Source organism: Triturus cristatus, chromosome 10 (genome assembly GCF_964204655.1).
Source record: "Triturus cristatus chromosome 10, aTriCri1.1, whole genome shotgun sequence".
Classification (NCBI taxonomy): Eukaryota; Metazoa; Chordata; class Amphibia; order Caudata; family Salamandridae; genus Triturus; species Triturus cristatus.
Window position 1 is genome coordinate 1,155,381,098 of NC_140593.1, and position 288,358 is coordinate 1,155,669,455.

The 288,358-nt window shown below is 45.5% G+C and overlaps 1 protein-coding gene across 1 annotated transcript; it reads left to right on the forward strand.

Moving 5' to 3' along the window:
- Positions 1-64,355: 64,355 nt before the first annotated feature.
- ELK1 (ETS transcription factor ELK1) lies at positions 64,356-221,262 on the forward strand. Its single transcript, XM_085629517.1, has 6 exons — positions 64,356-65,126; positions 96,359-96,567; positions 145,887-146,348; positions 169,221-169,742; positions 198,412-198,513; positions 220,155-221,262. The coding sequence occupies exons 1-6, from the start codon at positions 65,102-65,104 to the stop codon at positions 220,251-220,253; spliced, it is 1,419 nt and encodes a 472-aa protein (XP_085485643.1). The 5' UTR covers positions 64,356-65,101; the 3' UTR covers positions 220,254-221,262.
- The last annotated feature ends 67,096 nt before the right edge of the window (positions 221,263-288,358 follow it).

The window sequence follows — 288,358 nt, forward strand, 5'->3', positions numbered from 1 at the left end:
TTAAATCCCACACTGGCATCAGTGTGGGTTCAATGTGCTGAGAAGTTTGATACCAAACTTCCCAGGCTTCAGTGTTGCCAATTTGGTGCTGTGGAGCTCGTGTTTGACGAGCTCTCAGCACCATGTACTCTTCAATGACAGCACTGCACTTACAGTGCCCAGGAATGGACCCGGGTACTGTAGGGGCACAGGGCTCCTGCTCCTGTGCCCACACCATAGGCGTAATGCACCCAGCTAGAGGGGTGGCAGACATATGCCTTGGCAGTGTAGGTGATGGGCATGGTACACAGGGATGTGTGCCATGTCGACTCTTTGTTTTGTCCTGCTCCCAGACACTCAGCCTGCAAGGGCAGTGTGTGTGTAAGGGTACAGGGCCTCTGAGGGTGGCACAATGAGTGCTGCAGCCCTTAGAGGCCTTCTCTGGCCACAAGGCCCTGGGTACCTAGGGTACCATTTACTAGGGGCTGACATGTGACTAGGGTTTGCCAATTTGGAGTTTGTGTGGTTTAAGGAAGGAACATAGGCCCTGGGCACCTGATTGGCAGGAACCCAGGGTACACTCAATCGAAGTACATTCAGCAATTTAGCAAAAAGTGGGGGCATACCATGCAAGAAAGATGGCACTTTCTCACACACAATCTACATATTTCACGACTGCACTTTAGTGTCAATGCCTGACTCATTTAATCAACACATAATCAACGCATAAGCAATGACTGGCTTCTAATGCTACTAAAACTTGCCAACATGACAGGTTTTAAAACAGTTTTCTCTCAGCAAATACACGATGTTACCAAACGCTTCTCTCACAGTGGTTCCCAAATGCACAAAGACTCACAGTGTGATTCTAGACAAGCACCAGTATTCCTAGGAGTTTACCAAAACTCATTCACTACACTGGAAGTGATAAGGGAACTGCACACAATCCACATATTTCACGACTGCACTTTAGTGTCAATGCCTGACTCATTTAATCAACACATAATCAACGCATAAGCAATGACTGGCTTCTAATGCTACTAAAACTTGACAACATGACAAGTTTTAAAACAATTTTCTGTCAGCAAATACACAATGTTACCAAACACTTCTTTCACAGTGGTTCCCAAATGCACAAAGACTCACAGTGTGATTCTAGACAAGCACCAGTATCTCTAGGAGTTTACCAAAACTCATTCACAACACTGGAAGTGATAAGGGAACTGCACACAATCTACATATTTCACGACTGCTCTTTAGTGTCAATGCCTGACTCATTTAATCAACACATAAGCAAAGACTGGCTTCTAATGCTACTAAAACTTGACAACATGACAGGTTTTAAAACAGTTTTCTCTCAGCAAATACACGATGTTACCAAACGCTTCTCTCACAGTGGTTCCCAAATGCACACAGACTCACAGTGTGATTCTAGACAAGCACCAGTATTCCTAGGAGTTTACCAAAACTCATTCACTACACTGGAAGTGATAATGGAACTGCACACAATCTACATATTTCACGACTGCACTTTAGTGTCAATGCCTGACTCATTTAATCAACACATAAGCAAAGACTGGCTTCTAATGCTACTAAAACTTGACAACCTGACTGGTTTTAAAACACTTATCTGTCAGCAAATACACAATATTACCAAATGCTTCTCTCACAGTGGTTCCCAAATGCACACAGACTCACTGTGTGATTCTAGACAAACAACACTATCCCTTGCACTATATGAAAACACATTTCTTCATCTAGAAGTAGTACTACATTTTAGTATAGAAACATAACATAACTCATTTCACAAATTCATAAACAATGACTGGTTTCTAATTCTACCAAAATATAAAAACTGCACAGTTATCTCTCTACAAACACATGAAAAACACAAATGCCAATCACAGAATGGTTTCTACATGCACACACATTGTAGAGAAAAAAAGTACTCCCTAAACTTTAGCAGGAAAAATACATTAGTCTGATTAAAATCAAAATAGTCCACATACATCCCCTCACAATTAAATAACTCATCTTTCAAGTCATTTTGTAGATTAAGGAGTATATCAATCACTCACCATATTTTCCTTTACATAATCTCTGCACTGTGCACCTCTCAGCAAAAGCAAAGAATGGAAAAGTTTCCCTTTCATTTTCTACACATATACATGTAAACATCAAATCACAATCCTTCGCACATAAACTCAAAAGCAAACACACATTTCTATTGGTTAAACATTTCAACCCTTTCCAACTGAAATACATTTCAACCCTTCCCCCAATCTGCCTTCTGCCTGTTACCATAGAAACAGGTCATGGAACACTGCACTGAGCTCACAGGTCACAAGTTCAGCACACAATGTTCCTACACAAGACAGGAAGTGTGCTTGACTTTTCAACATATCAGCTTATCATATATAATGTTCCTTACAATCTGTTTTTGTTAACCAATAACAATCATACCTTTAAAAAACAAAAATATACACCCTACCTTTCGGTGTAGAAAGTTGTTATACAACCAATGATTTCTTGTCGTTTTTCAAAAAACGTTGCCGTGGATCCGCGCACCCATCGCGAGAGAATCCGTGCATCCAACGCGATAGGATGCGCACACCGTGCGCGCATTTCGCCGCTTTTAAAAAAAAAAAAGGGGGGGCCCCAGGGGGTCCTTCTGGGACCCCCTAAGCACCTCTAGAGGGTCAGAGTATTCCCACTCTGCCCCCTTTATATGTTTTACGCACTTATTCCCCTTGCTGCTTCAGCCTCGCTTCTACCGAGGCAGAAAATGGCCGCCAACAGTTCCTGGTTTCGAATGTAGAGAGATGCTCGACAGCCAATTAGCATTCAGCGTGCGATCGGGAGGGTGCGCGCTCGGTTCGGGGAGGGTTCGCGTACGGTGAGGGTAGGGTCCGCGGATCCTCCGCGGCCATAGATATCACTAACTTTTTTACCCTCATTTTCTCAGGAACTACTGAACAGATTCACACCAAATATGCAAAAGGCACGAGTCCAAACTGAGGACTACCTCTTTGCCAAATTTGGTGTCATTCCGTTCAGCGGTTCGGGCTGTAGCTGCGACAACAGATCCTATTGGAAATTGCATGGGGAAAACGCGTTTTGGGACCCCCCCTTTTTCTCGGCCCCCGCTTGACGAATCACCACGAAACTTTCAGGGTAGGAGCGGAGCGGAGCTGGCCAAAGGTTTGGAGAATTTCGCGAAGATTCGTCAATCGGCGCCAAAGAAATTCCCAATAGAATGTTGCGGATTTCCTATGGAAAATAGGTCCTAACTATAACTATCTACTGGCGACCGCCAGTAGATAATATATATATATATAAAACCTACTGGCGGTCACCAGTAGGTAGTTATAGTTAGAACCTATTTTCCATAGGAAAAACATTTTTTGTTTTCCCAATAACTTTGGCGTTGTTTGACGAATCCTCGCGAAATTTTCAAAACTAGTGGGGCGCTCTGGTCAGCTCCTGCCTTGAAAGTTTTGGGGTGATTTGCCAAGCGGGGGCTGAGATAAAAGGGGAGGGGTCCCAAAACGTGTTTTCTCCATGTTATTTTCCATAGAAAACTTTAGACATGGCTGCAGTCCGAACTGCTGAACGGAATTATACCAAATTTTGCTAAAAGGTAGCCCTTGGTTCAGAAAGAGCCTTTTTTGTTAAATGGTGTAAATCCGTTCAGTAGTTCCTGAGAAATTCAAAATATAAAGGTCGGAAAATCAATTTCCCATAGGAAACTTTAGACACGGCTACAGCTCAAACTGCTGAACGGAATTACACCAAATTTGCCAAAAAGGTAGAGCTTGGTTCAGAAAGCGTCCTTTTTTTTAAATAGTGGAAATCCGTTCAGTAGTTTTTGAAATATTAAAGGAAAAAAATCTTTATAGATCTGGGCGGGATCTAACTACACATGCACAAGCTTGGTTCTAATTGGCTGCCAACACTTCAATCCAGGAAGCGTTGGCAGCCATCTTGGTGCAATGCTTTTTAGGTCTCGTCTAGGGATGCAGCGCATGTGCTGTTCACTACACAAACAGCACTGCACTGCCCTAAACCCTAAAAAACTACCCCCTGCAGGACCCCTTACACTGCCCGAACACCACTGCACTGACCTAAACCCTAAAACACCACCCCCTGCACGACCCCCTACACTGCCCGAACAACACTGCACTCCCCTAAAACTTAAAACACCACCCCCTGCATGACCTCCTACACTGCCCGAACACCACTGCACTGCCCTAAACCCTAAAACACCACCCCCTGCATGAACCTCTACATTGCCCAAACACCACTGCACTGCCCTAAACCCTAATACACCACCCCCTTGCACGACCCCCTACACTGCCCGAACACCACTGCACTGCCCTGAACCCTAAAACACTACCTCCTGCACGACCCCCTACATTGCCTGAACACCACTGCACTGCCCTAAACTCTAAAACACCACCCCCTGCATGACCCCCTACACTGTTCGAACACAGCCCTAAACCCTAAAACACCACTCCCTGCATGACCCCCTACACTACCAGAACACCACTGCACTGCCCTAAACCCGAAAACACCACCCCCTGCATGACCCCCTACACTGCCTGAACACCACTGCACTGCCTTGACCTGAACCCTAAAACACCCCCCTCTACATGACCCCCTACACTGTCCGTACACCACTGCACTGCCCTAAACCCTAAAACACCACCTCCTGCACGACCCCCTACACTGCCTGAACACCATTCCACTGCCCTAAACCCTAAAACACCACCCCCTGCACGACCCCCTACACTGCCCAAACACCACTGCACTACCCTAAAACACCACCCCCTGCACGACCCCCTACACTGCCCGAACACCACTGCACTGCCCTAAACCCTAAAACACCACCCCCTGCACTACCCCTACACTGCCCAAATACCACTGCACTACCCTAAACCCTGGAAAAGTAACTACCACCCATGCCCAATCCCCCTTACCTCTCACTCCTTGTGGTTCCTCTCTCCTCGTGGTTCCTGCTTCATGTCGTCTCTGAGGGGCGGTGCTCGTCGTTGTGAGGAAACGGAACAGCCTCTGTCTCCTTACAATGATGTGGATCGTCTACATTTTTTTAGAACTCATGGTCATTTACCATACATACCTTTACAAAAAAAATTGTTGTAAAGGCACGCGTGGTAAATGACCATGCGTTCTAAAAAAATGCGTAGTAATGACTTCGCAATGTACAATGCATGCGTGGTAATGCATGCGTTGTAATGGTATCGCGAAGTAAAAAAGTCGTTGTAATGGCTATTTACCGATCGAAGCTGGCCCAGTTCGTCAGTGAGTCGTTTATTTGATAAATTAGAAGGAAGGAATGTGTTTTTTTTACCGAAAAGTGCATTCCCGGCTGTTGTATTGTGAAAGTGTCTGCGTGGCCTGGTTTCACTTCCGGTGAGAGAGTGGAAGAGTCTGTTTGGATCTAAAGAAGTTCTGCTGTTGGACAGGGCCGGCACGACGCGTCATCAGAAAACACAGCTAATGGAAAGCGTTGTCCCCGAAGTGTGGAGCAGTGCCATGAGAGGTCAACGAGTGTGCGTCCCACCGCAGTATGACCGATCCGCGTGACCCATGTGCCGCCTCCAGTGTATGGAAGGCAAAAGTGGCATCCATCGCAGGTCCTCTTGAAGACCGTTGTAGCACTAATTCTACATTTTGGAACTAGGGAATTTTAACCTTGTTGTTCCTACCAGATACAAAGAGAAGATCCTGTATTATTCAGTGCCCTCGTTACCTTTTTTGTGGGTAGTGGTGCTTGTCACTTCGCTGCCCCGCCGGTGCACACGCCTAGGCTCCCCACCTCGTGTGCCATCTGCAGGGCCTCTGCCCTCGGATCACTGGTTTCGGTTTCTGGAGTGGCAAGATAAACAGTTGCTCCCAAAGGACTAGCCTGAACACTTAGGTGAATATCCCCTGCTCCAGCATTCCGTGGAAATTCTTTCCTAGCTCTCCCACGTCGACAACAATGTCATAATAGCACAGCTCCGCTTGGGACACCGTATGATGTCATAGGAGCCATAAGAGGACCTCTTCGGCGTGCTGACATCAGTTTCACCATTTTTTCCGTGCTACCGAGGTAAACAAGTGGACCGACACATTTTCACATGTATACATAGTGTACTAAATATATATATATCTATACACATGCATATCCAATAAAGGCATAAAGAAAGAGCAACAGATCAAGCATTGCTCACTATTAAAACATAAGCACGATTAAGACATATTAAAAACATTCATGCCAAACAGTAAAAGCATCTATTTGGTAGAAAAAGGTCGACAACGGGGAGGCGGCTGGGACAGTGAGGAATCCACAGGCAGATACTGTATCCACCAGACAAAGCGTTACCGAAGGTAAGTAACTTGCTCTTCTGATGGACACTTCTGCCTGTGGATTCCTCACCTTTTCAATTGAATCCTCAAGCCGTACGTCACTCGGAGGAGGGTGTCCACCTGACTAGACCAAAAAATCTTGATCGAGCAAAATGGCCATCACTCCTAACCTCCGAATCCAATAATAATCGAATAATTTTTAGTCGAAATTATATTGAAAAGAATACTTTAAAAATACTTTTATTAATAAATTGAGACAAACACTTAAAGGAAAACTTTTATTTATAATTCATTTAAAGATATTTCATACTTTACAAATTATGCCGAAGTCGCGACCCCAGCGCGACTTTTCAAAATGGCTACCGGAATGCGCGCAGCCATCTCGTAGGGTGCGCAAAGGGTGCGCGACTTCTGTATAATATATAAAAAAAAAAGAATGAATATAGTTTTCCTAACTAAAAATTATTCGCAATTTTTAAAAATATATATGTATATATTACCTACTGGTGGCCGCCAGTAGGTAGTTATAGTTAGAACTTATTTTCCATAGGAAAAGCATATTTTTTTGTTTTCCCAATAACTTTGGCGTTGTTTGACGAATCATCGCGAAATTTTCAAAATTAGTGGGGAGCTCCGGTCACCTCCTATCCTGACAGTTTCGGGGTGATTCGCCAAGCGGGGGCTGAGAAAAAAAGGGGGTTCCAAAACGTGTTTTCTTCATGTTAATTCCCATAGGAAACTTTAGACACAGCTACAGCTCGAACTGCTGAATGGAATTACACAAAATTTGGCAAAAAGGTAGCCCTTGTCGGAAAATCAATTTCCCATAAGAAACATTAGACACGGTTACAGCTGAAATTGCCAAACGGAATTACACCAAATTTGGCAAAAAGGTAGCCCTTGGTCCAGATAGAGACCTTTTTTTTAAATGGTATAAATCCGTTCAGTAGTTTTTGAGATATTAAAGGAAGAATTTGTTTATATATCTGGCCAGGACCTAACTACACAAGCACAAGCTTAGCTCTAATTGGCTGACAACACATCAATCGAGGAAGTGCTGGCAGCCATCTTGCTGCAATGCTTTTAGGTCTCGCCTAGCGACGCAGCGCATGCACTGCATGCTTGGCAAGATCTATTGTTGTCGATCTACCCAAACACCACTGCACTAACCTCAACCCTAAAACACTAACCCCAGCACAACCCCCTACACTACACAAACACCACTGCATTACCCTACACCCTAAAACACTACCGCCAGCACGACCGCCTACACTACCCAAACACCACTGCACTACCCTAAACCCTAAAGCAATACCCACAGTATGAACTCCTACACTACCCAAATACCACTGCACTACCCTAAAACACGATCCTCGGGACTACACAAACACCACTGCACTATCCTAAACCCTAAAACACTAACCCCAGCACGACAAGCTACACTACACAAACACCACTGCACTATTCTAAACCCTAAAACACTACCCCAGCATGAAACCCTACACTACACAAACACCACTGCACTACACTAAACCCTAAAACACTACACCCAGCACGACCCCTACACTACTCAAACACCACTGCACTACCCTAAACCCTAAAACAAAACCCCCAGCATGACCCCCTACACTACCCAAACATCACTGCCCTACCCTAAAACACAACCCCCTATACTACACAAACACCACTGCACTACCCTAAACCCTAAAACACTACCCCCAGCACGACCCCCTACACTACCCAAACACCACTGCACTACCCTAAACCCTAAAACACTACCCCCAGCACGACCCGCAACACTACACAAACACCAATGCACTACCCTAAACCCTAAAACACTACCCTCAGCACAACCCCCTACACTACCCAAACACAACTGCACTACCCTAAACTCTAAAATTCTACGCCCAGCACGACACCCTACACTACACAAACACCAATGCACTACCCTAAACCCTAAAACACTACCCCCAGCATAACCCCCTACACTACACAAACACCACTGTATTACTCTAAACCCTAAAACACTACCTCCAGCACGAGCCCCTTCACTAGCCAAACACAACTGCACTACCCTAAACCCAAAAACACTACCCCCAGCACGACCCCCTACACTGCCCAAACACCACTGCACTATCCTAAACCCTAAAACATGACCCCCTACACTACACAAACACCACTGCACTACACTAAACCCTAAAACACTAACCCCAGCATGACCCCTTACACTACACAAACACCACTGCACTACCCTAAACCATAAAACACTACCCCAGCACGACACCCTATACTACCCAAACACCACTCCACTACCCTAAACCCTAAAACACTTACCCCAGCACGACCCCCTACACCACACAGACACCACCGCACTACCCTAAACCATTAAAACCATCCCCAGCATGACCCCTACACTACACAAACACCACTGCACTACCCTAAACCCTAAAACACTACGCCCAGCACGACCCCCTTCACTACCCAAACACCACTGCACTACCCTAAATGCTAAACACTACCCCCAGCACTACCCCTACACTACAGGGATCCTCCCTCAGCCCGTCACTGTTCAACATTTACATGGCCCGCTCGCACATGTCGACCGACAGCACGACCTCAACATAATCTCCTACGCAGACGACACTCAACTGATCCTCTCCCTCACCAAGGGCCCCATCACTGCCAAAGCCAACCTCCATGAAGGAATGAAGGCCGTCGCCGACTGGATGAAGATCAGCCGCCTGAAGCTGAACTCGGACAAGACGGAGGTCCTCATCCTCGGCTCCAACCCCTCAGCCTGGGACGACTCCTGGTGGCCGACGGCACTGGGGGCAGCCCCGACACCCACCGACCATGCACGCAACCTGGGAATCATCCTCAACTCAACGCTCTCAATGACGAAGCAAGTCAACGCCATCTCCTCCTCCTGCTTCAACACCCTCCACATGCTCTGTAAGATCTACAGATGGATCCCGACAAATACAAGAAAGACAGTCACCCAGGCCCTCGTCAGCAGCAGACTCGACTACGGAAAAGCCCTCTACGCGGGAGCCCCGACCAAGCTCATCAAACGACTACAACGCATCCAAAATGCCTCGCCGTGACTGATCCTCGACGTACCACGACACGGCCACATCACCCCCCACTTGAGAAACCTGCATTGGCTCCCCGTCAAAAGGGGATATCCTTCAAGCTCCTCATCCACGCACACAAAGCACTCCACAAGACAGGCCCAGCGTACCTCAACAGACGGCTTTCCTTCTACATCCCCAGCCGCCAGCTACGCTTCGCCGACCTCTCACTCGCCACCGTCCCGCGGATCCGAAGAACAGCCACCGGCGGGAGATCCTTTTCCCACCTCGCCGCCAAGACATGGAACACCCTCCCACTGAGCCTACGACAGACCCAAGACCTGCTGACCTTCAGGTGCATACTCAAGACCTGGCTGTTCGATCAGTAGCGGCCCCCCCAGCACCTTGAGACCCTTGCGGGAATATAGTGCGCTTTACAAATGATTGATTGATTGACACTACCCAAACACCACTTCACTACCCTAAATCTTAAAACACCACCCCCAGAACTACCCCCAATACTACACAAACACCCCTGCACTACCCTAAACCCTAAAACACTACCCCCAGCAGTACCCCCTACACTACCCAAAAACCACTACACTACCCTAAACCCTAAAACACTACCACCAGCATGACTCCCTACCCTACACAAACACCATAGCACTACCCTAAACCCTAAAACACTATCCCAGCATGACCCCCTGCACTACCTAAACACCACTGCACTACCTGAAACCCTAAAACACTACGCCCAGCACGACCCCTACACTACACAAACACCACGGCACTACTCTAAACCCTAAAACACTACCCCCAGGACGACCCCCTACACTACCCAAACACCACTACACCGCACTGCCCTAATCCCGAAAACACTACCCCCAGCACAAACACCACTGCGCTAATCAAAACCATAAATCTACCCCCAGCATGACCCCTTACACTAACCGAACACCAGTGCGGTACCCTAAACCCTAAGACACTTCCCCCAGCATGACCCATTACACTACACAAACCCCACTGCACTACCCTAAACCCTAAAACACTACACCCAGCATGACCCCCTACACTACCCGAACACCACTGCACTACCCTAAACCCACCCCCGCACAAACCCCTACACTACCCAAACACCACTGCCCTACCCTAAACCCTGTAACACTAACCCCAGCATGACGCCCTACACTACACAAACACCACTTCACTACCCTAAACCCTAAAACACCACCCCCAGCACGACCCCCTACACTACCCAAACACCACTGCAGTACCCTACACCCTAAAACACTACCCCCAGCAAGACCCTCTACAGTACACAAACACCACTGCACTACCCTAAACCCTAAAACACCAGCCCCAGCATGACCCCCTACACTACCGAAACACCACTGCACTACCCTACACCCTAAAACACTACCCCATCATGAACCCATACACTACACAAACACCACTGCACTACCCTAAACCCTGGAACACTACCCCCAACACGACCCCCTACACTACACAAACACCACTGCACTACCCTAAACCCTAAAACACTACCCCCAGCACGACCCCTACACTACACAAACACCATAGCACTACCCTAAACCCTAAAACACTACCCCAGCATGACCCCCTGCACTACTTAAACACCACTGCACTACCTGAAACCCTAAAACACTACCCCCAGCACGACCCCTACACTACACAAACACCACGGCACTACTCTAAACCCTAAAATACTACCCCCAGGACGACCCCCTATACTACCCAAACACCACTACACCGCACTGCCCTAATCCCGAAAACACTACCCCAGCACAAACACCACTGCACTAATCAAAACCATAAATCTACCCCCAGCATGACCCCTTACACTACCCGAACACCAGTGCGGTACCCTAAACCCTAAGACACTTCCCCCAGCATGACCCATTACACTACACAAACCCCACTGCACTACCCTAAACCCTAAAACACTACACCTGCATGACCCCCTACACTACCCGAACACCACTGCACTACCCTAAACCCACCCCCGCACAAACCCCTACACTACCCAAACACCACTGCCCTACCCTAAACCCTGTAACACTAACCCCAGCATGACGCCCTACACTACACAAACACCACTGCACTACCCTAAACCCTAAAACACCACCCCCAGCACGACCCCCTACACTACCCAAACACCACTGCAGTACCCTACACCCTAAAACACTACCCCAGCAAGACCCTCTAGAGTACACAAACACCACTGCACTACCCTAAACCCTAAAACACCACCCCCAGCACGACCCCCTACACTACCCAAACACCACTGCACTACCCTACACCCTAAAACACTACCCCATCATGAACCCATAAACTACACAAACACCACTGCACTACCCTAAACCCTGGAACACTACCCCCAACACGACCCCCTACACTACACAAACACCACTGCACTACCCTAAACCCTAAAACACTACCCCCAGCACGACCCCTACACTACACAAACACCACTGTACTACCATACACCCTAAACCACTACCTCCAGCACGACCCCCTTCACTACCCAAACACAACTGCACTACCCTAAACCCAAAAAAAAATCTAACCCCAGCACGACCGCCTACACTACCCAAACACCACTGCACTACCTTAAACACTAAAACACGACCCCCTACACTACACAAACACCACTGTACTACCCTAAACCCTAAAACACTACCCCAGCACAACCCCCTACACTACACAAACACCACTGCACTACCCTACACCCTTAAACACTACCCCCAGCACGACCCCCTACACTACACAAACATCACTGCGCTACCCTAAACCCTAAAACACTACCCCCCGCACTACCCCCTACACTGCCAAAACACCACTGCACTACCCTAAACCCCAAAAAACTATCCACAGCATGACCCCCTACACTACACAAGCACCACTGCACTACCCTAAACCCTAAACACTACCCCTAGCATGACACCCTACACTACCCAAAGATAACTGCACTACCCTAAACCTACCAAAACACTACCACCAGCACAACTCCCTACCCTACCCAAACACCACTGCACTACCCTAAACCCTAAATCTACCGCTAGCACAACCCCCTACACTACCCTAAACCCTAAAACACTACCCCCAGCACGGCCCCATCACTACACAAACACCACTGCACTGCACTGCCCTAAACCCGAAAACACTACCCCCAGCATGACCCCCTACACTACTCAAACACCACTGCACTACCCTAAACCCTAAAACACTACCCTCAGCAAGAAGCCCTAGAGTACACAAACACCACTGCACTACCCTAAACCCTAAAACACTACCCCCGGCATGAAGCCCTATACTACCCAAACACCACTGCACTACACTACACAATAAAACACTACCCCAGCACAAACCCCTACACTACACAAACACTACTGCGCTACCCTAAACCCTAAAACACTACCCACAGCACAACCCCCTACACTAAACAAACACCACTGTACTACCCTAAACCCTAAAACACTACTTCCAGCACGACCCCCTACACTACCCAAACACCACTGCGCTACCTTAAACACTAAACCACGACCACCAGCATGACTCCCTACCCTACACAAACACCATAGCACTACCCTAAAACACTATCCCAGCATGACCCCCTGCACTACCTAAACACCACTGCACTACCTGAAACCCTAAAACACTACCCCAGCACGACCCCTACACTACACAAACACCACTGCACTACCCTAAACCCTCAAACACTAACCCCAACAAGACCCCCTACACTACACAAACATCACTGCACTACCCTAAATCCTAAAACACAACACCCCTACACTACGCAAACACCACTGCACTACCCTAGACCCTGAAACACTGCCCCAGCATGACCCCTACACTACACAAACACAACTGCACTATCCTAAACCCTTAAACACTACCCCAAGCACAAACTCCTACACTACCCAAACATCACTGCACTACCCTAAACCCTAAAAAACTACCCCCAGCACTACCCCCTACACTACCCAAACACCACTGCACTACCCTAAACCCTAAAACACTACCCCCAGCATGACCCCCCACACTACCCAAACATAACTGCACTACCCTAAACCCTAAAAAACTACCCCCAGCACTACCCCCTCCACTACACAAACACAACTGCATTACCCTAAACCCTAAATCTACCCCCAGCATGACCCCCTACACTACACAAACACCACTGCACTACCCTAAAACACTACCCCAAGTACAACCACGTACACAACACAAACACCACTGAACTACCCTAAACCCTGAAACACTACCCCCAGCACGACCCCCTTCACTACCCAAAGACAACTGCACTACCCTAAACCCAAAAACACTACCCCAGCATGACCCCTTACACTACCCAAACACCACTGCACTACCCTAAACCCTAAAACACGACCCCCAGCACAAACACCACTGCACTACCCTAAACCCTAAAACACTACCCCCAGCACGACCCCGTACACTACACAAACACCACTGCACTACCCTAAACCCTAAAACACTACCCCTACACTACACAAACACCACTGCAGTACCCTAAACCATAAAACACTACCCCTAGGACGACCCACTACACTACACAAACACCACTGCACTACCCTAAATCCTAAAACACTACCCCAGCATGACCCCCTACACTACCCAAACACCACTGCACTACCCTAAACCCTAACAAACTACCCCAGCATGACCCCTATACTACACAAACACCACTGCCCTACCCTCAACCATAAAACACTATCCCCTACACTGCAAAAACACCACTGCACTACTCGCAACCCTAAAACACAACCCCCAGCACTACCCCCTACACTACACAAACACCACTGCACTACCCCAAACCCTAAAACACTACCCTCAGCAGTACCCCCTACACTACCCAAACATCACTGCACTACCCTAAACCCTAAAACACTACCCCCAGCATGACCCCCTATGCTACACAAACACCACGGCACTACCCTAAACCCTAAAACACTACCCCCAGCAGTACCCCCTACTCTACCCAAACATAACTGCACTACCCTAAACCCTAAAACATTACTCCCAGCATGACCCCTACACTACACAAACACCACTGCACTACCCTACTGCACTACCCTAAACCCTAAAACACTAACCCCAGCATGATCCCCTGCACTACCCAAACACCACTGCACTACCCTAAACCCTAAAACACTACCCCCAGCATGACCCCCTATGCTACACAAACACCACGGCACTACCCTAAACCCTAAAACACTACCCCCAGCAGTACCCTCTACACTACACAAACGCCACTGCACTACCCTAAACCCTAAAACACTACTCCCAGCACGACCCCCTGCACTACCCAAACACCACTGCACTACCCGAAACCCTAAAACACTACCCCAGCACGACCTCTACACTACACAAACACCACTGCGCTACCCTACACCCTAAATCTATCCCCAGCACGACCCCCAACACTACACAAACACCACTGCACTACCCTTAACCCAAAATCTACCCCCAGCATGACCTCCTACACTACACAAACACCACTGCGCTTCCCTAAACCGTAAGACACTTCCCCCAGCATGACCCATTACACTACACAAACACCACTGCACTACCCTAAAACCTAAAACACTACCCCCAGCATGACCCCCTATACTACCCGATCACCACTGCACTACCCTAAACCCTAAATCTATCCCCAGCACAAACCCCTACGCTACCCAAACACCACTGCACCACCCTAAACCATGAAACACTACCCGCAGCATGACCCCCTACACTACAGAAACACCACTGTACTTGCCCTAAACCCTAGAACACTACCCACAGCACAACCCCCTACACTACCCAAACACCACTGCACTGCCCTAAACCCGAAAACACTACCCCAGCACGACCCCCTAAACTACTCAAACACCACTGAACTACCCTAAACCCTAAAATTCTACCCCCAGCAAGACAACCTACACTACACAAACACCACTGCACTACCCTCAACCCTAAAACACTACCCCCAGCAAGACCCCCTACACTACCCATACACCACTGCACTACCCTACACCCTAAAACACTACCCCAGCACGAATCCCTACACTACACAATCACCACTGCGCTACCCTAGTCCCTAAAACACTACCCCCAGCACAATCCCCTACACTATACAAACACCACTGCACTACCCTAAACCCTAAAACACTACCCCTAGCACGGCCACCTACACTATACAAATACCACTGCACTACCCTAAACCCTAAAACACTACCCCTACACTACACAAACAGCACTGCACTACCCTAAACCCTAAAACACTACCCCCGGCATTACTTCCTACACTACACAAACAGCACTGCACTACCCTAAACCCTAAAACACTACCCTAGCACTACCCCAACACCACTGCACTACCCTAAACCCTAAAACACTACCCCCTACACTACACAAACACCACTGCAGGGGGCTGCATTGCAGAGAGGTGTTCTTTTTACAACACTCTGCAACGCAGCTCCGTGGCGTTTACTGGAGGTATCTGGTGGGCTAGTTGGTCCCCAGGGACCCTCAGGATTGAAGAGGAATTAATTCCCCAACTTAAAACGCGCCACAGGGCGTGTTTGCACACATATCACCTCAGGCCCCGCCCCCTACCTTCACCACTGTGCAAACGCGCCCCGTGGGGTGTTTTAAGTTGGGGGATTAAGTCCCCTTGAATCCTAAGGTCCCCTGGCGTCCAACTAGCCCACCAGGTACCTCCAGTATGCGCCAGGGAGCTGCATTGCAGAGAGGTGTTCAGAGGCCACACCCCTTTTTACAACACTCTGCAACGCAGCTCCGTGGCGCTTAGTGGAGGTACCTGGTGGGCTAGTTGTCCCCTACGGGACCTCTGGATTGAAGAGGAATGAATTCCCCAACTTAAAACGTGCCACAGGGCATGTTTGCACAGTATCACCTCAGGCCCGCCCCCTACCCTAACCACTGTGCAAACGCGCCCCGTGGCGCGTTTTAAGTTGGGAGATTAAGTCCCCTTGAATCCTGAGGTCCCCTGGCGGCCAACAAGCCCACCAGGTACCTCCAGTAAGTGCCACGGAGCTGCATTGCAGAGAGGTGTAAAAAGGGGCGTTGCCTCATTACACCTCTCTGCAACGCAGCCCCCTGGAGCATACTGGAGGTTCCTGGTGGGCTAGTTGGCCCCCAGGGACCCCCAGTATTGAAGGGGATTTCGTGCCCGCTCTGCAAACGCGCCAGGGGGCACGTTTGCAGAGTGATGAAAGGAGGGGGCGTGACCTCCTCCCGGTCCCGTTTTTATTTATTTTTTGTCTTTTTAGCTCCCCTTTTTTTTCTTATTTTTTGGCTCTGGGGACCCCATTCCCCAGGGCCTGCCCCCTATTTATTTATTTATTTTTAAACTGTGGAGGGGGGGCCGCGTGGCACCCCTCCCGAGACCTTAATTTGCCCCGGGGACCCCATCCCCCGGGGCATGGCCTTTTTTTTTTTTTTTTGGAGGGGGGCTGCCTTGCCCTCCTCCTGTGGCCTCTTTTGGCCACGGGGACCCCATCCCCGGGGCCGTTTTAAAAAAAATATATTATTATTTTGGGGAGTGGGGCCACGTGGCCCCGGGGACCCCATCCCCCGGGGTCTGGATTGGCCTCCGTTGGGGACCGTGGGGGGTTCCCAATCCCCCCACGGCCACGCCGGCTCCCCTGCGGGAGCCGGCATTGCTTTTCCACATGGGGAGCAGCTAACATGCTGCTCCCCATGTGGAAAAGCAATCTGCTTTGCTATTTGGAAGAGAGAGCAGGTTTCCCTGCTCCCTCTTCCAGATAGGAAAGCAGTTTGCAATGGCAAGGTGGGAGCCGCGAGGCTCCCGCCCTGCCATTGCAAACAGCAGTGTCCCGGGGGGGGGCAACCTGGGACACTGCAGGAGCTGGCCCTGGGGGTTTGCGGTCCCCAGGGCCACGACAGGCTCCAGTAGGGGGGCCACGCTGCCCCCCTCCCACTCAAGTTAAAGCCCCGGGGGGTGGTGGTCCCCGGGGCTTGGGGGTCCTTATCGGACCCCCTTCTTTAAATATGTAGTGCCCCAGGGAGGTGGCGGTCCCCGGGGCATGTGGGGGGGCTCGAGCCCCCCCACACAGGTTTTAAAAAAAAAAACAAGCCCCGGGGGGTGGCGGTCCCCGGGGCTGGGGGGGGCCATGAGCCCCCCGCATACATTAAGATAAGCCCTGGGGGGTGGCGGTCCCCGGGGCTGGGGGGCCCCTCTGGGCCCCCCATAACTATGAAAAATTGCCACCGGGACTTGGCCCCCCCGGGGGCTAATTGTAAACGAAGCGCGGGAGCCCGCGCTTCGTTTTTTTTTTCCTCAGCGGGATGGGCGGACCCTACGCGCATCCCGCGATGGGACCCCCTGAGCAGGCCTAGGGGGTCAGCGTGTTTCTACCCTGCCCCCTTTTCGCGTTTTGCGATGTTTTTTTGGGGGCTTCTTGTGCCTCGGTTCTACCGAGGCACAGGATGGCTGCAAACACTTCCTGATCTGGAGTGTTGACAGCCAATTAGCATTCAGCTTGTGCATGGCAGGGTGCGTGCTGGGTGCGGGGAGGGTCCGCGGATCCTCCTCGGCCATAGATATCACTAACTTTTAACTCTAATTTTCTCAGGAACTACTGAACGGATTTACACCATTTAAGCAAAAGGCACGAGTCTGAACTGAGGACTACCTCTTTGCCAAATTTGTCAACACTCCAGATCAGGAAGTGTTAGCAGCCATCTTGTGCCTCGGTAGAACCGAGGCACAAGAAGCCCCCCAAAAAACATCGCAAAACGCAAAAAGGGGGCAGGGTAGAAACACGCTGACCCCCTAGGCCTGCTCAGGGGGTCCCATCGCGGGATGCGCGTAGGGTCCGCGCATTCCGCTGAGGAAAAAAAAAATGAAGCGCGGGCTCCCGCGCTCCGTTTACCATTAGCCCCGGGGGGCCCAAGTCCAGGCGGCAATTTTTCATAGTTATAGGGGGCCCAGAGGGGCCCCGGGGACCGCCACCCCCCAGGGCTTATCTTAATGTATGCGGGGGCCTCATGGCCCCTCCAGCCCCGGGGACCGCCACCTCCCTGGGGCACTACATATTTAAAGTAGGGGGTCCGATACGGACCCCCAAGCCCCGGGGACCACGACTCCCCGGGGCTTTAAGTTAAGTGGGAGGGGGGCCGCGCGGCCCCCCTACTGGAGCCTTGTCATGGCCCTGGGGACCGCAACCCCCCAGGGCCGGCTCCTGCAGTGTCCCGGGGTGCCCACCGTCAAAAGGGGATATCCTTCAAGCTCCTCATCCACGCACACAAAGCACTCCACAAGACAGGCCCAGCGTACCTCAACAGACGGCTTTCCTTCTACATCCCCAGCCGCCAGCTACGCTTCGCCGACCTCTCACTCGCCACCGTCCCGCGGATCCGAAGAACAGCCACCGGCGGGAGATCCTTTTCCCACCTCGCCGCCAAGACATGGAACACCCTCCCACTGAGCCTACGACAGACCCAAGACCTGCTGACCTTCAGGTGCATACTCAAGACCTGGCTGTTCGATCAGTAGCGGCCCCCCCAGCACCTTGAGACCCTTGCGGGAATATAGTGCGCTTTACAAATGATTGATTGATTGACACTACCCAAACACCACTTCACTACCCTAAATCTTAAAACACCACCCCCAGAACTACCCCCAATACTACACAAACACCCCTGCACTACCCTAAACCCTAAAACACTACCCCCAGCAGTACCCCCTACACTACCCAAAAACCACTACACTACCCTAAACCCTAAAACACTACCACCAGCATGACTCCCTACCCTACACAAACACCATAGCACTACCCTAAACCCTAAAACACTATCCCAGCATGACCCCCTGCACTACCTAAACACCACTGCACTACCTGAAACCCTAAAACACTACGCCCAGCACGACCCCTACACTACACAAACACCACGGCACTACTCTAAACCCTAAAACACTACCCCCAGGACGACCCCCTACACTACCCAAACACCACTACACCGCACTGCCCTAATCCCGAAAACACTACCCCCAGCACAAACACCACTGCGCTAATCAAAACCATAAATCTACCCCCAGCATGACCCCTTACACTAACCGAACACCAGTGCGGTACCCTAAACCCTAAGACACTTCCCCCAGCATGACCCATTACACTACACAAACCCCACTGCACTACCCTAAACCCTAAAACACTACACCCAGCATGACCCCCTACACTACCCGAACACCACTGCACTACCCTAAACCCACCCCCGCACAAACCCCTACACTACCCAAACACCACTGCCCTACCCTAAACCCTGTAACACTAACCCCAGCATGACGCCCTACACTACACAAACACCACTTCACTACCCTAAACCCTAAAACACCACCCCCAGCACGACCCCCTACACTACCCAAACACCACTGCAGTACCCTACACCCTAAAACACTACCCCCAGCAAGACCCTCTACAGTACACAAACACCACTGCACTACCCTAAACCCTAAAACACCAGCCCCAGCATGACCCCCTACACTACCGAAACACCACTGCACTACCCTACACCCTAAAACACTACCCCATCATGAACCCATACACTACACAAACACCACTGCACTACCCTAAACCCTGGAACACTACCCCCAACACGACCCCCTACACTACACAAACACCACTGCACTACCCTAAACCCTAAAACACTACCCCCAGCACGACCCCTACACTACACAAACACCATAGCACTACCCTAAACCCTAAAACACTACCCCAGCATGACCCCCTGCACTACTTAAACACCACTGCACTACCTGAAACCCTAAAACACTACCCCCAGCACGACCCCTACACTACACAAACACCACGGCACTACTCTAAACCCTAAAATACTACCCCCAGGACGACCCCCTATACTACCCAAACACCACTACACCGCACTGCCCTAATCCCGAAAACACTACCCCAGCACAAACACCACTGCACTAATCAAAACCATAAATCTACCCCCAGCATGACCCCTTACACTACCCGAACACCAGTGCGGTACCCTAAACCCTAAGACACTTCCCCCAGCATGACCCATTACACTACACAAACCCCACTGCACTACCCTAAACCCTAAAACACTACACCTGCATGACCCCCTACACTACCCGAACACCACTGCACTACCCTAAACCCACCCCCGCACAAACCCCTACACTACCCAAACACCACTGCCCTACCCTAAACCCTGTAACACTAACCCCAGCATGACGCCCTACACTACACAAACACCACTGCACTACCCTAAACCCTAAAACACCACCCCCAGCACGACCCCCTACACTACCCAAACACCACTGCAGTACCCTACACCCTAAAACACTACCCCAGCAAGACCCTCTAGAGTACACAAACACCACTGCACTACCCTAAACCCTAAAACACCACCCCCAGCACGACCCCCTACACTACCCAAACACCACTGCACTACCCTACACCCTAAAACACTACCCCATCATGAACCCATAAACTACACAAACACCACTGCACTACCCTAAACCCTGGAACACTACCCCCAACACGACCCCCTACACTACACAAACACCACTGCACTACCCTAAACCCTAAAACACTACCCCCAGCACGACCCCTACACTACACAAACACCACTGTACTACCATACACCCTAAACCACTACCTCCAGCACGACCCCCTTCACTACCCAAACACAACTGCACTACCCTAAACCCAAAAAAAAATCTAACCCCAGCACGACCGCCTACACTACCCAAACACCACTGCACTACCTTAAACACTAAAACACGACCCCCTACACTACACAAACACCACTGTACTACCCTAAACCCTAAAACACTACCCCAGCACAACCCCCTACACTACACAAACACCACTGCACTACCCTACACCCTTAAACACTACCCCCAGCACGACCCCCTACACTACACAAACATCACTGCGCTACCCTAAACCCTAAAACACTACCCCCCGCACTACCCCCTACACTGCCAAAACACCACTGCACTACCCTAAACCCCAAAAAACTATCCACAGCATGACCCCCTACACTACACAAGCACCACTGCACTACCCTAAACCCTAAACACTACCCCCAGCATGACACCCTACACTACCCAAAGATAACTGCACTACCCTAAACCTACCAAAACACTACCACCAGCACAACTCCCTACCCTACCCAAACACCACTGCACTACCCTAAACCCTAAATCTACCGCTAGCACAACCCCCTACACTACCCTAAACCCTAAAACACTACCCCCAGCACGGCCCCTTCACTACACAAACACCACTGCACTGCACTGCCCTAAACCCGAAAACACTACCCCCAGCATGACCCCCTACACTACTCAAACACCACTGCACTACCCTAAACCCTAAAACACTACCCTCAGCAAGAAGCCCTAGAGTACACAAACACCACTGCACTACCCTAAACCCTAAAACACTACCCCCGGCATGAAGCCCTATACTACCCAAACACCACTGTACTACACTACACAATAAAACACTACCCCAGCACAAACCCCTACACTACACAAACACTACTGCGCTACCCTAAACCCTAAAACACTACCCACAGCACAACCCCCTACACTAAACAAACACCACTGTACTACCCTAAACCCTAAAACACTACTTCCAGCACGACCCCCTACACTACCCAAACACCACTGCGCTACCTTAAACACTAAACCACGACCACCAGCATGACTCCCTACCCTACACAAACACCATAGCACTACCCTAAAACACTATCCCAGCATGACCCCCTGCACTACCTAAACACCACTGCACTACCTGAAACCCTAAAACACTACCCCAGCACGACCCCTACACTACACAAACACCACTGCACTACCCTAAACCCTCAAACACTAACCCCAACAAGACCCCCTACACTACACAAACATCACTGCACTACCCTAAATCCTAAAACACAACACCCCTACACTACGCAAACACCACTGCACTACCCTAGACCCTGAAACACTGCCCCAGCATGACCCCTACACTACACAAACACAACTGCACTATCCTAAACCCTTAAACACTACCCCAAGCACAAACTCCTACACTACCCAAACATCACTGCACTACCCTAAACCCTAAAAAACTACCCCCAGCACTACCCCCTACACTACCCAAACACCACTGCACTACCCTAAACCCTAAAACACTACCCCCAGCATGACCCCCACACTACCCAAACATAACTGCACTACCCTAAACCCTAAAAAACTACCCCCAGCACTACCCCCTCCACTACACAAACACAACTGCATTACCCTAAACCCTAAATCTACCCCCAGCATGACCCCCTACACTACACAAACACCACTGCACTACCCTAAAACACTACCCCAAGTACAACCACGTACACAACACAAACACCACTGAACTACCCTAAACCCTGAAACACTACCCCCAGCACGACCCCCTTCACTACCCAAAGACAACTGCACTACCCTAAACCCAAAAACACTACCCCAGCATGACCCCTTACACTACCCAAACACCACTGCACTACCCTAAACCCTAAAACACGACCCCCAGCACAAACACCACTGCACTACCCTAAACCCTAAAACACTACCCCCAGCACGACCCCGTACACTACACAAACACCACTGCACTACCCTAAACCCTAAAACACTACCCCTACACTACACAAACACCACTGCAGTACCCTAAACCATAAAACACTACCCCTAGGACGACCCACTACACTACACAAACACCACTGCACTACCCTAAATCCTAAAACACTACCCCAGCATGACCCCCTACACTACCCAAACACCACTGCACTACCCTAAACCCTAACAAACTACCCCAGCATGACCCCTATACTACACAAACACCACTGCCCTACCCTCAACCATAAAACACTATCCCCTACACTGCAAAAACACCACTGCACTACTCGCAACCCTAAAACACAACCCCCAGCACTACCCCCTACACTACACAAACACCACTACACTACCCAAAACCCTAAAACACTACCCTCAGCAGTACCCCCTACACTACCCAAACATCACTGCACTACCCTAAACCCTAAAACACTACCCCCAGCATGACCCCCTATGCTACACAAACACCACGGCACTACCCTAAACCCTAAAACACTACCCCCAGCAGTACCCCCTACACTACCCAAACATAACTGCACTACCCTAAACCCTAAAACATTACTCCCAGCATGACCCCTACACTACACAAACACCACTGCACTACCCTACTGCACTACCCTAAACCCTAAAACACTAACCCCAGCATGATCCCCTGCACTACCCAAACACCACTGCACTACCCTAAACCCTAAAACACTACCCCCAGCATGACCCCCTATGCTACACAAACACCACGGCACTACCCTAAACCCTAAAACACTACCCCCAGCAGTACCCTCTACACTACACAAACGCCACTGCACTACCCTAAACCCTAAAACACTACTCCCAGCACGACCCCCTGCACTACCCAAACACCACTGCACTACCCGAAACCCTAAAACACTACCCCAGCACGACCTCTACACTACACAAACACCACTGCGCTACCCTACACCCTAAATCTATCCCCAGCACGACCCCCAACACTACACAAACACCACTGCACTACCCTAAACCCAAAATCTACCCCCAGCATGACCTCCTACACTACACAAACACCACTGCGCTCCCCTAAACCGTAAGACACTTCCCCCAGCATGACCCATTACACTACACAAACACCACTGCACTACCCTAAAACCTAAAACACTACCCCCAGCATGACCCCCTATACTACCCGATCACCACTGCACTACCCTAAACCCTAAATCTATCCCCAGCACAAACCCCTACGCTACCCAAACACCACTGCACCACCCTAAACCATGAAACACTACCCGCAGCATGACCCCCTACACTACAGAAACACCACTGTACTTGCCCTAAACCCTAGAACACTACCCACAGCACAACCCCCTACACTACCCAAACACCACTGCACTGCCCTAAACCCGAAAACACTACCCCAGCACGACCCCCTAAACTACTCAAACACCACTGAACTACCCTAAACCCTAAAATTCTACCCCCAGCAAGACAACCTACACTACACAAACACCACTGCACTACCCTCAACCCTAAAACACTACCCCCAGCAAGACCCCCTACACTACCCATACACCACTGCACTACCCTACACCCTAAAACACTACCCCAGCACGAATCCCTACACTACACAATCACCACTGCGCTACCCTAGTCCCTAAAACACTACCCCCAGCACAATCCCCTACACTATACAAACACCACTGCACTACCCTAAACCCTAAAACACTACCCCTAGCACGGCCACCTACACTATACAAATACCACTGCACTACCCTAAACCCTAAAACACTACCCCTACACTACACAAACAGCACTGCACTACCCTAAACCCTAAAACACTACCCCCGGCATTACTTCCTACACTACACAAACAGCACTGCACTACCCTAAACCCTAAAACACTACCCTAGCACTACCCCAACACCACTGCACTACCCTAAACCCTAAAACACTACCCCCTACACTACACAAACACCACTGCAGGGGGCTGCATTGCAGAGAGGTGTTCTTTTTACAACACTCTGCAACGCAGCTCCGTGGCGTTTACTGGAGGTATCTGGTGGGCTAGTTGGTCCCCAGAGACCCTCAGGATTGAAGAGGAATTAATTCCCCAACTTAAAACGCGCCACAGGGCGTGTTTGCACACATATCACCTCAGGCCCCGCCCCCTACCTTCACCACTGTGCAAACGCGCCCCGTGGGGTGTTTTAAGTTGGGGGATTAAGTCCCCTTGAATCCTAAGGTCCCCTGGCGTCCAACTAGCCCACCAGGTACCTCCAGTATGCGCCAGGGAGCTGCATTGCAGAGAGGTGTTCAGAGGCCACACCCCTTTTTACAACACTCTGCAACGCAGCTCCGTGGCGCTTAGTGGAGGTACCTGGTGGGCTAGTTGTCCCCTAGGGGACCTCTGGATTGAAGAGGAATGAATTCCCCAACTTAAAACGTGCCACAGGGCGTGTTTGCACAGTATCACCTCAGGCCCGCCCCCTACCCTAACCACTGTGCAAACGCGCCCCGTGGCGCGTTTTAAGTTGGGAGATTAAGTCCCCTTGAATCCTGAGGTCCCCTGGCGGCCAACAAGCCCACCAGGTACCTCCAGTAAGTGCCACGGAGCTGCATTGCAGAGAGGTGTAAAAAGGGGCGTTGCCTCATTACACCTCTCTGCAACGCAGCCCCCTGGAGCATACTGGAGGTTCCTGGTGGGCTAGTTGGCCCCCAGGGACCCCCAGTATTGAAGGGGATTTCGTGCCCGCTCTGCAAACGCGCCAGGGGGCACGTTTGCAGAGTGATGAAAGGAGGGGGCGTGACCTCCTCCCGGTCCCGTTTTTATTTATTTTTTGTCTTTTTAGCTCCCCTTTTTTTTCTTATTTTTTGGCTCTGGGGACCCCATCCCCCAGGGCCTGCCCCCTATTTATTTATTTATTTTTAAACTGTGGAGGGGGGGCCGCGTGGCACCCCTCCCGAGACCTTAATTTGCCCCGGGGACCCCATCCCCCGGGGCATGGCCTTTTTTTTTTTTTTTTGGAGGGGGGCTGCCTTGCCCTCCTCCTGTGGCCTCTTTTGGCCACGGGGACCCCATCCCCGGGGCCGTTTTAAAAAAAATATATTATTATTTTGGGGAGTGGGGCCACGTGGCCCCGGGGACCCCATCCCCCGGGGTCTGGATTGGCCTCTGTTGGGGACCGTGGGGGGTTCCCAATCCCCCCACGGCCACGCCGGCTCCCCTGCGGGAGCCGGCATTGCTTTTCCACATGGGGAGCAGCTAACATGCTGCTCCCCATGTGGAAAAGCAATCTGCTTTGCTATTTGGAAGAGAGAGCAGGTTTCCCTGCTCCCTCTTCCAGATAGGAAAGCAGTTTGCAATGGCAAGGTGGGAGCCGCGAGGCTCCCGCCCTGCCATTGCAAACAGCAGTGTCCCGGGGGGGGGCAACCTGGGACACTGCAGGAGCTGGCCCTGGGGGTTTGCGGTCCCCAGGGCCACGACAGGCTCCAGTAGGGGGGCCACGCTGCCCCCCTCCCACTCAAGTTAAAGCCCCGGGGGGTGGTGGTCCCCGGGGCTTGGGGGTCCTTATCGGACCCCCTTCTTTAAATATGTAGTGCCCCAGGGAGGTGGCGGTCCCCGGGGCATGTGGGGGGGCTCGAGCCCCCCCACACAGGTTTTAAAAAAAAAAACAAGCCCCGGGGGGTGGCGGTCCCCGGGGCTGGGGGGGGCCATGAGCCCCCCGCATACATTAAGATAAGCCCTGGGGGGTGGCGGTCCCCGGGGCTGGGGGGCCCCTCTGGGCCCCCCATAACTATGAAAAATTGCCACCGGGACTTGGCCCCCCCGGGGGCTAATTGTAAACGAAGCGCGGGAGCCCGCGCTTCGTTTTTTTTTTCCTCAGCGGGATGGGCGGACCCTACGCGCATCCCGCGATGGGACCCCCTGAGCAGGCCTAGGGGGTCAGCGTGTTTCTACCCTGCCCCCTTTTCGCGTTTTGCGATGTTTTTTTGGGGGCTTCTTGTGCCTCGGTTCTACCGAGGCACAGGATGGCTGCAAACACTTCCTGATCTGGAGTGTTGACAGCCAATTAGCATTCAGCTTGTGCATGGCAGGGTGCGTGCTGGGTGCGGGGAGGGTCCGCGGATCCTCCTCGGCCATAGATATCACTAACTTTTAACTCTAATTTTCTCAGGAACTACTGAACGGATTTACACCATTTAAGCAAAAGGCACGAGTCTGAACTGAGGACTACCTCTTTGCCAAATTTGTCAACACTCCAGATCAGGAAGTGTTAGCAGCCATCTTGTGCCTCGGTAGAACCGAGGCACAAGAAGCCCCCCAAAAAACATCGCAAAACGCAAAAAGGGGGCAGGGTAGAAACACGCTGACCCCCTAGGCCTGCTCAGGGGGTCCCATCGCGGGATGCGCGTAGGGTCCGCGCATTCCGCTGAGGAAAAAAAAAATGAAGCGCGGGCTCCCGCGCTCCGTTTACAATTAGCCCCGGGGGGCCCAAGTCCAGGCGGCAATTTTTCATAGTTATAGGGGGCCCAGAGGGGCCCCGGGGACCGCTACCCCCCAGGGCTTATCTTAATGTATGCGGGGGCCTCATGGCCCCTCCAGCCCCGGGGACCGCCACCTCCCTGGGGCACTACATATTTAAAGTAGGGGGTCCGATACGGACCCCCAAGCCCCGGGGACCACGACTCCCCGGGGCTTTAAGTTAAGTGGGAGGGGGGCCGCGCGGCCCCCCTACTGGAGCCTTGTCATGGCCCTGGGGACCGCAACCCCCCAGGGCCGGCTCCTGCAGTGTCCCGGGGTGCCCACCCCTGGGACACTGCTGTTTGCAATGGCAGGGCGGGAGCCTCACGGCTCCCACCCTGCCATTGCAAACTGCTTTCCTTCTCTTCCAAATAGCAAAGCAGATTGCTTTTCCACATGGGGAGCAGCATGTTAGCTGCTCCCCATGTGGAAAAGCAATGCCGGCTCCCGCAGGAAGAAAGAACATGAAAGTCGGTGGGAATGTTTCCAATTTGGGGCTATAGAACAAATACCACTTTCAGAAAGGGGAGGAAATCGTGAAAGGACGCTACGTCAAAAAGAATCAAGACACATAGTTGCTTTCAGAACTTTGGATCCGAGAGGTCTCAATCAGAATGAAGAACTTTATGTACATCTTTGAAACTTTTTCTAGTGCTACAAATGAAACAGAGTAACATCAAGATGTATATAAAGCACATGAATAAATCAAGAAATGAAACACTGAGTTTTAAAAAGGAGGACATTAAGAGGGATACCAGAATCACCAAGAAATGAAAACCAACAAAGAATAGCTCACCAAGGAGCATGAAAGAGAAATTGTAAATTAATAAGGACATGTGAAAATGGACATAATGCATTAACATTGCCGACAGAACAATAGAAAACATAAAGAATGTTCAAAAATGAAAGAGAGATAAGTACACCAATCACTAATGTCACTTAGTAACACTTGTAATGTATATACCACATTAACCACAATGCACCAAAATATATAACAGGAAGTAACTGTGTGCAGATAGAAATAAAAGAAGACCTTTTCTCTGCTTCACACTATTCCCGTGATTAAGGTCAAAGTCACTTGACCGAAACGCGTAGGGCATGGCAAACAACTAATAAATCCGCCTTAATTGTTCCTGTAAACAAGGGAGTGCGTCTTTACTTCGCTGCAAAGCGAGAATTGGCTTATGGATACCGGCTTGGCTCTGCCGGAAAAGAAACGCACCACCCTTTGAAACTGTGCGCCAGCATTGCAACTTGGGCTGCAAACCGAAGATATATATATATATATATATATATATTACCTACTGGCGGTCGCCAGTAGGTAGTTATAGTTAGGACCCTGTTTCGATAGGAAAACCGCAACATTCTATTTTGAATAACTTTGGCGCCGGTCGACGAATCCTCGCGAAATTTTCAAAATTGGTGGGGCGCTACGCTCCGCTCCTACCCTGAAAGTCTCGGGGGGATTCGTCAAGCGGGGGCTGAGATAAAAGGGGGGTCCCAAAACGCGTTTTTCCCATGCATTTTTCCATAGGACCTTTAGACACAGCTACAGCCCGAACGGCTGAACAGAGTTCCTTGAAATTTGGCAGAGAGGTAGTCTACAGGTCAAGGAAGTGCCTTTTGTAGGTTTGGTGTAAATCTGTTCAGTAGATTCTGAGAAAATAGCCTTTAAATCAATATATATATCTGAGCCAGCTTACGGTGCGCTTACGGTGCGCTTACCGTACGCGTACGGTGACGTGCGCGAGCGCGATTCTGATTGGCTGTTCGATCAAAGTAAACATTCGAATCGGTCGAAACCAGGAAGCGGCGGCCGGCATTTTCTCTCTCGCACTCTGAGGGGGGCAGCATAAACAAAGTCCAAAAACATCTAAAGGGGCAGTATATTCTGTTCTTAACCACACAGCATCGATATAGGTGTCCCCAAACAACCCCCAAGGCCAAAAAAACAATTTTAATTTTTTTCGAAAAATCTCCGATTACGCTTACCGTACGCGTACGGTTAAAATTATTAAAAAATAAAAAATTATCCACACTTTCTCCACCCCGTGTGCAAATGGTGCCCGAAGGCCAACATTTGTGCATGGCATATCTATTAATGGAAACTACAAATGAATACCTTTCACAACGAAGCGCATAATTTGTCCCCCATGTGCGCACGGTGCGCGAAGCGCATCGTGCGTACACGGCCCATCCCGCGTATCGTGGGCACCGTGCGTGCACGGCACTAACTGCGTAAAGTGGGCGCGCACGCCACGAATGGCGTAAAGTAACTTAGCATTTAAAAAACCGTTCAAATTCACTGAAAAAACCATAGGTTTCACACACGTTATAGTTAGGAATTAGCATTTAAAAAACCTTGCAAATTCACTGAAAAAACCATAGGTTTCACACAAGTTATAGTTAGCTGTACATTTCACTCGTAAAAAACCAATGAAATTCCCCCGTTATAGTTAGTGCAGGCAACTATAACTCACGCGACCGCAATCCTCTGCTGATGACATATGTGTCTTTATGAAAAAAAAATATTTGTAATATATGTATAGCTAAAATTTAATGGAAGAAGACATGGGCAAATAAGTGTCTAAATACAGTATTAGCATCAGCAGAGGATTGCGGTCGCGTGAGTTATAGTTGCCTGCACTAACTATAACGGGGGAATTTCATTGGTTTTTTACGAGTGAAATGTACAGCTAACTATAACTTGTGTGAAACCTATGGTTTTTTCAGTGAATATATATATATATATTATCTACTGGCGGTCGCCAGTTGATAGTTATAGTTACAACCTAGTTTCCATAGGAAATCTCAAAATTCTATTTTGAATAACTTTGGCGCCGGTTGACGAATCCTCGCGAAATTTTCAAAACTAATGGGGCGCTCCGTTTAGCTCCTACCCTGAAAGTCTCGGGGTGATTCGTCAAGTGGGGGCCGAGAAAAAAGGGGGGTCCCAAAACGCGTTTTCCCCATGCATTTTTCCATAGGACCTTTAGACGCAGCTACAGCCCGAACGGCTGAACAGAATTACTTGAAATTTGGCAGAGAGGTAGCCATAAGGTCAAGGAAGTGCCTTTTGCAGGTCTGGTGTAAATCTGTTCAGTATTTCCTGAGAAAATAGCATTTAAAAGCATATCAATCTCTAGACGTGCGAACCGTGCGCGCACCCTGCCGTGCGCTAGCGCAATTCTGATTGGTTGTTAGATGTCGGTAAACATTAGAATCGGTGGAAACCAGGAAGTGTCGCCCGCCATTTTGTCTCTCGCAGTCTGAGGGGGTGAAAAACAAAGGTCGAGAACGTGAAAAGGGGGCAGAGTGGACAGTTCCTGACCCCCTAGCCTTGGTCAGGGGGTCACACAAGGACCCCCAAGGGAGAAAAAAACAAATTTTTTTTTTTTAAATCGCGAGGTGCGCGCACCCTGTGCGCACTGCGAACCGTGGGCGCTCGGTGCGCGAAGCGCATCGAGTGCCCACAGAGCGCGCACGGTGCGCGCACGGTGAGCGCACGGTGTAAAACCTGAAAAAAAAAATTACTTAGCATTCAAAAAACCGTACAAATTCACTGAAAAAACCATAGGTTTCACACACGTTATAGTTACGAATTAGCATTTAAAAAACCTTGCAAATTCACTTAAAAACCATAGGTTTCACACATGTTATAGTTAGCTGGACATTTCACTCGTAAAAAACCAATGAAATTCCCCCGTTATAGTTACTGCAGGCAACTATAACTCACGCGACCGCAATCCTCTGCTGATGACGCGGTCGCGTGAGTTATAGTTGCCTGCAGTAACTATAACGGGGGAATTTTATTGGTTTTTTACGAGTGAAATGTCCAGCTAACTATAACATGTGTGAAACCTATGGTTTTTTAAGTGAATTTGCAAGGTTTTTTAAATGCTAATTCGTAACTATAACGTGTGTGAAACCTATGGTTTTTTCAGTGAATATATATATATATATATGCTCAAGTTGTACCTTTTCAGGGAATTCACTCGCGGGCGGGTGCTTTTGCTGTGGCGGTACACTCCACAAATATCAACGCTCCAATCCTCGTCTTTCAGAGAAATAAGCACTCACGGGAGACGCTCGGAGGAGATCTTTATTCCGATACAAACAAACGCGTTTCGGCAAACTGCCTTCCTCGGTGTTTGTGAGCTTTCCGAGAAGCCGCCATTATTTGTACAGGCATAACGTCAGTATGTAGACATGGAAAGGGGACTATGCAAAACATCCTCACAAAATGCGCCATTTATAAATGTGCAATTATAGCTGTTTTAAATCCACTTTATACAGAATTGCAATGCAAATTTTGAGACAAATGCCGAGAACGCTTAACGATTAAGTTTAACATTATCGTTAAGCGTTCTCGGCATTTTTCTCAAAATTTGCATTTACTGACGTTATGCCTGTACAAATAATGGCGGCTTCTCGGAAAGCTCACAAACACCGAGGAAGGCAGTTCGCCGAAACGCGTTTGATTGTATCGGAGTAAAGATCTCCTCCGAGCGTCTCCCGTGAGTGCTTATTTCTCTGAAAGACGAGGATTGGAGCGTTGATATATATATATATATATATATATATATATATATATATATATATATATATATATATATATATATATAAAATAAAAAAAACATAGGATTGAGGTACATTAGACTTACAAATTTTCATTTAAAAAACCTTTGAAATTCACTGTAAAAATCATAGGTTTCAGGCACGTTATACTTAGAAATTAGCATTTAAAAAGCCATAGAAATTCACTGAAAAAAACATAGGTTTCAGGAACGTTATAGTTAGTTGGAAATTTCACTCGTACAAAACCATAGAAATTCCGGCGTTATAGTTAGTTCAGCTAACCATAACTCGCGCCCCCACACTGCACTGCTGATGACATCACATATTACATCATTCATGACATGGTCAGTGACATCAGAAAGGCGTAAAAAGGGGCGTGGCCTCTGAACACTTCTCTGCAACGCAGCTCCCTGGCGTAAACTGGAGGTACCTGGTGGGCTAGTTGGCCCCCAGGGACCCTCAGTATTCAAGGGGAATTAATTCCCCAACTTACAACTCGCCAGGGGGCGCGTTTGCACAGTGTTGAAGGAAGGGGGTGGGGCCTGGCCTTTCAATGGGGATCGTGCGGGGCTCCCCAATTCCCGCATGGTCCCGCTGGCTCCCTGCCTCCTGCTAAGATGCAGCTCCCCTTGTGGAAAAGCAATGTGTTTTGAATTTTGAAAGCGAGAGCATGTTTCCTGCTCTCGCTTGCAAAACCCAAACCAGAGTTTTCAATGACAGGGTGGGAACCGCGAGGCTCCTGCCCTGTCATTGCAAACAGCAGTGTCCCGGGGGTGGGCACCCCGTGACACTGCAGGAGCTGGCCCTGGGGGGTGGCGGTCCCCAGGGCCATCACTGGTTCCAGGAGCGGGGCCGCGCGGCCCCCCTCCCTACATTAGCAAAGCCCCGGAGAGGTTGTGGTCTCCGGGGCTCGGGGTCCATAACAGACCCCCACGTTTGCATACTTAGTGCCCCGGGTTGTGTGGAGGGGCTCGAGCCCCCCCACAGGTAGTTTTATTTTACACAAAACAATCCCCGGGGTGTGGCGTGAGCCCACCTGCAAATATTTTCAAAAGGCCCCAGGGTGGCGGCCCCCGGAGCTTGGGGGGACTTGGAGGCCCCCCACCCATTTAAAAATCAAGCCCCGGGGGTGGCGGTCCCCGCTGTAAATAAAGCAATTGAAAATTTCTGAAGATGCAGAAAATGAGAGCAATAAAATCACATTTGAATCGCCAATGCAATCGTTCCGTAAGCCTGTATTTAACATGGAAGAAATACTACAAAGCCAATCGACACGCTGGATCCATTCTAAATTTAGAGCTCAATCGTGAAAACGAATTAATAAAAATTAATAACATATTATTAAAGCAATCATAATCGGACCAGAAATCCAAAAGCGAGTCACGCTGTGTAAAATGGAACAGCTTTGGCAACATTAATGTACGGAAACAGATTTCTGCTTATAACATCTGGAACTAAATATTATTGCACAATAAGAGCATGGAATGAATTCTAATACATGGATAGTTTTATGAGGCTAATCAATTGTATATCATAGACGCAATCAACACATGTCACATTCTACACAGAACAATTTCAGTGCCACAACGAGGTAATGTACCCCATTGTAATTCTGCATCTAAACTAAGAGTTATAAAAGGTAATGTACCTTACTGTAAGGGTAACAATCTCAAATGTTATAATTATGAATATGTCTGTGGTATGACATACAACGGAGTAGGCAATTCCTGTGTATGTGCGCCCCCATTCCAAACAAGTGATAAAAATATATATACAAAGTGGTATTCACAGGGTTAGAGTAGACAGTGGGAAGATTAATGACCACCGTAGGTCCAAATGGGAAATTTCGATTATATCGACAACCCAGGATCAATATCGGAATACGATAAGCACCTTACTCTAGAAGAAAATTCAACAAGCCAATTATATTTCAATTGTGGCCATAACAATACGTATATGCAGGTGCGATCCCTATTATGGGCCAACTACAGGTCCCCAATATATATGTATATATATATATATTCCCTTGATTAAAATCATCTTATTTTAATTTAATTCATGATTTGCTTTTATAATACAGAGGCTATGACTAGGGCTCACAGGAAATAGATGATGATTCATTTATCTCATATAGGAGAACTTATGCAGCAGAGCAAAGAAGACAAGATGGAGTATAGAGGGTATATGGAGAGACCATATGCTTAGGAGGATGGCTGTGGACACATTTGATAGTAACAACAAGAAATCTATTGCAGAAAGAGGAAAGCGAGCTACCCTGAAAGATTGGCAAGGAGAAATTTAGAACGAAAAACAAATTAGAAAAAAACTAAAAGTATGGAAAAGAAATGGAATGCAAGGATAAAAAGTACATCTATGAAGGGAAAGGAAAAGTGAGGATCAGCCATCAAGAACGGAAAGTAGGAAAAAGTTAACTTGAGTAATAGAAAATGTTAGTTCTAAGATGTTCCAATATTGTTGTACGGCTTTATACTTCCTAGTAAAAACTGTGTGTATATTGAACAACATAAACGTCAGGATTGTGCCAGATTGATTCTATGCACACCCCCAGGATATGCTGGCTGTAATTCTGCCAGCCCACAGAGCACTATTGGTACCCCAAACCTAACCAGGTAGCAGATAGATTGTGCAACCTCAGGACATGACAAACCTGATTTCCCAAGGAATCGTGATAACAAATCTAGAGCTATTTGTTTGGACTCTCATGCATACCCAAAGAAATACACAACCAGCAGTTTCACTATACATTACAGCATTGCGATTCTTGAGTAAAATATGTGTGCTGTAATGATCAATAAAAGGAAACAGAATAATGTAATTACCATTACGAGAATAGCTAAAAAGATGAACAAGTCGACCATTGTGCTAAAACAGTGCTCCTACATAGTGCTCCGTAACCTAGTCTTGCCTAGGGTGGGTGATCTGCGAAATCCCTGCTGGGTGGTCTACCTTTCCCATTCCCTCCGAGTAAGTGCCATCAGGCTGTCCATCTTGTGGACATGTCGGAAAACAGAAAACAGCTGATCAGGAATTCTGGCATGCAGTGACCTCGCAGTGTCAGTGCTCCTCTGATCCAATCAAGGAAGTGGTTCTGCTTATATAATAAACAGTATCCATATGACCATCTCGAAACCCCAGTCAGGTCGCTACCGTTTTTTCTAGTTTTATAGCTTTATCCTTTACCGGACAATAACAATAATGAGATTTGTGCAGTGAACTTTATCCCTTGTTCAAGGTTTCATGATAGTGTGCCTACAAATTTGAAATGTAATGTTGCAGGGATTCTGCTCATGCACAGAACTATGCACAGGAAACCAGGGCCTCAGTGAATTGTGGTGTACCAAAAAACTAACCTCAGTACCCAGAACCCCTATCCGACTAGCATCAGTGTCTCATTCGTTCTCCGCATCATCTCAAAGCTACCAATGATTAGACAACCCAGAACAGGCGACTTAGAGTACTCTCAGGAATGGTGGGAATCAGAAACACCTTTTCGTTATTATCCTCATATCAGTCCACAACAAGAGTAATCAGACACACGGAAAAGTTTAAAATGTTTATTTTTAACTACGTGCAATAAGGTGCAGTACTTTGGCCAACATAAGCAGACAAATGATTAAAAATAGAACCATCAGCATTGTTACAATTCCATAGAAAATGAAGGGAGAAGTCATATTAAAAATAATAGTGGAAAACAAGTCCTATAATACTTTCAGGCACATACATCAAAGCAAAAACCGGTCGCAAACGGGCAGATTCTCAGAATCTGCCCCTTTGCGACCGGTATTCCCAAATGCAAAAATCGCAATTTAAGTAATCTCTAAATTGCGATTACTTAAATTGCGATTGCATTTAAGGAATCTCAAATTGAGATTCCTTAAATGCAATGCATTAAAGTAAAAATATTAGCGATTTCGCTAATAGGGGGAGCAAATTACCATGAAGTTGAACTTCATGGTAATTTGCAAAAACGTTGAAAGTTCCATTTTACACACACACATGCCCTTGGGGCATGTGTGTGTGCAAGATGTACTCATATGCAGATTTCAGGGGTGCAACAGGGTGTCCATTTGACACCCTGGCACCCTTGAAATTGTATGAGCAATTTGCGATTCTCTAATTGAGAATTGCAAATTGAGAAAGTCTTCCCATTCATTCCTATGGGCCTCTAGGCCCATAGGAATAAATGGGGAGGTATTCCTTAATTGCGACTCGCATCACTGGATCAGCTCTGCTGTCTGTGTCTGGAAAGGCTTTCTCCAAGTGCCTGTATCATGCATGCAAATGCAATATTAAAGGCACCCGAGTTTCAGATATGTGCAGCTGTGTGCTTGTTGTGTCTAGAGCGTGGGCCGATCAACCTGAATTCAACAGCATGCATTGTCAATTGACCTTGACGGCTTCTTTACACAGTGTTCAGACTAAAGTCACGGTGCACGTCTAGGGATGTGAACAACAGACCGTTCTCATGTGAATAAAAAGCAAGCAAGCAGTTTTACTTGTAATAACAGCTACCTATAGTGTTGTGTGCAAAAGCAGCAAAGCGGCAAGATGGCATTTAGCTTCTAAAACACCTATGCTAACATAGCAATGTTTGCACATAAAATGCTGTCTCCACTACAGTAATATACATGTATCTTGGTGTATCTCAACATCATATTTATCAGTATTAAAATAGTGCCATGTGGTAGTGTTCTAAACGTAATTCCACCGCAAGTGATTGGTGTCCCATCGGATAACATGGGCTGGTATTGGGACATTACCTCTATGTCCAGCTCCATGATCGCCCAGCTGATTTCTTTCAAGTGTGTGCTTTTTAATCCTCGACACACTGGTGGTGTTGAGGTGTAACCAGCGTCTACTTAGGTGACACTTCAGAAAGTGCCCACCTAATCTAACCAGTGTTCCCATGCCTTGGCTGACTTTTTTGAAGCCTTGCTACCCACGCATAAGTCTGACCTCATGCTGGGAAGTTTGTGTTGCTCCCAGAGATTAGAGCAAAGGACCTGTGTGAGCCAGAGGTGACAACTCCGCCCACACATTATGACTAGTGAATTGAACCGGCAATGCAGTGAGCCTCATAGGCTTCATTCATGCTCCTGGTCAATCTAACAGTCCCCAGCTCGAGGACAAACCCTTCCCCTGCCCCAGGCACTGTTTTTCATGGGCAGATGGGAAATTAGCTATTCAGGAGGCATCCACCTCCACAAGGCTGACCCCACGTCCAGGGGCTGGCAGCTGAGGTGAACGACTGAGGTTGGTTCTGGCAATCTTGAATTTAGGTTGAAACAGGTTCTGACTATTTGTAGCGAGATACAACCATAGGATGCTGTCACTACTGAGGCGGATTAGCCACAAGACATGATTCTAACTGGCTACTAGGCCTCACACCCACTACTAACATTCCCTAAATCTAGGATTTAAGGGGCACCCCAGACACCAGAACCTCAGATTTGACATGATACCAAGAGACCCGTTACACAACATAGAACTCCACGAAGAGAGGTGCACCTGTGGCAGCCACCCTGTACCCTCTGGATTTCAACTTGGTCAAGGCAAGAGTCCAGTTAGCAAAGGAATGTGAACCCCTCTACAAACCCCAGACATCACGAGAACTCCCTTGGTTTAGAGGATCTAGTCCCCTGCAGTTGGCAGGCACAAACTGCAAAGTCCACAACCTTAAAGTCTTGCACCCCAAGCCACCTGACATGGCTGCTCCAAGTCCTTGTGTATGTAGCTACTGGGAACTGTTGTCCCAACCCTCAATGAGGCTCAGCTTACTACACCATTCCCCTGGTCCTCTGGATAAAGATTTCTCTAACCAGATTGCTTGAAGATACCAAGGCTTGTTGGTTTTTAGTCCAATGACAACCTGCTTGATTGAATTCTTAGAGAGCCGAGATGTATCCCCTCGAAGAACCAACCACTCCTGTGGCTCCATCATAAAGATCCTGCATTTGTTTTTACCCTTTCTTGGCACACCTGCCAGTTCTTCTGGCCACAGATCCTGTTCAGCACCACGGGTAGGCAAGAGCACCTCTACACCCGAGCCCCTGAGTGAGGTAGATTGGTCCAGGGCCAGCTCCTTGATTTAATTCTAAAGGCCCCCCTGCAAGACCACATAATACTTCTATCATACAAAAACCATACTTTATGTCATAGTAATCTCAATCCAAGACCTCACTCATGATTAATCACATCCTCCAAACCGGAGAAGCAGAACAAGGACAAGTTATCTCTCACCGCCCTGGAATGAAAGCTACCATATTGTGATTGAATTTTACGTGGCAGGTTTGCATAAGACAGTATTGAAACTCTTTGTTTTTGGTCCTGATCTTAAGATACTTTTTCTCATACAATTGTCTTTTTATTTCTGCATTCAAATGCGATCTGTAAGTCAGGATTGCAGTTGTTGAACGATAAAACAAATGCCAAAAGGATTTCCTCAGTTCCCCTCCAAATATCAAAATCATTGTGAATATACTGAAGCAACATTTCCAACTTATGGCTATGTGGGTTTCTAGGATTGAAAATATAGGCTTCTTACAATTGGTCCATGTAAAGTTCTCTCAAAAGGTGATGGGAGGAATGCTTGTAAGTAATCTAACCACTGGCACTCACGCGGGTAGCATCCCCACCAATGGTTCTTTTGCTCACCATGCCACCTCGGTTTAGACCTTGCCTTTGGCAAATCAGTCTTGACCCTGCTCATCATGGGAACCATCCAGTCCCAACTGCCAGACCATGTCCTCTCTGAAGGCGAACACAAACAAACCATGTTTAAACCGAGGTGGAAGACAAGAAAACAGAAGTAAGTAAGAAAGGTGGCGAGAGTAAGAAAAAAAAAACACTCCCTACTTTAAATCAAAAATAAGAAAACAAAATAAGAATTGGCAAAATTAAAAGACTGCCAGCCAGTGTCAGACCGATTGGCTTTACCAGTGCTTTTTTCCTTGTTACTGTATCAGGGCCTAATCCCAAGTTGCTTTACAGAGGTTCCAACACCTTATTTTGTACACATTTCTCATTACAGCAATAAGACTCGACACATGGTCTAAAAATCAAAGCAGGCTATACAATAAAAGCGTGTAAGTGGCCACCTTCACTGCGGACTCAGAATAGCTCAAAGGTTTACTGCCCAGCCCTCTATATACCTTACAGTTCTTGCAGTGCCAAGAAGCTCCTCTCAGATATTATCCCCTCTAAGGACAGGTGCAGGGCTTTCAACAATGTATTTTTGGTCTTAGCATCTTTCTGTGTCTTTCTACTTATCTGTTGAACACAAGGTCTTAAGTAGGTCATTTTGCCCAGTTTCGTCTTCATGATTTGTGTAACTCAAACAGCTACTGTGGTAAGATGTAGAACAGATATAATATACAGCTCAATGGTACCAGGACAGGGTTCACTGCTTACAAGGTAATGGCAACATCTAAAATTGCTACCACATCTTCTAGGTGCCCCATTCTATTGGTAACACAAAAGTCATCCCCTAACAAATTAAGATATCTTTGTCCCATTTGTAAAAAGAAACACCTAAAATAAATAAAACAAATTGGGAACTGCACTGAAAATAATCAACCAAGAAATAAAAAGAATGTCAGAGTGAGAAGATAAGAAACAAAACAGCAGGGAATAAAGTGAGAACGTTGAGAAAAAACGAAGACATGAAGTATTGATGCCAGAAAGTAATGAAGTAAAGAGTGGTGAAAGGAACAATATGAAAACAAGTAAAATGTTAGAAAGGATAACATAAAGACAACATAAAGAAGAACAAAGAAATAAAGAGAAAGTATGGAATTTGGAATAAGAGAAAGGATACAGTAAGAATGAGAAAAGAAAATATTCTGGACAAGAGAAAGTCCAAGATACAAAACAGAAAAAAATCAATGAGGAATGTTGGAAGCCTATACAGGATGAAATAATAATATATAAGACTAAACAAATGAGAAGACAAAACCCATAGATGAATTGAACGATGAAGGAATAAAAGAATGTACGAAGAGAATGAAGCAAGATTTAGAAGGAAAAAGTGAGAAAGACAACATGAGAGAAAGGACAAGAAAGCAGTTAGGAGAAAGGCACAGAACAGAAAGAAAAGAAATCAAAACCAATGCACGCTCCTCTTTCATCCAAAATAGGTCAAAATAGGTCCAAATAGCACAAGTTCATGGGTAAACTTGTGAGCAGTAGCACCACGCCAAGGTTTTGACCTTTGCTACTGAACATTCACACCATTCACACGTTCATTCAGGGTGCTACCTTGCTTCCCATCAGATCTATAGACATTCGGTGTCCAGCTCCAGATAGGGGTGGTGCTAGGGTTCGTCGAGCTCATGGCAAAGTTCAATTTGCCTACTGGAGAACCCTGGAAAACAGCTTCTTATTTGGCCACACCACACCGAATGGTAGTTGCACCCCCACATCACAGTGCATATGACTGGCATCTCATTGGCTGTCTGCGGTCTGCAAGGTGTTTCTTGGTTTCTCCTCTCTGAAGGAATCAAGCAAGCACATGTCAGGCAGAAGGTGTTTCCTGGTTTCTCCCCCCTGAAGGAACCAGGCAAGCACCTGCCAGAGGCCTCGGAGATGTAGAGCTGTTGTGGCCATCCTGTAAGTCTGGTGTCAGTCTCGGTGCCCCAAAGTCCCTCATTCACACCGCTTTCACACCATTCATACGCTAGCCCACACACTGCACTCACACTGCAGGCGTCCCTGTCTATGGCTCTATATCTAGCTAAGTGGTGAATGATGTCATAATATCTGCCAGGGGTGTAATGTAGTACATGATGTCACAAGCCTGTGCTACACTGAGTTGGGTGAAGAATGTAGCTGGTGGGACAGAAAAGCAGAGGCTCCCATGGGGCATGCACCAGGCACCGCTGTGAGGCGATAGTTGTGTTCCATTGCTTAACTATCCATCTATGCCGCCCGGCCTCCGGGATGTGGGCTGAATGGCTGTGTGCGTTGCTAAACCGAGGAATATGACCGGAGATTGTAGGGGGTGCCGGTTGCCCCGATGGTTATGTTACTGAAAATGTTGCAATAAAAAACATGTTAAAAAAAAAAAAAAAAAAAAATGATGTCACAAGCCTGCCAGGACCAGGGATGTGATGTAGTACCTGATGTCACAAGGGGTTGATCGAAAAGCTGATAACACTCAAGGCTGCATGGAGAGACCAGTGTTACATTATGTTGATAGGTGTAAGCCCGTCTGTAACATAACATCACAGAACCAAAAGATTGAGGGAAGGAAGTCAGTTACAATGAACTAATTATTAAGGTTTCCTGTGTTCTCTTATTTGCGTACCGACTTTTATTTTGCACCTGCCTAGACAGACAAAAGCTTTCAGAGGATTGGTTTCAGAATTTCTCATTGTCTTGATTATTCTACAGATATTGTAGCCACAATGGTCAATAAATAACAATAGTCATCTTTCAATGTCGCTGCCAAAAAGAATGTCCTTCAAACCCATCGTAACAGAATCTGTAAAGGCACTGGTGAGACGGGCCTAGTGCACTGCACAGGAATGCACAGCTTTTCATTCTGTTTCCTCCTATCTGCTCTGCCCATTTCACAGGTGTGATTCAGGTATTCAAATGGCAGGGTGGGATCTAAGAATTAGAAGACACCCTGCATCTTTCCTCTGCACTGACTAGCAGAGCCTGACAGTGGCCTTATGGCTGGGCTCTGAGTCTTCATCTCATCTGGTTTTTTCAGTGAATTTCTATGGTTTTTTAAATGCTAATTCCTAACTACAACGTGCCTGAAACCTATGTTTTTTCCAGTGAATATATATATTATACATACATACACACACACATATATATATATTTATATATGTACACATATTAAATTACATTAATTTATATATTTAACTATTTTAAACAATTTAATTTAATATTATTTCCTATGGGATTTTATTTTAATTCCCCTCTTCCATGATTTTCTATGGGAGGGTGCTGCAGTGCCACTAGTTGGCCATGTGTAGTGCTTTTTTAGTTGTAGTATTTTGTGAATAAGCAGAAAGCAGTAACTCAAAAGTGTAGGTTACCTTTGTGAATCAGGCAAATCGTTCTAGTTTGGGATCATACCACTCAATCTTTGCATTCAAGATAGAAGATGCATCATTTTGTGGTGCTTTAATATTTGTCCAGTCCAAGAGCTCTCCGAGTGTGAATCTGTTGATAGCCGTTGAGTACTATCATCATCACAGGATTTGCCAAACTTGATCTGACTCTCAATCAGGTACCACACTGGAGGCTTCCTGTTGGAGCTGTGGCTTGGATCCGATGTTATGAACTTCTTCATTTCTTGCAGATCCTTGGCCCCAGGTTTTCATAATGCAAGAGTGACAGATGCATCCTGCATTATCTCCTAAAGCCTGAACTGAGGTCTTAATGTTTCCCTCTCTTTTGCCTTTGAGAGAATTATAAGTGATGTGGCAAACGTGAATTATGTATGGCTACACAGAGGTTTTTGGTGGTCAAAACTGCCTGTTTTGTTTCTAATATTGATAATACATTTCAAACTTCCTTACAGGATTAGGAACACATGTACAAACATTTTAACAGCAAGTATTGGCTTATACATATATCATCAGTCTGTCCTCTGTTTAATTAGTAAGAATCATTGGTAGACTTGATGCATTTTCAAATATATCGATATATACACGTGAAGAAGAAGTGATGCACTAGCAGCCGTAGCAGGATTTGTGGGCACAATACAGGATTTAATGTATTGTGTATAACATGTATTAATTGTAGTGGACCTGGTCTGAAATTCATCCACAGTTCGGATTGCTCTTCCCGGTATGTGATTGACTGTTTCTCAGTTCATGTTTAAAAACACCAACTTTAAAAAATAAAAAAATAAAAATCTGAAATACAAAGGGGAAATGCTTCCGCATGTTAAAAAGATACACTTTCTTAAATTTTGAAGTCAAACTTATATTTTAACCTGAATTTGTAGAATGATTGACATTCCGCACATGTTTGAGGCTCACGCAAGGGCTCGGCTCTCCCTGTTAATTTCTTGGCTCGCCCACCTCTTCTCCCAGGTGCTCCTTCTGCTATGTTGCTATATTCTGGGGCCCCTGCATGAATAAAGCACACAGCAGCAGCACAGATCACAGCAGCTGCTGATGTGATAAAAGTATTTCTTTTTAAATGTTTTAGAAATTGGAAGCTGGGCAATAGCACAAATATGAGTGTGGCCCCTTCCAAGGCATAAGGCGCCGTTAGAACTTGGGGAGTTCAGGTAATGAATGGCTGTTATCTTGTAGGTGCTGTTCTTAGAACATCATGCACTTTTTGTGAATTCACCATGAAACCACTACAAAGACCTCACTGATGTGTGATATTCAGTGGTGGAATTAGGAACAATTTGTGCCGGGAACACATACATTGGTGGTCAAGGTGTGACAACAGAAAGGGGTGGAGTAAAAGGGAACAGAGTCATGAGAATCAGAGACTGGCTGTCAACTTATACATTTACTTTTTTTTACTGTGCTGCAAGTACATTTGCAAAAAGGACAAACATGACAGTAAATCTGTAGAGCTTAATTGGTCACAAGTGCTGCATTTTAAAACATCTTATGCGGTTAAGGCACCTTCTGCAGAGAGCTTTGTGTGCCCATCAAATCTTAGGGCATAATATTAATGGTCAGATAACTCTGGTGGTTAATGCAGTTGCTGGAGAGATCTGAGTTTTGTCTAGTTACATTTTTTACTCATACCGTTGAATAGAGGGTTAGTGTTTCTCCTGCAAAGCACATTGTGCAACATGCAGTTCACAGATGTGTAAGTTATGCAGATAGATAAGTGGGTTTTTGCTTTTGACACAGATCATTTTATTACTCAAAGTTCATAAATTGCAACCTTCTAATATAGCACAGTGACCTATAAACCAGAATCAACAAGCTGCATGCAAACGGCAAGTCATAGGCTTAGAACCTTACTGTTTTGTTTCTCAATTTTTCACATAAGGCTTCTAAAAAGGGGTACTTTGCACAGTAATGAAGTCTTATAACTACAGACATCCCCAAGCACTGTGTTGCATTTTAAATCCTGGCTTTTTGTTTTTCCCAGCCATGCATTCTTAATATATAATGCCTACCTTCTTATTGTACATGCATGTAGCTTATATACAAGTGGTTAACAAAGTCAAAAGCCTGCCGTAAATGTTTCTCTCAAGTACTTGACTTGTGAAGTGATAAGCTGTGCTCTATAACTTAAGCTTTTGTGTGTGCCTAGCTGGAACTGTAATAAGAAAGCCCCTTCACTGCCAGCAGATTCCCGCTCAGAATAGAAAGCAGACAACCTGCATTTTGCCCCATCTGCATAACCAGATATGAGACATTGGCGCACTTTATGTTTGAATGCCCGGAGTACTTCCAACCAAGAAAAAGATGGCTTAAACAGTTGTGCCGGTTGCTAGGAACCAGGCATCACACCGAGGCATTGCGCATTCTAATGTCAGACTCTCGCCCATTATATGCATGTGCCCTCTCTAAATTCTTATCATGGGCTTGGCACCTTAAAAGCAAAAGGCTTAAATGAAATGTTTAATTAATTTTTAAATTAATTATTTATGATGCACTCTTTTTATCGGAAAACAATGAACCTAAGGACGGATGTAAATAGCTTACTTTTGTTTTTAATGTGTAGCTTTTATGATATGTTTTCGTTATCGAAATAAAGCCTTTGATTGATTGACAACCTGCGGGCGCTGCTCAATGTGTCTTGGGGTCAAGAAATTAGAGTAGGAAAAAATTCAGCATATTTCACTGGGTCCAGCTCGGATCCCAGTTCCCGCTTAATAATGTCTGTCTCATTCGTTTGACTGCTTGCATCAACCCTACTGAACAATAAAATCTTATAATGGTACAACTTTCTAAGTCCTGTCCTTTGTTAAACCTGGGGAATAGGTGCCACAAGTGACAATTCATGTCATGAGGGTTTTTATCTACATTTCAAAGCAGTCTCAAGACCCTGTTAAACACCTGTTTTCGCTCTACTTGTAAACAGGAGTTTGGAGTAGTAATTGCCACAGATGTATATGGGTGACTCAAATGCTCACACGCATGACCAGTGCCTTGGTGCAGGTAGCCTTTACTGCAGAGGGAATTAATTGGAGGGAACATTGGTCAAAACGATGCCCAAAATAATCCAAATTTCCTCTCACTTGCCACGGGGAATGGGATGTCCTAGGTCCCAATGACTCAGAAAGACTGTCTGGGTTTTATTGGTGGGGTGTCAGGCCAATGCCTCAGTAGACTGCCCAGAATTCAATATATTTATTCTGGAAAAAAAATTGCATGAATAAATAATCACTAGGGTGTAGTGGGCTTTCTACTCCTTCCTTCCGCGGGAAGGTACAATGGCTGCTGGGCCCGTTCTGGCCCTCCTCTTCCTTTTTTGTCCTTTTTTCTAGTATCTAATGGGCTGTCTTTCCCAAGTGGGATTGCTGGGCCTGTGCTGGGGTGGAGGCACCGTTAATGCCTGTGCGGGCTCCTAACACCCCTTCTTTCTTGACCATTTCCCACATGTCTAGTGGGCTTTCAACCATGTGGGTGGCAGAAAGGAGTAACCATCTGAATCTTCCACCCTGGGGGCCTAAGGCTGCTGGGCACATTCTGGGGTGGGGGCACGGCCTGCTCCAGGCAGCTCCATTATGGGAAGGAGGATCAGCCCGATACCAGAGTGGCCAGCACATCTCCTCTTTTTATTATGAATTTCTCCCTGCTGTCTAGTGAGCTTCCCCCACCACCATACAGGGGGGCCTGCAAGATGAAAGACTCCTTGGTGTCTAGTGAGTGGATCCCTGCTTTGGAATCGTCATCCTATAGCAATTCCGAAGCAGGGATCCACTAAGTAGTGTTACTGATGGAAAAAGGACATTGTCCCCTTTTCAGAGGTATCCCTCCCATGTGGATCAGTGTGCAGTGTCGGCGGCAGAGTGAAAATGAAAGTAGAGCACGCCTCATGGCGCGATCTCCTTCCACTTTGTTCTGTGCATGGTGTGCGTCACAGTAACAAAAAAAATCCAAAAGAACTTGGGACATGTGGGAAGCTTTTCCTTTGAATCCTGACTTTGGGCCTGATTAAAATGTCGGGCAGACTGTCACTGCTAGGCCATCGGTGGCTGTCCGCCCGACAGACAGGCCGTCGGCTTGACCGCTGCATCGCGATGCAGGTGGTCGGACCACAGTGGTTGGAGGGAAAGACTGCCGCCTCCGACAGGATCTACGATCCCCTCAGGGCAGTGGTCCAATTCGTATCCCTAGAATGGCAGTGGTGCCTGTGCAGGCACCACTGTCGGGATTACGAGTTCCATTTCCCACAGCCTTTTCATGGCGGCCCACCACCATGAAAAGGCTGTCGGAAAGGTAGGTTGGGGGCCCCATACAGGGACCCCATCCCTCTTGGGCCACAGCAAACTGGCCCAGGGGGCACTGCAGTGCCCCCATGCCCATCCACGCACCGTGCGCATGGATGTGCACAAAGTGCTCTCTAACACTGTGGCTTGTGCTGCAGCCCTCCTCCTGAGCTGCAGCACAAGCTGCAGTGTAAAAAAGCACTTTTCCGACCACCACTACTGCGGTCAAATTGTAATTGGATGGTCAGAGCACTGCCTGCCTGTCAGGCGGTCCCTGGACCGCTGTGATGGCATGCGGCTGCCGGCCATCCAGCATCATAGTGATGCCCTTTGTTTTTTTTAAAGAAAATCCTTGCTGGTGCTTGCACTAGTAGGATTCTTTTTAGAAGTGCTGCTCAGGAACTGTTCACGTTTGCCACACCACAGAGGTAAAGCAGCTACAGTGATTGGTTGGTCAGCCGCAGTGAAGTGGTTAAGTCTCCGGGAGCAATTTGGAGAAAATTCCACTTTTCTCAAATACTCTGTACTATTAATGTTAGGAAAGTAAATTTGCCTCCTAAACTATTTAAAAGAAAGTTGCACTTAGAACAGTAAATTCACCTTATCTACATAAGCATTGTGTCTTCTGCCCTGAGAGGATTGCCAAAAGTATTGTAGTCATACGCTTTTCGGGCCAGATGTACTAATACACTGGTTGCAAAAAGTGGTAACAATTTGTGACCAGTATTTTTGTGACCAGTTTTGAATTGTGCAAGCCGCCCTTTGCACCGATAGGTCAGTTCCCAAAATTCTGAATCACAGAGGGTCGCAATTCCACCTACCTCATTAATATTCATGCGGTAGGTTGCATATTGTGGCTCATTCGTATTGGTGGCTATTAAAGGGATGTTGGTTTGCAAGGGCCAGCAGACTTTCAAGTCTCTGATTACCTTTCAATTAGATTTTTTTAAATAGTCTATTTTCCTCGAAGGTAACGTAGCTGAGTTTTTCAAAAGTTTCTTAGAGAGTTGGGTCCCCTAGACCACCGCCTACTCTCCCTGAAACCTTTTTCAACATTCACAAAGGGGAACTGGTCCAAAGGGGCTCCATTTCTATCACCAAAACTTACAGAAAGAAAGGCACGGAAGGACTCAGCATCTCAGGACAAGCCCCAGCTCCATGGAATTCCCTGTCATCAAGCCTACGGCTAGAATACAATTAAAGATTATTCAAGAACAATCAAAGGACTTGGGGGCATATTATCAAGCACTGCGTTAAAATTATCACCGCTTTAGCGGCAGAAAACTGCCGCTAAAGCGGTGATAATGGTCTTGATAATATGCCACAGAGAATTCCCATAGAAGCCCAGGTTGACACCAGAACATGGGCTTCTATGGGAATTCTCAAGGGCATATTATCAAGCCCATTATCGCCGCTTTAGCGGCAGTTTTTTGCCGCTAAAGCGACGATAATTTTAACGCCGTTTCTTGATAATATGCCCCTTGGCTCTTAAGGTATGCCTACGACTGACACCTGATTCTTTTCTTACCTCATTTTTGCTCAAGTGCCAAGAAACCCTTGGTGAATATGTGCTATAAAAATTGATGAGCATTACAGAACTTGAGGTTCAGTACGTTTTGCATGGTTTGCGACCGAAATTACAGTGGCAAACCATTAATACATTGCATAATGAGTCATACTTGGAAGGGCTGCCCACAACAACCCATTTCAAATAGCGAATTGATATCCAGTTGCAATTACCTTTTGGGAGTCAGTAAACCTTTACTGATATCTAAAATTGGATTTGAACAATGCAAAAAACATTTTTCCGGTTGCCAACTCCATTTACGAGGGTTTGCGAGCAAAATATGGATCGTGCAACTTGCTCTTCTTTATTTATTTTACTTGTTTTTGTATAGTACTTACTAGACCCTTATTTATGGTGTTGGGGCATTTTACAAGTAGTTTTGTAATAAAGTATGTCAGTTTGAGAGACAGGCAGGAAGAATAAAATAACACAGAATAGATAATGATCGGGGCTGTAACAACTACTATCATAGACAAACATTTGAGATCATCTTGATGAATGCAGGAATGCAGCAGAAGAAAGTCAGTATAAAACAGATAGTTATTTCTTTTGTTCTACATATTTTATTTGCATTTTTAAGTAAAACAATTAAAGAAAAATAACACAAAATGTCGATACATGCAGGCTTCGAGAGAACATAGGAACACAGTAATCACAAAATCACATCAATGATAATATTGAGAATGTTAGTGGGTCGTATGCGAATCAAGTTGAGTTAGTGGGTGGGGAGTAAATATTTGGCAACAGAATTATAGTTCCTAAGAAAGTTGAGAGTGGTCTATTCCTGGGAGACATTAAGGGGTCGATTACGATGCCGTTCGGAAGGGTTCCGAATCAGATTTGGGTTTGCTAACTCCGATTCGGAACCCTTGTTTCCAACCGAATCATACACAGTTCCCAACCACCGATTACGATGCCTGGAAAATGTTAGGGCTTTCCGAATCGGTTCCGAAAAGCATTCGGACAAGTTGCGCCTTTCGGAGCCGAATCATACAGATCTATGGACTCAGTTTCCGAGCGAGCGATTACGATGATCAATTCGGACAACCATTCCGAATCTGTTTCTCAGGGACGAATCTGCTGCCGGAATCTGTCTTTGGGGACCCGTAAAAGGCCCCCCTTCACCTAGGGCCTTCTGAATGGGGCCCATGAGGTACCCAAGAGACCCCCCACCTTTCTAACCATGCACAGTGTGGCAGGCACCAAAGGGAGCCAGTGTTGTCATTTGGAACACAGGCTCCCATAGAAGTCAATGGGAGTTCGGCCAAATAGTATCTGGAAGCATCTGGATGCATCCAAATTGCTCAGTCAGACTCCCTGGATTCGAGTCATTCGGAAAGCATTCCGGGACTGATTCAGTAGGAATGCTTTCCGGACGAGATCGTAACCGGCCCCTAAATCTGCGGCTGGCTCTTGAGTAATTGATATAGAATACATAACTAGAAACAAAAACACAAAAATTGAGTAAGTGAGTAGATAGGAGGAAAGGGGTGGAGGAAAGGAGGGCAGTCATGTGGGTTGATGGTAAACTGCCAAAGCCAAAGATGTATATGGAGTCCATGGCAGTGAGACAGCGTCCAGAGAGTTCCGCTACTGTGTAGGCAGGTTGCGAATAAAGATCTATATTGTTTCCCATATACTTTGTGATGTAGTGGGGTGACCTTTGTTAAGAGATTGGGATATATGAGTACTTCCAAGATAAGTGACCCATGCCCACCATGTATGATAAGAAACATTACTACTGGATTTCCAGTCAATCAGATTTACCTTACGGCAATGGTGAGTAGCATATCTAGTAAAGCAAGGTCTGAATCTGGGAGTTCGATTGGTGGCTCGGCTGTGTGTGGACCAAGGATTATCAATTGGAAGCTTAGAGGAATGTTGATTTTTAAAATGTGCCATTGAAAGGAGATGTCTGACGCGAAGGAAGACAGGCAGAGACATGACAAGAACATATGTTCAGCATCACTAGGCATGAGTTACAGGCCCAGCAGGTGTCAGTGTCTTTAAGTTTTAGTCTGAAGTGTTTAGCGGGTGTCCAGTAGAAGAAGTGGGCAGCAAAGAACTTTGCATCAGTGAGGGGATTACTTTGTTTTGGAGTAGTAGTGGGCACATTTTTTATCAAGCGTCCATGCTAAGAGGTGTGAAATCTTAAGAGGAAAAGTATGACGGCCATTTGTTTAGTAGTGTGGGGGTTATGATGCGGATTGGCTTTATTGAGTAATTTATAGATCTTGGATGCAGAATGACTACCCAAATATATAAGCTGTATCTTTCTAAGGAGAGGCGGTTTCTGAAGTGGACCTAGCTTGGTCACTTTTGCTTTGACCTGAATGAAACCCGTATTTGAGAGACCATGTTTACTCTGTAGAGCTGCGAATGTCTGTGGTTTAGAGTCCGTTTAAAGGTCTGATAACAATGAAATGCCTTCGGCTGCCACATCAGATGATCTGTGTATGTTGGATGCCAGAGATTTATCCACTGACAGTAAGGCTGAAATTCTGTCTCTAAAGATGTTCCTGGAGTGTGGATAGGATTGGTGAATCATAGTCAGCTTGACTTCTAAGGTGATTGGGTGACTGATTGACCTCTCCACGTCGAGCTTCCTGGAAGATTCAGCCTCAAACCAGCGTGCGCCTTACGCGGCCAAATTTGCCATTTGGTAGATTACCCAATTAGGGAAGTGGCATCCTCCTACCTTTTTTATTGCTCCAGATGATTTCTGAGACAATCCTATAGGTTTTAAGGAAGAAGTTGTGAGACAGTCGGACGGGCAGCATACTAGACAGAAAGTTATTCAGAGGGGACACCATCATTTTGAAAGTTTCGACTCTGCCCCACCATGAGATATGTTTGAGGCTTATGAAGTGACCTCTGAAAAAGCATTTCAGGGTGTCCCATAGAATTATCGGTGGGGATGTTGAGTATTTGCTTTCCTATATGAATTGGGCTAGTTCTTTGTGACGCTCATTTACAGTGTCATCATCTTCCAGAACCTCTGTGTTCATACGCCAGATTCGGCCCTTAAATTGAATGGCGAGGATCTGAAGAGTTACTGAAATTGCTGCATGGTCTGAGATTGTGATGGATTCTATGGATGCAGAGGATGTGTCATGAAGTAGAGAGGAGTTGACCAGGAGATAATCGATTCTCGAGAAGGTACTGTATAAAGGGAGAAGAAGGTGAAGTCGCTTCCTGAGGGACTATGCAATCTCCGGACGTTGGTTAGGTTGTGAGCTGTACATAGGTGATGCATCCCTTTGTGGGCCTTGAGGCTCCTATATCCCAAGGCAGATTGTCTGTCTAAGTTGGCGTCCAGCGGCAGGTTGTAGTCGCTACCTAGGACAATACGGGCATTGAGGGGGGAAAATGAGTTTTGCAGATAAGTTGTCCCAGAATTTGGGTTGGTCTGCGATGGACGCATACATTTGGCTGTATAAAACTCCGTAGTACCATTCAGGAGGCATGCAGTCAGCTGCCAGTCATTATTATCCGTTTCTGATGTGATGATCGAAAGACCGCATTTTTGGAGATCAAGGTGATTACACTGTTCCTGTTATAGATTGCTGCAGAGAAGACAATATCAGAAACTCAACCATTGCAAAAGCACAGTGCTTCTTGGTAGCCGATCCTGGTTTCTTGTATAAAAAAACAAGTTGCTTTTAAGAGATTGGCAGTATTCAGAGAATTCCCTGTGTTTCACAGGTTGGTTGAGTCCTTTGGTATTATGGGAAACAATCTTGAGCGTTGGGGTACGTTGGTCAGTAATCTGAGTGGGGGAAACCTATAGTGAACATGTCTTGGAGTGAGGCCACTATTTGTGGCAGAGTAACTCAAAGCCGGCACATGACTCAGGGGAGGTGAAGGAAACAAAACAGAAATAAAAGAGGGAGAGAAAATGGAAAACCATAGATTGTTGTGATACAAAAGGTCCCTACTGGAGAGAGAAGGTCTCTTAGATAGGAGGTGTGGGATAAAGAGCAATGGGTATTGTGCACAAGAACCAGGAGGGGGGCTTGGGCCCACTGCATCGAATAGTAAGTGGAATAGGTGAGGAGCATGTAATGCAAACATATTTATAACATATTTCTAACAATAATTAGTGTGCAAACACTCACAATGCTAAATCTTGTGGGTGATCATGGAAAAGTAGAGTGGGCATATTAAACCAATGGAAGCGTAGCTATGACTTGAGAAATTGTACTCTAATCGATTGTGAAATAGTCTTAAGCAGTGTTGCTGGTAAACAAGGTCAGCAAAACAAGTCAGAACAGCAGAAAGGACGACCCTGAAAGTAGCAAGAGCATATAGTAATGTGTAGCATCATGGAAATACAACACTTACAAAGTACACGGCCCGATGGGCAACAGTAGTACCTGGATTGAACTTTGAGTTAAAGTTTGGCCGAGGGATCAACCAGGCCACCCTGGGAGTCCTCCATTTGAGACTCTAGGATGTTGTCCAAGAAAGTAATTAATTCTTAGGGATCCAGGAACACGCAAGTCTTGCTTTTGTGGATGATTTTAAATTTGGATGGGCCAATAAATGAATCACTGTGTCCAGCAGTGTTTTCTTAAGTGCCAGAAACCCCTTCCTTCTAGAGACAGTGTCCCTGGCGTAGTCTTGAGAGACAGAGATCTTATCTCCTTGCCAGGAAAGTGATTTAATCTTTCTCATTTGCGTTAGGATGACCTCTGAGTGTTAGAAACATAATGGCCTGAAGATCATGGCAAATGGTGATGTGGCATTATTTGTCCTGAATGTAGGTACTCAATGAACTCTCTCTAGTTTGAAGTCTTTGTTAAAAGAAATGCCTAGGGTCAACGGGATCCAAGCTTCCAGGAAGGCAATTGCTGAGGGCACCTTGTTTTCTGCTCCCTCCGGAAGGCCAAAGATTCTAAGGTTACCTCAACTGTTGCGGTCTTCCAGTTCAGTAATTTCGCATCTAAGAGGTGCCAACATGGAGTCATTTTTGAGCAGGTGTTTGGACTGAACCATAACACGGTCCTCCATCATGCTTATTTGGCTTTTGGTGTTCATGACTAGTAGATTCAGTTCCTTAAGGTCTCTCCTAATTGTGGACACTCCCACTTGTAATATGTCAGTGTTAATCTTCGTGCTCTGTGCAATGTCGTGGACATCATTCCGTTTTTAGGCCTCGCCTGAGCCAGCGCATGCGCTGCACTGCGATTCATTGAGTAGTGGGCTTTGAAAAGTCCTACCACATGCTTTTTGTTGGCATGGAGCGTGCGGTTACACGCACATGCACGAGCGGAGGCGCCATCGCGCGCGCACCACTCGCTTCATCTTTTTTCTTTTTGTACTCACGCACACAACTCCCGCTTCTCCCCCTCCCCCTCCCCCACCACATATCACGTCTCGCGGCCGCTCGCGCGCGCGGCCAATGCTTGTTTTTACAGTGAGAACAGTTGTTTTACTATGGGCCACACCCCCTTTACTTTATGGTTTGTATTTGAAATCACGAAGCTTTTTCTATACACGCTGGATCTGTGAACGTTACATTGTCACAAACAAACTTGAGTAGGGACTGACACTGGATTCTTTATGTTTTTTCTACAACAAGGTTATTTTCCCTCCTTGTTCTGCACGGTCACAAGGAAACTGTCCAGATGTGGTAAATATTTCATTACCGGTACTATTTTTTATGCGGTAAAGTCTAGTAAGAATAACTCAGTAAATATAAGAGGCAGAATCCGTGGTATTAGAGGTTCTAAAAGGCTTTATTCCTTTACAAAGGAAATACAATTCGAATTGCAGGCTTCTAATTCCATCACCACGAAAGTTCAGGAAGGAAGGGCATACATTATTGACAGATAATCAGTTTTATAGGAAATGCATTACAGTGAAACAGATGCAGGAGGCGTAACAGCTGATAATACAGATAAAATATGCATACGTAACTAAAAAGGCGGACATATAGGCGTAACTTAGATAACGTCATTATACATGATGTCACAAGTGGGTGGATCCATAAGAGAATCCTGCAATGTCAGCAGAAATATTTGGCAGAGATGCGCGCGCAGCCGCATGACGTGTGATTGACGTGCAACTAGAGGGTGAAGGGGACTTGACATTTAGCTCTTCATGTGGAGACAGAAGTCTGGGGGGTCATGTCAACCTAATCCCAAATCATATCTAATATCCTATGTTTAAAGAACTGTGTTATCCAAAAGGAAAGGTCTCTAGGATAGAATCTATTCTATACTGACTGTTAGTGCGTGTACAAGCGTCTAAGTGTCTACATGAGATGCGAGGGGGTAGGAATATTCCATGGTAACAGGGGCTATGAATTACTTGCATGAGGACAGCGAGGCCTGGCCCTTTGCACGGTAGCTGGAGGAATGTTTACCTAAACTACTAGACAGGAATGCATCGGATGAGGAGCGGAGCAGATAATCTTGAAGGTGAAATACAGTTTTTGGCAGGCAACAGGCTGGATCAGGCACCGTTAGCCGCGCAGGGAGTAGGACAAAGTTCATGGATACAGATGCAGGCTCAGACTGGAGCTTTCAGAGGCAGAAGGCAGGAAAAGGCTTGATGACAGAATTCTGGGCCTACTCGCCTGAATCTGTAAAATGTGGAAAGTGAACCACATAAAGTCGGTGGCCTTTCATACTTAGGAATGGAATATCTGACCCATTCATGGCGGATCTGAAAGAGGACATGTTGACGGTGGACGCACATATATTTGCGTCTTCAAAACTGGAACTGGAGGGAACATACATGTACTTATAGCATGCACATGGAGCCATTGGGGTCTACGTTAGGGGACATAACTGATCACAAAATTCATATTTCCTCACAGACTGGGGTAATACTTCATGTTAATGGGAATTCTGTCTTCTTTCTGTACGAACTGTGACTAGTTCGGTAAATGTTCCCTTGAAAAGAGTGCCCACGGGGGCTTGCAAAACCAGATGAAACAAATCTAAGTTTACTAAGATCTGATCTTCCAATGACTTCTTTGAACATCAAGTGCTGAACGTTACACAACAAGCACATGACCATTTCTTTTGTTTTCATTGCTCAAAAATTAAATGGTTCCTCATGTGACGTCCTAAGGCCAACATGAACCAGACAGCTCCCTCACTCCATCTGATTAGATCGCACAGCGTAATGTTTCAAAGCTGACAACTTAACAGCTGACAATTAAGCAATAAGCACCATATGGGGGTGAACGGTCAGTAAAAAATTCCTGAGCAGGATTAAGTGCAAGACCATGGGGCTGCAGAAGACACTATCTTCTGTCAGGAAATTATCGACTGGTAATGCCCCACCTAGTGGCGATCACTGCCCTTAAAGAAGGTCAAAATGATTAGGAACAGTAGGAATTACATACAATTGCAAATTCACTGATTTTAGAAGCCAGATGCAGAACCACAAACTTTCTGCCGTACAGCCAAACATTTGCTGGCAAAGCTTTGGTTTTATACCGCAGTGGATCAACGTGAATTTTGTGGGGCATACTAAAACAAGCATTGGCCTAGCCAATAGCTCTCGCATTTGGGACCTTATAAGTGTTTAGCCATGCAACAGTTGGTGTTGTTGCCCCAAGGATATTCTGCTGCATAACTAAATACTTATAAGGTCCCAAAAGCGAGACCTATTGGCTATGCCAATGCTTGTTTAAGGATTTCTACCAGTGTGCAATGGTTCTCCTGTTTGTCTTTGACTGCGGGGTCTTGTTTGGATTTTTTTAGGCACCCCTTGTCCTCCTCATTGTAGATTGTGTGGTCTTTGTGTTGCGGCATACTTACTGGATATCAGATCGCTATTGGAGTTAGGGACTGCACGATTCGTAGCAAAAAGCTGCGTAGGTTGTCGCAATGGGAAAGAGCCAGTGATGCAAGATACAGGGCCACCAAGCTTAGATAGTTGTTCCAAATAAGATAGTATAGACCCCGAACTAATTACCACACAGTACACCCTCCAAATAGTAGAACTGGGGAGCTGTGAGCAGACGCCACGCGGTGATAAGAGGATGGTACCTGGAATCGGGCAGGTGCTTTGGCTCTGCAGAGAGCTTACAAATCATGAAAGTTCAAGTTTCAAGTTTTATTTCTTTATTTCGGCCGATTTGGCCATAAAAGATGCAATGGTACAATGTCAACATAAAACATCCACTACATATAAAAATCATTACTAAAATACATAAAATCAATATACATAGCATTACTAATCGCAGGGGGCAATTGCAATTCATTACAACAAGAATCATTCTTTTAACACTTTGGACCTTATCCGCCACATAGCCGTTAAAAATTTGGCAATTGCAAAGACTATGTGGGGAGCTGTACTCGTTTTCAGTATTCTATACGAGTGCAGATGGCGCCTTATACCCACATTTCTGCAGAATGGAACTAACCAGAATTTCCTTGGTCTATTATAGGCAGGGCAAAAAACACAGAAGATGAATTTCTTCCTCATCATGGGAGCAACATCCTGGGCAGATTTTATCATCCCTCTTTGTCCATTTATAGGTAAAGGTTTTGATGGGCAGAGTCCCTAACCTCCATTGAATGAACAATTTCCTTGATATAATGGGAAAGATAATGTCCATAAACCCTTCAAACTGATATGCGTCCTTGAAAACCAAAAATCGATCAGTCAAAATACCTTTGTTGGATGCAGAGACCAGGGAAGCAAGACTTTTCTCCTTATATATCCCCACAAGACATTTTCGTGAAACTCTATGGCAGCCTTGTTCAGGGGACTCCCATAATTCAGGGAGTCCCAACCGATAGAGTTCTTTCTTTATGGAGACCAACCACGGTATTTTGCCACACTGGTTCAAGTTCATTACATACATGAGCTCTTGCCTGTAATGTACAAGCTCACCAGTGGACCAAAGCCTGTGCCAGAATCTTAATGGCATTAGTTCCAGGACGTCTCTTAAGGAGGGTAAACCCAAATCTAATCTTAGGGGAAAAAGGGGTGTACCGCGGGGAAGGGCAAGAAGACGCCTAAGAAAATTATTTTCTACATTAACAATTCCTACCCCCGCTTTATACCCCCATAGCTCTCCACCATAAGATGCGGCCGCTTTAGCTTGGGTTTTATACTCCTCCCCTGCAGGACTAATGGGTTTATAGGTGGAGGAGTTTACAACCTTCAGAATTCCCCTCGACAATTGGGACAACTTTAACCGACTTCTTGCAATTTGGGGTTCCCATGATAAATTTTCATGGAGGGTTACCCCCAAGTACTGGAAAGTTTTTACCCTCTCCAGTCTTACTGAACTCAATGATGGATTGGGTCTAGTTTTGGATGATGGGTTGAATATCATGTACTTGGTCTTCTCTGTGTTGATCTCAAGACCATATTGACTACAGAAAAGACCAAATCCATCCAAAATCCGTTGAATCCCCGTCGGGGATTTTGAAAGCAGGAGGGTATCGTCCGCAAACATAATGGCTGGTACCCTCCTGCCTGCCAAGGATGGAGCATCATTGTCCCCAATAGTGTCAAGATGTAATATGACATTATTGACATAGAGGCAAAACAGGGTCGGCGCCAAAACGCAACCCTGTCTTACCCCTCTAAGGACTGGGAATTTTGATGACAATGCTCCATCCCTCCCACACCTGACCTGAGCAAAGTTGTTCTCATGGAGCCTAGTTATGGCATTTAATAGATGGATCGGAACGCCCAGCTCCTTTAGAACCTCCCATAATTTCTTACGGGGAACCAGGTCAAAGGTTGACCTCAGGTCCACGAACACCATGTACAGCCTCCCCCTCTCGATACTCACTATTTTCCAATAAAGGAGAACGAGACGGAAGATCTGATCCATGGTGGACGTATTTTTCCTGAAGCCAGCCTGAAGGGAGCTAAGGATTTTATTTTCCTCCATCCAATCTAAAAGGTGGTTCAGGAGGAGGCGAGAATAGATTTTTTGGGGAACATCTATGAGACTAATCGGCCTGTAGTTGGCCGGGAGAAGAGGAGAGCCCTTTTTAAAAATAGGCACTATCTCTGCCCCCAGCCAAGTACAGGGGATCTCCATTCCTCCCACAATAGAGTTGAAGAGGATGAGTAAATAAGGGCCCCATATCTCTGGATGAAGGCGAAAAAGATCGCCAGGCAATCTATCGAGACCTGGGGCCTTCCCCCTCGCCAAACCCTCGATTACACTGACCACCTCATCAAGGGTAAATTCCAAACCAGCTGCAGGAATAGATAAAACAGTGGAGGCTACAACATTGGCATATCCAAATGTTTCTTGATACAATTTGCCAAAGTGGGCCTCCCAGACAGAAGCTGCAATATTTGGCTCCACCGCAGCTTTTAATTCTCCTGCACCGGTATTTACCAAGGACCAGAATTTTCTCGGGTCCTTCGCTTCTAGTGCTAATGTAAGGTCCTGCCATCTATTCCAATCCCATTCCGATCGCGCTAGTGCCATAGCTTTCCTATAGTTCCGCCTAAGCTCAGTAACCTTGCACTTATCAGAACCTGATTTTATTGTATTTATTAGTTCTGACTTTATCTTTTTACAAGAAGAATTGTACCAAGTTGGGGTTCGAGTCTTTTTTTTCCGCAAGGGTACCACTGGGTAGAAAACCTCACCTAATACTCCCACTAGGTCTTCATGAATTGTGGCTAACTTCTCATTGAATTCCGAGGATCTTGGCTGAGTAATTAGTATGTCCAATTCTTTTAACTTGGGGAGTGCTAGCTGATAAATTTTACTTATGGTCTCTTCTGAGCTTGCCAATTTCCCCCATTTAACCCTACGTCTATTAGAGCTGAGAACCAAGTTCCCACGATCATCACTAGACTCAGCGGAGAGTGATCGACCAGCACATATAGGATGCACCATGTCCAATAGAAGTGCATTGTGGTCACTGTCCGTTCTTATTATTACTCTGAAGTCCAGGATCTTAGACCAAAGGCCGGTATCTACAAAGATATAATCCAACCTAGATTCATGGTTCTTCCTATTAAAAGTGCAAGATGAAGGGATATCAGAGGTGGTACGACCGTTACAGGCCCTAAAAGAAAAGTTTAATGTTAAGGACATGATTTGTACTTCCAGAGGGGACCAAGATTTAACATGGGGAGATTGACAAGGCGGGACACCCCAAAAATCATCTTCAGCCGTAAGGGCACCATCCCTTAGACCTTCCAGGGGTTCAAAGTGGCAATTGAAATCACCACCCAACACTATCTTGTAGTCATTAGGAAGATGACCCAAAAAACACAAAAGATCATCTAGTGTGGGGGATTCCATGGCCACACTAACTGGGCGGGAATACACATTGATAATTGCTAAATTTAAAACATTAGGCCACTTGAGTAGGACACACTGTATGTCCTGCGAGAGCGTTGGTACACTCTCCGCATTGCACCCAATGTGACTGGCTACCCAAATCGCCAAACCACCAGATGGCCTCCCTCTGCCAGTCCAAGTTGCTTTAATTTCAAACACTGCGTATCCTACTCTACGCAGCTATTCCCTCGCCCAGGTCTCTTGAAAAAGGCAGATATCACTATTGCCTATTAGGGAATCCCAATCACTTGTGTCTAATTTATTAGTAATGCCCGCCACATTCCAAGAAAGAACCTTTAAGATTTCGGCTGGAGGTTCTGATCCTAATTCCCCAGTTTTCTCCGGCACAGTGTCCAATGTTGGAGCCGTGGGCACATGCAATGGTATTTCCATAATAGGTGGAACAATAGGGGCAACCTTGGGAACAGGTGGGACTATCAATGTTGAATTGTTATTTTTATAACCCAGTAAACTCTGGGGTGAATTAATTACTTGACCAAGGGAGGTAATAGATGTTAGATTCTCCCATCGTAAGGCATCAAATTCTCGAGTGGTGATATCTGTCTCACCTCTCATAAACCCCTGTCCCTTATAAAGTCAATCTACCTGGTCAAGACAACTATATCTATTAGGATGTGTATAGTTGCCATAGTTGGTAAAGGTATTGCAAGTGGGCCTAATTCTAAACCCATCGTCAGCAAATCCCACCCGGGTCCAACCCTCATCCCTACTCATAATCGAATCACATGTTTTAGGGTAGAAATATGACAGAAGGACCAATTCAATAGATGTAGCTCCTGTATTCCCAAACCAGTTACAGATGTAAGACACAACATTGGGGTTCTTAAAACTTACAATTATGCAGTCCCCCACGCTTTTCTTATCGGTGTATCCAACCCATGGAACCCTTCTAACCATAAGGATTTCTCCTTTGAGATTAGGTGGTAAGGGCCTGTGAATGTTAAGCCAGCTAGTAACGTTATTATGTAGGGAGTCATGGGGTTCCACCACATTTCCGCGAAGCACAGGTACCCCCTTCAAGACGACAGTGTAAACTGCCGCCTCCGGGGACAAATTTACTATTTTTCGCCAATTGTGGGGGCTAGTTTGCCGGACTGAACCGTTTATTGCATCATTTGCTGGTTTCACCTGGCCTGATGTGGAGGCCGGGGCAACTAAATTCGGCCTCCTAGCAGTTACTATCGGGGGTTGTTGCCTACAAGGAAATACAGGAGCAGGCTTTGACAGGGGGACTGAAATGGTGTTTTCTAAGGGAGCAGCTGTTGGAAGTGCAGGGGACAGAGTAACTGGATTAGGAAGTGTGTGGGAAGTCCCAGCAGTAATCCCTTGAGCTCCATGCACACTTGCTCTTTGACCTGCTACTAAATCTAAAAGTCCCTTTCGCAAATCCAATAAACATATTTCCATATTAGCCAAACAATCTTCTAGGGGAATAAGCATTTCCCTGAATAGGGTGCGAAGACCTGGGAGAGTGAGATCCTCCACCCCTACAGGGATATGTTGGCTAGGAAAAAAATTTTCCCGAGGTCTGATGGGACAAAGCTCTTGTTTTACAAAGCGACTTTAGCCCTTTACTGACTGGATCCAGTTGGTTTCCCTCACCCCTAGAGTTGGGTTTGGAAGCCTTAGGTTGTCTACCCCCTGTCGTATGGGCCCTTTTTTTCCTTTTCAAAATAGCTCCCTCCTTCTCTCCCTGTAATAGCTGCATGGGCTCTCTATCATTACTTATGTTCGTATTAGAAACACCTCCTTCAGCATTAGTCTTGGGTAAGGAAACCTTACATGTTGGAAGGGGTAATATGCTAAGCTCTACAGTGGCAGAGTTATCACAATCAGTAGAGGGAGTAACAGAGCAATTAAGGTCAGGTAAGGCTGATAGAACAGACATGCCATTTATCCCCCCTGAGACTACTGATGTACGATTAGGCGACTTTACAGGAGTAATGGCATGAGCAAGGGGTCCCAGAGAAGATCTCCTAACCCAATCAATTTCTTGCGAAATGCGCCTTTCAAGGATAGAGATCTCATCAATGAGAAGGGACCCAGCTTTGGCAAAGTACGTATCCAGAGTACCTATTGTCCTCCCGGACGCCAAAGCGCTTTTGCTCCTCGTTTCTCTAGTCGTCATGGTCACACACGGCTCCAGATGAGGTGGGGACTTTAGACAAGGGATAGGGACCCTAGCCCTAGCTCGCCCTTGCTCGAACGGCCTCAAACGGCCCGCTCTTTGCCCGGTCTTCGCCCCGCTCGCGTCCCGCTCACGCGATAGTAGGCGTGGTTTTTGTAGTGGGAGGAGGAGGGGCCGGGAAGAGGCACCAGGTGCGGTGTATCAGTGCGTTGCAGGGCACCCTGGGCCTCGCAGTCCCAGCGAGGATGGCAGGCTTCAGGGATAGATAGCGCAATGAAAAATGCCCCAACAGCTCCTCCAGAGTCAAAGATTCGGCTAAATCCAAAGTCCACGCCTGCATGAAAGGTAGTATTGGAGATGGCTGGGTCACGTTGCCACTGAAACACTTGAAAGGGAGAATCGGCGAAGTAGGTTTGGGAGCTGTGAGTGCACCTGTGCGTCCATCTTGATGTACGAAGCAGGGTCGGACTGCCACTGAAGGGTCATATCTAGTCAGGAACTTCACAGGTACTCGACAGGTATTCCACGGGTACTCCGCAGGGGCCTCAGACAATCAGTAATGGAAATCGCAAGATGGTACCTTGAGTCGGGCGAATCAGGTACTCCAAGGGCACTAGAGGATTCCGTTCATGAAGGTGAGGGTCATCCTCACAGGGACATGGGTGGAGACAGGCTATTAAAGAGCCTATCTTGTGTTTCGATCACAGGATGCCGCCATCTTGTTTCTGTGTGGCTCTGAGTGGCTCAGTGACTATCAGTGGCTCTCTGTGGCTCTTTCTGCATCGCGTCCTGGAGGGTAATGCTTTTAGGGATTTTAAGGCTCCCCGGGTCAGTACTCCCCAGGTTAAACTTTGCCGAAGCGCTGCCAATGGGATCCACTATTGATGGACGGCCTAACAGCGTGCCCAATTCATGATCTGCTGGTTGGGTACCACATTTTGGCACTACTCGCTTTGTGTACTTTTTTGGGCTCCCCGGCCCCTGATGGTGTAGTCGGTCTGGCGCGCCAGGGCATCGTGGCAGAGGTCCGGAATTTTCTGAGCTCGAGGAGACTACCAGCACACATTGATCTGCTGATATGGTGCCGCCATCTTGGCTCTTCTCACATTGTGTTGTTTTTAGGGTTCCCCAGGCCCAGTGGTGTCACAGTTCTGGCACGCCAAGGTGTCGGCGAAAGACCGTAGTTTCAGATAAGTCTATCAGATCTGCTAACAGGTTGTGTCTACATTGGCGGTAATGTTTGCAGAGAGCCTTGTTTATGTAGCATATCATGTAGTTGTCTGTGTTCTATTTTGCATACAGGTAGGAAAAGGTACTGTTAGGGTGAAAACCTGTTAATTTGAGGGTATCAGCACTTCTCAGAACCAAACAGAAGATCTTAGAGAGTGATGACTTTAATTTGTTTCAAGTCTTGACTACCAGACAGCACAAGTTGTTTGGTTGTGAAAGACCTATTGTGGGTTAACAAAGATCTTACAGGAGCTTGCAGCCCGCTCATTGCTTACCATTGGTTGCTTTATTGCCACTTTAATGTTGCTGCTTGCTATTTGATGGCTTTCTTTGTCCCATGTTGTCCATCTTGTGTTTGTCCTTCCCATGGACCATGCTCTCTTTACTGTCCCATTGAATGGCTAGCGTGTAGCCTTCAACTGCTCCCTTTTAAGGATTTCTTTTTGGTTAAGCACTCCATGAGAGTGCATGTGTTTTCCAGCTCTCTCCTTGGTGTGCTCCACCCCTCCAAATGCCTGCCCCCCCCCCCCCTTGGCAATCCATGTTGCTTTCTCACATGTTTGCTCGCTCTGTACTACTCACCTACCCTGAAAGTTGCTCTCTCCATGTTCTTCTCCCCCACCCTCTCAGTTACTTCCCCCCTCGTGCTCTGCTTTTCCCCGTCTCATCTCTACCACACTCCTGCAGTCCTTTTCATTTTCAAAATAGAGCTCGTATCATCATACAGCTAATGACTCAACCACCAGCAGCAGCTGCGTCACTGCAGCTTTGTTTGAAAACAAAATTCCAATGCTGCTTTTTCTCCGATGCTGTAAAACATCGCCAAATGGCATTAGCAAAGCCAATAAGTCCCAAAACCTAGAACTATTGGTTTTGCCAATGCTTGTTTTAAATTCCCATTCAAGCACTGACTGCATTGCAATACTCCCCACGTAGGCAAGGGACACCTCTGTATTTCTGTTATCCAAAAATGATGTAATCAACACTTATTTCCTGCTTCCGAACCTCATGCACATCAGCCAATCTGATCCCCTTTATAGACAAACCGACAGCCAGGCAGCACACATTAAATCATGCACCGGAAGAGAATCCAACACGCCGATCAAACTTAAGCCTTATAGCGCCTTGGGACCTAGTCAATGCTGTGAAGCGCTATCAATCGAGAAAGGGTTTAGAAAGCATGAATATAAATACAAGGCGATGCTATTTTAACTTTTGATACATATGTTTTTGGAGGGACGCGGACCCCCTGACAGGTTACGGGGGCACCCTTGGGCCGTGAAACAAGTTGCAGGGGCACCGTGCCCCTCTCCGGCTGCTGCAGCATGCACTACCAGGCGACTTCTCTCTCCCCACTCCAACCCACACTGAGGGCAGGCCCAACGGCGGCCCTCAGTGCCTCCCACAATGCTCTCCCGTCTCCACGTGACAGGCTCGTCACACAGTGAGGATTCCTCTTCTGGTTGGGGGAAAAAAGGAAAAAAAAATAATAAAAGGAGAAAAAAATACAGAGAATGTAGCAAATATCCGGAGGGCGCTCAGGGGCTGGCAGCAGCGGGAGGGAGAACCAGGAAGAAGGGGGCGAGCGTGGAGAAGTGCGCAGGCGCTAAGAGAAAGGAGGGAGCGTGTGTGCGAGAGGAGGAGAGCGTGGAGAAGGGAGGGAGTGGGGAGACTATGGAAGAGAAGGGGAGAGACTGAAAGGGAAGGGGGAACTGAAAGGGAGTGAGGGGTAGAGGAAGAGGAGGAAGCACAGGTGCTGACAGGTGTGCCATAGCGCTTTGAGTCCCTGTCACCGCTCTGTAGCCTCTCTCACTGTATTTGAAGGGAGCCTCCAGCCCTTGCTCTGTGGAGGGATGTGTGAAACTGCCTTGGAGGTGAGCGCGGGCTTTGCGGATCTCCGCTTTCCCCTGTCTCTCTACGTGTGCTCTTAGGCCAATTAAAGGAATCGGACTGCACAGGAGACCCTGCCTCCATCTGATCTTGCCACCGCCCGCCTGCTGGATCCGGGCAGCGTGCTTCTAGGCGCCACCCACCGTCCAAGGCTGTGCGAGAGGCCCGCATCTAAGGGACTGGACTTGGAGGGCAGTTGTCCCCACAGAGCACAGGGCTGGCTCTGGACCCAGCACCACAACACGCCAGGAGGACGCGCACGCTCTCTCCCACCCCCAGGATGCGCTGTCTCAGGAGGGGCCGTCCTTCCAGCACGTTGCACCGGCCGTGGGCCCTGGAGGGCTGAGCCTGGATTGACCTGGAGAGGGCTGAGTTGAACGCACTCGGAAGCCAGCAGACGGCACATCATGGACACCTCGGCCAGCCTCAGCGGTGAGCACTTGTCTCCCTAGCACAACACACGCACGCGCACACTACTGCTGTGGAGAGGCCATGTAAAGACACACACACTGCTGCTGTGGAAAGACCATGTAAAGATACACGCACACTACTGTGGAGAGGCCATGTAAAAGTACACACACGCTCACTGCTATGGAGAAGCCATGTTAAGGTACACACACACACAGCTGTAGAGTGGCCATGTAAAGGGACACATACACTACTGCTATGGAGAGGCCATGTAAAGGTACACACATGCACACACTGCTGTGGAGAGGCCATGTAAAGGTACACACACGCACACTGCTATGGAGAAGCCATGTAAAGGTACACACACAGCTGTAGAGAGGCCATGTAAAGGGACACATACACTACTGCTATGGAGAGGCCATGTAAAGGTACACACATGCACACACACTGCTGTGGAGAGGCAATGTAAAGGTACACACACACGCACACTACTGCTATGGAGAGGCCAAATAAAGGTACACACACGCACACTACTGCTATGGGGAGGCCATGTAAAGGTACACACACACTGCTGTGGAGAGGCCATATAAAGATACACACACGCACACTGCTGTGGAGAGGCCCTATAAAGATACACACACGCCCACTAATGCTGTGGATAGGCCATGTAAAGACACACACTCTGCTGCTGTGGAGAGGCGAGGTAAAGATACACACACAGCTGTAGCGAGGCCATGTAAAGCTACACACACACACACACACACACACACACACACACACACACACACACACACACACACACACACACACACTGCTGCTGTGGAGAGGCCATGTAAAGATACACACAAAGCTGTAGAGCGGCCATGTAAAGCTACACACACACACACACACACACACACACACACACTGCTGCAGTGGAGAGACCATGTAAAGATACACACACTGCTGTGGAGAGGCCATATAAAGATACACACACGCACATTGCTGTGGAGAGGCCCTATAAAGATACACACACGCCCACTAATGCTGTGGAGAGGCCATGTAAAGACACACACTCTGCTGCTGTGGAGAGGCGATGTAAAGATACACACACAGCGGTAGAGAGGCAATGTAAAGCTACACACACACACACACTGCTGCTGTGGTGAGGCCATGTAAAGATGCACACACACGCACAGCTGTAGAGAGGCCATGCATAGGTGCACGCACACTACTGCTGTGGAGACGCCATGTGAAGGTTCGGGAAGCGGTTGTTGACACACCACTCGCATGGATCTGACATCATGGTGGAGGGAGGGAGTATTTTGGCCCTCGCTGGTGGGGTGCAGTCATCGTGACAGTAGTAGGTCTGTTAGCGATAAATACAGGAGGGATGTAGTAACCAGGGCTGGAAGGCTGTGGTGCACACTACCAGAGGATTGTAGTGTCTATGACTGGGTGATTGGGGGTTCTATATTGATCACCCCTGGGTGGGGAGTCTAGGCTTCGCCCCTGCGTGAGATATACATGGATCATCACTGCATCGGAGGGGGGGGGGGGGTGTACAGATAATTCCTGCATGGGGGTGTATGGATCTCCACTGCATGAGCGGATGTAGGCATCATCACTGCAAGGGTGGGTATGGGGTTTCTGGATCATCACTTGATGGAGTGAGAGCTGGGATCATGACTAGAAGGAGGGTAGAGGTCATCACTGGCGGGATTGTGGGGTCCATCGCTTTTTGATGGTGTAAGGCTCATGACTATGAGGAGGGTGTAGGGTTCATCATTTTATGAGAGGGTGTAGGGTTCATCCGTTTGAGAGGGTGTAGACTTCGTACCTTTATGAGAGGGTGTCGGGCTCATGCCTTTGATGGGGTGTAGGGATTATCACTTTGAGGGTATGTAGGTATTATCACTTTGAGGGGTGTAGTGTTCATCATTTTATGCGAGGACGTAGGGTTCATCACTTTGAGAGGGCGTAGGGTTCATCACTTTGAGAGGGTGTAGGGATCATCACTTTGAGGGTGTTTAGAGATCATCACTTTGAGGGGGTGTAGTGTTCATCATTTTATGAGAGGGCGTAGGGTTTATCACTTTGAGAGGGCGTAGGGTTTATCACTTTGAGAGGGCGTAGGGTTTATCACTTTGAGAGGGCGTAGGGTTCATCACTTTGAGGGTGTGTAGGGTTCATCACTTTGAGGGTGTGTAGGGTTCATCACTTTGAGGGTGTGTAGGGTTCATCACTTTGAGGGTGTGTAGATTTCATCACTTTGAGGGTGTGTAGGGTTCATCACTTTGAGGGTGTGTAGGGTTCATCACTTTGAGGGTGTGTAGGGTTCATCACTTTGAGGGTGTGTAGGGTTCATCACTTTGAGGGTGTGTAGGGTTCATCACTTTGAGGGTGTGTAGGGATTATCATTTTGAGGGTGTGTAGGGATTATCATTTTGAGGGTGTGTAGGGATTATCATTTTGAGGGTGTGTAGGGATTATCACTTTGAGGGTGTGTAGGGATCATCACTTTGAGGGTGTGTAGGGTTCATCACTTTGAGGGTGTGTAGGGTTCATCACTTTGAGAGGGTGTAGGGTTCATCCGTTTGAGAGGGTGTAGACTTCGTACCTTTATGAGAGGGTGTCGGGCTCATGCCTTTGATGGGGTGTAGGGATTATCACTTTGAGGGTATGTAGGTATTATCACTTTGAGGGGGTGTAGTGTTCATCATTTTATGAGAGGACGTAGGGTTCATCACTTTGAGAGGGCGTAGGGTTCATCACTTTGAGAGGGTGTAGGGATCATCACTTTGAGGGTGTTTAGAGATCATCACTTTGAGGGGGTGTAGTGTTCATCATTTTATGAGAGGGCTTAGGGTTCATCATTTTATGAGAGGGCTTAGGGTTCATCATTTTGAGAGGGCTTAGGGTTCATCATTTTGAGAGGGCTTAGGGTTCATCATTTTGAGAGGGCGTAGGGTTCATCACTTTGAGAGGGCGTAGGGTTCATCACTTTGAGGGTGTTTAGAGTTCATCACTTTGAGGGTGTGTAGGGATCATCACTTTGAGGGTGTGTAGGGATTATCACTTTGAGGGTGTGTAGGGATTATCACTTTGAGGGTGTGTAGGGATTATCACTTTGAGGGTGTGTAGGGATCATCACTTTGAGGGTGTGTAGGGTTCATCACTTTGAGAGGGTGTAGGGATCATCACTTTGAGGATGTTAAGGGATCATCACTTTGAGGTGTGTGTAGGGATCATCACTTTGAGGGTGTGTAGGGATCATCACCTTGAGGGTGTGTAGGGATCATCACTTTGAGGGTGTAGGGTTAATCTCTTTGAGGGTGTGTAGGGTTCATCACTTTGAGGTGGGTGTAGGGATCATCACTTTGATGCTTGTAGGTATCATCACTTTGAGGTGGGTGTAGGGATCATCACTTTGATGCTTGTAGGTATCATCACTTTGAGGTGGGTGTAGGGATCATCACTTTGAGAGTGTGTAGGGATCATCACTTTGAGAGTGTGTAGGGATCATCACTTTGAGAGTGTGTAGGGATCATCACTTTGAGGTGGGTGTAGGGATCATCACTTTGAGGCTTGTAGGGATCATCACTTTGAGGCTTGTAGGGATCATCACTTTGAGGTGGGTGTAGGGATCATCACTTTGAGAGTGTGTAGGAAACATCACTTTGAGGGTGTGTAGGGGTTCATCACTTTGAGGCTTGTAGGGATCATCACTTTGGGGTGCATATGGATCATCACTTTGAGGGGGTGTAGGGATCATCACTTTTCAGGTGGGTGTAGTGATCATCACTTTGAGGGTGTGTAGGGATCATCACTTAAAGGTGGGTGCAGGGATCATCACTTTGAGGGTGTCTAGGGATCATCACTTTGAGGGGGTGTAGGGAGTGTCACTGATGGGGGTGTAGGGATAGTCAGTGAATGGGCGCGTAGGAAGGTGTAGTGATTGTATCTTCAGTGGATGGGATGCAGGGGATTGTAGGGATTGCCACTGATGGGAGTGTAGGGATCTTCAGTGAATGGGGGAGTGTAGGGATCTTTAGTGGATGGGGGTAGGGATCTTTAGTGGATGGGGGTGTAGGGATCGTCACTGGATGGGGGTACAGTGTTCCTCAGTGGATGGGGGTGTAGGGATCGTCAGTGGATGGGGGTGTAGGGATCGCCACTGGATGGGGGTGTAGGGATTGAAACTGGATGGGGGTGTAAGGATCGTCACTGGATGGGGTGTAGGAATCTTCACTGGATGGGGGTGTAGGGATCTTCACTGGATGGGGGTGTAGGGAACGTCACTGGATGGGGGTGTAGGGATCGTCACTGTGTAGTGTTCATCATTTTATGAGAGGGCGTAGGGTTCATCACTTTGAGAGGGCGTAGGGTTCATCACTTTGAGAGGGCGTAGGGTTCATCACTTTGAGAGGGCGTAGGGTTCATCACTTTGAGAGGGTGTAGGGATCATCACTTTGAGGGTGTGTAGGGATCAGAGGTGGGTGTAGGGATTATCACTTTGAGGGTGTAGGGATCATCACTTTGAGGGTGTGTAGGGTTCATCCCTTTGAGGGGTGTAGGGATCATCACTTTGAGGGTGTAGGGTTAATCTCTTTGAGGTGTGTAGTGTTCATCATTTTATGAGAGGACGTAGGGATCATCACTTTGTGGGGGTGTAGGGATTATCACTTTGAGGGTGTGTAGGGTTCATCACTTTGAGGTGGGTGTAGGGATCATCACTTTGAGGGTGTGTTGGGATCATCACTTTGATGGGGTGTAGGGATCATCATTTTGAGGGTGTGTAGGGATCATCACTTTGAGACTTGTAGGAATCATCACTTTGAGGTAGGTGTAGGGTACATCACTGGTGGTGTGTTGGGATCATCACTTTGAGGGGGTGTAGGGATCATCACTTTGAGGCTTGTAGGGGTCATCACTTTGAGGTGGGTGTAGGGATCATCACTTTGGGGCTTGTAGGGATCATCACTTTGAGGTGGGTGTAGGGATCATCACTTTGAGGCTTGTAGGGATCATCACTTTGAGGTGGGTGTAGGGATCATCACTTTGAGAGTGTGTAGGGATCAACACTTTGAGGCTTGTAGGGATCATCACGTTGAGGGGGTGTAGGGATCATCACTTTAAGAGTGTGTAGGGATCATCACTTTGAGGGTGTGTAGGGATCATCACTTTGAGGGTGTGTAGGGATCATCACTTTGAGGTGGGTGCAGGGATCATCACTTTGAGGGTGTAGGGATCATCACTTTGAAGGTGTGTATGGATCATTACTTTGAGGGGGGTGTAGGGTTCATCACTTTGAGGGTGTGTAGGGATCATCACTTTGTGGTGGGTGTAGGGATCATCACTTTGAGGGTGTGTATGGATCATCACTTTGAGGGGGGGTGTAGGGATCATCACTTTGAGGGTGTGTAGGGATCATCACTTTGAGGTGGGTGTAGGGATCATCACTTTGAGGGTGTGTAGGGGTCATCACTTTGAGGCTTGTAGGGATCATCACTTTGAGGATGTGTAGGGATCATCACTTTGAGGGTGTCTAGGGATCATCACTTTGAGGGGGTGTAGGGAGTGTCACTGATGGGGGTGTAGGGATAGTCAGTGAATGGGCGTGTAGGACGGTGTAGTGATTGTATCTTCAGTGGATGGGATGCAGGGGATTGTAGGGATTGTCACTGATGGGGGTGTAGGGATCTTCCGTGAATGGGGGAGTGTAGGAATCTTCAGTGAATGGGAGGTAGGGATCTTCAGTGGATGGGGGTGTAGGGATCATCACAGGATGGGGGTACCGTGTTCCTCACTGGATGGGGGTGTAGGGATCGTCACTGGATGGTGTGTAGAGTTCCACAGTGAATGGGGGTGTAGGGATCATCACAGGATGGGGGTACCGTGTTCCTCACTGGATGGGGGTGTAGGGATCGTCACTGGATGGTGTGTAGAGTTCCACAGTGAATGGGGGTGTAGGGATCGTCGGTGGATGGGGATGTAGTGATCGTCACTGGAAGGGGAGTAGGGATCGTCATTGGATGGGGATGTAGGGATTGTCACTGGATGGGGTGTACGGATTGAAACTGGATGGGGGTGTAAGGATCGTAACTGGATGAGGTGTAAGGATCGTCACTGGATGGGTGTGTAGGGATCGTCACTGGATGGGGGTGTAAGGATCGTCACTGGATGGGGGTGTAGGGATCGTCACTGGATGGGGGTGCAGGGATCTTCACTGGATGGGGGTGCAGGGATCGTCACTGGATGGGGTTGTAGGGATCGTCACTGGATGGGGGTGTAGGGATCGTCACTGGATGGGGGTGTAGGGATTGTCACTGGATGGGGGTGCAGGGTTCCTCACTGGATGGGGTTGTAGGGAGGTGTAGGTATCGTCAGTGGATTAGGAGTGTAAGGGGTGTAGGGCTTGTACGTGGATGGGGGTGTAGGGATCCTCCCTGGATGGGGGGTGCAGGGATCGGCATTGGATGGGGCTGTAGAGTTCCTCACTGGATGGGGGGGTTTAGATATCACAAAAGGATGAATGATGGGGTACTGTAGTGAACACCGAATGGTGGCTGTGGGGATCACTATTGTAGGAGTGTAGTGGGCATGACCCGGCTGTAGTGATCTTTATCGGGATTGTAGTGGTCATCACTGCAGGAATGTAGTGACTTTGGCTCTGTAGAGATCACATGTATGGTGTGGTGGGCATTAGTGAGAGGGTGTAGAGAAGAGGGCTCATGGGATGAAGTGATACAAACTTAGGTACTATATACTGTTACTGAGAGATTGTAGTGATGGTGACTGGTGGCTGTAGAGGTCTTGGTGGGACTCTACTAGTGGGGACTAGGGGCTGCTGTGATCCTGGCTGAAGTTGAGGGCTTTGGAGTCCTTGAATGCGGGATTGAGGCTAACAAGACCAGGGGATGTGTGGGTGGCGGGTAACAGACATCACCACTGGGGCTCGTGGGGCTTGTTCGATATTTGTAAAGCGCTACATGATGTAGCGATCAGGGCCGAAGAAAATGGCAAAACCCTGAGGTAAGTGGTCTGTAGAGATCACATCATGAGATCTGAGATCATGCCTGAAGTAATTGTACTACTGAATATCGACACCAACAATATCGTGGCATACTGATATCGGGGCATGAATACTGAGGGTCAAAGCATCGAAAGGTAAGTGCATGTAGGGAAGTATAGATTTACAATTCCTAACGCCACATCTGCGTACCAAGAAGATATATGTACCACATAGGACCTTGTATATGGAGTTGGGTATAAAAAATCTAGATTTATCTGTTCATGTTTTTTTTTCGATATTCCTTCCTCAATATTGAGTCCCATCCATATTTTGGATTCGATATACAGGGCACACACGTTGTCTGAAAGCGGACTGTAGTGTTGAAGCCTGGAAGTTGATGGGCTGTCTGGAAGAGGGCTGGGGTAAGGGCTGATGAATGGAGGGTGGGCTGTAGAAATGAAGGTGAGGGTTATTTCGGAAGAGGAGAAAGGGATTGGCTGTAGAAAGGAGGACTGGGCAGGGTAGTCTGTAGAGGTGACGAGTAGAGCAGGTTGTAGAGTTTAGGACTTGAGGATACGCTTTGAAGTTGACAATCGAGGCGCTTGCCAAAAACCACCCCCAGCAGGCTAGAAGCTACACAATCTGAAGGGAGGAACTTGTTGGTACCTTGACATGATGGGTGGGGATGTGAACACCATCAGCGGTGGGTGGGGCCTGGAGAGGCCACATTTGGGGTGTGTACACCATGGCTGCAGTGGGGAGGGAAATCAGGAGACCCCCTGCCTTCATTGAGGCCCACAGGACAGCAGACGCCGGGAAGGCTGGTATTCAGTTCTTCAGTCCTAGAATATTTGGATAGGAAAGTGTAACATTCCACAAATATTGTGAATTAACATCTACATGTTCTAACCTGGTGCCTCTGCACAATACAAGCTGTGGCTGCTCGCAGGCCGCAGCTGAAGGCAAAAACGAGACCCCCCACCCACCTTCAACAATAATGAATCATCAGCCAACATGTAGGGAAATGACTGGTGAGACCACGACTGGGTGGGGCTTTGGTGTACAAATTATGAATGGCAGGTGCGGGTGCTTGACTTGTAATAGGGGATAGTTTGGGTGGAGGGGGCAGAGGGAGGCGTGTAGTGACTAGAATTTAACTGGTTGAAGTGAGATGTATAGATTATGATTAGTTGTAGGGATTAGATGTGCAGACCATGATTGGTTGAGGAGCTTTGGAGATGAAAAGACCATGATTGGTTAGTGGGAAGGAGATGTTGTGACTGATTGGTTCGGGAAGAAGATACAAAGACCTTGGTTGTCTTTGAGAGTGCAATAGAGTCCACGATTTGTTGGTTGTAGTATTTTGTATAGAGCAGGTAAGTTCTACAAAGCGTGAGTGGTGAGGTGTGAATTTGTTTTGGTTTTTATTTTTATTTTTTGAGAAATAACTTTCTGATCAAGTGCGCAAGAGTGCTGTGCAACCTATTGAACAAAATATATTGCAAAAAAGAAACATAACAACAAAGGAACACAACTATGTTTTAAATGTAACCTTTTAACTGAAAAATATAATTACCGAAAGTCTAAAAAAGAACTTTAAGTTAAGAAATCTAAAACTACTGAAAATGATTCCACAATCAAGCTCTAAGCTCCTTCCTAGATGAAAAGTGTTGGGAGTGGTTTGCAAACTGCGTGGACAGGAGAAGACCCACTTCGGGGTAGTGGTACCTCAGAACTGAGGTTTGGCAAGACGGAGACAAACTTTTGTAAGAACAACTTTATATGTGCTGTAGAACCTGGGTAGGAACTAGGTCAAATTTCTTTGTCAGCTCTACTAGTTTGGCAGACACGTGACTGGTTGGATTTGAGGGCATGTAGGGGCTGTGACTGGTTTCAGAGGTGGGTTTATGAAGAATGACAAGTTTGTGGGTAGGTAGGTACATGAAGAGACCATAGCTGGTTTTGGGGGCGGGAGTCTTCTTCTGTGGGGTGCGAGTGACTCAAGATCTCAACCCATTGAGTAGTAGGACGAATTATACAATTATTTTATACTGGCGTAGCACGTGACTGGATTTCCACCACTTTTGGGGATGTCCCCTGTGCCTCTTCTGGCACTGTGATTGAGTATTCAGTTAGCGTCAGTGGAGAGTGGGCACCGACCACCCATAAAAAGACCCTCATTGTGGAGGTTTTGCCACTCTGGGTGGTGAGCCCAGGTGATATCTACCTGGAGACCCCCCGGAAAGCAAGCATGTCCCAAGAGTCCTCGTCCATGGGCAGGGAGACGCGTTGTGTTCACAACATTGCCCCGTGTTCACCCTTTGAGCGTATCTTTGCCTGGAAAGCCTGATGCAGAGTGGTCCATGCTCCCTTTCACCTCGATGGAGAGGTATTTGTGCTCCGGTCCCCCTCTGCTCTGTTTTAATTCCCGGATTGTAGAGTGCAGTGGGATGATGTGTGAGTTATGAGGGTGATGTTGTGTGTACAGGACTGGGTATCTGGGTGAGATGCTTGTGTCTGGTTGCATGCTTGGCTGAGGTCCAGCATGCTTGTTGTCTGTGGATTGAGGTGGATGTGAGTGAGTGTAGGGAGACTGTGTCCTTGTACTGAGTGAAGCTGATGCTCTTGTTGGAGGTCAGTCAAGGCGAGAGGCTCCAGAGAGGAGAGATGCGGTGCGAGCCTGACTTTCGTGCTGTTGCAGAAGTAGAGTTTGCTCATCAGTACAGCATTGTAGGGTCACCTGGGGCTTTGTTGTGGCCAGGGGAAGACAAAGCTTCTACTAGTTGAGAAATGATGACCTTCTCACAGAGGTATGGAGGCGAAAAAGCGATTGGGTACAACTGAGCCATGTGCCCAGTCCTTTGCAGAAGGGGCAGGGAGTTGGGCCATTTGGCTGAAGGCAACGAGAACAAGCACTGGCAAAACCAATGGGTCTCACCTATGACATAGTTATTGGCTTTGCCAATATGTTTTAGCCATGTTGTACACTAGCGTGGCTGCTGTGCAGCATGGTTAACATTTAGTGGGGTAAAGGAGAGTGGCGTGGAGTGTCGTAAAGTGGAGTGCAATGTAGTGGCGTAGTGTTAAGTAGAGTATCCTGGAGTGGCATGGAGGAAGTGGAGTAGAGTTGACTGGCGTAGAGAAGAGTACAGACTCGTAAAGTGGAGTGGCATAGAGTGTCGTGAAGTGGTATTGAGCAGAGTGAAGTGTCGTAGTAAAGTGTTATAGAGTGCTGTAGAGCAGAGTAGAGTGGCATAAAGTGTAGTAGTGTAGGAGAGTGGAATGACTGAGTGGCGTAGTGTAGCGTGGCATACAGTGTTGGAGTGGCATAGAGTGCTGTAGCGTAGAGTAGTGTGTCGTAGAATAGACTGGAGTAAAGTGGCAATGAGAGAGTTGCATAGAGCGTCATAGAATGGAGTAGTGTTGTAGAGAGGCATAAAGTGCTGTCATGTACTGGAGTAGAGTTTAATGGAGCAGAACATCGTAGAGTGGTGTATTGGCATAGAGTGGCCTAGAGTGAAGTGGCATAAAGTACAGTGGTGCAGAGTAGATTGGCGTAGAGTGCAGTGGCATGGAGCACAGTGGTGCAGAGTAGATTGCAGTGGTGTAGAGTAGATTGTTTTAGAGTGGAGGTGATGCATGCTAGAGTGGAGGTGGTGCAGGGTAGAGTGAAGTGGTGCAGTGACGTGGAGTGCAGTGGCGCAAGGTAGAATACACTGGCATGGAGTAATGCAGAGTATTGTGGCACACAGTGCTTTGGCGTAGAGTGGCGTATATTTGAGTGGCGCAGAGTACTTTGTAGTGGCATAGAGTAGAGTGCTGCACAGAGCAGTGGCATAGAGTACAGTGGTGCAAAGTAGAATAGAGTGGCGTATAGTGCAGTGGCATTGTAACGTCCTGGCTTTCTCGGGGTTGGGACAAACAGACGACGGACCAGAGAAATGGAGGTTTAAGAATGATTTAATAAACAGATAAACAACTACAGACAATAAAGAATACCGGTACTGGAATCACCAGTTAAAGTACGATACCCATTCACAGCTCGTCTAACCGTCCTCCGCATGCACACCGGACCCGGTATGCTCCAACGGAGGGCACAGTGCTAAGCAGGGGCCGACAATGCCACTCGACCGCTGTGAAGGGTAGTTCCAAGGTTGTGGAATCTACGGGGGGCACGTGGGAGTCACCTGGCCGGGCTCTCTACCACCTGGGAACAGCCGCTCTACCAGTATCCCCCAGAGTGCTGCCACAACACAAAGACGCTGGGAACACCTCCTGGTGTGCGTCTCTTGTATCCGGGTTTAAGTGATGATACCCAAGGTGGCGCAGAGAATGGATGGGAGCAGCCGCTCTACCTATCCCAGTTCTCCTACGAGTGTCGATGGCTAAGACGCGGAAACACCTCCTGGATAGCGTCTTAGCTCTAAGCGTGTGTTTACCCAAGGAACGAGGGTTGGGAGCTTCGGCTCGCACCAACCTCGTTTTCTCCAAATTGTCAGGCCGTTGGGAGCTTCGGCTCTACCAACGGGACTTGTGCCCAATGACGTTGAATACGGCTCTCAGAACGGGACAGGACAAGGGCAGGAAGCACACGCCAGCACCTCTCCTCCGCTCCTTAGAATGTTCCTTCCGCCGCTCAACTCACCAACGGGTCCGTGTACCTCAACCAGGTACTCCGGCAAAGATCAGAATATCCGACGCCGAGTCCCAGTGATCTTCTCCTTAAGTAGTACTCTCGGCGTTGAATAACCATGACTTTTGAGTTGCATAACATGAAAACTAGGCGTTCCCCTTGGTGTTATGCAACCAGAACTCTTGAGTTGCATAACATGAAAACTAGGCGTTTCCCTTGGTGTTATGTAACCAGAACTCTTCAGTGGCAAAAGGCAATTGTTGCCGGAGGGAATTCTGGGAGTTGTAGTCCGCTCTCCTCCAAGCGCACCAGGTTCACGGAAGTGGCATCGTGGGAGGGAATCCATGTGCGGGAGGGGATTCCTGACAGGCATAGAGTGCAATGGTGTAGAGTGGCGTAGTTTGCTGTGGCACAGAGTACAGTGGTGCAGAGTAGAATATAGTGACGTAGAGTGCAGTGACGTAGAGCGCAATGATGTAGAGTGGTGCAGTGTGCAGTGGTGTAGCATGCAGTGGCTTAGGATACCGTGATGCAAAGTGGCGTTGAATTCAGTGTCGGAGAGTGTAGTCTTGCAGAGTTGAGTGGCGCAGAGTAGAGTTGTGTGGAGAGCAATGGTATAGAGTACAGTTGCGCAGAGTAGAATAGAGTGGCATAGAGTATAGTGGCATAGAGTGCAGTGGTGCAGAGTAGTTGTCATAGAGTGCTTTAGCTTTCAGTAAAGTGACGTAGCGGGCAGTGGCAGAGAGTACAGTGTAGCAGAGCCAACCGTCATAGACTTCAGTGGTCTACAGTAGAGGGGCGTAAAGTGCATTGGCGTGGGGTGCAGTGGCATAGACTGGTGCAGAGTATAGTGGCATAAAGGGTTGCAGAGTAGAGTATAGTGGTGTAGAGTGCAGTGGTGTAGAGTGAATTGGCGTAGAGTGCAGTTGCGTAGATAGAGTGAATTGATTTTGAGTATGGTATTGGTTTTGAGATGGTGAGTGCATTGGTGTACAGTGCAGTGATGTGGAGTGGCGCCGAGTGCAGTGGTACGAGTGGAGAGGCACTGGGTTGAGTGGCGCCGAGTGCAGTGGCACAGAATAGAATGTTTCAGAGTATAATGGAGTGGTGCAAGGTAGAGTACTGTGGAGTAGAGTGGATTGGCATAGAGTGCACTGGTGTAGAGTGGAGTAGTACAGGGTAGAGTGCATTGGTGTAGAGTACAGTGGCATAGAGTGTAGTTTTGCAGAGTGGCACAGAGTGGAGTGGTATAGAGAGCAGTGGCAAAGAGTGCAGTGGTGCATAGTAGAGTATTGTGGGTAGAGTGCATTGGCACAGAGTAGAGTGGCGTGGAGTGAAGTGGCGTAGAGTGGAATATGCATGGTGTGGTAGCACACTGCCATTACCGAAAACACATTTAATTGAAATGACCATTACATTTGCACAGACATACAGTTTTACTGATAAAAAGTATTCAGCGCACAAACAATAATGTTTGGAAATGTCATCACCTAGTGTATTGATTTGTTTTGATTGCATTCTAATATTTGTTTCCAACACACTTCAGAACTACCAAAACACCTGTGCTTTTCTAATTCTGATCTATTCTGAAATATCTGCACAGATAATTTACAGACATTTAAATTTTGTTGTGTCCTATAAAAAAAAATTGTACAGCCTTCCTTAAGCACTCCCCCAGTTGCCAGCTTGATTGTCACACAAATCCTCTCACTTTACAGTCAAAGAAAGAAAAGTAAACACCAAGTTGCCTGGAAGACCGAGTCTGACATTTATGACAACAATAAGAACAAGCTTTAAAGGCCTGTTTACCGAAATCCAGTACTGGTGGAAGAATACAGTAAATAGGGTTTGGGCAAGGGAAGGGACGAACTCCAGCTGGACAGCCTAAAACAAATAGAAGCATCAAATCGAAAGCAAGCACGTGTACGTTACTAACCACAAAGCCAATGATAAGCAATGGCAGAATGCATTCCCAGTGAAGCTTTCTGAATGTCCCCAAGATGTTGTTAGCAAACCAGACAGCTCTGCCGTCTTGCAGGCTTCAACCTAAAAGAGAGGGTATTGGGAACAGAGGAGGTGGAACATTGATTACATCCCTTTTGATGAACTGAGCTAAGAGGTAGCCGGTATTTGATGAATGTGAGGGAGTCCTTGTTTTGTTTGAAGATGGACAGAGGGATCGAAATGGGAGAACAATGTATGTATTATCCGACTGTATGTGATCAGAGACGACAAAAAAGACCATGTTGTAACTAATCTAGGTAGGATAGAGGGTTAAGTGGAAGTGCCCAGGATCGAACGTTGTGGAACTGGCAAGGGATGGTGCACCAGGAAGCAGAGAATAATTACCTGGATAGATAGCATGCAAATCTTACCTGAGTTGCGCGTGTGAAATATCGCGACGACAGTTGTCCGCATATCCTGGTTGGTGACTGTGTCCAGTGGAGTGGGAGCCAGAGGAATTGAGCCTGAAGAGACGAGAAAGCTGGATACATCTGTGAGGCCTGTCTCACTAGCATGGACCTGGCGAAAGTCTGACTGAGTTAGCAAGGTTGTGAGAACAGGTAGTTGCAAACTGGTTGAACCGCAGTTGTATTAGAGTTTCGGAAAAGTAGCAGAGTTAAGAAACAGGTAGTTGGGTAGGGAGAAGTACTAGTTGTTTTTAGGTTTTGCCTGCACAGTGCATGCGCTAAGCATGCAAAATCTTTTGTAAACATAAAAAAATAATCTTAAAAGCGGCTTATTATTTACCATTTGTTGTCTTTCTTGTCGCTCTTCTTTCCTTGCTTTCCACTTGTTGCTCTGTGCAATTTTCTGTCTCCCTTCTTGTGTTTCCTCTGCAGCATGAACCAAGTACCTCCTTCCTTTTCAAGTGGTCATTCGCTGCTTTCGTTCCTTGAGCTACTTCTGTTCCCCCACCTCTTCTGCTGTTCATTGTCCCACATACCCCCCATCCCTCAGGTTGCTTACTATGCTGGAAAAACCTCCACGCTGTTCGTTTTATTTTTTTAACATGTTACAACGTGGCTTAAAGGAAAAAAATCTCTGTCACTTTCAACGCTGGCTGCGTTATGGCGCTTTTATTTTTACCCACATGTTGCCCTACTCTTGCTGTTCATTGCCCCCCCCAATTCTTCCCTCCTCCCGTTGACCATCGTCCCTCACTCCTCCTCCCTCATATTACTTGCAAACCCAACACTCCACGGTGTTATTTATTTATTTTTTTAAATGTTGTACGCCCACGTGGGCTGCTATGCAAGATGGCTTAAAGGAAAACCAGTGCTATGACGCGACGCGTTCAACGCTGGCCTTGTTATAGCGCGTTAAAATCTTTTTACCTACCACCCGCCCTCTTAGTGACCACACCGTCATCCTCTCCACTCAACACGCATGCACAGACGTCACCCCAAAGATTACACTGACACATTCGTTATGGGTGAAGAACTGCTGCAGGTTTATTTCATACAACATAAGTATGACGACAAGTGGGTTATCTTACGGGCGATCCAGGGCAAGCAGCCCCTCGCTGCTCCGCCCGCCTTGCGAGCCAGCACGCACGGTGGGTCGATGCCCGGCAGTGCGGCACATTTTTTTCTTTCAGATCCTCCTTTGGATCACGTGATCTGTCTAATACTCCTGCCCCTTTTAACGGGGGCGGAGCGTGTTATGGCACACCCCTGGTTGGTCAGGCCCCCCAACCGCCCAAAGGACTAACGGGGCGCCGTCGCGGTCTTCCCAGAACCTCCTTCGGCTCCCGGACCTTGGCTCGGGCACCCTTACTGTGCCGGACAGGGGTACCCTTCCACCCGCCCCCTTTCTGCTGTTCCCCACTCCTCGCGCTCTTCCCGCTCTCCGTTGGGCCACACTCCCCGACCCTCCACCCTTGTGTTGTTTGCCACCCTCCCAACTCCCCCTGCGCTGCTTTTTGTTACTTTTTACATTTTGCACAGTAGCATGAGCTGCTGTGCAACATGCCTTTAAGGAAAAAATAGCATTCTTTAAAAACTTAAATCCATGTTGCACAACATGTATAAAAAAAAGTGTGACAAAGCCAATAGATCTTGTATAGGGGAAACAGATTGGCTTAGCCAATGCTTTTAGAAAAAAAAAGTTTTTTTTAATTAACTTCAAACTTCTGGGTTGGGGCTTTTAAGTCATGTGGTTGGCGACAGGCCAAATAAATCAGACCTGAAGGTGTCTGATGTGCTTCAGGGTCACCTGGCTGATTGAAGTCAATGGATCAGCTCTGTGGGTGATTTAAGGGGTGGGGAATGAGTGGACTGCTGCAGCAGGAAGGAAACTGTTAGCCCTGTATTTCTGGTGCATTTCAGCCCACCCAATTGCCTCCCTTCTCAGGTATTCACAGCCATACTCTGCCAGCCACATTTTATCAGTTCAGATGTGTTTGTTTCATTGCTCTGAATGCTTCATTCATGTTTAGCTTTTTAGGTCGAGCCTGGGCAGTGCATGCGCTGCTCTGCGAGGCATGCTGTATTAGAGTATGATTAACACTTGCATTGAATCATTAGTAGCCCAGGGTACCGGAGGACCTTTTTTGGCCCCAACTAGACCTCTGTTCTACACACTGTCTTAACGACCCCGGGTCTTACCTCTGGGGTACCCTTGTTCCTTAAACATTGTATTATGTATGGACTTGAAGTTCTGGCCACTCTCCGCCCATATTTGTCATTGGCTTGTGTCAATGTCCTTCGTAAATGCTGGCTCCTGATTCGTTAATAGGCTTGTTAGTTCCTCCTTAATACCACCTTGTCTTCATTTGTAACCTCCCATGAGGACTGGCCCTTTTACTTCTGTTGTTACACAGTATGTCTTATTTAGTCTGCAAGCACTATTTATTTTAAAGCGTTTCTCCTACTGCAGGCATGACCTGCTTTTCTGCAGCATTCAGCGCTCCATGCGCTCTGCCACTTTCCAAGCAGCCCAGGACAATGGCGGCCAAGGTCTCGCATTTACAAGAGTTTGACCTATTGGAATTGTAAATAACAATGCCTTTTATTTATGTGTTAATTATCAAAACAGATAAATAAAAGGCATTGTCATTTACAGTGCCAAAAGCTCAAACTCTCGCAAATGCGAGGCCTATTACATTGCAAATGCTTGTTTGTTTTGCTTCTGCTGATTTATTTGTTTAGTTATCTCTTTTGTTTTCACGAGCTTCCATTCCGGCAGCTTCTTTGTGCAGCTGCATTGACTCGGATATTGTTGACATCCAATTTCCAAACGCTTTTTTTCGGTTGTTCTCTTTGCAGCATGTTCACCCATGCCCGTCACAGACAGAAACTGCCAGACCTGGGCACACTGTCTCTCTTGTTCAGAATGGGGGCGGGGCCGGTGGGGGGGGCTGAGGTTTTAATCAATTTCATTGGAGACCACCTTTGTGTTGGAGACCAACAATATGCTTCGTCTCTGCTCCCTTAATTGGATGTAGATGCAAACCCAGGATACTTTTATAATGTTTCTTGGAATCAGTTGATTCTTAAACGTCCGGAGAAGTTGAGAACATCCTGTGCATTCCAGAGCAATCAACAGGTTTGCCAACAGGTTTTTTTTCCAGAAATATTGGATTTGGCCCTGGTGGGTTAGATTTGTCTTCCACTAGAAGAGTTTATCTTCTATCAACTGATAAAGGACATTTTTTTTCCTGAAATCTTTGACCTCTGCCTAATTGGTAGGTGATGTGGACTCTGTGCAGAGTTTGTAATTCTGATAAAAAGTATTTCAAAAGAAAGTGTGCTCCAGAGACGGCTTTCATATCCGTGCGCTGTACTTTCTAAAGTTTACTTTGGGAGCCTGTAAAAGCTTCATTTAAGGGCATTAGATTTTTTACTTAACTACAACAGCTGGTCAGATCTTCTGAGAATTGTTCTGCAGTTGATAAAGACATTTTTTTAATTTGATTTTTACTAGCAAACAACAACAAGCGTTTGCACTGCAATAGGTCTCGCATTTGCAAAAGTTTAAGCTCTTGGCATTGTAAACGACAATGCCTTTTATTTATCTTTTTGGATAATTAACATATAAATAAAAGACATTGCCATTTAAAATGCCAATAGCTCAAACTCATGTAAATGCGAGACCTATTTCACTTCAAAGAAGCGGCCGCCATTGTCCCGGGCTGTTTGGAAAGTGAAAGCGTGCCTGCTGAATGTTGCAGGAAAGCATGTTGTGCCTGCAGTAGGAGAAACTAATTAAAGAAAATAGTGCTTACAGACTAAATAACACATACCGTGTAACAACAGAAGTAAAAGGGCCAGTTCCTCATGGGAGGTTACAAAACAAGACAAGGCGGTACTATGGAGGGACTAACAAGCCTATTAACAAATCAGAAGCCAGCATTTACAAACGACAATGACACAAGCCAATGAAAAATATGGGCAGAGAGTTGGCGGAGCTTCAAGTCCATACTCGACTACAGCATGCCTCGCAGCGCATGCCCTGCTCAGGCTCGACCCAAAACGGAGCACAAACTCTCACCCACAACAATATTGCAACCACAGGGGGAAAGCAGCAGCACAGCGTCAGCAAATGCATACATATCATGTAGCGTCAGCTCACAGGCTAATTTCACCACAATGAAATTTAGGAATACATATGACACCGCTGTATAAACATTAGTCTGGGGATGTAGCGTTGCAGTTTTTTCATCTACCAGGTCCCGGGCCTAGTGTTTCCTTCAGCTTCCCAGATCTTAAAGAACTTGCGTGGGCATCCTCTGCTCTTGTAAGTGACCCTCCTCGCAGCCATATACATATCCATCCCCGCCTTCCACTCCTGTAGGGTCGCGATCTCAGGGGCACCCCAGCGCTTAGCTACGTCTCTCTTCGCAACCACCAGACCCAAATTACAAGAAAGGAACTAGGCCCGCGGGACATCTACATCTGTCGGTATACCAAGGTGGATATATTTAGTCCCTCCTGGGAAGTCTGCCCCCAAAATATTTCGGAGTTCCTTCACTCCTGTTTCCCGGAATGGTTGTATGACAGGGCAGCCCGATAGTGGATGTATGAACATGCCTCTGTCACCGCGACACCGCAGATTATCGGGAGACCCCATTCTCCCCATTTTGTGTTGGCGGTCACGGTCATAATAGACCAGATGCAGGATTTTAAGCTGTATAAGCCGCAGTCTGTATTTGATAGCCACCTCTCTGGGGTGCATCAGGGCCGCCTCCCAGTCCATGTCATCCATCTCACCCTCCTCCCTCTCCCACCTTTCCCTCAGCTTTGTCAGTGTGTTGGGCATGTTATTGAGCGTTCTGTATGTAAATAAGAACCCCTTTTCCTCAATATCCCCCATAAGTAACCTAACCTCCAGGGGGCCATATTCAGGCAGTTCGAGTACGACCAGCCCCTCTGTCCGCCTTGCGTGACGGAGCTGTGCATATTTAAGATACTGGTTAATGTGGAACTGGTAATCCGTCTGAAGGGAAGGAAAGGACATAAGAGCTCCATCTTCTAGGAGGTCACCAATCTTGCAGCAATTGATTATTACATTTTTCCCTTACTTACACCAGCCCAGGACTGGCTGGCATATATCAAAAGCTGCATTAGCATCATTGACTACGTGAGCTTAGAAATTCCTTGTGCTTCCATGGTTAAAGAAGGCAGCAATTGGCTTCTAGACATGCACTAGATCTGCCCACCCTAGTCTCAATAAGACGCATTCTTATGTTTCAATAATGGAAATCTTAATTCTCATGCAGATTGTGGAGGTGGGAGACACTTTTCGCTGTGCCCAAATAGGCTTCCTCCTTCAAAATGGGACCTAGAGAAATCTGCTTCTCGCTCACATATAGTTTTGTATTAATGAGTTTACATGGTTTATATTAAACCAAGAAAATGTATCATAAAAGTAAGTCTTCCTGTGCCAAGACTTCAATGTATTGTAAGTGAGAGCTTGAACTTTTCTGCCCTGATATTTGGATTCCAAGGACCACATGTTGTAGATAGCGCGTTACTTGGAACTAGTTTGTAAGGATGATGCGAGTGGCTCTTCCAAAAGCAAGGCATCCGCTTGATCTTATTATCAGCACCGGGCAAGTTGTCTTGTATGTCCCCCAGTTGTAGTTTTCCAATCAAAATGCATTAACACCCATCTCCAGTTGATCATGGCCCAGGTGTTTCCAGCATTTGTCATTCAGCCTCTAAATTCCTCCAAAACACTGATGCTCAAAAGTGGCCAAACTAAGGCCATGATCATTTGGCACCTGCTCCTGCTTGGCAACGTGTCCAGTGCCTTCCTCCCAAGGATGCAATGCGGGTCGCTGCTTACGCCAATATTCACTTAGACTGGGTTCGTGTCCTTGCCACTGCTCCCTTGCCTTAAGGAGTCAAGGTGTCATTCCCTATATCTTGTAAAAAAGACTGTCTTGCGTTAGAGTGGGGAAAAACAGAAATGGAGCAAAGTCTGCATTGGTATGGTCCCCGCTTGTATTTTATAAATGCCTTCTGAATGAAGATCCTACTCGCTCTAATGGATTCAGATGTTTTCCTACTTCTAACAGCCATGTGGAGGCTCTGTTGTAGCGACAAACCGCTGCTAGCGTCAGCACCTCACGCACTGCACCGAACCAGCGAAGACCCTTGGAGCTTCTGTGCTAACCATGCCAAACTCCAGTGCTTCAGGCGGTGTACTTGGGCATAACCCTATTTGAAAGAATTTGAAGTTTGATAGATTTCTCCATGGCACTGCGTGCCAGAGCAGTTTCACTTTATTTGACTAGCTCTTCCAGTTCAATGGGCTAATAATTGCTTATTTACAAAGTAAACTATTTCAGTCTTTGTGGAGGATACGTACAAAATGGTTATGTTTAAACAGTGGAAGATCAAATCTACTACTACGTTCTTCATCGAGGTTCCGTCCAGGGGTCATATTATGTATACAGGGCAATATCCCTGTTTGCCCTATGGCGCATCTTTCAAAAGGTGCACTGGGCGCAAAGAGAGACAGTGCACCCTTTTACAAAGAATGCACTGCTCCCATGGCAGCCTTGAACTGGTGCTGCAATGGGGGCAGTGCATGCAATTGAAAAACGGAGCGGCTGCTTCAGATCCACTCTGTGTATCACAGTGACGGCGGCAACCCGCAGATACTTTGAAGAGGGGAGAGAGCCCCTCGCAGGCTGGTGCAGCAAGTGACGGCATCCATCTGCAGGGGGATGTCTGCGGGGTCCATGGGACCCAGGTTCTCCCCAACAGAGGACTGCCTTTAGGAGGCGCACTGAAGTGGGGTACTTTCAGTGCACCTCCTAAAGGCATGTTTGCCTCGGTGTCCACGTCCATAATACGGCACGAGCGCAGAGTCAAAGAGATTCCTGCATTTGCATGAGCCACGCCCCAATACAAATGAGGGACCACCCTCTCACGATAGCGCTGATGCTACATGTGTCCTAGCGCAATCAGTATTGCAGAAAGGGACACACAAGCACCTTTGGTCTGTTCTATACCATTGTGTGCAAAGCAGGTGCACATGCCCGATGCGCCCCCCCCCCCCCCCCCCCCTCCCGGGGCACAATGTATATTACGACCCCCAGGACTCTCTGCTAAGTACACCCTTTCTGTGTCACTTGTGGCCCGGTAGAAGGTATGTCAAGAGAAACTTTCTTCATTTCTCTTCTTTCTTGACCACCATGAAATCCGCCTCTGTTGATTGTTTTCAATGAACTAATTATCCTTTAATTCAGCCTTTTGTACTATACTTACCTGGACCACAGGCTAGCTGTGAATGTGGAGGGACCCAGTAACATCTTATCACAGTTTCCCTTAGGGCAATTCCATTCCTAGATCAAGCATTCATTGTCTTGTTTTGGATATTATTCTGCACCGTTTGATGGGGTTTGGCTTGTGTCCCTTGACTGCTGTTCTTCTCCTCATTCACCCCATTCTCCTTGGGGAGACACTTGGGGGCCGTTTACAATGTCAGATGGACAGCCTCCGACCGCTAGTTGGAAGCTTTCTGACCGATTTCGGAGGCTTTCCGACCAACAAGGTCTGTTTGAGGTCCGACCGTCCGATTACGATGTCGGTGGTCAGAACGTAAACCGGTCGGTCATTCCGACGCAGTTTCGACCGGCTCTCTGAGTCTTTCGGCCGGTCAGAATCACACCGTAAATCCCTTATGGATGGCGTTTCTGCCGTCAGGATTACGATGCCAGTTTCCCACTGCCTTTCCAGGCCAGCCTTTCCGACACAGAAAGGCTGGTGGAAAGCGACTTTGGATGCCCCTAGCAGGGCCCTCTTGCCTCCGTGGCCTATGGTTGGTGGTCGAGAGGGTACCTATGATACCCCCCTGTGAAACCCTGCACTGTGTGGCAGGCACCCTGGGGTTTACACACGCCCATTTCTCCATAGGAGCCGGTATTATGGCCAGTTTACGGCCGTAACACAAGTTCCCATAGAGAAAAGTGTGTATACGACCGAACAGTATTTGGTCGCATCGTAATCAGGCAGTCGCAACTGCCAACCGGAGGTCGGTCGGTCCTGAGTCTGAGACGGTGTCAGTCGGAGGCAACTCCGACCGACATCGTAATAAGCCCCTTAATCTGAATCCCTCCATCCCATCTCCTTTCTGGGAGCCCCAGGGATGTGTTCTTGGTCCCTCTCTGCATTCCAAGATTCCTCCTCTTCACTTCTGATAGTCTTTACTCTTAGCTTTATTTCTCCCTTTTAGGCAGATGACTCACAGCTCCATTTCTCTTCTGCTTCTTCTCCTCCCACTCCTACTATTTAGGAGCATTTCCTTTCTTGACTGTCACGGGTGAAGACTTCGACAGCAGCCCACTACCACTGTATCCGCTGTGCTTTCCACCGCCCCGGCATGCGTATGCATTCTTTTCTTTCCTTATGTTCCCTTCCATCTCACTACTTTCTTGTACTTGAAACTTCAGGTTTGCTATTCATTCTAATCTTACCTTTTCCACCACTATACGTTTGCAGTTGATCTTTGTACCTCACTTTCTGTTCACTTGTGTGTCCTTTTTTAAATACATTTGCTCTCTTACTTTGAAATGCTGCAGAATTCACAGATTTGCACCCATGTGTGATGTATCCTTTCTGTCACATGTTGAGGTCCACTTCCTACGGCACATCACTTCTATCTACACTTCTTGGCTGTCTTCAAGGACTGGTGCCTCAACTTCTGACTGTGGTCTCTCTCTATCCTCCTCCTCAGACATGGACACCCTCTTCTTTAGGGCGTGATGATCTTTACCCATAATACTTACTTTGTCCTAAGTTTGCTCTTATTCCTTCTTGGTCCAAACCTTTGATGCTGCCTTTCGCTCTCTCTTCATGCATCACCCTTTCATACTGACCAGAAAATCCACATCTGTGCCATGTGCGTCTGTTGTCTTTCTAGCTTTCTGATTGTGGATTGTATGGGCCGTAATTTTGTCTGTTTCTTAAATGTGTGGTTATGTACTTATTCATGTATTTAAGAGGTAGGCCCTGTTGTGGATGCTAGTGTTGGTGCAATCTGACACTTTGGGGCAAAGGCCTTATAGTCCATCTCTATTGTGTGCTGAAGGTGTCCGACTGTGCCCTCCTGCGTTTGAGTCTTGCCCTATCCCAGCCAGAACACATCCTCTCTGCAACAGTCCGCAGTCACTCCTCCAAAAGGGACCGTAAAGCCTGGCTTAGATCTGTGTGGATGCAAGCTTCTCCATCTACTTCTAGTGCGCGAAGCTGCAGCAACAGGTTTGCTGTGACATACTCGGAGCACATCTCTTCCTCTGCAGCTCAAGCCCCAACTTTTCCCACCGACCTTCCCAGCTATACAACATAGTGCAGCGTTTGTCTGCCGTCACGCTTAGCTTCAGGATTAAGGTTGCTGGGACCCAACTCAAGCACATCTGTGTCAACCAATAGCATCTGTCAACGCTTCACATATTATATACATTTCATGCACCTGCTCTACTCGCACGAGGTCTGGCTCGCTAATGGTCTGGATAGAGAACAGCGATACAGTACCATAGAAATTATAGCAGCGCCTTTACAAATGCCAATTACTTCCTGCAACAAGGTTCCTTGTCCTTTCCCGCCTTCACCATTGTTGTTGGTGTTCATGTGATCTTTCTCCCGCCTTTTGTTTTCATCATCATCTCTGTCCCCTGATTCAGTGCTCTGAGATTCCTTCCTAGTTTGTCCAGGTGACACTTGTCACACACAACAAATAAGCAGGACAAGCTTCCTTCTCTGAACGCCTTCAAGGTTTTGATGGCACCAACATTGGTACAGCCAAGTCGAGAGACTCGAGCACCTGTTCCTTGAGCCGAAGCATGGTCTGTCTAAACTCAGCTCTTGCTCCTTACCGTTAGGCTACTGGGATCATCTTGCGTCCCACAAAATCAGCATGGAGTACTGGTTTTGAGTTTGTTACGGAACCGTCCTTCCCAATACATATAATAAGCACATTCCCAAAATCGGATTTCTTCCACCTTGAACGGTGATACCATATCTGCATCGAAAGCACCTGGGAGGATAAACTCTAGTTGGGCGTTGGATATTTTTTGGCCAGTGGTACAGATGTCCAAGTCAATTCTTGGAAATATTTAATATAACAAACTCATTTCTGGGCTTTCTTTCAAATCTAGAGGTTGTGAACAAGGCTGTAGTAAGCAATTCCAAGAAATACTACCAGGTCTTCTGCGCTTACCAAATTCTAAATAGCCGATGGTGGCAGCCATGTTGATTTCCAAGGTGCTGAGACTCCTTCCCAAGCACCTTGGAGAGCAAGGCTCTGCCTTTACCTTCCTTAGCAGTGCAGGTGTGTTTTACTCACCCACTCACGTCCGAAATCACTAGTGCTCAGCACAGGAAAAAACCTTTGTAGTGTTGGACATGGAGCTGTAGAAGGTCTTCCAAATAGACAATGTCTTCCTTTCAACAGTCGGCTTAAAATGTTTCATTATGAGATCTTTCCACTTTTGACCTGCTCCTCGTTGGCTGGGGACCAGCGGCAGGATCTGATGGCTTTGTAGTGGTCGCTACAGCTGCCATCCCACTAACCAACTCGGACAATCAACAAATATATATATTTTTTTATCTCAGCCCTTTGGGATCACTACCAAGTTCCCTTAGTCTCCTCACTAACTTTTTCTTGTTCTAAAGTGCATGCAGCTTTATCTTTTCGAAGAAACTATACACAACTATAGACTATAGTGCGATGCCCCCACTCCGGTGTGCCACAAAGCCTAGCGGTCTCCCTAACAAACCTCTCCTGGGTACATAGCCTCATGCAGCGCACCTGCTCAGTCAATAGGTAGTTACTCCCTTCACTCTCTCAGACCCCCAACTCTTACTAACAAACTTTTCCTATCAATAGAGAGTTACCCAATGTGCATAAAGTCTTCTGCATACCTCTCTCATGCCCATCCCATTGCCAGCTCATTATACTGCAAATTCAACTGTTTTCAACATTAATATCCTGTCCATGACCAGAGGAACCTGCGCATGGCACACCAGGATGTGTATTTAAAGTTCTGGGCCCCCAGCGAATGTTCCTTTTTTTGCGGGAGGTTGGGGGTGGTGGGTCGGAAGACGGTGTTATTTTCATGGTTCAGCGTTTTCTTCTCAATGTCTGTGTGGTTACGACATCTTTATTTGTAGGGCGGCTTCTTAAACCACAAGTTAATGTGTTCCTCCGTGTCGAAATTTGCATTTCCTGCACCTTGGCAACTTTGTTTTTTCAACTTTGATTTCTTTAAAAAGCTTGCAGTTTTACTTTATTCTTTTGTTAAAAATGTTAATATTTTCCCCTCTTACATAGGTTCTCTTCCTCTTTCTATTCATACAGTTGTTCCAAGAAAATAATGGCCATCATTATTTGAGACGTGCTTGCGGCGGCTGCCGCTGGCCGGTGACGCAGGCGCGAAGCTCCCTTAATTCTTCAATTCTTTAACTCTTCGAACTGTTGCCTCAATCGGTTGTTCATTTAGTCCCCAATGCTGAACGGATTCTCTCTTTTTTTTCTTTCTATACTTCAGAGTTTGTTGTCGCGACTATTCATGTTCTCATAGTGCTCGGCAATGGCCTCTAGGTGATATGTCGGCAGAACAGGAACCTTTTTAAATAAAAGAAAACGAAGTAAAGCCCTTGAGTGCTCTCTCAGAAGAGGTCCATCCCACATGTCTGATGAGAAGTATGTGAAAATGAGGAGGCTCCTCAAAGTGCATCCTCCTCTTAGACAACTGTGTTATTTTTGGCCCCCTTCACATTCTTTTCCAGATGTTCAGATTGTAAGAAACCTATATGAAAACCTTGTCTGCTGCAGCATCTAAGGTTAGTCTGTCTGATTCTGAGATATTGGCACCCTCACAGCTCATCAAATCTAAGGCTTTGGGGCCCTGTGTAGCCAGTAATCTTCTTGAAAGTAGTCCTCGACTTAAGTAGAACTTGCCTTTAAAATTTCCACGTTAAGGCCTCTGGATGCCGGGAGGTACTTAACCTCTTCTATGCCCATGACGAGATAGTCTCGTCATGGAGCGCGGTTGCGCTGTGCCCATGACGAGACTATCTCGTCATGAACCCCGCCCGCTAATACAATGCCCGGCACAGGAGGGGGAAAGGGCGGGGCACTGAAGGGGTTAACTTGTAAATACACAGTCATGAGTATATGCATGGGCCCAAGGTCTTCGGGGACAGCTGAATTCCAGGGTGGCCGAACACCAAGGCTTCCTACTTTTGATTCCACGTCATGCCTCTTTCATCTACCACCCTACTCTTCCTGTCTCTACATTTGTCGCTGCGTTCCCATCTTCCTTGTGTACCTCTCTGATGCCAAGGGCTTGCAGTTGACACCAGCACACGGATGATGCAGTGGTGACGTGTGTAGGTATCATTCTTGACATCTTGACGTTCTGCGCGCTAAACCTTTTACGTACTTGGATAAGCATGAGCCTAGCTCGAGTACAGCCTTGGCTCCAGATGAGGTGTAGAAGTGGGAATAGTTTGCAAAATACTTTTGTATGTTGGGAGTAAAAATATTTCTTGCAGAGTAGACCCACTTTTCACTCCCGAGTCACACTTTTTTGTGTGGTAAACGAGACAAAACTATTTTAATTTTAAACAACGTGGTTTGTTTTGCTGCAACCCGTGCCTTCTTTGTTATGTTATTCAGATTTAGGGAGCGCTCTATCACCTAGGAAGGTAACCAAGCGCTGAGCAGGTGTGAGTACAGCCACAGCTAGGGCCTAGTGGGACTACTCAAACAGCCAGGTCTTCAGCCCCTCCGGAATTGAAGAAGCGAGGGGACTCCTGTGTAGTGGCAGGTCGTTCCACACTTCAGGAGGGATGTAGGAGAAGGCTCGACCGCCAGATCTGGTTTTCCATATGCGTTGGCTTTGTGCGAGTAAGAGTCCAGATAAGTGGAGGTGTCTGGAAGGTTTGTGAAAGCAGATGTGACTTTTGAGTTATGCTGGGGCAGTGTTTTGTAGCGCTTTTAAAAGTGTGGGTGAGGAGTTTGAATTGTGCTCGTTTGTGATTGGCAAAACAGTGGAGCCCCTACAGGTGTGGTGTGATGCACGTACGGTGTGAGAGGCTGAGAGTGATTCTGGCTGCCTAGTTCTGAATGGTCTGCCGCCTACTAGTGAGGTTTTTGTTGATCCCGGCATACAGGGAGTTCCCTTAGTTCAGTTTGCTTGTGACCAGGCGTAGGAGAGGACATTGATCTTGTGGGATTAGGTGATGCTGGCTCAAGGGATCATGTATGTTTTGAGGGTTGAGCTCAGGGAGGAACATTGCGGGACCCCCAGATGAGGTTGCTGGCCTCCGAGGTGTACGGTGCCAGGTGACTGACCTGAAATTCACCTTAAAGTCCCTCTTCAGATATAGAGCGACTTTTTGTCCTTTTGCTGCTGTTGCCTCTGATCTGGACATAGCACCTCAACGCTACGGGAGGAAGGTTGGGCAGACCTATGTCTGTCCGTTAATACTTACTTAATTCTGTTGGAAACATTTACCTTATTATCGAGAGTAAAACAGGTCAGAGAAAAATTAAGCTGGTGGCCTAGACACAACAATACTTCTGATCCAGAAAATTGAGTGGAGCTGGGCTCAGTCTTGATCTGCGGTTTACTTTGGAGCAATATACATCGTATTTTTTTTTTTAACTTCTTTTTATTAATCACTGCTTCCAGCTTATCCAGAACGAGGGACATGCATGTACATTTTTCACCATCTATAATCCACATGCATCGAATGCTTTTAACCCAACATCCCGTTATTTGAACTCGATCTCACTACCCGTGAGCCGAGTTGCTCTCATTTTTTAGCAGCAGCAAAAAACTTTAACGATAAGACCAGCAACTTAAAACAACAGAGAAACAAGAGGGAATCTAGATCCCCCCCCCCCCCCCATCCAACTCCACCCTCATCCCTCCATCCTCGAGCGTTTTACATCTAATGTTTAACTTCTTCTCACTTGGTCTCACTGTACTGTCATATCGTTCTCTCAGAACTATAATAGGAATGTATGACGTTACAACGCATACATTTACATCGCGTGCATTACATTGCGGTTTTTACAACGCAAGTCGTTACAACGACTTGCGTTGCAGGGCGCTGGACTTAGGAGTAGTATAATTTACTATTCCAACTCCAGTCTACGTACAGTAGGCAAGGTGTTGGATAGTAAATTATACTATTCCTTGTCCTAGAGCGCCATCTAGCGCAAGTCGTAGTAACGACTTGCGTTGTAAAAACCGCGATGTAATCCCCGCGTTGTAAACGATGTTTCCCGCCACTTTGAATGGAGTATTAGAATCATCGCTTTGTGATCGCTCAAAAGATGTCCAAAACTCCAATAAAAATGTAAATGCTTGGATAGTCTCCACCTTGGAAAGAGCAGCTCCTTTATGCGTCATGGCGCCCTATGGTTCCCACCATTCAGCCCCCCGGAATTCATGCACCCTCTCCAATACTAAATGCCTTGATAAGAACTTGAATTGGCCTGGTGCCTGGGATATACCCCTAGGCTTCTTAGAAGCAGTATTGGACTGCAAGAAATATTAAAAAATCATTGATGAGTTTGCCAACTCTATCTGTGCTCAATTTACCAACTTTTGCAAATCTTTAGCCTCATATTTTCAGAGATGAGATCCATCTTCACCTGCCTTTTTGTGCATGTTCCCCTTCTAAGACCATTTCCCCCACTACTCCTTCAGCAGAGATCCTTGGTATCGCGCACACCTTGTCTCATTACAGACCTGTTATCCACCATGTAAGACTTAAACCATCAAATCAGGTTGTCCGGGCAACCTTGTTCCTCCATATGTCCTCCATCAAATAGCAACACAGCGGCTCCTGCATGGTGTAACTTTGTTCATTCTTACTTTAAAGCAGGCCCGCTCCCTCCAATCTGTGAAAGGCCTGCATTCTCCCTCTGTTGAAGAAGACCGCTCTGGACAATATGGTCTTGAGCAATTCTAGACCAGCATCTCTGTTGACCTTCTGCGCTGAGCCTGCCGAAGAAGAGATTAACACACAGATCCCTAGTTTTATTTCAAACCACTCATCGGTTCGTGCAGCAAGGTCTGGTTTCCGATTGCGATACAAGTTATAAGTTACTCTACCTGCTGTCCAAAATAAATTGCAAATGATTCTGGACCAGGGTGGTGCTGCTGTGCTTGTCCTCCTTGACCTCTCCATGTCCTTTGACACCATGCGCCATGACACTCCAGGGGCAAGGATGGGAGAGAAGGGAATCCTTCATTTGCCTGACTGCTGTGCGGCTAATGGGTTTTGGTCGTAGCAAGATCTTCATTTGTAAAAAATAAATACAAAATAAAAAGTGCCAGTGACTTCGCCAAGATTGTACTGCAGCTTGCACCAGCCATTGCTCCTGCCAGCGCTGCCAATGATATGACCTACCCAACTACTAACCATCACACTCCTACAAGTGTGACAATTCAGAATATTCCTGGCCGTTCTCAGCTATAAGAATAGCTTAGGTGGCAGGTGATACTCATTTAAAAAAAAAAAAAAAAATGTAACAACAAATTCTATTCGGTCATTTTGCAAGACACCGGGCATCAGCCCCACAATGGCGCATCGAAGCAGTCGGACAATCTGTGCATCAATAACCATTTCTATGTCCATATACCATCCCTGCCACATATGCAGGGACATTAATGATCTTAACAAACTAAACAAAATGCAGACAGTGGTCTACTTTGGTGATATAGCACGTACTTCTGCAGATGCAAAATATATAACACAGTGGTACAATGGATCAGTCAAGTGATAAGAACCTAGGGGACCCATGGCCGGAAGCGGGAGATGCCACTCACAAGTCTTCCTAGGGCAGGGGGGGCAAGTCGATACCATGATATGTCGCCCACCGTGACCATATCCTACGGTGCTTCCTTGGGCAGCCCCTGGTGATACTCATTTTTAATGTATATTAAACAACTATTGTTGTGCTTATTCTAAAAATAGTCAAACACCGCCACCATGTAACTGTAACAAGTGCCGATGTTATCAACTAGGTGCCTGTGCCACCACCGGAAACCACCAACTCAAATTAAGCACTAGTCGTAGCAATAAAAATACAATAATGCAATTCACCCACACAAAGGTTTGGGTGCATTGCATTAGGCTCTAGAGTTGCGTGTAGTTTCTTGTGAATAGCAATGGTTTTTCGGTTTTAATTTGTTACCATATGTACACTTTGAAAACATTTTACACATACCTTGAATTTATTTGACCAAAGCGAACCATAACTTCACTTTAACATTTGCTTTTTTTCCTGTGAACACATACTTGCATACTTAGAATCCCACAAGGACACAACAGGCAGCATTCATTAATAGTGTTGCACAAACAGCCGCGGTCAGTGTTTGTATCCACTCTCTAGTTTTGGCCTCTGCTGAGGTTGCCTGTAGTTGATTGTAGTGGGTGTCCACTCTTGTGGTGTTTAGCAGCATTCATTAATAGTGTTGCACAAACAGCCATGGTCAGTGTTGTAACCACCCTCTAGTTTTGGCCTCTGCTGAGGTTGCCTGTAGTTGATTGTAGTGGGTGTCCACTCTTGTGGTGTTTAGCAGCATTCATTAATGGTGTTGCACAAACAGCAGCGGTCAGTGTTTGTAACCACCCTCTAGTTTTTATCCTCTGTGGAGGTTTCCTGTAGTTGATTGTAGTGGGTGTCCACTCTTGTGGTGTTTAGCAGCATTCATTAATGGTGTTGCACAAGCAGCCATAGTCAGTGTTTGTATCCACCCTCTAGTTTTTGGCCTCTGCTGAGGTTGCCTGTAGTTGATTGTAGTGGGTGTCCACTCTTGTGGTGTTTAGCAGCATTCATTAATGGTGTTGCATAAACAACCGCGGTCAGTGTTTGTAACCACCCTCTTGTTTTTGGCCTCTGCTGAGGTTGCCTGTAGTTGATTGTAGGGTGTGTCCTCTCTTGTGGTGTTTAGCAGCATTCATTAATGGTGTTGCACAAACAGCCGCGGTCAGTGTTTGTAACCACCCTCTAGTTTTTGGCCTCTGCGGAGGTTGCCTTTAGTTGATTGTAGTGGGTGTCCACTCTTGTGGTGTTTTTTAGCTCTAATCCACCAGTTTACTGGGGCGAACCTCCATCTCTTTCCTTAATGGTTCCCTTTTTCTCCTGCAGCAATGGACCCCTCGGTCACTCTCTGGCAGTTTCTCCTTCAGCTTCTGGAGGAGCAGAGCAACGAGCACCTCATTTCTTGGACGTCCAACGACGGCGAGTTCAAGCTGGTGGATGCCGAGGAGGTGGCCCGCCTCTGGGGGCTACGCAAGAACAAGACCAACATGAACTACGACAAGCTGAGCCGGGCCCTGCGCTACTACTATGATAAGGTATCATGAGCGCCCTATGCCACGCGCGTTTCGTGCTCCGTGTACCTGGTCCTTCTCATGCTCCGCGTACCTTGTCCTTCTCGTGCTCCGGGTACCTTGCCTTTCTCGTGCGCCGCGTACCTTGTCCTTCACGTGCTCCCCTCATCTACATCCCTACACATGCTGCTCTCTGTCCAATCACTTTATGCCTTAACCTGAATACCCTGATCTCCTCCTAGCCTCCAACATTTATCCTGAGGGTTTTCTGGCTCTAGAGAACTTTGCCAGAGAGGCTGGTGGCAACATCTGGAATCGTCCAAGTGAACAATGTCAATATTGTGAAACTGCAGTATGAAGCACTGAGGTCATCCACCCATGTACTTAAATTATTTCATGAAGCTTTGGTTCTTCAGCAGGAAAATTGCTTATAATAATTCACATCAAGTTGTTCATTAAAGTTCTGGCTGTGCCAGAAATGTCTCCTGTGGGTGGGAGTCAAGGAAGCCGCCCCCTCTGTTGTGCCAGACTTTCAGGAATGACACCTCAGTGCTGTGGAAGTCTAAAGGTGTAGAAAAAAAAATGTTTTTTTCACGAATGTTAAATAAAAAGCCTTAGTCGCAGAATTTTGAGAAAAAAAACAACACAAAACTATTTGCTGTTTTGCTCCAGTGTTTCTCGTTCCTTGGTAGATCTATTAAAATGTGGGTCTGGTTCTGCAGAATGAAAGCGGCAAAGCCATCGAGCCTTTTCAAAATAAAAATGAAGGGTCCCATAATAAGTTTAAAGTGTTCCGAAATCAGTGAGCTCCTTTTGTAGCACAATAAGACTTATTGGCACTTTAAAACACATCTGTCTCATGTGTACTTACGGCGAACCTGTATGCCAGGGTACATTAATTCCGAGTCCGTGCCATGCAATAGTGCCCACTGTTCCTATGGCCAGGAGTTCACAGGACCACACAGTGAAGTATAGTCTGCAAAGCTGCACAATGGGTTTCTTTGAAGGCTCAGGGTTTGTAAGACCACACAGTGCGTTTCTAAAATTGATGGACCCAGCAGCGCATTTATGTGAATGCACAGGATTTTTGTAAGACCAGGCAATTCATTTTTATCAATGAATAGATTTTGTAAGACTGCCCAGTGTTTTTCTGTGCATGCACAGGAGTTTTGAAATACAAAGCAGTGCGTTTATATGAATGCACAGGAGTTTTGAAATACAAAGCAGTGCGTTTATATGAATGCACAGGAGTTTTGAAATACAAAGCAGTGCGTTTATATGAATGCACAGGAGTTTTGTAATACAAAGCAGTGCGTTTATATGAATGCACAGGAGTTTTGTAATACAAAGCAGTACGTTTCTATGAGCGAACAGGAGTTTTGTAATACAAAGCAGTGCCTTTCTATGAGTGCACAGGAGTTTTGAAATACAAAGCAGTGCTTTTCTAGGAATGCACAGTAGTATTGTAATACAAAGCAGTGCTTTTATAGGAATGCACAGGAGTTTTGTAATACAAAGCAGTGCGTTTATATGAATGCACAGGAGTTTTCTAATACAAAGCAGTGCTTTTCTAGGAATGCACAGTAGTTTTGTAATACAAAGCAGTGCGTTTCTATGAGTGCACAGGAGTTTTGTAATACAAAGCAGTGCGTTTATATGAATGCACAGGAGTTTTCTAATACAAAGCAGTGCGTTTCTATAAGTGCACAGGAGTTTTGTAATACAAAGCAGTGCGTTTCTATGAGTGCACAGGAGTTTTGTAATACAAAGCAGTGCGTTTATATGAATGCACACGAGTTTTCTAATACAAAGCAGTGCGTTTCTATGAGTGCAGAGTAGTTTTGTAATACAAAGCAGTGCCTTTCTATGAGTGCAGAGGAGTTTTGTAATACAAAGCAGTGCTTTTCTAGGAATGCACAGTAGTTTTGTAATACAAAGCAGTGCGTTTATATGAATGCACAGGAGTTTTGTAATACAAAGCAGTGCGTTTCTATGAGTGCAGAGTAGTTTTGTAATACAAAGCAGTGCATTTATATGAATGCACAGGAGTTTTGAAATACAAAGCAGTGCGTTTCTATGAGTGCACAGGAGTTTTGTAATACAAAGCAGTGCGTTTCTATGAATGCACAGGAGTTTTGAAATACAAAGCAGTGCGTTTATATGAATGCACAGGAGTTTTGTAATACAAAGCAGTGCGTTTATATGAATGCACAGGAGTTTTGTAATACAAAGCAGTACGTTTCTATAAGCGAACAGGAGTTTTGTAATACAAAGCAGTGCCTTTCTATGAGTGCACAGGAGTTTTGAAATACAAAGCAGTGCTTTTCTAGGAATGCACAGTAGTATTGTAATACAAAGCAGTGCGTTTCTATGAGTGCACAGGAGTTTTGAAATACAAAGCTGTGCGTTTATATGAATGCACAGGAGTTTTGTAATACAAAGCAGTACGTTTCTATGAGTGCACAGGAGTTTTTTAATACAAAGCAGTGCCTTTCTATGAGTGCACAGGAGTTTTGAAATACAAAGCAGTGCTTTTCTAGGAATGCACAGTAGTATTGTAATACAAAGCAGTGCGTTTCTATGAGTGCACAGGAGTTTTGTAATACAAAGCAGTGCGTTTATATGAATGCACAGGAGTTTTCTAATACAAAGCAGTGCTTTTCTAGGAATGCACAGTAGTTTTGTAATACAAAGCAGTGCGTTTCTATGAGTGCACAGGAGTTTTGTAATACAAAGCAGTGCGTTTATATGAATGCACAGGAGTTTTCTAATACAAAGCAGTGCGTTTCTATGAGTGCACAGGGGTTTTGTAATACAAAGCAGTGCGTTTATATGAATGCACACGAGTTTTCTAATACAAAGCAGTGCGTTTCTATGAGTGCAGAGTAGTTTTGTAATACAAAGCAGTGCCTTTCTATGAGTGCAGAGTAGTTTTGTAATACAAAGCAGTGCTTTTCTAGGAATGCACAGTAGTTTTGTAATACAAAGCAGTGCGTTTATATGAATGCACAGGAGTTTTGTAATACAAAGCAGTGCGTTTCTATGAGTGCAGAGTAGTTTTGTAATACAAAGCAGTGCATTTCTATGAATGCACAGGAGTTTTGTAATACAAAGCAGTGCGTTTCTATGAGTGCACAGGAGTTTTGTAATACAAAGCAGTGCCTTTCTATGAGTGCACAGGTGTTTTGAAATACAAAGCAGTGCTTTTCTAGGAATGCACAGTAGTATTGTAATACAAAGCAGTGCGTTTCTATGAGTGCACAGGAGTTTTGTAATACAAAGCAGTGCGTTTCTATGAGTGCACAGGAGTTTTGTAATACAAAGCAGTGCCTTTCTATGAGTGCCCAGAAGTTTTGTAATACAAAGCTGTGCGTTTATATGAATGCACAGGAGTTTTGAAAAACAAAGCAGTGCGTTTCTATGAGTGCACAGGAGTTTTGAAATACAAAGCAGTGCGTTTATATGAATGCACAGGAGTTTTGTAATACAAAGCAGTGCGTTTATATGAATGCACAGGAGTTTTGAAATACAAAGCAGTGCGTTTATATGAATGCACAGGAGTTTTGTAATACAAAGCAGTGCGTTTATATGAATGCACAGGAGTTTTGTAATACAAAGCAGTAGGTTTCTATGAGCGAACAGTAGTTTTGTAATACAAAGCAGTGCCTTTCTATGAGTGCACAGGAGTTTTGTAATACAAAGCAGTGCCTTTCTATGAGTGCACAGGAGTTTTGAAATACAAAGCAGTGCGTTTATATGAATGCACAGGAGTTTTGTAATACAAAGCAGTGCTTTTATAGGAATGCACAGGAGTTTTCTAATACAAAGCAGTGCGTTTCTATGAGTGAACAGGAGTTTTGTAATACAAAGCAGTGCGTTTCTATGAGTGCAGAGTAGTTTTGTAATACAAAGCAGTGCTTTTCTAGGAATGCACAGTAGTATTGTAATACAAAGCAGTGCGTTTCTATGAGTGCACAGGAGTTTTGTAATACAAAGCAGTGCGTTTATATGAATGCACAGGAGTTTTCTAATACAAAGCAGTGCTTTTCTAGGAATGCACAGTAGTTTTGTAATACAAAGCAGTGCGTTTCTATGAGTGCACAGGAGTTTTGTAATACAAAGCAGTGCGTTTATATGAATGCACACGAGTTTTCTAATACAAAGCAGTGCGTTTCTATGAGTGCACAGGAGTTTTGTAATACAAAGCAGTGCGTTTATATGAATGCACACGAGTTTTCTAATACAAAGCAGTGCGTTTCTATGAGTGCAGAGTAGTTTTGTAATACAAAGCAGTGCCTTTCTATGAGTGCAGAGTAGTTTTGTAATACAAAGCAGTGCTTTTCTAGGAATGCACAGTAGTTTTGTAATACAAAGCAGTGCGTTTATATGAATGCACAGGAGTTTTGTAATACAAAGCAGTGCGTTTATATGAATGCACAGGAGTTTTCTAATACAAAGCAGTGCATTTCTATGAGTGCACAGGAATTTTGTAATACAAAGCAGTGCGTTTATATGAATGCACAGGAGTTTTGTAATACAAAGCAGTGCATTTCTATGAGTGCACAGGAGTTTTCTAATACAAAGCAGTGCGTTTCTATGAGTGAACAGGAGTTTTGTAATACAAAGCAGTGCGTTTCTACAAAGCAGTGCGTTTCTATGAGTGCACAGGAGTTTTGTAATACAAAGCAGTGCTTTTCTAGGAATGCACAGTAGTATTGTAATACAAAGCAGTGCGTTTCTATGAGTGCACAGGAGTTTTGTAATACAAAGCAGTGCGTTTATATGAATGCACAGGAGTTTTGTAATACAAAGCAGTGCGTTTCTATGAGTGCAGAGAAGTTTTGTAATACAAAGCAGTGCTTTTCTAGGAATGCACAGTAGTTTTGTAATACAAAGCAGTGCGTTTTTATGAGTGCAGAGAAGTTTTGTAATACAAAGCAGTGTGTTTCTATGAGTGCACAGGAGTTTTGTAATACAAAGCAGTGCGTTTAAATGAATGCACAGGAGTTTTCTAATACAAAGCAGTGCATTTCTATGAGTGCACAGGAATTTTGTATTACAAAGCAGTGCGTCTCTACTAAGCAGTGCGTTTCTATGAGTGCACAGGAGTTTTGTAATACAAAGCCGTGCGTTAATATGAATGCACACGAGTTTTCTAATACAAAGCAGTGCGTTTCTATGAGTGAACAGGAGTTTTGTAATACAAAGCAGTGCGTTTCTACAAAGCAGTGCGTTACTATGAGTGCACAGGAGTTTTGTAATACAAAGCAGTGCATTTCTGTGAGTGAACATTAGTTTTGTAATACAAAGCATTGCGTTTATATGAATGCACAGGAGTTTTGTAATACAAAGCAGTGCATTTATATGAATGCACAGGAGTTTTGTAATACAAAGTAGTGCGTTTCTATGAGTGCACAGGAGTTTTGTAATAGAAAGCAGTGCGTTTAAATGAATGCACAGGAGTTTTGTAATACAAGCAGTGCGTTTCTATGAGTGCACAGGAATTTTGTAATACAAAGCAGTGCGTTTATATGAATGCACAGGAGTTTTCTAATACAAAGCAGTGCGTTTCTATGAGTGCACAGGAGTTTTGTAATACAAAGCAGTGCGTTTCTATGAGTGAACAGGAGTTTTGTAATACAAAGCAGTGCGTTTCTACAAAGCAGTGCGTTTCTATGAGTGCACAGGAGTTTTGTAATACAAAGCAGTGCATTTCTGTGAGTGAACATTAGTTTTGTAATACAAAGCAGTGCGTTTATATGAATGCACAGGAGTTTTGTAATACAAAGCAGTGCGTTTATATGAATGCACAGGAGTTTTGTAATACAAAGCAGTGCTTTTATAGGAATGCACAGGAGTTTTGTAATACAAAGCAGTGCGTTTATATGAATGCACAGGAGTTTTCTAATACAAAGCAGTGCGTTTATATGAATGCACAGGAGTTTTGTAATACAAAGCAGTGCTTTTATAGGAATGCACAGGAGTTTTCTAATACAAAGCAGTGCGTTTCTATGAGTGAACAGGAGTTTTGTAATACTAAGCAGTGCGTTTCTACAAAGCAGTGCGTTACTATGAGTGCACAGGAGTTTTGTAATACAAAGCAGTGCATTTCTGTGAGTGAACATTAGTTTTGTAATACAAAGCATTGCGTTTATATGAATGCACAGGAGTTTTGTAATACAAAGCAGTGCGTTTATATGAATGCACATGAGTTTTGTAATACAAAGCAGTGCTTTTCTAGGAATGCACAGTAGTTTTGTAATACAAAGCAGTGCGTTTATATGAATGCACAGGAGTTTTCTAATACAAAGCAGTGCGTTTCTATGAGTGCACAGGAGTTTTGTAATACAAAGCCGTGCGTTTCTATGAGTGAACAGGAGTTTTGTAATACAAAGCAGTGCGTTTCTACAAAGCAGTGCGTTTCTATGAGTGCACAGGAGTTTTGTAATACAAAGCAGTGCATTTCTGTGAGTGAACATTAGTTTTGTAATACAAAGCAGTGCGTTTATATGAATGCACAGGAGTTTTGTAATACAAAGCAGTGCGTTTCTATGAGTGCACAGGAGTTTTGTAATACAAAGCAGTGCGTTTATATGAATGCACAGGAGTTTTGTAATACAAAGCAGTGTGTTTCTATGAGTGCAGAGAAGTTTTGTAATACAAAGCAGTGCTTTTCTAGGAATGCACTGTAGTTTTGTAATACAAAGCAGTGCGTTTAAATTAATGCACAGGAGTTTTGTAATACAAAGCAGTGCGTTTATATGAATGCACAGGAGTTTTCTAATACAAAGCCGTGCGTTTCTATGAGTGAACAGGAGTTTTGTATTACAAAGCAGTGCGTCTCTACAAAGCAGTGCGTTTCTATGAGTGCACAGGAGTTTTGTAATACAAAGCCGTGCGTTTATATGAATGCACAGGAGTTTTCTAATACAAAGCAGTGCGTTTCTATGAGTGAACAGGAGTTTTGTAATACAAAGCAGTGCGTTTCTACAAAGCAGTGCGTTACTATGAGTGCACAGGAGTTTTGTAATACAAAGCAGTGCATTTCTGTGAGTGAACATTAGTTTTGTAATACAAAGCATTGCGTTTATATGAATGCACAGGAGTTTTGTAATAGAAAGCAGTGCGTTTAAATGAATGCACAGGAGTTTTGTAATACAAGCAGTGCGTTTCTATGAGTGCACAGGAATTTTGTAATACAAAGCAGTGCGTTTATATGAATGCACAGGAGTTTTCTAATACAAAGCAGTGCGTTTCTATGAGTGCACAGGAGTTTTGTAATACAAAGCAGTGCGTTTCTATGAGTGAACAGGAGTTTTGTAATACAAAGCAGTGCGTTTCTACAAAGCAGTGCGTTTCTATGAGTGCACAGGAGTTTTGTAATACAAAGCAGTGCATTTCTGTGAGTGAACATTAGTTTTGTAATACAAAGCAGTGCGTTTATATGAATGCACAGGAGTTTTGTAATACAAAGCAGTGCGTTTATATGAATGCACAGGAGTTTTGTAATACAAAGCAGTGCTTTTATAGGAATGCACAGGAGTTTTGTAATACAAAGCAGTGCGTTTATATGAATGCACAGGAGTTTTGTAATACAAAGCAGTGCGTTTCTATGAGTGAACAGGAGTTTTGTAATACAAAGCAGTGCGTTTCTACAAAGCAGTGCGTTTCTATGAGTGCACAGGAGTTTTGTAATACAAAGCAGTGCATTTCTGTGAGTGAACATTAGTTTTGTAATACAAAGCAGTGCGTTTATATGAATGCACAGGAGTTTTGTAATACAAAGCAGTGCGTTTATATGAATGCACAGGAGTTTTGTAATACAAAGCAGTGCGTTTCTATGAGTGCACAGGAGTTTTGTAATACAAAGCAGTGCGTTTATATGAATGCACAGGAGTTTTGTAATACAAAGCAGTGTGTTTCTATGAGTGAACAGGAGTTTTGTAATACTAAGCAGTGCGTTTCTACAAAGCAGTGCGTTACTATGAGTGCACAGGAGTTTTGTAATACAAAGCAGTGCATTTCTGTGAGTGAACATTAGTTTTGTAATACAAAGCATTGCGTTTATATGAATGCACAGGAGTTTTGTAATACAAAGCAGTGCGTTTATATGAATGCACATGAGTTTTGTAATACAAAGCAGTGCTTTTCTAGGAATGCACAGTAGTTTTGTAATACAAAGCAGTGCGTTTATATGAATGCACAGGAGTTTTGTAATACAAAGCAGTGCGTTTATATGAATGCACAGGAGTTTTGTAATACAAAGCAGTGCGTTTCTATGAGTGCACAGCAGTTTTGTAATACAAAGCAGTGCGTTTATATGAATGCACAGGAGTTTTGTAATACAAAGCAGTGTGTTTCTATGAGTGCAGAGAAGTTTTGTAATACAAAGCAGTGCTTTTCTAGGAATGCACAGTAGTTTTGTAATACAAAGCAGTGCGTTTTTATGAGTGCAGAGAAGTTTTGTAATACAAAGCAGTGCGTTTCTATGAGTGCACAGGAGTTTTGTAATACAAAGCAGTGCGTTTAAATTAATGCACAGGAGTTTTCTAATACAAAGCAGTGCGTTTCTATGAATGCACAGGAGTTTTGTAATACAAAGCAGTGCGTTTATATGAATGCACAGGAGTTTTCTAATACAAAGCAGTGCGTTTCTATGAGTGAACAGGAGTTTTGTATTACAAAGCAGTGCGTCTCTACAAAGCAGTGCGTTTCTATGAGTGCACAGGAGTTTTGTAATACAAAGCCGTGCGTTTATATGAATGCACCGGAGTTTTCTAATACAAAGCAGTGCGTTTCTATGAGTGAACAGGAGTTTTGTAATACAAAGCAGTGCGTTTCTACAAAGCAGTGCGTTACTATGAGTGCACAGGAGTTTTGTAATACAAAGCAGTGCATTTCTGTGAGTGAACATTAGTTTTGTAATACAAAGCATTGCGTTTATATGAATGCACAGGAGTTTTGTAATACAAAGCAGTGCGTTTATATGAATGCACAGGAGTTTTGTAATACAAAGTAGTGCGTTTCTATGAGTGCACAGGAGTTTTGTAATACAAAGCAGTGCGTTTCTATGAGTGCACAGGAGTTTTGTAATACAAAGCAGTGCATTTCTGTGAGTGAACATTAGTTTTGTAATACAAAGCAGTGCATTTATATGAATGCACAGGAGTTTTGTAATACAAAGCAGTGCGTTTCTAGGAGTGAACAGGAGTTTTGTAATACGAAGCAGTGCGTTTCTATGAGTGAACAGGAGTTTTGTAATACAAAGCAGTGCGTTTCTATGAATGAACAGGAGTTTTGTAATACAAAGCAGTGCGTTTCTATGAGCAGGAGTTCTGTAATACAAAGCAGTGCGTTTATATGAATGCACAGGAGTTTTGTAATACAAAGCAGTGCTTTTCCAGGAATGCACAGTAGTTTTGTAATACAAAGCTGTGCCTTTATATGAATGAACAGGAGTTTTGTAATACAACGCAGTGCGTTTATATGAATGCACAGGAGTTTTGTAATACAAAGCAGTGCGTTTCTATGAGTGCAGAGAAGTTTTGTAATACAAAGCAGTGCTTTTCTAGGAATGCACAGTAGTTTTGTAATACAAAGCAGTGCGTTTTTATGAGTGCAGAGAAGTTTTGTAATACAAAGCAGTGCGTTTCTATGAGTGCACAGGAGTTTTGTAATACAAAGCAGTGCGTTTATATGAATGCACAGGAGTTTTGTAATACAAAGCAGTGCGTTTCTATGAGTGCAGAGAAGTTTTGTAATACAAAGCAGTGCTTTTCTAGGAATGCACAGTAGTTTTGTAATACAAAGCAGTGCATTTTTATGAGTGCAGAGAAGTTTTGTAATACAAAGCAGTGCGTTTCTATGAGTGCACAGGAGTTTTGTAATACAAAGCAGTGCGTTTATATGAATGCACAGGAGTTTTCTAATACAAAGCAGTGCGTTTCTATGAGTGAACAGGAGTTTTGTAATACAAAGCAGTGCGTTTCTATGAGTGAACTGGAGTTTTGTTATCCAAAGCAGTGCGTTTCTATGAATGAACAGGAGTTTTGTAATACAAAGCAGTGCGTTTCTATGAGCAGGAGTTTTGTAATACAAAGCAGTGCGTTTCTATGAGTGCACAGGAGTTTTGTAATACAAAGCAGTGCGTTTATATGAATGCACAGGAGTTTTCTAATACAAAGCAGTGCTTTTCTAGGAATGCACAGTAGTTTTGTAATACAAAGCAGTGCGTTTCTATGAGTGCACAGGAGTTTTGTAATACAAAGCAGTGCGTTTATATGAATGCACAGGAGTTTTCTAATACAAAGCAGTGCGTTTCTATGAGTGCACAGGAGTTTTGTAATACAAAGCAGTGCGTTTATATGAATGCACACGAGTTTTCTAATACAAAGCAGTGCGTTTCTATGAGTGCAGAGTAGTTTTGTAATACAAAGCAGTGCCTTTCTATGAGTGCAGAGTAGTTTTGTAATACAAAGCAGTGCTTTTCTAGGAATGCACAGTAGTTTTGTAATACAAAGCAGTGCGTTTATATGAATGCACAGGAGTTTTGTAATACAAAGCAGTGCGTTTATATGAATGCACAGGAGTTTTCTAATACAAAGCAGTGCATTTCTATGAGTGCACAGGAGTTTTCTAATACAAAGCAGTGCGTTTCTATGAGTGAACAGGAGTTTTGTAATACAAAGCAGTGCGTTTCTACAAAGCAGTGCGTTTCTATGAGTGCACAGGAGTTTTGTAATACAAAGCAGTGCTTTTCTAGGAATGCACAGTAGTATTGTAATACAAAGCAGTGCGTTTCTATGAGTGCACAGGAGTTTTGTAATACAAAGCAGTGCGTTTATATGAATGCACAGGAGTTTTGTAATACAAAGCAGTGCGTTTCTATGAGTGCAGAGAAGTTTTGTAATACAAAGCAGTGCTTTTCTAGGAATGCACAGTAGTTTTGTAATACAAAGCAGTGCGTTTTTATGAGTGCAGAGAAGTTTTGTAATACAAAGCAGTGCGTTTCTATGAGTGCACAGGAGTTTTGTAATACAAAGCAGTGCGTTTAAATGAATGCACAGGAGTTTTCTAATACAAAGCAGTGCATTTCTATGAGTGCACAGGAATTTTCTAATACAAAGCAGTGCGTTTCTATGAATGCACAGGAGTTTTGTAATACAAAGCAGTGCGTTTATATGAATGCACAGGAGTTTTCTAATACAAAGCAGTGCGTTTCTATGAGTGAACAGGAGTTTTGTATTACAAAGCAGTGCGTCTCTACTAAGCAGTGCGTTTCTATGAGTGCACAGGAGTTTTGTAATACAAAGCCGTGCGTTAATATGAATGCACACGAGTTTTCTAATACAAAGCAGTGCGTTTCTATGAGTGAACAGGAGTTTTGTAATACAAAGCAGTGCGTTTCTACAAAGCAGTGCGTTACTATGAGTGCACAGGAGTTTTGTAATACAAAGCAGTGCATTTCTGTGAGTGAACATTAGTTTTGTAATACAAAGCATTGCGTTTATATGAATGCACAGGAGTTTTGTAATACAAAGCAGTGCATTTATATGAATGCACAGGAGTTTTGTAATACAAAGTAGTGCGTTTCTATGAGTGCACAGGAGTTTTGTAATAGAAAGCAGTGCGTTTAAATGAATGCACAGGAGTTTTGTAATACAAGCAGTGCGTTTCTATGAGTGCACAGGAATTTTGTAATACAAAGCAGTGCGTTTATATGAATGCACAGGAGTTTTCTAATACAAAGCAGTGCGTTTCTATGAGTGCACAGGAGTTTTGTAATACAAAGCAGTGCGTTTCTATGAGTGAACAGGAGTTTTGTAATACAAAGCAGTGCGTTTCTACAAAGCAGTGCGTTTCTATGAGTGCACAGGAGTTTTGTAATACAAAGCAGTGCATTTCTGTGAGTGAACATTAGTTTTGTAATACAAAGCAGTGCGTTTATATGAATGCACAGGAGTTTTGTAATACAAAGCAGTGCGTTTATATGAATGCACAGGAGTTTTGTAATACAAAGCAGTGCTTTTATAGGAATGCACAGGAGTTTTGTAATACAAAGCAGTGCGTTTATATGAATGCACAGGAGTTTTCTAATACAAAGCAGTGCGTTTATATGAATGCACAGGAGTTTTGTAATACAAAGCAGTGCTTTTATAGGAATGCACAGGAGTTTTCTAATACAAAGCAGTGCGTTTCTATGAGTGAACAGGAGTTTTGTAATACTAAGCAGTGCGTTTCTACAAAGCAGTGCGTTACTATGAGTGCACAGGAGTTTTGTAATACAAAGCAGTGCATTTCTGTGAGTGAACATTAGTTTTGTAATACAAAGCATTGCGTTTATATGAATGCACAGGAGTTTTGTAATACAAAGCAGTGCGTTTATATGAATGCACATGAGTTTTGTAATACAAAGCAGTGCTTTTCTAGGAATGCACAGTAGTTTTGTAATACAAAGCAGTGCGTTTATATGAATGCACAGGAGTTTTCTAATACAAAGCAGTGCGTTTCTATGAGTGCACAGGAGTTTTGTAATACAAAGCCGTGCGTTTCTATGAGTGAACAGGAGTTTTGTAATACAAAGCAGTGCGTTTCTACAAAGCAGTGCGTTTCTATGAGTGCACAGGAGTTTTGTAATACAAAGCAGTGCATTTCTGTGAGTGAACATTAGTTTTGTAATACAAAGCAGTGCGTTTATATGAATGCACAGGAGTTTTGTAATACAAAGCAGTGCGTTTCTATGAGTGCACAGGAGTTTTGTAATACAAAGCAGTGCGTTTATATGAATGCACAGGAGTTTTGTAATACAAAGCAGTGTGTTTCTATGAGTGCAGAGAAGTTTTGTAATACAAAGCAGTGCTTTTCTAGGAATGCACTGTAGTTTTGTAATACAAAGCAGTGCGTTTAAATTAATGCACAGGAGTTTTGTAATACAAAGCAGTGCGTTTATATGAATGCACAGGAGTTTTCTAATACAAAGCCGTGCGTTTCTATGAGTGAACAGGAGTTTTGTATTACAAAGCAGTGCGTCTCTACAAAGCAGTGCGTTTCTATGAGTGCACAGGAGTTTTGTAATACAAAGCCGTGCGTTTATATGAATGCACAGGAGTTTTCTAATACAAAGCAGTGCGTTTCTATGAGTGAACAGGAGTTTTGTAATACAAAGCAGTGCGTTTCTACAAAGCAGTGCGTTACTATGAGTGCACAGGAGTTTTGTAATACAAAGCAGTGCATTTCTGTGAGTGAACATTAGTTTTGTAATACAAAGCATTGCGTTTATATGAATGCACAGGAGTTTTGTAATAGAAAGCAGTGCGTTTAAATGAATGCACAGGAGTTTTGTAATACAAGCAGTGCGTTTCTAGGAGTGCACAGGAATTTTGTAATACAAAGCAGTGCGTTTATATGAATGCACAGGAGTTTTCTAATACAAAGCAGTGCGTTTCTATGAGTGCACAGGAGTTTTGTAATACAAAGCAGTGCGTTTCTATGAGTGAACAGGAGTTTTGTAATACAAAGCAGTGCGTTTCTACAAAGCAGTGCGTTTCTATGAGTGCACAGGAGTTTTGTAATACAAAGCAGTGCATTTCTGTGAGTGAACATTAGTTTTGTAATACAAAGCAGTGCGTTTATATGAATGCACAGGAGTTTTGTAATACAAAGCAGTGCGTTTATATGAATGCACAGGAGTTTTGTAATACAAAGCAGTGCTTTTATAGGAATGCACAGGAGTTTTGTAATACAAAGCAGTGCGTTTATATGAATGCACAGGAGTTTTGTAATACAAAGCAGTGCGTTTCTATGAGTGAACAGGAGTTTTGTAATACAAAGCAGTGCGTTTCTACAAAGCAGTGCGTTTCTATGAGTGCACAGGAGTTTTGTAATACAAAGCAGTGCATTTCTGTGAGTGAACATTAGTTTTGTAATACAAAGCAGTGCGTTTATATGAATGCACAGGAGTTTTGTAATACAAAGCAGTGCGTTTATATGAATGCACAGGAGTTTTGTAATACAAAGCAGTGCGTTTCTATGAGTGCACAGGAGTTTTGTAATACAAAGCAGTGCGTTTATATGAATGCACAGGAGTTTTGTAATACAAAGCAGTGTGTTTCTATGAGTGAACAGGAGTTTTGTAATACTAAGCAGTGCGTTTCTACAAAGCAGTGCGTTACTATGAGTGCACAGGAGTTTTGTAATACAAAGCAGTGCATTTCTGTGAGTGAACATTAGTTTTGTAATACAAAGCATTGCGTTTATATGAATGCACAGGAGTTTTGTAATACAAAGCAGTGCGTTTATATGAATGCACAGGAGTTTTGTAATACAAAGCAGTGCTTTTCTAGGAATGCACAGTAGTTTTGTAATACAAAGCAGTGCGTTTATATGAATGCACAGGAGTTTTGTAATACAAAGCAGTGCGTTTATATGAATGCACAGGAGTTTTGTAATACAAAGCAGTGCGTTTCTATGAGTGCACAGGAGTTTTGTAATACAAAGCAGTGCGTTTATATGAATGCACAGGAGTTTTGTAATACAAAGCAGTGTGTTTCTATGAGTGCAGAGAAGTTTTGTAATACAAAGCAGTGCTTTTCTAGGAATGCACAGTAGTTTTGTAATACAAAGCAGTGCGTTTTTATGAGTGCAGAGAAGTTTTGTAATACAAAGCAGTGCGTTTCTATGAGTGCACAGGAGTTTTGTAATACAAAGCAGTGCGTTTAAATTAATGCACAGGAGTTTTCTAATACAAAGCAGTGCGTTTCTATGAATGCACAGGAGTTTTGTAATACAAAGCAGTGCGTTTATATGAATGCACAGGAGTTTTCTAATACAAAGCAGTGCGTTTCTATGAGTGAACAGGAGTTTTGTATTACAAAGCAGTGCGTCTCTACAAAGCAGTGCGTTTCTATGAGTGCACAGGAGTTTTGTAATACAAAGCCGTGCGTTTATATGAATGCACAGGAGTTTTCTAATACAAAGCAGTGCGTTTCTATGAGTGAACAGGAGTTTTGTAATACAAAGCAGTGCGTTTCTACAAAGCAGTGCGTTACTATGAGTGCACAGGAGTTTTGTAATACAAAGCAGTGCATTTCTGTGAGTGAACATTAGTTTTGTAATACAAAGCAGTGCGTTTCTATGAGTGCAGAGAAGTTTTGTAATACAAAGCAGTGCTTTTCTAGGAATGCACAGTAGTTTTGTAATACAAAGCAGTGCATTTTTATGAGTGCAGAGAAGTTTTGTAATACAAAGCAGTGCGTTTCTATGAGTGCACAGGAGTTTTGTAATACAAAGCAGTGCGTTTATATGAATGCACAGGAGTTTTCTAATACAAAGCAGTGCGTTTCTATGAGTGAACAGGAGTTTTGTAATACAAAGCAGTGCGTTTCTATGAGTGAACTGGAGTTTTGTTATCCAAAGCAGTGCGTTTCTATGAATGAACAGGAGTTTTGTAATACAAAGCAGTGCGTTTCTATGAGCAGGAGTTTTGTAATACAAAGCAGTGCGTTTCTATGAGTGCACAGGAGTTTTGTAATACAAAGCAGTGCGTTTATATGAATGCACAGGAGTTTTCTAATACAAAGCAGTGCTTTTCTAGGAATGCACAGTAGTTTTGTAATACAAAGCAGTGCGTTTCTATGAGTGCACAGGAGTTTTGTAATACAAAGCAGTGCGTTTATATGAATGCACAGGAGTTTTCTAATACAAAGCAGTGCGTTTCTATGAGTGCACAGGAGTTTTGTAATACAAAGCAGTGCGTTTATATGAATGCACACGAGTTTTCTAATACAAAGCAGTGCGTTTCTATGAGTGCAGAGTAGTTTTGTAATACAAAGCAGTGCCTTTCTATGAGTGCAGAGTAGTTTTGTAATACAAAGCAGTGCTTTTCTAGGAATGCACAGTAGTTTTGTAATACAAAGCAGTGCGTTTATATGAATGCACAGGAGTTTTGTAATACAAAGCAGTGCGTTTATATGAATGCACAGGAGTTTTCTAATACAAAGCAGTGCATTTCTATGAGTGCACAGGAATTTTGTAATACAAAGCAGTGCGTTTATATGAATGCACAGGAGTTTTGTAATACAAAGCAGTGCATTTCTATGAGTGCACAGGAGTTTTCTAATACAAAGCAGTGCGTTTCTATGAGTGAACAGGAGTTTTGTAATACAAAGCAGTGCGTTTCTACAAAGCAGTGCGTTTCTATGAGTGCACAGGAGTTTTGTAATACAAAGCAGTGCTTTTCTAGGAATGCACAGTAGTATTGTAATACAAAGCAGTGCGTTTCTATGAGTGCACAGGAGTTTTGTAATACAAAGCAGTGCGTTTATATGAATGCACAGGAGTTTTGTAATACAAAGCAGTGCGTTTCTATGAGTGCAGAGAAGTTTTGTAATACAAAGCAGTGCTTTTCTAGGAATGCACAGTAGTTTTGTAATACAAAGCAGTGCGTTTTTATGAGTGCAGAGAAGTTTTGTAATACAAAGCAGTGCGTTTCTATGAGTGCACAGGAGTTTTGTAATACAAAGCAGTGCGTTTAAATGAATGCACAGGAGTTTTCTAATACAAAGCAGTGCATTTCTATGAGTGCACAGGAATTTTCTAATACAAAGCAGTGCGTTTCTATGAATGCACAGGAGTTTTGTAATACAAAGCAGTGCGTTTATATGAATGCACAGGAGTTTTCTAATACAAAGCAGTGCGTTTCTATGAGTGAACAGGAGTTTTGTATTACAAAGCAGTGCGTCTCTACTAAGCAGTGCGTTTCTATGAGTGCACAGGAGTTTTGTAATACAAAGCCGTGCGTTAATATGAATGCACACGAGTTTTCTAATACAAAGCAGTGCGTTTCTATGAGTGAACAGGAGTTTTGTAATACAAAGCAGTGCGTTTCTACAAAGCAGTGCGTTACTATGAGTGCACAGGAGTTTTGTAATACAAAGCAGTGCATTTCTGTGAGTGAACATTAGTTTTGTAATACAAAGCATTGCGTTTATATGAATGCACAGGAGTTTTGTAATACAAAGCAGTGCATTTATATGAATGCACAGGAGTTTTGTAATACAAAGTAGTGCGTTTCTATGAGTGCACAGGAGTTTTGTAATAGAAAGCAGTGCGTTTAAATGAATGCACAGGAGTTTTGTAATACAAGCAGTGCGTTTCTATGAGTGCACAGGAATTTTGTAATACAAAGCAGTGCGTTTATATGAATGCACAGGAGTTTTCTAATACAAAGCAGTGCGTTTCTATGAGTGCACAGGAGTTTTGTAATACAAAGCAGTGCGTTTCTATGAGTGAACAGGAGTTTTGTAATACAAAGCAGTGCGTTTCTACAAAGCAGTGCGTTTCTATGAGTGCACAGGAGTTTTGTAATACAAAGCAGTGCATTTCTGTGAGTGAACATTAGTTTTGTAATACAAAGCAGTGCGTTTATATGAATGCACAGGAGTTTTGTAATACAAAGCAGTGCGTTTATATGAATGCACAGGAGTTTTGTAATACAAAGCAGTGCTTTTATAGGAATGCACAGGAGGTTTGTAATACAAAGCAGTGCGTTTATATGAATGCACAGGAGTTTTCTAATACAAAGCAGTGCGTTTATATGAATGCACAGGAGTTTTGTAATACAAAGCAGTGCTTTTATAGGAATGCACAGGAGTTTTCTAATACAAAGCAGTGCGTTTCTATGAGTGAACAGGAGTTTTGTAATACTAAGCAGTGCGTTTCTACAAAGCAGTGCGTTACTATGAGTGCACAGGAGTTTTGTAATACAAAGCAGTGCATTTCTGTGAGTGAACATTAGTTTTGTAATACAAAGCATTGCGTTTATATGAATGCACAGGAGTTTTGTAATACAAAGCAGTGCGTTTATATGAATGCACATGAGTTTTGTAATACAAAGCAGTGCTTTTCTAGGAATGCACAGTAGTTTTGTAATACAAAGCAGTGCGTTTATATGAATGCACAGGAGTTTTCTAATACAAAGCAGTGCGTTTCTATGAGTGCACAGGAGTTTTGTAATACAAAGCCGTGCGTTTCTATGAGTGAACAGGAGTTTTGTAATACAAAGCAGTGCGTTTCTACAAAGCAGTGCGTTTCTATGAGTGCACAGGAGTTTTGTAATACAAAGCAGTGCATTTCTGTGAGTGAACATTAGTTTTGTAATACAAAGCAGTGCGTTTATATGAATGCACAGGAGTTTTGTAATACAAAGCAGTGCGTTTCTATGAGTGCACAGGAGTTTTGTAATACAAAGCAGTGCGTTTATATGAATGCACAGGAGTTTTGTAATACAAAGCAGTGTGTTTCTATGAGTGCAGAGAAGTTTTGTAATACAAAGCAGTGCTTTTCTAGGAATGCACTGTAGTTTTGTAATACAAAGCAGTGCGTTTAAATTAATGCACAGGAGTTTTGTAATACAAAGCAGTGCGTTTATATGAATGCACAGGAGTTTTCTAATACAAAGCCGTGCGTTTCTATGAGTGAACAGGAGTTTTGTATTACAAAGCAGTGCGTCTCTACAAAGCAGTGCGTTTCTATGAGTGCACAGGAGTTTTGTAATACAAAGCCGTGCGTTTATATGAATGCACAGGAGTTTTCTAATACAAAGCAGTGCGTTTCTATGAGTGAACAGGAGTTTTGTAATACAAAGCAGTGCGTTTCTACAAAGCAGTGCGTTACTATGAGTGCACAGGAGTTTTGTAATACAAAGCAGTGCATTTCTGTGAGTGAACATTAGTTTTGTAATACAAAGCATTGCGTTTATATGAATGCACAGGAGTTTTGTAATAGAAAGCAGTGCGTTTAAATGAATGCACAGGAGTTTTGTAATACAAGCAGTGCGTTTCTAGGAGTGCACAGGAATTTTGTAATACAAAGCAGTGCGTTTATATGAATGCACAGGAGTTTTCTAATACAAAGCAGTGCGTTTCTATGAGTGCACAGGAGTTTTGTAATACAAAGCAGTGCGTTTCTATGAGTGAACAGGAGTTTTGTAATACAAAGCAGTGCGTTTCTACAAAGCAGTGCGTTTCTATGAGTGCACAGGGTAATACAAAGCAGTGCATTTCTGTGAGTGAACATTAGTTTTGTAATACAAAGCAGTGCGTTTATATGAATGCACAGGAGTTTTGTAATACAAAGCAGTGCGTTTATATGAATGCACAGGAGTTTTGTAATACAAAGCAGTGCTTTTATAGGAATGCACAGGAGTTTTGTAATACAAAGCAGTGCGTTTATATGAATGCACAGGAGTTTTGTAATACAAAGCAGTGCGTTTCTATGAGTGAACAGGAGTTTTGTAATACAAAGCAGTGCGTTTCTACAAAGCAGTGCGTTTCTATGAGTGCACAGGAGTTTTGTAATACAAAGCAGTGCATTTCTGTGAGTGAACATTAGTTTTGTAATACAAAGCAGTGCGTTTATATGAATGCACAGGAGTTTTGTAATACAAAGCAGTGCGTTTATATGAATGCACAGGAGTTTTGTAATACAAAGCAGTGCGTTTCTATGAGTGCACAGGAGTTTTGTAATACAAAGCAGTGCGTTTATATGAATGCACAGGAGTTTTGTAATACAAAGCAGTGTGTTTCTATGAGTGAACAGGAGTTTTGTAATACTAAGCAGTGCGTTTCTACAAAGCAGTGCGTTACTATGAGTGCACAGGAGTTTTGTAATACAAAGCAGTGCATTTCTGTGAGTGAACATTAGTTTTGTAATACAAAGCATTGCGTTTATATGAATGCACAGGAGTTTTGTAATACAAAGCAGTGCGTTTATATGAATGCACAGGAGTTTTGTAATACAAAGCAGTGCTTTTCTAGGAATGCACAGTAGTTTTGTAATACAAAGCAGTGCGTTTATATGAATGCACAGGAGTTTTGTAATACAAAGCAGTGCGTTTATATGAATGCACAGGAGTTTTGTAATACAAAGCAGTGCGTTTCTATGAGTGCACAGGAGTTTTGTAATACAAAGCAGTGCGTTTATATGAATGCACAGGAGTTTTGTAATACAAAGCAGTGTGTTTCTATGAGTGCAGAGAAGTTTTGTAATACAAAGCAGTGCTTTTCTAGGAATGCACAGTAGTTTTGTAATACAAAGCAGTGCGTTTCTATGAGTGCACAGGAGTTTTGTAATACAAAGCAGTGCGTTTAAATTAATGCACAGGAGTTTTCTAATACAAAGCAGTGCGTTTCTATGAATGCACAGGAGTTTTGTAATACAAAGCAGTGCGTTTATATGAATGCACAGGAGTTTTCTAATACAAAGCAGTGCGTTTCTATGAGTGAACAGGAGTTTTGTATTACAAAGCAGTGCGTCTCTACAAAGCAGTGCGTTTCTATGAGTGCACAGGAGTTTTGTAATACAAAGCCGTGCGTTTATATGAATGCACAGGAGTTTTCTAATACAAAGCAGTGCGTTTCTATGAGTGAACAGGAGTTTTGTAATACAAAGCAGTGCGTTTCTACAAAGCAGTGCGTTACTATGAGTGCACAGGAGTTTTGTAATACAAAGCAGTGCATTTCTGTGAGTGAACATTAGTTTTGTAATACAAAGCATTGCGTTTATATGAATGCACAGGAGTTTTGTAATACAAAGCAGTGCGTTTATATGAATGCACAGGAGTTTTGTAATACAAAGTAGTGCGTTTCTATGAGTGCACAGGAGTTTTGTAATACAAAGCAGTGCGTTTCTATGAGTGCACAGGAGTTTTGTAATACAAAGCAGTGCATTTCTGTGAGTGAACATTAGTTTTGTAATACAAAGCAGTGCATTTATATGAATGCACAGGAGTTTTGTAATACAAAGCAGTGCGTTTCTAGGAGTGAACAGGAGTTTTGTAATACAAAGCAGTGCGTTTCTATGAGTGAACAGGAGTTTTGTAATACAAAGCAGTGCGTTTCTATGAATGAACAGGAGTTTTGTAATACAAAGCAGTGCGTTTCTATGAGCAGGAGTTCTGTAATACAAAGCAGTGCGTTTATATGAATGCACAGGAGTTTTGTAATACAAAGCAGTGCTTTTCCAGGAATGCACAGTAGTTTTGTAATACAAAGCTGTGCCTTTATATGAATGAACAGGAGTTTTGTAATACAACGCAGTGCGTTTATATGAATGCACAGGAGTTTTGTAATACAAAGCAGTGCGTTTCTATGAGTGCAGAGAAGTTTTGTAATACAAAGCAGTGCTTTTCTAGGAATGCACAGTAGTTTTGTAATACAAAGCAGTGCGTTTTTATGAGTGCAGAGAAGTTTTGTAATACAAAGCAGTGCGTTTCTATGAGTGCACAGGAGTTTTGTAATACAAAGCAGTGCGTTTATATGAATGCACAGGAGTTTTGTAATACAAAGCAGTGCGTTTCTATGAGTGCAGAGAAGTTTTGTAATACAAAGCAGTGCTTTTCTAGGAATGCACAGTAGTTTTGTAATACAAAGCAGTGCATTTTTATGAGTGCAGAGAAGTTTTGTAATACAAAGCAGTGCGTTTCTATGAGTGCACAGGAGTTTTGTAATACAAAGCAGTGCGTTTATATGAATGCACAGGAGTTTTCTAATACAAAGCAGTGCGTTTCTATGAGTGAACAGGAGTTTTGTAATACAAAGCAGTGCGTTTCTATGAGTGAACTGGAGTTTTGTAATACAAAGCAGTGCGTTTCTATGAGTGAACAGGAGTTTTGTTATCCAAAGCAGTGCGTTTCTATGAATGAACAGGAGTTTTGTAATACAAAGCAGTGCGTTTCTATGAGCAGGAGTTTTGTAATACAAAGCAGTGCGTTTCTATGAGTGCACAGGAGTTTTGTAATACAAAGCAGTGCGTTTATATGAATGCACAGGAGTTTTCTAATACAAAGCAGTGCTTTTCTAGGAATGCACAGTAGTTTTGTAATACAAAGCAGTGCGTTTCTATGAGTGCACAGGAGTTTTGTAATACAAAGCAGTGCGTTTATATGAATGCACAGGAGTTTTCTAATACAAAGCAGTGCGTTTCTATGAGTGCACAGGAGTTTTGTAATACAAAGCAGTGCGTTTATATGAATGCACACGAGTTTTCTAATACAAAGCAGTGCGTTTCTATGAGTGCAGAGTAGTTTTGTAATACAAAGCAGTGCCTTTCTATGAGTGCAGAGTAGTTTTGTAATACAAAGCAGTGCTTTTCTAGGAATGCACAGTAGTTTTGTAATACAAAGCAGTGCGTTTATATGAATGCACAGGAGTTTTGTAATACAAAGCAGTGCGTTTATATGAATGCACAGGAGTTTTCTAATACAAAGCAGTGCATTTCTATGAGTGCACAGGAATTTTGTAATACAAAGCAGTGCGTTTATATGAATGCACAGGAGTTTTGTAATACAAAGCAGTGCATTTCTATGAGTGCACAGGAGTTTTCTAATACAAAGCAGTGCGTTTCTATGAGTGAACAGGAGTTTTGTAATACAAAGCAGTGCGTTTCTACAAAGCAGTGCGTTTCTATGAGTGCACAGGAGTTTTGTAATACAAAGCAGTGCTTTTCTAGGAATGCACAGTAGTATTGTAATACAAAGCAGTGCGTTTCTATGAGTGCACAGGAGTTTTGTAATACAAAGCAGTGCGTTTATATGAATGCACAGGAGTTTTGTAATACAAAGCAGTGCGTTTCTATGAGTGCAGAGAAGTTTTGTAATACAAAGCAGTGCTTTTCTAGGAATGCACAGTAGTTTTGTAATACAAAGCAGTGCGTTTTTATGAGTGCAGAGAAGTTTTGTAATACAAAGCAGTGCGTTTCTATGAGTGCACAGGAGTTTTGTAATACAAAGCAGTGCGTTTAAATGAATGCACAGGAGTTTTCTAATACAAAGCAGTGCATTTCTATGAGTGCACAGGAATTTTCTAATACAAAGCAGTGCGTTTCTATGAATGCACAGGAGTTTTGTAATACAAAGCAGTGCGTTTATATGAATGCACAGGAGTTTTCTAATACAAAGCAGTGCGTTTCTATGAGTGAACAGGAGTTTTGTAATACAAAGCAGTGCGTTTCTATGAATGAACAGGAGTTTTGTAATACAAAGCAGTGCGTTTCTATGAGCAGGAGTTCTGTAATACAAAGCAGTGCGTTTATATGAATGCACAGGAGTTTTGTAATACAAAGCAGTGCTTTTCCAGGAATGCACAGTAGTTTTGTAATACAAAGCTGTGCCTTTATATGAATGAACAGGAGTTTTGTAATACAACGCAGTGCGTTTATATGAATGCACAGGAGTTTTGTAATACAAAGCAGTGCGTTTCTATGAGTGCAGAGAAGTTTTGTAATACAAAGCAGTGCTTTTCTAGGAATGCACAGTAGTTTTGTAATACAAAGCAGTGCGTTTTTATGAGTGCAGAGAAGTTTTGTAATACAAAGCAGTGCGTTTCTATGAGTGCACAGGAGTTTTGTAATACAAAGCAGTGCGTTTATATGAATGCACAGGAGTTTTGTAATACAAAGCAGTGCGTTTCTATGAGTGCAGAGAAGTTTTGTAATACAAAGCAGTGCTTTTCTAGGAATGCACAGTAGTTTTGTAATACAAAGCAGTGCATTTTTATGAGTGCAGAGAAGTTTTGTAATACAAAGCAGTGCGTTTCTATGAGTGCACAGGAGTTTTGTAATACAAAGCAGTGCGTTTATATGAATGCACAGGAGTTTTGTAATACAAAGCAGTGCGTTTCTATGAGTGAACTGGAGTTTTGTAATACAAAGCAGTGCGTTTCTATGAGTGAACAGGAGTTTTGTAATACAAAGCAGTGCGTTTCTATGAGTGAACAGGAGTTTTGTTATCCAAAGCAGTGCGTTTCTATGAATGAACAGGAGTTTTGTAATACAAAGCAGTGCGTTTCTATGAGCAGGAGTTTTGTAATACAAAGCAGTGCGTTTCTATGAGCAGGAGTTTTGTAATACAAAGCAGTGCGTTTCTATGAGTGAACAGGAGTTTTGTAATCCAAAGCAGTGCGTTTCTATGAATGAACAGGAGTTTTGTAATACAAAGCAGTGCGTTTCTATGAGCAGGAGTTTTGTAATACAAAGCAGTGCGTTTATATGAATGCATAGGAGTTTTGTAATACAAAGCAGTGCGTTTCTATGAGTGCACAGGAGTTTTGTAATACAAAGCAGTGCTTTTCTAGGAATGCACAGTAGTTTTGTAATACAAAGCAGTGCGTTTATATGACTGAACAGGAGTTTTGTAATACAAAGCAGTGCGTTTATATGAATGCACAGGAGTTTTGTAATACAAAGCAGTGCGTTTCTATGAGTGCACAGAAGTTTTGTAATACAAAGCAGTGCGTTTCTATGAGTGCACAGAAGTTTTGTAATACAAAGCAGTGCGTTTATATGAATGCACAGGAGTTTTGTAATACAAAGCAGTGCGTTTCTATGAGCGAACAGGAGTTTTGTAATACGAAGCAGTGCTTTTCTAGGAATGCACAGTAGTTTTGTAATACAAAGCAGTGCGTTTTTATGAGTGCAGAGAAGTTTTGTAATACAAAGCAGTGCGTTTCTATGAGTGAACAGGAGTTTTGTAATACGAAGCAGTGCATTTCTATGAGGGCACAGAAGTTTTGTATTACGAAGCAGTGCATTTCTATTAATGCACAGTGGTTTTGTAATACAAAGCAGTGCGTTTCTATGAATGCACAGAAGTTTTGTAATACAAAGCAGTGCGTTTCTATGAATAGACAGGAGTTTCGTAATAAAAGCAGCATACATGTAGTGCGGCTGTGCTGCATTGCGTATTAAGGAACATAGTGTATTACTCAAAAGCACGATTGCCATGCCGCAATGTATAAGGCCACTTTAATGTGATTTTTTCCTCACAAAGACAATATAAGCCCTTGCATCGTGGTTTTGGTTAAATGGCATATTACACTCTATGCGTCTGCATATATTCTCTTTATATAGCCATACATATGGTGGCAAGAAATTAATTGGCTCAATAGCACATCTTATTCAGTAATAAACATACGTTCACAAATGTATTACTACAGTTTAAAGGTCAAAGTCCATGTTATTGCCATGTACAACGCATCAGATGCAAGAAAACTCTTGCTTGCCAATAGTATGATGGCAAGTACAGTGGGCTTTTATCTCGGTGCATGGAATTAACCCATTGTATACTGGGTTTGGATAAATATCTTTGTTCCGAACTACTAAACATGACAAAACAGCATGACATTCACCATACATGCAGATGTGCAGGGTGTAATGTGCTGAGTATTATTATTGATAAAAAAGGAGGGGTCATCATGACTGTCTTGAGGCTTCGGCTCTTGTGAGTCACGACCCCTCTTCACATTCATCGCGGGCAAAAAACACGGTATCACATTCTGTCCATCTGCATGTAAACTGAATATTTTTTTATTTCACTGCATGGGGGCATAGGCTGTTGCCATGTTGCTTGGTGATACTGTTAATGCACAGGAGATAAACATTCCTCGCAATCTGTTCTAAATGCACTTAGTAGCCTTGGAATATTAACATGTGACACATCATGTTATATCTCACACTATTACACAATCGGAGGCATGTCAGTATTTTCTGCTTACACTTGTTCACTGTAAGTGTGGCTTCATCAGTTGCTGTTCCGTCGTGCCAGCAACACAAGTGTCCATGCATGCATTCTGGGTCCATTGGTCTCCGCGTAACCTTATACTGATTTGGAGTGCTTTTTGACAAATATGTTCTTGGCAGCCTCATACTTATCAATGATCTTACTGCATGTTCGCATTAGTAATCTGCTCTAGGATCACCATGTCTGTAAACTGCTTCACATCACCAAGTCCCAAAGTGCAGCCTGACCTCGGCTTGTGCTCTACATCGTGTTAAGGGATCTGCTATTTTAATAGAACTAGGAAGTAGTTGTACTAAGTTTGCACCTGATGTGTGCGCATAGGTTGTCCACTATGCATTTCTACTGCTCTAAGCGATTCAACTTCTCCGCTCACATTCTGGCGTTCATAGATATCACTAAAAAAGAGCTAGAGAGTTGGAGTATTTAGATAAATTTACTTCTCTCCATCTGTATGGTTATGTCTGTAAATCTGCCCCGATCTGGGCACTCCAGACCCTGGTGATGAATTGGCCAGGCCCAGATTCCTTTATGGCTCTTTTTGCACTAGTGAAAATTGAAATCAAAACCCCACACTGTAGGGCCCCCTGAGGATCTAAATGTCTGCTGATGAAAACTGTTTCTACAAACTGGAAGTTTCCAAGGCACGACACGGATACGTTCTCCTGCTCCCAATTCATAAATGCCCATGCAAAGAAGTGCACGCAAACGTACATGGAGTATTTCTTGTTTTTATTTAGTGCTTTCTGCTAGCTTTTGTAGCTCTGTAAATAGATGTTTTATTCAAGGTTTTCAGATGTGGGTCTTTGTAGAGTAGAAATATATTTTCATTAGGTCATTCCCCTTTGTTGCTGGAATAGCCTCCACCCCCTTCAATGCTGATTTCATTTTCATTGACTGTACTCCAGGGGTCAGTGCTGTGCGTAACACTCTGTTTTTTTTGTATATGTGTCTGTTTGATTTTACGCTTAGCATATCATTGCTTGTCAAGTTTAGGGAAATGCGTTTGGCCCCTCCAGCATCTGGAGCAGAGACCAAATCTGATCCCGTTGCTTGCGAACAATGAGCTAGAGCAGCTTTTCATTGGGGAGGAAGATTTGCGGTTCAGCTGTATTCGGATCTCCTTTTGGGCGGAGGCCTGCATCTCCTAAGTAGATATGTTCTTGATTTTCCTGGGGGATGGAGACCCTCTTAAAGGTTTTGGGCTGTGGGTATTAGTAACGAGACCTCAGCACCATGTATTGGTTGCTTATGACCTGACATGAGTTTAAAAGGTGGATACGTTGAGGTCTGTCATCAGAATTTGGTGTTGGTGCAGTCGGGCAGATAGCTGGACTTTACGACTCGATACAGTGAAACGTGGCAAGTTAGGATGATCCTTACATAGGGCTTTCGGTCTCAGGATCTCCATTTTGAAGGGAGCCTTTCGTCTGCATGTGACATTGGATGCGGAACAGAAACTGCTTCTTTCTGGTATGCATCCCAGGCAGTCATGACTACATCCTTGCTAAAGTCCTCTTCTTGGCAGTGGGGCTGTGATAGGAAGAATGCAGTGTGACTTCATAAACTAGGGGCGCATCGAATAGGCCAAAATCATAACAAAGATTTTTGGTGCTACCGCTCATGAGGCGTCTGTACCCAGGTTGCGTACGTTGTTTAGCTCACTGTTGACATCCATCCTCTTCTTGGGGTATCCAGGTTGATTTCCAGAAAAGGAAGAACACCCTCAGTGCAGGGGACATCTCTCATTTCAAAGTTAATGGGCAGGTCTCCCCCCCCCCCCCCCCCCCCCCCCCAGAGCAGCTGTGCATATTGTGACAAATATCTCCTCCATAACAACCCTGCCTACTTGAGCAGTGTTTTGAAAAGCGTCAGAAACATGAAATTGCATTACTGAGTACACAAGCAAATGGGAAACTTGCCCCAATGGCTGTTGCTTGTTGGCTGGCTTCTGCTTTTTTCCATTGCATAACAATAATATTTGTGTTGAATAGCAGGGCAATTGCCCTGTTGGAAGTATTGAGGGTGTGCTCCTCTGCCAGCATCTGATGTTTGGGGGATTATGCTTGAGGGAATTGTAAATTATGCTTGATGGAGGGACGAGAATTTATCTATGAGCAAATACTTGCAGAAGTTCTGAGACCAGAAGAGTCCATCCGACTTGGAGACCTGTGGCGTTGCGGGTACTAGCAAGGCCGTGGTGGTCTTGGGGGCAGGGTTGGACATTTTCTTTAGTGGACTTCTTAAGGCATGTAGCGTAGAGACAAAAGACAGCCTGTGAACTGAAAAAGGAGCTCGCTTGTTTTCTGAGTGTCTATGCCCCCGCTCTCTGCTTGTCGGCTTTGTGTCGGCCAACAATGGTTGCATTGTGCTCCTCACCGGCTTGGTCTCTTAGCCCTGCTGTGCCCATGGGCTCGGTCTGGTTTTGACACATTTCCAGACGTGAAGCGACAGAAAAGCAGCACAGTCCGCTCCAGTTTCAGCCTTTTTGTCTTCACATTAAAAGGCCTTCATAATGAATGGTATGGTTTATATCAAAGGGGACCGCGATTACAAGGGAAAAGAACAAACGATTATACAGCGCTGTTGGATTAGTAAAGGCACATTGTATGATGGATAGGTAATGAAAGCAGCACCCCAAAGTCAGACCCTGTAATTTAATCTGGGTTTAGACATGCTAATTTCAAATCTCTGAAGTTGGGTGGTGGTTTGTCACCCTTCTTTGATGTTCTTTTCTTTGATGCCAGCTTCTTCCGTTATGGCATCCTTTTGAGTTTTGGGGGGATTGCATTGGTCGTACTTTGTCGAACAGTTTAAGTGCTCAGATCAGAAATGTAAGCTGTATCTGAACCATTTAATGTTTTTGGCAAAGAGAACTGGCTTTTCCAGAAGGTTATTTTACCACAGGACTGGATCCTCTGCTGTGATTGTAGGATTGAGTGGCCAGGACTGAAGCTACTGGAGGGCGGGACAGTCCCAAGGCCGCCTGCTGCAGTGGATAGTGCTTGGTTACGCCCCTGTGCCAACCCACCTGCCTCCCTTACTGTTGTGTCATCAGGGCCAGTATGTATCTCGGCCAGGACACGTGTGTAGGCCGTGCGAGGTGCAGCGGCGCTCAATGCAGGACACACACACTTGGTTGAGTTTTAGTGCGGGACTGGCTTGGTGAAGCCCCACCTGTTTATTTATCCATGTAGTCACGTGACCGCGGGTGCTACCAAATGGCTGCGGTCGGGCCAGGGTGTGAGCAGGAACACCCCTGCGCGACCTGCCCCATTACATTCCTTCTTTATTATAACAAATACAAATCAGAAAACCAAAACGGCTTAGTTCCAGAACTGTAAGATTCACATGAACAGATTGTGCCGACAGTGTCCCAACAACAGGACCACCCTATGCAAGGGCTAAGTACTTTCATACAGTTGATACAAATAGGCACAGACAGTGAGTCAGAAAAAAGGGTACGGAAGGTTTGCCTTTTAGCTCACACTGGCCGACGTGTAGTCCTGGAACTGTTGAGATGGTGTTGTGTTTTTCCTGAGGTGGTACCTCGGGAGATCCTGCTTGAGCCAAGGCAACTCAGCCCCGGTGCGTGCCCTCTCTGTGCCAGGGGCTGTGGCAGCTGCCTCAACTGGCTCCTCCCACATGCGGGAAGGCGGAGAAAAAGCAGGTCTCTCGGGGAGTTGCGGAGTGGGTATTAGGTCAGCTCCCTCGTGGTAGTCCTGGGACTCCAGCATGTCCTGATCACCCGGCTCATGTGGGACTCCTGGGTTTCCTCCGAATAGTTTAAAGTGAGATGCATTGCGTGTGACTGTCTCTCGCTCTTGGGAGGCGGTTATCATGGTCCCGCTGATTTCTTTATACTTTCCAAGGGTTCAGTTTGAAAGAGAGTCGGAATTTGCTCCCTGGGTGTTGGTCCTTGACGAGCACCCAATCTCCTACAGCGAGCTTGGAGGTTTGCACTCTTCTGTGCTGTGATGCCCTTGGGGTTTTGTTCCTCGCTCCGACTTTAGTTGTGATTCTGTGGCACCGGGGCTTGCTCCCACTGGGGGTGATGGGGGGATGACATTGGTGACCTTCCTCCCAAAACAGAGGGTGCTTGGGGCCTCTCCGGTGGTCGTGTGGGGCTTCAGCCGGTAATCTTTCAAGAATGTGTAGATGGTTTTCTCAATGCACCGCTCCTTGGCCTGTGCAATGTGGATAGTTTTTGTGATGGTTTGCATAAAATGTTTGACCTCACCGTTGGATGATGCCAACGGGGGGTAATCCGGTTGTGTTTGGTCCCTCGCCAGCTCCTGGCTGTTGAATGATGGGCCATTTCCATGCGCAATTCTTGGATGAGGCCGTGGGTTGCCATCACTTTTTCCAGGTTTGGGATGGATTCCTCGGCAGAGGTGGTCTGGACTATTTCTACCTCTGGGTTGCGAGAGTAGTCCATGACAACGAGGAGATTGCAGACTGCTGAAATTGGCACTGGCGTTGCCCTGGGCGGTCGGGGTGGTTCTGTGATGATGGGCAGATGAAGGTCACCTCCCCCAGTGTATTGGCAGATGCCACGCTGTTGTACTGTCCTTTCGACTTGCTCTTCGAGGCCGGGGAACCACGCCTTACATCTTAGCCAGTTCTTGGTCTTAATGACCCCTTGGTATGACCCGTGTGCCATGTCTACCATCCGTTGGGTCGGGTTGGCTGGCATCACCAGGCGAAGTCTGCGGAGCAAACGTCCATTGGCTGAGAGGGTGAGCTCCTCCTTCACATGGCGTAGTGATTTGAGCACGTTTTGGGCCTCCACTGTCCTCTGGGACAGTGTCGCCATTATCGTTTCCCACCGTCCCGACTGGGTGGCTGTCATAACTTCTTGGTGGCAGTAATCCGCCCACGTGGCTTCAATTATTCTCGGCTAGTGAGAGGGGAAGCGGGCGCAATCTCTCTACCACGACTCTCACATACTCCACGACCTCTTTGGCCTCTTACTTTTCTCAGGGGAGCAGGCCGGACATGCTTCGAGATGTAGTCTGTCAGGTAGTGAGCCACGGGTCAGTACTCCTCGGAGAAGTGATACCCTTGGAGTTGTGGATACTCTTGGAGTTGTAGAATCCACTTCTCGATTCTCAGCGGAGGCTTGGACGCTGTACCTTTGAAAAATGGCAGAAGAGGCTTGCGGACTGTGTTAACAACAAATGGATGCCCGTAGAGGTAGATGTGGAATTGTCTACAGCCCCAATATGTTGCGATCACTTCTTTCTCAATGTGAGAATACCTCTGCTTGGTGGGAGTCGGGGCCCGGCTGGCATAAGCACCAGGAGCCCACTCTCTGCATTGCTGCTTCTGAGGCCTGACTGTTCCCAGACCTGCGGGGCTTGCATCTACCGACAGCTCTGTGTCTTTACTGGGGTCAAAGTAAACGAGGGTGGTGTCAGCGCTTGTTTTTTGTCCTGGAATTACTTTTCTTGCTTCTGACCCCATTGCCTTGGAGTTGAAGCATTGGTGAGGTGCTGCAGTGATCGGGTGAGTTGGATCAGGTTCTGCACGAAATGTCCACAGTACGTGACCATTCCTAAGAAATTCCTCACTCTGGTGTCAGTGGAGGGGCAGGTGCATTTTGGATGTCACAGACCTTGGCCGGGTCAGGTGTGATTCCTTTTGCATAGAACTGAGATCCGAAGAAGCATATCTTCTCCCTCAGAAACAAACACTTTTTGTGTGGGGTGAGGTCGCAGTTTTGGAGCCGATGGAACACAGACTCTAATCGATGGAGATGTTCTTCTAAGGTGGGGGCATGGATCAAGATGTCATCACTGATGTTCAGGACGCCTGTCAGGCCCACCAGTACCCCCAGATAATTTCCTGAAACACCCACACGGCGCTGGAGATGCCAAAGTTGAGGCGTTTGAATCAGCTTAACCCTAAATGAGTGAAGAAAGTGGTCATGTCTTGTGATTCCGGTGTGAGAAGGATCTGGTGGCATCCTGTACGTAGATACATCTTGGAAAACCACCAGGAGCCTGTCCACTCCCCCACAATGTCTTCTACTGTAGGTGTTTATGTGTCATTCTCTCTTGATCACGGCATTTGGGTTTCTCATGTTGACACTTTTTTGCACCTCCCCCGGCTGTTTGGGCTCGTGAGCGACAACGATCTGCGACACCCTTGGCGTCGGTCCCTACACCGTCCCGATGATGTTCAATTCCTCTAGCTTAAGCAGCTCTGCTTTCATTTTTTGGGGCATAGGTGGAACGCCACTCGCCGGTTACACAGCGCAACTGGTTGCACCGTTGGGTCAATATGGAGGTGGATGCCCGGTCTTATAGGCGTCCGATGCCTTGGAAGACCGGTTCCAACTCTCCTAGTACAGGCCTCGAAAAATCCACCCGCCCACTCGCTATTGCGAGTGAAATTTTATCCGGTCGAGCTATTTTTAGCACTTGCTGGACCTTGCTGGCAAGTAAGCTTAAGCTGGAAGAGACAGGTGTTCTGTTCATTCAGAAAGGGAATGAGCAATTAAGACGCCTTTAAATCATGTTTTTATCTTGACACATTTGCTGATTGCTTAAGGACAGAGGTCAAATGTCAGTTTGACTTTTCACTAATTGTTACCTTTCTATTCCTGGAAAACGGTTTTAACTTTTCTTTCACTTATTTATCACAGTTAATGGTTTTTGTCAATTGAGCTGACAAGACTTGTGAAACCAAAGGATGTAAAATATCTATTTTTTTCTACAACAGCATTTAAACTGCTTGTAATTGAATAGTACAAGTAGTTCAAAATATAACTGGAATTATGAAATAACTTATTTTTAGAATTCAGAAGTGTGATGCAAACAAAGATTTAAATAGGAGTAAAGTAAATTTGAATACTTTACTTGGTGATGTGCAAATGACAAATATTTGCAGACACTTGTTTCCAAACATTGTATTCTATGTAGTTTTAAAACCACGTCAGTGACAAATTCTGTGGCCATTTCATTGTAAAATCTGCTGAATGCAAATTACAGTGTGCTGCTACCTTTTGCTTTAGTTAAGCTAAAAGTGATAGTTTTTACACATGATTTGAGAAACATTCATGCCCCCGCCCTGATGACAATGCAGTTAATGAACTAAGCGGCAAGTCAGTGGTCCTGTGTTTCCTTTATGTGGCTAGATTTGTATTTTATAAGGAGTTAATGTTTAGTTTATTAAATCAAACAAAATAGTTTTCTGTAAATCAGACGTGCTGAACTCATGTATTTATAGGTGCTCTCATATGTGATAAAGAAGAAAGTAGCATCTCAGTGAATTAAAATACTTGCCCAGGATCACATAATTTGAAACCAGTTTATGGGTTAAGAGCATTATAATTAGGTCGAGTAGATTATTCAAGTCACTAGACCTGCAGGTTTAGTAGCATTTTTAGGATTTTTCGAGGCCTGTAGTAAGAGAGTCAAGGGTGCTGATGTGGACCCCAAATGCAAACTCGACTAGCTGTAACCGTTCAGCGATGTGGAAGCTGAGCAACATGTTCACTCCTCCTTTCGTGACTTAGACTTTTGTTCTGGTGGCTTTTCCTTGGTGGCTGATGGTGACATTGAACACTCCTGGCAATGGGAAGCACTTGGAGGTGCCGTAGGCGTACACTCTTCTGGTGGTTGGCCACAAAACCACAGGTGTGGTCATCTGGTGCGGTGACAAGGGTAGGATAATAATCCAGGCTCATATGTCTATTTTTTTTTTTTTTTTTTTTTTTTTTAAAAACCTTTATTGACATTTCAAGCAATAACAAGTATGGGCCTACAACCCCCCGGGGCCGGCCGCTGAGCAATCAGAGCAATAAGGATCAAATGTGAACACAGGCGGCACCTCGGAGAGCAGAATGTTCATGCTAATATAGTCCGGCCATTGAGCAGCGCAGGTAGGACACCAGGAGAAAAAAGGTTTTTCATTTTATAATGGAACAAGACAGTAGGATCAGGTGCCAAACAATTTCCCGACAGCGATAAGAGGCAGGCAGAATAATGGACGTAAGCAATAAACAGCAATGTATTGGATCAATGGCGCAAACACAGGAAATTCAGGATGGGGAAGAATATCATAAACAGTTGCGCCTGCAGGCCCCCGCCATAACGCCCAAGAACACCCCGGAAACTGTGGCACACATGAAAAGGCGACGATTCACAACAAAGGAGGTGTACCACGCTGATCCCAGAAAAGAAAAAACAAGAAGAAGCGAAGAAGAAAAAGGAGGCCATGGAAAAAGAGATGAGAGACTAAAGAATCCCCTCCCCCAACCCCCCACCCTGCACCTCTGCAAATGAGTACGGCCCCCCCCCCCAGCAGTGTGCCTGTCGCCCTGGAACTAGACCCGAAATATAGAAGAAACAGGGAAAAAGAAGTAAGAAAAGAACCCCACCAGACGGGGGGGTAGAGAAAGTATAATAAACTGGAGGAGGGCCTTCAAAACATACCCCCGGCTTCTCCCTCCCGCACGGTGAGGTCTCCCCACAACAAACAGTAAGCAGCACAAATTCGACCATATCAAAAAGGGAAGGGGAGCATTATGCACCTAATATGCTAATAGCTATGTCATGAGAGTACGCAACCCCTGAGTCAGCCCGTCTACTAGATGACCACCCCCGAAGGATCAGCCTTATCCTTGACCACTCTTTGCAATTCTGCCCATGCCTACCCCTCGACCCAGCGCCATGTCCGATGTTCCAGGGTAAAGGAGTGTCCAAAAACGACGACCGGGAAGCGACGCACACAGGTGGGGTGGAAGTCTCTGAATACCAACACAGTCCGCATCATGGAGGGACGTCTTTCCCGGTGCTGCCCCAGGATCTGCTCTGCACACAAGGTCCAGGAAGGCGGAATCAGCCGAAGCAGACAACTGTTGCTGAAATTGTCCCTGGGTCGCCGGAGGCCGTGCACGGGACGAGGCCACCGCCTTCCACTCAGGTCCAATACCTCCGGAACAGATCAAACCCTCAGCTAGCCGATCACACGGTAGCATACTGTCCGGAGTGTCCAGCTGTGCACTAATCGCAGGGGTGGCCGCGACATTGTCCTCCTGTGTGCAGTGTGGGAAATCCCTGTGTACCTGTGGACAGGCAGGCTGCCACTGTCCCAACGCTGATGCCACACCATCGAGCTTACTCCCCAAGACCCCTACGCCCCGAGCCAAGGAGAAATGAAGGGCACCAAGGGCCTCTAGGAGGTCGCCGTACCCCAGCACAGCTCTCTGCGATCGCTCCGCCACACTCCCAAAAGTCACACACTCCCAATCCTGCTGCGACCCAGTGGACAGGATGGTAGGCTGCATCGCAACAAGATGGCTGCCGGGGAGGCCCGATCCGTATTGGGGCCGGGACCCAGGGACAAGCGCCTCGAGGTCCACGTCGCTGGAGACAGGGTTCCGGGGGCAGGCAAAGATTTATCCGTTGCGCGGTCACGGGCAACAGTCGTCCCCACCACGGACCAGCTCCCGCGAAAATCCGGGAGCAGCCCGCAAGGATCAGTGCGAGCCACGGGCGGCGTCCGGGCAGCTCACAGTCAAAGGCAGGGGCAAACACCGGAGAATCTGAGAATTGCACCCCCGGGCATGCCCTCAGTCCGTTACGCTTAGCAGTGGGAGCGACCACGGCGAAATGCAGGCCGAGGTTAGCACCGCCCCGGTGGACCGACTCCACCCAGTCACCACAGGCCGCTGTTGTTGAACTGCCACCCGGCCAAGGCGTCCACTCGAGGTCCCGGCTCCAGGGCTGCACGGGCCGCAAAGTTCAAATGCACATTTCTCCGGCGGTACCGCAGCCAGAAACCTCGGAGTCACACGTTCGGTTGCCACTCTCATTCACAAACACGATCGCATAGCGCAGGCTAAGGATCTCGTGCAGGATATCCGTGCGGGATGCGGAGGTTCACGGAGCCGGGAGTCTACGCTGCCGTCCCGGTCGCCATCTTGGCTCCTCCCCGCTCATATGTCTATTAGCGCCACTAGCGGTTGGCCTCATGATTTGGCATCGCGGGGCTCGGTGGACTCCAGGGCCAGGATTTGGTTCTACGATGTGAATGATGTGGATGGTACCTTCAGACTCGTCATCCGCTCCTCCGAGTTCTCCACCCACCTGGTTGGTCGTCTTCCTTCTCAGGCCCTTTTCAGCTGGTGTTAATCTGCAGACCTTGGCAAATAGGTTAGTTTTTCCACTGGCTGAACACTTCCGTCCTTTGGCTGGGCGTTCTCCTGCATGTGATGTGGGGCCTCCACACCACCGGCAGTTTGCTGCGTCTTGAGACAGTCTTTTTTCGCTTGAGGCGAGGCAGCGGTGTCCAACTTAGTTGACTAGTTGGCCTTGATGGCCTGTTGGAGTGTGAGTTCCAGGTGGGCCACTTGCTCCTTCAACCTGCACATGGTGAGGATATTATCCATTGTCATGCAGGGGTAACTGCAGGATGTGTTTGTACAGTTTCGCTGATGCACAACCCCAAATGAATTGGGCGCGGATTTCATCCTGTTCTTCGGGGAGGGTACATGTGGTCTCCAGCTCACAGAACCTTGTGTAAAATGTGTCTACTGACTCTTCGGGTGTCTGCTGCGCTTGCCTGAGCAGGAATCGCTTGTAGTCTGGATTGGCTAGAGGAGCGAAATGAGCAGCAAGGGCAGCGTGGCGTACCTGCATTGGGGGGCCTGCTTCTCGTATCTTCTTGGACAGAGTGTGGACAGCAGCACCTCCTAGATGTAGAAGCATGGGTTGTTGCCTGTCTTCTTTGAGTGCCACTGTGGCAAAGTATGTCTCTAGATGATCTACCCACGTGGCCCACTAGGCAGCTTGAGAGGATGGTGCACCTGCGACTACAAAAGGTTCGATGTTGGGTTTGGACGTCATATGTGCAGACTTTGTTCTGGCCTCAGAGGTGGTAAGGACACTGGTGATCGTGCTGTGTCCTCCTTAGTTCTGCTTGGGCGTGGCACTGCTGGTCAGAGGCTACGTGCAGGTGTGGGCTGGGTGCTTGACAACCTTGATTGGTGCGCTTTCAGCTTCTGGTTTCGGCGTGGGTGGAGCCTCTGTGCAGTTTTCCGCCCTTTGGGCTATGTGTATGGTGTTGATTGGCTGCTGCCTAGTGGATACTAGGACATAGAGGTGGAGGCTTGAAGTTTTTTCTCCCGCAGGCTTTTGGGGTTTTCTAAAATTGTGCTCGCCGAGCATGTGTCTTCAGGTGAGCATTGGGACTCAGTGTGGGTGGTGGGCCATGAGCTGCAGGGCCGCCAAAAGCTGCTGCCAAAACGTACTGGGATTGGGTGGAGCAAATGGGTGGACACCTGCAACCATCTCCACATTTCTTCAGATGCGGTGGTGCATTGTTTACTCTTCTGAGTGGTGTGGTATTCACTTGTGTGTGAGGAGCTGAAGTGATTGACTGTTCAGACCAATTCGGTATTGTCGTACTCCAAAAGCTGGAGTTCTGGGTATTTTGTTTTAAGGTCGCTTATCCAAAACCTGCCAGGTAAAGCACAAGCTCATCTGCAAGCTTTGTCTTAGGAGAGAATCTAGACGTCCTTCCTCACCTGGTAGCACACTTCCTGGGATGTCAGTTGGGGCACAGCTGCTACCACTGGCCTGCCCTTTGATACCCCTGGGCCTGCAACCTGAGCGCTCAGATCCTGAAAGCAGTGGCAGGAATAGAAAGCAAAGACCTCTAAAGCGTTGTCTGCCTTTTTGTATTTACCACTGCTTACCTGTCCCCTAGCCCCTCAGCTCCAAGTAGGGAGCCTTTTTAAAACCTTTATTAGCTCCCCAACGGCCCCTTAGTTTTCACTGAACCCTATGATGTAATCCGGGGTCAAAGGGTGCATGAGCTCTCTTCCACCACACCTGGGATTGTTGGTGAGGTAATGTACATGCACACTGTCGAATTGATATGTAGTGCGACAGGAATGTACACGCCTGTACTTCCCAGGTAGGCTTCCTTAGGGTGCGCGTATTCTCTTAGCAGCAGAGCGCGCTTATGCTCCTGGGGGACAGCATGAGTTGGTCTGTTCTTTGTGTGTGCGCATGCATCTGGGGGCACTGTGTGATTATGCTCTCTTTGGGGTGTCTGAAGTTGGCTGCCTTTTGTGAGTCCGTATAATGCTTGGGGCAGTATGAGGTAGGCTGCCCATTGTTTATACTCCTAGGAGCAGCGAGAGGAAGCCCGCAGGAGCCGCTGACCTCTGATCCAAGTCCTTCACGCTTTAACCTCCACTGCCAGCGACACTGGTCCATGTAGGTCCAGATGTTGTTCCACCTTCTTCACCATCCGCAGTTATGAACGTCGGGGTTCCAGGACAATCCAGATTATGACTCAATTTCTGAGGTGGTGAGATTCTTCCACTCAGTCCTGGAAAGTGGAAAGTGTCTGCTGGGTCCTAAAGAGAGAGTTGCTCCTTCGCTTGAGATGGGAAGCACGCCCACCCTGAGATAGGTCAGATCTCCCCAGCAGTCTTGAGTAACTCACACTCTCATGCTGGGGCCAGTAGACCAGCAGGGACCGAGCACGCGTCTGCCCGACCAGACTCTCGCCTACCTTCCAACTAGGGCCCTGATCCACATCCGGTTCTAGCTCTGGCGCCAGTTGTGTTCCTCGTGGGTGTTTGCGTCAAGGATAACTTGGAATAAATTGTGTGTGAATACTGTAGCTTGGGCTTCTCGGAACAGGGGAGAACGTGGCCCATTAGTTTATTGTCAGGGGCCAAACTTGGAATGGTGCAGCCATGGTGCACCCGCTAAATACCGCAGGCAGCAATCTCTTTTCACTTGCTGTACAGGCAGAGACGTTGTAAGTCATAGACAAAGTGGGCAATTGCCCAGGTCCCCTCCTTCCAAGGGGTCCCCTGGAAAAGAGACCCCTATCTCTGTGTAGCCTCTGCCTATCCTATTTTTCTTTCTAAATCTCTCTCCCTCTCTGCTTACCTCCACTTCTGATTTTGTCTGTCTAAGCTTTGTCATTTTAAGGATTTTTGGGCCCCCAGGCAAGACATATTTCCCTTGTTTTGATGTGATCCAGTTAAAGATTAACATAATTTAGCATTTTTGCCATCATGCAGCCTTGAATTAGCAGAAAATGCTTCATACAATTCAAAGTTATTCCGTATATAGGCCAGCACATATGTTTTGCCCGGGGCCCCCAAAATCCTTAAGATTACACCTTGTACAGGATTACAGATCTCTAACAATGAGGGAGTTTCCTCTCTGCTGTAAACACAGCTCTTCTCTGTGTTGAAAGCCTTGAGCACCGCAGAAAGCTGGCTTTTTCTGCCGCTTTAAGGGGGATAAGGCAGGTGAATGCCTGAACTCTCACAGCAAGAGAGGTCACAGTGTTGATATCTCTTGAGCAGGCAGTCTGTCATACAAATATACAGTATACCAGGGGTGCAGCACATTACAAACGTCCCTACATAAACCGCTACATTTATTTATAACATGTATACAATTAAAATATTTATAGTACCTTTTCGATCATTTGCAACGATTTATGTTATGCAATCGGTATCCCTGTGCATCATAAACTTCCTTGCATTAAATGCCCTAAAACCATGTCTAATTGCCAAGCTCAGCAAATAGCTCAGAGAGAAGTAAAAGTTTCTTAGTTCAAAAAACAAAACAAAAAAAACCAATCCTGTTCATCTTTCTATTGACTAAACTATCGACCGAAGTGACTCTAGTTATGAGTAAGTTAGGGAATGGAAATTTTGGTTTCCTAATAAATGTGTTGCTTTTGATAAATCTACATCAAATGTGAAATATCATTGGTTCTTTCAGCAATATCTGTGTGTCAGAATTCATTAGATAAGATGGGGGAATAGCAGCATAGATAGTTAGGGAAATGCAATGGTAATAGCTGCTATTCTAAGTTCAATAGAAAGTTCTAGAATCCAACTAAACTTGCAATGAAGATGGACTTTACAGAGTAGGCCCTTTTTAGTTTTTGGGTGAATCTGTTCAATATTTCTTGAGATGTTTGCATTAAAGAAGGGTGTCTGCAGTCTTTAAAGACTCAATTTTATGCTCAACTGAGTTTTCGCTAATGACTTTGGAACTTTTAAGCACATCTGCATAGAATATGGTAGACCCCTGATCTGCTGTTGAATGGTGTTGCAGCAGGCTTGGCGTGAAGGCATGGCTTTACTTCCCCCCCCCCCTCCCCCCCAAAAAATCCTTTTTTATAGGTTGGTGTAAATTAATTAATTTTTTTTAGAGTTCATTTTTTGACGCATGGATGTTTTTGGATAAATCTGGAAGCATGCCTCACCATCCCACCCCTCATAGGCAGTGTATTTTGGATTCCAAGGGCTTGATGTCTGGGTGGGGGTGTGGCACTGCTCTTGACCTCTTGCATGACGTCATAGATAACAACACTGATGAAATCACTGGCAACCTCAGGTAACCATTGATAACATCACTGAAACTGCGGTGAGAGTTGAGGTGCTGAGTGGAGGGCCTAGTCCAATGGACAAGGAGGCTCAGAGCCTGCCTGGTCATGCTTACAGTGAGTACACAAATCGTAAACAGCAGACACGTCCTTGCGGAAGGGGTCGCCAAGCATTTTTCAGGTTGTTCATTTGGTAGAAATGATCTTTTTCCATTTTAATAAATCGGTCGAGAAATTTGCTTTGGTTTTCAGGCCCATGTGGACTCGTTTATGAATGTCTTCCTCCTTTGCATCAGAGGCTAGTACCTGCAGGGACTTGGCGATGACCTCTCAAAGTCAACCATACCTGCGAGCATGTTCTGCTTCAGGCACTCCGCGTTTCTTCTGAAACACTTCGCAGAGGCGCCCCTACTTTACTTTAGTGTAGGGACACCAGTATCATCGCCTCCTTCAGACACCATCTGAATGTTACAGGTATATCTCTCTGATCTACACATACTGTACGAAAGGTGATCGTCACATGGTCGGCCACTGTTAACAGCAGCTGTAGTCAATGAGTGTTGCTGTATGACAGTAGTGTTGGTATGGAAGGTATCCCAACAAGGTAGACACCCTTGTGGATAGTCAGACCTTGCAGGTGGTCAGGGCAGTAAATGAATTCCAGAAAATGGGGCCTGATGGGAAACTCCAGACCTGGATACTTGAATGCACAGGCAAGTAGTAAGTCATTTGAGGAGCTTTGGCTAAACTCAACCCTCGGGAAGCATCAATTCTTTAGTATCTACAACTGATGCACGCCGTAAAGTCACACAGAGACAACCGGGAAGAAATATGGAACCTTCCCAGTCATGTTACTGAGTAAGATCGCAGCTAACCCCATCTCGTGGTTACACAAGCGCTTCTAGCATTCAAACAATATATTCTAGGAAATTACCGTGAAAATGGGTATGTTTAGGAGGAATGGAGCGGGGTATGCGAATAAGTGTAAAGAGTGAAAGAACAGGAGTATTTATGAAAAAAGCAAAACAAAGAACCCTAGAGCAGAGCCTGGATTCCCATCAATTCTTTTCGTGATCAGTGTTATCATCTGGTCATCCACCCAATAGAAGAGTATGCATCTTGATCATAGAGACTATCTTCTTGGGGAAAACTCTCTCGCTCAGGTGGAGCCAGGCCCAAAGACAAAGAAAGACCGTTGTTTCTACAGTCGGTGATCACAAAGAACTTGTGCAGTGCAAAAATTATATAGTGAGTGCAATCTTAAAGAGTTGTTCGGAGAAAAAACAATTTTTTATTTCAAACAATCCCCTCACACTCTTATTAAAAACAGTGCAAATAGCAGTGTTAACAAATAACTGCTAGCTAAAGGTCGACATGTTTCAGCCATACGGGTACAGTACCCAAGGCTTTCTTCAGAACCTACGTTTGTCAAAACTTTGCTACTGCATCATCATCCTAACACAAAACCAGATAAAGTGTCAAAAAAAATAATAATGAATAAAATAATTGTCACTACAAGGTTGGAATCAATACAACCTTCCTTGGTTCAGATCCTCCACTTCAAGGGGTGCAGATGCCACCTGAAAGGACATAACATTAATCACCAATACTCCTGATTACATTCACTTGAAAATAGGACTCTATATTCTTTTGAACAACCTGGACTTTCCAGTAACTTTTACCAGTAATGCCAGAGAACATATATGTATATTCTGATTACCCGTCTTGATCGGGGACTAGACCTCACCTCACCTGGAACCTTTCTGAAAAAACGGATGGCGAAGAAGGGTCCTTATTATAGTTAGTACCCCCTCCACCCCAATCTTTCTCCTTATATTCTAATATATTCAATCTAAGTGTCCAAGAGGTATACATCAATGTTATGCAGAACTTATCTTACCCTCAATTTAAAAAAAATATTTCTAAAAACATTGTTCACCACAACATAAGATTTTACTCAGTGTTTTCATTATGAGAAGTCTATCTTATACTGAGTTAGCATCAGACGGTTCGAATGTTGAAGTGTTTGCCGGCTAGCCTATGGTAGTAGTGTTGCATAGACCATACTGACTCGGCCTCAGAAATGTCACATAAAGTACCAGTTTGTTAATGGCAAGAGATTCTTCTGGTGCCTATGTCCTAAGCCTAGAGCGACCGGTCTGGAAACCACCCGCTACGCCTCCTAAGGAGACTAATTTGGACCCGCGTGTGCCTACCTGTCCGTCGTTGCCTCCGGCGTCTTCTGAGTCAGGGATGGAGGTAACGAACGGAACAGGAACCTCGCTTAAATAACTTGTACGGACACCTGTTGCCCATGAGCAGCCAAACGGCTCATTTTAATGTCGTCACAATCCTCTTCCTTCAGTCGGTTAGAATAGCCCTCACCTGATTGGTTGAAATCGGGCTGTCTACGTGAAATGCGCCATGATGTACTGACGTTTGCGACACTAAAAGAACTACAAAGTGATGTCATAGTATTCAAAATAGTAGTTCTTTTTTTTTTTTTTAAACGTAGTTCTTTTAAAAAAACTCGGTGCTCCCCATCACTCATTCAATACGCATGGTCGATATTATTGAATATTCGCTCAAAGCGCCATAATATGATATCATGGCATTCAAAACATTGGTTCTTTCAATGGACTTGGTCTTCTCTTATTATATCTTTATTCCGCATGGCCAAAATTGTTGACAAATCGTGAGATGCGTCATGATGCACAGACGCTCGCGACACTAGAAAACTACAAAGTGATGTAATGACATTCAAAATGTTAATTCTTTTGATAAACTGGGTCCTCCCTAGTTATCTGTGCGTTACGCATGGCCAATATTATTGACAGAAAAAACTCCAAATGACATCATGATCCCCCAGACCTCACTACCGTTTTTTGGCTCTAGTCTACAGTAGGGCCGGATGTTAATTTCGCATATTGAACTACAGAATGACCATAACAGGGAATTGTAGTTCTATTATTCATACAGTGTATATTCTATATCACCTTACACGTTCCTCAATAACTGGATTAGAAACACTTTTTATTATAGGTGGGAAGGTGGCCCATATTGTCTCATTTTAAAAACGTATTACTTAATATTTGGTGTTAGTTGTATATTAAAGATGCAAATACCCCTAGATATTTCTCTGGAACTGCACTCACGATAATTAATTGTGGTACATATAAACTCTAGCCATACTAAGGAAACTCTTAATGGTTTGCAGAATTTAACCCATTCAATACCAAGCCAAACTAAATGAGACTAAAAAAGTGTGTAACTGCTACCACCAATCTAAATCCATAGTTATTGGACAACAGAAAATGAGACTATAAGCTGGTCCATGGTATGTCGTCATTCAGACCTTGAACGTCACTGTGAAGTTTGAAGACCCATTTCTGTTCTTTGATGAACAGATATCTGGAGATGTCGCTGATGTGTGATGGTATAAAAGGTTTCTCCTGTACTGCCCAATTGAAGTCTTCTGCACCATGGTCCTTTTCAACAAAGTGTCTGGTTAGTCTCGTAGTAGTTTTTTTGCACCTAAAAGTGCTTTTATGTTCAAGCATACGAGCCCTGACCTTTCGAGTAGTCATTCCGACATATTGATTTTGACATGGGCATGTTAGCAAATAGATCAGATTGCTGCTATTACAGTTGGGAAAATTGGATTGAACCCATGGTCTGTTTGTTCCTATGTCTATAGTTGTCGTATGTTTTGTCTGGGGACAAATTGAGCAAGCCCCACATGGGGTGATGTCCTTCCACTGCCGGAAGATCCCATAATGTTCCTACCGTCCTCTTCGGTGTGGATTTAGGACGTGTATGTATCAATCTATCTCTTAGGTTGCCAGCTCTTTTGAAGGCAAACAGTGGAGGGGCAATCTTATCGTTGCAGCAGTTCAGAATCCGCCAATGTCTCCAAATACTTTTTTGTATGCTGTTAGCCAAAGTACTAAACGTGTTGACACAGGTCAACCGGTCTAGTGTTGGATTTTTGATTGGGGGTTCCAGCAGGGCTTCTCGATGGTTATTCATAGCCCGTTTCAAAGATCGTTTTACAAGTTTACGGGGATAATGTCTTGCTATCAACTGTTCAGTCAGAAGCTCTGCATGGTCTTTAAATTTGTTTACAGTGGAGCCGTTTCTTCATACTCGAAGAAACTGCCCATAGGGCAAATTGTCCCTTAAGGCTTTAGGATGTTGACTATCGTATCGCAACAAAGAATTACGTGCCATTGGCTTGCGATATAGTTCACTCTCTAAGCCTCCTGTTCTTCCACTTGCTCCTTCACTCTTTACACTATCATTAGACCCCCAGTTCTTGTTGTGGTTTATTTAATATATTTGGGGATTAGAACTAGGGCAGATCGTTAAAATATCTCTTTGACCCTATTTCTCTAAGTGCGTTGGTGTTATGCGAATAGGTGCCCAGGAGGTGTGTAGTCAGTATCTACGCAAAATAAACAGATACCAGCAGCATCGTTACTACAGCTCCACTAGACTGTGAAAAATGGGATGGAGAGAGCGGGAGAAACTGAACTTGCTGAGAATTGAAAGAAAGTGACTCTAGAATGATTCAGAAGTACTCATGTCACCTGTGAAGAGGTGGAGAGAGGAAGTCTACGCAGGCAATCCTGAGACTCGTAAAAGAACTTGTGCTCACACATCTTAGACTCTTCTTTCTCTTGCACAGATGACGCCAGGAGGGACATAGTGGCCAAGTGTGGAGATACTATTCTGCATGGAAATTGATATCAGGAGCATCCTTAATAATTTTAGTGGCATACAGGACAAGTGTTCGCACAGCTCTGTATCGGTATGATAGCTAGCGATGGTAATCCCAAAGGTTTTACAGCCCAAAATATTACCTCAACAGCATGTGCCCATGGGTGGATGGACCCGAGTCGGTGTTCCACCTCAGTTTCATGAGGTGATGTATCCCAGAGATAAGGCACCTTACAGCACATCAAAATATAGTCAATTAAGTAAGGAGAGACAATCTCTGAGGCCTGGGGAAGGAATAAAATGTAAATATGCATTACAAAAATTCAAAAGGTGTGGTACTGAAATCATAAACACAAATGAATGAAGTCATTGCCACGAAGGCCCACAGCAAGTAAAGCACACAGAACAACGTGTAAATAGGAATAATTCCAATTTCAAAGTGAGCAGCAAGATGAATAGAGAAATGGTCGGCTTCCCTAGTAGGGAAATCTTCCAGGAAAATTCTGTCTCACCCCCAAAATTAGGGGTTTATTTGCAATTCACTTACACAGACAATGATCCCATTCTTCCAAATCATGATTGTGTGAGCAAAGAAATACATTCTCAGCAAATCAGAGCACAGCTTTATAAAACAGGATATTGCCTTTGCATCTAAGCGCTAAGCACTATCCCACTACATTAATATTGATTCTGTCCACTCTACTCTGTCTACTCTATGCTAATGTCACCTGGAGATGGCAGGACAAACTAGTTACATGAACAACAGCAAACTGTTATGAATGAGTAGGGTACACTGAGCAAGCGGAATGTCATTGGGAAAGGAAACATTATTGTGACCATGCAGGAACGTTTTCTTCAGGAACAGCAGGAACAATGTCGGTGGAAATAAACAAACATGACTCTGCGTGAATGTGTGATGCAGAAACGATGACCAGTTTTCATGCAGAAGGAGACCTCCATTTTGAACAAGATGGCGACCAGGCCTAAGTGGAGGCCTAGTTAACATAAGCTAGAAAAACACACTTTTGTAAGTCATAGCAAATTTGTTTCAATTGCATTAGCACCAAGTCATTGTGTACATCTAAATCTAAGAGTAAATCCACGTACTACACATTGTTAATAATATATAAAAATATAAAATGCACAAAAAAGTCAACACTAATAGCTAGTGGAATGCTAAACTTGGGGTTAAACACTCGTGCCTGATGTAATGTCACTGAAATGTTTAAGAGTTTGTAGAAGTGAACAATTGAAAATGACAGGAAACCAGGAGGGGCTGTAAACTTGCAATGTCTAGTCATCAGGGACTGTTTTGTGGTAATGTTTGCCCGGCTTAGAAAGAGCGGAAGTACAAAATGCTAATGAGTTATAGAAGATCAGCCATGTATTCCCTCCATCTGTTCCACCGTAGTTAATGCAGTTCACGGTTCAAAGATCTGCCAACCAGTCTCTGTGCCCTGCTGCTGGTGTATACGATAGACCTGATGTTAGCCGGCATGTAGGACGTGATTGCGTCATACCAAAGCCACGTCCTCTTCTCTGCCTCCTTAGCAGTACCTGAATGCATGAATTACCTCTTCATCACACTGGAAGCCACTAACAGAGGCAGAACAGCGTACCTGTCCTACAAACGCCCTTGAGGAACCACCCTACCAAAACCTCCACCTTGATACCTCTTCTGCGGCACGCCCTTTCTAAATATCGCCCCATTGAATTGAGAGACCCTGGTCTCCAAACCCCTCAACAGCCCCTGGCCTCGGAGGCACTCCCGCCCTACTGCAGACTCCGCAAACCCCTTCTCTAGGGCCTTCCATAACTGCTGACTCTCCTACTCAAGCTCTCCGGACTCATAGGCACCTCCCCTCCCGATCCTCACACTTTGACCGAATTACATATCGAATATGTGTCCTTTTTATTTATTTATTTGAGAGTTTTATAAAGCGCTTGCTAGACCAGAAGGTATCGGAGCGCTTTACAACAAAACCAGACCGGAATACCTAAACAGCCGCATACACTTTCACCAACCAAATAGTTTGTTTTAAGAGCTGCCTCAACGCAGGTTGATAGGTTCAATTCTTTTTATTAGCACCCACCTACAGGTACACAGCCACCGTCTCCCCAGCCAGTATCCAGCGGACCCAAGTGGGTGCCCAGGACACACGCTGGCTTCTGTATGATGCCCATAGGGTTCCATGCATTACATAAGCATTAAAGGCCAACTTCGAACAGTTTGTTCCACATCTTTGGGGAAATTGCTCAAAGTAGACGCCCATTTCATTCGCTAGGATACATTGCTGTTTTTCTTTAATTCTGGAAGGGTTTGGCGAGCGGAAGTTCAGTTAGGGGCCACTTCTTCATTTGTTTATCCTGGTCTTCATTAGTGAGTGAATGTCCGGCAGTGTGAACGTCGGTGTGACGTGCCAGTCAGTCATGTCATTGTTGAATGTGGTTGTGAATCTGTATGTGCGCCTCTGGTTGCCTTTGCAGAGTGCATCCATGGCTTCTCTTCCTCTCTTTCCTCCCCTTCCCCTTCCCCCCAGATCCTCCTCAGATATCTTCCTTCTTTATCTTCCTCCTTATCTCTCAGGCCTTTCTCCTCTCCCTCTTCTCCAAGACGTCGCTTTCACAGAAATGTCATTGTTGTCCACTTTCACCAGCATTTGTCTTCCTATGTATTATGCTGCACTGTGTGATTGTGCTTGTACTTCTGTTACTTGTTTGTCATTTTTCTCTTTTTCATTGAGCTTTTTTGAATGCTTATTCTAAGGAGGTATTCATTCCTTCAGTGGTTCTCTCTCTAAAGCGCACTGACGCCGGCTTTGGAAGAGATGCTCCATATAAAACTGTTGAAGGAGTGAGTGTAGGTGAGTGGTGGCATCTGTGGCTTGGCGTCTGTGTGACCCTCCTGACTAGCTGGCATGACTGCAGTTGATTAAGGTGGCTCTGTAGGTGAAAGGTCAGGGGTGTTTTAGCTTTAATCCTGAAGGGTAGCCCAGAAGGTTTGCACTTTCTTAACCATGGGGTTGCTGTTCATACTGGTGTTTGGTTTCTTATACTTCCATTCAGAGCTATATTTCTGCAGAAGTGTGGTAACCCCAGAGCAGGTTCTAGGTATGCCGTGGACCTGACGTATGTGCCACTGATGGGTGGAGATCAGCCCTAGGCCTAGCAGGCCACAATTGGTTCTGACAACAAACAAGATATTTTCCCTGGTTTTCTCCTACATGGCCACAGAGCTAGGATTTGTTCTCATTGGAAATTGCCCCATGTAATGGGGAGCACTGACCACTCTGGGGAGCGGCAACCCTCCCCAGGGGTTGATGGCGGAGTATTTTTTTTTTTTAAGTTGGTGTGTGCAGTCTTTATTGAGGTAAAAAAAAAAATTCAAAGGAAGAGTTCTGGTCGCCTCTGTTTCACATGTAGACATGTAGTGCCATACACTTACTAAAAAAGATAGACCGGGGGAAAAAACTTGGCCTTTCCAGTATTTTGGTCTACACGTTTACGAAGACATGAAATAAATAGGTAACAAGTATTGGCAATGCCAACAGGTCTAGCTATAATGTGCTAACGCATGTAAACACCTCTGTTCACAAATACTTTTTGAAATTGTTGCATTCACAAGTGGTGTATAAAACTATGTGATAACTGGGCTTACTTTTACATGTTAAATAGACCATAATGTATCTACTTAAAGCACTTCATAGAAGGTGGAATGATACACAAAATAGCTAACAGTACGAAGTGAGATGCAATTTCTCTTCTGAATGTAATATATTTTAAAGAATTGGTACCAATAAGCAGGGTATACAATGCCTTCCAAGCCAGACTCAAAAATCGAGAAAGCATATATGTGAGAAGAGCTGAGAAATTGAGGAGGAGGTGGAAAGTAGGGGTGGGCGAAGAATTCCGCTCCAACAGCGTAGTTTTGCACGCTCTGCACGGATTTCCCAAAAACTCCGGGAACTGATGCGGAGCGGAGTTTTTCTCTCTCGAGCGCCTCACCAATGTTAAGTTGGCGAGTGCCTGCTAGACGAAATCGCGTGCCAGACCTCCTCACGGCGAGATTTCTCAATGAGTGCGGTCGCAGCAGGTCGCGACCACTCGTGTTGAGAAATCTGCTGCTTGCTTTGAGGAAGCTGCCACTCGAGTAGAATGTTTACTAGAGCAGCAGAAAGCAGCAGCGCCCTCTGGCGCGCCACGTACTACCATTCGTGCTGATTTTACAGCGTGGGACAAACTCCCAGCTCTAAAAATCAGTGGGAGTATCGCAACTTAACAGACTCCGTCTCTGGCGGAGTCTTTCCAGCACTTCACGGAGTGAATATCCGTGATCTCCGCCGAGGCCTAGTGGGAGGGAGCCACAGACTGAACAATTTTGGTGCGGTTGACTAGCGATGGGGGTGTAAGATGCCATTCAAATAAAGGTTGGTTTAAATGTGGATGGAGTTACAGTACTGTATCTCAGCAGTGAGTCCCATTGCAGACACATAGAGTGAATAAGCGCATAGAACTGCGGAGTCCTCTGCATGCCATCTCCCTTCCAGAGGAAGCAAGGCAATGGGGATCCAGGAAGCAGTGTAAATAGAAGTGGTGCCATTACTAAGGTGTGTGAGGGGTTTTTGCTCCTCTGTTCCCCATATTTTCCTAATGGACTCTTCCTTTTACCTTGTAGAACATCATCAAGAAGGTTAGCGGCCAGAAGTTTGTGTACAAGTTTGTATCCTACCCTGACCCAGTTGCCATGGAGACCACAAAGGATGAGACCAGGCGACCTGAGACTTTGTGCGACCTCAGCCAACCAACCAATCCAGGAGATCCCGGTGCTGGGCTTCCCAAGATACCGCGTGGTACCTGCAAGAACAACCGCAACGAGTACATGCGTTCAGGTCTCTACTCCACCTTTACCATCCAGTCTTTGCAACCGCCAAGCTTTGGCCGGCCTGTGGGGTTGACCCTTCCTCAAGCCAAGACCACTGCTCCGGAAGGGGCAATGCCCGGCGATTTAACGTTGGGGCCTCCGATTATGGGGCAGTGTGCAGAGGCAGTGGGCCCTGAGGAGCGGAAGCCAAATACTGACCTCATCCCTCTGGAGATCCATATACAAGGGCCTGAAGAGGACGACCTCCCTCTGCAGGTATGTGATCGGATTCCCCCGTCTCTCAGCACCTCTACTTCTCCCCGGCATGTATCTGGTATGCATTTTCCCCATCACTGCACCTTCTGTCTGGATGTGTATGAACCCATCCCTTTTCCCCAGCACTGCCCATTCTCCTCTGCATATGTGTGTTGCATCCCTCCCACCACCGCATCTGCCTTCTGCTATTATTTGGTGTGCACATCCCTCCCATCACTGGCCCTTTTTTCCTGCAGGTATCTGATGTGCACACCTCTCTCCCAGTACTGACCCTTTTTCCTGCAGGTATCTGACGTGCACACCTCTCTCCCAGTACTGACCCTTTTTCCTGCAGGTATCTGACGTGCACACCTCTCTCCCAGTACTGACCCTTTTTCCTGCAGGTATCTGATGTGCACACCTCTCTCCCATCACTGGCCCTTTTTCCTGCGGGTATCTGATGTGCACACACCTCTCTCCCATCACTGGCCCTTTTTCCTGCAGGTATCTGATGTGCACACCTCTCTCCCCCATGACTGGGACTTTTGTCTGCAAGTACCTGATGTTATCGCCTCTCTCCCATCACTGGCCCTTTTTCCTGCAGGTATCTGATGTGCACACCTCTCTCCCCCATGACTGGGACTTTTGTCTGCAAGTACCTGATGTTATCGCCTCTCTCCCATTACTGGCCCTTTTTCCTGCGGGTATCTGATGTGCACACACCTCTCTCCCATCACTGGCCCTTTTTCCTGCAGGTATCTGACGTGCACACCTCTCTCCCATCACTGGCCCTTTTTCCTGCGGGTATCTGATGTGCACACACCTCTCCCATCACTGGCCCTTTTTCCTGCGGTATCTGATGTGCACACCTCCCTCCCATCACTGGCCCTTTTTCCTGCGGGTATCTGATGTGCACACCTCTCTCCCATCACTGGCCCTTTTTCCTGCGGGTATCTGATGTGCACACCTCTCTCCCCCATGACTGGGACTTTTGTCTGCAAGTACCTGATGTTATCGCCTCTCTCCCATCACTGGCCCTTTTTCCTGCAGGTATCTGATGTGCACACCTCTCTCCCCCATGACTGGGACTTTTGTCTGCAAGTACCTGATGTTATCGCCTCTCTCCCATTACTGGCCCTTTTTCCTGCGGGTATCTGATGTGCACACACCTCTCTCCCATCACTGGCCCTTTTTCCTGCAGGTATCTGATGTGCCCACCTCACTCCCATCACTAGCCCTCTTTTCTGCAGGTATCTGATGTCCACACCTCTCCTTCATGACTGGCCCTTTTTCCTGCAGGTATCAGATGTGCACACCTCTCCCCCATGACTGGCCCTTTTTCCTGCAGGTACCTGATGTGCACACACCTCTTCCAGCACTGGCCTCTTTTCCTGCAGGTATCTGATGTGCACACATCTCTTCTACCTGTTGTCCTTTTATCTGCACGTACCCCGCCCCCCCCTCTTTTCTGCAGGTATCTGATGTGCACAACGTTCTCCCATCACTAGCCCTCTTTTCTGCAGGTATCTGACGTCCACACCTCTCCTTCATGACTGGCCCTTTTTCCTGCAGGTATCAGATGTGCACACCTCTCCCCCATGACTGGCCCTTTTTCCTGCAGGTACCTGATGTGCACACACCTCTTCCAGCACTGGCCTCTTTTCCTGCAGGTATCTGATGTGCACACATCTCTTCTACCTGTTGCCCTTTTATCTGCACGTACCCCGCCCCCCCCCCCTCTTTTCTGCAGGTATCTGATGTGCACAACGTTCTCCCATCACTAGCCCTCTTTTCTGCAGGTATCTGACGTCCACATCTCTCCCTCACGACTGGCCCTTTTTCCTGCAGGTAACTGATGTGCACACATCTCTTCCACCTGTTGCCCTTTTATCTGCACGTACCCCCCCCCCCCCCCTCTTTTCTGCAGGTATCTCATGTGCCCGCCTCTCTCCCATCACTAGCCCTCTTTTCTGCAGGTATCCGATATGCCACCTCTCCCAGCACTGATCTGCTCTTCCTTGCAGGTATATGAATTACACATCTCTCTCCCGCCACTAGCGCCTGTCTAGTGTGCTGGAAATGCCCCCTCCTGGTAGCCCCCCTCTTGAATGTCCGGGCTTGAATCCTTCTTTTTTTGCAGGGCTCTGACTTCCAGTCTTGCTCTTTTCCTGTCGCTCTCCCCGCCCCAATCCATATCTCCCCTGTTATTTATGTCTGCCGTCTTGCCTCGACAATGCATTTCTCTTTTCCTTGTTAGTTGTTCTGGTGTTTGCAATTATCTCCGCTGAAGGTCACACAGTGCGACAGGCGCGGCGGAGGTCAACCGTGAACAGTACAGCTGTTCACGGTACATTTGGAACACCTTAATGACCCACCAAAGGGTTAATTTATGGGCGATCTGGGTGTTGAGCTCTGTGTTAAAATCTCATACCTGAATCCGGTCCCATCCCAAATGCTGAGCGAGGATCATTGGGCCTAGAAATACTTTTCATCGTAAATCTACGTCCAGTGCTCGCCATTTCGAAAAGCAGCCCCACAAATGTCTGCAGTTCCCACACTCGTGAGATCTGGAGGGGTTAAAAGCCAACCCCACTCTTGCCAGGATATCAGTGGTCCTTTATTGTAATTGCATTTATATAGCGCTTACTGCCCCTGACGAGGCGTCCAAGCACTGTACAGCGAGCTGCACTCGACTCTGGAACCCAAGGTTAGTGGCTAATCCAGTTTGAGATAAAATGGATGCCGCTGTGTTTTTCCCTCGGCCATTTATTTATTCACTAGAGGTGGGCGAGCCAGCAGATTAAGAGCTGAGCTAAGGGTCTGGCTCGGATCTTAGAGCCAGTGCATGAGCCGAGCCCTCAGAATTATTGCTTTGTAATTTGTACATCAAATATCAATTATAATATTATAACGTTTCTTCAGAATTCAAAAAAGTGTATTTCTTTAACGTGTGGAACCTTTGACATTAATTCGCTCATTACAGCATTGAACTGAGAAGTACTTATTTAGCCAGTATTTAAACCTGAACCATTTGTGAGCTGAGAGGCAAGACAGTTGTCATGTAAAACCTGTACTTGGCCCAGATTATTATACAGCAACATTATATAAATCAAACACAATAGGTTTTTCTACAACTGGAATTCTTATCTCACATGTTTGAACGCCCTGTCATACGCGATCATGTAAAAAAGGAGTTTTGATGAAATAAAATATATGCCTAAAATCACACAATTTAAGCGGCGGTGTCGCGGTTTATCCGGGTATTCCGCTTTAACTTTGTACAAAAAAGCCATTAAATGGAACCTATGTGTCTGTAGTTATGCCAAGGTTTTGTTTTAACCTCTTTGTCAATTTGTGAGCAGTTTTTACAAAGACGAACTTAACCCGAAAGTTTTGGAGCACTTTACATGAGCACTAGTTACATTACTCAAGGTCACATTCATTGTATATAGGTATGAAGAGATTTAAGTGATTTGCCCAGAATCATAGGATGTTGAGCCGATGCTGAGACTCGAAGCTGGTTCCCCAGTTCCACAGTCTGCAGCTCTGGCTGTTATTCTACATCCTGAGTAGAGGGCGGCAGGCAGAAGCCGCATGAGGGCTCAGCTTGGTATGGGCTCAGGTTCCCACAGGAGCTCGAGCTGAGCCTGGCTCCAGCTTCAGCGGCTCGCCCACCTCTAGTATTAACTTTGTATTCATGTGTGGCTCCTGAGACGCTACACGAAGGCCTCGATGCGCTGTAACTCTTCCTCTGGGTCTAGACTGTGGAGGCAACTGCAGATTAATGGACCAGAGGATGTCTTTCCAAAGACACCCCGGAGGCTCCCTTAGCCTGGATTCTGTGATGTTGCTGAAGTCGTGTTTGTGTTTGCTCCTTGGTGAAGAAATTTTCAGAACACACGACCTAATCTAGAGGGAGGGCGTAGCACATGCTTTGGAAATTGATATCGCTCAACCGCCACCATCCAGCAGGCCCTGCTGAGCGTAGATTTCTCTCTAGTGTTGATCAGAATCTTTTGTGATGGGCACTTCGTTTGCAGTTCTCTTGAAAGCTCACAAGATAGCCTCCATCTTGTACATGAGACCCTATCCTGTAGATCACATCTTCACTGGATGGAAGTGGCCACAACTTCACATCTGGTAAAAGCAGTTAAGAGAATATGCAGATTAGCTTTCATTTTTTGTGGGGGAAGTGGGTGAGATGCACATGTAGGGAGTTAATGGTGTCAACTCTGATGTGCAGACAAATTCTAGCACCAGGTCTTTTGTTTATTTTTGTTAAGTTAGTTTGTTTCTAGAGCTTGAAGTGCCACTGAGTGGCCATTACCAAATGAATTCAGGAGCTGGGGACCACTGGACAAAGGGAAGTCAGTCTGGTTTAGTACTAGTGCGCTAACTTGAGCTTGCTGGTCCTCGTGGAGTCCATCTGGAGCAGACATGCAGTGTGTGGGGATTTCCAGAGCCATGAGCATTGTGATTCCAGGGTTCTCCCATCCAGACTTGTAAAGGGGCAGTAGCTCCAGGTAGTCCGGGCATTGATGCTTGGTTAGTGAAGACCGAATTCTTTCATAGGGTAGTTGGGAGCATGGCCGAGTATGGCCTTATGAGAGAGGCAGAGCCCTGAAATCTGCATTCTTTTCAACCCGGAGCCAGAACATACGTTTCAAGACCTCAGAGGTGGTCGGAGTGCTCCTGGCCAAAGATAAGACGAGCACGCAGTTCAGATTCTCCTTGGAATTTTTCTTTTTTTCTTGAAGGCTAACCATGGGAGAGGGAGGAGGTTGGGACCAACCCATGAGCAATCAACATCTGAGTTTTCAATGGGCTGAGTGAGGGCATCGGTTCACACCTAGATCTTGATGGTACTTAAACAGATGATTACGCTTCTCCTGCACATCTGTAGCTGCACGTGTAGAGTATTTGAGTACTGGAGAGTCCTGTTTCATTAGTCCACACGTCAATGTAAGTAAAGGTTAGTCCAGATCACCCTATAACTTCATAAAGGAGAAAGATGCCTTGTAATTGTAATTGCATTTATATAGCGCTTAGTATCCCTTGCGAGGCATCAAAGCGCTTTTTGGCGAGTAGCACAGAACTCCAGAACCCCCCCAACAACTTGTGGTGAATTAGTATGGAAAAATATGAAAGTAATTTGAGAGGTGGGCATGTAAGTTTGTTTTTTGGGTTAATAAAGGACAGTTGAGGGATAGAAGAGGGATGGTTTTGCAGATGAGGTATTGAAGCTTTTTTGTCGAGTAGCACCCTATGAATTCTTAGAGACGTAGATGCTTCAACCTCTTAGCTCACCAACTAACAATTTTGTTATACTTTCAAAGTCTATTATATTTTTCTCACTTTTTTCTGCATCTATCCTAGCACTTTCAAGCACAGCAAATTCTTTCTTGACCATTCATGACTTTCTAAAGTCTTTTCTCTACCACCCTTCTCTTACCTCCATTGTGTACTCCTGTAATTCAATACAAACGTTGTACTGGGCTGTGATTCAACTGAGATGGAATGTCTTTTTGGTAAGCTGGCAAGAAGTATTTGTCTCACTGTCCTTCAACATCAGTTGTATGATCCTCGGAGCTCACCAATAACTTCTCCCAATTGTGAGTGTCCAATCCTTACACACCTGTAACCTCTGAGTTTAACGGCCTTCCTCCTGATCCCATCAGGGTTATCGATCTATATTCCCAGCTGAGTGTCAGCCGATCAGGCGACATGCTGGGCAATCTTCTACCATGAAGACATACCAGGCAAAGTGGAAAGGTGTCTGTAGCATTGGCTACATCCGATATCCTCGCAGCCACATACGATGCGACCTTATCTGACACCTCTTTCATAGCCTGGCCTAAAATACAGTTCGATGAAGGGCCATCTTTCAGCGATCTCCCGATTTAGTCCGCGTTTGAAGACAGGATTGTCAGATTTTAGTGTGCTGTCCAAAACTTCTCCCCAACTCTGTCTCTTTTCAAGTGGGGTCTTAATACAGTTCTGCCTCAACTAATGAAAAGTCAGTTCGGACCAATCCGCTGGGAGGAGCTCAAACGTATCCTGGAAGGTAACATTAATGCTTATGTTCACATCCGCCAGGAGAACACGTGAAATTGAGGCAGTCCCCACAAGAGAGCTCTTAGATCTCATAAAGACGGAGGCATTCTGGTCACGATTCCCAGGTTAATCGGGAAGGTTCAGTAGTATTTTTCCTAAGTTCATAAAACGTCTGTAGGTCTTTTTCGTCGACTCCTACCTCTGCAGCAGAGAGGTCTCTGCATCACTGAATATTTACCAACGTCGGAAGCTATATGTGGCAAGACCAAAATGCCTCATTCTTGTGCATCAACAGTTTGTAGCTTGGGGCAGCCCTTACCCAGTTGACATTCTTTAGAAGTAGGAGATTGCAAAGAAGAGATCACCTTCTGTCACACCAAAGCCTATCGCCCTCTGCAGGCAAGAATAACTACTCTTTCGATTGGGGGCCTAGCAGTAATGGTTGTCTTTAACGCAGGGGTACCTGTTTTTAGGTTTCGCCTGACCCAGCGCATGCGCTGGTCTGGCAAGACTTATTGAGAGGGCTCCCAAAAGTGCTACCAGGCCAGCCTAGAGCTACAGTTCATGTCGCGCCTTACCGCGATTACTTTCACTTTCGCGGCCGCTTTGATGTTTGATTGCAATCGCGATCACTTTCACTTTTGCGGCCGCTTTGCATTGCCAATAGGTCTAGCTTTTGGGACCTTATAAGTATTTAGTTATGCAACTGTTGCATGGCTAAACACTTATAAGGTCCCAAAGGCGAGACCTATTGGCTATGCCAATGCTTGTTGAGATTGGCGGAGAGAGCATATAGAAAAGCCAACCTACGTTCGTGCAAGACTACTGTGTTAAAACAGAAGTTGCTTGGTAGCCAGCACTGGGCAGGTGGTCCTCCGCTATCTAATCGAATGAGGTGAGCCTGCTTTCCCACCTACCGCTGTATGCAATGGGATATGGATTTTTTCTTCTGCTGGCTATTCTGATTGAAGCATGTGAATCTGTGAATGAACCAATGGTGGAGAAGAAACTATATCTCCACTTCTTCAGTGTGGGATATTTCATAGATTCGTATGCAGCCCGCCCCCGCCCATCATCAGGGGCTCCCTTTTATTTTCCTTTACACTTTCTCGTCGAAATCTAAACTGTGGTGGGTTTGTAAGAAATGTTGAGAGCACTTTAAATGCAATAGATGATGTTTGGCTGCTTTTTAAGGAGATGCATATGCTGTTAAAACTCTATTTTGTGGCCTTTCAGGCATGTTGATATCATTTGGTGCTGCTGTGAAGTTCTATGCACTCCCATTTCGAGGACTAGAAATGATCCAAGCATGTGAATCTATACAAGATATCAAGGCTGGAGAACTGTGGTAACCAGTGCGTAACTTATTCAAATTCATCCTTCTCTTGTTTTGACGCCTACTCCACAAAGTTCTAGGAAGGAACTGGGGTGTAGCTTATTCAGAGAAATTCAGGGGAGGGGGGGGGGGTGTCTGTATCGCAAACTGCAAATCTAAAAAACAGTATGCCGAAGCGTGGAGGATGACCAAGATTTGGGATTCGCTGTTCCCATGAGGAACAGGTTCAATACTTATTTGCATTAAGTGGACCTCTGTCTAAGTTCTTTTTTTTTTAAGAGAAAGAACCCGATGAAACATTTTAGTCAAACGAGAAAAAACAAAAAAGGCATAGAAGACCCGACTTGGGGCCCCAGACCCAACTATCAAGCCAATAATGTCTTTATTTGAGTGGGTGTCACACCCCAAAGACCCCCCCCCCCGAACCTATGTCCCTGGGAAGGAATACTAATCCTCTTTAGTCAGAGGGTTCTTAATGAAACCCTTACAGCATGTTGGCCGCCACATATTTTGTGAATGTCTTCTGTAGTATTTAGAAGTTTTCCTACAATTTGCCAATGTAATCTTTCCTAAATCCCCAAGACTCCGTTCTTTGTGAGAGTCGCCATGTCTGAACTGGGGTGGCAGAGTGGGCTAAAGAACGGTGATGGATTAAACCCAGATCAGTTGACTGGGGGTGAGTGCTTGCAATGTTCAACACTCCGTCCATCATTTCCTTTGGTTTTTGCTTTAGTCGCCAAAGGCACCTGGTTTAACCCATTTTAAGATGGCTGTTAGGCCGGAATAGATGATATTCTCTTGCTCTGAAATTAACATTCAGTTTCCTTATCTTGCTGTGACCATGTTTATAACCGGTTGTGTATACCTTTTTAACATTAGTGCCCTGTGTCTTCGACTGATCTCCATAATGCCGCACTTGGTCTCCCCCTTCGAAGCCTCTATAGTGCGCACTCCCAAAGTTAATAAAGTGCTGTAAAGAATGCGGCAAGTGCGTTTTCAGGATGGAAAAAAATCACATTTATGAGTGAGCATTCTCCCTGCTATCTTTCATGTTCTGGCTTCACTCTACGCCCCAAACACACTATTAATGGTGCAAAATGTTCTAACAAGGCAGTACCACCGAGCCACTCACTCATTGAAAAAACATCATTTTCCATGAGTTTCTTGCATGGCCCCAAATCATTGTGCTTTCAGCTTCTTTGATTTTGACCTGATCTGTTTTCCTATTTTATTGCAGACCAGGTACACTACTCTCCACCATTTTCTGGTTGAGCTACTTCTATCCAGGACCACTGGCAATGTGTGTTTCTCGGGTAGCAGTTTTTACAGCCCTGATTTTGACTTTAGCTCAGCGAAATATTACTGCCACAGAATGCTGCGCGGTGCCGCATAATTTCCTTTTCTTAATGCATAATTTAATCACTCTGCTGCAATAATGTCATCCTCTATTGATGCATGCCTTCCAATGGCAGACATCCTGGGTTTAAGATTACTGTTCCTTGGTGCACCGTGTCTGGATCCCAAGACACCCCTCTCTCTAGCAGACTCTCTCCTTGGGAACATTCTGATCCATTGCAGGTCATTTGTTTTACCAAGAAGGAAGTAGTAGTAGTTCAGGCCACACCAAATTGACGTAAATGGATTTCATCGTCTGCTGGTCTTCCGTTCCTGTAATCCTCATTGACATAAAGTGGTCTGCGCAGAAACAGATGTGTTGTTGGGCCTGAGATGTGTCTGTGCCCTCGACAGTAAACAGCATCTTCTGCCCACGCTTTCTTGAAGCAAAGCAACCTGCCCTGTAAACCAGATGTAGCATCTAACAATAGTAGGAGAAGATGGAGCTAGAATTGTATCATCTCTTATTTGTTCAGATGGTCGGTCCTCTGCGGAGAGTGTGCTTGACGCTACTGTTGCAGGACTATAGGCTATGGAAAGCGATGTCTATGTGGATTGCGTAGGCAAAGTGAGTCTGCCTGGGATCCAATGGTGAATGCTGACTAGTTACCATTACCCTCTTACCCATGAGCACAACCAAATATTTCTTCAGGGAGCAAATATGTTGGTCTGCGGTTCCACCAAGAGCCGCATTAGTGCCGCACGCAGAAAGAGAATTGCCTTGAATGCCAACTGCATAACAGGGTTGGGGTGTCTTTCCTCTAGAATCTTTTAAGATCAGGAAATGGCAGATTTACAAGTGGATCTCGTTCACTGCATTGATCCAGAGCACGTGAGCTTCATAGGCAACTTCAAAGGGAGTTTTGATGATCTACTCCGCGAAACATGTCAAAAGATTACTGAAACTGTGGATTTTAAAGTAGACGTTCTAAACCCTAGTGGTCAAACGTAGATAGGTTTCAAAGACCACTCGAGGTGGAGTACAGAAGTCTTGCTCAAGAAACCTTTCTTTAAAATAACTACTGGGAAATTGTGCATTTTTAGGTAGAAAATGCACAATTTGTGGACAAGCTTGCCAGCCTGTTGAGGGTATTCTCTCCTCCTGGGTTTGATGTTTGCATACATGTCATGGAGCTGGACGCCGGCAAGACTGTCTGCAATTGCTGAGCCAATGACGTAGGCAGGAAGAAGCAAACCGACTTTACTGAGCGCTTGCAGCTGAAAGCACTGGTGCACCTCCGGTATCCTGAGCTCCTGCACCCCAAGAGCACCCCTACCCTCTGCCACACTTGACCAGCATCCAAACACCTAGTCTCTGAAGCCGGGTACCTTAAGATGCTGCATCCAGTATCTCCTGCAAGTAGACCATGCATCGGCTCCGCAGGATCAGAATAAAGCCGCCAATCCCACCGTCTCTTCCCACCAATGCTTGGCGCAGTGTGCACGCGCACCCTGGGATCTCTACCCTTGACAAGCAGCAGCCAGGCTTCGGGTCCCTGGAACCTTACAGAGGCTCCCAGGTCCCTAAACCTGGGTAACTCCAGTGCACCATCTGCCAAGCAATGCAGGAGTCCTGTGATCCTAATGAGGACAGCTCCTAGATACCCTCACGGGTGACAAGAAGCGCTCTACAAATCTACTGACTGATTGATTGAATGATCCTCTTCATCTCTTTTCTCACCTAACACTAGAACGAGCCAGAGACACCTCCACTATTTGGCAGTGACCACCAGCACAGCAGGCTCAAGAGAACAACCGCAGCACATGAAAACGTAAGAGTGCTTCCTGGCAGGATTCTCAAAGGCCGGTCAAGAACTAGGCAGCGATGCTCTACTTTTAATGCGACACTCCCAGCACGCGTCACAAAGGGGATTCTGTTTTTAACACATTTAACGAGGCAGGAACCAGACCTCCCCGCATGGCTGATCTACTGTTAAACAGACAGGATAAAAAAAGTGATGGATGAAAAGCTTGAATTAATCTCAGCCACTGCTATGTACTCAGTCCCGAATCCCAGCCCATCTTTATTTTGCCCACCATGCCATCTTAGTTTGGATCCTGCCATGCCCAAATCAGCCTTGTCCTTGATCGAGCGAGAACAGTCTAGCCTGATCTGCCAGACGAGGTCCTCTCTGCACCAGAGCAGAAACCATAATTTCACTAGATACGGTGGTATGAGTAATAGGATTTAGGCGCCTATAGGTAATTACATCAGGTATTCTGAAAAGGACCTAATTAGTGACGGTGCTCAAGGGTTAGAGAGAACCACCTGCCTCCTAGGATCTGTGGCAAAAGCAACAAGAAATCATAAAATGTATACCCAAGCACACGTAAAATTCAACTGATAGTTTCAGATGTTAATCACGCATAAAACATAATAAATCGATCCGTTTCTTTCTCCTTTTTTCTTTCTTTCTTTTTAATTGGTCTTCAAGTTTTCAGTTAGTAAGCAGTTCCCAAGCCAACACGTGTTTCGTCGCCTCAGTATAGTTGTACATGCGACTTGTTCACAGCTGAACAGATTCACTGTATTGAGGTTTAAAGTGAGGCAATAATTCCAAGCCACACTACTCCTGTGGCGTGAGGGGAGATCCTGATAAGGACTGCTGGGCCGGTTTTCAGAAAATAATACGTTACTTTGCAATCTTCATTTCCAATTCTGGAGAGTGTAAAAAACGAGCCGCCGATACGCGAACTCTTCTCCTCACGCCGGACACTCAAGTCCATTTTATGATTTCCAGAGCAGAAACCACCCCAAGTCTGGCTTCACCCTCATTAGGTCTCATCAGTCTGGTATAGCTTGGATCCATTGGCACAGTGTGCATAGGACCCACTTTGGGCATACCCGTCCAACTTGGAGTGTCACACTGACATACACAAAAAGGTGATGGATGGAATGCTTGAATTAATCCCAGTCACTGGCAATTACTGTGGTCGCATCCCGGTCCATCGTTATTTTGCACGCCATGCCAAGTTAATTTGGACCCAGCTATATGCAAATCACCTTTTGGGTGTTTGATGTGACGCCTTCTGCTGCCAAGGGGAAGCCAATATGTGGGTCCCTTGCTTACTGTGCGGTTGGAGCCAAGCTACACCCGATTGAAGAACCCCGATCAGGGCAAACCTGATCTTGAATTGCTTGTGTTCTGGTTCAGGGAGGGCCTGGCCTCGCAGTTCGGGCTGGACTTTTCCTGCTGGAGCAGGGTCAAGACTGATTTGCACAAGGCTGTGTCCAAACTAAGGTGATACAGTGGGCAAAAGAACAAAAGGTTGGCGTGCTACCCTGAGTGAATGCCAGTTGCGAGACTTATCGAAAGCATCCTCCCATCAACATTTGTGTGTTTGTGTAAACCGAAAGTGCTAGCAATCTAGAAATGCTCTCTTTAGAAAGTGCTAGCAATCTAGAAATGCTCTCTTTAGAAAGTGCTAGCAATCTAGAAATGCTCTCTTTAGAAAGTGCTAGCAATCTAGAAATGCTCTCTTTAGAAAGTGCTAGCAATCTAGAAATGCTCTCTTTAGAAAGTGCTAGCAATCTAGAAATGCTCTCTTTAGACAGTGCTAGCAATCTAGAAATGCTCTCTTTAGAAAGCGCTAGCAATCTAGAAATGCTCTCTTTAGAAAGCGCTAGCAATCTAGAAATGCTCTCTTTAGAAAGCGCTAGCAATCTAGAAATGCTCTCTTTAGAAAGCGCTAGCAATCTAGAAATGCTCTCTTTAGAAAGTGCTAGCAATCTAGAAATGCTCTCTTTAGAAAGTGCTAGCAATCTAGAAATGCTCTCTTTAGAAAGTGCTAGCAATCTAGAAATGGTCTCTTTGATGGGGCAGCTCCATGAGTAGGTATTGAATACTACTTTAGTATACCGTACTGATAGCCATTTAAGCATCAGCAAGAAGGCCACTGATCGAATGGTCATGGAGTGTTTTTTATCCTTTTAAACTCCTGAGCAGGTGTGATGGACAATGCTATGGTACACAGAAGGCACTTTCAGATCTCAGCAGAGGGATGAATGGTTCGGTGAGTGTAGACGCGGGTATCCCCTTTATACTCCTGAACAAGTGACGCCGGTGCACAAAAGTCTCGCAGAGAACTGTCGTGGCACAGACCTCTACAGTGAAAGTGCCGCTGCCACAAAGAGCAGGTGGGACATGATCCACACACTTGCAGAGCAGAAGCAATGCGAGCCCCACGCAGAAGCAGAGCAGGAACCGTGGTCCATGGGTCTGCTGCAGCGCCATGTTGGTGCACGCCCATGTTGGTTTACCAAACCTGCCCCACACAGTGCACCCTGGCAGGTGGAGGACGGATGGAGGAGCCGATGAGTTGATGACCTGGGGACTGAAGGTGGTGTAACCATCTAAGCTTCTGGTGGCGAAGAGCTGGTAGTGAACGTGTTCTTCATACTGGATCTTTTGGGTTTAATTCAGGAGTGGTCCACGCACAGCGCGTCCCTTTATCCATTTCCTCATCCTTGGGAAGTTCAGCCTGGACCATAGGCTGAGAAGAAGAGGTGAGCTCTCAAAGTTTTGTGAACTTTAGGAAGTTCTCTTCAGGTCTTGAGGGAAGACGCGGGGCCTTCCAGAGCCTACATCCTTGTACATGAAGAGGTCCTCTTGAGTAGGGGCAACTGGAGGCTTGTAGGGCCCGGGTGGCTAATCCATAGTGCCGGGGGCAAAGGAGCCTGTGGCTTGGCCATGGAAGGATGTCTGATAGCACGGGTGACCTTGAATTGTGGCATCTTGTTTGCGGGCGGCCAGATAGTGCCTTAAGGTCTGGCTTGATGTGACCTGAGCTGTGCGTTGCTGGACCATGCGCAGCGGGTCCTGACTCTTGTGGGCCAAGCACTGACTACCGCAGTCATCCAGGTGGTCTCCCACAGCAGAAGGCATCGAGGCAGGTTTTGGGGGACAGGAGGTTGAGGGAACACATTCTAACATGTGCAGGGGACAGAGTCCATGCTTCTTGTCTTTGACCACGTGATGAGCGCAGCGCGCATCCTCGTCAAACATGACTTATGATTTGTATGTTTGGGGCACCAGCAGGCCTTTTTAGGGACAGAACAGGCGCTGTCACATTGAATTGCCAAATAGCAATGCCTGTTTTTGTACAGCTCTTAGAAAGTGCAGAAGTGTGATATAAAGCGCTATATAAAATGTCAAGTTTTGCTTTCAGTGTGACAGGGTGAACTTGGCACGGTTAGCATAATTCGGTGATTCAACTCTAAATGCAAAGGTGCCTGTACCCTCGCAATTAAGAAGAGGTACTGCGTCCCAGCTGAGAAATGTTCAAGCAATTAAAAAAAGTGCGGGTACTCCGTACCTGACAGCACCTGCCCATTTAAAGCCCAGGCGTAATCGTGTCTTAACTAAGGGTGGGCGTAGTTCGCGAAGTAGCACTTCGCGAAGCTACGCAAAGTGAAGTTCGCACTACGCGAGCTACGCGTAGCACTTCGCGAACTGCGAAGTAACATGTTCGCACTGTGCAAGATGTTGTTTTCAATGATTGCACAGTGCGGACAAGCAACCGGCACTGTGCAATCATTGAAAATGGCATCTTGCACAGTGCGAGCTGTAGTTTTCTGCTGCTCGAGTAGATTTTTACTCGAGCTGCAGCTTTCTCAACGCGAACTGGTAGTTTCTCATCGCGAGCGGTCGCGAGCATACGCGACCCCTCACAATGAGAAACCTGACCTTCTCGCGTTGGGAATCTCGCCGGGAGGTTTATTTTCCATGCTCGCGATCGCGAACAAGGAAAAAGTCTCGCCAGGATGTCATTTTGCTTGCTCGCGGTCGCCAACTTGACGTTGAGGACCGCGAGCAAGCAAAAAATGACCGCAGCACTACGCAACACTACGCTACGCGTGTTCGCACTGTGCTACGTGCAGTTCGCGTAGCGCGAAGTAGCGCGAACTTCGCAAACTACGCGAGCGTAGCGTAGTGCTTCGCCCAGGCCTAGTCTTAACGTACCTCAACACAAAACGTGAATACGCGTAACTTATCAAAGTGGCTGCAAGGGACGTACCACAAGAGTTTATCAACGCTGCCTTTACTCCTGACTATCAAAATATTGAATATCTGCGTCATGTACACAGAAGGTCACAGGACCGGAGGCCGCTGCTTTTAAGTTCGCCCCGACCGCAGTGGTGCCCCAACAACTCCACTCTGGGCCAACAGAGGCCTCGCATGCCAGGGCCCGTCCTGGGGTATGGAGCGCAGAGTCCCTCGGGCGCCTCGCCGGGCCTGGCATCTCAAGCCGCGGCGAGAAAGAATGAAAATCCGCCCTCCTCTGAGACTTGAGTCCCGGCACTCCTTGTCCACGCATGTCTGACCCTGAGCGTCTGCAGCGAGCCCCCGACGGCCTCTTGGAGATTACAATGCGAGGAATGCGGCGTTAAATCTTTCTTTTGAAGCCGAAGTCGGATCTTAATTTTGCTCTTTGACTGTGCACTTTCTGTTCTAGTAAAATATGTTTTTCAAAGTTTCTGCGGGATGGGAGGAAGGAAATGCGTCACTAAAATGTATTTGACGTACTATTTTATTTGACCTTCATCCCCCGTTAGCTGGTGGTATTTTGTAGCTGTTTTGAAACTATATACTTAATTTGTGGAGCCAGTTAGAGGCAGGTTAAACAAAAGTATTCACAGTTTGGAAACTTTGCTTTTACGTCACTTTTTTTAACGCATGACGTCAAGTCTTCACGCAGGTTTCTTCGACGTAGACTTTCCACTTTATTTACTGTGTGGTCATTGGTTAGATGTGACGTTCTAACTTACTCGACACGAGTACAGTTCGGTATCTACAGATACACAGCCAAAGTATTTTACACACTCACTTTTCTCATGCATGGGTGCATTCCATAGAACTGTACCCTGGCTGCCTGCCTGATTCTCATCTCCTGTCCACTAGGAGACCTTAAGCGAGCCCTTGAAAGATGTGACCTAATGGCCAGATTTGCTGACCTTGGAATTGGGAATCAGGTTCGAGTCCTGGGTCAACTCTCCATTCTGTGATTGTGGGCAAATCCCCCATGCCCTAAAAAAATGAATCTGACCTTGTGCCATATTCCATCTGGTGCTGGTATAAAGGACTATCGCAATAAAGTTTGCGCTATAAAAAAACCTGCAAAATGAAAAAAAAGAATTGTAGGAAGTTAGGATCCATCTGCATGGTTACCCCTCATATTTTGCCTGGTGCTAAGCTGTTTTTGACTAGTCTGACTGGGATCCTGCTAATCAGGAGCCCAGTCTCTCTGCTTTCTCCCTTAAATTGTTATGTTCAGTACTTAGGTACACCCCAGATTGGCTACTGGGGTTTCCTTATCAGTCCCTAGTATATGGTACAAACCTACCCAGGGCAGGCACACCAGAGGCCCCCCATCGGCTGAAGTATGCATAATGCTACCCATGGGAGACCGTTCAAAATTTAACGTCAGGCCTGCCTTTACACCTTGTGTTAGCTGGTGCTAGCACCACTTACAAAAGATATTGCTTTCCTATATCTAGGGTCTCTGCACTGTGACCCCTATAGCCGGCTTTATCAATCCTGAAGGCAGGATGCTTGGTTCTAAGTGTGGGTGCCCCTGCATGAGCAGGACACACCTGCAGCCTTCAGAGTCCATTCTCCCGGGTTGTAAGAGAAGCAGCCATGTACCATATAGAGGGGCACCGCGTAATTAAGTGATGACCATCTTGAAATTGGCTGCAACGAATCCTATAGTGTTTGGTATCAAACATGTTGGAATCATATTCCCACACCGTAAACGGTGTGTGAGGTAGGATTCCAAGCACTGACAGAGCCCTCCGTTAAGCTCTCAGTGCTCCCGGTACCAGTCTTCTAGACCTGGAGAGCACAACATGGCCGCCACCGACCAGAGACGTGATTCTCCCCTCCTGCTGCTGAGCCAAGCTCGAGCAGGGGAAGGCAGAACAATAGGCACCCTGTCACAGGAAGGTGTGACCACCTCCCAGACAGGGTTTAGTGTATTGGGGCCGGGTGGGTGCGCTTGCCAGGGGCACTCTGTCTGCATGAGGGGCACACTTGGTGCCTCCTTGCATAGTCCATTTCAGACTATCTCTGGGAGCCGTTGGCTCCCGCTCTGGTACGAAACTGGACAAAGGACATGGGAGTAACCTTCCCCTTGTTCAAACCCTCCCCTGGGAGTGTCCCCTGAATCGTCCCAACCCTTTCTTTAGAGTTCTTAAGGGCTTACCTGGCTGTAGCTCCCTAGAATCTTCGTGGGACACGATTCAATTCAAACACCACTTCAACTTCTATCATCTGGGCACTCTGGACTTTGCTGGACTTCTTTTGGGCTCGCCTTTGTTTTCCTTTCAGTCTGCTCCATCGTCTGTGCCTTTGCACCATACAGGAACCTTCCAAGGCCTGTGGGCATCCAAGAAACCTAAAGGAATCTCCCTTGAAGTGAAGGAGTCACTTCCCTGCATCTTCAGGCACCGCAACTAGGTCGACCGGTCTGCTGATCCTGAGCTCCTACGGACTCCAAAAGGTTCAACAACACAGGTTTTGGTTCTCCACAGCTCTGGAGGCCTACCCAGCCCTCTCGACAAGTTTGAGGCCAGTATCCCTCGTGAGGGCCACAGGAGCCTAACCCCTGTGCACCGTATCGACTTGCCGTTGCAAAGGCTTGTTGCCTTTCTCAAGCATCTCCAGTGACCAGAATCTTCGTCCACATCCCTTCGTTTGCACCGTGGCCTGCATCTTTTGGTGAGCTGCTTGAGGTCCTCTTGCGACTCCAGAGCCTTCGGCACCTTTGTTTCTTTTGGGCTCCGCTGATTGCTCGGGGCATGCCCTGACTCCCCTGCTTGTGGTGAGGCCCCTGGACCTTGCTGGTCCTGTCATTGCACCTTCTTCGAGTTCTAAGTTGTTTGCAGTTGCCAAGGTTTGTTTGTGCTCCCGATGGACATTGACCCCTCAACTCTCGACATGCGACGTAGGACAGCTCGTGCACGGCTCCTGGTCTTCCTTAGCATCGCCTGGTCCTCATAGCTGCAGAGTCAAGGTCACCGTCAGCTCTCCTGCAACACCCAACATTGGTGGACATTCATCTTCCAGGTCTCTGAGTCACTTCTGAGTGACATAGACTCTGTCACCTCTGCTTGCAGGTACTCTTCAACTTGAATCCATCTTCGAATTCCACCGGACACTTTCTCCTTCTCCAGCAGCGGCATTTTCCTGAAGTCCTCCATTGGGTTCGACAGCGGTTTCCGACACCACTTCACACCTATGCACCCGGCTTCCCTGGTGTAGGTAACATGGGTCCTAGAGTATTGATGAAATGATGAAACCTTCAAGTGGGTAAGTCAAACTCTTTATTACCGGTCTCCTTTCTCCACCAACAGCACAATAACTGCCTTACCTGAACATTCTAAGGTAGCCTCCAGAGAACAGCAGAAGATACCATAGTGAGATAACGGAGGGGGCGGGGGAACAATGGATGAATGTACCAATATTAAATAGTGAGGATGGAGTAGGGAATAACACCAATAAACCAATAAATAAGATTACACGTTGTAACAGGTATCCACGGGTGGGGCGGCTCTCCAACCTTCTGTCTTCCACGGGGTTTGTTCAGGGTCCACCGGGAAGGGTCTTTAAAATTGCAACCGCGACTTACACGTTGATTTGTATGGAGAACACCGTCGCGTTCTCACACTACACACACTCTCCGTGGGGTCCCTATCTACTTACCATGGGTGGTTCCTTGGGTCCCCAGCACTTCTACGTCCTCTGGACATTGTCTTGACGTGCGTCGTGGTTCTTATATCACTTTCTTAGTATATGGTTTGAATTGTGTTCCAGGAAGGGAGGGGGGGTGGAGTCTCTCTGTGACGAGCAGGACTATCATATGGGTAATGGAGATTACCGCTAATTAATCTGTTCATAACCCCCACGTCTGTCCTCCTCATCCTAGTCCTAACTTGTGAGGCTGTACCCAAGCTACAAGAATGAAACCAACACAATTATATGCTGCTTACCATGACTATGTTTACCACAATTATTTCATTTCTTTTTTTATTACAGATACACTAAAATTGCCCCGTTGTCCTAAAAAACGAATCTAATTTATAACGGTAAAGAATAGTATTGAAACTTGCTCATATGGACGCCCTACACATTTCCTGGAGTGAAGCACCGCCCGCTTCAGCCAGGAAGCCTCTACTGCTATAGTAGACCTTGCCGTAACCTTCCCTGGCATTTACCAGTTCCCTAGAGAGGTGTAAACTTGGGAGATGGCTCGTCTGACACACCTACTGATTGTTGTAGCGGAGGCTTTTTACCCTGCATGCTGTCCCATGGGAGATGAGACATCACAAAAGGTTTTGTTTTCTGTAGATATATCTAAAGAACTCTTGGGGTTGATAGAACATTATATGAGGCCCGAAAGACCGGGAAAACAACCTCCTGAGAGTTGTGAAATTGAGTCTGTACTTTAGGCTTGAATTTCGAATCTGTCCTCATAACCACTTTGTCGGGGGAAAAAACCTTCAAGTACAGGTAGGCAATTAATAAAGATGTTAACTCGCCTATTCTTCTTGCCGTGGTTATGAAACCCAAGAAATATAAGCATTATCCAAAGGCTCATACGGAGCTTCATGCAAGCCCTCCAAAACAAAAGATAAATCCCAGGAAAGAATTGGCGATGAAATTAGTTTTTTGCTAAAGACAGAATTATGGTTAAATCGCATCTGGATTCACTACAAGGTCTGATAGTTGCCCAATGTGAGGAATTCTTTGAAGGAGCTAAACGTTTTGAGAATCAACAGCTTAAAAAGTCTTGAATCTTTGAGGGATCTCCAGGCACTGGATCGCAGTCCAAATCTTGAACACTGGGAACAGAAGTTTTAAGAGTGGAGTCTTCTTAACCCCTTGAATGTCGTAAGCTATCGCTCTGGTACATCCCTACTGTTGCAACCCATCGGTGTGGATGTTAGAGATGGAAACTGAAGAGAATTGGGTCTGAATGGGCGAGTTCGAAGTAGGTCTGTTGTAAGATGGGTTAGCAACAGAAACTAGGACCTCTTGGCGGGGGGGGGGGGAGGGTGCAATGAGAATTAGTGTTACTTCATCCCTCTGAACCTTCTGAAGCAGCTTTGGGAAAAGTTGAATTGGAGGGAAGGTGTGCATGAGTTCCCAAGGCCATGGAGCTGTTAATGCATCCAAACCTGCCCCCACACACTTCCCGACATACCGTCTCGGTACAAAAACAAGGAAGAAGGGCATTCATTGGTGATGCAAAATAGATCGAGAGTTGGCTTACACAAATGGTCACAAAGTATTTTGACTGCCTGGACACGCAGGTGAAAATGTATTGAAGATGGCATGTTTCGATGGAGGCTGTCTGCTTGGAGTTTGAATAAACCCCGGAATGTACATGACTCGAATCGACAACAGGTTGAACTCTGCTCAAGAGAGAATTTTGTCTGCTAATTTGGCCAGGGAATTCAACTTTGTTCCCCCTTATCCTGTTTATATACGATTTGACAACCTGATTGTCTTCACCAACACATGTTTGCTGTCAACTCCCCCAATTTTGAAGAGTTCAGGGATTTCTACTGAGACCAATTTCCCTGAGTTTCCTGTACACCCAAGTAAGACCCCCCCAACCCCACTAACTTTCATCTGTTGTCAAGACCCGTGCAGCTGTCTTCAACATCTGAACTCCCTTTTGAAGATTCAGGGGACAAAGCCACCATTGGAGGTCCTGAGCTATTTTTTGAGAATACCGCAATTTGAATATTTTAGCTCAGGGATGCTGTGGACCAGTTTGCTACCATATGTTGTACCAATGTTCTTAAATGAAGTCTGGCCGAAGGAACTACAGCTGTACAGGCGATCAGACCCTGAACTCTTAACCACTGATGAGCAGTAGCTGAAAGAGCTTCAAGGTGGTCTTCAAGGTGAGCTTGATGTCTCACTCTCCTTTCTTCTAGCTTGAAGCCCCTCTCGTTCATAGAGGGCGCTAATGACTTTCCTGTGACATGTTTGGGTCAGTTGCGATTTGTCTTTGTTGAGAAGAAATCCTAGAGAGATTAGAATCTTGCATACCAATGAGACATCTTCCCCCACCTTGGGTAGAGTAGATGCTACAATTACCTAATCATCAAGGTAGGCAAATAGATGCACAACAAACATATGTAAAAACCTATGTATATGAGCAACTACCTCACCTTTATTTTAAGTCCTTCGCCCCTCTCCTCAAAAAGGATCGTATATAATGTGCTACAGTAGCTGACAAGCTCTGCTTTCAACACAGATTAGACTCACACCGGTCCTCTGATAACTTCTCAAGATTTGCTTAGGTGTATTGTTGCAGTTCATCAGTGCTGAGCGAAGGCCGGGCTGTAGAAGATGCCAAGAGGTGGGTAGAGCAAAAACCCTTGAGTAGGAGCTGCTTTTGTTGTGATGCTGATTTTGCCTTTCCTCGTGCGGGTGAGCAGGACGTTTGATCCACACGTAAGCAAATGTTCCTCTAATTTACATAACTATGTCCCCACAGACTGGACAAATATATTCCTATCACTTTATTCTCTCAAAGACTGTTCTCTTTTTATGGTGCGAAGATCCTAGGTGGAAGAAGACAGCCCTGACCAGTCACTCACTGAATTAAAAAAATACTGGCCTAGAAACTATTCATAGACTTATGTTGCCATAAAACCTTCATTCAGAAGCTCAACTGTCAAGACGAACCGCCCAAGCAAACCAAAATTATCCAGTTGTGGCCACACAAACCCCCAGTTGACTAGGTCACATGGTATCTCCATATTCACAATGGCCCTCACTGCTGGTGTCTCCATAATATGTGCCTGACCTGTTTTAAGGCTAGGGACAAATGTATCGCTGTTGTTCTTGGGCATTCATGGTGTTTTGCAGTCGGTGAGTAATTTGGCAAATATTCTCCCATTAAAGTGCACTACTGGTTCGGCCTGTGTGAGGCTTAGAATGGTTTTCATTTATGTTTCTTCAGGACCGCTGCTGTATTTGCCCTTTCCTAGAGTCCTGGAGCCTTCCCTTTTATTACAGATTCATGAATGATCAGTAGCCAAATAGGTTGTAAGCCGTCTTCCCATAGTTAAAAAAACAAAAAAAGGAAAAAACACAACTGCTCGAAGCCCTTATTTACCCTGTGGGTTATTCTTTCAGCAGACGGATACAAGTCACTGGTATTTCTCTATAGGAGGCTTTTTCAGTCACCCCTCCCTGCTGTCCAGTAGAGCAGCATGACATGGTAAGAAGTCTGGGAAAGAGGCAATCCCCTGGTCAACCTTAGAGGTCAGTCGTTTTGCTTCAGTCCAGCCGTGGGTAGCTAATGCTGAAGGTATTGCTTTATATTTCTCATCTCTTAAATACGTATCTGTAATAACTTCTCTACCCCTACGTCTCTTGGAAGCTTGCTGCAAAATTAAACCATGCCAATGTTTTCTGACTTGTGGTAACCAAAATCCACGTTTAGCAAACTGTGTTAGTATAAGCGGGTCGAAGAAATTAGTGCTTTTTATCCAACAAACAGCAGATCCAGTATGATTTTAGTAAATTCCCAGCCACTGACCCGCAAACATCTCCACAAGGGTTTGTACATTTGTATCACTTATGAGATGTGGCACTCAAGACTCACATACTTCTGTTTCCTTTTTTAGCATCATTAATAGAAGATTTTATTCCTCCTCCGCCAGCCATTCTCTTTTCTTCATTATAGCAGTGCAAGGATAAGTGATCCTACTCAGTTCCTCCCAACTGGGCCATTTAATCTGCTCTAGTCTTCTACGACTTTTTAAAATAGTCATGATTGCTCCAATTAACTATAAAGCCAGGAATTTTACCAAAATACGCCATCTTATCCAATACTGCTAGAATTAATGTATTTAGCTCTGATACCCAGTGCTTCTGGGAAGATGCTTTACTTGATGTGACTGAGACCGATGGAAGAACCAGTGGGGACTGAATTCTCATTCTCTGCTTTGTGTCTTACTGGGAGTGATGGCTGTTGTTTGGAGATGTTTTGCTGTATGTGCTGCTTTACGTATCTGAGATGGTGTTGGAGGTATGATCCTTCCCAGAATGCCCTGCTGATTCCATTGTTTTCTTAATCCACAGGTGGTTGTTGCTCCTCCTGCTCTGGATGTCAAAGTAGAAACACCAGATGAAGTATGCATTGCTGACGGCGGCACCACCACCAACGAGAATCCCACTAGCCCACAAACTTTTATCACTTCTGCACAAGAGGCCAAGGTACCGGCGTCCGAGCCGACGACATTGAACCAAGAGATTTTGGTGGTGGTCAACCCACCCGAACAAGAACCTCTGCCTCCTGAAAAGGAGCTGCTTGAGATAGTTGGCATGGACACAGCAAGCACAGAGGGAGATCCGCTTCTGCACGGAGATAGCACTGGCGAGACAATGGTGAAGGTAAAAGAGGAAACGTCAACGCCCTCGACTCCAACGGAAGGGCAGCCGCTGAAGGGTCGGAAGCCCAGGGACTTGGAGCTGCCATTCTGCCCAAGCCTGCTGTCCTCCGGGACATGCCAGGACAGAATCAATGCCACAGTAAACACACTGCTGTCTGCGGGTGGTGGGAGCAACTCCCTCACTCCCACAGTAATCACGTCACATGCTTTGGTGAGTAGCAGGTGTGAGTTTTGGGTCTTCAACCAGGGAGAGGATTCTCATCTTCTATCCTGGCTGTCCCCTAGGCAAGTTCTTTGCTTGCTCAGTATTTCCAGTAGATTTCTGACTTCACTGATGATGATTCTTTCTAAGAATCTGCTGCTTCACAAGGAGGGGTATTGTATGGTAACAGATCAACTAACCCTATAGAACTTGTTCCCCTGCTCCCTAGTGATAACATGTGGACTAGGTTAGGTTCACGTCTGTGGTCATAGATGGACGAGGAGTCACGTCACCATATCCCTAACTTCTGTCTGCAGAGGCATTTCTTCTCCGCGGTAAGTAGTGGACTGGCCCCTTCTTACTGTTCACCTAGTAGTGGTCTTTAGGAGGGTGGACTGAGGATTTTTTAGGGCCAGAAAGAAAGCATTGTTCTTGCATAAGTGCTTCCTGGGCAGGGCCGTGTTTTCTTAAGGGAAAAGTCATCCCACAATCATGGAGTCCATCTACTACAGCACTTGATGTCAAGTTTTACACTATAAAAATAAGCCGCACTTCCCCTTTTCACCCTTACTCGTGGTCTAATGTGGGGAGCCCTAAGTAGTGTATTATGTAGTTGTGCGAACCTAGCCAAACGGCAGTGGAGCGCTGTATAGGGTCAAACACCAACACAAAGTCAATGGGTAGGCACGCTGATTTACGGATGGTTAATGCATTGTCATGTAGTGTTCTGTAAAGAGGGGAGTCTCAAACTGGAGCATTGTTGGGGTGGTCCTGATGGATACGGAGATGTTGTTCCAAATCCTGGGTGCACAGAGGAAAAAGGCCTGCCGCCGTGTTATTTCTTTTTTACACTTAGTCTGTAGTCTGCTGGGGTCCTAGCTGCAGCTGTGCCCAGATGCGCCTGAGATGGTGAGCTTGCCTGCAAGACGAGTGGGTGCTGGTCGTGATCGCTTTGTAAATTATGCTGCTGGTTTTGAAGATAGTTCGTCTGGCAAGCAAAGCCAATAAGATTCATTCAGGGTGGGGGTTGCATTTCTTCAGTCCCAGAATAAGACATGCTGCGTAGTGGTGCCAATGTGCAGTGTGTGAGAACTGAGTAGGGCATTACCACCATACAGATGCAAGCGTACCAGGGCTTGGGCAGCAGTTAAGTCAATTTCTGGAATAAATGTTTTAACTTTTCTTTTTATTAAGAAGAAAGAGCTGATACAAGGCCATCTTTGTTTTTTTTTGTGTGCAATGTGTTCTATGTGAGTGGAGTCAGCGTCCAGGGTGAATTGAAGTGTCTTGGCATTCGGTGAAAGTTTGGATTTCAAAACTGTCAAGGGTCATGCTTTTGAGGCAGGTTTGTGCTGGTTCTTTTTTTTATTGTTTTTGGTAAATAACAGCAATTCCGTCTTGGTTGGGTTGAGCTTCAACGAGGCGCTGGACATCCAGGCCTGGATGATGTGTAAGCAGTGTTTGAGACATTGAAAGTCTGAAGCCGAGCAGACTTCCAAGTAGAGTTGTGTACTATCTGCACATTGGTTAATCTTGATGCTGTTGTCTGTGAGTCGAGCACCAAGCGGCTTCATGTATAGGTTGACAGTAACGAACTCTAGAGGACTGCACAGGAGGTCTTTCTAGATCTGTACTTGCCTATGTGAACAAACTGGTGTTGAATAGAAAAGTAGGATGAGAACCAGTGAAGGACATTGCTGATGAATCCGAATCAAGACTCTAGGGAGCATGTGAGGGTGGGATGGTCGACTGTGAAAAAGGCAGCTGGGAGATCAACAATATCAGAAGGCGCGGTCATCTTCATGTGTGGTCAAGAGGGCATCGTCCATGATGTGTGTAAGGCAAAGTTTCCATGTTTAAGCGTGATCTGAAGCCAGAATGGTAGTCATGCAGGATATGGTTAGCATTGATGTGATCTTGCAGTGATCTTCTGAATGAATGATAGGTCAGTGATGAGCCAGTAGTTGGCAAGGTCATCCGCGTCTAATGTAGGTTTCTTTAGGAGTGGAAGGATGTGGCCTGTCTTGAAAGTATCTGTGATGATGCCTTGAGTGAGTGAAGCATAGACCGTGGAAGTAGGGGTAGAAGAGCATCTCCTGAAACAGCTTGGATGGAGGGCGATGGTAAGACATCATTTATATATGAAGTGGCTCTGAGGGAGTTTAGTTTTCCAGTGCGATATGGGAGGGACAGGGCTCTGAAGGCTGAACACTGCGGGATTTTAAGGGAAAGGGTGGCTGTAAGAATTGAAGCACACTTGGTGTTGTCGACGTCCTGTTGGATCTTCTGTGTTTTGCAGGGAAGAAGCAGTTGATAGAATTACACTGTTCGAGGCATATGAGCTGCAGATTGTATACTTTTGCATAGATCCCCATCTGGTGCTGGGCTCAGTTTGTTTTTGTCCTGGAAGAGGTCTTTGTAGTCATGAGATAGGTGACTCCTCCCTAGAACGATAGTGCGCATGGGCATCGACTGCATCCTTAGATTGTTTTTTTCCGCCATCGTGTTTGGATGTACATTGCTGCGCTCTGGGTCTATAACGGTTTCGAATCTCCCTTCGACGTGCAATTCTCTCCACTCGACGGTATTGTCTCGTTTCCCTTTTCGACGCGCATCTTCAAAACAAACTTCTCGACCTCCATTTTCAACGCGGGCCATTGGGCGAAGAAAACCATCCGTGATCGTCGGGCTCGACGTCACGAAATGTTTTGCGGAAGCAGCTTGATTCCGGACGTCTTTGGAGCAGATCCCGAAATCCAGCCGGAACAATCGGGTGATGAAGAAGACATCTACATCCCCGAAGCTAATGACTCCGACGCTGAAGAGGAGACACTCACCCCGGCTCAGGGGTCCGTGAGTACCGAAACCCTTCTCCCCAAAAACAAACCGAAGGCCCCGGTAAAACCCTTGCCCTCTGGCTTGGGTTGACACTGACAACATACATCAGATGCCCCACCCTTGGGCCCGGCTATGAAACCGAAACATAAGCCTTCCAACTCGGGCTCGAGTCACCCCCATTCCGGCGCCGGGCAGTCCTCCCCGGCACCGAAGCTACGAAGCTCTCGGCGTCGAAGCATACCAAAGACAAAGACTCGGAACCGAAGAAATCTTCGGAGCCGAAAAAGGCTTCGGACTCCAAAAAGTCGTCTTGCCGAAAAAGACCTTGGACTCCAAAAAGTCGTCAGAGCCCAAAAAAGCCTCGAAGCAGAAAAAACACTCACAGACTCCATCCAAGGAAGGCTCGGTTTTGAAATCTTTGGCACCGAACAAAGACATTTTGCCCACTTAGCCTGATTTTTCGGACCCAAAACACAAAAATGTGTTTATTGATCCAAACACGGGCAAACTAGTCGCCAAGCCTCCAAAAAAGAGGAAAGTGGACACTACAGAGGACCCTTCAATACCACCCAAGAGACAGGAGATAGGCACTAACTCTTCCGCACCTCCTTCTTCTCCTCCAGTTAATCCACACTTATTGATTTCTCCGCCAAACTCCCCACAACCTATAGTTTCACCTCACACATCAAATACTGATGATGACGTAGGTGGGGATACAGATCCACAGTTGGCTGATAATGATGATTCACATACCATCCCACATAACATAGACCCTTGGTAGGACTACAATACAGACCCCGACCCACATAATGACCCAGATTTCTATCCATCTAAGCCGTCACCACCAGATGACAACACTGGGTTCGCGCAGAGTCCCCTTACACTCCGACACCCTAGAAGAAGATTTTTTGCTAGAACCCTTCGCACCCTGGAAAAAAACAATCCGCACCCTGCCAATGTTAAAAGGCTTGATAAAACATGCCCCAGAAGTTTTTAAGGACCCAGTCAGAGCCAGGGTTCTCAACCCCAGGGTGGATAAAAAATACAAGGCAGCTACTAATGACCCAATTTATATTAAAGGTCCGATCCCCTTGGATACCCTTGTGGTAACTAATGCACGCAAGCGGGCAAACTCACAGGGCACAGGTGACACCCCACCTCCTGATACGGAATCCAAATTAATTGACGCATCAGGGAAACGTATCGCGTCACAGGCTGCAAACCATTAGCGTATCGCCAATGCCAAAGCTTTATTGGCCAGATACGACAGAGCCCACTACGACGAGCTTGAAAAGATCATGGAACACCTTCCTGATCAGTACAAGCAAAAGGCCAACGACCTTATCCAAGAGGACAAATTAATTACCAACACCTCAATAAATTTTGGGCGTTGGATGCAGCCGATACCGCATCTCACGCAATCAATACTAGTGCCTTGTTGCGTGGACACGCCTGGCTCCGGATTTCCGGATTCAAGCAGGAGGTTCTGACTGCTATTTTAAACCGGCCGTTTGATCAAGAGCATCTTTTCGGGCCTACAGTTGACACATCCCTAGAAAAGATGAAGAAGGACACCGGAACTGCTAAGTCTATGGGGGCCTTACAGTTCCCTTCCCCATGAGGCTCTTTTCGCCGCTCTTTCTACAGAGCCGGCTCAAAAACCACGGTTTCAGAACAGCCCTCTTCCTCCAAAAGCCCCACTCAAACATCCCCCAAAGGATACTTTCGCAGAGGATACAGAGGCAACAATAATAAGGGAAGAGGTCACTGCAAAAACAGCCGCACCTACCCTACCACTAAACAGTGACTTTCCTCCACTTCCCCTCAATTATTCCACTCCTGTCGGGGGACGTCTTTCACAGTTCCTACCTGTCTGGAATTCCATCACAACAGACAAGTGGGTTAGACAAATTATCCAGTATGGTTATTGCCTGGAACTCACTTCTACTCCCCCAAACATTCCTCCCAGACAGCACCCGATGTCCTTAGAACATCTAACACTTCTCAAACAAGAGGTTCTCTCTCTATTACAAAAACATGCAATAGAACCAGTCCCTTTGCCTCATCTAGACGCAGGGGTTTACTCCCTCTACTTCCAAAAAAGGACGGCTCCCTCAGGTCCATAGTGGACCTCAGGCCACTAAACCTCTGCATTCAGTCAGACCACTTCCACGTGGCCACTCTCCAACAGGGCGACTTTCTCTCCACTCTGGATCTAAAGGAAGCCTACTTCCATATTCCCATTCACCCCGCTCACTGGAAATATCTCCGATTTGTGGTAGATGGTCAACACTACCAATTCAAAGTCCTCCCGTTCGGGGTCACTACAGCACCCAGAGTCTTCACCAAATGCCTCGCAGTAGTTGCAGCCCACTTAAGAAGACAGCACATTCATGTCTTCCCTTATCTGGACTACTGGCTCATAAAAGCCTAATCATACAGCAACTGTGTGCAACACACAAACAAGACAATTCAACTGCTTCACAGCTTGGGATTCACAATAAACCTCGCCAAATCCCATCTCCAACTGTCCAACATACAACAGTACCTAGGGGCTACAATAGACACTTCGAAAGCTCTAGCATACCCCAATCCAGTCAGGATAAGCGCCATACAGGCTCTAATCCAAAAATTTCAGCCTCAACACTCACTACCAGCGCGAGTGTTTTTGCAGTTAACCGGGTTGATGTCCTCCTGCATTCTCCTCGCCCCTTATGCAAGACTCCAAATACGTCCATTACAGGAATGTTTGGCACGTCAGTGGAACCAGGCTCAAGGTCAGCTAATAGATCTGGTGTTAGTGGATGACCCCACCCATCACTCTCTGCAGTGGTGGCACACACACAGCCTTTCCAAAGGGCGGCCGTTCCTCGAGCCGGTTCTACAGACATTGCTAACAGCAGACGCATTGCTCACCGGCTGGGGAGCTCATCTTCAAACCCATACCATCCAGGGCATATGGACCCCCCAACAAAGACAATGCCACATAAACTATCTGGAATTGTTAGCAATCTTCCTAGCGTTAAAATCTTTTCAACTCCACCTTCTAGGCAAAGCTGTTCTGGTCCGTACAGACAACATGACAGCAATGTACTACACACAGAAACAGGGGGGAACACACTCTCTGCAGCTTTCACACCTAGCTCAGAGCATATGGAGATGGGCCATTCCGCAAAACATATATCTCCTTGCAGAACACCTCCCCGGTGTACACAGTCAGATAGCAGATCTTCTCAGTAGTCAGACACAGCAGATCCACAAATGGGAACTTCATCCTCCAGTTCTTCTTCCATTCTTTTGCATGTGGGGCCACCCAGAAATAGATCTGTTTGCCACACACCAAAACGCAAAATGCCCAACCTTCGCATCCAGGTATCCACACCCATTGTCCAAAGGCAATGCGCTATGTATGTACTGGTCAGGCAAATTTGCTTACGCTTTTCCGCCTCTCCCATTCATTCCGTTAGTGGTTCAGAAACTCAAACAGCATTCCCTCATAAGGATCCTAGTTGCTGCAACATGGGCCCGACAACCATGGTTTACAACAACCCTATTAGAACTATCAGTAGTGCCTCATCAAAAACTACGTCTCTCACCCAAGCCTCTCACTCAGAACCATGGGGAGATAAGACATCCAGATCCCAATCAACTAAACCTTGCGATCTGGCACCTGAGGTCTTAGAGTTTGGCTACCTAAATCCAGACTGTATGAATATCATTAAAGAAGCTAGACGCCCTACCACCAGAGCATGCTTTGCAGAAAAATGGAAACGATTTGCCATTTATTGCACACACAACAAAATCAATCCACTAGATGCTTCTATTCAGAACATTATCTGCTACCTCTTGCATCTACAACAATGTAACCTAGCATAAACGTCTATTAGGCTACATCTAGCTGCCATAGCAGCCTCTCTCCAAAACAGACAACATTTGAATTTGTTTTGAGTGCCTGCTATCAAAGCTTTTATGGAAGGACTAACAGAATAATCCCACCCAGAGTACCGCCGTCTCCAGTGTGGAACCCAAATGTGGTCCTTACCAGACTCATGGGTCCCCCTTTTTTACCTCTCCACAAATGCGAACTACAGTTCCTCACTTGGAAGGTAGTCTTTTTGGTTGCTATCACATCTCTCAGGAGAGTTAGTGAACTCCAGGCATTAACCATACAAGAACCCTTTTTACAAATTCATCATAACAAACTGGTTCTTAGGACTAACCCCAAATCTTTACCCAAAGTCGTATCTGCCTTCCATCTCAACCAGTCTGTTGAACTCCCAGTGTTTTTCCCTCAACCAGACTCAGTGGCAGAACGAGCTCTTCACAAGTTAGACGTTAAAAGAGCAATACTCTACTACATTGGAAGGACAAAATCCTTTAGAAAGACCAAACAACTCTTTGTAGCTTTCTTCCCACTTCATAAAGGCAATCCCATCTCAAAGCAGGAATTGCAAGGTGGATTCTTAAATGCATCCAAATATGCTATATCAAAGCCAAAGGCACACTAACCATTCCCCCAAGAGCTCATTCCACATGCAAACTAGGGGCTTCCATGGCATTCCTAGGGAACATTCCCCTAGATGACATCTGCTAAGCAGCAACTTGGGCTACACCACACACCTTCACAAAACACTATTGTGTAGATGTGCAGGCAAAACAACAAGCTAGTGTGGGCCAGAATGTATTAAGAACACTTTTTTTCAAACCACTGCAACAGATATAGGTAGCCACCGCTAAGGAGGTAACTGCTGTACAGTCTATGCAAAAGAATACAATCTGCAGCTCAAATGCCTCGAACGGAAAATGCTACTTACCTGTATGCATCTGTTCTTGGCATGTAGAGCTGCAGATTCCTATACTTTGCTTTGGCTGATGTGCTGAGCTGTCTGTGTGTTGCACGGTGTCTCAGGAGGTCACCACGAGTTCTGTTTTTCTTCCATTGTCTCTTCGATCTACGGATGGATCGTTTGTCATCAAGGTCTTCAGAGTACCAGAGTGCTGAAGGCATTGGCTTGCACGTGCGTGTTGTAATTGTTGCATGCATGTTCACATAGCTTTCCAAAGAGATTTTGAGGGTGCTTAGAAGTGTGTTGGACGAGCAGTTGATAGGGTGAGAGATGAGTTCATGCATTAGGTTGTGTCTGGAGAAGTCTGCATGAAGCTTGATGCTTTAGGCAGCGTATGCTCTTTTACTGGATTGCCCATTGCAGATTTACCAAGCAAATGGATACATCTCCTTTTGCCTTGTACTATTTATATATTTATGAATTTAGGATGAAGGCAGGATGGGGCGGAATGAGCAGGAGCAAATGTGGGGAGGAGAGCGGGTCAAGAAGGCAGAGTGCGAGTAAGGCCATGCACAGTAGCTAAGAGGTACATTGAGTAGCTTAACTAGGAAGGGGAAAGAAAGAAGGGATAGTTGAGGGAGAGTCCAAGAGGACAAACTGGTGTGGGGGAGGGGAAGGTTGGGGAGGGTGGTGACAATAGAAGGAAAAGGCTCATTCTACAGCCTCCAATTTCAAATAGTTTAACACTTCACGGCTAGATTACCAGCCTGGAAGAAACTCCCTGATTGAAAACACAGCTGGACTTCCGTGGCTTCTGCACACTCCTCAACTTTTATGGTGCAGGTCTTGTGAAATTAAGACGAGCCATGACTGACGTACTTTGCGCAGTCTGAAAAGCTTTTATTTGAAAAGCCAGGTAACCTTGAGAGGAGAATCTAGGCATGGGGGAGTACCTTTCCCTCTCCCTTCACTACTGAATCTGATGGCTTTGTTCTTGAAGCCTTACACCCTACGCAAACTGATCAGTTACATACAAACCAGGACGAACTAAACCAGGGCGTCGTGTTGTAGCAAGTTGCTTTGTGCTGCCATCGAGCACTGGAGTTTAATCACTCCTGGCCTTACCACTCATGGCTGTAATCAGTTGGTCTTCCCCCTAATAAAATATTTGCTCATTTAAAAAGAACTGTTCTACTTGATTCCTCCAATCTGTTTCGTGAACTTTTTCACAGTTTGTGTACCTGGCTCTGGGCTAAGGAACTGGTAGGTTAATTTTTTAAAAGTCTTCTGCACACACTTAGGTTGTCCATTAACACCTGAGGAAGTCCTAGAAAAAGTGGAAAAAAACATTAGGGCAAAGACTGTCTAGGTGTTGGGCGTGACCATGCCCCCTTGGGTTGTGGGAGCAGGGGAACTGATCGGTGGCGTGACCAGTGGGCTGTGTCCCTAGATTGCCACACCTTGTGTCCGGAGCCCATTGCTTTGTGCCCAGAGGCTACCCCAGCGTCTTCTGGGTGAACTCAAGAGGACTGGTAAGCCTAGCATGCTTGAAGAGCCACAAGGATTGTTTAAAAGCAAAGCCAATCGAATTATGCGGCAGAGGAGGACCCAAATATGTGGCAGGGTTGACTAAATTATGTGGCAAGAAAAGACAAATTATGCAGCATAATGCAGCACATTTTTTGACACTATTACTTCATAAATATTTTTACACCTGGTAACAGTTTCTGAGAAAAGAGTTCACTTATTAGTACCAATTTAGCACCCAAACACAGCAGTAAGCAACTGAAAGATTGCGGGTCAGCCTTTGCAAAATGCTTTCTGGTACAAGGGAACCAGAGTCGCCATATGTTTTGTAACTTTTGATCCCTTTGAGCTGGATACAAAATAGTTTTTTGTTTACATCTGCAGATTATGCAGTAGACGATTGACTATGTGGCAAATCCATAACGATGCAAAAATCACCGCTCGGAATCCCTGAAAAACTGGTTGAAGGGGAGTTCTGGTTTAAATCCCCAAAAAAGAAAAGCACTGGTGTCTTCAGTAATAGTTAGAGGTGCAACCATAGGGCTCACCTCATTACTAAACACAGCTTCCCCCATGACATCATTGATGGTGCGAGTCAGCTCTGGTGACTTCACTTAAGATATCTAGATCATTAAAGAAGCCACACATGATAGATATTTTTCACAGATATCGTTTGCCGGGGAGAACCAGACTTTTTCTTATTTGTGGTATCTGCTGGATCAACAGCCTCACTGTTGCATTTTGTGGATATACAAATGTGTAGGAGCTACAGCATTCATTCCTCTTGACATATATTATCATATTCAGTTTGACAAAGGGACTTAAGCCCTACAATTGCCTGTTATACGGACCCTTCAATAGAAAGAATAGTATTTTCTATTCGAATGTGAATGCGTCCAACAGACCCATGCCTTCATTTCCGCTCGCCAACTCCTCCAGTGTGTTATTATGTTATTAGACCCCCGACTAGAGGTTGAACGATGCCCTTATGTCTTGGAGCATGGTATTACAATTTCCTCCAGTTATTAAATGAACCCTAACAAAGACTTTGATTTGGGGGAACAGATCAGAAAAGAATTGCTTAGATTTGCTCACTGAGCCCAATTACAGATGTAATGGTGAGGCCTTTGCCCTGCAGATCGCCACATATTCCTACCCTCTTAGTCTCTGGTAACTAATTCAGTTTTAAAGGGCTGGGCCTTGCCTGTTAATACGGCCACCCCTTTTGTCTTGTTTGCAGAGAAGGAGTGAAATTGTGTTGGGTACTAATATGATCTAAGTCTATGGGCATGTTGGTGGAGTAGATGTTTTTCCTGCAATAGAGCAATTCCAAAGTCCTTTTCATGGAGCTACTTTAGTGTTTGCCAAGCTGGTTCAGACCCTTGACATTTAAGGAAATTGGGATTTCAGTAGCCACATTTCCAAGAATTTGTGCACAACAGGACAACTGCTTTGGCGCAGAGCTTCTCTGGCTGTCTTTTTTATTTTATTTCAAATCGTTTTTATTGAATTCTCAAGAAATGAACAGATGAAAAAAAGACACAAAGTTAATCACCTCTAGGCAATTTCCAGGGTCCTCCTATTTCATTACTTGTGAATCTATGGGAAACTATCTGTTCTTGGAACATGGACACCCTACGTCCTCTTGATCCCCCTGTACAGTTAAACCATCATTATAACATAAATTACCCAACAACAAAATTATCAACAAAAAAGCAGACATTTCTCGTAAAGTAGATGCAATCTTGTTGGACAAGAACCGGGCTCGTTCCAGCGGTGGTGCGGGTGGGTCCGTAACTGACCGCTCCGTGGGACTCGATCCCATCTGAGGGCGTATCTGGGGCGAAGGAAGCATCCGGACAAGATTGCATCTACTTTACCCGGTACTTGGAACCACTACAGTACCTCCTTGACCCCCGTCGAATCGACATACCTATTAACTCCATGCCGACTCCTCTGCATTGATTGGGATTAATCACGCGCTGACTTGACACTGCGCTTCTTCTCCCCTACTCTAACCCTTGACCCCGTCTTGCCTAGACTTCTTGATCTACTCTATGCTATGTTCAGCACTCTTAGAAAATTTGTGACTATTGTCCTGATGATGGCCTGGAATCAATCAGGCTGAAACGCCGTCCACCCCCCAGCAAAGAACTTTGGCATTTCTGTGGTCAATTTATTCAATGTTTAAGAACCTACACTGTATATAATAATTTTTTGTCTCTTTGACCACATCGTTACCTTAATATTTTCGCCGTTCACGCTGTTCTTCACCCTTGTTTCACTGCACGGTTCACTATCACTAGCACGCCCAGTGCTCACTTGAGTGTTATGGTCACTTGTACCTTGACTTGAACTGTAGTGCTGTAATAACTACTTACAAATACAATTCCTCTCCAAATTCCCCTGTGGTCTCCCTTTCTTCTTCCCACTCCCTATGTGATTTATATCACAAATTTTGAAATTGCTATGTTTTAATGACTTCCAGTTGAGACGTTGTTGTTTGTTACAAACTATTGCCTGGTCTCTTTTGGGAAAACTGGCCTACTCATGTTTGTTTCTTTTTAAACATTTTGGATTAGCAACTGTATGCCTCTGCAAGTTTCTGGTACTTTAGCCGTGTCTGGGTCCATGGTTTCAGACATATGGGTTTCCTGGCTGCTGCTGTTTTCAGAGGCAGCTTTCAAATCCCATTTCTGGCTCTGGAATATTTAGTTGACAGAGGGGCTCTTGGCTTGCTTGTTTAAGTGTGACGGCTTTGCTGGCAAGTCTTTATGCTGCGTGGTCCAACTCTGATCTTCAAACCCTGGAGCTTGGGCCAATCCGACACTGCAAAAGGCATAGAAAAGTCCCTCAACTTGTATCAAGCGAGAAGAGACCGCAAACAGTTACTGCATGCCAGGTGGCCTCCTAGAACGAAGAAACCGCAGGGTGGTCCATTGTCTTGTCTTGGGGTGACCAGCACTGCAGCAGATAAAGGGGTCCTCCGAGGCATGAGGCTCTTGAGACTCGTAGATTGGCTGAGCTGAATATGAGGGAGGACTGTAGGGGTGTCTGGAATATCGACACTAACCAGTCCCAGCCATATGTCTGTCTGGTTTGCCAAACTTAGCTCTCTATCTACCCCCACCACTCCCCCTCAGAGTCTCAACTAGTACCAAGAACTAACCTTCTGTATTCTGCTCTCTCTGTTGCCTAAACATTGCAGGAGCTGTCTCCTCTAGACCTTTTATTTTCTAACAATGGATTTATAGACCGACGATTGCTTACCATTGGTTGACTTCATTGTCACTCTGAATTGCTTGCTTGCTTATTAGTCATCTGTCTCAAGCGTCCCTCATCTAGGTCATGGATGCTTTGCTTCTTGTGTCCTGCCACTGCTCATTTGGTCTCACCTGAGTCATCCGGTCTTTTATTTACTTCAAAGGGGCACAGAGCCCGCCCATTTCTTTCCATTTGTAAGCTTCATCGTCCCTCATTTCTTTGCTTCTTTTTGGTCAGCATGTTTCGGCTTCATTTCTTCTTCATGTGTTTGTACCATGGTCCACATAATCGTTCTTTGCCCAGTGTCCTACCACTGCTCATGCTTCGAAGCTATTTTTTAGGTTGGGTTTGCTAACTACATGTTGGGGGACATTTGGAAAGATTCCCTGGGAATGCATTCCACCCTGTGCTTACCATTGGCTTTGTGGTTTGTAACTCGCATTTGATTGCTTTCTATTTGTTGTTTTAGTCAGTCCAGCTTGAGTTTGTCCCTTCTCTTTCCTAAACCCTATTTACTGTATTCTTCCACCAGTACTGAATTTCTGATTAAATCTTGTTACATTTGCAGTGCATTGGAAGACAGAGGTCAAATGACAGGCTCTGTCTTCCAGGGAACTTGGGGTTTACTTTTCTTTCTCTGAGAGGATTAATGGGACAATCATGCTGGCTATTCGGGATTTGCTTTTTTGTTCAGCACAAACCAATACGTAAATATCTATGAAGAAACTGTGCAGATATTTCAAAATATGGAAAGCACAAATGAAGCACATTTTTTTGGTAATTCTAAAATGTGTTGGAAACAAGTATTTTAATACGACCATAACAAATCAATACACTAGGCGATGACATTTCTACACATTATAGTTTGTGTGCTGTATACTTTTGTCAGTAAAATTGTATATCTGTGCAAATCTAATGGTCTTTTCAATTGAAGATGTGTTGTCTGTAATGGCAGTGCAGTACCACACCATGTATTCTCCACTTTACCCCACTCCACTCTACTCTGCACCACTCTATGCCACTGCATTCTACTCTGCACCACGCCACATTATGCCACTCGTCCCTGCACTCTGCGCTGCACCACTCCGCCCTACACCACTTCTCTCTTCTCTACTATACACCACTCTACTCTATGCCAATGCACTCTACCCCACACTACTTACTATGCATCACTGCACTCTTTGGCACTGCACTCTACGCCAATACACTCTAAGCCTCTCTAATTTATCCTACACCACTGCACTCTTAGACTGCACTCTAAGACACTGACCTCTACTCTGCACTACTCTACACCAGTGCACTATCTACTCTACACCAATGCTCTGTCCGCCAATTCACTCTACTCCACTGCACTCTACGCCATTCCATTATGTGTCACTATAATCTACTGTGCACCACTGCACTCTGACACTGCACTCTACGCTACTTCACACCTTTGTTCTCTTCACCACTCTATGCCAGTGCACTCTACGACACTCTACTATGCACAACTGCTCCACTGTACTCTGTATCACTGTTCTCTGCACCAATCTCCACCAGAGCACTCTACGACAATGCACACCATGCCACTGCTCTGTATGCTACTGCACTCTGATACTTTACTCTGCAAGACTTCACTCTCCGCCACTAAACTCCGCGTTACTCTACTCTGCACTGCTGCGCTCGGTGCCACTGCACTCTACTCTGCACCACTCAACTCTATGCCTCTCTACTGCACTCTACGCCAATGCACTCTACACCTCTGCACCACTCCACCCTACCCTGACCAACTCCACTCTATACCACTTCCATCTACTCTGAAACAATCTACTAAACGTCGCTGCACTCAGTGCCACTCTACTTAACTCTGCGCCTTTTTCACTCTGTGCCATTGCACTCTACACCACTGCAATCTACTCTACACCACCCTACCCTACATCACTGCACACTAGGCCAATGGACTCTACTCTACTTTACTTAAAACCAATACACTCTACACCAATCTAATCTGCACCACTGTACTTTAGGTAACTTCACCCTAGTCCACTCTGACACCCCACTCCCTAATACTCCACTCCGACGCTCTACTCCTTTAAACTCTACTCCCTCTATGACTCTCTAATCCACTCTATGCCACTCTGACACGCTGTGTTCTGCGATGCTCTGTGCAACTCCCTATAGGCCACTCCCGTGCCACTTTACTCCACTCTGACACACTGCTCCACCCCACTCCACTCTGCATCACTCCACTCTATGTCACTCTACTGTATGCCATTCTAGTCTCCTTCACTACTCCACTCAATGCCACTGCACTCTACGACAATCAACTCTGCTATACGTCTCCCTACTCTAAAACACTCTTCTGAATTCTAGGCAACACCCTCTATTCCACTACACTCTACACCACTCCACAACCTTCTATGCCACTCCACTCTAAAACACTCTACTCCTCCTTTACCACTCAAGTCAACTCCACTCTAGAGCACTCTACTCCCTGCACGACCCTACACAACACTTAACACCGCTCCACTCTATGCCACTCCATGACACTCAAGTTCACGCCACTCTACTCTACTCTTTGCCACTTTACTCCACTTCATGACTTTCTACCCCACTTCATAACACTTCACTCTACTCCACTCTACCACACTTTATGACACTCCATTCCACTCTTCGTTAACCCTCTAATATTTAGCCGTGCTGAGGAGCAGCCACGCTGTTATACAACATGGCTAAAACATATTGGCAAAGCCAATAGCTCTTGCATAGGTGAGACCTATTTGCTTTGCCAATGCTGTTTATTTTTAGTTGCAGCACTCCAAAGAGTGCATGTGTTTGCAGATCATTACCCCCTATGTCCCGCATTGTTTTATGCCCCTCCCGCATTGTTGCTTGTTTGCCCGGTCCTACCTGCCCTCCTCCCGTGTTGTTGATTGCTTGACCCTTATAACCCGCCCTCCTCCCGTGTGGTTGCCTGCTTGCCCCACGCACCCTCCTCCTGTGTTGTTGCTTGCTTACCGCATCCCACCTGCCCTCCTCCTGCATTGTAGCTTGCTTGCCCTATTCCACCTACCTTCCTGCTGCATTGTTGCTTGCTTGCCGGTCCTATCCACCTTCCTCTTGCCTTTTTGCTTGCTTGCTTCATCCCGCTCGCCACCCCCCTCTGCCATGTTGTGGCTTGCTTGTCCCCGCACAACCCCCTCCTCATCTCACAATATTCCTTGCTTGCTGCATTATACCAATCACCCGTCTCCTGCTTCATTGCTTGCTTGGCTCATGCCACATGCACTGTTATGCTTGCCCCGTCCAACAGTTTTTCTAGAGCAGAGAGCAAAAATTCAGTTGGAGTTAGAATAGGAAATGCATTTTTGTGATATTTCCTCTGATTTTTCCCACTTTTTGCAATCTGTACGAACATTTATAGAAATATTGAAGAGGCCTAACTACTTTATTTGAAATGTGTTGTGCAAATTAGTCAAAGTTTAGTGCTTAGAAAAACCAATCCAGTATAAGAAAATGATTGGGACTCGTATCGTATAGTCCTGCGCCGCCTGCAGAGACCCCAATTAATTGATACCAGCATCCTGCCAGGTCTTCGTTTAGAAGTTCAGTGCTGTGGCCATTACACCTCTGTGCATAGCCCATAGTACTTGCAAGTATAACTCAAAGTCAAGGAGGGAATATGAAACAGGCCAGTCACATGAAGGCCTAGTACTGTAAGCACTGTACAAGGAATAATTCAGGGAAATGCAAGTTTAGCAAACTTAGATTCAAGAGAAATGTTGGCAAAATGTGTACAATGTTTCTTCCATCATCAGTCTGGGTTAAAATAATGTTTGATGACATCAAATATTGAACGGAAACGAATAAGCAGATAATGCTTGGGAGGATTATAGCAGAATTAGCCTTTCCAGAATAGTTCATCATAAATCCTTTCAACAAGAAGAAAAAGGAATAAAAAGTGTATCCATATAAAGTATATACAATTTGTCATCATCCTCCAAATAAATCCCTTGGGTAGAAAGAATCTGTATCTTAGTATCTAACAATACACACAACTCTCATAACACCCACGCATATGTATATCCACATATTTATACTGTGGTGTCTCCAAGAGTCGCTGCCACATCCCCTAACGCATGTCCCCTTAAGTCAATAAAGTAGCCTGCAAAATAAAATAGCCTCCACTTTGAACAATGTCCCAAATAGCTCAGAGTGAGCAGGTGAGGCAAGGGAACCCGCCAGTAGTTTGGGGGACTGCTCCCCCTGAGGAAATTTTAAAATTCTTAAATTTGTTCCCTTCTATTTCTCCATCCTTCTTTCTTTGTTTTTCCTTTTGCCTTAAATCCTTTCCCCCCCCACCTTTTCTATAGTCCCATCTTCTGCCTTTTCCATCCATTTCCATTCTAATGCTTATCGCTGGAGACAAGTTACGTACATATATGTCGCATTGTCATCAGCATCGTAGGTGGTCTGCAGTTCCCCACAGGGCCATCAAAATCAGGGATCACTCTGGAAAGGGACTGTCCCCACAAGCAGTCTGTGATCGCTTACCTTGTGCTCTGTTTTTTGCCAGGCTAGATGATGAATTTGTGACAAAGAAACTGTCTTGTTTTTCTTACATCTGCTTTTGGTGTCCTACTGAGGTGTTGAGCTTCGGTTGAATATGCAGAGCCAATAGGAAAAGTGATGGAAAGACACAGGATAGTATCTGGGCCCGCTTGTTGTACACTGCCGGAGACACATCAGCAGTATTCATAACATAGATGTTTCTCGAGGAAGCCTTCTCGAGGCTCAGTGCCCGTCAACTGTGTGGGTTCGACTCCCTTATGTTCATCCATGCCACAGCTCTCCAGCTGCTGACAGTACAATTCTTCGGTGGATCTAGTTCGTCACCAGTGTTCCTTTATATGAACTTCATTGACTCCACTCTGTCATTCTGGGGACCTTGCGAGAGAGCAGCTTCCTACACCCAAGCTTCGCCTGGATATACCAAGATATATCCATATACCAAAATGGGGAGTTGGGCTGGTGGCATCTCGAAAGTTCAGGGGCAGCTGGGAGATGGAGTTCTTACGGGTCTTGGCTGTTGACAAGACAGTATTAGGAGTTTTTATACAGTTTGTGTAATCTCAAGAGCATTGCACACCCTTGGTCATTTCCATCTGACAAACTCTTGCATTAATCTGCCACTTATGACCCCTACGAAGGAGCTGCGCCAATGAGCACCTGCAACAGAATGTGATGGGAAATAAAAACAATGCAACACCCTTTGAGGATGAAAACAGTTTATTATATGATGTGGTTGTGCTGCCACACTGTGTAATATACTTGCAAATCTATATTGGATCCAGTCAGGTTTGTTTTAAAAAATAAACCTTAGTTCAACCCTGGGTTGCTGTGTCTCTGAGCAGTCAGGCTTCATCAGAGGAACAAGTGTAAAGCATTAAAAAGTACTAAACAGTTGAATAAGAAGAAAACAAATCAATAAAAATCATTCACCAGTTTATAAAAAATAAGTCGCATTTCTATCTTTGAATAGATTCTTCTAGAACAAAAATCCACCAGAGTGATAAATCACACTGTTCAACTGTAGGCAATAAATCCGTGTAATGGACAGGGATAGCGGTAAACTTTCCAAAACTTTTATGAATTTGTAAACAAGAACTTAAGTACTTTTGGGACGACCAACTTCCAACAGGGAGCTGGTAATAAGGACCAACAAGGTCCAGTTGAACATTTACCTCGCAGCAGTTTCCAGTCCAGTTCCAGGCTCTATTGGCAAACCACCATAGACATAAATGAAGTGGTCCTAATGCAAGGGATGCTGCAGGGGGATGCTGCAGGGGGATGCTGCAGGGGGATGCTGTACTGGTATCGAGGGTCTTCCTGGAGCCACCCTTTGGTCCATAACTCCTGGGGACAAGGGATGACCTTGGCCACATATATGTAGATCTTCCTCGATGTCCAGCTGAAATCCAGCCAAATGATGGTTGCCACTGGTCTCCGGTTACAACAAAACCAATGGTTCCCTTTAACTGGCAGTAACATCTTTTCTCGTCAACCAAACTGCATTCCAACGACTCTCCTGGCCCAGTAGACTTCAGTGTAACGTTTGAGGGTCGGGACTCAGTCTCCCAGGCTGCAGTTCAGCATTCAGGCGTTCTTGGCCCTACCAAGGCAGGCTTCTACAGCTGTAACGGGCAGTCAGCCAACTGACTCTGCAGTCCAGTCTTTGGTGCTGCCTCTCTTTGCTGGGTCCTTAGAACAGCAGGGCAGCCCTGCTTTGATCTTCTTTCCAGTACAGACGTGATATGAGGTGCTAGGTGTGCCACTTTTATTACCAGTTTGTACTCTCTCTGGATGTGATGACTACTAGGAAAGGGGCTACCAGTTCCCCTCTGCCTAGTGACGACTTCCTGTAAAGTGTGGCATCTGGCTAGCCCAGAATGCATAATTCTTCCCACTCGCAATGTGGTAGAACCCTTTTCTTGGTGTGTGGCGCTCCCTAGCCCATCCCAGAGACGTGTCTACCTGAGAGCTACAAACCCATGGAAAAAAAGGTTATTTGCAGCGGCTTCCCCCTCTGTCCTCGATGCCTTCCTGCAAAAACAAAAGAGCAGCTCCTCTAGTTGTGTCCGCCATTTGCCCTTAAAAGGCGGCTTCACCTTTAAGCTTGCAGATTGGGCTCACACTCTGTTAGGCCTTCCTGCCTGGGAGAGGCCACACCCTTGCCAACAACAGCCCTTTGTGTTCCTTACTGAGAGTTGTTTGCACCTCCCCCCCCAGGAGGGCAGAAAACTGTCTCGAGGTCAGCAACCGTAAATGATCACTGCGCAAATTTGGGCAACAAAGTGGCAACTTTCTGAAGTTGCTCTGTGTACATCAGTAAGATTAAATTCGATTTGAGCAACAAGTCGGCTTTAATGCCCTGATTCTTTTAATACCTTGACTTTAGTTGTCCCATTCAGAAGTAAGCATTGCTGAGTGGTCAGCTAGTAACTTTGAATTTGCCAGTGGAGCTACTAGCCTTTCCACAGTAAAAACGACAATGCAGGGGTTTTACTGTTAGAACATGTAAAATTACTAAAACACATGTCCCACTTTTTAATATAATGCTCCCTCCCTCTAAAGCTCAGTAGCCCTGCCTTAGCTGTGACTTATAAAAAAGAAGGTTTGGGCTGTGCCGTTACTTTCAAACTGCTAACTCGACTTTGCCATTTAAACGGCCTTGCCAGCAATCAATGGCCATCTGGGAGTCATGCTTTGTCTTGTCACATTCGTGGTGGCACAATAAGTGTTATAGTCCACGAGTGGCACTTTAACTTACATGCCCTGGGAACCCCTGGTACTGTAGACTTGTATGTAAGTTAAGTTATGCCAACTGTAGGTGAGCCAATCAGACATACATGTTTAAGAGTCAGAGCACTGGCACCGAGGTCTGCTTAGCAGGACTCAGTCCACCTTCAAAGTCGAAAAACTAGCACCATCAGTCAAAGTGTTGGCGAACCTGCAAAAAGCTGTTTCCTCACACCTTTCATTACTTTTTCGAAATGAGACAGAAACTACAATTGCTCACTTATGTGGTGACTGGACCTGAAAAACTTTAGCCTTATTAGAATTAGGTGGCATGCCGTAGCTGTTTATCATCAAACATTCTGTCCATAGAATGGCAGAAATTCAACTATTCAACTGATGGATTCTCCTGTATATTTATTTGGCACTTCCTCCAAAAGCTGGAGCAGTTTCCGCTACCATAAAATCTTGAGTCCAGTCTTAATTATGTGGCGAGGCATTACATCTGCGAAGGTTCCATGCCAGCTCCCATGCACTGAAGTCTTGCACCTGTGATATTTGTTATACTCTTTCTGATGATGTGTGGTAAAGGTTTAACAGGGTAATGAAAGAAATTCTACTTGGAGACATTTTATTTTTTTTGCATGGCACAAATAGTGCATGTCTTTATAAAAAGAATAACTAACACAAGTGGTTGTGTTTTGACCCTTCATATTTATAACTAACATTACCCGAAATAGGTCTGTTGGTCGATGGCTTACAGTCTTGTCTAAAGCTAAAACTGGTTTCATTGAGGGCAATCTTTGCTCACCCTGTGTCCCCTGACCTGAGCGACAAACCAATTCTCCAAGAAAGTGCTTAACAAATTAATATAACCAAAACACAAGATTTGAACAACTTCAATGGCCACAACCAGTCAAATTAAAAAACAATCTCAAGGTGGGAGGATATATAAGATTCAAATTAATAAAAATGTATAACCAATTATAACATTAAAGGCAAAATAAGGCGAGTGAGCATTCAATTTTCAAAGCTGTCACATTTAAAATGACTAAACCTAAAAAAAATAATGAAAAACAGCATAACAAAAATAAATGTTAAAAAGCATAAAATCAAGAGAAAAAGCTAAAGTAAATAATATACCCAATCAAAGGTAATAATCAAATGTAAATTCAAAATCATATTGAACCAATCAAAATCACAAAAGGAAAGTAATAACCACATGTATTAAGTTGTCACTAACCACAAACTATAGCAAAGGATTAACATAGACCCCACTGAGAATTAATGAATCAATCAGTCGATTTCTGTAGTGCAGCTAATCAACCGGGAGGATATCCAGGTGCTTGCGGGCCCTTGTGGCTGAGTCAAACAGCCAGGTCTTGAGTGCCCTTCAGAACTCCAAAACAGAGTCGGAGGTCCGTAGCTACAGGGGGAGGTCATTCCATGTCTTCGTCGTGAGGTAGGAGAAGGAGCGTCCTCCGCTTCTGCTTTAGTGGATACAGGGCCTGTGGGTGAGGAAGAGGGATGCGGAGAATAGCTGTGTGGAAGGATGTTGGACGCTCAGGCAGTGGTTGATGTAGGTGGGTCCCTGGTTGTGTAGTGCTTTGCACGTGTGGATCATCAGCTTGAATTGGCATCTCTTCTATATGGGGAGCCAGTGGAGTTTTCTGAGGTGGGGGCGATACTGTCACATGCATTGATTATTTCTATGCATCACTAGATTTACGTTGGGACTCTTAAAGTATTGTTTTCTGGACTAGGAGCCCTTGGGCTCTTATACGTGTTTACCATTCGTGGATTCCTTATTTTATCCTGACATTGCACTGCTAAATGTTGCCCCCTTTCTCCTCTTTCAGTCCTGTTGAAGACCTGTAGCTAAGGTCTAAGGTCTAAATTTACCTCATCCATTAGTCGGGTCGAAACATTGACATACTTTTTCCAAGGCTGGATTGAATATTAGGATCCTTATGAAGGGTGTGCCTTGATTTATCCGCCACCCGTTCTGGCATGGATATATCTTGAATATCAGAAAAAGTTTTCGGACAGGCATATTGCAGTGGCCTGCTAATGCTGCTGTGTTTACTGTTTTTTGTATTTTTGATATTTATTGCTTTTTCCTCTTTCGTGTCACTTTACGCATAAGTATGTTGATGAGCACCCGTCACTAATAGAGCAACCGTTACAGTATTTTTATTTATTTATATAATTTATTTTGAAGATCCTAGGTGTTGGTTTATTCTCTCTCTCTCTCATTAATCACTTTGTGTTTATTAGGATATGTTAATTGATATTGTATACTTCTTTTTATCCTTGCCACTAGGACCATTTTGTTATTTGTATTGAACTGTACCCAGGTCCTTTGGCCGTTTGGGTTACCCCATTAGTTTTGTAATGGAAGCTGTGGTGTGGGGAAGGGTCTGATGGAGCGAGCGAGCTCTTGAGTATATGGCATTCATGATGATGGTGAGGTTGTACTGGGGGGCGTGGGTGTGAGTTGGTTCCGTGAGGTCTGCCGGTGGTCAGTGCTGTTTGTGGTGAAGGAGGGTAGGTTGAGGAATTCTATAGGCTTGGGCTGAGGCTCAAAGTTTTTGTAGATGGTGGTGATCTTGTTGTGGAAGAAGTTGACAAGGGTGTCGCAGAGTTCTTGTGAGGGGGTGATGCTGTTCTCTGTGGCTGCGGGGATGGAGAACTCCCTGATGATGTTTAAGAATGGTAAAGACATGACCTTGAAAATACATAAAAAAACACCGCAAGTAGCAGAAAAATTACCATGTATAAGTTCAAATAAACTGTTATAGTAGAAAACAAGATGAAATACAATTTCGAAGAGAAATATATTGAGGAATAACAGCAGGGATTAGACTGAGCCCCAGCAATACAAAAGCTAAAAGAAATAAAAAGTTGAATGCAGTCTCACCCGCTTCAGTTAAGACATCTGTGCAGATGAAATACAATTATAATAAGTCTATATTAGTTTGCTACATAGAAGTCTTGTTTAATCAGTTCTGACTAAAGGATAGAAGTTTTATGACTGTGCTAATCAGTTGGAACACCCCCTTAAGCAAAATATTATTGACCACGTTAATGTTGTAAGACTAATTCTCTAAATAGTGACTTTAGATATTTTATTCTTTAGTCTAAGGGTATTGATCAAGTACACACAATATGGTTAATATTTTTCTTCGCTGACAGGCATAAATGGCCCTTATGCGGACCAGGTTTCCGATACCAATCAAATTGATACACAAATTTGAATTAGACAAAGTTAAATCATCAGCGCCTGTATTTTTATGTCAGGGTAGCAATTAGATAACAAGAGTTTTCAGCTTAAGTAAATCCCAATCCTCTTTGAATTATTAAATCAATGTTCTTTTTCCAGCAGCAGATTTCATTCCACCATGCCCTCAGGGCACATAGCACTTCCCATGTTTTAAAAATATATAAAGTTTGAAGTTTTAGAAGAACTGCCATTGATCTGGGTCTACATAGGTACTTGGGCGGAGCTGACTTTGATCAAAGGCCAGAACATTCTTAAGAGTCTTTCTAAAAGCATGTTGCATTGTAATTTAACAATAACCTTCCTAATAATGGGTCCATACTGGAAAATCATACATCTCTAAATGGATCCGACATTGAGAAGACCACAATGCTCACCTGGACATTGGCACCCCTTAAAGGCATCAGTCAAGCATTCTCAGCCTTTATAACAGGTTGCTGTTTGTCTCTCCTACTAGTGAAATTTTATGGAAGTAAATGATCTTGACTGGGACTATCAGGCTGTGTCTGAACTGGATTTTATGAGACTGAATAGCCCCCGTATGAGGTCTCGGTCAAACAAGAAAACCCAGATGAAGAATCTCTAACTGCTCCAAAACTGAGTGTCCTGGCTAGTTCGGAAATGCTTGGATACAATTGACATGTCATTCCCAGGCATCAGATATAGCCTTGAAGCAGTCCTAAGCCAAAACTTAGGCAGTGGTTTGCTGGGTTAACTTCCTAGGTTACCTCTGCCAGAGGATTTTTTTTTTGCAGAGTTTTATATAGTGCGAACTTGACCCGAATCCTATCAGGTATCGGAGCGCTTTACATAGCACCAGTTACGTTACATGAGGCCACACATTCATTTTAATTTTTTGTTAGTCACGGGGTGATTAAGTGATTTGCCAAGAATCACAGGATGTTCAGCATCATTGCCGAGACTCGAACCCAGTTCCCCAGGTCTGAGGTCGAGCGCCCTAGCTGTTAGGCCAACTCCTCTCCCCATTTAGGTTTGGACATTAATCTGGAAAAGTGTGAAAGTGCTCATTTGCAGCAAAGGTTTGTGGTCCTGCAGCTTCCTGGGCAGACCGGTCCCCGAAGCCAAAAACTCCATGATGGGCATAGGCTCTCTCTTCCCAGAACCTAGCCGAAGGATCTGTGTGACTCAGTAAAGGTTTTATGCTAATTTTGTGTCAGCCTTGTGAATACTTCAAAAGAGTCCTTGTTCTTATCTTCAAGCCTTCCCTAGTGATATATTTCCTGTACTGAATCTTATAAGTAAACAGCAAAACTCCTCCAGCGCCACTGGATAAAGAGGGTACCAGGCAATGCTATAATATTTTCCTTATCTGCCACCATGCTTTTACATCTCTATTCTAGAGACATTGCTGTTTCTAAAGTCCTGTGGGATTTACTTTCAAGCTACCCAAATCCCATAGAGACATCTGGGTATAATCTTTCCCAACATGATAAAGCCTCTCTCAAATGAAAAAGTCAATGGAAGCTTTATTTCCCACCTCAAGCGAACATGGACATACCTCATGTCCTTGTGAATGAAACTTGACAGCTTTATTGTAGTTCTTTTAAGACAAAAGTCCAGGAAGGTTTCTTCATTGAATTAGTGAAAATTACCTGTCTGCAAAATGAGTAACACTTCTGAGCCACATAGTTAATCCCTTAACAGCTCCACCTCTTATTCCAGCATTTTGCTATTGCAAGCATTTGTCATATCATGGTTAGCAGATATCGTGTCTTTCTGATGGTATATGACGGATGCCTTGCCAGTAGTAAGTATTGGCACTATTTTCTGCACTGCCTACCTTACTAGAAAGTTTTCGAACAATTATCTTGTCATTATTGCAAAACTTAAAACTGCTATCTTAGATCTGTTTAGAAGTGTGTATACAGTAGAAAACACTGCACTTGGGTTAAGAAGGAGCAGATCCAGCAGAGAGCAGGTCCTTGGATGCAAACCTCATGCAAGCACCTGATGAGGATGGGATGTGAGACCGTGTCAAATGCTGCAGAGAGGTGCAGGAGAATGAGGGCTGATGTGTCTCCTTTGTCAAGTATCATGTGGATGTTGTCTGTGGCAGCGATAAGTGCTGTTTCTGTACTGTGGTTGGACCTTATTGGACTGCTTGGCGTTAAGGAACTGGTGGTTGCTGAGGTGGTCAGTGAGGCGTCCGCTTATTAGTTTCTCTAAGATCTTTGCCGTGTATGGTATGAGGGGGATAGGTTTGTAGTTTAAAAACGTGGCTGAGTCAGAAGATAGTTTCTTGAGAAGGGGTATGACAGACCTGTAACCTGTTTCCAGGTGTCCAGGAACATGCCTGAGTCGAGGATGGCGTTTAGGATGGGTGTTAGTGCTTCGCTAATCCATAGGAGTCCTTTTGCGAGGTACTGAGACCTGAGAGACTATGGCAGCCTTTCCAGCAACCCCAGAAGGAATTTTAGTTTTTTATCTCTACTGAAGACGGATAATATCCAGAAACACATGTGTCTAGAGATTCACAGCACTAACCTGCACCAACTTTGGTGAACCACTACAGCTAAAATTCAAGTAAGAAATCACTGTGAACTGCATTTACCACAATGCTAAGGGGCGAACTGTGCTGGGAGGTGAGGCAGTGTGCTCCCATCCCCCATTCTTTTGTAAAAGAGGGCTGGGGACAAGGGCCATATTTGGCTTCCAAAGTGGATGCTCTTTGTTATCATGTGCAAACTATATTTTAGAGTGTCAGGTGTCCCATGAGAGTCAGTTTGTTCCTGGCTCCCAAGGAAGATTGATGCCAGTTTGTGTGTTAGAATAAATCTTATCTGAACCTCGCACTTCTTGCCGTGAGCAGTGTAACTTCTTCACAACACTCTTCATGGTAGCGACAATTTCGACTGCGGTGATAGCAGGCCACTAGGCCAGAGGTTTGCTACTCAGCCATGGTGTGAAGTTTAGTTGTGACTGTGATGGGTCTGGGTGAGGGTCGCAGTTACCTATATGGAGGTGATTTTGTTACAGAGGAATTCAGAGATATTGTGGCAATGGTCTTGTGAGGGGGTGATGTTACTGAAGGCAGCAGGAGAGATGCTGAAATCTTTGAGAATGGCAAATGTTTTTGATGCTATTAGAGCTGGTGTTAATGAGATCTATGTGCTTGATGTTTTGTATCTGCTGGAGGTAGAGTTGTAGGGCTGATCTGAAGATGGCTTTATCTCTGGTGTCTTGACTTGTCCTCCGTTTGCACTCCAATTACTTGCAGTGGCGTTTTGTTAGCCTGAGTTCTTCTGTGCCAGCTGGCCTATGGTCAGGTTCTTGCCTTTGGGTTACACTTGAGGGTAGCCAGGATGTTGGCACATGCGTTGATCCAGCTGTTGAGGTTCTTGATAGCTTTTAGTAAGTTGCTGGTGTCCTTGGGGTGGCGCACAGAGAGGGTGGAAGCCCACTCCTCTTCTGTGATGCTTTTCCAGTTGTGGCGTGGGCTTTCCGGTGGTGGTAGGTCTTTGGTAGTGTGGGACGGGCATACCAGAACTGACTGTGTACGCATGGGTGGAAACTGAGGGCATGGTCTGTTCAGGTCATATTTGCTGGCCTATTGACTTTGCTGACTGATGAGAAAATCAGTTCCAATAGGTGTCCGGCTGTGTGTGTGGGTTTGGTAACAGGCTAGTTGAGAACAGGCTTTCTAAGGTTTTCTAGAAGGGCCGTAGAGTTTGAGTCAATGTGGTTTTCAAGGTCAAATGTACAAAATGTACGATATGTTATTTATTAATTTGCATATACTTTTCAGTTCCAGCCTAATGATACTCTCATAGGTCAGAGCAGGCATGCTCAGAAACATCAGGTAATGTCTGTGTCTCAGAATATGGAGTATATTATGATTTGATGCTTTCTTTCTTTTTCAATACAATACATTTCTCAAGAGGTAAAAGTAACCAGCAGCATTCTTTTTGGGGTTCTATTTTGAGCTGCATTGTCTTTCAAGCAGTGCAAGGGAATTGAGTTCACCTTAGGTGTGGCAATAAGCAACTAATTTAGTTAGCTGCCCGTTCAGTGTCGATGGAGAAGAACCATGCCCACCATTGACTATCCTAGTAGCCAACATGCCACCAGACAACACCTTTGGATGAACACTCTTATGTTTAGCTAGACTTCATTTTTTGATGCTTCCGATGGAAAAGGCACAGTGCAAGCTTGTTTATGTACTCTTTACTATATCTTAATATAGTAGCGCATAATTCTGCTATGCAACACAGAACAGGTGAGACCCTAAGATGCCTCATCCGTTGTATTTTTCTCAGTCTATCTTCAAAAAGATGCATATTCAAAATTATTTAATTTATTAATTCAGAGGCGTAGACATGAATCTGATTGTCTGATTATTTATCTCATTAAACCTATCTTTCTCTCAATGGACCTTTTTTAATACATTTTAAACAACATTTTTGTTTTTATCAAATTATTACACAATTATTATTGCAAGAATAAAAGTTTAACAAATAGCTTTTTAGTGTTGTTTTGTAGAAAACATGTTGATGGGAGGAGAGAAACAAGGAGCTGGTTGTAAATGGGTACATTCATAAAAATGCTTAGATTGTTGGATAAAAATGTTATAAGACCTTAATAAAATAGTCAGGTAATAATCCGCTTGGATGAAGGGTTCCCATCCCTGTACTGTCTGGTTTTCACATTTCCCCACCATTCCCATACCCCATAAATGACTTCAAATCTTTTTGAGGACCACATCAATCAAAATAGTTTTATTCAGGGGTGGGTGGGTTTCTTCTGACCCTTCTATTACTTGCTGCTCCCATTTGTCCCTCCGGTTTCCCTCTTTTCTTCCTGGTTAGTATACCATGTACATCAATAAATAAGTGGTTTTAATAATAAACTTCAGTGATTCAAAAGAAGGGGTTGGTGATGTCCCAATTTCCTCATGACTTCTTGGTCGCCATACATTAGTATATTAGATGTTTTAGGGTACCAAACAAGTCGTTGTGAAGCGTTTCCATTTAGATTACCTACCAAATTATATATTTTGAGTATGATTAATTTTGTGTATATCATTTTCCAGCATAGCCTTTTTTATCAGTTTAGTGTCAGACAGCTGATCTTTAACTCTTGGTGTATTGGCTGCGGTTGTGCGTGCTTTAGTTGGTATTGATTGGTGCCTGTGTTCGATAAGCTGCGGGACTCCTTTTCAGTCCTCATGTGATTGTTACTAGTGGAGGGACTGAGACCGCTGGCTGGAGCACTGTGTAGATCTCCATGGGCTTTGGGTTGCTGTGCCCCTTTGTCTAGCCCCAGGACTGGGATGTCTTTCTCATTCCCAAGAGAGGACAGGACTGTGCTGGAGCCTTTAAACCCTTATTATATTCCATGCTAAGAGATGGTCTATAAGATTCCTTGAAGCCCTTATTGTACTCCCTGAAGAGGAACTGACTGAGCTGAAAACTGAGCTCCTCCGGTTCTCTCTACAGGGAAAGGGCAGAGGGGCTGGGGTAACTAACCGTGCTGCAGACCACTACTCTGCATTCTTACAGGCAGCTTGTATTATCCTCTGTAAGAGGACTGACCATGTCCGAGACTGCTAATGTATTCACAGAAGGGGGCTAAGGGGTTTGGAACTGACTATGCTGAATTTAGTGTTTGCCCCGCTTACACTCTTTCTCTGCTATGTTCCATTCTTATCCGTACAGAGCATTAACGCCTAACATTGAATTTGTTTCAGACTCCAGTGTTGCTGACCCCGAGCTCGTTGCCCCCCAGCATCCATTTCTGGAGTACTCTGAGCCCCATCGCTCCACGGAGTCCGGCCAAGCTCTCTTTCCAGGTAAGCCTCTATTTCTGTTCAGACTCTTGATCTAGAACGGTTGAAAGAAGGGTGCGGAAGAGGGTGCAGGACTCCTTCACTTTAGAATGCTCAGACTATGTCACCGTACTGGAACGCATCTTCATATTGTACAAACTATCCTTCACTTCCATGACCTAAAACTATGCGCGTGCTTACCAGTGGCTTATTTGCAGTCTTCTGTGGTGGTTAAGGTCCTGGAAAAGTTGACTGCTACCAAAGCAATCCTGAACCTTTTCTGAGGCAACAGTACACTGCTCAGCAGCTGCCAGTCAAGTTTCAGACCTAACTGTGACCCTGAGACCCCATGTGTAGTCATATATTCTCTTAGCTGTTCTTGATTTGGGTAATCCTGACGAAACGCTACCCCTACTTTTTATCTTCTAGATCATTCCATACCAATTTCACAGGTGAAGAAAGTAGTGTTTGCGTTAAACCTGCCTATGGGGTTATTTTGGTAGTTTTTTGGTATTTACTGTGTGAATGTGGCTGAAGACTAATTCCAATCTGGCACTTGTAGCTTTTTATCATCCCACAGGCAATGTGCTATTCACCGCTCATATTGTAACATATGTAGCATTTTCTACTGACAAGTGTTCAGTTTGAAGATGGACCTGTAGTCTACCGCCTCATCAGTGAAGGTCAGCAATGGTCCCTGATGATGGAGTCATGAACTTTGATCTGGCTGCCTTTGGTTTTGTAACTAAGGTGCCTTGGTCATTGCTGAAGGCCCCAATGGGCTGAATTCAGCTACACCTGCATAAGGATTGTATAGACTCCCAAAGTCAGCAAAAGTCTTCTCAGTCTGGAGAAGCAGCCATCTTTTGTAGCACACCCAGCCGCCTACACTTGGCTTTCCATACGAGCAGTATTGTCTGCTGTCCAGAAAGATAATACTGTACTCCTCTGGAGGCCCATGGACATTCTAGAAGTGGGCCACTCTGCCTCGCTCACAATACCGGATCCCTCTGGACAGCATCTGAACTACAATTTTTGGCGGCTTTGGGAGTCCATACAATACTTCCACAGATGTTGCTAAATTGAGCCCATTGGTGCCTTCAGCAGTGTTCGATTAGTGCTCATCCTCTATTCTTCTCAGGTTCATGTATGCTTAGGGTCCTGATGATGATCCTATCTGTCTAAAGGGCTGAAACGTCGCCGACTAGTTTTACGAACCCAATTTGTTTGTACATAAGAATACAATGGGCTGTGTTGGTCTTACTTGATAAACCTTCTTGATCATGTATTGTCACACGCGTGTATCACTTGTATGAGGCACCGAGCACGTTTCTCACCGCACACCGTATAAAAAGAACATAAAAAACTTAGGAATCTTGATAGATGCCAAGCTTAATTTTGGTGACCAGATTAACTCCATCTCATCGGCAACCTTTTTTATCCTTAGGATGATCAAAAAGATCCTCCCCTTCTTACCGCCTGAGAGTCAACGTACAGCTGTTACTTCTCTCATGATGGCCAAGATTTATTATTGTAACGGTCTATATTTGAGCCTACAGGAATGCCATTTGAATAGGCTGCAAACGCTTCAAAATGCGGCAGCTAGGCTACTGTCAGGTACAGCTGAGTTTGCACCTATTTCCAAAGAAATTAGCAAACTGCACTGGCTTCCTGTGAGGAAGCGGGTCTATTTTAAAGCCCTTTGTATTGTGTTTAAGGCACTTCAGGGCATGGGCCCGGAGTTCCTGAAACAAAACATCCAATGGTATCATCCTAAAAGGACGTTACGGTCAATGGAAGCCAGGTTGGCGATAGTACCACGGATAAGGAAGGCTTCCTGGGGCGGAAGAAGCTTTATGTTGCGAGCCACCAAGGCATGGAACGCCCTTCCGCCCTATCTTAGAATGTGCCCTGATCTTCTGGCCTTCAGGAAGAGCTTGAAGACCTGGTTGTTTAATAGGTAGTGTGAAAGCTTCTGTCCCCTCCTTTAGGAATACTGGGTAGCACCAGGATACGCTTCGGTAATCGCGTGCTATATAAATCCCTGTAACATAACAGAACACTCACTGCGCGGTCACATTGTTTTTAATGTTTTGTATATGCAAATGAATAAATTGCTCATTTGATGTATTTGTATATTGATTGTCGTATCCATGGTCCTAGTACCACTGTTCTTTATGCATAAGCTTACCCAAGGTCCCAGACGGCGCTCGGCTTTCCTTGTTATCTATAACTCAGGGGAGAAGTAGGCACAAGATGAGGCATTGAGTAACAACAAGCAAATGAGAATAACAATAAAGCCAACCAATTGTAAAAAGCAGATGGACTTTAAACCCACTGTAAGATCTGGTAATCTGACAGTATGTCGTTTTCTGTCTGATTTCATCGACCGACAAAGGCTTCTTAAAAAAAAAAGAAATCTTTTTATTAAATCAAAAAAATGAAAAACAGGTTAGTGCACCACACTCCCAACACAGTCATAAATTGGTAGCTATCAAATACGCATCAGTACATGGTGGACATGCTCTCCACCCACCTCTTCCCGGCCCTGTTACCGGCGTGCCAGCAATGCATTTTTAAGAATGAAGCACAGTTTCACTCTCCGGAGTAAGGGAGGTACAAGGACCCTCTCTAAAGTCATTACACTTGTCCCAGATTTGTTTCCACTTTTTAGGACAACCCCTGCTCTCATAAACAACTTTTTCAGCCCCCATGCACTAGTCCATGTCCCGTTTCCAGTCTCTCAGGCATGGCGCTGTCACCGCCCGATCAGATGTGCAATATTGTACCTGGCTATCGCCAGACCCAGGATCATCCAGGTTTGTTCCATATGGTTCCGATTATTTACGTCCCAAATGCTGAGCAAGCACCACTCGGCGAAGAGTGGCATCTCACTGCCACACAGGCTAATTATGTAATTCACTACAGAGTCAATCAATCAATCAGGGGTTGGTAAAGCACAACTACTCACCTGCGAGGGTCTCAAGGCGCTGAGAAGCTGCAGATTTCCAAAAGCGTTGCACAGCGGTGCAATCCCAACTTATATGATAGAAGGTACCCCGCTATCCACGACAAGGGATTCTTGTTCATTAATATAATGTGAAAACATAATTTTCAAGCTCTAATAAACTCATAAGTACATTTATCTGTCCAAAAGAAAAGCTAGATAGATGTCAATTGTTTGCAGCTTTGAAATGAATGAGTTGTGCTCAGCCATGGCCCGTGCAGTTAAGAGCGGTGTGGCCAGGTTGAGGGGTAATTCAACATACGACCACAAGGGAAAATTAAAAAAATAATTATCTTTCCCTCGTGGTCATCCCCCCCCCTCACCACACCGGCCCCACCGCTCTTACCTGCACAGGCCGTGGCTAGTAGTGCTTCTTTGAAAAAACATTTCTATTGTTGCCACGGACTGTTTAATCTCACACAAGTCAAGGGAGCAAATTATTTCCCAACTTCTGGTGGTGTAACTTCTTCAACCACAGTGCACGGTAATGATTAAACTGAGCACATCATCAGTACCAGCATGTAATGTCACAACCTATATATCTCTCTTTGCTTATTCTGGAGCTGTTCCCTCTAGGCGCCGAAGGGAGAGTGCTAAGCCATGGGCATCATTAGTGAGGCACCTGGCAGGATCAGTTCCTTGGAGAGTTAAAATGCTTGAAGGGTTGTATGCCATGCTGTTCAAAGTCAATGGCAGCAGTGTAATGGCCTGCTCCTGATAATGGAGAAGAACACGTTCTTACTTGTAGTTTTAAGAGTTCTGGAGCATGTACAATATTCTTATAAGTAGTGACTGGAGTGCTTCAGGAGGATTGTTGTGAGCTAAAAGAGTTAGAAAACTATTTGGATTTTATTTTTTTTGACTGTCCTGATCGGGAAACGTGTTCTGCCTGGACAGCGTATCCAGCTAGACAGAGCTTTCTCTTTATTGTATTTTGATTCCAATATCCACACAGCTTAGATGTACCTGGTGTCTTTGAAGTGCCCAGGCTGCTCAGAGTTACAGACGCTCACTCCCAGATACCTCACTGTGACCAACCTGTGTGTGAGCGTCCATGTATGTGAGCTGCAGGTGCACCTCAAAAGTAACATTTCCAGGTTTCCGAGCCACCCAATAATACCCCCAAAATGTCCCAAATATTCCAGTCAGCTTGAAACCAAAGAATCCAAGGTTCCTATTTGCCCTAAGCCTAACAGAAGGTACTAAAGATACCAGGATGGTTTCTGCAAGGTGTGCTGAACCCAGACCTATGATGAAACTTAACTTAAGTAGTAATCTAGAAATGACAACATGGGGCAGAAAGGCTAGGAGAACCTGTTGACACCGTCCCAAGGACACTAGAAAGGATGGGTATCAGGCGAACAATAAACCTCTGTGCCCAGTCCATGTTGGTTAGCTAATTACAAAAGTATGATTGATTTGTGGCATTTTACAGTCCTCTCATGCCACAATATGGTCTAAGAGGAGAACGCCTGACACCAAGCTGCTGGCTACAGCTCACTCTGCTGCTGTGTCGCAGCGCTTCGTTGATGCGGATCAATAAATGCCAACTTCATCTTTTTTGTAGGACATAGGTGTTGAATTACCTGCTGCTGCTGGATGTAGAGACAGGTTGGATGGGCTGTTTGGACTGTTGTATAATATACTCCTCCCTCTGTTCAGTGCACTCCAGAGTCACAGAAGATTCCCTTCTTGACCCACCCCAGCATACTTCATAAATAGGCCTCTGCTCCTGGACGGAGATATTGTGTTTGGTAGTCTAATCTCACAGCACATTCTTCAGTGTGTTGTCAAGGTCTTCTCTCTCCTACCAATGCCCAATTGGGCTTAATGTTAGGGTATCTGATATACACACAGGAGTGCCCTGTACACTCTATCCAGCCTGAGCCAGTGCTGGCTTCCAATGTACATCCGTTGAGCTCACGGTGATGCTGAGAATCCCTGCATCAGTCTCTCAAAGTAAATTTTTGGGAGATAAAAATATTACTTCTAATTTATTTGCTGCAAAATCATCTGAAAACAAAATCTTCATTGTTTGAAAAAATGAGTGCAGTGTATGATGTAAATTGTATCAATTAATTGAAAATCTGCCTTTACTACATTGGTAAAGTGTGTAGACCCTTGCCCCTTTCAGTTGAGAGCTGGGCTGGAGCACCTACTGTTTGTTTGCCCGTTGGTTACTCGTTGCGCAGAAAGGTTGTGCCTCCTGACGGGACATGGGAGAAAGAGTGGCAGGGTGCTAGGTAAGGTTAATCTTGCAAATTCTGCAGGGCAGCAGTGGAAAAGAGTAGCTTAGCCATAGCTGATTGATAAATTCTCCAAGTCTGAGTTGTGAAAATTGAAATTAGGAAACTTGGAATAATGTCTTTTAATATTGTTCCCAATTTTAAGCAGGTTATCACTATGGTTGTGACCAAGGGATTGTTAGGTACATCTCTGTCTGAATTTACCAATGATGATATGGCTTCACCCAGGCTGCTGCCACTTTTGACTCCGACCTTGCCATTGTCTCTGGTATTGCCCATGACTCTGGTTGAACCTCTTAAAGTGGGAGTGGTCAATGCTTTTTTGTTACAATTGGTTGGTGATTCTCAATGGCTGATGTGATCTACTCGACCTCCTTCCCCATCAGATCCAAGATTATCCTGATGCTGGCAGAACTGAGCAGACAAGGACCAAAACTTGGATAGAGTTCCAGAGTGATTCATGCCATGATATGGTCAGTCCTAGGATTTTAGGGGAGCCCTTAGTCATCGGGAAGACATAACTCAACTAGTGTTCCGTTACCGTGCCACTGAAAAGTGCTGAAGGAGGCTCTCTAGATCTGGCCGAAACTCTCCTTGATCCATTCTAGTTGATACACTCTTGTTGACATTGTGATATTTAGGGTGCCAACATAGGAGCTAATTTGTGTTAACACCCATCCTTTCTTCTCTTTAATTTGTATGCAGTGAACTGTAGCACTAAATATACATCAATAAAGGATAGGACCCATATCCCTTGGCTCTCGCCCTACATCAGAGTTCTTGATATGTCTTGCACAACAAAATGAAGCCGGCTGCTGTTTTCCGCAAGCAATATTGAGTTGCCAAATTCGTACACTCCACAACATAAACCTCTTCTCTCCTAAATGACTCCATTCCTAACTTTACTTTTCCTAAATAAATCGCTGGTGGAATCTTCAAACTAATCAAGGAAACCATAGTTGTTAGTATTTGTAAGGGCAAAAGTGCCTTGCATTTCAAATGTGCGACACCTTCGATGCACACACGTAATTATATTTGCAAAAAACAGTCTGGCCTGGAGGCTAAAGGCACAAATGTGAGAAGTTTCCAAATTCATCAATTAAATAAAGAAATAAAATATTTTAAAGAATTATAATTCTTATAATTATCATCAGGACATTTATACTAGGGATGTGTGAAATTCATGTAATTATACAAACTTTCAGTGATAATAACACAAAATTAGGTGTATTTATGCAAAATTCAAACCCATCATTTAGCACTATACTTGAGGGCAAAATGTGTCCCCGCGTCAATTTTTGATGGATGTGAACATCAGATGCCCACGTTCTAGTTATTCGTGTTGTTTCCGAGCTGTAATTATGCAAATTGGAATAATATTGTAATTTCCTGAATTTCACGAACAAACTTAACACAAAATTGCACTGGCATAATTTAAATGTCTCCCTGGCTGAACGTATACAGCACTAATTACGGTAAACTTGTCTCTAGGGACCTGGCGTTAAAATCATTGCCGGAGCAGGGTACAGGCCTAAAAATACTATCTTCAGTTTCCTTTCGAGTTTCATAAGGTCTGAGTAGAGTGAATACAGAGTCAAGGCTTTGAAGCAGAAAGGAGAATGAAAAAAATGGAGAGCAAGGCCTCTAAAAAGGACCATTTTTGAAACTGGTGATCTACAGCTCATCATGTACATGAAAGGTGTCTGAAATCCAGCTTACTAAAGAAAGAGCAATACACCCTCATACGCAAGAACGCTTCGACGTGAAGTTGCAGGCCTAATAACAATTTTCTTAAGACCCGCGACTAAAGTCCTGTTGTGTCAAACCAATTACATTTCTGTAGCACTTAAACCTATATGAATCCATGCTCCCTATCAAAGCAGTTCAAGGCTTTGAATGTTTGATCTCTTAGGAAAGTTTATTCAAGAGCCATACGCAGACTACTTAGAGCATTCTTCCATGAAGAACCCTCCTGCGAAAGGTGGTACCATGATAATATGGTATCTGAATAACGTGGCCTAAATTTTGTCTTACAAAAAAATGTTATCCTAAAAATACCACATTAAAATTAATAATGAAAAATCTATGTCCAATGGAGTGGTATTTGTTTATAAACAATATTTAGGCCACAATATCTTTGTCAGATAATATTTTTGCTATCGATGATCTAACATACATCTATCTTGACAAGACGCTGTGCTGTGTACACCAGGGCTCGGGTTCTTGAAGTGTGCACATCGCTCTAATCTCCATCTTCGATGAGTTGGGAGTCTTGGTGGATGATATCGTAAAGAGGAGAGTGCACTGGGTTCAATCCATGCTGTCTTCTCAGACCTGATCATACTACGGGATGTCTTCCCCCTATTCTCCCGGCAGGACTCGGTATCGTCTGGAGACGACCATTTACCTTTTTTAGATACCTGGCGGACAAATGGCTACAGTAACAGTTTCTCAGTACCACCCACTTCAGTTGTGGCTAGTGTGTTTCTTTCACACTCAAGTTTGTCAGTGATTTGTGGGTATAGAGCAAAGGTAAAGTCCTGGGTCAGTCATGCTGTGGTATACGTATCTGGTCCGGTTGTGTCAGGTATCCCAGCCAACTTTACAAGATCTTAACCGTGGGTTTCGTGCGACCGCTCGGATGTAGAAGAAGCAGAGGAGGCATGGGGGGCAGAATTCTCTGAATAGGAGACAGAGGAAAAGAGACACACATTTATTACTGAATCTCCGACATTGCGTCTGAAAACCCTTCTGCTGGAGTTGTGGAACAGGAAAAGTAAATTTAATGCGGACAGAGTAGTCTAGTGGTTTCCAAACGTTTTGGAACTTTGACCCACATTTTGTCGATTGGCAAACCTTTGCGATCCACCTAGCTTTAATAGACATGAGGGAGGGTGAGTTTTTAATGTAATAGTAAACATGCTTTCAAAATGCTGTGAATTATCAAAATAACATACTCTTAACCATTTTTCGAGATCCTCCTCAGCAGCAATTGGTTTGTAAATGTAACATCCTTGACCACACCCTTCGATACGCCGTTATCTGACTGTGGCCAATATAGTGATCTGCTCATAAAGTGGCAGACGGTGAACAGCACTGGAGTCTGGAGCTGGAACACTTTTTGGAGTGGGTGCCCGCTTGTGGCATCCGTTCAATAAAATCGCAAGGCTTCTGAAAAATCTTGGGGTTGATACCAGTGATTTTAGCAAATTTGAAAAACCTCTTCTATAGCAGAACATCTGGTAAGGCATCATGTTCATTTGTGTGTTAAAACAAGACCCCGAGATACATTATTTTGGAATTATTATATCCCTTTTATGTAGTATGAATACTGACCAAGGGCATAGATGGGAGAGCTTTACATGAGCCCCAAAGTGAATCACAAAAGGTCAGATTAATTTAACAATGAGCATAGGTGATTAAGTGTTTTACCCAGAGCCAGCGCCGGGACACGAACTTGGTTCCCCGGATCTAAAGTTGGCGGCTCTGGCCATTAGGCTACCCCTAGATTTCTCAATTTATGTGTGAAAGTCATACACACGTGGGATGATTGTGTATGATCTTGTATAGTGAGTGCATTCTCTATTGAAGTTGCTTTGTGAAGTAAAATGAAGAACAGCAGCAAAAAATACTGGCAGGTTCTCCGGGAGTCTTGCTTGGTAATACTTGCAAGGAATAGTTTTAAACCAAGACTTAGGGACCGGGTTCAGCACCTTTGAAAATTCTTCTTGCACCAATAATGCAGAATGGGGGTGCTGACATCAGTGTCACTTCACTGAAGTCATAGGGATTTGTGAAAAATCCTAGCTTCACATAAGTGTGGCAAGTGCATTTAGCATGAGAGTGGTAAGGGTGTATGGAGCTGGTGGTGCATTTTGGAGCACCGTGTTGGCAAATATATTACTATAGCATTGTGTGGTAGCACACAGACAACATATTTTCCTTTCAAATGGCAACTAAATTTGCACTGACACAGTTTTACTGATAAACCTATATAGCACAGAAATGATCATGCGTGGAAATCAGGTTTCCCCAAGTAAAAGTGTCTTGATTTTTTTTTTTTATCCTATTAAAACTGTGTTTTCTATAACTCTTCATGATCACAAAACAGTTTTGCTTTCCGAACTGCTGATACATTCTGAAATGTGTACAGTTCATTTAAAGGTATCTACATTTAGTTGTGTTGCAAAAAACGACACCCTACAGCCTTTCCTTTTGCACTCTCTGTACCCCAGCAAGATTGTCACATTTCGCTTTAAAATATAGATTTTACAGTCAGAAAAAGAAAAGCAAACACCTATCCCCATATTAAAAGAACAAGTAGCGATTTGTCGTAAGACATAGCCTGACATTTGTCCTCCGTCTTTGAATCAGAGCAAAAGCGACAAGAAAAACACAAAATGTTTAGGGCCACTTTATTTATTATTCTCTCTCAACCCAGAAATTAGCTGGTGGCCCACCAGTGAGTTGCGACCCACAGTTTGGTAAACACTGGAATAGTCTATGGCGCCATTACCTTTCAATAGTGGCAGACTTGTGGGCCTGGGAGTCTGTTGGTGATCCTTATCTCACCCCTATTTCATTGGACCCAGTGGAGACGTCACTCCTGGTGCCCCTGAACGTCTGTAGAGAGCATCTCCAAGGGATGATTTAGAGCACTCAATCTCCAATTTCTTTAAGTCTTTAACCCCTAACCTAGACTTAAACTATCCCCTCCAAGGGCAACGAGAACTATCAGTCTCTCCCAGTACCCATTCAATTCTTGGTCCTTTTGCTTGTATGATTCTGGAAAGCATTCTCACCTCCTTCCCTAACATGGGCATTCTCTGGTTCTTCCTTTAGTCTAGGAGATGGCAGGCCTCTGCCTTGGGCTCTGCACGTTGTCGTACACATGTGCCCTCATGAGGACCCTAGGCCCTTGAAATGCATTGATCTCTTTGCCAGTGCCATATTAGCTAATATTGAAGGTCAGAATGGAACATGGAGAGCCACAAAGCCCGTCTACTGCTTGGTGTTTTTGTGGCTGCAGGATTGAGGACCTTACTCTGACCAAAATAGCTCTCGTTCGATTCAAAATATGCAGCTCTGAAAGATCGTCCCGTTCTCCAGGAGGTGTTACTTTGGGTTTTCGCTTCTTGCCGCTCCGCGACTTCCAGAAGCTTCAGAGTGCTGATTGCAAGTCAACAGCATGCTAATTTCTACATAAAGTCACACCTCTTGTAGAGGAGTGAAATGCTAATTTTCGCCTCTTCTTCAGAAGAGACGCTAAACCCTCCACCAGCAGTAATCTGTGTAATGCCTTTGAGATGCAAGTTAGTGATTGGTATTTGTGTCCTATGAAGTAAATATAATCTTGGCCTGGCTCTCGGTGCTTCAGGACAAGTACATGTCACCATAAGTGAGGAACACCTTCTTGAAGGGCTATTTATTCCATGGACAGGACCTCCGTGAGGTGGAACCAGACCTGTGCGAGTTCCAACTTTTTTTTTTTTTTAAAAGAAATTTTATTGTTTTCATACAAAGTACAACAAAAGGACACGGAATCAGATCGTATACACATTGTAGTGGGCAAAACACCATACACAATCAACATTTCTCCAAGTAGATCTGGATCGAGTCTCTTGAGGCCATCCATATCAGCCACCCTCCCCTTCTCTCCTTCAGCTTCTCTAGTCATCTGAGTCAGAGGACTCCTCATCAGAAAGAGGCGGCGGATCGCATATGTTGCCCCTATAGTTGTTCCATGCTCCCCACACTCTGACCCACTTTCGAGGACAACCCCGCCTAATAAACACGTAACGCTCAGCAAACATAGCCACATCCATTTCCTTTTTCCACATCGAGAGCCGTGGAGTATCCGCCGCTCCCCACTTTTGAGCTATGATCCGTTTAGCCATCATGTTCCCGAGCGTCACCCAGCCCTGCGCCAGGCGATTAAGATCCGTGGGCTCCCACACATTTAGCAGACATCGTCTGGGGTCAGGCAGTAGTGACACCCCACACACCTGCGACATCGTTCGCAGCACTCACTTCCAGAAGAGTTGAAGAACCGGACAGTCCCAGAGCAGGTGATAGAAGGTTCCCTCCTCCCCGCAACCCCGCAGGCAGAAGGGGTGTGGTGCTCTGCCCAGTCTGTGCAATAGGCTCCTGGTGAAGTATGAGCGATGTAGAATGCGAAGTTGCACCAGACGCAGCCGCGAGGGTATACCCGCCTCGCGCGGTGACGCCAGCGCCTCCCGCCAATCTGGGTCATCAAAATCACCGACCTCGTCGGCCCATTTCTCCCGCAGGCCCCCCATAGGGTCCGGCAAATTGTTGACCAATTTGCGGTATGTGAAAGATGTGGCTCGCTTAGGCATATATTCGGTCAGCAGCCTGTCTTCTAGCGGAGATGCCTCTGGAACCTGCACACCTGGGGTTAACTGTGCCGTCAGGGCGTGTTTCATCTGTAGATATCGGAACCATTCCGAGGGAGCCAGTTCATACTGTTGTTGCAAGCGAGCGAACTGCACCACCTCCCCTTTGTGCCACACGTCGCCTATCACCGAGATCCCGATAGCGTCCCACGCGGCAAAGCCCTTGCTGTCCCTAAGTCGTCCCAGTCGCTTCGTGTCCCAGAGAGGCGTGAGCTGCGTCAGGACTCCACGCCACCCCAGCCTGGCCTGTGCCGCATGCCAGATAGACACAGTGTGACGCAGAGGGCCAATCAGCTGCGGGGCCAGCCGGGCATCATATAGTGGGGATAGCATACCCCTTTCGCCCAGTATATCCCTATCTGCCTTAAACGCTGGATCCGATTGCGGCGCATGGAGCCACTGGTTAATCACCTTGAGCTGCGCCGCCCAATAATACAGCTGGATAACTGGGAGAGCAATTCCCCCATCGTACCACCCACAGACCAGCTTCGCCTGTGCAATGCGTGCTGGTTTGTTGCCCCAGAGTAAGTTAGAGACTTGCGCTGCAACCGCTCGGAAATAGGCCGAAGGAGTATTTTCCAACACATAGAGAAACCTCGGTAGGGCCATCATTTTAAAGAGCGCCGCCCTCCCCACCAGGGTCAAGGGCAGCGTTCCCCAGTGCCGCACATCCTGCCGGAGGCGGTCCAGTTGAGGGCTTAAATTGTGCCTTTGGAATTCCATCGGATCCGAGGCAACGTGTATCCCCAGGTATTTGAATGACCCCTTCGCCACCTGTAACTGGCAGCCCTCTGGCAGTCGAGGGGGGGGGCCCCTCAGCACCATGAGGACCGACTTCGACCAGTTGATCGTATATCCGGATGCCCGGCCAAACACCTCGCAAATATTAAGTAATGTAAGGATGGACCGCCTCGGAGATGACAAGTAAAGCAGTATGTCATCCGCGTATAGGGAGACGCGGTCCTCCCAATTCTCCGACCATCGAAGGCCTCTCATCATAGGCTCCCAGCGTATCCATGTCGCGAGGGGCTCGAGTACGAGGGCGAAAAGCAGCGGCGAGAGCGGGCAGCCCTGTCGCGTACCTCGCCCCAGGGGGAAATCCTCCGACATGTGCCCGTTGGCCGCGACATGGGCCAGTGGCTTAGTATACAGGAGGCGGATCCAGGCACAAAATTTCGGCCCAAACCCCAGATGAGATAATACTGCGAAGAGAAAGGGCCATTCCACCATATCGAATGCCATACGGGCATCAAGGGAGAGAATGACAGCGGGTTCCTGAATTCGGTCCATTCGGGCCAGCACGCTATGTAAGCGCCTCAGATTGTGGGAGGTACTCCTCCCGGGCATAAAGCCCGACTGGTCCGGGTGCACTATGTCTGTTAAGTGCGGCGTGAGTCGGAGGGCCAGCAGTTTCGCGAGGATCTTGGCCTCTGCATTAAGCAGGGAGATGGGGCGATAGGAGGCGCAGTGGTCCGCCGGTTTACCCGGCTTTGGCAGTACCACGATGGTGGCCGTTCGCTGGTCTGCGGGAAGTTCCCCCATCTCCAGGCTGTGTTTGTACATATTCAGCAAGTGTGGGGTAAGCATCTCGGGCAGTCGTTGATACAGCTCAATCGGGATGCCATTAGGACCCATTGCCTTGCCAGGTTGTAATGCCGCAATAGCCACCTGCAGCTCCTCGACCGTAAGATCGGCCTCTAAGGACTCCCTAGCTTCAGGGGAGAGCTTAGGCATCTGTAGGTCACTAATGTATGTCAGCGCCACCTCCACCGACATGGAGGAGCTAGAGGAATATACACCACGAAAATGCCCCGCCAGGATGCGCACTATTTCTCGCGGGTCCGACGTTGTCGACCCCTCGGCCGTGGCCAGCCGCGCGATCCATCGGGCTCCGCTGTCTCGCCTGTCCAACCACGCCAGTAGCCTGCCGGTTTTATCGCCGACATCGTAGACCGTGTGCCGTGAGGCCTCAAGTCGCTGTTTGACACGGTCTGCCAGGTGTTCCCTGTGTTTTACCTGAGCCACTCGCAGGTCATGGGAGGCTTCACGGGAGGGGGTTTCGGCTTGACGAGCTTCCGCAGCCCGGAGCTCAAGCTCCAGCGTCTGCAACTCAGACGTTTGCATGCGTTTATGTCCTGTGATGGCAGCCATCGCCTGGCCCCGGAGCACCGTTTTGTACGCCTCCCAAAGAATTGTGGGAGAGTCGACCGAAGCGGCGTTCTCGTGGAAGTAGAGCTTCGACTCCTGTGTGATGGATTTACTAATCTTCGGGAGACGCAGATAGCTGGGGCGTATCGGGTAAACGCGGCGGCGCATCAGGTGGGAACTGCGGTAGTGCAGAAGGATCGGGGAATGGTCAGAGATGCCCCTGGGTCGAATTTCAATACTTTCAACGTTGTGGAGGCATCCGGGGGAGCCCAGAAAATGATCAATGCGGGTTAGACTGTTGTGCACCCCGGAGTGGAATGTATAGGAGCGTGTCTCTGGGTGGTGCCAGCGCCAAAGGTCTGTGAACCCTAGCGCCGCCACGAAGCCCGCAAGTCGCGTTGAGCCGCTGCCCTGCGCCCGAGGCGGGGACCGGTCAATGTGATCATGCATCACCGCGTTGAAGTCTCCCCCAAGCAGCACCTCTCCCCCCGGCAGGGTAAGGAGAAATTCGCTAAGTGCCGGGAACGCCGTGGTATGCAACCCAGGAGGGATGTAAACCGACACTACATTATACAGGTGCCCTTCCCATTGTATGTGAGCCGCGGCAAACCGCCCGGCTCCGTCCGTTTGTATACCAAGCACTAATATTTGGGACTGTTTGCGCAGCCAGATGCCAACCCCTCGGGACCCAGAAGTAAACTCAGAGTGGACCACCATCTTATATCCCCATCTGTCCAACGCTTTAGTAGCCGTGCCGGTGAGATGGGTCTCCTGGAGCAAGACCAGCGCCGGGGCGCACCGTTTAATACTATGCAAGACCAGGCCTCGTTTGATTTTGTCTCCTAAACCCCGTACATTCCAGGTCAATAAAGAGAGGGGCTGCACCGGGGTCAAGTCAGTGTCAGGGGCTATTGGATTAAGTAAATCTGGCTTCACGGCGGGTGGGAGAGGAGATAAAGCAATAGGCGGATATAGCATAATGTGACCCAGGGTGTGTGTACGACATGTGTGTGATGTAAGTCAGAAGGCCGTGTCCTACCAAACCAGAACCAAGAAACAAACCCAAAGAACATACCCCGTCCCCCCACCCCCCTCCCTGCCTCCCTGCCACACGGACTCAGAACTGCCCGCCACCCCAACTCAGCAGAGTGCTCAGTCCCTTGAACCCCAAACAGTACTTGCGCTTTTTAGGGGACATGGAGTCCGAGGGGGACCAGGACATCCCCCGTCCCCAGGTCCATCGTTCATATCATAAACCATTCAGTATGCGGACAGTACATCAACATCAGTTCCCAGCGGGTAGTCTGGAACTACAGTTCGGTCAGGATGCGAGCCGCCGCATCAACCCGTGGGTCCCTCCTCAACCTCTGCAAGGCTCTGTTCATGACCAGTAGGATCGACCTCACTCCCGGGACGCCTTGTCCCTCGACTCGAGCGCCCCGTGTCACCAGCTCGGCGCCACCCTTCCAACCAGTCATGAGCCTCCTCCGGTGTGTCGAAGAAGAAAGTCTTACCCTCCGCCGCCACCCGGAGACGCGCCGGGAAGAGCATTGCATAGGGAAGTTCACGAGCCCGCAGTTTCTTCTTGACCTCCACAAAGCTCCGCCGCTGCGCCGCCACCGCAGCCGTATAGTCTGGAAAGAAGGATACTGTGGAGTTTTGAAGCCGAATCGGCGGTGCCACCCGTGCCGCCTGTAGAATGGCATCCCTGTCTCTAAAATTAAACAGGCGGGCCAGGACCGGCCTCGGAGGCGCCCCAACCTTCGGACGCCCCCCCGGTACCCTATGTGCGCGCTCCACTGAGAAGAATGTCGAGAGGCCCCGGGGTTGCAACTTAGATTTAATCAGTTCTTCTACATAAAGGTCCATGGCCGGGTGCCCCTCACTTTCGGGAATCCCAATAATGCGCACGTTGTTGCGGCGAGAGCGCCCTTCTTGGTCGTCCAGCCGGGCCGCCATGCGTTTGTTCTCTGATTCCAACTGCGACACTCTCTGTAAGAGGCCTTTGGAGTCCTTCGCCAAAGTCTCCGTTGCCTGCTCCACCTCCGCTACCCTGGCAGACATTTTCTGGAAGTCTGCGCGGAGCAGCGATACGTCCGTTGAGATTGACCCCACTGTGGATTGTACCTGCGTTAAGGCCAGCATGATGTCCTCCAGCGTCACCTTCGGCGTGTCGGTGGCCGTCGCCATCTTCCCGGTGGGGCCGCCGCGGTCCGACACCTCGGAGTCCTTGGTGTAGGCAAACTTAGCAAGTTTGCCTTGATGGTGCCCCTTGGTTCCTTTCCCGCTCATGGCGTCAGTGCCACCCCTCAAATGTCACTCCTGCCGAGCAGCGGGGGAGCGATGCGTCGGGGGCCCCCCAGGCCGAGCCCGGACCCTCCAGGCAGCCCAGGGAGCGATCCCCGTCCCAGGTCGTCCCCGAGAGGGGGGGGGGGGCCGGCACAGAGCAGCAGGGGCGGCCTCGCGTCCCAGCGGAGGCCCGGTACAGGTCCGGATCGTCGACTCCGGTGCAGCTCAGGCCCGAGGCCCGGTCGCAGCGCGCTCCAGCGCAAGCCAGGCCCACCGGAGGGATAGTGGATTCCGGCGCCTCTCGCAGTCCCTTTGTCACGGGCCGATGGGGGGCGTCCAGCGCTCGCCTCACTCTTGCCTCGGCCACCCCAGGCGTCGCCAGTATTAACTGTGGGCGTCCAGCCTCCGCCACCGCCGCAATGCAGAGCCGCTCGGGCGCGCCCCACCCAGGGCCGCCCCGTCACTCGAGGCCCCGGTCGCACACGCTGCGGCAGGCCGCAAAGGTCCGGGCCCTGCCGATTCCGTCGTAGACGTCCGGGGGACCCCGGAGTTGGACCGGGGTGCAACGCTGTATGTCCGCTGCACAATTTTGGACCTGAGGGAGCGGAGCAGTGCCCGGATAAGTGACGGATGAGAGGGGGAGTCGATCGTTCCCCCGGAGCCCAACTAGGCTGCGGCCATCTTGCTTGGCTGCAGGCCACGCCCCCCGTTCCAACTTTTGAGGCCCTTAATGAAAGGCCAAAAAAGTAACAATTGTTTAAATTCAAGACTGCCTTTGAGCTTTACACCCAGCCAAATGACCTCCCTGGCAGCATGTGCAAACCATGTGCCTGCAATTTATCATTGCCCATGTCTGTGCCCTAAAGAGTTTCATCTTCTGCAGATCTAACACTTATTCCCATGTGCCTATATTTGTGATACTAGCTAGCATGATAAGGTGTCCCTAGGATGCCACTTTCTCCCTGAGCCTCTTTTTTTTTTTCCTTTTGCTCTCTGGTACTACTTTTTCAGAACTTTTGCTTAACTTTTATTGAGTGAACTGGAGAGACCCTTGCCTTCTTTAGTGTGGCTTCCTTATGTTCACTTGGCTGCTCCTGTATCCTTTAGTTAGTTGTTCATTCAGTTTTACTCTGTTCTAAAATCCAGGTGCGCATTAATCAGTTGGAATGAAAGATGTGTTCCTAAAAATGTACTTTACATCTAATGCGCCTCCGTGATTTTTTCTTCTTCTTCGCATTTAGCATTATCTAGCATTTTTTTGAGTGGTATTCATAATCTGTCTTCTTTCTCGAATACAAGACCCTTCAGCAAGGCAGCCAACTGGGTGAATCTTCATGAGCCAGTTCTCCCTGTGTCCTCCTGTAGACTCCCTTCTCACCTCCTCCACACGATATCCCTTGGCCAAAGCTGAATCTCTTCTGCTACCCTTCTTGTAGTGCACTAGTTTTTTTGCAGTTTCCAGCACTCCCTACCGCAGGGCCTAGGCCTTTACCCCTTGTCTCCATCAAGCCCATAGCAGCACTTGGTTTTGACATCTGTAAGCCTCTAACAGTACCTTCATCAGGTTACACTTGTTTAGGTGGCGCCCTATGTGTTCCTGGCCTACCACTGTCATTTCAGTCTCTGGAGTCTATTCATTGCTCAAAACAACACTCTGTGCGCCACTATAGCTCCCTTTCAGAACTGACGCACAGGATAATCACCCTGAGAGCTTCAGAGATGAGCCGCCCTGCTTTTTAGGTTCCCCTCTTTAGTTCAGCAAGTTACAGCCAAGACAGCCAACACGTTTTGTCCATAACAATGGACTTCTTCAGGGCTGTAATGCAATAAGTGCAAACTCATAAATACAAATATAATACCACAGGACATGCTATTACTCAAACTGAGTTCATACATGACCAATACAAAAGAACAAAAAAAGTGACAAATTATCCTCAAATAGATAACTAAAATCCACAAATAACAGATTTTTTTTTCTCAAGGACAGATACCCCCCTTTCCAACAATAAATACTAACAAAAAATAAGACAAAGATTACATATCACACTTGATACATCGCCATGTTAAAAAACATTTTGCACAAACACTGTGAGTCACCAAATGTTTTTGTGTCACAATACATCGTACTTTATTCCTTCTCATTATTGTTGAAACAAGATACCCATACACAGTACATGGAGGGAATGAGCAAGATGACATCCACTTCATTTCTTTTTTTTTTTAAGTTTGAGTTTATTGAGAAAAACTGATTAAAACATAAGAGAACTTTACTTACAATACAACATAGCATAATAGATTGTTAATTTTTAGCAAAACTAATTTTAAGAGAAAGGAAATAGTAGAGGAAAAGGGACAGGAAAACGGGAGGGGAAAAAGGAAACAAGGGAAGGAGAAGGATCAAAATTAGAAACAAGACCTGAGTTTAACTTTAAAATCCTTCTTTATATGCTTATAAAGCATAAAGAGTGATAATAATTAAACAATACAACAGAAGGAGTAATCCTAAACACGTATTATGATTAAAATACAAGCACAACAGGGATTTCAAGGAGGTTGCTGAACATCATCGGAAGTGTTAGCTGGAATTGAACTGTTGAATGCAACTAATGTAAGATAAGAGGATAAAGGTAACCATAAAAGATCCCTTTTAATGGAAAGAGAGACGGGAGTAACATAACTAGTGTCCAGTCGATGATGAAAACATACAACGTTCCACCATGCTTTGAAAGTGACATTATCTGCCTGTTTCCAGTTGGAAGTTATCAAGTGGAAGGCTATTGCTAATAATAAATCAACTAGCTTAGAATTAGGAGGTGCTGCAGACCAGGAAGGTGATAGAGAACCTAAGAAAATGTTAGTAAGTGAAAAAGGAATCTGAGTATGAAAGATTATGTTAATTTGAGACCAAATTAGGTGCCAGAAGCGGGAAATGGAAGGACAGTTAAAAAGCATATGCTTTAAATCAGACAGTAAACAGGGACAGGACCAACAAGCAGAGGAGGAGTCCGGAGAAATAGAGGCTAACTTAACAGGAGTAAATAAAATGCGTTTATAGATAAAGTACAAGGTTTGAGAAGTGTTAGCAGCTCTGGATGTCTTGTGAATCTTTAGCCAAAGTTTATCCCAAAAGGGAATAGGCCAATTTTTATCCAAATCATTCTCCCAAGCCAATTCAGCCTTCTCCGACATCCACTTCATTTCTGATTCATCATAACGTGTCTCAATGGTGTGTGGTACTCAGATTACAATAGTATTCCAAAGCGATGTCATAACAAAATAACTGAGAAGCATAAAGAGCAGAGGAAGAGAAACAGAAATAGTCGAACAAATGGAGAAATTAATAATAGAAGGAAATGGGATAATGACAGTGATTGCATTCTGTTTATCTAAACTTTCCTAACGTTAGAATCCATGTTGGAAGTGTGATGATGACAAACGGAGGACAATTTAAGACCTTAGTGCCACATGGTCATATCTGAAAATATCCATAGCCAATCCAACCCCAAAGAGCGGACCCACACGTTGATAGTCCAAGTGGGCATTTCACCATGTCTCCGAGTGCAGTTATTTATTTTAAAACGCAATACATACCACATTACTTTTAATGATCACAACCTTCCAGGGATGGTTTATCCTTCAATCCCCGCTCTCCGCATTAAAGAACGTTATATGGGCAATTTGAGCCGTTCCGGTCGGTATCTAGTACCTGGTGATACAAAAATATGATAATATTTGCCATAAGCATCAAGTAATCAATTTCAGCACCTAGATCTGAGGTGTACACCGTACCAGATCCAGCTGGAAAATTAACCAAATCAGAGTTAACCTATACATACCCAATGCTGATCTATTATATTGTCCAACTCTCCAAAAGTGTCTATCACTCGGCATCTGTGAACCACCATGTGAAGTTTACTACATGATTGGTTTAGGACAAAATGCCACGAAATGACTCCTAACGGTGCAAAATAAAAGTAACCTTAAGAAAAATGACCCAATTTGAGCCCTGAAGAAGTCCATTGTTATGGAAGAAACGCCTTGGCTGTCTGCGCTGTAACATCTGACACGTTTAAGAACAAAAATAAAATGAAGAATTGACAACATTGTAGAGTTCAAATTGGAACTTTCTTTTCTTAATGTTAATATTGATTGTGGGGCAACTCTACTGTGGATTATCATATGTGTTTGGACAAAAGGTTGCATCTTGGCAGCAGGTGCTTGTAGTGAGTGTACACAGATAGAAATCAAATTGTCGATATCCAGTGACATTGAAACATTGGAAAGATGCGGCTCTCTATGGTCCGCTGCCTTGTCTTCTTGGTGTATTAGTTTGGCAAGTGCCTGCCTTTTCAGGAACGATGCGGGGGGGTTGGACGTGGGCGATGGGTTCCTCTCTGCTTTGATTACTGCTGGATTTCTTTTTTCATTTCTTTAGCATTTTATTTGGCTAACATACAATCAAAGAGGATTAAAAACATTTTTTACTCATTTTATGTTGTAATTTTTTGTTGGATTTCGTTGCATAATTGCTCAAGAAAGTAACTTACTGAATTCCTCATAGTTTGTGTGAATGAAGAATGTTTCAACCCCCCTAAATAGCCTTATAAATGTCTTCACTTGGTATTATAGTATGACTTACTTGTCTGCACCCAATTTTTACAACCTATCTTGTCAGGCGCTTGTAACTTTTGCTGCAGGTCTTATCTGTATTCCCAGTCTTCCTGTAGCCTCCTTCTTTTTTAGCTGTCTCTCTACTTCTTTCTTTCTGTTGGTCCTAAAATATTCAGTCTACATCTTTGTTTTCTCCTCACTTTGATTTTTCCTCTCTGCATCTTCTCCGCTTCTTTATCATTTGAACATGGCCTTCAATGGAATAGTGCATAAGAACCGCACATCAGTCTAGTCTGCTTATTTCTCTCTCTGTTTCCTCTTAAGTTTGCAGATCCTTCTTGGTCCATTGCATTATATTTTTTGCTGTCTTTACTCACTTGTACTTTATTTTATCAGTTTTTAAATTATTATTGTAAGACTGGTGAACCAGAAATATGGTTGTTTAGAGTCTAATGACATCAAGTTAGAAGTTATGTTCTCCTGCACCTCCAGTCATGGCCTCTGCTCTTGGGGTAGCAAGGGCTTCCTGTAAATATTGCAATGTCTGGTAACTGCGCCTCTGTTTTGCTTGACTCTCCATGGCAAACTGTCCCCCAACATTTGACTCCCAAATCATTGCCTACTGCTCCAATTCCTGGTGCTTCTCCCAGCTTCACTTGGCCCACCTTCCAAAAGGTATTTTGCACAGTGATCAATACATCTTCGATCAGTGATGAATTATTATTCAGTTTGTCGATGAATTGAGCATTTGCAAGGCTGTGAAATCGGTGAACGCTACAGCTCTGTCTGATGAAGTCCTTTTTCAAGGAGAGACTTAAAGATCTGACTGTGTGTTATGCAAATCAGAAACCCTGAATGATAACCTGGCATTATTTTCTTTACCTTCTCTGAAAGAAAGTCTCTAATTGTTTGTTTAATTGTCTACCTTTGTCTCTTTTCTTCACCCAGTTTCCAACAAATGGCAACAATCAAATCCACATTCCTACGCTGAGCGTTGATGGTCTGTCCACTCCCGTGGTGTTGTCTCCTGGCCCGCAGAAGCCGTAAATGCACAGAGGAACCTCATCTGCAGCTCCTATCTCTCTCTTGCTGTCCCTTCGGAACGACAGCAGGGCCAGCAGCCGCCGAGCTGGGCCGTCCATGGTCTCTCCTCTGCCAGAAGGGACGCGAGTCCCAGGGCTGAGAAGAACGCAGCATCTTAGTCCTACGATGTTTTGAAAGCTCCTCACCAAGGAGGGCAGCATATTTCTTGCCGTGCAGAGTTCCAGCGAGACCGGCCTGAAGACGTCCGCCCAGTCATGGAATGGTTTCTGCTGGAAGCTGGGCAAAGGCATTTCTTTCTGAACGTGGTCTGCAGAGAAGATCGGGATAGAAAAGGGAAGCAAATCCTTGTTGACGATACGAACAAGAGGTGGAATAGAGTGGTCATATTGTGAATTATGGTACTCTATCAGAATTAGCATTCTGCGCCTGCTCTTTGTTTCTGACGTTTTGTTTCTGTGAACGATCAGAGCCAAGGGGATGAGCTTTTAAATTCTGGGGTGGGCATCCTTAGCCCAGGATCATGGTGATCAGCAACTGAGAACGTTTTTACAAGATTCAAGCTGTGTGGGGGTCTCATTTGCACACCTCTGCCCCACCTGCTCTTCTCCACTTCCGACTTTTCCGGAGTTTATTTTTTTAGAGGAGAGTTGTTTTAAAAGAAGGGTTTATTGGGGTTGAGGTGGAATCCTGACCAGGTGGAGACTGAAACAAGCGAGTGCCAGTATGAAAGTCCACAGAACCTTAGTCTTCATTTAGATTTTTAAGATAATGTTTGAAAAAAATATATATAAAAGCTTTCTTGTTGATTCCAACTAAGCCCACCGAGCAAGACAGACCTCTTTACAGGAAGAGGAGGAGCATGCCGGCTTCCCTGAAAGTTTTTTTTCATCAATGTTTTGGAACTAAGGAAATGAGCCATGCCCACCATTTTTAACTGAATCTGTTTTAATCCACTTTGCTTTGCTCTACATTGCGTACAATGATTAAGACATTGTTCTCTGTTTGTTTACTGGAGTGTATTTGCAATGTGGTCTCTAACGGGTGCGCGTGTCTGTTTTCTGAGGTGCATGAATGTGTTTGCATTGGCAGAATACTATAACGTTATTACTGAAATATGGCCTGAAGCAGTCTTTGGGTTCCTTATGCTGCATCTGATGAGGCCTAGCTCCTATCTAACCTCTTTTGGCTTTGACAGCCCCTTACTCTCTTTAGTGACTACATAATTTTCTCCAACCTTGACCTATCCCAATCCTAATACTTGGATGAGTCGCAATGCCCCTTTACTGGGTTCAGAATTGTGGTCATCCGTGTAGCGGCCTTTAATCACAACACACCCAGGACTATAATGAAATCCTTGTAAGTCATGTAACTACTCAAATCTTCACAATGAAGCTAAATTCTGCAGTTTGATCAGTGCCCTACTCAATTTTAATATATTAAAAGGAGTGGGAATACCCAATGTACCCTTGGAGGCTTGGGCGATAAAACTTGAAATAAGTGGAGGCTTGCCTACAAGGGATTTTATCTGTAAATGAATTGCTGAGATATTATCTCCAAAAGATTTATAGCTGTTCAACCCTAATTAGTGGTGAACTGATGATCAATCTAGCATTGAAAGAGTAATTTTACTTAGCAAACATTTGTCAAAAAATCATCATAAAGTGTAACACACGGGGTAGACTTTACTTCAAACAAAACATATATTTAATATATGAACAAATAAGGACCAGGGAAAGTGAAGTTGGAATCAACCTAACATAGTTCTAGAGGTAACATAAATGTGCCTACAAAGAAACTATGTATACATCTATTCTGTAAGTTGGTAAAGGAAAACGATCTGATTCAACCGAAAATAATTCCTTTAAATCAATGAATGAAGAAAGAAATAGATGTTGCAGTCGACGTTTCGGTCTGTGTTGACGATGAGACTGTCAGACCATCTTGAATATGAAACCAAATAGTATCCCTGTATATACAATGTAAATAAATATTTAAACATTATCAACAAAATTACCAACTTACAGAATAGATGTATACATAGTTTCTTTGTAGGCAAATTAATGTTACCTCTAGAACTATGTTGGGTTGATTCCAACTTCACCTTCCCTGGTCTTTATTTGTTCATATATTAAATATATGTTTTGTTTGAAGTAAAGTCTACCCCATGTGTTCCACTTTATGATGATTTTTTGACAGATGTTTGCTAAGTAAAATTACTCTTTCAATGCTAGATTGATCATCGACTCAATTTTAAAGCAATGACTTCCAGGTTAACCGAATTACCATTGGCCTACCCCTTTCTTTTTTTTCCACCGCAATATCTCATGAACGTTGTGCAGTCAGTGATTTTGTTCAGCAAGGGTCACCTGCCTCTGTAGACCTTATTGGATGTAATAGCAGTTAGAATTCTAGCAACAGAGATTTGCTATCAACATTTCTTCTGTTGTGATGCATGCTAGACCACATGCAAACTGAAGGCAATTTGAGAAAAGATTTTGTGTTTTGAGGGCAGTTTCAGAACCACAGATACGTTTTGAGATGCCTTTAATCCTTCAAACCGCTCAGACGAGGCGCCTGATGAAGGACCACAAACCATATTGGTGCCTGCACACAGTCCGGGTAAGGAAGGAAGTAGGTGGTAAAGCCAAGCCCAGGAAGCATGCCTTGCAGCACCATCTGCATTATATACATCATTCTTTTAAGAACAAAGTGCTGACAGTCCCCCAGGACTCAAATTCTAGAATGCTTTTGTGAAGCATCTCTGACAAATGATAACTTTTTAGTAAGGTGTTTTTGGCCATCAGGTAGGAGTTTTTTGAGGTCTTAATGAGTGTCCAATGAGAGACATTTTGATCTTGCACATTGAGAGACATTTGTCCTTGCTAGTGAGAAGCATTAATTTTGGTTTCCAGTGATGGTTATTTTTTCATATCTGTGGTGGACATGCAACCCCAAGCCCTTTCATTATCTGTTCTTGTTTCGAAAAATGTAGCACAACCTAAAACAAACAAGACCGTGTCGCATGCGTACGTGCTTCTGCATGTGCACACTCACACACACTCTTAAATCTTTCTGAGTTTTTTGCTTTGCATATACCTCATGTGCTATCTTTTCAGCGCTTGTGCTGCTTCTAGCGGACTTTAGCACCACCAGTCTTTCTTCTCCTTCTCAAATGTGTCCTGAGAGGATATAATATAATTGAGTAGACATGTAAGGCAAGCGTCTGCTACGGTGATCCCTGTCCTGGCTACAAAAGGCGTACTTCCTAGCACCCACGTATGTTGTTACTATTTCATTCTTGAATGCCATATTACTGCACCACTGAAAGGTTTATGGGTGTCACCTTGAGTGTAGAAGCTCCCGCTTGACCCCATTCATTTTGAAAATGACTGGCCAGTACCAGAATGCACTTTTTCCTGATGAGCTGACAGAAGGTGCTTCTCTTCGGATTCTGAAGCATACAGAAGAGCTTGAAAGACTGTCTGTCCAAGTTTTGCACAGGTCATCACTCTTGGTGATCATGACCAGAGCGATGCATCAGTTATAGTCTGAGATCTCTCTGCAGCTTTCATCCCTCTAGAACACTCGCTTCGTCCGTGCATGCTGTCAGAAGGTGTGCACACGTTTGATCAGTGCAATGAAATACCTTCTCATTGATCACTTTTCCTCACGATAGCTCGGGTTTTGTTGGATTCTAGATCTGTTGCATGCAGCGAACACAAGGGTTCATGCAGTCTCCATTTTTGATTCTTCCACTGCATGACCTTCGTAAGTTGGAGGTGGAATTGCAATTTATTGTAAACACCGCACAGGTGATTTTTTGGGATGGCCAATTCTGTACAGATCATCTCGAGGCCTCCCCTCCAACATTCAGACTTGGATCCAACAGCAGCGTATGTGGCTCACTGGTTAGAAAACGAAGGTATTTACATAAATAGTTTATTATTTCAGGCCTACATAGTTAGAAGTGATGGTTTCCACAGCTTATCAGGGGATGGAAGTTCAGCTGAATGAAAGGATTGGAAGACATCGCCATTTTCGAAAGTTACTGTGGAGTCTCAACTCCATAAAGACCGGGAAAGACTGATCCACCTTTGCATGTGCCATTTTTGGCCCACAGTTGGACTGCTACAGTCCACTGCTCAAGGGTACTACAAAAAAAATCAGTTCCTCACCTATTACCCGGCGTCCACCTTCCTCTACGCCCAAATTCAGATCCTCATACCAGAAACCAAGCGTTGCTCCATGAGCTGCACATGCTTCCTACGTAAGCCTTCCAAATTGCTGTGCATAGAAGGAAAATACAAGAGATCTCTGAAATAGATATGTTCTAAATAAGTTTCCTGATTGATATTCTGGAGTTTTGCAATCTTCAGCGTGTTAGTCCTCCACATATCGTTATTCCTATCTGTTCTGTCAATGCCCATTTGGTTTGGAGTGCCCAACAAATTCAAACTGTTGACCTTTTTTAAAAGAAAGACCACAAACAAATGGTACATGTCAATTAGCTAGGTAATCAGGTTTTTTTTTTTAGCCTTCAGCCTTCTTCCCTTCTCAGCAATCACATGAGCGGATTTGATTTAATCTCTTTCTGCCTGAGCTTTCGCATAAGTACAAAAACTTAATAAAGCAAGGAACAGTCAGAAAATAATTTTTCTTGAGTACTTCCTTTACTCTCTTATAAGTTTGCAGAGCCAGTAAATCTATCCTGCTTGTTTCATAACAGCAGATCTCTTGTCTCCATGTTGCTACGAAAAAACCCATAAAACATCTGTTATGTAGATTAGCAAAAAGGTGATGATGTTGCCCCATGTTCCTTTTCCTTTGGGGTCATCCATATTCGTATGTGTGGTTGTGGGAACCTGCATCCACATGATGGGTTCGGTTCCACTTTGCTCTTTGTTTTCTTTGAAACCCATTGACATGAACCATAGAAAGGAGGCGGTCAAGGTTGCAGGTGCTGCAAAGCCTGGAAAGGGAGCACCATAGTTGTGGCCAAGAAGAAAAGCCATCAACAGACCAAATCCATAAGATCCCCAACCAAAGCAGTGAAGTGTGATGATCTGAAATCTGTTCCTTTTTCAATAAGAAAATGTTGACCTTATTTTAGTCCATCCTGCATTAACAGCTGATGCAATGGGCTCCCACGGTCATTTCCAGTTTTGAAAATTTGCACCGCTTAAAGCATCTAGAATGAGAAAACATTTGAAAAACTTCCTAGAACAAGAAGATTGGATAAGGTATGCCGAAGAAGGTATGTGCAACCTTTGATACACACCCTTTAATGCTCCAAAACATGGATTTATGAAGAACCGTGGGATAAATAATTTGCATATTTTATTTTGAAAGACTGGAAAGGGATATCCGGGATAAGGTTAAAGCATGCCATTGGTGGAATGGTAGAAATAGTGCTGGTCAGTGATCTCACCTTTCTGGATGGTTCCAGCTTCTTCAAGGTACTAGTGACATTAAATTAAATTCTGTCTCCAATAATAGATTCCAGGAGCAATCACAGAGGAGATCGGATAGCATTTGAAGAGCATCTTAAACATTCATGTTAGCTTCTTCCCAGTATAATATTCAGGCATGCATACCTTTATGTTCTCATAGTGAAAGGCTGGGCTTTTAACCAAACAGGATGGATCAGGAAAATCCTTAGCCTGTCAGGTAAAATTGATTAGTTTTTTTGTTTTTTTTTAGTAGTGCCATTTTAAACCCCTGGAATAGGCGGAATTTCATCTGTTCTTGTCTATGTTCATATAGGGTCAGGAGGTTTCTTTAATGAGCCACTTCTTTAATGAGTTACCATGGTTTGCAATCAATCCCAAAATCTGTACCATGACCATATGATCTGAAATCAGTCCTGGGAGGCAGCTGATGCCAGTAGGAGAGTAGTTTCTGAATTGATCAAACCTTGTGAAAGGTTATCTTGCTGGGAAGTATCAAAAAAGGACCTGTGGTGTGTCTTCATTCAAGATATGAATTGCTGTTCATGCATGACCTTAGTGTAATGCACTACGGACAAAGACTCACCATGGAACCCATCAGGCATGAGGCATTTGACTATAAACCTCCGCCTCCCCTAGGCCCGGTACTGACCTAGTACATTCTGCACTACAATGGGTCCTCTATGGTCTATGAAGCTTTGGAGACTTTGTACCATAAGCACATCTCCAATTACGTACACCGTCCCCCGGGGAGATCTCAGGAGCTGCATAGCAGCCACCAGGACCAATCACACTTAGCGAAGTTTATGCTGATGTTTCTGACTATTTAACATATGGCCCAGTAACACCCCCAGGAGCCAAAAAGACTAGACATGTAAGTTGTTGACGCTCCACTCTAGGAAATATTAATTTCTGTTTCAGCTCCCAGGCTCTGCCCCTCCAGAGAGCATCACGGTAGGTCCACGCTTAACATGCGAAGAACTCTTTGTGTCTGCTTTCCCAAAGAATTAACATTTTTCTAGTATTCCGGGGAAAGACCCTTTTGTGGATGAGACATACCTCTTCTAACATAATAAACATACGTAGTCCGGTAAACTGCTGGCATATTTAGCTGTAAAGACCAAGATCGGAGCAACAACCTTGTAACAAAAGCAATACAAAAACAACCCACATTCTGGATCCTATGGGTACTCGACTAAAGCAGTGACTTGGGATAATCTGAAATATGTTTTAATTTTAATTGGATTTAAAAAAAAAAAAAATAATTGTTTCAGCCCATTACTAACCATGCCTAAAGTCATCCACAATGTTGACTGCCTGCATACTGGGCTTGGAACTTTCACACATGACACCGTTCTAGTGTCATATTCATAGACCTCGGCCAGGGCGCAAGAAGTTATTTTGGGAATCTGACAAGGGGTGGCTGTTCATTTTCTTGTTTAAGCATAGTGGCTGGTTCACAGGGTCGGTGCAAGAAATTTCCTTTAAAAGAACTCCTCCCAGATCTGAGTTGAGGGATAAGAAGGCTGAAATGAGGACTGCAGAGTCAACCAGATCTTTCCACGGGTGATCCCGGACAGCTTCCAGGGTATTATTCCGTCTCAAAGTTGAGGCTTCCATTGCCAGTGCTGTAAATTGAAGGGTCTTTCAGGCTTTTGAAGAATTCCGCACTAGTTACCTTTAGGTAGCTTTTTCACCCGACACTAATCCATCGGCCAAATTTACCTTCCCTGAAACTTTAGTTCCCACTATAGAACTATAGACCTTATATCGGCCACAGGCCTGGTTGGAAGGAGTCCGCAATATCTGTTGTGTCTGAGGAACTTCTTTACCCTCCCACTTTCTTTGATGCTTTCACACCACTTTCTCAATATTTTTTCCTCTGGATGGCATACCTTGCTAGCTCATTTCATCAAAGATCACTTTCTGTAAAGGAGATTTGACTTTAGGGGCATGTTTGAGTGTAACATGTTTGCGACAAATTCTCGTAGGGACCAAAGGAATAACGTAATACTGAACCAACAATTGATGATAGTTGAAGTTCACTGTTCCAGTTCTTGTTTTTTTATTCCACCTGTATAACGCTTTCAGTAGTCTATATGGTTCTGGTGAATTTAATTGACAAAGGTTGTTTCAGCGATAGCCAATGGTTAAAAGCCAAGATAGCTGCCAAAAGTATCCTAACAAAAGGACTACAATTCTGCTTCAGAAGGCCGGGCAGTACCATCTTTAACAATACTGTTTTTATTGTGTGATTCAAAGTTGTCATTAATATGTTTGGTTACACTCGATGACTTTCTGTCCTGGACCTTTTCTTCTTCATTTATATTGTCAAATTTGAAGGTGTATTCTTTGGGACTTGGGTTTAAATGTTGATTTTTCAAGGAATACTAGACCAGGCACCTGTGTCTTGTTTGTGACAAAAAAGGGAACTTTGGATTTTATGACATAATATTCAGCTTGTTCCTGCTGTTTGCTTTCAAGTGACCCTGGGAGATGAAGAAGCCTTGTACAAGCTCCTCCAAGAACCACTAATGACAAGGAATGAAGTCTGGAAGTCTGACAATCATCAGCCCATGTGTTGCAATCACTTCTTGCCAAAGTTTACCTAAAGGAAAAAAAATCTCATCAGTTACTGAACTTGAGGCCTTGATTGAATTGCAATCCTGCTTTTTTTTTGGCTGCCTCTTACAAATGAATTGCTTTTGTTTTGTTTTTTGTAGGTGTTGGAAAGGAGGCGATTTTCTTACTTTTGTAAAAGTGTCTCTAGTCTAAAAAAGAAAACTGAAAGCCAGTCTAACCATATTGCTTACATTACAAAGTCAGATGAGGCTATCTCCATCTCCCAACCCAACTTAGTTGTGCGACATTTGCTGTACCACATGCTATTTTGTGACAGGCGATCCCTGTGGGAAAGGAACTGTTGTCTTCTATGTATACAGGGCTTACTTCAAGGGCTACTAAATACCTTACATAAAGAGACTTTGGAGGTCTCATAGCGTTGGTGAGAGGCCTTTCATCACGAGGACTGCAGGCCATGGACTGTTTGTATGAATACCGGTTGGTGCTCCAAGTGGAATGCCACCCCAGTGGAAGGTTTGAGGTGTCATTGGCACCACCACCCCAGACCTGGAAGCACCTGTTGCATGCTCACCAAAGGGGACCAAGATTTCCATGGGCGCATTGATTGGTCTCCTTCTGAGCCCGGTTGTCCTTGAGGGCACAGTAAGTATTGGATGGAATACTGCGCTGTAGTGGTGCTACTGGTTCCAGGCAGAATACTTTCTTTTAGCAGGCAGCATGATGTTATGTGTGCTTTCGCGCAATTTAGACGTGCAAACAGAAAAGGATGTTAGTTGTCTGTGGGATTACTTTCCAGTTTCCATCATGCTGCCACTCCCAGCACTAGAAGCATCCCTCAGGTTCACAGAAGGCATAGAATCTCTCTTATAGGTAAATAATACTGAGCACTACAACACCCCTGAGATCTGTGTGAGATCAAGGAGGTCTCTTACCTAAAATCTGTATCAAACACATCCCTCCACGTAAGAGGAGACTGAAGCTATCTCTCATCTGACAGTCATGACCACCAGTAACGCTTGCTTTGAACGCCCTCAAGCCACTGTTTATCTCTGTTTCACCCAGAACTCACTGCTGACTGCTGTGCATGACTCGAGTACCCAGGAGGCAGCAAGCTTCTCATGTTTTTTAGGCATTTCCAGTGCTGAGCACAGAGTACTCGAAGGAGCGGAGTGTTTCTTTCTCCCACCAACATCCACAGCACTAGATCGCCACTCATACCATCGCGATTAGTTTCTTCTTTTTTTGCTGGTTATTTTCAGCAGTATACCCTTAGGAGATAGTTTGTTTCCCAATGCCAGTGTCACTCGCGCTCTCAGCAGACATTTCAGTTCCATCCTGAGCACTAGTGTCATTCGTGCTCTTAGCAGGTATTTCCATCCCGCCCCAGTGCCAGAGTAAAACTTGTGCTCTCAGCAGACAATTTCATTCCATCCCCAGCCCAGAGTGTCACTCGCATTCTCAGCAGACATTTCCAATCCCCCTCCCAGTGCCAGACTATCCCTCATGCTCTCAGCAGACATTTCCAGTTCAATTCCCAATGCTAGTGTCACTCGTGCTCAGCAGAATTTTTCATTCCACCACCAGTGTCACTCACGCTCTCAGCAGACATTTCAATTCCATCCCTAGTGCTTGTATCCTTCGCGCTCTCCGCAGACAATTCCACTTCTCCTCTGTGCCAGACTGTCACTCGTGCTGTCATCAGACATTTTCATTCCATCCTCAGTGCCAGTTTCAGTCACGCTCTCAGCAGACCTTCCGTTGGGTGATCAACCAAAAAGAGATACTAAAATGGATTAAAAGGCATGTGGACAGCAGAGAAACTCTATAAATTCACAGGTGGGAACACGATTTAGACCAGAGCCTATTTGCCCCTGAGCGAGGACACATACCTGGTTTTAATCTTAATATGGCAGAAGCACCTAAGTAGATATATAATATTGGTAAGAGTAGAGCCTTCCAAATGTGGCAGTGGATGGGCCCATTGTGCTTTCCCCAGTAAGACCAGGCCAAAAAGGCCAGAAGTCATTAACGCAACCGATGGGTCACTCAACTTTGTTGTCTCTAGGATTGGGCTAATCTCATGTTTAACACTCTGTCTTGGCCCTACTCTTTTTGTTTTCAACATGTGTGAAAGCCAAGTCTGACTTGCTTGCTTATCGTTCACCTTGGATGTGTTTGCTACTGGTGGAATGTTTGACTAGACGTGTCACCGACAAATGGGGCAAACTTAATTCTGTTTTCTCACCCAATGCTCTTGGAAGAGTATTTCCTGAAAGCCCTATTCTAGTTATACAAGTGCAAATTTGTGTTGAAATCCTGCCTAAAAGAAGAAAAGCCAGGCACCACAACTTGGAGATTGTAACATAATAACTGTGAAGAAGAGACCAGGCAAAGTTGTAAGAGGTCAGGAAAGTCATCAACCTAATAAGGGCTTTTTTTGCTACAGAAAAGGGCTGGCGCCTTGAAGAGACACTGGACATGCCAGATTCCTCCTACCTTTTAAATCTTGTTAACTATGTTTTTTTTTGGGGGGGGGCATAAGTAATTCCATACACATTTTCCTACATTGTCCATATGTTTAAAGACCGAACCCTTCATTGTGAGAAAAAAACCATTTATGATTCTTTAATTGATTTTTTGTGCCAAATGTTTGGATTGAATCCTGTGTGTTGTAAGTTTTGAAAAACAGTTCTGTTTTTACTGACTGCATTTAAGCTATCTAAAGATCTATTTATTTCAAACCCATTCACATTTTGATGAACGATTTTCTGTTCTTTAAAAGCAGAGGCAGTGGATAAAATTATCTACTTTATTAAGTGCAGGTTCAGCCAACCTCTGTTGACCGCAGTCCCTCCACCGACACAAACATTGTGTAACTTGTTTAAAATCAAATGTGAATAATGTCAAGCAGTGTTATAAATGTTTCTAAACTTTTTGAGAGATTGGAGCACTTAGCCCATGTGGTTGTTTTAAGTCACATCATGTACCTGTTTAAAGTCACAACATCGAGGAGCGTTACTTCAGCAATAAGGCAAGCGGCTGGTAGTGTTCCGAGATGGGTAATGGCCGGGTAGCCTAGGATGATGGAATAAAATAGCCTAAGATTGACATTACAGTATGTTCTTTCTGAAAGCGAACCACCAACACTGTAAGGTTTGTGGCCCTCACCCCTAAGAGCTTAAGCCCAAGAGTCTTCTAGCCATGACAGACGCTGTGTATATTTCCTTACTGATTTCATTCTTAAAATGAAAACCTGTGGATTCAGAGACAGTCTGGGATCTGAATGTGCACTGTGAATGGCTGTCTGTGCTCAGCAGTAAGAAAACTGCAATCCCTGTTTGGCAGAATGGGATACAACCTCTGCCTTGCTACAGAGGGAGAGGAGATCTATGTATGTTGCAGCAGGACTCCTTCCTGCAGTAGGACAAGTGCCGTTTCCAATAGCCTGCACACTTCCTGTAATAGCAATCATTGGTAAAAGCACAGCATATGTTCTTCTGGATCCTTCTTGCATTAGGCCGAGCACAGGCTGGATCTCAGCTAGCCTCTTTCAGGCAATAGCAAGTCCTGCTTTAAATGCAGCTCAAGTGCAGATCATTGCCCACAGTCCAAAGCAAATGAAAGAATGCTGGACAGATGTGTAGAATGGTCATATGAAAGCAATAGCCTCATGCGAAATATGCCGACGGGAATCTCCCATCATACACTTGGGCTGTGACTTTGATATTGAGCAGTAGTACCGTGGAGGGTGTTCTGATTCTTCTGAATCGTGCATGAGCTTCCTGAAGAAGCTACATCAGGAATATGGAAACCTTTAAGGAAATGGATAAAACATAGTCTTTTTCATTAAGCTGTTGTATGCCTCAGTGCTACCCTGATCTCTCGCCAAGCACATTCACCTTAAGAGATGGTTACGCACCCCTGTGAATTTCAGCATTGTTTTTAATTCTGTGTTTTTCATTAGCTGTATTGCGGTGATTGCTGGGCCGTGTGAAAATGGGATTGTTGACTTGATGTGAATTTGTACTCATTGTTAAATACCCTTTTGTTTGGCTCAAAGAGTAAGGCGTTTGGAGCAAAACCCCAGCTAATGGATCAAAACGACTTGGAGTTGAATGTTTCTTTTCACCAAGTAGATTTCTACCTGATCATGTCAAGGTTAATATGCTTTTTGATGTTCAGTTTGCACTTGGCCATACTGCAAAATATATTTTTAGCATGCATATGTGCAGGGCGATAAAGAATCCGGCCCTGTTAGACCCGTTAAAACTCTGCCTGGGAAGAGGATTTCCACTTTCACAAACTAGGCTCTTTGGATCTCAGTTAGCGTTGGGTGGAAATTGATGTTCTTCTGATTTCACAAGGAAATCCTAAATATGGTGGAGAAATCAGCAATGGAATTTCCTGCACCATAAGAGTAGTATAGGGGATGAAATTCCACTGGTATGTTTCTCTTCTCATCTAACAGTTCCTACGGGAATCATTTGGTTTTCAGGTACTGCCCAACTCTAAATAATGCAGATTTTTTATGGATTTGACCAATATTATCAGAGGAGAAAGACAATAATGTCTTGGTATCCCACGGTTAAGTTGCAGTGTTTTGGGCACTGCTCTTTCATTCCTATGCACATTCACTAATATTCTGTAATTGCTCGTTGCTCGTGAAACTATTGCTATATGTGATGTTTCTTAAAGGTGGGCTAATGTTGAGAAAATTGGAGATAATTCGTAAGAAAATGTAATTTTATTTAAAGCTTTGTCACAGTGAAGATTCAAGACAAAAAATCAATACGCGCTTCTTGACCACTGTAAAAAATGTGTACTTGTCATGTTGCATGTGGGCTTGATGACTGTATGTGTTGGTAATAGTCAGAACAAGCCTAAGTTTTAAGGTGGAGGAATTTTTGCTTTTTGGAAGTCGATTGTTACCACTACTACTCGGAGGTGCTTATTGGAGCATATCACTTCATTTTAAACAAATAGTTCTCACACTCTCAAGATATGAAAGGTCTGAAGAGCACATGTCAAAGAATTCAGTGGTCTCCACATTTTCACAGTGTTCTGTATATGTCTCTTGCTCAGATTGTGGTAAGGAGTGTCAGTGAACTGGACTTTTAGCATTCCGTCACGATACTGAGCTGGGCTTTCTGAACCAATACCGATTTGTCAAGTGAAAAAGGTTTGCCAATTTTAGATACTTTAATCTTCAAATTTTTGCTGGTTAGAGACTCTCCGTTGGTAGAGAGATGTTTTATGTTTCCTAGACTCTTAAGTTGTACAGAATTGTTCATTTTTAGACCATTTCTTATAGAATGTATTTTCTTGAATTTGAGGTATTCTCTTACTTTTCTTTTAAAGCTCTTACGTTTTAGAGGAGCTCCTACTTTTAGAGTGTTTTAATTAGAGCCTCTTTAGCTAAACTCCTATGATTTCAATAAACCTTTACATTGCAGAGAAGCTCTTACTTGTTAGAGTTTTTAAAATCTTGTATTTTGAGGAACGTTAGGTTTAGTAAAGCACTCTATAGAAGTTCAAGGATTTTGAGAAGCTGTTACTTTGTAATGAAGCTCTCTTATGTTTTAGAGAAGCTCTTATGTTTTAGAGAAGCTCTTATGTTTTAGAGAAGCTCTTATGTTTTAGAGAAGCACTTAGCTTTTTAGAGAAGCACTTAGCTTTTTAGAGAAGCTCTTACGTTTTAGAGTAGCTCTTATATTTTAGAGTGTATCTCACATTTAGTCAATGTTTTAGAGCTCTCTAACAGAATCTCCTTCATTTCAGACTCTCTGAAATGTTGGACATTTTGAGATTTCAGAGAATCTATTTTCAGAGAATCTCTTACTGTTAAGAGTATTTCTTGAAAGAGAACCTCTTTTTGGACTATCTCTTTCACTTAATATAGAACTACATGGCTTTTAAGTAAGCCTGTTATTTTTAGAGACAGTTGTGATATTGAGAACTTGCATTATATATAGAGACAATATTGTAGTCTTTAAAGAGATGGGTTGTAACTCTTGGCCTGTCCCATATCACTGGGACAAAGCATGGGTGTTACAGTTCATGTAATGCGTTGAAAAGCACATGGCTACAGATGAAGCATGGTCCACTTTAAGAAGCACATAATTGCAGGAGAAACCCAAAACTGTTAGGGAATACCGAGGTGCCTGGTAGGCAATTGCAAAAGAATTTTAATCTGTCAACTCCCATGGAATACATCTCTGCTATTGGATCCTAGTATTGCTAATCAGTTGCATCACTGCCCAAGCCGTTATGAAAGCCTTTGGCTATTAAAGAACAATTACTGCTATGTAGGTGTATTTTGTATTTGTAGGTCTATAAAGGCTACTGAAACCCATGCCATGTAGGAAACATCCCAGACTGCTATCAAACCTCCTTCTTTTCACAGATTCTGATTATCGCTATTGAAGCCCCTTAGCCTGCGACACTTAAGGGGTAGATATAACGATTATTGATGAAAGCATATTGGCTGCTATCACAAGCCATGCCTGGGGTATTTTTCTCTTGTAAATCTTGGAATTGACTTTTGCAAAAGTGCCGTCCATTAAGGCAAGCGTGGGGCTTCCAGCATGGCCTGCTGTGTGTCCAAAAACCTGTTTCGTTAACAAACGTGCTTGTCCCTTAATGACAATTTCACAGGTGTGGTTGGCACCATGAACATGTTACATCAGTCCTATCAAGGCATTTTGTTAGATGCAGTGTAATCCATGCATTTTACTCACATTTGAGTAGTTTTTGCAGTCTGGCACTTGCTCAGCCAGTGCTGTAAACCTTCTTACATGTAATGTTATGTTTTTTTCCCTTCTTCGAAGAAGGGTACTCCTTTTGTGTGGGGCTGATTACACTCTCCTTTGGAGGAGAGTTTCAGCTTCTTCAGTGTGTGAACCACACCTGTGAAATAATTTTTAGAACATGTACATGTTTGCAGAATCCTATTCCTTTGGTAGATAATTTGACTTTCAAAAAATGTTTATGATCCTTTAGAGAAGGACCCAGCTAGGCCAGCAACTCCAACTCTTAGTGCAATCTAGGTCCTTTAGAAGACACAGGACATTCAGTGGCCACCATTTGGGGTCACCAACATTTCCTTATTAGCCCCATGTATTTGGGACAAAACTGAAATCATCATCCATAGAGTCTCTTACATATTTATGTGTTTAAGGAGGTGTGTGGGGCAGAAATGTTTCACTCTACAGTGTTTATGCTACTTAAATTAAGGATCTGGTGTGACCGAGAGGTTCCATGTCCCCTGTGGGGACATGCATTTCCACGGGTGAGCATTCAGCCGTATTGAGGCTGCTTTCTTAAAAGTGATGTGAGCTATCCTCGCCTAGTCTCTCTTTGCACAGAATTTCTCTATGAGCCAAACTATCTGCAACTTATGTGTTTCTTTCTTACCGTCAGGGGAGTTGGTTTCAAACTTTTAAATTTTTATTGACAAAATGAATAGATATATGTGCAAATAATTTAAATGTATATATTGTTGTGAGCTATTGTTGCACAAAGATTTTATACAAAAATATATCTTATATTGTAACTAAATGCGTTGTCTACTCATTTCTGGTGTGTGTTCTGTATTTAGAAATGTATCTGTAAAGATTCTCAAAGTCATATGTTGGGTAAAAGTAGATGTCTTCTTTACTTGGTACCTCTGGCTTACTCTTACAGTTTCCCATCTTCAACTCCCCTGGTTTCAAGGGAACACATTCCATTCCCAGGTTCCAAGTTCCATATTATCTAGAAGCATTCTAGCTACTCTAAACATCGCCCCTTTTAGCATACATATAAAGTTTGCTACTACAGAAAGAAACCATATTAGCATTTGTTACAAATTTGCATCAATACAGTAACATTTTGGTATTAAAATATATATATCAGATTTTCCATTTTTTTGTTCAATAAGGAATAACCCAGGAAGAAATGGGGAAGATAACTTCTCCCTTGATGCACATTATCCAGAACACCTTATGGACATTCGCACATATTCCCAGCAGATCCGGCCACCAAAGTTAGAACACTCTTTACCTCTTGTACTTGAATGTGTTAGGATAATTTGCTTTCCCCTCTTCCTGACAAAGCCACCTCTTTGGACCACCACCAAGTCACCTGTCTTTATATCAGATGTCTGGACGCCCCCTCTAGTATTGTAATATTCCTTGGCCCTACGTTGTCTCTCTGTCACCCTTCCCATCCACGTTGCCAGTTGTGTAAAGATACACAAACTCATATGTTGGGTAAAAGTAGACTTGTTCTTTACTGGGATCCTCCAGCTTACTCTTCCAGTTTCCCAGCTTCAGCTCCCCTCGCTTCAAGGGAACGCATTCCATTCCCTGGTTCCCAGTTCCATATTATCGAGAAGCATTCCAGCAACTCTACAGAATCCATGTTGTTAAGAACTTGTTGAGGCATTTCATGATTATTTTCCAAGTGAAGAAAAGAGGATGGAGCCAAAAACTCTACTAGCATAAATCTGTCATTGAACCATGTCACCCACTTTTATACACAGCCCATTGTTTTATAAATTGAACCTTACAAGAGTATACATTTCCGGGAATGTTGCCATGAGTTAACCTAATGGCCAAATGCCCTCATTCATGAATTCTGTAAAGAATAGCTTGAATTTCTATTTGATTTGAATGTTAACATTGTGTTACGTGGAGTGTTCCAGCATAGTGGGCCCCGTACAGATAGGTGGCGTTGCCCATGCTGTGTCCTTAAATTTAGCCGGATTACTTGGACGATGCACTACTAATCATGATGCTTAGGAAATGTACCGGGGAAAGCCTAGTCCTAAGATCCTTGCGGCCAGCGTGGATTAGAAATAACATCTTAAACTATACATTACTCAGGTTTGCCACTTTGTGGGGCTTGGCTAAGGTGGATTGTGTTCAGTAACCAACCACCTAAAGCACTTTGAGGGTATTGTACATTTTTGACGATGATCTTACCCGCATTTTGCCTGGCCAAGTTGGGAGGTGCGTGGTAGGTGTGAGTGATATTTTATTCTTTGGACTAAATAATAAATGAAGTTACTACATGTTTGGCTCCTTCTCAGCATTGGCTAATTCATAGAGTCACATACTTTACTCTTTCCCCTTCATCAATCTCCATTTCCCTGGTATTGGTAAATCCTAGCAAACTGTTCTAACAGCCCTCAAGGCAAAAATTGTCTATTTTATGGCTTAGTCTCCGTATTGTAAACCGCCCAAACGTAATCCAGTGAGGTTAACATACGATGAACTCCAGCCACTTCACCTAGAGGCGATCAGACTTTGTTGAAATTCCTATGTGATGATGATCTGGTGCCGAGCTCTGCCCTTCATTACTTAAGACAGAAGTAAACAGCAAGTATAAATGCGTTCCCCTAGGTAGCGTATTCCCCAGCCAGTTGCATCCTGAGATTTCATGTATGTTTGTTTTCGGGTACCTGGACCAGGGAACATTCATCTTTCTTTCTGGCTAAACAGACTTCAAAGGAGAAGTCCTTCAGGCCCTGCTACTCCTGTGGGCTCAAAAACATCTATGCATACATCCACCCAAGGAATGAATCTATTATTTGAATCTTCATCATGTCCCTAACAGCACAGTCTGATAGAACTTCTTTTTCGAGTTCTCAGGGACTGAGAAAGAAATGTGGTCTTTGCCTTTATAGACGCCACCTGTAAGAGTACCTTATCTTAGGGGGTGATTTGGTGAGGCGCACCCTGCTAGTTGCTCCCACGTCGAAGGCACAGAACCTAGAGCATGTGATCTTTCCATAGTTGGACATTTAAAACTAAAAAGTACAATGCATGTACTGCAACGGCTGTTACACCGTGAATATCATCTTGCCTTTTAATTCTACCGCCAAAACGTTCTCAAGTGTTGTGACGGGTGTCCGCCCACATTTATACAACACTGTAGTTGTTAGTGAGGTGTGACTTTCATGCCTGAATCACTGTCTAGGAGTGCCCCCTCCCCACCTCTTAAATTAAATTGAAAGTGGCCAGACCTTTGTCGACGAGGTCCTCTTATTGAGACCCACAGTTTATCTACCGGATCCCACCTGTTTGACAACTTCATGGACCATGGTCTAATCAAAGAGCTGTAGCAGGAAAAATTCAAAAGCATGATTCAACCAGTATTATCCTTTCACTTGTTTCTGGTGAGGATATGATAAAGAAAAGACAGAAAACGAATTCCAAGTTGCAAGAAATTTGTTTGAAAGTATTTGAGTAAGATCATCACGATCCTCACCGGTAACAATTGTAAGGCTAATACTTATGACTTATGCTTTTGAATTTATCCTGCTAGCGCTCTTTGAATTTTGTATGATATTTGCCTGTAGACTAGGCTCCAGAGGGGTACACCCTATTCCTTTTTAGTTCATGGCCTAGTTGTCGGCATGCTTCCCAACAATCCTCTGTCTACCTAGCAATACTGAACTACTATCTCTTTGTCGGCGCCATCCTTATCCACCAAGCGAGTGACAAGAGAAGCCTCGCTGGCCCTGCTCTTGTTAGATGCAGACTGCACCTGTGTTGCGATCAGTGCCCAACTCATGCCTGTGAATGACACCATCAAGACAGCCCTGATGGTACACAAACATGGTATCTCTCCAGTGGAAAAGCCATAGGGCCAGATGTATGACCGTTTTTTGCAGTTGCAAATAGGAAATCGGCCAGTTTGCGATCGCTAGAAAGGGTCCTGGCATGTACAAACGCTAGTTTGCGAGTCGGTGACTCACAAAATAGCGTTTCCAACTCTCGATATTAGGAAGGGGCGTCCCTTCCTAATAGCGAGTCACAATGGATTGTGTCATTGTTTTGCGACTGCATTTGCGGCCGTAAAACATTTGCAGTTTGCCACCTACTTAAAGTAGGTGGTAAGCCACTCACAAACCGGAAGCGGTCCCCAGGGGACCCCTTTGTGAGTGTGAGCAAAAATATTTTTTAAGAGCAGGCAGTGATCCCAGGGACCACTGCCTACTCTTACAAAATGAAACAGAAACGTTTAATTTTTCTTTTTTAAATGAATCCCATTTTCCTTCAAGGACAACGGGCTGCATTTAAAAAAAAAAGAAACTGCTTTATTTAAAAAGCAGTCACAGACATGGTAGTCTGCTGACCCCAGCAGGCCACCATCCCTGGGAGTACTAGCCATTCCCAATGGGGTCACAAATAGCACTTGCCTCATGAATATTAATGAGGCAGGCAATTAGCGACCCCATTAGGAATTGCTAACAGTGTCTGAGACACTGTTGTGAATTGCATTTTGCGAGTCGCATAGAGACGCAATTTGCGAGTCGCAAAATGTAAGGGTCATACATCTGGCCCCAAGTCCTTAACTCTTCTGGCACTCACAATGGTAAGTTGTTTAGCGGATCTGGGGCTATTGTTTTTTCCTTTGCAAGAACTTGTTAGGGCATTTCATGATCATTTTCCAAGTGGGGAAAAGAGGATGCAGCTAAAAACTCGACTAGCATAAATCTGTCATTGAATGATTCCTGATCAAGGTGATGCTACAGCCTTTAGTGCAGCTTCTTCAGACAGAGGAAAAGGAAACAGCGAAAAATAAACCAGCATTAAGTTACCTGTAGCCAGTGGTGACACCAAATAAACTACATACCAGGGGATTACCACCAATGAAAGAAGGATGAAGATGAAGGGGTTGTGCCGTAGAAGAGCCACACCGGCAGTACCACCCAGGATACAACCAAGGGTATAACTACCTGTCCCATGAGCCGAGGAGGCAGTTACCATGCCTAAAATTTGCATGTACCCTCTGCTTTCCTCAGGCCACTCAATGGAATGGGGAACGAGTTTTAGGGGCGATTCTCTACTGTGCAGCAGTCAAAGGATCTCTGAACGATCTCCATCCCTGCCATCGCTGCCTCCTTCGGTAGCACAGCTTCGGCTTCGAAGGCTGGCTGTGACCTGACAATTGCATGCAGGAGTGGCAGAACACGATGATACAGGAGACGAAGAGGAAGTGTAGTGTAGTTCCTATAGTCCCCCTGCAGGACCTACACTTTTGGATAACATACACCGTGGGTCGGTGGTAGACTGACTCTGAGCACCTCCACCGCGTATGTTAGCCTGTTTTGCATTAGCTAGCTCACAGTACCACTAGAATCTCCTTTTATCAGAGAGATTAGTTTTTGGCAACCTCAGAACATAAACCCTGACTCCTCAGACTCGTGGAAACAATATACTACTTTTCACCCAGTCACTCGTGCTTGTTCATTTTCTCTCAGAGAGATACACAGAAGAAACAGTTGAGCGTGTTTACAATAAGAATTTATTGTACTGTTGTTCTTCTAGTGTAAAATATATGCGCTGCTACAACTGTTACACAGTAGCTGAGATATAGGATCAGCAGTTCATTGAATTAAAAGGAAGTTCTACCATTTTGCAATAGTCATGAACATATACATGAATATAAAATGCATTTATAAAATAAAGCACATACTCCTACGATGCCTGTCTAGATGTACTTAAGTGTACCTAGCATGTGAGTAGGTGCGAAAGAGCTAATAAGCCTAGGAGCCAAGAATCCCGCTAGGATTTAGTTGAACCCCATTACCTGAATAATGAGAGTGTTGGACCTCGTCCTGGTCTTGAGTTGGACACCCTGCAAGGGATGTTTAGACCACTGTCAGCTGGAGCGACTGCATGCAGGAGCCTCAGCGTCTCTGGTCAGTGTGTCGGCCTTGAAGTCTTGGTTTCCTCCAACTACTGATAGCAAGAGGTGCTATATTTATACAGTCCTTGTGCGTGTGTTAGCCATTGTTTAGTATGAGGATGACGTATAGGATTAAACCTTGTGCGTAGATAGGAGAGGTGAAGTATACCCCCTGGGTAGTGTCCTCATAAATTATTCATATGTGCTAAGGATGACGTCTTAGCAGTATTGATTAGGAAAACCTCTCCCTCTGCATGGAACTAGGTGAAAGGTTTAGTCCAAAAAAGGCGTCAATCCTTATAAGGCGTTCTGTCCTTATAAGGAGTTAAGTCCTTATAAGGTTTGTTCATGTGAAATGTAGGGGAGATTATGTAGGGAAAGGGTACGATCTTACCTGGACCCATATAAGAGTACCTATATGAAGCATAACACCCACTCCTCCTAATACTCAACAATAATAATACACAATTGAGATGCACATTTTAAATAGGCGTCAGTGCATAAAATTATCAATGGCCATTTAAAACGTTTCTAAAAACGTTAACAAATCATTTAAAAACAGTTTAAGAAACGAGGAGAGAAAAATGTTCTCTTGAAATATGATTTCTGTTTTAAAGTTCCGCAAATCACAGTCCTAAATGAGTTCGATCTTACACGTTGAACTACTGCAAGCGTACTTAGAAGGCTATGCTTTGTTAAGAAAAGTGTCAATTTGAGGCATTTTGTTGAAAAAAAGGGGAAAAAATTCGGAATTCGTTCCCAGCACACGATGAGCCAGATTTAGATTAAATGTCCTGGCTGGGAGGGAGATGCACCATTATCGCTGTCTGCTGCCGTAGGGGACAAACATTGTAATACCTCGCATAGCATGTCCAGGGTGCATAGATGAAATTCAGTGCGGCCAACAGCTGGAAGAGAGGCAGCCAGTGCTGTAGTCGATACCTCGGGCCCGTGGTGGAGCTGAAGTTCAACTCAGTTGAAAAGGGCACCTGCGGATCCTCGAGGAATGCATGTGTCAAGATGGGAATACGCTGAGGACAGAGTCAAGTATGGGACCACAGTGGTTCCAGCCTGGAGTCTAGGTCTGGTGGCATCTCCATTAGATGTGTCCGACAGATGTCCAACTCACATTCTCCTCCACAAACCAGGCATTGGAAAACAGGTACGATGCATTCTTCAAAGACTGGTCTGAAAGATAGGAACCAAGAAGCACTTAGTTCCCGGAGGCGAGGTGCACCCAGATGTTGTACCATGAGCTCACGGTAATATCTCCAGGAGAGCTTTTGCCATCTCGCTGGTGGTTGGTCTGTCCATTGCGTAGCAGGTAAACGACAATCAGGATTCCAGCTATTGCGAGCAGGATCAGAGGTAGACCCCCGAAAATGCTTCCAAATACGGAATGTATAAAGTTAGGAATAACTCAAAGGATTGTTTGAAAGGTGCTAAGGAATCCTGACCCTATGTTCTTAAATAGGTGTACAATACCACTCGTATCTGACATATTAAAGATGCGACCCACCATTTCTACGAAATGTAGGGGGCAGTTTGTACGAATAAGCGCCTGTATCTCAGTTGAGGTCCTTGCGATTTGAAGTTCATAGGTTTCTCGAGTGGAGGTTAAGGGTAAAGTATGCTGTAAAAGCATGGCTTTCATTCTGCTCAAAGCATCAAACTGTATAAAAGAAACATTCAGTGAAGGCCATAGCGGTGCCTCCCTGACTATTTGTCGGTGGAAACAATACTTGCATAACCCTGGTGTTCACGGTGACCAAATAGGCGATGCCCGGAGGCATGCCACAGTAACCTTGATCATTCAGCATCAAGTATCTCCCATTTGAAAGTAACTCGGACACTGGCGTGATCACGGCTGCTGGAGTTCCTTTCATGTGGCAAGACAAATTCGCTATTCAACCATTACATGCTCCCTGCAAAACAATGTCTTGGCACATGAGAGAACCGCTTAAAGTGTTCCTGCAGCTTGTACCACTAAGAAACACTTCTCGATCCCCACTCCGGCATCGAAATCTATATGGTAAATCCCAGGATTTCTTAATGTATTATTTACTCAATTTTTCATATTTGCCTACCTACCTGCCTTTGCTCAAGGCAATGGTGAAACTGAAAGGTTGTGACTGGGAGAGTGAAATGGCCATGAAGTAGCCATTCTGTTGATGGTAATTCCGCCACTGTGAATGGTAGCCTATCCAGTTTTTAGGTCTCGCGACCTGTGTTGCACTGCGCAGCAGTGCTCGCACAGGCGAGAGTCCTTTTGTCCAGGTTTTGAAAATCGACCTGGAAAATACACGCGCTCGTGCGTGTGATTTTACCTTTGCGGCCTGCTATTGGCCTTCTTTTGTAAAATAGACACCAATAGGCCAGAGGCGGGCGCATAGCTCCGCCCCTGGCCTATTGGTGTCTATTACGCGCATTTCCTGTCATATGGTTTCAATTATCGTGCCCAGACACGGGCGCGATAATTGAAAGCCTGTAACGCCCTGAACGTCTCAGGATCGTTTAACAGACACGATAATGAGAACGCAACCACTTGTGAAGGTTTAGTTATTTTAATGAAGGCAAAAATAATACAAGGAATAAACAAAGGTTATAGTCACTGGAATCCTCCAGGCTAAGTACGTTACCAGCCCACAGCACGGATGGTCCTAACCGTCCTCTGCATATATGCCGATCCCGGCGTATGCCAACAGAGGGCAGAAATGAAATGGCCGACAATGCCAATCGGTAGGCTGTGAGGGGCACGAAGAGTGTTGGGGAGAATCGAGGAGTCAGGGAAACACCCAGCCGGGGTCTCTACCTGAAGGGAGCAGCCGCTCAACCTCTTCCTCAGACTGCACCGGGACGCGGAGTCACCTCCTGGTGATGCGTCACCGATACCCCAATCACAAGCAAAGAAGACTGAACCGAGAGCAGCCGCTCGATCGATCCTGTGGACTTCCGAGTCTGTAACGCGGCAAACACCTCCTGGTGTGCGTTACAGCTGGCAGTCCCTGTATCTCTGGTCGGGCTGGGAGTTACGACTCTAACCAGCAAAAGCGCCACTGCGCTTTGACTCAGCCGAGTCAAAAAGCGAAGCTCAATGGTTATCCGGTAGAGCTTCCGGGTCCTTCACAGGTGACGATGGGGCAAGACACGGCCCAGGGAGTAACGACTCGACCTACCTCCGTTCTTGCCTTACTGGAGCACCACTCCGGAACACTGCTCTTCACTAAGCAGGTACGTCGGTGTAAACACAATATCCGACAGCGTTGTACCTCCCGGTTCCTCCCTTTATAGGGCGTGTTTTCCTTGAGTTATGTAACAGCTCTCCTGTTTACATAAGGGCGTGTTTTCCTTGAGTTATGTAACAGCTCTCCTGTTTACATAAGGGCGTGTTTTTCTTGAGTTATGTAACAGCTCTCCTGTTTACATAACCTCTCAACCGCTAAGCATCCTGGGAGATGTAGTCCGTTTTCGCTGGTTACCGTTTTCCTCCCCTCGCATGACAGGAATTCTTGACAGTACATCCTCCCTCTCAGCGGCTACCCACGGGTCCAGCGCTGGCAGGAAAACGCCGATGGAACAAGGAGACCAAGCGCGGAGCATGAACCCCTTCAGCCGGTTCCCATGACTGCTCCTCCGGGCCATAGCCTTTCCACGCAACCAGGTACCACAGCTTCCCCCTGCGCCATTTGGACGCCCGTATGCCCGACACTTCATACTCCACCTCCGACTCCACGCATACCAGCCTAGGTGTCCCAGACGGCTTGGAGGGTGCTGGTTTGAGCAATGATACATGAAAGACAGGGTGTATCCGCAATGACTGGGGCAAGCACACCTTCACGTTCACGGGACCCATACACTTGGTAATTCGATAGGGGCCCATGTACTTGGGATGGAACACACTGTTCTTTCGAAACCTCATGTTTCTTGTGGATATCCAGACGTAGTCTCCAGTGCGGTACAGTGGCCCGGGCCTTCTCTTCCTGTCTGCTGCAGCCTTGTATCTTCTCTTGGCCTCTATTAGGACAGCCCTTGAGCGCATCAACGTGTCTTTTATGTGTGCCACCCTGTCCGCTGTGGCGGGAATCCTGTCCTCTCTGAACGGATGTAGAAATGGCAAGAACCTGGGATGTTGGCCATAGTTGCTATAGAACGGAGATGACTGTGTGGAGCTGTGAGTGGCGTTGTTATAGGCTATCTCTGCAACCCATAGCAAGTCGACCCATTCTTCCCTGCCCTGGTCCACAAAACATCGCAGATACTGTTTGAGCGTTTGGTTCAGGCGCTCGGTTTGGCCGTCCGTTTGAGGGTGGTAGCTGGTGGACAGGGCGGTCTTAACATGCAGCGCAGTGCACCAAGTCTTCCAGAATTGCGCAGTAAACTGCGACCCCCGGTCCGACACGATCACCCCAGGTAATCCATGCAGTCGTACCACATTCTTTAGGAGTAGTGACGCCAATTCCCCGGCCGTAGGGACTCTCTTGCAGGGGATGAAGTGCCCCATTTTCGTCAAGTAATCCACCACCACCAGTATTGCCGTCATCCCCTGGTCTACCGGTAGGCCCACCACGAAGTCCAGTGATATGCTATCCCATGGTCTATCCGGGGTCGGAAGTGGATGTAAGAGCCCTTGGGTTCGGCCATGGTCGGCCTTCATGGTAGCACACGTAGGACACTCCTGTCCCCACCTCCTGACATCCACTCTCATGGTTGGCCACCAGAAATGCCGTCCCATGCTAGCCACCGTTTTTTCAAAGCCCAAATGACCTGCGCATGGAGAGTCATGGCACCAGATGAATGCTTGTTTCCTTAGCCTAGGCGTGGGTATCAATAGGCACCTGCCCTTCAGGGGTATCCCGTCCTTCAGCTGCCATTCTCTGTGACTGAGGAGCCACCTCCGCCATGCGAATGACCTGATCCCTCTCTTTATTCCCCTCAGGAAAGTATCCGGTTGGATAACCCCCAATACCATCCTCGGGGAAATGATGGAATGCTCGGTCGCAGGCAATGGTTCCTTAACTGCAGATTGACGGGACAGGGCGTCCGCCTTCCGGTTTTCCGTCCCCGGCCGATATGTGATGCGGAAGTTGAACCCCGCAAAGAAGATCATCCACCGCAGCTGTCTGGGAGAAAGGTGTCTTGTGGCCGTCATGAACTGTAGGTTCCGATGGTCCGTGTACACCGATACCACGTGTCTTGCCCCCATCAACCAATGCCTCCATTCGGTGAAGGCGTCCTTGATTGCGAGAAGCTCCTTCTCCGCAATATGGTAGTTGCGTTCGGCGTCGTTGAGTTTGCGGGACATGTACGCAACGGGATGAAGCACCCCTGTGTCGTGCTTGCGTTGGGACAAGATAGCCCCCAGCGCCACATCCGATGCGTCCGCTTCCACCACGTAGGGGAGATCCGGATCGGGGTGAGCCAACACCGGCGCCTTACCAAAGGCGCTTTTCAGGGCCTCAAAGGCTTTGTTCGCTTCAGGGGACCAGACAAACTCCTTGGACTTCCTCAGTAGCTGTGTGATTGGGGCCACCAATCCTGAAAATCCATCTATAAACCGCCTGTAAAAGTTGGCGAAGCCAATGAAACTTTGGACGTCCTTCACGCTTTGGGGCACCGGCCATTCTTTCACCGCCTTGATCTTTCGTTCTGCCATCTCCTGTCCCTCTGGACTCAGCATCACTCCGAGGAATTCCACGGATGTGACGTGGAAGTCACACTTGCTGAGTTTACAAAACAGCATGTTTTCCCTCAGCTTTTGGAGCACAGCTTTGACGTGGTGTACGTGCTCCTCCACACTGGACGAATAGATGAGGATGTCGTCGATATATACGACCACGTAGATATCCAACTCCTCTCTGAATACCTCATTCAAAAAGTACTGAAAGGCTGCCGGGGCGTTGCACAGACCGAACGGCATGACGAGGTACTCAAAAAGGCCGAACCTGGTCTTAAAGGCGGTCTTCCACTCATCTCCGTCCCTCATGTGCACCAGATGGTATGCCCCTTTCAAATCCAACTTGGTGTAGATACGAGCTTTCTTGACCTGTTCCAGAAGTACACTGATGAGAGGCAAGGGGTACCGATTCTTTACGGTTATCGCATTCAATGCCCTAAAGTCCACACAGGCTCTCAGCTCCCCATTAGCCTTCGGGATGAAGAAGAGTGGCGAGGCGGCCGGAGACTTGGACGGGCGGATGAATCCTAGCTTGAGGAGTTTATCCAGGTACCCCCGGAGATGCACGTTTTCAGGCTCCGTCAGGGCATACAGCCTGCCGCTGGGAACGCTGGCCCCTGGCACCAGGTCGATCTGGCAGTCAAACTGTCTATGTGGTGGTAGCACTTCCGCCTTCCCCTCATCAAATACATCCTCAAAACTGTGATAAGCCTGGGGGAGAGCCACATCTTTTTCTGCCGCTGTAGCCACCGTCTGACTCCCGCTCTCATCTGCGTCAAGGGATTCCGTTCTTATTCCACAATGCAGGATGCAATACGGTGACGTCAGTTCGATGCGATGTGTTGGCCAATCCACAGAGGGGTTGTGTTTCTGTAGCCACGGCAATCCCAATATGACGCCATATTGGGGCGCTCGGATGATGTTAAAATCGATTTGTTCCAAATGGTTCCTCCCACATCTCATCGGAAGGACCCCCGTATGCTGCCCGATGGGCCCCGTCACCAATCGCCTTCCGTCTACAGCATAGACGTCTTCGGGTACAGCTTTGGGAAGAAGCACTAGCCCTAGCCTGCATGCCTCGTTGTGGTCCATAAACATGCCAGTGGCCCCTGAATCCACCATGGCCACAACGGGTATCCACTGGTCATGCACTCCCACGTGCACCGTGAGAAACAGGTGTCGTTGTCTCTTAGTGACCGAGTTGGAAAGTGAAGGGATGGATGAGTGACTCCGAGATGCCCCTTCTTTGGTCTGGGAGTCCTCTAGTTTTCCGCCGGTACGTCCACCACGGCTGTTACCGACCGGTTGGCCCGATAACGTGACGTCTTCGGTTTGGCAGGGCATTCACGTACGTAGTGGCCTTTTTTGCCACAATATAGGCACAATCCTTGTTTACGGCGTGACTCTTTCTCCGTGGCTGTGAGGCTCGCTCGTATTGCGCCGATGTCCATGGGTTCTCCCTTGGATGCGGTGGAAGTTTCAGGACTTCCCACTGTCACATAGGATGGAAGGGATTTTCCTTTTCTCCCATGATCCCCCTTTCTTTCACTTAGCCTATGTTCCAGCCGTAATACCAGGTTGATAAGGCCCTCACATGTCTTGGGTTGTGGGTCAATATGAGCCACGGCGTCCTTGAGCACATCACACAGCCCGTGATGGAAGAGCGCCGTCTGTTTAGCAACAGGCCACTTGGTTTCCGCAACCAGCCTTCGGAACGCGTTGAGATACTGCACCAGGTCGTTGGATCCCTGTCTCAACTCAAGCATTTCACGGTCCGCCGTGTACGAGTCAGCCCTTCTGTCGAAGACCTTCAGGAATTCCTCGCGAAAAGCACCCCAATCACATAAGATGGGGTCGTCCCTGCTCACCAGAGGTACGGCCCATTGTGCCGCGTTTCCAGCCAAATAGGATATAAGGAAAGCCACACGAGCCTGACTCGTGGGGAACGCCCTTGGTTTGCACGATAAATGTAGCTCCACTTGTGTGAGGAATACCTGCACTGTGTTAGGATCCCCACTGTACCTCTCTGGTGTTGCCAAGGGGACGGCTACCGGCATTTCCACTACTACCGCAGGGGTCTGGTTCGTGAGGGAGGTGCTGGGCGTGAGCGGGTCCAATTGGATAGCATCCAGTCTGGCTTTTACATCGGCTGTTTCTTGCCTGGAGGCAGCCAATTCAATTTGCACGGTCGCTAAAGCAGCCAGCACATCATCAAGTGTTGCCATGTCTGTTATCGACCGGGAGACAGTTAGTGTTATTAAGGTCGGATATTTTGTAACGCCCTGAACGTCTCAGGATCGTTTAACAGACACGATAATGAGAACGCAACCACTTGTGAAGGTTTAGTTATTTTAATGAAGGCAAAAATAATACAAGGAATAAACAAAGGTTATAGTCACTGGAATCCTCCAGGCTAAGTACGTTACCAGCCCACAGCACGGATGGTCCTAACCGTCCTCTGCATATACGCCGATCCCGGCGTATGCCAACAGAGGGCAGAAATGAAATGGCCGACAATGCCAATCGGTAGGCTGTGAGGGGCACGAAGAGTGTTGGGGAGAATCGAGGAGTCAGGGAAACACCCAGCCGGGGTCTCTACCTGAAGGGAGCAGCCGCTCAACCTCTTCCTCAGACTGCACCGGGACGCGGAGTCACCTCCTGGTGATGCGTCACCGATACCCCAATCACAAGCAAAGAAGACTGAACCGAGAGCAGCCGCTCGATCGATCCTGTGGACTTCCGAGTCTGTAACGCGGCAAACACCTCCTGGTGTGCGTTACAGCTGGCAGTCCCTGTATCTCTGGTCGGGCTGGGAGTTACGACTCTAACCAGCAAAAGCGCCACTGCGCTTTGACTCAGCCGAGTCAAAAAGCGAAGCTCAATGGTTTTCCGGTAGAGCTTCCGGGTCCTTCACAGGTGACGATGGGGCAAGACACGGCCCAGGGAGTAACGACTCGACCTACCTCCGTTCTTGCCTTACTGGAGCACCACTCCGGAACACTGCTCTTCACTAAGCAGGTACGTCGGTGTAAACACAAAATCCGACAGCGTTGTACCTCCCGGTTCCTCCCTTTATAGGGCGTGTTTTCCTTGAGTTATGTAACAGCTCTCCTGTTTACATAAGGGCGTGTTTTCCTTGAGTTATGTAACAGCTCTCCTGTTTACATAAGGGCGTGTTTTCCTTGAGTTATGTAACAGCTCTCCTGTTTACATAACCTCTCAACCGCTAAGCATCCTGGGAGATGTAGTCCGTTTTCGCTGGTTACCGTTTTCCTCCCCTCGCATGACAGGAATTCTTGACAAAGCCTATGGGCGCGTGCGCACCACTCGCAGCTTTGTTTTTCACAAAGGCGATCGCTTTCGCGATCGCCTTTCTCCTCCCTCCCTTTTACCCCCTTGTTTAATCTGGTCCGGGGCCTGCTTTCCATGCGGTGCTGTGCAGGGTTCACAAAGGCAGACATAATTATTGTATTATGCGCCTGAAAATGGTTTAACGAGCAGAAGCAGCAGCACATGGCTTCCTGCGCTTTAAGGAGTATTTTTTTCTCCACTTGCATTAGATAAATAACAAATAATTTACCCCCTCTCTATACATAATGCATTAACGCGCAAGAGCCGGTGGCGAGTATAGCGCGGTGGCTCGCCCAGCCTGGCGCACAGCGTCTTTACTGAGAGTTAGCAGTAGCTAAAGAGAAAATATTCCACCTTTCTCTTTTTTTGGTCTAAAAAGGAATGTAGATTTTCCCAGCGGGTCAGTTAGATGACATACCAATTGTACCAAAGACACAGGGGTAAGTAATATGAATTTCCTTGGAACTTAATTGCCAGCAACCAAGTTAAGAAATGTCCCAAGTAAACTTTTATCCTCAGAATCTCTGAAAAGGAGCTTTGCAAATAGAACAAAAACAATGCCTGAAGGGGGTTGACCCCCTGCCTCCCTCCATGTCAGTGGCGTAACACAAATGATGCCCCACCCCCTGCAGAATGTGATACAGGTCTCCCAAGTCTCCAATATCTCACAAATATTCACAGGATTTGAGCTGAATGTGGGCCCCTGAAGGGTTGGGTTCCCACCTTGCCCCCTGGGGCTGCAGGGGCCGGTGTCACACGCGTGTGAATGTCACTTCCAGCGACCAATGGCTGAAGAAGGGCTGGCCCAATGACTCTCTCCCTTCATTTTATTTATTTATTTATTTTCTAAACTTTTTATAAACCAAAACAAGAAAAAGCAGCCCTCCCTTCTTATGTTAGCCTTTATTCTTTCCACAGCTCTATCAGACAGGTGAAGCTATGACACCAGACCAAAAAAATTCAAAAGTCCACTAAACAGAGCGCACTATACCAATATACATTTGAATGCAGCAAGTCCACATTCTAATGATGCACGTCACCTTAGAGGAGAGTAACAGAAGAAGTAACAGGAAACCCCCAACCAGGCAAGCCAGTATATGAATTGAATCCCTGCTCTCCATGACAGCATCATCAGCTGGTGAAGCCGCACAGCTTGTGATTTTGCCCATCTTCCCGAAATTTCTTGGAAAGAAATTTGCGGTTGGTCATTTTCCCCACTACAACGTTTTTTTGTGTCAGATACCGCCAGCAAAAATGAGTTTTTGCACTTTCTTTCTTTTCTGAAGCCTACATTTCCAGCATATTTTTTGGGAATCATTCAATCTTCATAAAGTTTACCAAGATGGCAACATTTAGAAAAAACTACATAAAATGGGCACACAGCAATACTAGCCAAACTGGAAGAGCTCTTTTAGAGGAGGGTCTCGATTTAAGAGGAGGTGGGTAAGTCACAGAATGCTCAAGCCAGATTTGTGGCTCAGCTCGAGGGTCTCATGGACCCTTGATGGAAAAAGGAGTCAAGCATTCACGTGGGTCCCGCTACCCTCTTCGGCGTCGAGCTATCCCTCTCCCGCCTCGCCCACAGCAGAAGAGGTACTACCTAGCACTGAAGTTGTTTGGCAGATAGGGCAATAACAATAACACTCCTCACCAAGCTCCCCACGTGGCATATGCCATCACATTTAATTGCCTGATCCTGACTGTTACATGACACACTCAAGAGCGATAACCTTTTTGCTTCAACCCTGTAAATATGAAATATGTATTTATGTAAATCTAATCGCCTAAACTTTTAAAAATATGTAATTTGTAAGGAATATGCTATTTGTAAATACGTAGCTCCCACCATGAGTAACCGTAGTAGCTATACGTATTGTCACCTACTACCATGGTACTCTAAATTTCTCATGTAACGTTCTTTTGCTCTATTGCAAAGCGGTCTGTCATCTCTGTGTAATGTCCGCGCTATATAAAAAAGCATAAATAAATTTACACACAATAGAGAAGGTCATGCAGAATGCTGTGAAAGTACTCTGAGAGGTGCAGAATGCTGTGAAAGTGCTATGAAAGGCGCAGAGTGCTGTAAAAGTGACCTGAGAGGTGCAGAGTGCTGTGAAAGTGATCTGAGGGGTGCAGAGTGCTGTGAAAGTGCCCTGACAGCTGCAGAGTGCATGCTGTGAAAGTGCTCTGAGAGGTGCAGAGTGCTGTGAAAGTGCTCTGAGAGCTGCAGAGTGCTGTGAAAGTGCCCTGACAGCTGCAGAGTGCATGCTGTGAAAGTGCTATGAAGGGCGTAGAGTGCTGTGAATGTGCTCTGAGGTGTGCAGAATACTGTGAATGTGCTCTGAGAGTTGCGGAGTGCTGTAAAAGTGCTCTGAGAGCTGCAGAGTGCTGTTAAAGTGCTATGAAAGGCGCAGAGTGCTGTGAAAGTACTCTGAGGTGTGCAGAGTGCTGTGAAAGTGATCTCAGAGATGTAGAGTACTGTGAAAGTGCCCTGACAGCTGCCGAGTGCATGCTGTGAAAGTGCTCTGAGAGGTGCAGAGTGCTGTGAAAGTGCTCTGAGAGGTACAGAGTGCTATGAAAGTGCTCTCAGGGATGCAGAGTACTGTGAAAGTGCTCAGAGAGCTGCAGAGTGCTGTGAAAGTGCCCTCAGAGGAATATTATGCTAATGACTTTGGAGTGCTTTTTGATAGAGGACGATCTGAAAACCAGTACCATTGCATCCCATTTCAAGCGCTTTCTTGCTTTCAGAGCACTCTGCAGGGTTTTGATGGCCCTGCATCCAGAACTTAATGAACAAGCATTTGCAATGCAATATGTCACGCATTTGCAAAAGTTGGAGCCATTGGCATTGTAAATGAAAATGCCTATTATTTTTCTGTTTTCAAAAACAACACATAAATAAAAGGCATTGTCATTTACAATGCCAATAGCTCAAACTCTTGCAAATGCGAGACCTATTGCATTGCAAATGCTTTTCAATTTGCAGCATTGTATATTTATCTCCTCTTTGTGCCATTTCTATCTGTGTATCAGTTAGATTGTATTCTAAAAACAGAGAGGTACTGTTTATAAAACGCCAAGGCACAAAGCCTGCACGCAACGATTGCGGCGTCCAGCTCAATAACATAATAGAACGTAACTGAGATTGGCCGTGTTGTAATATGGCTAAATCCTGTTCCAGTATGTTAATAGCAGAAGATACAATGTTGCCCAATGAATATATCCTGGAGGTCAAAGTTGTTAACCCATTATGTACCACACCTAAAGCTTTTTCTAAGTTTATGCGGTCTATTTCCCGTATTCTCTCTGCGGCTTCTTGTTGGGAAAACTTCAAGTTTTCATTATAGGCAGCATAAATGCCTGCTTATATGAAACGTTTTTGACATTGTTTCCTGGGTCCTTGGAAAAAGTCCCTAAGATTCATGTTGTGTGAGATTAAAGATAAGTGTTGTTTCATTTCTGCAAGTGTTGAGGTTTCTAGTCAATGAGGCACAACTTCCCAACACTATAGGATGTCACTACCCCTGGATGTTCTCTCTGTACATAACGTGGGTCTGGCCTATTGATCCTTAGTCCCTCAGTGATGTTCAGGAATCGCTTATGACATATGTTCGTGTCTAAGGGCCAAACCACCAACTCCTTCCAATTTGGGTCTGTTCTATTGTACTTTAGTATTTCATCTACTGTTGCCCCTTCTTTTGTAGTTGAATTCTGCCACCCCTGTGTTGGAAACCTAGGAGGGTTCAGGTCCTTGTTCTTGGCTAGTGCAAGACAGGATGTCTGTTGCACAATATCATTTAAAAAGATCATCTGCTGTGGAATGAGGCATGCTTTAAATAGTGCCTCTGTACCCTGGACTTGCCATTTCCTCGAGCCCCAAATTGATTTTGAGTCAATTTCGTCTTTCCATAGGTTGAAACCCTGTTCAGACAATTGGGCCAAAAAGGAAGCAGAGTAAATCTGTTTAGTGTTTGTCAACATAGTTTTCAGAGCTGATGTTGGTGCAACCTTATAGTAATATGAGGCTGGATCTGTGGTGTTAAACCCTGAAAAGTATTAAACTTTCTGTGCAAATGCTTGTGAACTACTTGGTGGTGGTGTTTGGCAAGGTTCCCACTGATGGTACTCAAAAACATTCCGAGCTGAAATGGATTTGTACAGGAAATGATGACCATAATGTTGGTAACAGTACAATGTGTCATAATCTGAAGAACACTTTAACATTTCATTATTAGAAAATGCAGCAGTTTTTTCTAAATCAGACAACATGTTATTGATTGTTTCAGTGTCCCAATCATCAGAAAATGTACTTGAGGTAATGATATCACTTAATGAAATTTTAAATACATGATTAATTTTTAAAAGTTCCTTCGGGCCGAATATGTTGAAATCAACCTTGTCCCATACTATACCATCCGGTATAGGAACTGCTGTAATATTCACTGATGACAAGTCTCTTTGCTCATGATGCGATGGTGGATGTGACTTCAGTAGGATGTTGACCTTTTGGGCTGTGGAACTTTGTTGAAGATAGTGTCCATTAATAAGCATACTAAAAGTTAGTACTAAGCCTAGCCAGAAAAGAAAAAACAATATCCCAGAAATTACCCAGAGTTCAATCCAAGGTGATACCAGGTATGTCTTTTGAAGAAAGTAAAAAAAGTTCTTTAATTGTTGCTTGAAGGGTGTTTTGACTGGCGTCGTTTCCGGCTCGCTTGGATCCATAGAAAATGTATCAAAGTTAATGAAATAGCCAGAAGCAGTTTGATCAATTGTAGGAATTGCATCGGGATTAGTTGAAATTGTATTTTCCTCTCGACGTGGCATGTTGATGTAGACGTCTGTATTAGGTCTAATTGCAACTTGTGAATTATTCTGATGTTCATTTTGAATTTGAATGTCTGGTTCAAGTGCAACAAGTTCCATAGCAGTGTTGCTTAGGCCTTCATTCCTTACAGGTGGCTCTTCACACGTGATGAGTCTTTCTGTTTGAACTTCTTGGATTGTAGCTAGTGGAGGGCATCTGCTACAGCAGAGACCACGAGGCCTACTGTTTAGTATCGTCCACACAGTGTGGTTTGATTAAGTTGATTGAGACAAATCTTTTCTCTTTTTTCCGGCAAGAGGCGGGAGCAGCACCATTCTTGTTCTGTGTACTGCAAGGACTGGTACAGGTTTTCTGTATGAAGGTCCAAATTCCTTTTTGTCCGCAATTTTCTCTCTGACCAGATCCCCGACTTTTGGGATCCAGACAGGTCTTGCCGTGACTACCTTGACTTCCTCAGTGGCGGTCTGCTTTAGATGGACATTGCTTTGTTTTGTCCTGGATTCATTTAGATCCTGTAAAACAGCCAAACGATCATGGATATCAAATGGTTTTTCATCCGCCACTACGCCTTCACAATCAAGATCAGGTACCCATATTTGTGTCCCAAAAAGGACTTCATATGGAGTGACACCCCCTAGAGGGTTTCAAGGCTGGTTGTTTAACGCCCGCTGTACCCCATAAAGGTGTGTGACCCAACGACCGCCCTTGCCTAGTACCCTAGCTGTTAAAGATTGCTTTAAGTCCCGGTTTTTCCTCTCCACAGCCGGATGGTACGGAGAGGAGTACCGCAATGCTACGCCCATTCCTTCCATGGCCTCTTTGTAAGCCCGAGAGCTAAATGCAGGGCCGCGGTCAGAATCTAACGTGCTTACTGCGTATGTGCCGATAAAGACTCGCAAATCTTTGATAACAGTTCGAGAATCAGCCGAGCGCTGAGGCCATACCCATAGGAATCTCGAGCAGGAATCCAATGCAACCATGATATATTTGTAAGCCCCGTCCGTTTGTAAGAGGCCGCAGTGGTCCAAGTACACACATGCAAGAGGTTTGTGTGATTTTAATAATGGCATCTACACTGGTTTTGCCATCATGGAGCCTTTCATCTGCTGACAGATGTCGCAATTCAAGACATAGTCTTTAGTTTGCTTGGTTAACCCTGGCCACCAATAGCGCTGTTTCAGTAAAGAAATAGTCGCTGTGGCTCCTGTGTGCTCCGAACCCAAACCCTTGTGTGTAGCTAGTATTAAACCTTGCCAACGATCCATATTTGGTATTACTCTATCCTCCACTCCAGGAATGTGAGCCTATGGAATGTTTTGTGCATCTAACTTGTAGGAGTATTTGAGTGGAAATTTTTGAGGTACTGCTGTGCTGCCTTTGCGTGATGCGATGACGGCTACCATAATATTTCTGTCTATTCTTGTTTTTGAACAAGTGAATGCAGCTACGGAAGCCGTGCGAACAGCCCCCTTTGCGGCTTCATCAGTCAATGAATTCCCTGCAACGTGAACGCCATCACGTTGATGACTCAGTGTATGGATCATGTGAGTCCTTGGTAGCTCGGTTTTTAGGTCCTGCTGAGCCAGCGCATACGCTGCAAGAAATTTTGTAAACGGGCTTTTAAAAGTGCTACCAGAGACTTTTCCTGGCCTCAAGCTTGCGTGCGCTTGCGTGCACATGCGCGTGCATGCTCGCAGCCGCCATGTGGGTTTCTGTCAAGGCTCATTAAGCCTTGTGTGCCTCTCTCCGCGCTTCAATTCCCTCCCCCACCACAGATCGCATCACTCTGCCTTCATGTCCGCGCGGCCGCCTGACTTTTACGGCCGCGCGGCCAATGCTTGTTATTATTTTTTTCATATCCAAATATACACATTTCATGCAAATCACACATTTTTGTCAAAAAAAGCAGTTGGAATCCGTATTCATGTATGCGTCCAAGAACACACATTCCTGGATTCCCAAAACACCAGTTCAAAGGCGAACTCACAGAACCAATTATAGAAACTGGTGGCTACTGAGATGCATTTTATACGCTTTGGCATATCTTCCTTTAAAAAGCACAGAAGTTGTTGGCGAACTGAGAGTGCGTATAATCTATCGCTCTGTAGTTTCACTGCAAGTATTCATTTGGTGATCAATTTCGCCGCCTAGTACTACGAACCGTAGAGCTATGTTGTTTGAGCGGTCTGTGGTAATAGTCTTTCTGATAGAAGTGGTGCGCGCGCGCACCCCCTGCTGTTCTTTCAGTCCGTTAATGATGAGTCCATTCTGTAGGGGAACCCCGTGGAGGTTAATAGGTTAATTCTCCCAGAAGGCGCCCTTTTTGGTCATGGGTTTCTAAAACAGTCTAAATCGAGCATGCTATGGACGCATCTGAAATTCCTTCACGACCTGAGGACTCTTAAGAGAAAATAATTAAAACAAATTACGCTTTTCATACTGTGAAATATTATGTGGCGTATAACCAAATAGACAGTTAACATTTCATCATCTATCTTAGTAACGTTATTTTAGTGTCACACAGCAAATCACTGCATTTACTATTTGAAACCAAATGAAACAAGCATTGAAAAGATTGTTTTATTGCGTGTGCCGATTTACACGTACAATCTGTAGCACAATGAGCATTTCAACAACAGGTAGTCGGTCTGTTGTTTTTGAACATTGTAGAGGCTAATCAGTGAGATGAACGCATTAAACGCCTTACAAAGATGAACACAACATTGAAAGTAATACAATTTGTACAGTATGGCACTGTGGTAATGCAGCAAATTATGAAACGTCTTTTACTACTGAAATTAGCAGGAGATTAATACAAAGAATCCTCGCAGTGTGGTCTCTCTCCCTCTCTCACCTCACACGCAGTCATTCCTCCATCACCTCACACACTCACAGTCCCTCCCCTCTGTCACCGCGCACCCTCACAGTCCCTCCCCTCCATCACCACGCACGCTCACAGCCCCCCCCCTCCATCATCTTGCACCCTCTCCCCTCCATCACTTCCACCCCTCTGTCACCGCTCACCCTCACAGTCTCACCCCTTGCACCCTCACAGCCCCACCCCTCTGTGGCCACGCACCCTCACAGCCCCACCCCCTGCATTAAACTACTGCTTTCACTCTGCGGTGTCTCTTCCCATCCTCCTCTCACACTCTCTTCCTCTCAGCCCCCCTCACAGTGTCACCCCTGCATCACCACAAACTGTCTGCCCACCGACACTCCATCCCTGCATTCCACCAGCCTCACATCCTCACCGTGTGCAACCTCCCTGCCCCTTTGACCTCACATCTCCCACTCCTCCGTCACTCACCCTCTGCCTCGCCCCACCAACTGTCTCACCCTACCCTGTCATACCGTCATACCTCCCAGCCTCGCATCGCCCCCTCTCACCTCACACTCAGTCTTATCCCACCTGTTACGCGCCTGCATGCTTTCACCCACCACTCTCCCCTCATAGTCTCGCTTCCTTCCCATCGTATCTCTCATCCCTGCATCACCTCGCCCCCTGCCTCACCCTTCCCTCATTTCACCACCCTCGCAGTGTCACTCTGCATCATCCCTGCCTATCCTATCTCCCCCTTTCTTCATCCCTCCCTGTGTCTCACCCCACCCTCACACCCTGAATCACCCCCGCAGACTTCCAGCGCCTGACCCCATTCATGCTGAAAGCTGGCAGTGTTTGCTGCATCTCGTGATTCACCCGTTCGAGCCCTCGTACTGCCTGTCGGTGCTGCTGGGAGCCATGCCTGCCCTCCTCCGGAGCAGATTCCTCACTCTGCCTTAAACATCTGTCCCTGTACTCGGCACCACTGCCCTGCACCTACATACGGGGGGCAGGGGTACCCCGACACCAGAGGAGCCCGCTTTTGGGACCTTATAAGTATTTGGTTATGCAGCACAATATCCTTTGTGCACCAACATTAACTGTTGCATGGTTAAACACTTATAAGGTTCCAAAGGCGAGACCTATTGGCTATGCCAATGCTTGTTAACTCTGCTACCTGTTCCCATAATATTTTTTGCTTAATTGTGCCACCTTTTGCATCCTTAAACCCGTACTCATTTACGACTGTACACAGGAAAAGAAATCACACACGATTAGTGTGGGGAATTCATGATCTGTATTTACAAGTGCCAGTATTAGTGCTTTTAATTCTGCCAACTGAGCCGTGCAGTCTCCTAGAGATTGCGTTTTTGTGCAACTAGGATGGAACTTGCCATCAAGCATGTGACCGTTAACGATAGCACACGCCGAACTGTATTGCTGCTTACTTCCTATGGCCGGTTGAGCAGATCCGTCAGTGTAAATAATATATTCATACTGATCTAGAGGCAAGATTTCATTTGGTAGAGGATATTCTTGTTCGTATTGCAGGAATGCTTGTGTTTTTAAACTTAGATCAAATCTCTATTCAACGTCTGTTGAAGTAAAAGAATTAGCCCATTGTATTGATCTTGGATGTAAGGCTTTCGCATTTGGAATGCTGGCCTTTGTAACAGCTTCTAAAGCTTGTACCAGGGTTACGACAATAATGCGTTTCCCCAGAGCCAGTGCTCTTTCTCTTGCTATGGCAGTCTGAACAGCTGTCAGGATTTTTTCAGTTGAAGTGAAACGCATTTCTGCATTTGTGTAGAGGTGTGATTTGTATGCGATTGGCACTGTTTCTCCTTCATTAAAGGTTAAATGAGTGTACCCGCATTGACCCACAATTATACGAATCACCAAGTGACATACGCTTACGCATGTTTGTAAGTGTTTGGAACCAATCATGTCTTCCTGGAGCGAACAAAGAATATTAGTATGTTCTTGTGTTCAATTTCTGGCTGAAAAGTCAGGTTTTAATAAGTCGTAGAAAGGTTTTACCCTCTGTGCGTAATCTAAAATGTATGTTCTGCAGAAATTTAGTATTCCTAGTATTGATTGTACATTTTTTTAATGATTTTGGAGGCTGGAGCAGCGCACACTTTTCTAAAAAGTTTGCTGCCAGACTTTACCCTTCACTTGACAGTTCGTATCCCAAAAATAGGACATTGAGGAGGGCTATTTTTGATTTTTTAAAGTTACATTCGTAGCCCTCAGTGGCAAATCCCATAATAATGGTGCTTACCCTGGTCAAGTGACTCTCTAAGTCGTCATCCGTTAGATAAATATCATCCACATAGGACAACACTTCTTCATCAAATTTTTGAAGTAACTCTGTTACTCTTGCTGAAAATACCCCGGGGCTATTCCTATACCCTTGGGCGAGTCGACAAAATTGTCGCTGTGACCCTAACGCACTGAATGCGGCTAGATACCTGCTTTCAGGTGCTATATTTTGGCAGAAAAATCCATTTGAGATATCAAGTGTTGTTTTGTATTTTTTGTGCACAATGTTATACATTAATGCGGCACTATGTGCATTTTGGAAAGCAAATGTCTTTGTGCATGAGTTTAAATGAACAATCTAAAACTAGACGATATGTACTGTCTGGTTTAGAGACAGGAAACAAAGGATTGTTCATTGGAGAGGTACATTTTTCAATGACACCCTCGTATTCAAGTTGATCTAAGATCTCCCTGACCTGTTTTTTAGCTTCTTGCTTTATTGGATATTGCCTCTGAGCAGTAGGTGAGACTTGTAACAGGATCACGTGGTAGGTTGACCCACCCAACATGATTTTTGTACAGTGCTGGAGCTTGGGCTACTGCCCACTCCTGTGCATATGTATGTTTAAGGTGAACGGGAACATGATCGGAAAATGCACGAAAAATTATACTTTCTCCCCTGGGGCACTCCATTACGAATGCAGGCGGACAATCTTGTTCTGCTAACAGGATTTCATACCCAGATGATAAGTTCTTCCAAAAAAGACCTTTTACTTTCCTGGGCTTGTCCCCCTCCATCAGGAGTGTTATTTCATATAACTTATGTGGGACGCTCACCCTGGTGTCTGGTGTTTCCACCGTGATGTAATCATTCAAGTCTGCTGTCACCAGAAATTCCTTCTGGTTCTGGCGAGCCATTGTTACTTCTGCCGCACTGTCTAGCATCGTCATAGCCCATTCCCCGTTCAGAAGTTGTGTCCTCAGAATTCTGGGCATGTCTGATTTTCAGACCAGCAACTTTCTTTTTCTTAAATTGAGTTTTTGAGTTTTGCTTATCTTCTTTTTTAGAAGTAAAGTCTTGAGCGCGCTGCTTGTCTCTGGACTGTGTGCGCTCCTCTCTATGTTCTGACCGTCCTTCTCTTTCGGAGCTTTTCTTCGAGCCCTGAAAAGAACGAGAGGAATGTGTATCAGTATCCTGATACCTGTCAGGTTTCCTAATATTATCCCTATTCCTAAGGTTGTACCTCTTTTCAGAGGGCTCCTGTGGAGGAGACCTACCTCGGGACTGAGATCTCTTGCCTTTAGAGTTTTGTTTTTTATTATCCCACTTCTTTTTAGAAGAAGTAGGTGTCTGCTTAGAAGTGTCCTTTTCGGGACTGCCCAGTAGTTGTGTAGTGAGGATAAGGACGCACCTGCAGACATTGCTAAGTTAGCATAAGTTGGACACCATTTTGCCGCTTTTGCTCACGTTACTACATGGCACATTTCTAGTAAACACTTTGCTTGCTCGCTTTCACATGAGAACTGTCTGTATTTCATATATTTAGTTGAACACTCTGCTCCTCGTCTGCGTAGCGTGTTCAAGGTAAAAAAAAACAATGAGCTCTGTTGAATTGCTTTGGTCAGTCTAACGTCCCTAGCCATAACATAGAACACAGCTGCAACCCTGGAAATCTGGTGCTTTTAATATTGCTGTGCATGCATGTTAACACACTTGGAGAAAATCCAGGATAGAAGAGCTGGGCTTGTCCGGAGATGTAAAGTCCTACATCTGAACTCGGAGGTATGGGGTCCCCTGACAAAGCCTGGAGGTCTTCTATAGTTATAATAAACTAGCTTCTAGCACGGGAAAGTGGTTAGGCGCTCTGGTACTGTTTCCACTAACATTATAGAATGATTTCCCCTTTTGTTCTATATGGAATTGTACATATGCTGATTTGTTTGATCCTATGCATTTTGCTGCTAGTACTGGCTCTTGTATTGCATTATAGAGCACGTTAGTTAAAATAAACATTTTAATCTATTCTTCGACTCTACTCATGTTGTGGACAAGTACGAGAGTTTGAACGAAAGAGTGTTCTTGTTCCCACGCATCCTGAGAGAGGATAGAGTAACATGTTCTAGGATGTCTAATCATTGGTAGCTTCGCTGTAGCACGGAGAACGAATGAGACACTATAGCTAGTCGGATAGGGGATCTGGGTACCGAGGTGGGTATTTTGGTACACCATTACACACTGAGGTCCTGGTTTCCTGCGCATAGTTCTGTATATGTGCAGAATCCCTGCAACATGGCGCACCTAATGTTTGGTCTGGTTCTTACTTACGAGACGCTTTAGTAGTACTTGTGCAAGTCCATGATACCCTCGCTTCTGTTTTCGGGTAAACAGCTGTGACGGCTTAACCTTGCTATATTGATATTTTTATAGGTTTTTCTTCAAGCTTGATTTATAGAAAGGTTTTAAAGTTCCTTTTGAATTACATATTGCGCTACCACGCAAATAGGTTGTTCTTCTTTTCCTTGATATGGCAGAGTTGGATATTGTGGCACATTGCCGCGGGGCATTCCGTCATCATTTGACTGCTTATGGAGTGCCCAACGCGGGTGTCCCACTCATTTTTGTGGTGGGAGCTACTCCGGCTCACCCATTTGAAGTGTTTTATTCTTGGGTTACGTTTCCGTCAGTGGATGGAGATGATGACTTGTTCCATAAGTACTCTCCCACTGCAATCCCTATAGCATATCGGCCATATACAACTCTGGAGGTTCCGATTTCCGCATGGCAACTCCGTATTTGGTTTAATGACGCCCTACCCCACACCATGACCATGGTCCGGTTAGGCCCTTTGTTGATTTCGGGGCCACTTGGCCAGTTTTGGTGGGGTACACACCACATCCACGTTATCTAGTGACCACTGTAGATGAGTTACGCATCTTACACACCTCTTTGATTGAGGTGCACAGGGCTCTAGTACAGTACGTCTCACGCAATCTTCAGGTGGGAGCACCTGGGGTTGCTGCGCAACCAGCTGGACCTGCTGGACTGTCTATTAGTCCAGTTATGGTTAATTCGGTTATGTGCAAGCGTCCACAGAATAAGGAAGATTTACCTTATTGGCTTGCGTAGAAATTTGACCAGCTGAAAGCAGTATTTCCAAATACAACTCCTGTGGAGAAACACAGGATTCTTACTATTAGTTTGCAGAAAGACTTAATACCCGAAGTATCTGATTGTGAAAATTGGGGTAAAGTGTTTGCGGCAGTGTTTTGGCACACCATATATGACAGTGCTTCCCTCCGTGATTAAACGTGTTCAGGATGAACACGGACCGGATGCAGCTGTGGAGTTAGGGATGAGGTTGGTTGGAGTGTTTGACGTAGTTACTGATCTGATCCTTGCGAATGTCAAGGGAGATGCAGTCAACTTTCAAGTGTCTAATGCTTTGCACCTTGTCCGGAATGAGGAGAAACCCCGCGAATTACCATAAATTATTGCAGAAGCTTATAGAACAATTGGATGCAATAGTTTGGGTGTTAAGCCTTTCACTAGAATACCTGCTTTTGCCCCCAAACTCTCTCTCCTAATTCAATTATTTTGGGTAGTTAATTCTCCTGAATTAATGGAGAGAGCAAAAACCAAAGGAAATAATGGACAGAGTGTTGAACATTGCAAGCACTCATCCCTGGTCCAGGGAAGACATGGCTTGGCAGTTCGGGCTGGACTGTTCCCATGAGGCACAGGGTCAGACTGATTTGCATATGGCCATGTCTGAACTGGGGTGGCAGAGTGGGCTAAAGAACGGTGATGGATTAAACCCAGATCAGTTGACTGGGGGTGAGTGCTTGCAATGTTCAACTCTCCGTCCATCATTTCCTTTGGTTTTTGCTTAATGGAGAGAGCTCCCTTAGGCGTTGGCGGATTGCCACTGATGCTGCTTCCCCTTTAATGTTAGCTAGTATTATGGCTGATACCTGGTCATAGTTATTTAATAACTTCATCCCTAAGTTTAGGGAGGGCTCTGCTCCGTACTCATTTTGTATTTGTCTTAGTACATCTGGTATTACTGCTAATGAAGGAATACCGTGAGTTCTGGCATATATGGCAGCAAAGACTGTACCCCAAGAGGTACAATCCTCTAAATGTGGTGTAATCCCCATGGGCAAGCGGATTGTTAACATTCTGTGTTTTTCAAATGGTGTTGTATTTGGGAATACCTCTTCTAACTGGGTTATTTTCTGAGCTACCCAGAAAGGAATTTGTTCATGTTTTGTGGGCAATTTACGCATTACTGCGTGTAATGTTTGTGGAGTAATATTAGCAGCTTTGCTCTGTGTAGGAGCTGCATTTGGTGTAATTAGTGTAGGTTGGACCGCTAGTGTCCTCATGACGAATTGTGTCATGTTTCTGTAAAGTTTTATCAACTCTTTGTGTTGAACAAGCAATTCATCACGCGGCATTGTGTCAATGTCAGGATGTGGTGCATAGGTCGCTAATATCGGCCGTGTTGCTCCTGGTCTTCCTAAAGGACCAAGTCTTGTTCTTGTTCTTGTGTGGGGTAGGGCACCATTAAACCACAAAATATGTTCCTGGAAGATAAGCGGAATTTCAATTTCCTCAAACGGAGTGTAGACCGCTGGGATCTCTTCAAATGTGTAATAATGAAAAGTGTTTGTTATAGCATTTGCTGCTGGGAATGTAACCCAGGAATAGAATAGCTCTGTTTGGAAATCTTCATGTGCCCCTATCACGAATATTACTACACCTCCTCTGGGTGGTAACCTATGTTTGATGAGTTTAACTGTCTATTTGTGTCTTACATTGGGTGCAATCGGTATTGCATTGGCATCTTCCTCACCTTCTGAGCGATTAAGTGCCTGGTCTAACTCTCCTGTTTCGGTAGTCATTGTGTTAAGACACTGAATAACTGTCCAAGGAAATTAAGATAAGGTGTTTTGCACAATTTTTGGAAAAATGTCCTTCAAGCTTGATTAACCAACAGCCAATAAATAGGATCTTTCGCCTACTCAGCTGTGGCAGAGTTTTGTGCCCGCCCACTCCAGACGTCTCTGGTTTTTGTGAGGAGGGGTCTCTGAGAATAAGCACAACTGAGCTAATCAGGTTCTACTGTTAAATAAGTACCAAACCAAACGTTGGTAGCGCCATGTAGTGTAATTCCTATAGTACCCCTGCAGGACCTGCGCTTTTGGATAACATACACCGTGGGTCGGGTGGTAGACTGACTCTGAGCACGCCCACCGCGTATGTTAGCCTGTTTTGAATTAGCTAGCTCACAGTGCCACTAGAATCTCCTTTTATCAGAGAGATTAGTTTTTGGCAAACTCAGAACATAACAAACCCTGATTCCTCAGACTTGTGGAAACAATATACTACTTTTCACCCAGTCACTCGTGCTTGCTCATTTTCTCTCAGAGAGATACACAGAAGAAACAGTTGAGTGTGTTTACAATAAGAATTTATTGTACCATTGTTCTTCTCGTGTAAAATATATGCGCTGCTACAACTGTTACACAGTAGCAGAGATATAGGATCAGCAGTACAGTGAATAAAAAGGAATAGTACAGTTCTACCATTTTGCAATAGTCATGAGCATATACATGAATATAAAATGCATTTATAAAATAAAGCACATATTCCTATGATGCCTGTCTAGATGTACCTAAGTGTACCTAGCATGTGAGTAGGTGCGAAAGAGGTAATAAGCCTAGGAGCCAAGAATCCCGCTAAGATTTAGTCGAACCCCATTACCTGAATAATGAGAGTGTTGGACCTAGTCCTGGTCTTGAGTTGGACACCTGCAAGGGATGTTTAGACCACCGTCAGCTGGAGCGGCTGCATGCAGGAGCCTCAGCGTCTCAGGTCAGTGTGTCGGCCTTGAAGTCTCGGTTCCCTCTAACTACTGATAGCAAGAGGTGCTGTATTTATACAGTCCTTGTGCGTGTGTTAGCCATTGTTTAGTATGAGGATGACGTATGGAATTAAACCTTGTTCGTAGATAGGAGAGGTGAAGTAGACCCCCCCGGTAGTGTCCTCATAAATTATTCATATGTGCTAAGGATGACGTCTTAGCAGTGTTGATTGGTGAAAACCCTCCCTCTGCATGGAACTAGGTGAAAGGTTTAGTCCAAAAAAGGCGTCAATCCTTATAAGGCGTTCTGTCCCTATAAGGCGTTCTGTCCTTCTTAGGAGATATGTCCTTATAAGGTTCGTTCATGTGAAATGTAGGGAAGATGATGTAGGGAAAGGGTACGATGTTATCTGGACCTATATAAGAGTACCTATATGAAACATAACAGAAGTAGGTGACGGTCTAAAGGTGGAAGACCAAAGCAAGTAGCATATCAATATAGTCCTCTGGCCTGCTTCAAGGTGGCTTGCCTCTGGGTGACCCTGCCCTCTTTCAGATCTTACTAGGGAGCAGTAGCGGCCCATGCAGGGAGCGCGGTGAGGCGGGGCGAGGGAGGGGCAGGGTGGGGGGTAGTAAACGCCGGCTCACGGCCGACCGGAGTAATGTAAAGAAATGAATAAATAAAACGAATTTCATTGCGAGCGCGGAAACGCATTTGGCGTTTCAGCGCGCGCAATGAGATTCGTTTTATGTATTTATTTCTTTACATTACTCCGGTCGGCCATGAGCCGGAGTTTACTAACCCCCACCTGTCCCTCCATCAGCCCTGCCCGACCTCACCGCCCCACGGCACTCTCTTGAAGGGCCGCTAGTGCCTTGCACCACTGCGCAAGGGAGACTGCACTAGCGCTAGGCAGTAGTTTGTGTGCCAGCTAGAGGAAAAGACAGGAATGCGCTATATAATGTTAAATACAACATTCCTGCCATTTCCCTTCACGCAGCGCTACAAGTTGCCTTGCTGCTCTGCGTGAAAGTTTGATAAATTTGCTCCTTAGTGTCGCACAACCACCTGTGAAAACACTAATTAGATCTGGACTAATATGCTTCTTTAATTGTGGAGAGACGACGATTGGCTCTCTGGGTGTGATGCTGGGGAAGCCCTCCTTAGCTGGAGCGATTTTTGTTTCGCCAATTTCCATATTTCTTTGCGCTACAAAAGTATCAAATTTTTTTTAAGCAACTATTGTTTTAGGAATGTGGTTGTGAGTAAAAAAACACATATTCCTGTCTCATACTGCTTACTCTGTTCCAGCCACCAGATGGCACTGTGCGCTTTTAAATGACAAGCTGCAGACCGTGCCCGTCTGATTTTTGTAGTACAGGTGGGGAATATTGTTTGATGAGAAAATCCAGTGATGAGCACCATGTTCCCAGGAAACTATCCTGTGCCTTCTCAGCCTCTGTAGTCACTCATTTATTTCGTTAATTTTTTTATTTTATTTAGATTTGGTTTTTTTGAGGTACAGAACAAAAAATCATAAGACATATGGTACAAGAAGACCATAAAATACGGAAACAAAAATAGGTAGTAAAGTATTTCAATGTTGCGAGCTCCTTTGAAGATAATGCTTGTGCCTAAGGGCCAATAATGACTGGTATGGACCTTGTGCTCCAGGACTCTAATGCTTGTCTTTTTGTTTCTTCCTATTTTATAACATTCTGCCCTCAGTCGGTGGAATGTCCTGGGGAGAGGATGTAGCCTTTCGGCTAGAGCGTTCGACCTCGAAGCTGGGGAACCGGGTTCGAGTCTCGGCGGGTTCGAGTCTCAACAACAACGCTCTACATCCTGTGATTCTGGGCAAATCACTTCCCGTGCCTAACAACAATGAATGAATGTGTCCTTCTGTAACGAAACTGGTGCTCATGTAAAGCGCTCTGATACCCGATATAAAACTCAAAAATAAATAATTGCCATTATAGCCCTTCTGGTTGGGCCTATAACACTGGAAGAGGGCCTTTAACAACCGTTATAAGTATCGACAATAGCTGCAACAAAGTAGTTGAAAGCAGGTGATTCTTAAGAAGTTGATGGAAGGAGTGCACGTTTGTGGCACAATCGATCAGGAGAAGCAAGGCATTCCAAGGCAAGTGGGACAGGAGAGTGAATAAATGGAGACAAGGTGGGTGAGAGGTCTAGGAAGTGGAACAGAGGGGTTTTGTGGGAGAGGAACTGCAAGGAAACAAGAGATAAGAAGCAAGACCTTAGATAAATTTCAAGACAATATTAAGGAAGCAAATATGGAGATGAAAAGCAAGTTCTTGGAGAAGTCTGATCTGAAATGGGAAAGATCAGGGGAGATGAAAGTAGCATCTATAGAGAGGTGAAAGGTAGATTGAGGTGACAGTGGCGGTCTGCAATTTGAGCAGACAGGGAGGCGTTCGGGCCACTCACACCCATACATTCTCACGCACACATGCCCACCATTTAGAAGCATATACACATGCATACACATACATTTATACTCACACTAACACGCAGCAAACATTGAGAAAAAAGACAGTACTGGGCCTCAGCAGTGATCGGTGGTGGGGGGTGGTGGTAAGGAAGCCTCGGTGGTTCCTGGAGGACTGGGCCTGCTGCCGCCTCTCACTGGCTGACCTGTCATGGGTAAGCCAATGAGAGCAGGCAGCAGTCCCTCGCTCGTCACAGAGTGGGGTGGGGTCAGTGAGACTGTTGACCCCCCCACTCTCTAATGAGTGTCACTGATTGACACTCGGCCTGGGCACATCAGCACTTGAAGCACCCAGGGTGAGTCTATTAGTGATGTGCCCCCTCGTCGTGGGAGAGAAGACCTCCAAGCGCTTTGCCGGGCTGAGGAGGTCATGTCCACAGGGCTGTGAGATTTTCTGCCCAATAAAGTTCAGCTCAGGCAGCCAGGTGTCTGCGCATTTAGCGCATGTAAAGCGTCTGGCTGCATGAGCTGAGCATGAAGAGTGTCTGTGATGAGTGTTTGCCAGACTGACCTTTGCTCAGTTTGATGGACACCCTTTATTTTTTGAAAAATGTTTGGGGAGGGTGGGGGCCCTCCACCCTTAAGGGTGGCACAGCTGGGAGGGAAAGAGAAAAGGCAGAAAGATAAGAGAGAAGAGCAGTAATTCAGTGGGGAGAAGAGACTACAATTTGTGATGTGTTAAAAGTCAGGGAGTGTTTAATTGTGTGTGGGGCTTATTTCCTACATGGGATGGGACATTCTATGAATCCCGCCTTTTAATGAATACCGGGTTTAAAAAAAAAAAAAATACAACGCTTTAGGAAACAGTGGACTTCTTTTGCACGTCGCCCAGTGAATAGCCTCCCCACACACAATTTGGCAGCCACCACATGAGCCATTTGGTAGTCTTGTATTTCTGCTTCTTTAATCTTCTAAACAACACTGAACTCCCTGACAAACATTAAGGAAATCATCGCTGATCAGACCTGAGTCACGCAACGCGCAGACAAGGGATCGAGTCTCAGACCATCTGATGGAAGCATCATCTCCCTGGACCTTCACTGGCCCTGGGGGCTCCAATAAAACAGGTGTTCACAGAATCCGGTCCTCTCTCAAGTAAAGACCTGTGGCCCACCAATCTCTGCTGATTAGCAGAGGAGGCTGAGACCTTGGACCAGCAAAATCTGTGAATCATTACAGCTTCCACCTGTCCCTCCAGCAGCCCTGTCCCTGCACCTCAGAGGAGTGACAAGTGCCACACTGACCCCCTAAAGTGCAGATGGGTTAGGGTGGTAATTTGGTGTGGGCTTGGAAAGCCTGCGTCTATGTAGATCCGTGCATGTTTGAGTGCATAAGTGTTGGTGTGTTCATGTGTGACTGTCTAATCAGGGGATTTAGGTGTTTGTGCATGTGTCTGGTGTGTTCAGGGGTGTGGGGAGTGAATATTAGTGGGTATGGTGAAGAGGTGGGAAGGGCCTGTGACCTATGTACAATGCATGCACTGAAACCCCTTCCACCGATGTACAGATATCTTTTCAGTAGCATTGCTTAATACATGAGTGCGCTCCTTGCTGTCAAATATGTTGTTGCTCACAATATCAATAAAGAAATATTCAACAACCAAAAAAGAGGTGAAAAGGGCCTAATGATGCATATACCTGATATTGTGTATGCTTAATTGTGTTCATTCGCAGCGTATTTATGGCCAATGCTGATGATATGCTGCCTATCGCTGCATAATAGTGGCCAATCCATAACATATGTGCGGCCATTCTTGGTGGCCTTCTCTACAGCCATGTAAAACAATGTTCCATTTGTGACAAAATGGCGGCCCTCCTTGTTAACATTCGGACTCTAATAGTGGCACATCCCCACAATGTGGTGCCACTCTGACAAAATTCTTCGGCAATGGCCACCATAACCGCTGTCTACTCTTGACTTTTTGCAAAAACAACAGTTGATGGACGGAATGCAGAACAATGTCATACATTCACCCCAACTTTGCATCTCTAATGAGATGCAAAGTGGGCGTTCCTCCCCAGGATAACGGGAGAAATGTCGCTAAGCAGCATAGCGACAAGAAAAGTAGCGATAACCTCTGTTATCGCTACTTTCCTTATGCCTGCTTTGAAACTGACTTAGCCATGATATCCTATGTAAGGTGGATATCATGGCTAAGTATGTGAGTCCCTATCACGTTTGGCAGTTAGCGCTAGGATTTTTATTGCTTTTGAGATAAGCGTTGCTAATAGCACGCTATCTCAGCGATAAAAATCCACGCTAGCCGGCGATAATCATCCTAGTGCTAAGTGCGCTTGGCGATAATTATCGCCGGTTGTTGCTGATATGCCCCTTGATGTTTCCACTCTCCCCATGCCAAGTAGATTCTTAGTGATAAGATAAGACTGAGAATCTACTTGGAAGAGGGAAGAATCGAAAAATCATGATGATGTTAAATGCATATTAAAAAATGTCTGACCGGCATAAAGACTTTCTTAACTGACTGTAATACCTGCAACTCTTTAGCCAGTTTTTGGGGGGAATTATGTTGAAACAAAATGCTATTTTGCTACCATTTTCTCAAACTTTTTTTGAGGAGAGTGAGTCCCAACATGGCTAGAAAGGATATATCTTGCCCCGACTGTCCATTCCCCCACTCTGGCAGTTTTCCAGTGGGTTGCAGGCTAAAGGGGTGGAATCCGGACCTCAAGGGGCCGGCAAGCCCACTTGGCCTGGTTCTACTCTCTGGTTCACCAGAGTTGGGATGGTTTGAACTTTTTTGCCAGGATCTATCATAAAAGTATTGGATTATTTCATTAGCGATTCTTCTGAACGTCTGCCATTGTAGACAATCTATGTGAAAAGTATGCCATGACATGCACCACTTGACAATATTTTTTTAAAACCTTTCTCATGTGAGTGACGAAGAACTCCCCTGTCACACCCTTCTGCCTGTCTCTCAACACGCACTAGAGGAAGTCAGGCTGTCTACATTAGCTCACTCTGCGCAGTTCGTGGAAGATATTTATGCCCCACCATTTTCAAAGTTCTCCAGCTGACCTAGCAAGCCACTCAAACATAGTTACCAACCAATGAGAGCACAGCCAATTACAATAATCAAAATAAGAGATAGAATTTAACAAAAATGTAGAAGAAAAAACCGCACTTATTGATATTTGTTGCTTTTTGTGGAATTTAACAAAAAATATAAAATACACATTGGTTGACATGTGTTGCCTTTTGCATTCAGTGATTGCTACGTTGTCTGAGCCACGGGTTGGTGCAGGGCCCAAAGAAAACTCTCATCCTGGCCTCAATGAAGTGAATGTGTAGCCAAGGACAGGGACTGGTGCAGTGTCTGGAACTGGAAGCGGATTGGCTGCTGGGTTTGGGTAGCTGAGTGCGCATGCGCGGTGCTTCGTGATAAGCGTTCTTTCTTTCTCTCGCCGTGCAGGTGCTCAGGCCTCGTCCCTCGCACCTCACTTCATCGACGCCTCCGTCACCGGTCGCTCCCACTGTTTTTTAGCCCCTTCCAGAGAAGTGTGTTGTTAAACAGCGAGGGCGGCTCATGTGACTCGGAACGAAGCACACGCTGCGTCAGGTTAATGCGCCGCGCAGAACAAGCCAAGGCCGCCGGCGTTTGTTCCTTCCTGGGTTATAATTAGCCGCCCATCACCTCCTGGTCTAGAGAGCGAGGGGAGGAGGGAGGGAGGGCCGCGAGAGGGTGGATAAGAGGAGAGAACAGGGGGAAAGGAGTCATAAGTGCAAAGCGTCCCTTTACACCTTCTCCACTGTGCACCTCTCCCGCAGTAACTGGATGTGTTCCAGGCAGGGACTATTTTAAGACTCCTTAAGGCACATTTGTGACGTGAGATGTTATTTCACTTGACGCATTTACCACATTTTTCGAGTCGAAGCCTGTCCAACAGAACAGCATGGGGCATCAGTCTGCAGTTTCAAGTAAGGACGCTCGAACTTTTAATTAGTTCACCAAAATTGAGAATTTTGGGGTATGCCCAAGGATCCCTGGCATCCCCTGAAGCCGGTGTATTTCCGCCTTTCTCACCAGTGACATTCACTGAAGCCAGATGCCCCACTCAACATGTGTGTGTAGCACCAGGCTGCACTGGAGGGACAGTCTTTGTAAATGTTTTTTAGCCTTGTTGTACAGCAGCACAGCAGTGCTAAATGGGAAGAAAAAAAACGGGGGAGGAATACGTAGGAGGGAAAAGTACATAAAGAAGACAGAAGAAAAAGTGTGGTAGAGTGCCTAAATTCAAAGAAAAAACTAGCACCTATACAACTGAGCAGTGCACGAACACAAGTAATGTGTCCATGCTCCAGGCCAGAGACAATCCCATGAAGAGGAAGCAAGCAGTGGCGGCTTCGGACTTTGAAAGTGGAGCGGCAATAGGGTGAATACTGGAAGTCTTGTGGCTACTTAATGTGATAAAATATGTGATTCAGCACACCATTAGACTCATCCTGAGGTTAAATCCTCCCACCTCGTTACTGTGTGTGCTGGCAGCGGAAAAATTGACCCAAGCTCAACTGCCAATCCAAGCACTGCTCTTATGCTGCTTATAATGTGACATTGTGTCTTGCAAACATTATGGTTCGTGGGTTACCCAGCATGGGGTTAAGAGTAAAGACCCCCACCAGCTCCATGAGAATATTGTTGTATATAGGATATATAAGTGCCTTCAATTAGTGAGGGGCGAGAGAGAGATGGGATGCGGGGAGACATGCTCCCCGAGGGCACAGATGTGCTTAAAGAGGAACTATGTTGAAGATGGCAAGTTCTGTAGCAAAGAGGCAGAGAGGTGTTACGTGTCTCTGCAGCAAAACTTGGGGGGCATATTTACAAACAAATGTCGAAGTGCGGTGCTATGCCAAATTTTGAATGTGCTACAACATTTTTAAAACGCAGGGATGCGCTGAATTCACAAGAATACGTCGCACCCCTGTGTCTCCCCTAGCGCTGGCGCAAAAAAAGCTGTCTAGCGCCAGTGCAAACACCCTGCCGCCATGTTGCAAGGGTGCCTGCACTGCAGGGGTGATTAATTAAGTGCAGGCAGGGACACCTTCCTGCACATAAACAATCAATAATGGTGATTTGCTTTTTCTATGTGTGCTGCAGGATGCATCTCGCACAGCAAGAGCAAAAAACCAAGGAGAAATGTATAAATTCTCCTCGTATCCCCATCCTAAGACCAGGTATTCCATGGCAGTCATTTTTGATGTTGCTTCAACTGTGTAAGTCTGGGGCAGCGGCAAAAAGCAATGGGTGTTGCGGTGGAACACTCACAGCAACACCCATTGCATGCCCCTTGCCACCGAGGACTTCTGCGGAATGGGGCATATTTACAAGGTGGCATTAAGCCACATTAAGTGGCTTAGTGCCACCTTGTAATTATGGGAAATGTCACTAAGCCACCGGAGCGTCAAAAAAAGTGCCGCTCTGGTGGTGAATGGGGCTTGTAAAAATGCCCTCAGTTTGATGTACTAAGAGCTTTTGTCTTTGGCAGCTAAAAAAAAATCAAAAAATACTCAAATGTAATTGAATGAGAATGAACAGAATGATTCTTTGTCATGATTTTGTTTAAAAGTCACTATTAAAACAAAAATCTTGTTTTCAAAACAGACACTGTTCTCAAACCTGCAGGTATTTCAATAACACCCAGAGAGTAGGAGAACAAATATCTTATACTTCTTGGAAGGTTCCGTGTCTTGAATCCTAAAGTACCTCATAGATGGACATATATATAATATGAAATGCGCTTTATAGTTCTGTAGATTTTTTAAAATAAATAGTTGCCACGTCATTTGGCTTTCCATGCCAAATAATTTATTCAACGCTGTTGCATATTTCGGAGTACACTGGCACATAACCCCAGCGGCCCAACCATTCCCCCTTAAAATGATGTCGACTTGCTAAAAAAAAAAAAAGTGTACGGACTACTCCAGTCAAAGTATAAATATAAATGTATTCCCTGTCAGTCAGTCAGTCAATTTAACTTTATTTAGTTTGTTACAACCATAAAAGTATATACATTACATCTTTTCTACCTGTTAAAATACATATATAAAATATGACGCATATTCAACACACCTAAATTAATCCATCTCCTTTTTTTTTTTTTATTACAAAATATTCTAAAATTAATAAAACCGGTTAATTCATACATTTATATTATTCCCTGTCACATGTAAATACAATAAATACTACAATGTCATTAAAGTTGTTCCTGCCACATTAAAAATACCAGATAATACTTTCAAGTTCCATGCCTTTTTAAATTGCAATGTTTGACAAGTCCACAAAATGTCCCCTGTAGGCCCACTGTTACAGAAACTAAATTCTAGGTCAGTCACCATTCAGTCATCAGACCGCATTTAAGAACAAGTTAAATGCGTCAGTAAGCCTTATTCCACAGAATACATGATAAACAATTGTTTCCCATTGGAGCTCTTGCTGCTATTTCCTCGTAAACCACGCAGTGGCGCTGTTGTATTCTCTTTAGTCTTGAGGACGTGCTGTGACCTGTTAGACAAAAACATAAAAGGTCAGTCAGAGGGTAGGTCATAGCAGTAGACCCGGGCATAATTTTTATTACGCTTGCGCAATTGATGCGGGGTGATTTACGCGTAATACCCGAAGTTGTTCCATTCCGCCACGTCGCTTAATGAGAACTCCCTTCGGGAGAAAATCCTAACACGAGAAGCATGGAAAGAACGTGAGCGGCCCGGTACAGGACCGTTCACTGCCCAGTGTCCCCAAATTGTGGACAGCTTCCGCTGTGACGCCACTGCAGCGAAGGGCGCTCCCACTATGACGTCACAGGAATGAACAGGCTCTCACTTTAGTGTGACTGCAGGGAGGAGAACTGTGGTGTGATGTCACAGCACTCTGGCTAGCTGCACTGGGATGCAATGAAGTGATCTCTCATTGTGAAGTCACAGCAATAAACACTCCTACGATAGGGCCATTGAAGTGAAGACGGCTCGCTGCGGGATGTCACAGCAGCACTGTGGGCAGCCTCCACTGTGATGTTACCAGGGCACAAGTCCTAAAAAATAGAAGTGGGGGGACTTACCTAATTAATCAGTATGCAAGTGCCATCACGGCGCGTGACAGCACGGCGCGTGACATCGTGGCACGTGACATCACAGGAAGTGGCATCACAAGGAGTAACATCAGATCTTAAGCCCTCACATATATGTTTAGCAGGTCTTTCATGAGTACATTTGAGCACATTTCGAGTATACTTGCAAACCCTCCTGATTTAGGCAGAAGATTCACACTTTTGAAAGCTTCAGGTAAACCAATGTTGCCTTTTCTCAGAGTAAAGCTTCCTCTACCCATTGTGCTTTAAAATAAAATATAGTGATATTTAAATTATTACATCACCTCCTCATGGGTAGTATGCGCTATATGAATGCTATTTATTTTGTGCAAATACTGGGCTAGATCAACACATCTGATGTTCTTACAGTGAACGCATTTCTCCTAAACAGAGCCTGAACAAAGTGAAAAGCTGCCTCCTTAAGTATGTGTGAAGCGCTAACAAGGTGCGAGCCTTTGTTTCCCCTCTGCTGCATTTGCTTCTAGGTGTGAGGCTCCTGACTGCTGCCAGCCAGGAGACTCAAACAAAAGATGGCCTGATGACCCCTCCAATTCGGCCTTTGTTATGGGCTCAGCAGGAGTCAGAAATAAGAGAGCCCCCCCTCATCCCAGCCCTGCCTGCACCACACTTTGTTGAGGATGGAAAGCAAACAACAATGTGCAGGTGCTGCTGAAAGTGTCCCGGTGTTTGGAAATGGAAATGACAGCATCTTTTTCTGTGGGGCCCAACTTCTTGGCAGGGCGTCCACCCTGTGAAAAAAGTGGGTGGACGCCATCCACCCGCGTGTGCCCCCGACTCGTGCCCTGGATGTTACCAGGTGCGCAACACCCATTGGGCTCACCGGGCTTCAGCCCCCCACCCCCCACCCCCGTCATGTGTGTCAGCCCGGCTGAGACAGCCTCGCGGGCTGGCGTCCGTCTAATTGCAGCCGCACCCGAGTACTTCACAGGTCTTTAACCCCTTCCCTGCTCATGACGGAACCACTCCGTCATGAGCCATGGGCGCCGTGTGCTCATGACGGAGTGGTTCCGTCATGCTGCGGCCGTTGGCCGCCGCTCCGCCCACGCGGCGCTAATTCCCCGCCTGTGTGGGCGATTAGCGCAGTGGGCGGAGACGTGACGGAACCACTCCGTCATGAGCACAGCTCAACCGTGGCTCGTAACGGAGCGGTTCCGTCACGAGCACAGCGCCGCCGCGCTGCCCCCAAACCCCCTCAGCGCCGCGGCGGAATTCCTGCCGTGGCGAAGGGGTTAAAAGACCATTTAATAGTTAATGAGGCTTTTGTTGTGTTTTCACCCCTTCTTACAGCCACTCTGCCTATGGCTGGAAGATTTAGCCCCCCGAAATCTTTTTCAGCCCCCCCCGAAATTTGGCTCTAGTTGCCCGCCTGGATGTTACTACATCGAGGGGACGTCCCGGTGTGATGTCACAGCAATGAGCACAGCCTCAATGGTGCCATTGAAGTGAAGGCAGCTAGTGGTGTGATGTCACAGCACTGTGGGTGGTCTCCTCTGTGATGTCACTTCATAGCATCTCACAGTAGCTGCTGTGTGTATGCATATCATGTGCCATCTCTTTGAACTGAGTCAGCAGATACATGAATGGTGCTTTTAAAGCTTGGCTGCTTCACTATGCATCTATGTCAGCCCATACATTCATAGCTCTGTGCCCACTGTGCATCTATGCCAGTCCATACATGCATGGCTCAGTGCCTACTGCATTCATGCCATTCCTCACATGCACGGCTCGGTGCCACTGTGCACCTATGCCAATCCGTACATGCATGGCTCAGTGCCCACTGTCCATCTATGCCAGCCTTACATGCATGACTCCGTGCCCACTGTGCATCTATGCCAGTCCATACATGCATGGCTCGGTGCCCACTGTGCATCTATGCCAGTCCGCACATGTACAGCTCGGTGTCCACAGTCCATCTATGCCACTCCATACATGCATGGCTCTGTGCCCACTGTGCATCTATGCCAGTTCTACATGCATGACTCGGTGCCCACTGTGCATCTATTCCAGTCCGTACATGCACGGCTTGCTGCCCACTGTCCATCTATGCCAATCCATACTTCCATGGCTTGGTGCCTGCTGTGCATCTATGCCAGTCCGTACATGCATGTCTTGATGCCTACTGTGTATTCATGCCAGTCCGCACATGCATGGCTCGGTGCCCACTGTCCATCTATGTCAGTCCATACATGCATGGCTCGGTGCCCACTGTGTATCTATGCCTGTCCGTACATGCATGGCTCGGTACCCACTGTCCATCTATGCCAGTCCATACATGCATGTCCCGGTGCCCACTGTGCATTCATGCCAGTCTGCACATGCACAGCTCGGAGCCCACTGTCCATCTATGCCAGTCTGTACATGCATGGCTCAGTGCCCACTGTCCATCTAAGCCAGTCCTACATGCATTGCTCGGTGCCCACTGTGCATCTATGCCAGCCTTACATGCAAGACTCCGTGCCCACTGTGCATCTATTTGAGTCCGTACATGCACGGCTTGGTGCCCACTGTCCATCTATACCAATCCATACATGCATGTCTCAGTGCCAACTGTGCATTCATGCCAGTCAGCACACGCATGGCTCGGTGCCCACTGTCCATCTGCCAGTCCATACATGCATGGCTCGGTGCCCACTGTGCATCTATGTCAGTCCGTACATGCATGGTTCGGTGCCCACTGTGCATCGATGCCAGTCCGTACTCTGCATATGAAGACGTTTATCTGAATGTTCCGATTCCAAAATCTATTCGCGTTCAGCTGGGGGCTGAAGTAACAGAAGCTCGAGCAGGACAGTGGGGGCTTCCCCAGTGCGATCTGTTAGGAGCCGTTAGCTGTGTGGACTGGGAAGGGGGAATGCAGGGTGCAGCAGCTCCCTGTGTCATCGCCACACCATATGGAGCTCCTCTGTAAGCATGTTTTTAGTGCTGCTTCGTGTCTGTGAATTTACTGTACTCATCTTTTTGTGATTTTTGGCACTCAATTAAGAATGTAGTTTGAACTGAAATGATTGCTGGAGTTTGGTGAGCACGGGTGTGTGGTGGTGTAAGGGTTTCTGTAGCCCTAGAAAATATGTTATTTTGCCACCCTTTACTAGCAGACAGTGGGGCCACATTTGATGCTTCTGGGCCGGTCCTTCCTTAGGTATGTAGGAGCTGGGCCCACAGCAGGGGCACCAACAGTCAAAGAGGCACACAGAGTCTGTATTAGGATCATGTAGGTAGTTATAGTTAGGACCTAGTTTCCATTGTAAAAACATTTTTTGAATTGCCTATACCTTTGGCGTAGTTTGACCAATCTTCATGAAATTTCCAAAAACAGTGTCAAAGTAGATTCTGGTTGGGAGTGATCCCCTTCTTACAGCCACTCTGCCTATGGCTGGAAGACTTAGCCCCCCGAAATCTTTTTCAGCCCCCCCCGAAATTTGGCTCTAGTTGCCCGCCTGGATGGTACTACATCGAGGGGACGTCCCAGTGTGATGTCACAGCAATGAGCACAGCCTCAATGGTGCCATTGAAGTGAAGGCGGCTAGTGGTGTGATGTCAGAGCACTGTGGGCAGCCTCCACTGTGATGTTACTAAATCGAGGGGACGTCCCATTGTGATGTCACAGCAATGAGCACAGCTCCAATAGTGCCATTGAAGTGAAGGCAGCTCGCGGTGTGATGTCACAGCACTGTGGGTGGTCTCCTCTGTGATGTCACTTCATAGCATCTCACAGTAGCTGCTGTGTGTATGCATATCATGTGCCATCTCTTTGAAGTGAGTCAGCAGATACATGAATGGTGCTTTTAAAGCTTGGCTGCTTCACTACGCATCTATGTCAGCCCGTACATTCATAGCTCTGTGCCCACTGTGCATCTATGCCAGTCCATACATGCATGGCTCAGTGCCTACTGCATTCATGCCATTCCTCACATGCACAGCTCGGTGCCACTGTGCACCTATGCCAATCCGTACATGCATGGCTCAGTGCCCACTGTCCATCTATGCCAGTCCATACATGCATGGCTCAGTGCCCACTGTCCATCTATGCCAGTCCATACATGCATGGCTCGGTGCCCACTGTGCATCTATGCCAGTCCGCACATGCACAGCTCGGTGTCCACAGTCCATCTATGCCACTCCATACATGCATGGCTCTGTGCCCACTGTGCATCTATGCCAGTTCTACATGCATGACTCGGTGCCCACTGTGCATCTATTCCAGTCCGTACATGCACGGCTTGCTGCCCACTGTCCATCTATGCCAATCCATACTTCCATGGCTTGGTGCCTGCTGTGCATCTATGCCAGTCCGTACATGCATGTCTTGATGCCTACTGTGTATTCATGCCAGTCTGCACATGCACGGCTCGGTGCCCACTGTCCATCTATGTCAGTCCATACATGCATGGCTCGGTGCCCACTGTGTATCTATGCCTGTCCGTACATGCATGGCTCGGTACCCACTGTCCATCTATGCCAGTCCATACATGCATGTCCCGGTGCCCACTGGGCATTCATACCAGTCTGCTCATGCACAGCTCGGAGCCCACTGTCCATCTATGCCAGTCTGTACATGCATAGCTAAGTGCCCACTGTCCATCTAAGCCAGTCCTACATGCATTGCTCGGTGCCCACTGTGCATCTATGCCAGCCTTACATGCATGACTCCGTGCCCACTGTGCATCTATTTGAGTCGTACATGCACGGCTTGGTGCCCACTGTCCATCTATACCAATCCATACATGCATGTCTCAGTGCCAACTGTGCATTCATGCCAGTCAGCACACGCATGACTCGGTGCCCACTGTCCATCTGCCAGTCCATACATGCATGGCTCGGTGCCCACTGTGCATCTATGTCAGTCCGTACATGCATGGTTCGGTGCCCACTGTGCATCGATGCCAGTCCGTACTCTGCATATGAAGACGTTTATCTGAATGTTCCGATTCCAAAATCTATTCGCGTTCAGCTGGGGGCTGAAGTAACAGAAGCTCGAGCAGGACAGTGGGGGATTCCCCATTGCGAATCTGATAGGAGCCGTTAGCTGTGTCGACTGGGAAGGGGGAATGCAGGGTGCAGCAGCTCCCTGTGTCATCGCCAAACCATATGGAGCTCCTCTGTAAGCATGTTTTTAGTGCTGCTTCGTGTCTGTGAATTTACTGTACTCATCTTTTTGTGATTTTGGGCACTCAATTAAGACTGTAGTTTGAACTGAAATGATTGCTGGAGTTTGGTGAGCACAGGTGTGTGGTGGTGCAAGGGTTTCTGTAGCCCTAGAAAACATGTTATTTTGCCACCCTTTACTAGAAGACAGTGGGGCCACATTTGATACTTCTGGGCCGGTCCTTCCTTAGGTATGTAGGAGCTGGGCCCACAGCAGGGGCACCAACATTCAAAGAGGCACACAGAGTCTGTATTAAGATCATGTAGGTAGTTATAGTTAGGACCTAGTTTCCATTGTAAAAACATTTTTTGACTTGCCTATACCTTTGGCGTAGTTTGACCAATCTTCATGAAATTTCCAAAAACAGTGTCAAAGTAGATTCTGGTTGGGAGTGATCCATGCAGTATGGACTGAGAATTTGGGGCACAAAATAAGGGTGCATTTGTAATGTTAATTCCCACAGGAACCTTTAGCAACACCAACAGCCCAAACTGCTCCATGGACTTACACCAAATTTGGCATGGAGGTTGTTGTTGGTTCAAGGAAGTGCCTTTTGCCTGGTTGGTCTAAATCTGTTCAGTAGTTTTTGAGAAATTTAAGCTGAAAATTATAGTGAAATCTCTTGTCACGGATATTTCACAATGATTCTGCGATTCGTCACGGATGCACACGCCAACAGGAATGCTCTGATTGGCTGGACGGAACCTGAACAGAAAGTTGCGGCTGCCATTTTATTGATGTGGAAAGGGTTCCCAGGGCTGAACATTTCTCAAAAAGCTAACATAAGGGCTCAGAGTAGAGGTAATCTGACCCCATGTTTGAGAAATGGGAGTGTTAGTGACACAAGTTATGTGCTCTAAATGAATTTTTTTTTATCGCGCACAATATTCGAGATGACGTCGTGACTACTGACATCGTCATGAATCTTGGTGAAAATATTAAAATATATAATTGAACACACTAGCCGGTGATTGTCACACACTTATGTACCTACCCACATATTCACTCAGACACTTGTACACCCCTTCCCATACCCACTCACACACTTATATATCCAGTCACACACCCACTCAGATACTGATGTACCCATTGTCATACCCATTCAGGTACTCATGCACGCACTTACAGACTCACTTGGAGAGTGACGCAGCCATGTACAGACCCACTCAGACACTCATACACCCGCTTACAGACCAAATGTAAGTCTTTTGCTTCCACAGACCCACTCTGATACTTATGCACCAACTCATAGATTCAGTCACAGGCTAATGTACCGATTCACATATGCAGTCAGAGATTCATACACCCACTCACAGACCCACTCAGACACTTGCACACCAAGTCAGAGACTCAATCAGACTTTCATGCATCGACTCAGTGACCCACTGAGAGACTTATAATTCCAGTCACACACCCTCTGAGACATTAATTGACTCAGTCCCAGATCCAGTCTGACAACCAAGTACTGACGCACAGACCCACTGAGAGACTTATAGTTCCACTCATGAATTCACTCATAGAGAGATGCTCTTAGACTTATGCAGTCAGCGACACACTTACTATAAGACTCATGAGTCTACTCTAATATCCACTCATAGACATATATATGCCATGACAGACACACTCAGAGACTTATGCATGAGAGTAACTCTTTAATACATACTGTTATAGACATATTGAGATATTGATAAATGTTTTAATAGAGTTAATTAGATAGCGATTTTTCTACTCTGAAGGTTAGAATTGGTAAGACAGTTATAATTGTTGAATGTGATGGTGGCCATTGCTTTTGCTTTGCATTTCGTGACGTATGATCGCGGGTACCGATGTCATCGTGATCTCCGGCATCACAGAAAATAGGTTTTAGAGATGGTTTTTATAGAAACTGTCTAGAAAAACATCATTTTTGAGAATACTGTAAGAAATGTGTAGAGTGTAAAATGCTGTAATATGTGTAGATATATGGGTTCTAGACTTTATGGCAATGGCGTGATCGTTTTGAATTAGCATTTAAAAACCCTTAGAAATTCACTGTAAAAACTAAAGGTTACAGGGACGTTATAATTAGGCTGACATTTCACTCATACAAAACCAGAGAAATTTAGCAATTATAGTTAGCTAACTATAACTTGTGCCTGCGCAATGCACTGCTCTTGACCTCACATATTACATCACTCATGACATGGTCAGTGACATCACTGATGACATGATCCACAGAATCTCTGACGCATCCACTCACACCCCAATATAACCTTTCATACACCCACTCCAACTTTTACACTAGCATTTTACAAAGCATTGACATAAACCATACCAGTACTTACACACCCACTCACTGATTCATATGTCTAAACACACGTCCACTCAGTAATACAGCCACTGATATATCCAGTCATACACCCATGCAGCCTCTCACACACAGTCACTCAGAGCACCTACTCACTCACCTATAGAGTCAATCACACAGCCATTTACTCACCTATACAGTTATAAACACACCCACTCATTTATTCATACAGATACTAACACATTTTCAGTCACCTATACAGTCACTGACACAAGCACACACTCACCCATACAGCCACTCTCACAATCACTCAGTCACACATTCACTCATATACTCCAACACTCACCTATACTTCCTTTCATATAAGCAGTTACTCACCCAAATACCACTGACAGTTCCATTCACTCACCGACACAGCCATACACACACTCACCCATACAGCCCCTTACAAACACGAACCCATAGAGCTATTGACTCACCCACTCACTCATCCATACAGGCAGTTACACACCCCTCACCCACCCACACAGACATTTAGACACCCATACACGTACTCAGACAACAATCACTCACCCATACTGAAACTCATGAACCCACTCACACACTTATACAACCACTTAGACACCAACTGACAGACAGATACAGATATTCACACATCACTCACCCATACATTCACTGAGACTATTCACTTACTAATACAGTTAGTCACGCACCCACTGAATCATCTATACAGGCACTCACACACACACTGATTCACCAATACACCTTGGTATATATATTTAACACTCATACACATTTTAAAAACACTCGCAGTCACTGGATGATGTCATCAGTGATGTCATTTGAGATTGCATGAGTGATGTCAATGACCATGTCATGAGTGATGTAATATGTGAGGTCAAAAGCAGTGCATTGCGGGTGCGAGTTATAGTTTGCTCAGTTAACTAACACTGCTGAATTTCTCTGGTTTTGTATGAGTGAAAATGTTTGCCTAGCTATAAAGTCCCTGTAACTTTTGTTTTTTTCAGTGAATATATATATACAGAGCTCAGTTGACGTGTCGCTCGGTTGCCGCTAAATATTAGAAACTGGCATGCTGCCTTTAGTTAGGCGTGCATCATTAACTACGCAATTTGAAGGGTAGCACGTGACGCCAAGGATGTAGTGGTGTAGGTGACAGGAAGCAAGAGCTATGCATGATTGGTGCAGTTGGAAGGACAGGAGCGTGCAGTGCATGTGTGTGCACATGACAGTGAGTGCGTTTTTGTACATGTAGCTGTTAGAAGGGCGGTATGTGCAAATGACAGTTGTCTCAGGGGGATGTTTAGAGGAGAGGTGTGCACAAGTAAGAGTGAAGTCTGTGTATGTGACTGACGGGAGATGTGAAAGTGGCAGAAGCAGTGTATGCATGTGAGAGGGAGGTGTGTGCTTGTGACAATGTGGTATAGTGTGTGCAAGAGAAAGTATAGTGTATGTAAGAGGGAAAGGATGAGGGTGTGCACAGAGCCAGCCCTTGCTCGGATAGCGCCCTGGGTGGAAAGAAATTTGGCGCCCTGGCTGCAGCTGATGAATAAAATGAGGCAGCATGGGGTCTGTCTTGTGTTCACAGTTCAGTCACACATGAAAGCAGTGACTGGCCTCTGAGCACAAACTTCTTGGCACATCCCACAAACATTCCAATTCACTCATTACGCTAGTGCCAAGTTGGTGGTGGTGCGAATAGAGGTGTTGATGTGTGTCGTTGGGGGCTGGTGTTGAAAGGGAGATAGGATGGGTAGGAAGGGGGTTGATGGGGTGTAAAACGGCACCTTAGGCAAGAACAAGCATTTACAATGCAATGGTCTCGGCATTGGTAAAGTTAGAGCTATTGGCATTGCTCATGACATTATTTTTGTTTATGTTTTTGTTTTTAAAACATTTAAAGAAACGGCATTGTTATTGACAGTGTCAATAGCTTAATCACTCTCAAATGCGAGACCTATTGCATTTGCACCCACACACAGAGCCACTGAGTGTTGACCGGACAGAAGCAGTGACGGGCAGGAGCGGTGACGGTGCAGGAGCGGTGCCGGTGCAGGAGCAGTGGCGGGACAGGAGCAGTGACGGGACAGGAGCAGTGACGGGACAGGAGCAGTGACGGGACAGGAGAAGTGACGGGACAGGAGAAGTGACGGGACAGGAGAAGTGACAGGGCAGGAGAAGCGACAGGGCAGGAGAAGCGACAGGGCAGGAGAAGCGACGGGACAGGAGAGGTGACGAAGCAGGAGAGGTGACAAGGCAGGAGTGGTGACGGGGCAGGAGAATTGATGGGGCAGGAGCGGTGTTTAGGCATGAGCAGGAGAGGTGACCGGGCAGGAGCGGTAAACGGACAGGAGCAGTGAATGGACAGGAGCAGTAAACAGGGCAGGAGAAGTGATGGGGAAGGAGAAGTGACGGGACAGGAGAAGTGACGGGGCAGGAGAAGTGACGGGGCAGGAGAAGTGACGGGGCAGGAGAAGTGACGGGGCAGGAGAAGTGACGGGGCAGGAGAAGTGACGGGGCAGGAGTGGTGTTCGGGCATGAGCAGGAGTGCTGATCGGACAGGAGCAGTGAACGGCCAGGAGCGGTGAAAGGGCAGGAGAAGCGACGGGACAGGAGAAGTGACAAGGCAAGAGAAATGACAAGGCAAGAGAAGTGATTTGGCAGGTGCTGTGATTAGGCATGAGCAGGAGCAGTGAACGGGCAGGAGCGGTGACGGGGCAGGAGAAAGTGACCAGGCAGGAGAAAGTGACTTGTACTTATGTTCTTTGCCTATTAATTTGTATACTATTGCATGACATTCCCTGATGTGTCTGTAAAGTATACCTTTTGTCCCGAATTTTGACCTCCTGTCCTGAACTTTTGTCCTGAATTTTTACCCTTTGTCCTGAACTTTTACACGCAAAGTCTTGAGTTTGTGCCCATGCCAGTTGGCCACCCTACATACCCACCATATATACTAATTCGAACCCACTGACAGAAGAGGACACAAACTCTCCCGTCCATGCTGTGCAGATGTTCACAAGCTAGGCCGCTGGCTTGCTGTGGGTTAATATGCGCGCGGCGTGCATCTGCTTGAGGAGCGGGCTTCAGCTCATGCTCACCAAGCCCTCTGACCACTGTTGTGCTGCCGCAGGAGAAAGTTCATAGTCTGGAGCTATTTTAAAATACTTTCATCTGATTTGTTCTGGGTCTGCGCGCCCAGGAGTGCTGCCTTGGCGAATGCACGAGTACAGCGTGCTCAGCCGCGGAGACGCCGCCAGGGGACTCTGCTTTTGGACTGCAGGTAATTCGAGGATTCACAGGCGCGCGCGCGGCCCTGGGAGGACATCCAACGTTACGATCCACAAAGTAAACCCCCAAAAGCTGGGCACGCGCTGCATGGCGCAGAAAAAAATGTCTTGACTTGGATGTGTGCAGGCTATCTTTGGGTGGCGGGTGGTTCTCCACTGCACAATACACGTGTTTTTCCTTCATCGATGCGGCTTCTCGTGTTCAAGTACTTGTAGCAGGGGAACAATGTCCTGTAGAGTAAGATGGCGGGCGGTGTAGGGGCTTTGAGAGGCAATTAGAAGAGCGCGTAGGTAAGTGAAGGGGCAGAGTGGTTAGCGCCTAGTGGAAAAGCATACGTCTTTTGATGCTAAGGAGTGCAAACTGGAGAAAACATGAGAACCCCACGGAGGGAATGTAAAGAGAAAATCTAGGGCAGAAGGAGGAAGCCTAGTCAAGAAGAAGAATATTAACAACGTTGAGATCGGGGGCGTGTTTTCCTTTTCTCTCCTCTTGCCATTGACTGGAGGCGATAATTAGAAAAGTTGGAAAAAACACGCCCCCGAATCCGAAAAGGACGGGGCCTGTTCGGAGTGACGGACTTCTTCTCCAATGGCTGGCCAGCATTCAAGAGGCCAGCCAATGGAGAACAGGGGAGAAGAGGGGCGGGTTCAAGCCCCTCTTCTCCAAGTCATTAAATCTCGGACCGAGACTGCGCAAGCGCAGCCTTCGAGCCGAGACCTAAAAAAGGATTAAAAGTAGTTTAGTCTGCATCAGTGGTGTCAAGAGGGACGTTGCTGTCTGCAGGAGTTTAATACAGACAGCTCTGTTTGCCTCTCTGAAGATTGGCACCCTGGACTGGGCCCAGTTCGCCCATGTCAAATGCCAGCCCAGTGCTTCCATATAATAGAAGCAAGGCCTATGCACGCAAGTGTGGAAGAAGGTATGAGAATGTTGCATGGGTGTGTGCGTGTGAAAATGAGACTGTGGTTTATGACTGTTGTGGTGAGCAGAAAGGGGTGGACAAGTGGCAGTGAAAGAGTTTTGTTCATGCATCAGATAGAAGAAGGTATTATGTGCAGAGAGAGGTGTGTGCATGTTAGTGTAAAAATATAATAAGGTCTCTTCAGAATTGGAAAAAAATGTATTTCTGTGAGCTGCCTGGTACATCAGATTACATATACTATCTTGAGACACAGTTATTAAAAGTGATAGTTTTCAAACCTGAACTTAGAAACATTTATTGCCACACCCCCTCCAAAACGACAATGCCACTAATGAATTAAGGAGCGAGTTGCCATGTGTACCCCATATGCAGGCTACATTCTCATACTGTAAGCGACCTTATAGTCCATTAAATCAGATACAAACGGGTTTTTACAGCGGACATCCTGAACTCAGTATTCGAAGGTCACTTATGTGAGAATGAGGAGAGAGGAAGTTCGGGGAAATAAAATATTTGCATAGGAGTACACTTGGTCAAGCGTGGGAGCTGGGATTGAGCCCGTGTTTCCTGGCTTCACACTGTGCAGCTCTGCTACGATATCAGTGTCTCCTTCACTCACCATTTTATTTTTTCTTACTTTACATCAAAGGTCACTGCTTTGTCTTTAATTCTTTGCAAGTGAGGTGCCTATTAGGACCCGAGGTAAGAAGAGGACCTTGACCAGAGCCAGGCATGTGGCTTGAGCCTCCCTCGAGCTTTCAGTGGCTGGCTCACCAACAGGTGCATGCATGTATCAGTGTGAGAGAAGTGTGTGCATGTAATACAGAGGCGGAAGGGTGTCACTGAGAGGAGAGATGTGCATGTGGTGGTTGAGAATAAGGCTTGTGCATGTGACAGTGGGGAGAAAAGTAAGTGTGTGATTAGGACAGTGAGGGGCGGGTGCATATAAGTAGCACCGAGAGTGGAGGCGACAGTGAGAGGGAGAGCTGTGCATGTGAAAGCAAAGGGTGGAGTGTGCATGTGGCAGTGAGGTGTATGTGTGTGGCAGTCAGAGTGAGATTTGAGTAATAGGAAGAACATACGTCTGTGGGGCAGTGGACGAGGGTGGAGGTAACAGTGAGAGAATATGTGTGTACTGTAAGAGAGAGGTCTGTGAATGCTGAAGGACATGGTGGTGCATGCATGTGACAGTGAAGGATATGCGTGTGACAGTGAGAGTGAAATCTGTTCAAGTAACCGTGGGGAGGAGCATATATGTGTGGGATAGTAGGCGAGGGTGGAGGC

Bases quoted from the DNA above. Each gene is read 5' to 3' on its own strand.
- ELK1 (XM_085629517.1), top strand. From the start codon at position 65,102: ATGGACACCTCGGCCAGCCTCAGCG. The intron at 65,127-96,358 runs GTGAGCACTTGT...TTTCTCCTGCAG, and splicing joins CACCTCGGCCAGCCTCAGCG to CAATGGACCCCTCGGTCACT. The intron at 198,514-220,154 runs GTAAGCCTCTAT...TTCTTCACCCAG, and splicing joins CGGCCAAGCTCTCTTTCCAG to TTTCCAACAAATGGCAACAA.